We start from the raw sequence: 243,793 nt of genomic DNA, 5'->3' as shown, positions 1-243,793 counted from the left end.
CTCTTATGTACCAAGCACAGAGGTGTTAAATAAGGTTCACACAACTAAAAGTAGGAACGCTGGAATTCAGAGTCAGGTAGTCTGGATCCAGAGGTCTACTGCTGCTGCTTGTAGATCTTTCACTAGATTTTATTTACACACACATAATTTTTAAAGAATAGAATTCCACCAAATAACCCCATACCATCTCCTCCATTGACATGTTTTTGAGAAACTATCTTGTTACTGTAGGATAATACTCTAGGAGTAGAACTGCTGGGTCCCAGGGTAGGGAGCAATTGAACAAGGTTTTTTGGAATGATACATACTGCTTGACAGATTAGTTCATCTTTTCAGTAGGGCAGCTAGTATCTCTATCAGTTTTGGAACTGTGTGTGCCTGTGCCCATGTCCTTTCCAACACAGAATGTTGATAATTTGAAAGTTAATTTTTAAAAAAGCAAAGGTTTTTTTTTTACTGAAATTGAAGCTTCTAAGTTAGGACAGCTGGTATTGGAGGCACCTACTGGTAAAGGGTAACACTGCAGTTACTCTGGAAGGAAGTGTTCCTAAAAATTGAACTGAAAGAGGATTTCCTGGGTTGGTTAAAAGCTAAGAGTCTTCTATTTTCCTCTGTGGACCTGCCAGATTTTCAGTCAGCATTTTTCTTTCAATTTTATAACAGTCATTCAATAGAAAGTAGTTTGCCTTACAGAAATCGCTTCAGAGATGTTACAACTTTGACAAGACTACATACTGTCTGGGTTTTCTCTTCCTGGTTTCCTTACTTATATACAGGAGTGCTACATGAAATGAGCACCTGCTAGAATACTTGTATATAAACCCACTGACACCAAAGAAAGTACACACTGGTATCCTTCCCTCGCTCTAAGATGAGGTTTGAATTTTAGGTATTTATTGAAAATTTGTACATGCCATATAAATGGACTAGACTCAAGTGAATACAATATTTCCACAAACTGTCTGCTATATAGAGAGGTCTGGCAGCCTGACCACATTTTCTGCCATTGCCCACAAGGGATTAAGAATTGACACCTGGAAAGTGGTGGGCAGACTCACAAACACGTGTTTGGAGTGGTGCCTTCCTCTTCGTCTTTTATTCCCATCAGTCCTAGGCCAGAGAGCGATCCATGAGTGCTGTAATGGAGGATGAGTAAAGACAGTTAACTATTCATTCAACCCTGTTGACAAAAAGTAAGGTAAAGGAGAAAGGGGTTTTTTGGTATGTGTATGTGCCATGGGAGTGAGGGCCAGGTAGGTAGACAGCCTTTGGAAAGCTGCCTGCTGAAAATAGTTCAATGGAAAGAATACTGACTAGTCCCTGATGCCCAGAATCAAATCACCGCTCTGCCACTTAACAGATGTGAGGCATATCTCAACTAAGGGTGAATGATCTCAAACTCAGTTTCTTCAACGATAAAGAAATATTAAATATTTAAATTACTTATCTTGCAGGGCTTTGGGAAGGACTGTAGACTGTAACAGCTAACATATTAATGTAGATGGAGCACTTACTGCAAGTCAAGCAGTGAACTTTATGTGTCCTCATTTACTCCTCCCAAACAGCTTATGTACCTTGAGTAGGTACTGCTGTAGATAACAACAGTCTGTCATCAGAATCCTTTTAAACTGCTGTTAGAATGTTGTTTTGCTAAAAATACTTCTGTAGCACCTATCACATGCCAGGCACTGTTTAAAAACTTTATGTTAACTTTTAATTATATTGTGAAACACCTAGCACATTGCTTAGAATTTAGGAGTCACCTGATATATTTTAGTTTCCTACAACCTCACAGTGAATACTCATGGAATTGGGTGAGAGGGCTGAAGTGCTCTCCAAGGCAGAGGAGGCAGAAATGAGCAAAGACAAACACACAATCTGCCTCCACCTGATGTCTGAACTTAAGCTAACAAGCCACAGGCCTGTTGGGTATGGAGAACTGGAGTTCTGAGTGCTGGAGAGTGGCTCTGGAATTAGACACAATCATAATTCAAATACAGTAGAGAATCCGCCTACAATGCAGGAGACCTGAGTTCAATCCCTGGGTCGGGAAGATTCCCTGGAGAACGGAATGGAAACCCACTCCAGTAATCTTACTTGGAGAATTCCATAGACAGAGGAGCCTGGTGGGCTACAGTTCATGGGGTCACAAAGAGTCAGACGTGAGTGAGTGAGTAACAGTTCACACTTCATAATTCAAGTATTAATTGTGCACTTACTAGCTGTGTGACCTTAGGCAGGTTGCGTAACTTGATGAGCCTTTTCCTCATCTTATTAAAGTGAAGATTCAATAACCTTAACCAAAACTGCATATAAAACACTTAGCATTACTTGACATTTATTAAGGGTTTGATGAATTACAGCAATTATTAGGAGCTGAGTCAAGCTCCCAGCATGAGGGAAAACTTTCTATTCTCCTTGCTACTCCTTCCTGAGCCACTTTTACTGTTTCCCAAATGTTATCTGTTGGCATCATGGAGACACTGCACAGAAGAGGCCAAAAGAAGTTAGTCACACAGCAGGCTTATAGCTTGGGGAAATAACATGCTCCTGCTGCTGGCTACAGATCATTATGACTACAGAAATGAGAGTGTAACTTTTGAAACAAAGGACTAACATCAGGTTTTGTTACTACAGGATTTGCTGTTTCCAGTTTTCTTCTAACTTGTCAAACATGCCTTTGGGACCTTTGCCTCAGTCAGAACTTAAGCCTTTTTGCTTCTTGACCCAAGGTTGCCACCTCTAAGCCCTCATCCCCAGAGATCATCCCAACCACTTCTAGAAGAAGAAAGCTTTGACCCTCTCTTGGCTTAGTTTACCTACACGATGGGGAACTACAAGCTAAGTATTCTACTTGGTACATGAAGACTTGCCTATTTTACCTCAGCCTCCATAGCACTGGCTCTGAGAAGTTTTGTCCAGGCAAGTTCAAGTTTGCCCCCTTTAGAGACCACACTGTTAACCAAAAAGCTTTTTTTATCTTCTTTGGCAATTTTGGGTCGCTTTTTAACGTCTTACTGTTAAGTCTATTTATAAGCCTGTTTAAAGTGTATCAGTCCAGGTTTGTTTTGTTTTGTTTTATTTTTAGCTGTGAAAAAGTGAAAGTAAAAGTGAAGTCACTCAGTCCTGTCTGACTCTTTGCGACCCCATGGACTGTAGCCTACCAGGCTCCTCCATCCATGGGATTCTCCAGGCAAGAGTACTGGAGTGGGGTGCCATTTCCTTCTACAGGGGATTTTCCTGACCCAGGAATTGAACCTGGGTCTCTCACATTGGAGGCAGATGCTTTAACCTCTGAGCCACCAGGGAAGAACTTTTTTTTGCTGTAAACACCTAGTAATTATTTCTGTTTCTCAGAGATTTAATTCTCATAAGCTCCCCAGCAGGTACCCTGTTTCACTAGTAGCCCTAATACATGTTATAAGAATTTTATGACAGGAAATTAACTTCTGATCCAGGATTCAAGGCCTGAGGCATTCATGTTTCACCACCTGGAACCCTGGGCCTATGAAATAATCCTAGAATGTCAGAATTTTAAGGGACTCATTAGAAATAATACAATCCAGTGAGTTTTAAACTGCTTATGTCAAAAGAGCCACTGCCTTCTTTCCCTCCTCCCCCAATACACATATTCATTCATATACCTACTCACCCATTTCAGAACTGCTCACAGCTTTATGCCTCAGTAAAGATTTAACATCAAAATTTTTCTCTTTAATAAAGGGTTTTATAGTTTAAAGAACTGATCCCTGGTGGCTCAGTGGTAAAGAATCTGCTTGGAATGCAGGAGACACGGGTTTGCTCCCCGGGTCAGGAAGATCCCCTTGAGAAGGGAATGGCAACCCACTCCAGTATTCTTGCCTGGGAAATTCCATGGAGCCTGGTAGGCTACAGTCCATGGGGTTGCAAAGAGTCAGACATGACTGAGCTATTAACACTTTCACTTTCATAGTTTAAAGTATTTGAAAATTACTGATTTATTCTAAATCCCTCATCTTACCAAAGGGAAACAGATCCATAATAGGAAGGTGGCTTGGCCACTACTTGTCAGAAAAGTTAAGTGGTACAGCTGGGACTAGACCCAGAGTCCTGCTCCACTATTCCTCAGGCTTAGAATCAACAAAACAGGCCCTATCTCTTAAAAGTTAACAGAACTGGTAAAGGGGAAAAGGGTAGGGAAGACAGGAACACATTCCTTACATGTGGGAAAGGTAGGCTCTGGTTGCATCTGAGCCTATGCCTTGCCTAGAACTTCTTGACCATTTTTACTCAAGTGCTTCTTGTTCTAGAGAGGCTGCAGGATCTAAGAACTCTGCCTTTAAACCGGGATAAGCCATCTCCTTGAGGCTATAACAAAGTGTAGTTATAGAAGAGCAAATACATGTAAAATTGGAATACGATAACCTATCTCTTAGAACTGTGAGAGTTAAAGAAATGATTCATTTCAGTCTTCATTTATGCGCCTGGATATCAACAAAAGGCCTTTCTCCAAGAAAAGCTTAAGTCCAGAGGTCAGAATCATGAAGGAACAACCCTTCAATTCTTACCTCTTGGTTCCTGGCAGCAAGATCAGGCAGAGGGTGCCTGAGCACAGGTTGTGGTAGAGCTTTCCTATCTTCCGGCCCCAGTGCCAGGCAGCTATCTTTGGGTGGTCCACCTTCAGCATCTAGGATCAAAGCCAGATATAGACACTCAGCCAGGGTACCCACTGCTCACTTTTGGACAGATGGCAACATTCCTCCTCAGGATCCCAGGAAAGGCTCTGTTCAAATCCTCAGTGTGAAGCCAGAATCTATACTGTAGAGTTCCCGGTCCATCCCAGCATCCCCAGGCTTTCAAGTCAGTTTAGGACAGCTGCTGTCCATTCCTCCAGATGGATATTCCAGGGCCCTGGGTTAGGGGAACCAAATCACTAAGGAGAGCTCTAGCCTGGCCTCTTCTATTAAGTATATTTGTAACCTGGGCAAGTCATTCACTAGCTCTCATCTCTATTTCTCAACTGCTAAATGTGGGACATGAGACTAGGGCAGGGTTCCCAAACTTAAGCCACTCACCTCCTATCTTCACCCTTCTGTTGGATATTCCCTAATGGTTTTCTTTAAAATGAATCAATTTCTTCCTTAGCTTCATCTAAGTAATACTAGGGATCCCTGGTGGCTCAGATGGTAGAGTCTGCCTGCAATGCAGGAGACACAGGTTCAATCCCTGGGTCAGGAAGATCCCCTAGAGATGGCAACCCACTCCAGTATTCTTGCCTGGAAAATCCCATGGATACAGGAGCCTGGCAAGCTACATACCATTGGTCGCAAGAGCTGGACATGACTGAGGGACTTCACTTTCACTTTTAAAATAATACTATCCATGAAATCATAGGTTCATTGTGGTGGTTGTTACCTTAAATAAATGTTAGGGGGAAAAGTTCATAACTTAAAAAAAAAGTGAAAAAAGAGGTCCACCTATGACCACCAAAAATCATCTTGGTGTATACACTACAGGAAACCTTAGATCACTTAAGACTTGTCCAGCTCTCCAACTTCCTGTATCAACCCCTCAAAATGCCTTGGAGAGCCACCTAGAAAACTTGATTTTAGCAAGCTTGGAGGAGACAAAGTATGAGATATCTTGGAGAAAGAAAGGTGTGTCCAGGGCTGGAAGAAGCTGGAGAGTGAAGACTAGTGCCAGGACTCTCATGACTAATTTCCATAAACGTCAGAAGGCCAACACTAAGACGAAGCAAACTGAAGTATCTAGCTACCTTTTCCCCTCAAACCCCAGGATACATTAACTCACTCACCTGCAAGGCCTCCTGCTCCAAAGGGGGAGGTATGACACGAACCCCTGGTAGCCTTGATTCACGAGGTAAGCCCCTGAGCCAGGCATGGAGGTGCCTGGGGGTTAGGGCATGCCTGCCTTTCAGCTTCCAGTCCTTGCCCGTGAGAATGCTGAGGGCTCGCTGGGCACTGCTAAATGTTTTGAATCCTGAAAACAAGAATACTCTGTTCTGTTATTAAGGACCAAAAAAAAAAACAAAAACCAAAAACAAAACTGATCACCATCCAAGTTGAAGCTCACCCAAAGCCAAGGAAGAAGGACAAAATCAGGAGATGCTGACCTGATCCAGCCCAGGAGAGCCTATTTGGTGACCACTTCCTCTCTCTGACCTCATGTTATTACCATCTGTAATCTCCTTCCCCAAGGCTATATTTGGTGGCATAGACTTACTCAAGAAACAATATCTTTTCTGCTTTCCACTTTTAAGATCTTTAGGCAAGATCACAGCTTCCAGGCCCAGGAAGAGGCTAGACTGTTGGAACAGGTGTTCTTTGAAGGTTTCACTCACTCCAGACAGGTATATAGTACCTCGGTTCTCAGAATCTTGTTCCAGCTCCTTCACAAGCGTGTCACAATCAAGGGTGAGTTCTGTCACAGGCCTCTGCACCTAACCAAGGAAACATGGCATTAGTGCTAAGTCACTACTTCAATCCCCAGGCCTGTTACATACTAGCAAGTAACTTAATTTTTCAGTTTCCTTATCTATATACAGAGGCTAATGATAACTGCTCCAAAGGACTATGGTAGAAACTTACATAATAGATAAATAAATACAAAATGTAAATATTTTTGTGTAAATAATACTCTTCCCTTTCCTTCTCACTCCACCACCTGCAATGGAAATCAGTTCTCTGCCTTCTACACCAATGAAATTCTGTTTAATTACATAAGAAACATCAAGATACCCTTGATTCCCCTGAAAGCTAAAGGGCAACCATAAAACAAACTATTTGGATCTAAGTAGTGATAAAGAGTACAAGGAAGATGCCAATGCAGCCCAGGTTGATTTTGACAAAAATGAAAGTTATCATGTGCCCGGTCACCACTATAAGAATACCAGGCTTGGATGAAGACTTTCCATAACAAAGTCTCATGTTTAAGCTTCTGAAGGGTGCTTGTCTAAGCTGTTATGTCTTACAGCACTGTAAATATAAGGTTGAGTAAATACGGATATGGAAAATACAGGGTTGAGTGAAAGGTACTACTTTATGCTTTCTCTTTCTTGACCTTACCTTGATGCAGGAACCCTCTACCAGGATGTCATCCAAAGACTCTATGGCCAGCTGGGCAGCTTCCAGGACTTCATATTGTATACAGAGATGTGGCTGCAGGAACACCAAGATTTTCTTACTTTGGCTTTGCAAGCTCAAACTGCCAGAGAAGGGGCTGGGAATAGAGTCCCCCTAAACTACAGTGGCCAAAGTCACCAGAATGGATGTCCCCGCTGTGCTGGGCTAGACAGTGATCACAAACTGTCATTTTAAGTAGAATCACCACATGCAGGACCTGGTTTCTCAGAAAGTAACCTAAATTTGTCACTTAAAATTGAAGCCCTTCTCTCTCTGGGTGCTATGGGGTAAGTAACAAAATTATTTACTGCCCAAATTGCTTTTCATATTATTTATTATTAATCACTAAAGTTATCACTGTAAGTCACAGGCAGAAATTCCCATCTGTCTTATTAGCTTAGTTTTTTAAATAAGCAGCTTTCCCACAAACTTCTGGAGGTTAAGTTCTTCCACTGGATTTGTATCTTCAAATTTACTTCTTTTCCATTTGATTAACCAGAATAGCTAAATCAATGTGATAGTCTGAGCCAAAACATCATCATAGAGATTAAAGTGCTCCCATAGAAAAGCTTCATTTTATTGAATTTGACAATGATTTCTTGAATATGACACCAAAGACACAGGCAACAAAATAAAAAAAGGAGAGAGAGAACTTAATCAAAATTAAAATGTGCCTCAAGGAAGAACTATCAACAATGTCAAAAGCCAACAGAAAGAATGGGAGAAAATATTTGCAAATCACGTATCTACTGAAGGAGTCAAAATATATAGGGGACTTCCCTGGTGGTCCAGTGGCTAAGACTCCATGCTCCCAATGCAGGAGAGCTGGGTTTGATCCCTGGTCAGGGAACTAGATCCCATATGCTGCAACTAAAAAGTCTGCATGTCCCAAAAAAGATCAAACTGCAAGTAAGACCTGGCACAGCCAAATAAATAAGCATTTAAAAAATAAAATATATAGGGAACTACTAAGACTCAACAACAAAAACATCAAACAACCCAATTAAAAAGTAGGCAAAGGACTTGGAGAGGCATTTCTCCAAAGATATACAAATGGCCAATAAACATGGAGATACTCAACATCACTAATCATTAGGGAGATGGAAGTCAAGAAAAACCATAAGATATTACTTCACACCCATTAGGATGGATCAAAACAAAAAATGCCCCCCAATCCAAAAACAACAAAAATAACCAAGTGTTGGGGAATTCCCTTGTGGTCTAGTGGTTAGGATTCTGTGCTGCCAGTGCTGGGCGGACAAGTTCAATCCCTGGTCAGGGAACTAAGATCCCACAAGGGGTTCCCACCCCCCCACCCCCAAAAAAAACAAACACCAAGTGTCAGCTGGAATATGGAGAAGCTGAAACCCTTGGCACTGCAGTGCAAATGTAAAATGGTGCATCTGCTATAGAAAACAGTATGGCAGTTCCTCAAAAAATGAAATAGAATTATCATTTAACCCAGAATTTCTATTTTCGTGTATATACCCAAAAGAACTGAAAACAGGGACTTAGATACTTTTATATCCATGCTCATTTCATAGTAGCACTATTCAGAATGGCTAAAAGGTGGAAACAATTCAAATATTCATCAATGGATGAATGGATAAACAAACTGGTATAATCATAATGGAATATAATTCAGCCTTGAAAAGAACTCTGATATATACTACATCATGGGTGAACCCTAAAAATATTATGCTAAGTGAAACAAGCCAGACACAAAAGGGCAAATATTGTAGGATTCCACTTACATGATAACACAGAGTAGTCAAATTTATAAGATAGGATATATGATAGTATTTAACAGGACTAGGGGAAAGGGGACTGGGGAGTTACTATTTAATGGGTACCGAGTTTCAGTATGAGATGATGAAGAAGTTCTGGAGACAATGTACTTAAATAACACTGGACTATATTTAAAAATGGTTAAAAAGGCAAATTGTATGTGTATTATGCATAAAGAAAGAATAAAAAGACAAGACTTATAGGAATGAGTTACAGTCCCTTTCCATCCCTCAGTCTATCTTCTCAGGGATGATCTTTTTATTTCTATTTTTAGGTGCAGGAAAGAACATTTTAAACATAAAATAAAATATAAACATAAACATAAAATATTTGTGGAAAGAACATTTTAAACACCTAGGATTCTGTACTTAGATCACTATGGATACTTTAATTTTTGCTTCATTTTAATAGTTACTAAACTTAATAGTTATTATAATGTTATATTGAGTAGCTATTACATGTAATAGTTTATTGCACCAGATAACAGTTGCCTGTGTCAAAATTATAAGGTACTAAAAATTTATAGTGAACATTCTTCCCCTAACCTGTTTCCAATCACCTAGTTCCTCTCTCCCTGGAGGCCCTCATTGTTACCAGTTATTGTATATCATTCTACAGATATTCTAAGTTTTTATTTTCAATTCTTTTCATGACTTTCTGTCTCTAGGTACTGTGCTTATAATGTTATTATTGCTTCATATAACAACTTTAGTCTTTATTCAACTTCTTCTATGACCATGAAGATGGAGGCTTGCTCATTACGTCCTTCTAAAAAAGTAGGAGTTTTAAAAACCATGTATAATATTATTTCTTAAAAAAAGTAAAAGTAATTAAACTATCAGGTTTTTTCCCCAATGGTTCAGTAGTAAAGAATCTGCCTGCAATGCAGGAGATACAAGAGATGTGGATTTGATCCCTGAGTCGGGAATATCCCCTGAAGGAGGGCAGGGCAACTCATTCCAGTATTCCTGAGTGGAGAATCCCATGGACTGAGGAGCCTGGTGGGCTACAGTCCATATGGGCACAGAGAGTCAGACACAACTGGAGTGACTGAACATGCACTCACACATGCAACAAACTAATAAACAAACCTTAACTCCAAGAGATTAGAGAGCTAATAGCAACAAAAAGGTTGTGTTCCTCCAGTATCTTAACCCAGTTATGAGCATACTTTCGATTTTAAGCCCTACAGACTTCCAACACATGGAAGCTGCTGCTCTTTTTGAAAGGGCATTTTATCATTTAAAGCTGAGGTACATTAAGGTACATAAGGTACCTTAAACCAGTAGATACAATTTTTGTCTGGCCTACATGATAGTTAAGAAAACTGGAGGCAATATGAGTATTGGCAGATTTCTTGATTCTCAAAAAAATCAGATCTTGTCAGTACTGGGCACACATTCTTGTGGGTCAACACTGTTCCCATGAAACAGAGCATGTCTCACATTCCAGTTGGTGACAATCAAGCTCAAATCACTAATATCTGAATGACCCTAAAAGGCATCTGAATTTACCATAATAGATTAGAAGGTCAAAAATCTAAGTTTTCTTGTCTCATTACCTGATGTGTTTCAAGAACAAAAGTCATTGACCGGACTGGACCAAAACTCTTAAAGAGCCTCTTCAGAGCCCTGAGGTTACAATTTTTGTTAAATGGCCCAGCGTAGACAGTTGACATCTCTGTCCACTTGATCTTTATCTACAAGAAAAACAACAGAATACAGTGAGGAGATGGATGTGGAAAGAGAATCAAGTCAAATCTAAAGAAATCATAAGTTGAAACATGGGACAAATCCTTTCAAGGAATTTCTCAACACAAATACCTGTCAAATGTACAAGGATTTGTATACAGGGATTTCATGGGATCATTATTTGGAATAGCAAAAATTTATCAAATCCAAATGCTGAAAATAATAGGTATGTCCTACAACAGAAAACTATGCAGCACAAAGATTATACAGTGTTATGAACAGATGTATAAGATACAGTGTTAAGTGAATTGCAAAATAGAATATATAGTCTGATTTCCATCATAAAAATGTAAATGGCAATTTACCTATAGAAAAAATTTAGATAAATATATAGTAAACAATATAAGTATGTATTACTTTCCTTAATTGGAGGAGATTACAATGTCATTAAATAAATCATCTAGTAGAACCCATTCACTTACCCTTTTTTTCATCTCTTCAGTGAGGTTGGGTGAAAAGGGTTCAAAAGAGAACTGCACGATGCTGAAGGGAAACAGGGGGATTTCCACTCTAGCCTGCTCAAGAACCTGTAGAAAACAGCACACACAGCCTGGATGAGGCAGGAGTCTAGTAGTCTATTGTGGCTTGTGGAGGTGAGCCACAGTAATATAAACAATGGTTGTCTTTTTACCCATATTAAAAAGCAATATGAGACTGACTTCAAGATCTGGGGGGAAAATGGTGATAACCACACAGCCTTGTAAAAAACCATCTAATCAGTAAAAAGAACAGAATCACATATGACCCAGATCTTTAGCATTACTAAGAAGCAGACTATTACAACCTTCAAATTACCTCTAAGTAAAGAAACAAGTTAAATTCCAAGAGAGCTACCATCACCCCACACTGTTGCAAGCCTTTGAATAAAGAGGGAGAAGAGGTACAAGAGACTTTGGGGGGCAGGGAACCAAGGGGCACATAAGGCTTGGGTGAAACAAACAAAATCAGTCCCAGAAAAAAGTACAACTAAATGCCAAAACAATGAACACAGGTCACAACTTTGAAGGTTCAACCCCTTGACTACAAGGAAGAGACTTGACAGCATCAGAGAAGCAGTGTTTCTGGGGAATAATCAGATATATAGAGAAGAGGCAATACCCTACTGGAGCCACTGCAGTGAAGGAAAAAAAAGAAAGAAAGAAATCAGGACAGAAAAAAGATAAATTAAGGAAAAAAGAGAAATAAAAGATAGGAAAAGATAAATACCAATCCCTCCCAAGAGCATTATAAACTTACTCTTCCTAGCACATCTTTCTCATCAACACTTTAAAAAAAGAAAAAAGAGAACATGACATCAGCAAGATAAGAGTACAAGGAAGCTTTAGGCCCTCAGTTTCCCACACATACCACTTTAATACTATGTAGGCCAAAATACCTTTGCAAGAATGTAAGAGACCAGTGGAGAACTACAGCACCCAGACACAACAACAAGGGATCCTAGCAAAAGGAAAAGGAAAATATGCAGTTTTGTATACCAATCTATGCCTGCACTATCTGACCTAGAAGAGCTCAACACGGAGGAAACTTCCCATACTGGGGATCTTCCCTCTGGTCAGAAACAAGAGTGGACCATGCATTCAATGTCATGGTTAGACTGGGCATTGCCTGAGAGACTAGTTTCTGTCTCATTTGACTCAAAGCACTGATAGGACTGGCAGCCTTGTTTGGAAGCCACTGAAAACAGATGCAATCACAGCTTAATAATGAACTTGTAATCACTGCACATTAGAGCTGCAGTTCCAAAGGCAGATGTCAGGAGGAGCAACAGATTACAAATTCTGAAAGGAAACAGGGACAAGCTGCTCAGCGAGTATGAGACAACTAAAAGCACCTGTACAAGCTCAGTGACAACACATCCTCAAAATAGGTTTGAGAGGCCCTGCAACCTCACGCTGAGCTGACCAGTGAAAGCTTTCCTTTCCACAATGCCAGACTCTAACAATGGGAGAGGTACCTTACTTAGAGAAATACAGAATGAACTAAAAAGAGAACAAAGACAGACAACTAGTGAAATCAGGAACAAAATGAGAATTTCATTAAAGAGACAGCAACTATATAAAAAAGAACTAAATAAACTCTGGAGCTGACAAATACATTAAGTGAACTGTAAAATTCACTAGAGGGTTTCAACATCAGACTTGATTAGGCAAACTTGAAAATATATCTTTGAAATCATTAAGTTAGAGCAAAAAGAATAAAGAAAAGCAAATAGAGTCTAAGAGGCTATGAAACATCATCTAGAGGACTAATATACAAAAATACAGGCATCCCAGAAGAAGAGAAAAAGGGATACAGAGCTTATCTGAAGAAATAATGGCTGAAAAACCCCCATATCTGAGCAAAGGAAAGAACATACAAGTTCAATAAACTTTCAAAGGACTCCAAGCAGGATAAATCCAAAGAGACCAACACAAAGGTACATTACAATCAAATTTGTTAAAAGACAAAATTAAAGAGAGAATCTTGAGAGCAGCAAGAGAAAAGCAATTCATCACATACAAGGAAGCTTTCATAAGATTATCAGTGGATTTCTTTATAGAAACCTTGCAAATCAGAAGAGAGTGAAAAGTTCAAAGAGCTAAAAAACAAACAAACCCCATCAACCAAGAAAACTATATCCAGCAAAACTATGCTTTAAAAATGAAGGTTAAAAAAAACAAAAACAAAAAACACTTGAGGAAGTTTATCATCTCTAGGCTTGCTCTTATGAGAAATGCTAAAGGGGGGGAGGTCCCTAAGATGAAATGATACTAGACAACAACATGAAAGTATTCCAATTAAGGTAAGTACATGAACACACACACACATAATACACTGTACTGATGTTATTTTGGTGCGTAAATTCACTTTTAACTATCCAGAACTTAAATTGACAAAAACATGGAAAAAATAACTACATGCCTATGTTAATTGTTGTTCGGATATGGAACAACAGACTGGTTCCAAATTGGGAAAGGAGTACATCAAGGCTATATACTGTCCCCCTGTTTATTTACTTACATACAGAGTACATCATGCAAAATGCCAGGGTAGATGAAGCTCAAGCTAGAATCAAGATTGCCAGGAGAAATATCAATAACCTAAGATAGCAGATGGCATGACCCTTATGGCAGGAAGCAAAGAGGAACCAAAGAGCTTCTTGATGAAAGTGAAAGAGGAGAGTGAAAAATTTTATGGCAAATAAATGGGGAACAATGGAAACAGTGACAGACTTTATTTTCTTCAACTCCAAAATCACTGCAGATGGTGACTGCAGCCACGAAATTAAAAGACGCTTGCTCCTTGGAAGAAAAGCTATGACAAACCTAGACAGCACATTAAAAAGCAGAGACATTATTTTGCCAAAAAGGTTCATCTAGTCAAAGCTATGATTTTTCCCATAGTCATGTACGGATGTGAGAGTTGGACCATAAAGAAAGCTGAGCACTGAAGAATTGATGCTTTTGAACTGTGGTGTTGGAGAAGACTCTTGAGAGTCCCTTGGACTGCAAGAGATTCAACCAGTCCATCCTAAAGGAAATCAGTCCTGAATATTCATTGGGAGGACTGGAGCTGAAGCTTCAATACTCTGGCCACCTTATGAGAAGAGCTGACTCATTGGAAAAGACCTGGATGCTGGGAAAGGATGAAGGCAGGAAAAGGGGACGACAGAGGATGAGATGGTTGGATGGCATCACCAACTCAATGGACATGAGTTTGAGCAAGCTTCCAGAGATGGTGATGGATAGGGATGCCTGGCATGGTACAGTGCATGCGGTTGCAAGGAGTCGCACATGACTGAGCCACTGAACAACAACTAGGTTTGATACAGCTTTCCTGACAAGAAGCAACTGCTGTCTAATTTCATGGCTGCAGTCACCATCCTCAGTGATTTTAGAGCCTAAGAAGAGGAAATCTGTCACTGCTTCCACCTTTTCCTCTTCTATTTGCCATGAAATGATGGGACCACATGCCATGGTCTTAAGTTTTTTAATACTGAATTTTAAGCCGGCTTCTTCACTCTCCTCTTCACCCTCATCAAGAGGCTCTTTAGTTCCTCTTCACTTTCTCCCATTCGAGTTGTATCATCCACATATCTGAGATTGTTAATATGTATATAATATATAAAAATGCAATTTATGATATCAGTAACATAAAGTTGAGTGGTGTGGAGCTTATAGGAGTAGAATTTTTGTATCAGTTTAATTTTTGTTATCAGTTTAAAATACAATGTTTTAACTTTAAGGTAACTGCAATGATGACTACAAAGAAAATATCTACAGAACATACTCAAAAGGAAATGAGAAGGGTATCAAAGTCTGTTTCTACACACCCACACATACATACAATCAATGAAACTCAAAGGAAGACAGCAGAAAAGACAAGAGGGACAAAAGCTGTAAAAGACACAGAAAACAACAAAATGTAAATAATCCTTCCAATCCAATGATTACTTTAGACAGCAAAATGTTATTAGCAAACTGAATTCAACAACACATTGAAAGCATTAGACACCATGACCCAGTGAAATTTATTCCTGGAATGCAAGGATGTTTCAGTGTATGAAAACAATTCCATGTAATATATCACATTAACAGAATGAAAGACAAAACCATATGCTCATTCAACTGCAGAATAAGCATTTGACAAGATTCAACATTAGTTCATAAACACAATAAAAAACTAAAAATAGGAGGAAACTTCCCCAACACAATAAAGGCCTTATATGAAAAGCCCACAGATAACATCATACTCAAAGGTGAAAGACTAAAAACTTTTTCTCTAAGATCAGGAACAAGGATGCCTGCTCCTGCCACCTCCATTCAACATAGTATTGAGAGTCCTAACCAGAGTAATAAAATATCCTCTGAGGAGGATACCTACTAATATTTAAGTTTCATATATAAAAAAAAGTTCAAATTGTCCAGAAATGAAATGCCCATTTCGGCTTCATAGTAGTTATTCTGCATAAATGTATAGACATCAATAGGGTTTCCCAGAAGCTGCAGTGGTAATGAATCTGACTGCCAGTGCAGGAGGCGCAAGAGATGTGAATTCAATCCCTGGGTCCGGAAGATCCCCTGGAGTAGGAAATTGGAACCCACTCCAGTATTCTTGCCTGGAAAATTCCACAGACAGAGGAGCCTGGTGGGCTAGAGTCCAACGGGTCACTAAGAGTCAGACACAACTGAGCATACTGAAATAAAACAGGTCCACATGAAATTAATGAATGAATGAACAAATAAATAAGGTAATGGGAGGACTCTTGCTCATAGAATGCTGAGTAACAACTAGTAAATATGGAGGAAGTATATAGAGTTGGAAACTCATCCTTGTACAACAATCACAGTAAAATTGGTTCAGCTAAGAATCATCAGTTTTTGCTAAATATAGGAGCAGGAGGGGATTTTGATGAAAAGCAGGGTATCTGCTTTACTTAAAGTATATTCTCACATAGTACTTATTTGATGTAAGGGAAAAAAGCAGTAACTCTCTAACAGAGAAAGCAGACAACATCTTGTTAAGATCATCAAAATAAAAACAAGAGAGGGACAGATGGACAAATATGCCTCTTGATGTGGTACCCAGAGAAGGACATACTACTTATGTATGATCTGGCTAAAAAATATAGTCTGCATAACCTGAATCTAATTATAAGGAAATGCAAAATGAAATTACCAATGTCATGAGAGACAGAAATTCAAAGGCCAAAGCCACAGGCCTGCTGGAATCTGGAAAAAGACACTGGCAGCTGACAGTTCTGCTCCTATTGGGTAATTAAGACTAAAAGTGCTCCATACAAAATTTGAGACAGAAGCAAGACTGGCTAATGGTACACAAGGTTGCTGATGAAAAACAGGCTGATACTGGCGTAGGTTACAAAGGGTTACATTACCCTCTACTCTGAATACAACCTTCAGAGACACAGTGGGTCACTCACCTCTTTATTTGAAAGGCACTTAATAGTTTGACAGTTTTGGGAAGAAGAAAGTGCACTGGCATCTGCCTCCCGGGTCAAGAAAAGGAGCTTCTGGCCCACTGAGTCCAGGCATTCTAAAACACTGTAAAGAAGGAGGTTAAGGTAGGAATAACAGTTTTCCCTAACCCAAGAGTTACTTCTTTATACTTCTACTGTCTAACATGGTAGCAATTAGCAACATGTGGTTATTTTAATTAAAATTAAATAAAATGAAAATTCAGTCCCTTAATCGCAGTAGTCACATGTACTATAAGGTTCACATATGTGGAAAGCACAGATACAGAACATGTCCACCATTATAGACATTTTATTTGTCATTGCTGCTCTCAATTTAGGGAGAGGAAGAATAAACAAAAATATATTCAAAGCTCTTTATCAAAGTTTAGGCTAGATTCTAAGGATCTGATATATTTACTATGCTGCAGAGACAAACCCCTTCTGAATCTGTTTTTTGTTTGTATTTTCCCCAATCTGGGCAAGACATTAGGCTATAGCCGACTCCTTTAATCAAAATACTCACTAGTCTATATCTCCTCTCATGCTACTTAGTTCAATGTATTTCAATCTCACTTTTTGTATAAAATGAGTTATTTTAAGACAAGTCAATATATTCAGAAAATTAGAAAAACATGCTATTCAGGGAAGTATATGGTAGTTTTCCCTCCATAGTTTTTGTAATGGAAGAATGTTACTCATATTATTGGTAAACATTTCTCAATAGACTCAAAAGGAGAAAAGAAATTGCCAGGTTTTGTTGTTAAATAAGCAATCAGATACTCCATTTATCTTTGTAAATATTTAGAACTGAAAAATATTACCTTGTGTTTAGCTGCTGAACTAATTCTGCTGTATTTCTTGGCTCTTGGCTTTCCTGGTGACTAGACAGTGCCTCCAGATTTAGTTCTGCAATCTTAAAGGAAAATAAAGTGGTAAAAATCATTTAATATCTTATAAAGTATTTGATGGCAAATAGATGGGGAAACGGTGGAAACAGTGGCAGACTTTTTTTTTTTGGGGGCTCCAAAATCACTGCAGATAGTGATTGAGAAAAGCTGTGACCAACCTAGACAGCATATTAAAAAGCAGAGACATTACTTTGCCAACAAAGGTCCATCTAGTCAAGCTAAGCGCTGAAGAATTGATGCTTTTGAACTGTGGTGTTGGAGAAGACTCTTGGAGAGTCCCTTAGAATACAAGGAGATCCAACCAGTCCATTCTAAAGGAAATCAGTCCTGAATATTCATTGGAAGGACTGATGTTGAAGCTGAAACTTCAATACTTTGACCACCTGATGTGAAAAACTGACACATTTCAAAAGATTGAAGGCAGGGAAAGATTGAAGGCAGGAGGAGAAGGGGATGACAGAGGATGAAATGGTTGGATGGCATCACCGACTCAATGGACATAAGTTTGAGTAAACTCCAGGAGTTGGTGATGGACAGGGAGGCCTGGTGTGTTGCAGTCCATGGGGTCGCAAAGAGTCGGACATGACTGAGTGACTGAACTGAACTCAAAGTATCTGAGGCTAAAAAACAAAACAAACAAAATGCTCAAACCTGAAAAACCTACTCAAGTGGTGTTCTTTGCTTCTGTAGACAGTGAACTTTGCTGATGCCACAGTCCTAGACTGGGTTCAGTACTTAGCAGATCGCTTCTGGCTGCTTAGCCAAGAATGGCAATCTGTTACCAGCTGCCGATGTGACATGAATATGGGAAAGGATCAAGCAGGGCTAAGTGAAAAGCAGTGACCATTCATTCATTCCAAAGTCACTTAAAACTTACTTCTCTGTAAACATACAACCTTTTGAAATTATAAAAGAATGGTTTTCATGGCAATATAAAGAAAAAAGACTTTATTATATTAATACAAAATTATTAAAAATATTCTAGTTTATTCTCTTTGTATAAAGTGAGAGCCCTTTGGGAGTTTTCGTGTATAGAAATACAAGTTTTCTTACTCAGAATCATTTTAGATTTGGAGAAAAATTATAAAGAGAGTATAGAGTTCCCAAGCATATTCAACTGCCATTTTCAACTATTATTAATATCTTAGATTAGTATTATATATTTGAAACAATTATTGATGTTATTTTTTTTTAATTTTCATTTGAGTATAGTTGATTTACAATGTTGTGTTAGTTTCTACTTATACCAAAGTGAATCAGTTACACATATACACTCTTTTATAAATTCTTTTCCAGTGTGTTATTAACTAAAGCCCATGCTTAATTCAGATTTCCTTAGATTTTACTCAAGCAATATGCAGTTCTTCCTAGAAATCAAGTGGCAACTGCTGTTGAAACAGTGCTACCCCAAGAGAGCAAAAATCTATGTAGATATTTATAATTATCACAATTATTAACATCAGTTACAGTGACTTAAAAGTAGCATGCAGGATCTTTAGTTCCCTAACCAGGGATAAAACCCATGCCCCCTGCAATGGAAGCACAGAGTCTTAACCACTGGAATTCTATCAGCTATAATGATTAATACCACTTTATGGTGCTTAATAAATTCATGGCACTGTGCTAAGAGCATTTATACTATACAATATCTCATTTACCCTCACCAATATCCCAGAGAAGTGTGTTCCCATTTTACAGATCTAGAAACTAAAAATTAGAAACTAAAGTTCTTCAGAGAAATTGCCTTAGATATCACATATCATTTCACCTATAACATATATCACTTCATCTATAACACATACCATTTCATCTATTGAAAAACAGGTTAAGTCTAACTTCAGAGACATTTAACCACTATATTTATGCTAGTGATACACATCTTAATATCAAATATATGTTCACCTTGAATTACACTCCCATTTTTGTAAAGAAATAGGATATGGTGGTTTGTGACACTGTTCTAGTCTCATAATTTTAAAGAAAGCAAAGATACTAACCTTCTTTGGGCCATACTTGAGGAAATACCGAGCCAATTCAAGGGTTGTTCTAGCATCTTCTGTGGCATCATGACCAAGCCTATCTGGACACTGTATATCCTTCCTGGAAAGTCAAGGTAAAATTGAGGTACCTGGGAGCATCCTTTTTTTTTTTAAATTCTGTGGCTGTGAGGTGCGGCATGTGGGATTCCTCAACCAGGGATTGAACCCACACCCCCTACATTGCAAGCATGGAGTTTTAACCACTGGAAGGCCAGGAAAGTCCTGAGAGCATCTTTAATAACAGATTCTTTCAACTGCCCCAAAGTTCTAGCTACATGTAAAATTTTAGCATCCCAGTAATTAGATTTGAATCACAACAATCAAGATTTGTTTATTCCTTAGTGCCAAGATCTGAGAGGTACTGAGAATATAGAATGATCAGGAATGGCTTTGTCTACAGTAAGCACATCATCAATGGCTATTTAATAAAAAGTCTCTGGTTCACTCCCTAGTCAATCCCTTGTCTCATTTCTTAGATGTAGCTGTGGTTTTAAAGTTATCTTCCAGAAATTTTCTATTTGTATACAAGTGTCTAATATACAGGCTTCCCAGGTGGGGTTAGTGGTAAAGAACCCTCCTGACAATGCAGGTAGAGTTAACTGACATAGGTTCAAACCCTGGGTTGGGAAGATCCCCTGGAAAAGGGCATGGCAACTCACTTCAGTATTCTTGTCAGGAGAATGCCATGGATAGAGGACCCAGGTAGGCTGTGGTCCACAGGGTCACAAAGAGTTGGACACAGCTGAAGCAACTTTGCATGCATGCATGCATATCCATTATATACTTAAAAGTTTTCTATTTTTTTTTTTTAAATTTTTTGACTGCACTGTGTGGCATATGGGTCTTAGTTCGCTGACCAAGGATAGTGCCTGTGCCCCCTCCACTGGAAGCACTGAAACGCCAGAGAAGTCTCATTATTTTTTAAAATTTTTTAAATACATATACTTCTGTCTACAGATATATCTAAATCTAATCTATATCATATCAATATCTCAAAATCTTTGAATCTTCTTCTGAATCTCCATTTTATGGAGATTAACCTATAAATTGGAGAATAATCCCCAGGTTTTTTCTCAGTAACATCTTAGACGTTCCCTTATTGCACATTTCATGGGTGGAGCCACCATCTGCAGTGATTTTAGAGCGCAAAAAAATAAAGTCTGTCACTGTTTCCACCATTTCCCCATCTATTTGCCATGAAGTGATGGGACCAGATGCCAAGATCTTAGTTTTCTGAATGTTGAGCTTTAAGCCTACTTTTTCACTCTCCTCTTTCATCAAGAGGCTCTCTAGTTCTTCTTCACTTTCCGTCATAAGTGTGGTGTCATCTGCACGTCTGAGGTTATTGATATTTCTCCCAGCAATCTTGTTTCCAGCTTGTGCTTCATCCAGTCCCGCATTTCACATGGTGTACTCTGCATATAAGTTAAATAAGCAGGGTGACAATATACAGCCTTGATGTACTCCTTTCCCGATTTGGAATCAGTCTGTTGTTCCATGTCCAGTTCTAACTGTTGCTTCTTGACCTGCATATATATTTCTCAAGAGGCAGGTCAGATGGTCTGGTATTCCCATCTCTTTTAGAATTTTCCACAGTTTATTGTGATCCACACAGTCAAATGCTTTGGAATAGTCAATAAAGCAGAAGTAGATGTTTTTCTGGAACTCATTTGCTTTTTTGACAATCTGGTGGATGTTGGCAATTTGATCTTTGGTTCCTCTGACTTTTCTAAAACCAGCTTGAACGTATGGAAGTTCATGGTTCGTGTACTGTTGAAGCCTGGCTTGGAGAATTTTGAGCATTACTTTGCTAGTGTGTGAGATGAGTATAATTGTGTGGTAGCGTTCTTTTGCATTGCCTTTCTTTGGGATTGGAATGAAAACTGACCTTTTCCAGTCCTGTGGCCACTGCTGAGTTTTCCAAATTTGCTGACATATTGAGTGCAGCACTTTCACAGCATCATCTTTTAGGATTTGAAATAGCTCAACTGGGATTCCATCACCTCCACTAGCTTTGTTCCTAGTGATGCTTCCTAAGGCCCACTTGACTTCGCATTCCAGGATGTCTGGCTCTAGGTGAGTGATCACACCATCGTGATTATCTGGGTCATGAAGATCTTCTTTGTATAGTTCTTCAGTGCATTCTTGCTACCTCTTCTTAATATCTTCTGCTTCTGAGAGATCCATACCATTTCTGTCCTTTATTGTGCCCATCTTTGCATGAAATTTTCCCCTGGTATCTCTAATTTTCTTGAAGAGATCTCTAGTCTTTCTCATTCTATTGTTTTCCTCTATTTCTTTGCATTAATCCCTGAGGAAGGCTTTCTTATCTCTCCTTGCTATTCTTTGGAACTCTGCATTCAGATGGGTATACCTTTCCTTTTCTCCTTTGCCTTTCACTTCTCTTCTTTTCATAGCTATTTATAAGGCCTCCTCAGACAACCATTCTGCCTTTTTTCATTTATTTTTCTTGGGGATGCTTTTGATCACTGCCTCCTATACAATGTCAAGAACCTCTGGCCACAGTTCTTCAGGCACTCTGTCAGATCTAATCCCTTGAATCTATTTGTCACTTCCACTGTATAATCATAAGGGATTTGATTTAGGTCATACCTGAATGGTCTAGTGGTTTTCCCTACTTTCTTCAATTGAAGTCTGAATTTTACAGTAAGGAATTCATGATCTGAGCCACAGTCAGCTGCCAGTCTTGTTTTTGCTGACTGTATAGAGCTTCTCCTTCTTTGGCTGCAAAGAATATAATCAATCTGATTTCAGTATTGACCATCTGGTGATGTCCATGCGCAGAGTCTTCTCTTGAGTTGTTGGAAGAGGGTGTTTGCTATGACCAGTGCATTCTCTTGGCAAAACTCTATCAGCCTTTGCCCTGCTTCATTCTGTATTCCAAGGCCAAATTTGCCTTTACTCCAGGTATTTCTTGACTTCCTACTTTTGCATTACAGTCCCCTATAATGAAAAGGACATCTTTTTTGGGTGTTAGTTCTAGAAGGTCTTATAGGTCTTCACAGAACCATTCAACTTCAGCTTCTTCAGCATTACTGGTCAGGGCTAGACTTGGGATTAATTACTGTGATACTGAATGGTTTGCCTTGGAAATGAACTGAGATCATTCTGTCATTTTTGAAATTGCATCCAAGTACTGCATTTCAGACTCTTTTCTTGACTATGATGGCTACTCCATTTTTTCTAATGGATTCTTGCCCACAGTAGTAGATATAATGGTCATCTGAGTTAAATTCACCCATTCCAGTCCATTTTAGTTCACTGATTCCTAAAATGTCAATGTTCACTCTTGCCATCTCCTGTTTGACCACTTCCAATTTACCTTGATTCATGGACCTAACATTCCAGCTTCCTATGCAATATTGCTCTTCATAGCATTGGACTTTACTTCCATCACCAGTCACAGTCAAAATGACTGCAGATGGTGACTGCAGCCACGAAATTAAAAGATGCTTGCTCCTTGGAAGAAAAGCTATGACCAACGCAGACAGTGTATTAACAAGCAGAGACATTACTTTGCCAACAAAGGTCCGTCTAGTCAAAGCTATGGTTTTTCTAATAGTCATGTATGGATGTGAGAGTTGGACTATAAAGAAAGCTGAGCACCAAAGAATTGATGCTTTTGAACTGTGGTGTTGAAGATTCTTGAGAGTCCCTTGGACAGCAAGGCATTCCAACCAATTCATCCTAAAGGAAATCAGTCCTGAATATTTATTGGAAGGAGTAATGCTGAAGGTGAAATTCCAATACTTTGGCCACCTGCTACAAAGAACTAACTCATTTGAAAAGACCCTGATGCTGGGAAAGATTGAAGGCAGGAAGAGAAGGGGACAACAGAGGATGAGATGGTTGGGTGCCATCACCGACTCAATGGACATGAGTTTGAGTAAACTCTAGGAACTCGTGATGGACAGGGAGGCCTGGTGTGCTGCAGTCCACAGGGTCACAAAGAGTCGGACACGACTGAGCAACTCAACTATTAGCACATAATTGTCACATTCAATAACAAAGCATTAGTTATACAGATAACCATAATTTACTTAACTAGTCTTGTAGAATATCTGAAGGTTTGGGCGCTATTTTAAACCACACTATAATGAACATCATTATACATGTGTTTATACGTATTAGGATACATTCAATATAGGAATGTTGTTTCAAAGTTTTGGGTAACTTTTCTGCCCCTTCTGTCCAGTTCTATCCATCAACCTTCAGCTACGAATGCAACTCTTTTTTTATTCCCATAGTTTTTTCATTTATGAGTCATACTTCTCTCTGAAGTTAGGATCTCAGAATTCCTAATAATGTTTATAAACTAAGAAAGAGGAAGAGCAGAGAGGCTGAACTTTTGCAATATGCTTTAAATAAGACACAATATGCTAATTTATATGCAGTCTATCAGGATAATATTATAATATTCAAACAAACTTACCCCAAAATAGCTTTAGCTAAGAACTTGAGCTTAAATCTTCTGCCGTGCTCTCTGACATAAAGCAATGATGTATCAATAACATATGGATGTACCATCTGAGGAGGAAAGAGAAGAGAATGAGTAGCATCCTATACTAAAGGAAAAAATAAGTGGACTGGGGAACAGAAGGCTTTAGCTCCAAGATAGATAAAACAGGCACATATGCTAGAAAAACTAAGTCCTAAATCAGATACTCACTTTCAGTGCTCTGAGATCTAAATCTAAGGAGTGGCCCACTAACACAGCATCAGGAGGAAGAAGCATCTTCAGCTGTCTCTGTACATCTTTGAGTTTGGTTGTCACCGGGTTAAGAATCTTCTTTGTGATTCCCGAAAAACTTTCAACAACAAAAAAAAAAACAGAGAAATGGACAAGCCAGGGTATTACTAAGTTTTCCTCCCTGGAAAGTCACTTTGAAAAGAATATTTTAAAAAATTGATAAAAACATTAATAAATGCTCAGTGTAATAAGGTTGAAAATAAAACAAAGAAGAAATTAAAAACTGCCTATGATCCCACTACCCAGAGATCACTTTTTACACTTTAATACCCTTTCATATTTTTTGATACATATATATTCATGTATGTTTCATTTTTATAAAAATGCAATGGCTAATAAGCACATGAATAAATGCTCAATATGGCTCATTATTTGAGAAATGTACCTGTCAGAATGGCCATCATCCAAAAATCTACAAACAATAAATGCTGGAGAGAGTATGGAGAAAAGGAACACTTTTGTACTGTTGGTAGTAATATAAATTGATACAGCCACTATGGAAGACAGTATGGAGATTCCTTAAAAAAACTAGGAATAAAACTACCATAGGACTCAACAATCCCATTACTAGGCATATACCCTAAGAAAACCATAATTGAAAAAGATACACGTACCCCAAATGTTCACTGCAGCACTATTTATGATAGGACATGGAAGCAACTTAAGATGTCCATGGACAGAAGTTATGGTACATATATAGAATGGAATATTATTCAACCATAAAAATGAATGCATTTGAGTCAGTTCTAATGAGGTGGATGAACATAGAGTCTATTATACAGAGTAAAGTAAGTCAGAAAGAGATAAACAAATATCATATATTAATTTATATATATAGAATATATATGGTATTGATGAACCTATTTGCAGGGCAGCAATGGAGACACAGACATAAAGAACAGACTTGTGGACATGGTGAAAAGGAGAGGGTGGGTTGAATAGAGAGTAGCATGGAAATATATATATTACCATATGTAAAATAGACAGCTGATGGGAATTTGCTATATGATACAGGGAGTGCAAATCCAGTTCTCTGTGACTACCTAGTAGGATGGGATGGGTAGAAGGTGGGAGAAAGATTCATGAGGAAATGGACATATGTGTGCCTATGGCTGACTCATGTTGATGTATGGCAGAAACCAACACAATATTGTAAAGCAATTGTCCTCCAATTAAAAATAAATAAATTTAAGTTAAAAAAATGAAAAAAATAAATAAAATTTTTAAAATATTATCATGGGACTACCCTGGTGGTTCAGAGGTTAAGATTCCCTGCTTTCACTGCGGTGGGCCCAGATTTGATCCCTGATTGGGGAACTAAGATCCCACAAGCCACGTGGCAATCATAATGCATATTACTATGTAATATAAACATAACATTTTCTATATGTCATGAACAAGTTTTCATATCAATAAATTTATTTCAGCACACCCTTTTAAATGGTTAGAGTATTCCATTAAGTAGATAGAACATTTTAACCAACCCCCTATTTTCTTTTTAACCAACCCCCTACATTCATATTCCCATATTGTTTCAATACTATGACAAACACGCTTATACATACAGCTTTGTCACATATGACTGTTCCCTAACAATATCATGTAATTGTCTTGTCTACTAATAGGACAGTCTTCATCATTATCATGGCCTCTCTGTGCCTAAGTAAGCATGAACTGATAGATGTAACTACAATGGGCAACAACAGTAATATTTCCTGGCTTTTCTTTGCCTAATCACAGTACTGTGTACATTCTGAAATTGCATGCTAATCTTTGGAATGATAAAAAAAATTCTTGAACTTCAAATTTTTGCTGTGGAAAACTTAGTTTTGTTTTGGTTTCTGGGGCCAAAGGAGATTAAGGTCTAAGATCATTTGACAACCAAAAGATGATTTATAGATTTTTCTGATGGGGTCTTATCAGAGAGCAAAGGTATTTGGCAGCTGCTACAACTGTCAGATTCTATGAAAAGGAAGATAATATTCTGGTGACTTAAAGTCACAGGAAAATTAGAGAGCAAGAAGGATAAGAGCATTATATACCAACATTGTACAATTTCAGTATTAAAATTTACAGTTGTGGTACCCAAGCCTTTTCTTTGATAGTAAGTAGATAATACTTAACTAAACAGAAGCTACAGGCTATTCCTGGTAAGTCTCAATTCACTCCAGTCTGACATCTATCAAGAGCTGGAGGCAGGGTTAAAAATACCTGGTGAGGTAGTCCACAATCTTGTTGTCAGGTTTAACAAGTTCATCCATAACACAGCTGCCTCCTTCAGCAACCAGTGAGATACGTGTTAGTTCTCTTCCCTTGGATGTAAGGCACTGAAAGATTAGGATGTAGTTAGGCTGCTAAACTGTGGAAGCTCTTGCTTTCTCTCATTATTAAAGACTATATCAGTTGTCATCTATTCTAATCTACTGGGGTCCCTGAGACAACAGTACAGCTGTTTGCTGACTAGAAGATCCAATATGTATGAAATTAAAGCTAGGCAGGTTGCTGAACATTATTATAGTTAAAGGTAACCAACACAGTACAATTTCTCTGGGAAGGATGTGCTTAAGAGCGACAGACACAATAACATCAATTATAATTGTACCACTTACTGTGTACTACAACCCAGTATTATGCTAAGTATCACTACAAAGTAATTTTTATTAGCATGCACTATTATCTAATGCAATACTAGGTATTTTATATACCATCTCATAATAACCCCATGAAATAGCCTCTAACATTATCCTCACTTCACAGAGGGAGAATTAGGGAATTAGTTTGTCCAAGGAGACAGGCAAGGCCAGGATACAGACCCTGATATGACTCCAAATCCTTAGGTCTTATCCACTGTTAAGAGTTGAGAAACTATTAACTTGAGCACTAAGTGAGGGAATACACAGCATTTGAAAGGAGGTTTAGACAAGGTAAAACACAAAGGAAACTTAAGCAGGGAAATCCTTCTAATCTTAAATGTGTAAAACCAAGTCAAACCAATGGTAATTGAGGCAAGTCTTCAAGGCAACAATGACAAAAAACCTGTGCAAAAGACAGAAGCAGACTTCAACTGGTAGTCCAGTGATTAAGAATTCGCCTGCCAATGCAGGGGACATCGGTTTGGTCCCTGAATGGGAAGATTCCACACGCTGCTACGGAGTAACTAAGCCCAAGAACTCCAACTGCTGAAGCTCATGTGCCCTAAATTCTATGTTCTGCAACAAGGTAAGCCACTGCAAGAAGCCCTTGCACTGCAACTACAGAGTAGTCCCTGCTCGCTGCAACCAGAGAAAGCCTGCACAGCAACAGAGTCCCAGTGAAGCAAAATTAAAAAAAAAAAACCAGAAGCAAACAACTTTGAGTAATAATCAAAATTTAGATTGAACAAGTTAGAAAACTTATGTGATATTTATTCCTCATCCTGAAGCAAAGATTCAATTTTCCTAAAATGTGATGAAATAGGTCAACTTTCAGTTATTTAAACTGAATGCTAGAACTGAAACAATCAAGACAACTAGACCCTAGTGTGCAACACTCCAGTGGAAAATCAAAAGTAGCACTTACCATTTCACAGTCAAGGCCAAAGAGAGGACTGTTGTCTGTTACAGAACCATTACATTTGGTAGGTACAAAGTTTTCACAGTTAGGAAAACCTAGGAGGAAAAGGAATAAAACATTTACCTTTAGAACTAGAAATGATAAGTATCACTCCTATATTTATTCAGGGAAAACAGATTCCACATTTGTGGGGCATCTTCTCTATGTTAGACACCTGAAATATGAAGATTAAATGAAATAATTTCTGTCCTTAATTTTTTAATCCATCTACTCATTTTTATATTTGGGGAGAATAATGTAGGCTGCTGTTATTGGGGATACTAGGGCCCAGACTTCCTTGCAGTTACCAAGTAACAATTTTTTCCTCCTTATTAGCAATAACAAATTGTACCTAAATCCCAAGTCACAGGACCTTTTCCATGTAGGCACTAACAGAGGATGAATAAAGTATGCAAATGACTGTATGTGGTATTTTTCTTTCCTAAACAAAACAAGAAAAAATAGGAATGAAATTCCACCATAGCAGAGATCTAAAAGTTTAACTAACATTCACCATATATACTCTAGTACTCAACCTTACCCTTAAAATTTCTCTGAGATCTCTTTTTAGAAATGTGCCACATTTTCTAAACTCCCAGCCTGAAAATTCCCTACAGAGGCTCAGATATAGGCTTAAGATACCCCTTCCTAAGTCAATAAATCAGGCACATTCATCTCAGAAGCCCAAAAGTGTCTGAATCACTGAAGACTCCTACCTTCAGATAGAGGCTGAAACAGTAAAGGTAACACTTAGATTTTATCTGACAAGAAACTAAGGGGAGTATGAAAAGCTTTGACCAGTTTCTATGTCACAGTACCTTGAAATTTCCAACTGATTACAATTAAAAGAATTAAAATAGTCTAGCCAAAAAGGAATATTCTCAAATCTTGGAGACACTGTACTTGCTGACCTCCTTATCTGTAGTATTAGTATCAATAATACCACAAAATAATTTTTTAAAGCACTATGTGCCCCATGCTAAGCTTTTTCTGTACATTAACTCAATCTTCATGGCAATTCTATGATATATGAACTGTGAACTCGATCTTACAAATAGCTTTTTTACTTAAGTAAATCTATTTTAAAAGGAAAGTTATGTATGCAGAATACAAAAAGATCTCCAGTAATTTAATTAAAAAAGACAGCTCAATTAAAAAATGGACAAAGGATCTGAAAAGATATACAAATGGCTAATAAGCATATAATGAGATGCTCAATATCATCAGCCATCAGAGAAATACAAACCAAAATCACAATGAGATACTAATTCACACTAGGATGGATATAATCAAAAAGAGTATAACAAGTGTTGGTAAAGATGTGCAGAAATTGGAAACCTTATACATTGCTGAGGGAATGTAAAATTATGCAGCTGCCTTGTAAAACAGTTTGGGGGGAGGCGGTCCAAAGATAGAGGAGAAATAGGATGGGGCGACCACTTTCTCCCCCACAAATTCATCAAAAGATCATTTGAATGTTGAGCAAACAACTTTTGAACACTGGCAAAGGACACCAGGCACCCACAAAGGCAGTCCAATCTCTTTTGAAAGGAGGTAGGATAAAATATAAGACAGAAACAGAGACAGATTTAGGGATGGAGACCCAGCCTGGGGACGGAGTCATGAAGGAGGAGAAGTTTCCAAACAGTAGGAAGCCCTCTCACAGGCATGTCTGTGGGGAGTTTTGGAATCTCAGAGAGCAACACAACCAGGAGAAAAAAAAAAAACAAAACCCACAGAATATGTGCCTAACTGCAACTACAAGTGGAGATGGAGAAATGGCATAGAGGCTCATGACAAGGACCAGGCCTGAATGCCCTGAGGACAATCTGAGGGAGCTAATGTGAGACAGCAACCCAAACCATGGGCTCCCCAGAGACAAAAAAAAAAAGACCTTTCCCTCAAAAGGCTCTAACACCACCTGGTGATCCCTGGTGTGCTCACATAATGAAGGATTGAGAGAATACCAAGGACAGCAAGCCAGCTGCTGTATAGGGCCGTCCCTCCCCGAAGGCGGAGAGACAGGCATGTGACAGCCAGAGCTGGAAGGCAAGGGGCTGCTGCAATCTTGGCCCCAGAGACAACATCTTCCAACAAACTGAGCAGGTTCCCAGTTGCTAACCATGTCTTCCTGGGATCCTGGACGGTTGACATCTGCCAGGAGCATCACAGCCTGAGATCAGCTCCCCAGAGGAGACACATGGCATATCTGGGACTGTGCTTTCACTGCACACCTGAGAAACCAAGCAGCCAGGACCTGGGAGGTGAATAAGACACACAGCCCCCCCTGGGACAGTGCACTCACCAAGCACCAGGTCTCACATAAGCTGCTTGGACCTTGGAAGGGCACAAAACGCACAGCCCATCAGGGTCTGTGCTTCCGTGGAGAAACCAAGAACCTGAGCAGCTCAGACCTGGGAAGTGCACGAAATGCAGGGCCCACTTGGGACAGCGCCCTTGCAGAGCACCCTGGAGCCTGAAAAGGGTGGACCCGGGAAGTACATGCCACCTTGGGCTGTGGCAAACCCAGTGTGGTCCATCCACCATAAGCACTCCCCACACATGCCAGCAGTATTTGTTTGCAGTGTCCCTCCCTCCCCACAACACACTGAAGGAGTGAGCCTAAGTAAGTAACCACCTTTGACCCCTGTGTCAGGGCGGAAATTATACACTGAAGAGACCTGCAAACAGAAGAAGCCAAAATAAACAAAGGAGGAACCACTCTGGAAGTGATAGGTGCATCAGACTAAAACCCGGCAGTTAATACTGAGACTGAACATTTGAGGGGCACCTATAGACCTTGAGAACAAGTACAAGCTGGAACAAGGGACTATCTGACCCTGAACTGACCCCACCCACACTGCCCACAACAGTTCCAGAGAAATTCCTAGGTATATTTTTACTATTATCACTTCTTAATTTTTAAAAAAATTTTAGTTATTACTCCTTTAACTTCCATTTTTATAGCCTACTATTACCTTTCAAAAAAAAACCTAGTTTATAAAAACAAATTCCATATATATAATTTTTTTTAATTTTTGTGATTGATTTTGTTTTGTATTTTTTATATTGTACTTATGAGAGTCTAACCTCTTTTCTAGGTTTTTAATCTTTGATTCTTGATATTTTTTAGCAATTTTGTACTTTTAAGAATCTAGTCTTCAGTATCCATTTTTACTTAGGGATTTGATTACTGGCTTGATTGCTCTCTCACCTTTTGACTCTCCCTTTTCTCCTCGAGGTCAACTCTAGCTCCTTCCTCCATCTTCTCTTCTCTATATAACTCTGTGAATCTCCCTGGTGTCCTTGGCTATGGAGAATTGTTTCACCATTAACCTAAGGGTTTTATCTTCTGTGCAGTATGGAAGGAGAAGTCTTGAGGCTACAGTAAGAGAAGGACTGAAAGCCAGAGGCAGGAGGCTTACCTCCAAAACTTTAGAACATCAGAGAACTCCTGACTCCAGGGAATATTAATAGACAAGAGCTCACCCAAAAGTCTCCACAACTAACTGAAACCAAGTTCCAACCAAGAGCCAATAAGTTCCAGTCCAAGACATACCATGCTAATTCTCCAGCAAAACAGGAACACAACCCTGAACGTTAAAAGACGAGCTGCCCAAAGCCATGCCAAACCCATAGACACCACAAAATTCACTACTGGACACTTCACTGCACTCCAGAGAGAAGAGATCCAGCTCCACCCACCAGAACACAGACGCAAGTTCCCCAAACCAAGAAAACTTGACAAGCCACTATTCCAACCCCATCCACAGGGAGCAGACTTCACAATTAAGAGGAACCACAAACTTCTAGCCTGCAGAAAGGGCACCCCAAACACAGTAATCTAAACAAAATGAAAAGGCAGTGAAATATTCAGCAGGTGAAGGAACATGACAAACCAAAGAGGAGGAGATAGGGAGTCTACCTGAAAAAGAATTCAGAATGATAGTAAAAATGATCCAAAATCTTGAAAACAAAATGGAGTTACAGATAAGTAGACTAGAGACAAGGATTGAGAAGATATGAGAAATGTTTAACAAAGACCTAGAAGAAATAAGGAAGAGTCCATTAATAATGAACAATGCAGTAACTGAGATTAAAAGCACTCTGGAGGGAACAAACAGTAGAATAACAGGCAGAAGAGAGGATAAGTGAGGTGAAAGATAGAACGGTGGAATTAAATGAAGCAGAGAGGAAAAAAAAATTAAATGAGGACAACCTCAGAGACCTCTGGGGCAATATTAAACATCCCAACATTTGAATCATAGGTGTCCCAGAAGAAGAAGACAAAAAGAAAGGGCGTAAGATAACACTTAAGGCAATAATAGTCAAAACTTCCCAAAATGGGGAAGGAAAGAGCGACCCAAGTCCAAAAACCCCAGCGAGTCCCAAACAGGATAAACCCAAGGCACATATTAATAATACCCCAAGACACATATTAATCAAACTAACAAAGATCAAACACAAAGAGCAAATATTAAAAGTAGCAAGGGAAAAAGCAACAAATAACACACAAGAGGACTCCCATAAGGATAACAGGTGATCTTTCAATAGAAACTCTTCAGGCCAGAAGCGAACAGCAGGACATACTTAAAGTTATAAAAGAGAATAACCTACAACCAAGATCACTCTACCCAGCAAGGATCTCATTCAGATATAAAGGAGAAATCAAAAGCTTTACAGACAAGCAAAAGCTGAGAGAATTCAGCACCACCAAACCAGCTCTTCAACAAAAGTTAAAGTATCTTCTCTAGACAGGAAACTCAGAAAAGGTTTATAAAAATGAACCCAAAACAACAAAGTAAATGGTAATGGGATCATACTTATCAATAATTATGTTAAATGTAAATGGGTTAAATGCTCCAACCAAAAGACAAAGACTGGCTAAATGGATACAAAAACAAGACCCCTTATATATGCTGTCTACAAGAAACCCACCTCAAACCAAGGGACACATACAGACTGAAAGTGAAGGGCTGGAAGAAGTTATTTCATACAAGTGGAGACTAAAAGAAAGCAGGAGTAGCAATACTCATATCAGATAAAATAGACCTTGAAATAAAGACCATGATAAGAGACAAAGAAGGACACTACATAATGATCAAAGGATCAATCCAAGAAGAAGATATAACAATCATAAATATATATGCAACCAATATAGGAGTACCTCAATACATAAGACAAATGATGATGAGTATGAAATGGGAAATTAACAGTGACACAATAATAGTGGGGGACTTTACTACCCCACTCACACCTATGGATAGATCAACCAACAGAAAATTAGCCAGGAAACACGAGCTTTAAATAATACAATAGACCAGTTAGACCTAATTGATATCTATAAGGCATTACACCCCAAAATAATGAATTTCACCTTTTTCTCAAGTGCACACAGAACATTCGCCAGGATAGATCACATCCTGGGCCATAAATCTAGCCTTGGTAAATTTTAAAAACTTGAAATCATTTCAAGCATCTTTTCTGATCACAATGCAGTAGGATTAGATCTCAACTACAAGAAAAAACTATTAAAAATATAAAGATATGGAGGCTAAACAACACACTTTTGCATACCAACAGATCATGGAAGAAATCAAAAAGGAAATCAAAATATGCATAGAAACAAATGAAAATGAAAACACAACAACCCAAAACCTATGGGATTCAGAAAAAGCAGTGCTAAGAGGAAGGTTCATAGCAATAGAAGCCTACCACAAAAAAGAAGAGAAACATCAAATAAACAACCTAACTTTACACCTAAAGCAACTAGAAAAAGAAGAAAAGAAGAACCCCAAAGTTAGTAGAAGGAAAGAAATCATAAAAATCAGAGCAGAAATAAATGGAAAAGAAACAAAGGAGACTATAGCAAAGATCAACAAAACTAAAAGCCGGTTCTTTGAGAAGATAAATAGACCGTTAGCCAGACTCATCAAGAAAAAGAGAAGAATCAAATCAATAAACTTAGAAATGAAAATGAAGAATCACAACAGACAACACAGAAATACAAAAGATCATAAGAGACTACCATGAGTAATTATATGCCAATAAAACGGACAACTTGGAAGAGATGGACAAATTCTTAGAAAAGTATAACCTTCCAAAACTGAACCAGGAAGAAAGAGAGATCTTAACAGACCCAACACAAGCATGGAAATCAAAACTGTAATAAAAAAATCTTCCAACAAACAAAAGCCCAGGACCAGATGGCTTCACAGGTGAATTCCACCAAAAAATTACAGAAGTGCTAAAACCTATCCTACTCAAACTCTTCCAGACAATTGCAGAGGAAGGTAAATTCCCAAACTCATTCTATGAGGCCACCATCACCCTAATACCAAAAACAGACAAAGATGACACAGAAAAAGAAATCTACAGCTCAATATCACTGATGAACATAGATACAAAAATCCTCAACAAAATTCTAGCAAACAGAATCCAACAACATATTAAAAAGATCACTCATCATGACCAAGTGGGTTTTATCCCAGAGATGCAAGGATTCTTCAATATTCACAAATCAATCAATGTGATAAACCATATTAATGAAATGAAAGATAAAAACCATATGATTATCTCAATAGACACAGAGAAAGCTGTTGACAAAATTCAACACCCATTTATGATAAAAATTCTCCAGAAAGCAGGCATAGAAGGAACATACCTCAACATAATAAAAGCCATATATGACAAACCCACAGTAAATGTTATCCTCAATGGCAAAAATTGAAAGCATTTCCTCTAAAATTAGGAGCAAGACAAGTCTTGCTCACCACTCTCACCACTACTATTCAACATAGTTTCAGAAGCCCTAGCCACAGCAATCAGAGAAGAAAAAGAAATAAAAGGAATCCAAAATGGAAAAGAAGTAAAACTCACTGTTTGCAGATGACATGATCCTCTACATAGAAAACCCTGAAGATACCACCAAAAAAATTACTAGAGCTAATCAATGATATAGTAAAGTTGCAGGATATAACATTAACACACAAAAATCTCTTGCATTCCTATACACTAACAATGAATAAACAAAAAGAGAAATTAAGAAAACAATCCCATTCACCACTGCAATGAAAAGAATAAAATACTTAGGAATAAATCTACCTAAAGAAACAAAAGACCTATATACAAAAAACTATAAAACAATGATGAAAGAAATCAAAGATGACACAAATAGATGGAGAAATATACCATGTTCGTGGATTGGAAGAATCAATATAGTGAAAATGAGTTTACTACCCAAATTAATCTACAGATTAAATGCAATCCCTATCAAGCTACCAATGGTATTTTTCACAGAACCAAAACAAATAATCTCACAATTTGTATGGAAACACAAAAAAACTTCAAATAGCCAAAGCAATCTTGAGAAAGAAGAATGGAACTGGAGGAATCAACTTGCCTGACTTCAGACTATACTACAAAGCTATAGTCATCAAGACAGTATGGTACTGGCACAAAGACAGAAATATAGACCAATGGAACAAAACAGAAAGCCCAGAGATAAATCCACACACCTATGGACACCTTATCTTTGATAAAGGAGGCAAAATATACAATGGAGAAAAGACAATCTCTTTAACAAGTAGTACTGGGAAAACTGGTCAACTACATGTAAAAGAATGAAACTAGAACACTTTCTAACACCATACACAAAGATAAATTCAAAATGGATCAAAGATCTACATGTAAGACCAGAAACTATAAAGCTCTGGGAGGAAAACATAGGCAGAACACTGACATAAATCACAGCATGATTCTCTATGATCCACCTCCCAAAATAATGGGAATAAAAACAAAAAACAACCAATGGGACCTAATTAAACTTTAATGCTTTTGCACAATGAAGGAAGCTATAGGCAAGGTGAAAAGGCAGTCTTCAGAATGGCAGAAAATAACAGCAAATGAAACAACAAAGAATTAATCTTTAAAACATATAAGCAGTTCATCCAGCTCAATACCAGAAAAACAAATGACCCAATCAAAAAGTGGGCCAAAGAACTGAATAGACATTTCTCCAAAGAAGACATACAGATAGCTAACAAAAATAAAAATATGAAAATATGTTCAACATCACTCGTTACTAGAGAAATGCAAATCAAAACCACAATGAGGTACCATCTTATATGGGTCAGAATGGCTGCCATCAAAAAGTCTACTGCCGGGAGCCATTATGGGAGGTCCCGCCTGTGACGAGGTCATGAAGAAAATACCGGGCAGGCAAGGCCATCCGGGACCCCATCCATGATGAGGTCACGAGGAAAAAACCTGACAGGCAAGGCTGTCTAGGATAAGGGACACTCCAGGTTGGCCTCGGCCTCTACCCCACCCTGTATCCTCCCCCCTTTTCTGCTGTTGTTCTTATTTGCCCTGTTGCACATTCTTGTGTTGCCTGCCGAGAGCTCTCCTGCTCCTCTTTCACTGAATGAGGACCAACTTAAAACCCTAACTAATAAATCTCCTGGACGCTGCTATGCTATGAAGGGGCCAGGGATGAAGGAAATGCTTCAATTCAAACCCTTTTGCTGGCATTCTGGCTTGTTTGATAAATGTGTGCTCCCAATGCAAAAAATGCTCATGATTGTTCTAAACGTCCTAAGCATAGTACGCTAACAAAAGACACCATTAAGCATAGGTCCCTCCGCAGGGTGAGAAAAGCTCCACAAATAAAATAGCCACAAATGTGCCTAATAAAAAATACTTTAGATAGAGATTAGCTGGTGACTTCTTGCAGGTAATTAACTTTTAGACTAAGAGCCTGTTTTGTGCCATATCTGTTTTTGCAATCCTTTGCATTTCTGTTCTGTAAAAATGTAATCCTATCTAGTTCCCAGGGAGATGACACCTAATAGAAAGAAAATAGATTAACCACAAAAAAGACAGGGTCGGCTACTGAAGTTGCTTAAAGTTATACCAGGTGCAAGCCATAAATTGTCAACAAGCCTGAAAGCCAAAAGATATTATACATAGAGATTAATCACAAAAAGGGCCCTAATAGGCACAGAGCCCTTTGTGGGGTGAGGAAGCCCTATTAGAGAATACAAAAAAATATTGTTTTAAAAGTGGTTATTAGATCAACGTTTGATTGATGTTAATGTGCTGAGGTTGTGCAGTGGAAACTATTGTTAATATAGTTGGAGATATAGAAAAATAAGAGTTTAGCCCTAGTGTAAAAACAATAAGATAATTGTTAATTTTAACCACGAGTGCTAAACAGGGGCTCCCTCACCAGAGCCGCAGAGTCTTTGTGTGCTAAACTTTTTAGATAAATTTAGCTGAGAACTTCTGCAAAAAGACTGACTTTTATGTTAACATAAAATGTTGCTGCTGCAACCTGCTGTATCATGAGACTGCCACTTTTCTGTTTTCTGCTAAGCTCAAGGCCAGAAGATAATGCACAAAAAAATCTATGGGAAAAGACTCTCATAAACAAAAATATACAGAGAACACCTGGTTTCATGAAGGACAAGCTGATGTAATGTTAAACTAAGTCTGTATGCTTATCTGCCCCTTAGAAATGTACCAACTTAGGGTATAAAGGCAATGGTGAAAAATAAAGCAACTGCCAGACTCTGCTGCATATCCTGGTCTGGTCTCTCTCTCTCTCTCATTCACCAACGCCGTTCATTCTGAGGGTTCCCCTGGATCCTGCTGGGGCTGGACCCTGGCAGTCTACAAACAATAATGCTGGAGAGGGTGTGGAGAAAGGGAACCTTTTTACACTGTTGGTGGGAATACAAACTAGTACAGCCACTATGGAGAACAGTGTGGAGATTTCCTTAAAAAACTGGAAACAGAACTCCCATATGACCCAGCAATTCCACTGCTGGGCATACACACCTAAGAAACCAGAACTGAAAGAAACACATGTACCCCAATGTTCACTGCAGCACTGTTTACAATAGCTAGGACATGGAAGCAACCTAGATGTCCATCGGCAGAGAATGGATAAGGAAGTTGTGGTACATATACACAATGGAATATTACTCAGCTATTAAAAAAAAAGAACACAGTTGAGTCAGTTCTAATGAGGTGGATGAAACTGGAGCCTATTATAGTGAAGTAAGTCAGAAACAGAAACACGAATACAATATATTAACACTGTATATATGGAATTTATATGGCATATATATGGAATTTACAAAGATGGTAATGACGACCCTATCTGCAAGACAGCAAAAGAGACACAGATGTAAAGAACAGACATTTGGACTATGTGGGAGAAGGTGAAGGTGGGATAATTTGAGAGAATAACATTGAAAAATGTATATTACCATATATAAAACAGATCACCGGTGCAAGTTCCATGCAAGAAGCAGGGCACTCAAAGCTGGGTCAACACAGAGTGATGGGGTGGGGAGGGAGGTGTGAGGGGGGTTCAGGATGGGGGGAACACATGTTCACCCATGGCTGATTCACGTTGATGTTTGGCAAAAACCACCACAATATTGTAAAGTAATTAGCCTCCAATTTAAATAAATAAATAAGTAAATTATTTAAAATTTTCAAAAAAGGAAAAAAAAGACAGTATAGTAGTTCATTAAAAGGATAAACATAGAGTTACTATAGGATTTGGTAGGTATATACCCTTTGGTACATACTTAAGAAAAATGAAAACATATACCCATGCAAAAACTTTCATCTGGATGTAGCATTATTCACAACAGCCCCAAAGTATAAACAACTCAAATATCATTAACTGATGACTGGATAAATAAAATGTATAAAAATACATGGAATATCATTAGAACAAAAATAAATAACATAATAATACATGCTACAACATGGATAAACCATGAAAATTTTATGCTAAGCTAAAAAAGCCAGTTACAAAAGACCACATACTGTGTGATTCCATTTATATTTACAATAGGTAAATCTATTAACAGAGTAATTAGTAGTTGCCTTGGGCTAAAGGCATTGTAGGAAATGATAGTACAAGGTTTCTTCTGGGGTGATTAAAGTGTTCTAAACTGACTGTGGCAATAGTTGACAAAATCTGTAAACATACTAAAAACTATTGAAATTATATACTTTAAATGGGTGCACTGTATGGTAGGTTAATTATATCTCAATAGGGCTTTTTTTTTTTTTAAGGAATTTTAACATCACTTCTGTGATTAAGAGGTAATAAATAAAATAATTTTTATTAAAGTCTTACTACATAACTGACCAAGGCTCTGAGCCTAGACCTATTTATTAAAGAAAATGGAGGTGTGGGTGGGTGGGAGGAAGATTAGAAGTACTCAGTTCAGTTCAGTTCCGTCGCTCAGTCGTGTCCAACTCTTTGGGACCCCGTGAATCACAGCACACCAGGCCTCCCTGTCCATCACCAATTCCCGGAGTCTACCCCAAACCCATGTCCATCGAGTTGGTGATGCCATCCAGCCATCTCATCCTCTGTCGTTCCCTTCTCCTGCCCCCAATCCTTCCCAGCATTAGGGTCTTTTCCAATGAGTCAGGTCTTCGCATGAGGTGGCCAAAGTATTAGAGTTTCAGCTTCAGCATCAGTCCTTCCAATGAACTGATCTCCTTTAGGATGGACTGGTTGGATCTCCTTGCAGTCCAAGGGACTCTCAAGAGTCTTCTCCAACACCACAGTTCAAAAGCATCAATTCTTCTGCGTTCAGCTTTCTTCACCATCCAACTCTCACATCCATACATGACTACTAGAAAAACCATAGTCTTGACTAGATGGACCTTTGTTGGCAAAGTAATGTCTCTGCTTTTAAATATGCTTTCTAGGTTGGTCATAACTTTCCTTCCAAGGAATAAACGTCTTTTAATTTCATGGCTGCAATCACCATCTGCAGTGATTTTGGAGCCCCCAAAAATAAAGTTGGACACTGTTTCCACATCTATTTGCCATGAAGTGATGGAATCAGATGCCATGATCTTAGTTTTCTGAATGTTGAGCTTTAAGCCAACTTTTTCACTCTCCTCCTTCACTTTCATCAAGAGGCTTTTCAGTTCCTCTTCACTTTCTGCCATTAAGGGTGGTGTCATCTGCATATCTGAGGTTATTGATATTTCTCCCGCAATCTTGATTCCAGCTTGTACTTCATCCAACCCAGCGTTTCTCATGATGTACTCTGCATATAAGTTAAATAAGCAGGGTGACAATATACAGCCTTGACATACTCCTTTTCCTATTTGGAATCAGTCTATTATTCCATGTCCAGTTCTAACTGTTGCTTCCTGACCTGCATACAGGTTTCTCAAGAGACAGGTCAGATATCTGGTATTCCCATCTCTTTTAGAATTTTCCACAGTTTATTGTGATTCACACAGTCAAAGCCTTTGGCATAGTCAATAAAGCAGAAATAGATGTTTTTCTGGAACTCTCTTGCTTTTTCAATGATCCAGCAGATGTTGGCAATTTGATCTCTGGTTCCTCTGCCTTTTCTAAAACCAGCTTGAACATCTGGAAGTTCACATTTCACGTATTGCTGAAGTCTGGCTTGGAGAATTTTGAGCATTACTTTACTAGCGTGTGAGATGAGTGCAATTGTGCGGTAGTTCAAGCATTTTTTGGCATTGCCTTTCTCAGAAGTACTACAGAAGTGTTAAAATGTTAAAGACATATTGACTTCAATATACTAAGAAGGAATGAAAGAAAAATAAAAAAGGAATTTTTTTTATTCCCACAAAATATTTCAATGTTATTTAAGGTCATGTTCATGTACTACCTAAGATCAGCCACAGTATACATCCTACACTTTAGGAAACATTGCACTTAAAATGAGTGAGTGAGTGAGTCAAGTCGCTCAGTCATGTCCGACTCTTTGCAACCCCGTGGACTGTAGCCCACCAGGCTCTTCCATCCATGGGATTCTCCAGGCAAGAATACTGGAGTGGGTTGCCATTTCCTTCTCCTGCACTTAAAGTATTTCCTCTTTAATAGAGGATGGAATAAGTCACTTGGAAAGCAGTCCATAAAAACGAACTTTCCACAGTAATATTTTTAAGCAAACTGACATTCTTCCATTGTTGCTAACATAGGATAAAATCTATACCAACCTTGTAATGGAAAGTGATATGTTTTCATTTCCTCCTTTGTGAGAAGGCATCTAGTCAAGCCCACTTTCTTAGAGCCATACTTTTGAATGATGGGGTCTTTCTGCAAGTTGATGCTAACTTTTGAGCTGGCAGAAGGTAAAGACCCTGAAACAAAGACAAACACATATATGTTATGAAGTGTTTATAAGACCTCAGAGGACATGTCTTTTAATGCTGTACAGGGTAAACATGGTGAAGATCAAAAGGTTTATAAGGCCAGTCCCAACTTTAAAGGAATCTGCACTCTAATATATTTATAGGAGCACAAAGCAAAAGTTAAGTCTCAAATGGGTTGTAACAATAAAAGCTATAAAATGGAAAGGGAGAACACACTGGCTGAGATAGTCAGAAACGGTTCAAGAGAGGAAAAGACTAGCTGAGTCTAGTCTTAAAGAGCAAAATTCAGATATTTGCTGTATTAAAGTAGCCTGTTAATGACAAACAGGGAAGCCTAGCATACTGCAGTCCATGGGGATGCAAAGAGTCAGACATGACTGAGCAACTAAACTGAACTGAAACTAGTCTGTTACAGTGTCTGCTACTCCTAATAAATCTACTGCGCCCCTAACCACTTGCTCAAACACGAGCCTGTTCTTTAAGAAGCAGCAGTTACTGATTGGATTAAGAGTGGGGACCTGGCTAACGAGGGAGCCAACTATAAACTGACCAGTAACTTGATATTCCTTGCCATGCTCAAAAGGGACAAGGGTATTAGCTAAGCTGATCAGCTTTTTTGCTTCCAAACCTGAAGTAGAAATACAGAGAACAGATCAGTTAGAACAGAAAACAAAGAAGCTAAGATGCCATGAAAAGGATAAAGAAAAAAAAAGGGGGATAAAGAAAAGGTATTCACCAGAGGCACTTAGATTCTTGATGTCTTTCTAGTCCATAGGCATCCTTCAAATAATACCCTCTCCCTTAAGGTGGCCTAAATGAGTAACTGGTCCTGGCAACCCACAGAGCCAAAGTATCAGAAATAAGAAAAGAGGGCATTCCAAGTAAGAGAAATGTACAAATCAAACTTGGTAGGGTAATGACTAGACAAGTCAGGAAGGAAAAAAGGTCTTTGTAGAAGAGCAGTATAAGAAACAAGTTGAAAGAAGAGGAAAAAAGTGAACTGTAGACCAGTATGAATTTCAGGCTCAAGAGTTTGGACTTACGGAGCAACAGAAAGCTCCTGAGAAGGGAAGTGGCATAACCAAACACTACTTTAAGAAAGATCAATCTCAAAGATATATAGAAAATGTAGTAGAGAGAAAAATGACTCCGCAATAATTTTGGCAAAAAAAAAAAAGTCTGGATTATGATGGTGAAGGGATGGAAGAAAAAGGATAGAAGAAACATTACAGAAGAAAAACTGATAAAGCATAGTGACAGAATAATTCAGTTCAGTCAACCAAATATTTACTGAGGACTTATTATATGCCTGGCATTGCTCTACCCAGTAGATTCCCCAATGAACAAAATCAATAAATTCTCCTAAATTCTAGTTGGGAAGATGGACAATAAACAAACACATAATATATCAAGTGAGGATAAGGACTATGGAGAAAAGTAAAGGAGGAAAGGGAGTGCTAGGGCAGGAAAAGGGTTAATGTCATATATTTTATAATCAGGGAAGGTCTCTCTTATAAAGTAACATTTGAATAGAGATTCTTAATAGCAAAGGGAATGAGTCATGCAGATTGGGTATGGGGAGCCAAAAGAAAAGAAATTCTAAAATTCAAAACTGGTGTCTTAGAGAAAAACAATACTAACAGAAAAGAGGATTTGAAGGTGGAAGTCTATTATTTAAGGATGAAAAAAAATGCTTTTAATTATGCTATGATTGAAGGTACAATGTAGTATCGAGGTACCAACAACCAGCAGGCAGCTGAGAAAATGTAGGCCTGGAATTTGGGACATCAAAGCTAAAGATGCAGGAGTTAGCCACAGAAGAGGTGGGTAAACTGGAAAAGAATAGATGAATATTTCAAAGAAAGACTGAAGTAAAGAAAGATCAAAGTGCTATGGTCTAATGGACTATAACTTAGGGACTGTGATATTGAAGTTGGGAAACTGAAGCAAAATCTTTAGGACAGAGAATTAGCTATTACCCTCTAGTTCCTCAATGCTTACAGAATAAACCCAAAATTCTTAGCATGGCATTTACAGCCTGCAAAACAAAGTTTAAACCTACCTCTAAGCCTCATCTCTCACTACTATATCCCCTCTTATTCCATCTCCACCCCTAATCACCCTCAACAATTCGTATTCTTCAGTCACATCAATTTCTTTTTTCAGATTACATCCTTTCTTTTACAACTCAATGCTTTTACATGAGTTTTGACTCTCATAATGACTACTCTGTGATTCACTCAAATATGTCAAAACACAGTGGATGTCAAATTAAATGAAGTTGCAGGTCTGATATGGACATCTATTGGAAAGAAGGAAAGGGGAACAATGCAAAGATAGGAAGTTAGATGCTTTGAGATAGAAGATAATAAGAAACACAGTCACGGAGAATATGGAAAGGAATCATTGGTTTTTCCTCACCACTTTTTCATGTTCCCTCAGTGCAACTATTCAATAATTTAATTATTTCTGAATACACATACAAAAAGCATTATTGAACAATACTTACCTTACTATCTGCAATGAACTGTTAAGGTCTATTCCATCACTCACCTCCTTGTCCCTCAAAAGACAAGGTCAGCTATAACTTGCTAATGAGACACAACCCAGTCTGAAAAACACTGCTATTTTCGATGTTTATACTTTAGCTGGCCAGCATCTAAACTTGCCTATTCCCGACTGTGAGTAGTATTAGTGAGCATCCCCTACCTTAGTAAGAGGTAAGCTTTTCCTTCCCATTTGTACACTTGTGTGTACAAAGACCTAGTGACAGTTTAAAAATGATTCACAGTAATTCATAAGAAGTCCACTGTCAGTGATAACCAGGGAATATACTTTTCTTTTTCCTTAAAAACACACACACACAAAATTGCTTTTCTGCTTAATTTAATTGGAATTGAGTTTTGTTGTTTGCAAAAATAAACTTGACTGATAAACCTAATTGTAAGCATATCCAAGGGCTTCTCCGGTGGCTTAGCAGCAATGAATCTGCCTGCAATGCATGAGATGTGGCAGGAGTCGGGGGGTTCAATCCCTGGGTCGGGAAGATCCCCCTAGAGAAGGAAATGGCAACCCACTCCAGTGTTCCTGAGAAATCCCATGGACAGAGGAGCCTGGTGGGCTACAGTCTATGGAGTGGCAAAGAATTGGACATGACTTAGTGACTAAACAACAACAAAGCATATCCATATAAGCAGATCATCAAACCAGAGTCATAATCATACCTTCCATTGCTTTGGGCAGATTCTCAATTATTTGTTTCTTTTGCAGCCCGATGATATCAGCTAGGAAATCAGATGAAGGGGGAGGCAAGCGGAATTTCTGAAAATACATAACAGGCTTTTACAAAAATGTTTGAAAGCAGTTAAAATACTGTCAAAGATCTAGACTTTATCAGCTCAGTGCTATGAAAAATCTGGACCTTAACTGTTTGCATTGTAAGATGAGAACTGTTTCCTTAATGTGTAAAAGTGACTGAATAAGTGAAGCACCATTTATCCTACCCTAGCAATTTTCTTTGCTTTCCTGACTACACATTATACTAAAGAAACAAACATTTAAAAAATGTGTAACTCAGAAAAGAAAAGTACCCTTTATTTTTCAAAGCACTTTCATATCCATTACTTTAGTGGATAACATGCCAGGTAAAAATGACAAGAAAAAAAAGAAAAAGCAGTGATCGAGAGTTCAAGCCTCAGGCTCACCTGGGCTTAAATTCCAGATAGACCACTTGGCTAGCTGTAACTTGGATGCATTACTCAATTTCCTTATGAATAAAATGGGAATTTTAAAAAGTATCTCTTATAAGACTATTGTGAGAATTAAAGATGATGCATGCTAAGTATGAGTGATAAAGGGCTGAGCACATAGGTAGTATTCAATAAATTAAAGCAGAAAAGAAAATGAAGACCCAAGGAGAATTAGGTTAGGGCTAACAAATTCAAATGCTCTCAAGGGTAAATGGATGAAACAGTCTGATAAAGAATGGAGCAAGCTATGGGAAAATGAAGAGTACATGCCCTTTCTAAAGGGGAGAGCTGCTATTCAGCTCCAGATACTGTTTTAAGGGAACTCAATCTTGTGATATTGTCAAGAGAGGCCAAAAAACATGGACTTTATGTAAATTTTACAATTTTTAAAAACACCAATGCCCAAATAAAATGTGACAATGTCAACTACAATCTGGGAACTATAGATTACAGCCTGGTAACTATAGATTGCAATCTGAGATTTTGCCTAGATTACCAAAAGAAAACTATCAGAGACAAATCTAATCCCAACACAAGGTATCAATCGAAACCTTTTTAGCTTTCTACAACTTCTACTTCTTGTTCAATCAGGCTGCCAAGCAGCACAATTTGAAATATATGCACTAGTCTTGATGTGTGAGAACCTGAATCAAGTCCAAATAAAAAGTTTTCTTGACTTACATGTTTGAATGCCTTTCGGAGAAATCCAAATTCCAAATAGAACTTGTAAAAGTGTAGCTGACTCAATCCCTGCAGTATAAAAACCACCACATTGTTCAGGTGGTTTTGGTGAAAAAGCTGGCACCAGCTGTTGAAAAATCAAACCAATAAATACAGCTAAGACTGAAACTTTTAAGTCAGTTACAGGCATTCAGAAGGGAAGTGTGGAAAAAAGCACTGAGCAACAGCTATCAGAGTTTATCACTGCTCACTGACTGCCTGGAAATGGAGAACAGCTATTACAGCACAGAATTTAAACAAAGATCTCTTGAGGTAATTATTTATTTCATTCAAATCAAGTAGAATACAAAGTGAAACACAATGAATTCAAATCCAAAATCCTATTAAGATTTGTTTTAAACTGGAACTAATTAAGCTCAATTTACAAAGGCTTATCTTCAACATCCCAATCTGCTCTACAATCCTTTCTGAACAAGTAAGCACATGACTGGCTTCAAGAAAGCCAATTTTAGATAAAGTGACAGAGCAATGGCAGGATCTGTTAACGCAGAGAGGGTTTTTGACATATTTAGCTACCCCACCCCCAGACAGAAGTATACATCTGAAAACCTCTCTATTGGTACATACACGAACACAATTTTCATTAGACATTTAATAATGGCACTAAGGATACCAGAACAGTCATATTCTCTTTGCCCTTGATTTATAAAAAAGAAAAAAGATTGGAATTCTTAATATATGATGTTATTTCAATCAGGTCTCCATCAGAGGTTACAAACTAAAATACCTATAGCAGCCAGACAGATACTATAAATAAGGGAAGCAGGCCAGGTGGGACATTGAAGTATACATCTAAAATAAGGGGCCACTATTCATAGGGACAGTTGCCAGAATTTTTTGAAGAAATATGGATTTTTATAAAGGAATTTCCAATTTAAATTGTTAGTAATTTTGTTTAAAAAATTAGGACATTCTGGATGACAAATAAAAAATGTCAGGCAGATATGGTTCCCTAGATACAAATTTGAAACCTCAGGTCTATATCCATCTTTAAAGTTCATCTCATACCTGGGTTTAGGAAAACTGGATTTGCCCAGAACTGCATACTTCAGCAATTCACATAGCTGGCCATGGGTTATTTCACAGTTTTCAGCAAATAAAATGGTAGATAATCGAGCTTTCTGCAAAAGTAAATCAGGGCATAACAGATTATGATCATAAATAACAGCAATAAAAACAAGGCAAATTTTTAAATATTCTAGTTTCTGATTATTTTACCATAATATAAACATAAGGAGGGTTCTAATTAATTAGAAATGAAGGTCTAAAACAACCTGTGATATGACATTAATAAGATATTTAATAAACACTGATACAGAACCTTAATTATAGATATCCCTAACTTGTTATGTGCTAGGGATAGCAGGATGAATAAAATATGCTCTTAAGAAGCCCATTCTACCAGGGTGAAAAAATGCAGAAACAGGTAATTCCTGTTTAACATGTAGGTGCTGTTCTAAAGATAAAGGAGCAAAGAGACTAAAACTAACTGTCGGGGGGTTGGAGAATTTTAGAGATAGCATAACTGAGAAGAAAATAATGGAACTGGACCTTGAAAATAATGAGTCAGCCAGGTAGGAGGAAACATTGTGCCTAAATACGTAGTTTGGTTTGGCTGGAGTCAAGACTGCATGTTTCGCAGAGCAATGGAGATATGAGAGGAAAGTGAAGTTGAAGTCAGATCATAGATCAGTGTGGCCTAAGCAAGTGAGTCAGACTTTAGGCCTCTCCTTAAAGCAGCTTTGTACTTACATAAAGTTATCAAAGTAATTCATGCTTGTTAAAAAAGAGTCAGGTAACAGAGAAGGGTAAAACTGACAAGAGGTAGGTGAAAATAAGTCACCTGTACTTGTACAATTCATGTACTTATACAATTCAAATACAACTCATATCATTTTCCTTTTGGTCTGAGTGGCCTCAGAGTTCAAGCCCTAGAGTTCCACTGCTGCTGGTGCTGCTGCTGCTGCTAAGTTGCTTCAGTCATGTTCAACTCTGTGCGACCCCATAGACAGCAGCCCACCGGGCTCCACTGTCCCTGGGATTCTCCAGGCAAGAACACTGGAGTGGGCTGCCATTTCCTTCTCCAATGCATGAAAGTGAAAAGTGAAAGTGAAGTCACTCAGTCATATCAGACTCTTCGCGACCCCATGAACTGCAGCCTACCAGGCTCCTCTGCCCATGGGATTTTCCAGGCAAGAGTACTGGAGTGGGGTGCCATTGCCTTCTCCGGAGTTATCACTACCTAAGGTCAAATACCAAGCTCTACCATCCTAAGTGCCGTAAGATGTTAAGAGGTTAGGGACAAATACTTTGACCTAAGACTAAGGCTTTTTCATTTACAGAATAATTATAATTCTACCTTATGAGATTATTGGGAAAACCAACAAGGTAATGTACTGAGGCAAGAGTAATGTACTGAAGCCAGTGCCCAACATACCCTAAGATAAGTAAACATCAGATATTATTATTATTGCTATTTTCCCATGTGACTAAAGCTAATGCTGAGCACTTACCCACTTCTTACCCACATCTATTAAATCATTTAATTCTTTGTAAGTGGGCACTACTATTATCCCCATTTTACAAATAAAGAAATGGAGGAATGACAGATAAGTGCAGAACCAAAATCAGAAAACAGGCTCCAAAGCTCAAGCTCTTTTTATCTCTATATTATACTGTCCCCAAGGGATTATAGTTTACATTGTTTTGTAACCAACTCCCTCCACCAAAAAAAAAAGAAAAACCCAGGGAAGGAGTTCCCTGGCAGTCTAGTGGTTAGGATTTGGCACATTGTAATTGCTGTAGCTCAGGGTTCAATCGCTGGTAAGGGAAAAAGAGATCCTGCAAGTCGCTTGGTATGGGGGGAAAAAAGAATCTGTAAATATCTTTCCATATCTGTTAAATATAACAAATGTCAATTTTAATAATAGTCCACTCTCTCAATTTACCTAAAAACTTACAGCTTATCTGAAAAAAATTCCCTACTGATGACACTTGTTTAAATTATAAACAATATTATGATGAAGATCCTTGTATAGACATCCTTGCACACCTATTTTCTCAGGATAAATTCCTGGTCAAATAATCATGTATACCTTACATTCTGACAATATTGCTAACTCCTGAAAGAATATACAAATTTATACTTATCAAATAAAAATATACAATATTGACAATGTATGAAGGACTCTATATATAGCATTAAGTAATCATGGTTGCCAAATATGGGATGTCAGAGCCTGAGTAGGATAGGGAGAGCATACTACACAGGACAAAGTCCAGGTGAAGGCAGAGTTCCAGAAGGAGCGGTAAGAGAGCCTTCTTAAGTGAACAGTGAAAAGAAATTGAGGAAAATAATAGAATGGGAAAGAACTACAGAACTCTTCAAGAAAACAGGAGATGTTGTAGAGAGGAAACCAATTCTGACTCCATGTTGGAACTGTTTCTTTGACTTGCTTTTCATTGCTTTTGTTATTATATGTAATCATACAGAATGGTTTGCCTCAGAGAATCCTGCCCCTCTGCCTGACTGTAAACTAAAATGTCTTTGTTCAGAACCCTGTCCACCTGTGGATGGCAGGAAGAAAAAAATTAACACACCCCCTGCCTGAGGCTTGCCATTCTAGAAGATGTTTGTAAAATTAATGGCCTTTTTACTTTGCTTCTTTCTCTCTAACCTTTAAAAGAACCTGGCATCCAGACCCCAATAAAATGGTTACTTTGAGGTGCTAATCTGCCATCTTCTCAGTCTGCCGGCTCTTCCTTGCCTCAACACCTCATCTCTCAGATTCACTGGCCTGTTGTGTGGTAAGCAGAGCAAGCTTGGATTCGGTAACAGAGATACCAAGGAAACATTTCATACAAAGATGGGCACAATGAAGAACAGAAACAGTAAGATCCTAACAGAAGCAGAAGATATTACGAAGAGGTGGCAAGAATACACAGAAAAAACTGTACAAAAGACGTTATGATGACCCAGATAACCATAATGGTGTGGTCACTTACCTAGAGCCAGACATCCTAGGAATGTGAAGTCAAGTGGGCCTCAGGAAGCATTATTATGAACAAAGCTAGTGGAGGTGACAGAATTCCAGGTGAGCTATTTCAAACTCTAAATGATGATGCTGTTAAAGTGCTGCACTCAATACGCCAGCAAATCTGTAAAACTCAGCAGTGGCCACAGGACTGGAAAAGGTCAGTTTTCATTCAAATTCCAAACAAAGGCAATGCCAAAGAATGTTCAAATTACCATAGTTTCATTCATTTCACATGCTAGCAAGATTATACTCAAAATCCTTCAAGCTAGGCCTCAGCAGTACATGAACTGACAACTTCCAGATGTACAAGCTGGATTTAGAAAAGGCAGAGGAACCAGAGATCAAATTGCCAACATCCTTTGGATCACAGAAAAAGCAAGAGAGTTCCAGAAAAACATCTACTTCTGCTTCTTTGACTATGCCAAAGCCTTTGACTGTGTGGATCACAACAAACTATGGAAAATTCTTCAAGAGATGGGAATACCAGATCACCTTACCTGACTCCTAAGAAACCTGTATGCAGGACAAGAAGCAACAGTTAGAATCGGACATGGAACAACAGACTGGTTCAAACTTGGGAAAGGAGTACATCAAAGGCTGTAAGTTGTTATGCTGCTTATTTAACTCATATGCAGAGTACATCATGAGAAATGCCAGCCTGGATGACTCACAAGCTGGAATCAAGACTGCTGGGAGAAATACCAACAACCTCAGATATGCAGATGATACCACTTTAATGGCAGAAAGCGAAAAGGAACTAATGAGCCTCTTGATGAAGGTGAAAGAGGAGAGTGAAAAAGCTTGCTGAAAACTCTACATTCAAAATACAAAGATCTTGGCATCCAGTCCCATCACTTCATGGCACATAGATGGGGAAAAATGGAAACAGTGACAAATGTTATTTTCTTGGGCTCCAAAATCACTGTGAACAGTGACTGCAGCCATGAAATTAAGACACTTGCTCCTTGAAAGAAAAGCTGTAACAAACCTAGACAGTGTATTAAAAAGCAGAGACATCACTTTGCTAACAAAGGTCTGTATAGTCTAAGCTATGGTTTTTCTAGTAGTCGTGTATGCATGTGAAAGCTAGACCAGAAAGAAGGCTGCATGCGGGCTGAGTGCCCAAGAGTTGATGCTTTCGAACTGTGGTGCTGAAGAAGACTCTTGAGAGACCCTTGGACAGTAAGATCAATCCAGTCAATCCTAAAGGAAATCAACCCTGAATATTCACTGGAAGGACTGATGCTGAAACTCCAATATTTTAACCACCTGACTCGAAGAACCAACTCATTGGAAAAGACCCTGATGCTGGGCAAGAGTGAGGGCAAGAGAAGGGGGCAACAGAGGAAGAGATGGTTGGATGGCATCTCTGACTCAATGGACATGAGTTTGAGCAAACTCAAGGAATTAGCAAAGGACAGAGACGGCTGGCATGCTGCAGTTCATGGGGTCACAAAGAGCTGGACATGACTTAGCGACTGAACAAGGGTTAGGAAACCAGAATATACATTGCAGGACAGTGGCCCAGTGTGAAGTGTCAAAGCCTGAGCAGTATGAGGAGGGTATCCATGCAGTGGGAATTGGAGAGTAGTGAAGCTGGCATCAGATGTAAGAAATTGTTTAGGGTAAGGAGGGCACCAGTCCTGAGGGACAAATAGTAGTGTCACTGAATTCAGAGCCTGAAAAGGATATGTACAGGCATCCATGTGAGTAGCTTATCACAGTAGCAATGAAAGCATTCACAATGGAGAGTGACCTGGTACATTATGCAGAATGACCAGAGCCTAAGCTGGGTGAGGAGGGTGTGAGGGTGTGAGGCAATGGCAGGAAGAGGGGACCAAATCAAATACATCTGAAGATAAAGAAAGTCAAATTTTTCAGCTATATAAGGAAGTTATACATATGAAAAGGGAGACAACTAGAATGAACTCAGTGGAATTCGATTGGAAGCAAAGATAGGGATATGAATTGACAGTTTTTCAATATGTATAGATATATCTATATATATAAAGGTATTTTAATGTATACATATGTATACGTGTGTAAACCTATACACACATATCTCTTAGCTCTCATTTGGAATATTGACTTCCCAACAGCTATCAGCACATCTAGCACCCAGATCTTTAATTTCTAAATGTCATTCTCCACTAAAAAGAACCAAGTTTCCTCAGAGAGATGGCTGATTTCAGGCTAAGACAGGGGAAGCACAGAAGAGTCTGAAATATCTTTTTGTGCCAGAAAAACAAGGAAATGCTCAAGAATGAACAGGTCCATGTCAAAGGGACACAGAAGTTAGCTTAATGACCAAATCTGGGATATTTTGAGCACCAAAATAAATATAGTAATGGATGATAATTCATTGAATAAAATGAGTATCCACAAATTCATACTAATAAAAAAATGAATAAACTGAAAGTTTAATGAGGAAGCATCTCCCCACAAAATAACAGAGAAAAAGAGCAACTTTAGAGAAATTTAGCACATACTTTCTTAATCAAATTATCAAGGTTAATATCATCAGTACTGGGACAAATCAAATTAGGGTACAACCTCATAAAATACAAGAGAACATAGTATCACTTCTGTGACATTCCTGTCAAAGATGTATAACCTGAATCTAATAATGAGAAAACAAACCTAACTTGAGAGACATTCTGACATTCTACAAAATAACTGGTACAGGTTCTTCAAAGGTAGTAAAGCCACAAATGTCAAAGACTGAACAATTGTTTACACTGAAGGAAACATAACAACTAAAGTAACACATTTATTCTAAACTAGATCTTATTGCTGAACAGGATGTTATTAGAACTGGAGAAACTTGAATGAGATCTGAAAATTAGATGGTAGCATATATCCATGTTATTTCCTGATTTTGCTGGTTGCATTTTAGTTATGTAGATATTAGAAAATAATGTAAACACTAAAATATATGGGTGGAAGGTAGTTTCTGATACTGTCCTCACAAATTTTATGTTTGAGACGGTTTCAAAATAAAGGGGTTTCAAAATAAAGTGATGAGATTGTCAACTTTCTTCAACTTCCTACCACGTTAACCTTAAAAAAAATAAAATTGTTTTGCCAATCTGATAGGCTCCCCCAAAAGGAATCGCATTTTAAAAGACTTCATAGCACTAATTCCCTTACTATTGTTTATCTTCTCTCTCCACTAGAAAGGTAGCAGCGATCTTTCTTTACTCACTAATGTTCCCCAAGTGCCTAGAAAGACAATAGAAATCTGATGACTATGGGGATGGATGCCACAGAATGCTCAAGAAATGATAGATTATCAGCCTTATTATTCCATTACTGGAATGTAAACTGCACGGGGGCAGGAAATTTTGTGCTTTTATGCACTGGTATATTTGCAGAGCCTAGAACAATTCCTGCACACGGAAGACTTCAAAATATTTGTTGAACAAATATTCTTCTCGTGTGCCAGGCACAATACCGGTTTTAAACTGCCAATATCAGCCCCAAGGTAAGTGGTATTGTATTATCATTTGGGAGTTCCAAACTGCCTAGGGCTGCCCAGTCGGGATCCCCCATTGCTCACCTTGGCTACAGGTTGCTGCTTTTCCTCAAGATCCCAACGGGATCTCATCGCCTCAGCGGCCCCGACCAGCTTGCTCGGAATCCGGCTCCTCTTTCTGCCCTTCTTGAGGGTCCTCCCGCTCCTTTGCCTCTCTGGCTCCATGAGCCTGTTGAGAAAGATCGCTTTTCAGCTCTCTGAGAAAACCCCGACGCCCTGATGGCCCGGGCTGTCTCCAGAGTCGGGAGGAGCAAGGGCTTTGACAGCCTACCTACCACCTTCCTCAGATCCTCTCAAATCAGTTTACTGAGCGCTCCCCGCCCACCGCGGAAAGCGAGGGCGCCAACCGTCTTCCCCGTTACTCCACGCAGAAAACCACGCAGCACCAAGGCAAACGGCTTTATTGTCGACGCTGGAGGCCGAATTCGAAACGGTCCCCTAACGGCGCAAACGCGCCTCCGTCAGTTAGGAAGAGGGAAGAGGGCACTTTCGAACTGCTTCTCTGCCAAAAACCACTCCCCAGACTCCGTATCCCCGAAGACGCCGAAAAGAAGCCGGGAGGGACGGTAAAGATGACCTCCGCCTCTGCCTCAGCCGCGGGCAGAGAAGCCGCCGCAGCAGCCTCCCCAACCGCGCGGGGCGTTTGAATGGGCCGGAAGTGGGGGTACAGCGACTTCCGGCAGTTGGGCTGAGGCAAGGGAACATCAGGGATGGCGACCAAGAGACTCGCAAGGTATGCAAGGCGGTTCTGGGCGGTGGCGGGGAGTCGCTCCTGATCCGGCGCTGGCGTCCGCGTCAGTATCTGCCGTGTTCAGCCTCCATTCTCTGCAGTTTGGGCGTGCACTGGCCAGCCTGAACTGGAAGGCCACTCTTCTGGCACTTCAGTCACGAGCCTCAGTTAGCTCTTTGTAGGAGCGTGGAAGGACCAGGGAGGGCTCTCGACTCTGTGCCCCTGAGCCAGTGTCTGCCTATTCTAGGTCTCCGGGAACATTAAGAACGGCCCTACGGGACCATTCGGAGGTCACCGGCAGCTATCAAGATCCCTCCACCTATCAAGCTGTTCACCCCACCACTTACTAGTGATCTGTTTAATTCGTAGTGTGAATCGTGGCCTTTTTCCTGATTCTTGGACACGCTTTTCACATTTCTGATTAATAGAAACAGTGGAATGCATTCGTGAAAGCATTGGTTTCACAGTTGAATCATCCTGGTTTCACATACTAAATACGTGTTTTCTGGCAAATTGCCGAATTCGATTTCTCACCGATTAAATGTAGGTAGCAGAAGGGATGAAAGGAGATCACCATCTTAATTTTGTACAGTTGTTGAGGATGAAAGGAGATCACCATCTTAATTCAGTGAGTAATATGTCCGTAAAGAATCCGCCTGCAGTTCAGGAGACCAGGGTTTGATCCCTGGATTGGGAAGATTCCCCTGAAGAAGGAAATGGCAACCCACTCCAATATTCTGGCCTGGAGAATTCCATGGACAGAGGATCGCAAGAGTCAGAAGACTGACTCAACTACCACCACCATCATATAGTAAACAATCAAAAGATGTTAGCCATTATTCTCAACTTCCCATCACAGGTCAAACAGGGAAACTAGAATGAGTGGTGTGTGCCTGGTTAAACTACTTAGCAAAGTATTGAATAGTTTTGTCTCAGGACACTTAAGATGTCAGTAAGCCTAAGACCTCAATAAGCATGGAAGCAGATATTCACTGGAGAAAGACAACCAGACATGACTTTCTCAATATTAGAGAAGCCATGTTTGGCATAAGCCATTTTGTGGTCTGAGGCTGGCCACAGTGATCTTTTTTTTTTTTTAATTTATTTTGTTGTTGGCTGCACTGGGTCTTTGTTGCTATGTGCAGGCTTTTCTCTAGTTGCAGCAAGCACAGGCTACTCTCTAGTTGTGGTCTGCAGGTTTCTCATTGAGGTGGCTACTCTTGTTACAGAGTACAGGCTCTAGGGTGCACTGGCTTTGGTAGTTGGGGAGGGCCAGCTCAGTAGTTGTGCTGCGTGGGGTTAGTTGCCCCTCAACGTGTGAAGTCATCCTGGAGCAGGGATTGAACCCATGTCCCTTGCATTGGCAAGTGGATTCCTAATCACTGGACTGCCAGAGAAGTTTGGAAATTAATGCTATTAAAGAAACAAAAGAGGGAACATAGTAGGTGCCCTGTAAGTGTAAAGAAAGAGATATTCTTTAGGACTTGAGTTCAGTCGATAATAAATGTAGAAATATTTATAAATAGTGCCAAGTTGATAATTTTGATGAAAATAAATTCTAGTGTCTTCTTAAGACTTTATATTTTACAGTGTGCTTTGTTGTCGACAACTGACAGATCTTTCAGAAAGAGACAACAAAGACTTGAGAGAAAATATATTACAATTTTTCAATAAGAAGTTAATTGCCTAAACACCGTCAAGTGATCATATAGCAATTTGACGTTCCATTGCATTGAAGTATTGGCTTAAGTATTACATAAAGAAGAATGCATTTTTTTTTTAGAAGAATGCATTTCTTATTAAAATTTAATCTTTAAAATTAAAAAAAAATAAAATAAAATAAAAAAATAAAAATAAAATTAAATTAAAAAATTTAAAAAAAAAAGAAACAAAAGAATGCAGAAACAAATAACTGTTACCAGGCAAGAGAAGTAGCAATGGCAAAGATAATATCTCAGAAGTAAAGACTCTTAGTCCTGGGAGTTCCCTGGTTGTCCTGTGGTTAGGGTTCCCAGCTTCCATTGCAGAGGGTACAAGTTTGATCCCTGCTCTGGAAACCAATATCCTGCAAGCTGCCAAAAAGAAAAAAAAAAAAAAATCCCTAGTTCTGTTTCAATGGTAAAGATTAGCCTGAAGCACTCAACCATCTGATCACCTGGAACCCAAGGGATGATGATGTTGACCTTTTTGACTCTCTTGACTTCAATCAGCTAATGTTTGGAACCTCAACCACCTAAGCCCTTACATGAAATATGCATGTACCCTTAGCTTAAACTTACCCAGTTTTGCAGTTTGGGGGCGACACTGGTGTGGGAAACACCAGGAAAGATCCCTGCTGTTATACTTACTTGCTGCAAGTAATAAATCCTTCCTTCTGCTCTTTGCCTTGGTGGTCTTTTGGCTTGACACCTACCAAGAGGCTTCAGCTAACAAGCTCTTCCCTTTCTGTGGACTTAGAATATTGCCCATAATGATCCTTTATTATATATTACCTTACACTAGTTTTCCATGAATATCTAGTTTATTTACCCAGATAATTTAAACTCCTAGAAGACTAGACCTGCCCTCTCTCCTCTCCACTGTGCTATTTACATAGCAAAGGCTTGAAAAATACAAAAGCAAAATTAACTTAGGTTTTCAATGCATCTTTACAACCACTTGAGTTCCTCATTATTACTATAAAATAATAGGAGCACAGAGAAACAGTCTGTTTGCAAATATGCACTATGAGGCCCATGCAGGTAGAATGACTTGTTGTTCAGTCGCTTAGTCATGTCTGACTCTTTGTGACCACATGGACTGCAGTACACCAGGCTTCTCTTTTACTGTCTCCTAGAGTTTGCTCAAACTCTTGTCCATTGAGTTGATGATGTCATCCAACCATCTCATCTTCTGTTGCCCCCTTCTCCTCCTGCCCTCAATCTTTCCCAGCATCAGGATCTTTTCCAGTGAGTCAGCTCTTCGCATCAGGTGGCCAAAGTATTGGAGCTTCAGCTCCAACATCAGTCCTTCCAATGACTATTCAGGGTTGATTTCCTTTAGGATTGACTGGTTTGATCTTGCTGTCCAAGGACCTCTCAAGAGTCTTCTCCAGCACCACAATTTGAAAGCATCAGTTCATCAGCATTCAGCCTTTTCTGTGGTCCAACTCTCATATCCATACTTGACTATTGGAAAAACCATAGTTTTGACTAGACAGACCTTTGTCGGCAAAGTAATGTCTCTGCTTTTTAATATGCTATCTAGGTTGGCCATAGCTTTTCTTCCAAGGAGCAAGCATCTTTTGATTTCATGGCTGCAGTGATCATCCACAGTGATTTTGGAGCTCAATAAAATAAAGTCTGTCACTGTTTCCATTGTTTCTCCATCTATCTCCCATGAAGTGAACCAGATGCCATGATCTTTGTTTTTTGAATGTTGTTTTGAGCCAGTTTTTTCACTGTCTTCTTTCACATTCATCAAGAGGCTCTTTAGTTCCTCTTCACTTTCTGCCATAAGGGTGGTGTCATCTGCATATCTGAGGTTATTGATATTTCTCCCATCAGTCTTGATTCCCCCTTGAGCTTCATCCATGTCGGCATTTCTCATGATGTACTCTTGCATATAAGTTAAATAAGCAGGGTGACAATATACAGCATTGATGTACTCCTTTCCCAATTGGTAACCAGTCTGTTGTTCCATGTCCGGTTCTAACTGTTGATTCTTGATCTGCATACAGGTTTCTCAGGAGGCAGGTAAGGTGGTCTGATATTCCCATCTCTTGAAGAATTTTTGACAGTTTGTTGTGATCTACACAGTCAAAGGCTTTAGTGTAGTCATTGAAGCAGAAGTAGATATTTTTCTGGAATTCTCTTGCTTTTTCTATGATTCAATAGATGTTGGCAATTTGATCTCTGGTTCCTCTGCCTTTTTTGAATCGAACTTGTACATCTGGAAATTTTGAGATCATGTACTGTTTGAAGCCTCACTTGAAGAATTTTGAGCATTACCTTGCTAGCATGTGAAATGAGTGCAATAGTTTGTGTAGTAGTTTGAACATTCTTTGGTAGAATGACTACTAAAGTCAGAAGAATGCAAAGAACCAAAGTCTTTTGCCCTCAAAGTCTAGTTCAGTTTCCTCTCAATCACAATACATTAGTACATTAATAATGAGAGTTATACCATCAGTTTGTTAACTTATGTAAACAGGAATATGAATGAGTTTGTTGAACATACCTGGATTGTTTTACATTTTTAGGCAGCTTGGATTAATTAGGAGAAAGTCAATTCCACCAGCAAATGGAAACCTAGGAAGAAGCAAATCTAGTAAGTAATGTGCCTCATTTCTTTACATTCTGTAGTCTTGCACTTTTAACACTGGTAATACATAAGGACACTCTGATCTTTTGCAGAACAGTTGTTTGACTACTTAATTGTCCTTGATTTTGAGTCCACATGTTGGAATGATGGGAAACACCACCGGAGTCAGGAAATAAGTAAGTCTGAACTTTACTGCCAATGGCCAAAGATCCCCTGGAGAAGGGCACAGCAACCCACTCCAGTATTCTTGCCTGGAAAATCCCATGGACAGAGGACCCTGGTGGACTACAGTCGTTGGACATGGCTGAAGCAACTTAGCACACAGCATGCTGCTGCTGCTGCTAAGTCGTTTCAGCCATGTCCAACTCTGTGCGACCCCATAGACGGCAGCCCACCAGGCTCCGCCATCCCTGGGATTCTCCAGGCAAGAGCACTGGAGTGGGTTGCCATTTCCTTTTCCATAGCACACAGCATATGCAATGCTAAATAAGAAAACAAAATGATCTGTGGATTGGTAATTTACTATGAAATCTGACTTGACAAAAAAGCCCCACAAACCTAACACCTAAGTGTGTCACCATATAAAAGAATTGTTTTGGTATTATATTCAAAATCTCAACTACATAGAAACTGATAAAAAAATACCTTTGCAAAAAGAACTATGTTTCAACTTTCATATGGTCTTCTAATTATGGAAATACATTCAAGAGTTTTAAATAGATATACCTGTAACTTTAATAGTTTGATTTATTCTTTGGCATAATTTTATATAACCATTACGTTGCACTGCTTTGGTCATTTTAATGTGCTTTCACTAAAACAATGATTGTTTAATAATACTATGTGAAGGTAATGTCAGTATATACTTAATTTAAAGTGATTACAGCATTAGTTTAACAATTATGTATTCAACTGTCAATTGATGATCCTTTCATATAGTTGAATTTCCAGCGGTATTACTGAACACATCAACTGGAGAGATTGAATCTGAGTTCCATGCTTACGTTCAGCCTCAGGAACATCCAATTCTTTCTGAATTTTGCATGGAACTGACAGGCATAAGGCAGGTATGCCCTCTCTTTTCCACTTCTCATCCTCCCATTACAACAAAACACAAGCAGGAAAGATGTAAATATTGAAATTCAGAAATCACTTTCAGAAAGAAAAGCTATATGCCATGTGGAATTAGATTCATTCACTGTTAGAAATACTGTCCCCTCCAGAAGCCCATTGGAATCTTTAAAAATCAGAAAAAATTGGACTTCTACGGTGGTCCAATGATTATGACTCTGCACGCCCACTGCAGAGGTTGTGGGGTTGATCCCTGGTTGAGAAATTAAGATTTCCCCATGGTACAGCCAAAAAAAAATTGGAAAGAATAGTGTTATGAAAATGTATATCAAATATATTTTATGGAAATTAAGTGATATCAAATTTCTGCCTATCAGATATCTTTATTGTATTTCTGTGTGATTTTAGATTAGTCAATGTAATTTTTCTAATCTTGCAGAATTCTAATTGTTGTATTATCTCTCTCCTGTGTGTTTAAACATCTTTTCACTAGATAAACTGCCAGTTAAAACCTCTTCTTCCTTGTTGTATATCCTCCTCATAGTGTCTAATTATTTGCACAATAATTATGGAATTCAGTTATTGAATTCAGATTATATGACTCTATTTAGGCTCAAGTTGATGAAGGAGTCCCTCTGAAGATTTGTTTATCTCAGTTCTGTAAATGGATTCAGAAGATTCAGCAACAGAAGAAAATTATTTTTGCTACTACAGTTTCAGATATTTCCACTGCTGAAGTAAAATTATGTGCGTTTGTTACTTGGTCAGGTAAAAAAAATAACTTATATTTAGCAATCATTAATGAGTAGCATTGGCACTAGGTAATTCTTTATCTGTAGTACAAATTATATTTGTTACCTTCCTGGGCCACAGAAAGAAATCTTAAATGTCTAGCATGATGTTAACCAACAAAAGTAATGTTATTCATATTTTTAAAATTTTAAACACCTTTAAAAGTTAAGCTCTAACTTTTAAGAATCTTTCTAGATTTCTCTATTCTCCTGAATCTGGGCAAAGACCAGTGAAAATTTTTTTATCATGGTATTTCTACAACTTTGATAAAAAGAATCCGTATCGCAATCTTTGCTTTTATACATTCACACTTCTAATGTAGACATCAAGGGAAAAAATGGGCCATTTAAAGTAGATCTTTTATATGCCCTGACAGAGCATTGCCATTAATAGTCATTGTTAACAGTGCTCTGTCATTGACAGCATAGCGTTGATAATTGTGTTTGGGTCTGTATGGTCAGGCCACTCAAGATGGCTGTTCTCTTGTTCTCTGTATACCCCTGCTTGACCTACACCCTACTCATATGACTGACCTCCCCTCTTAATACATACTTGCCCCTAGCCCCAGCTAGTGATTGTTCTAATCTTTAGATCTTTAGACCAGAATCTTTATCTCCACTGTGATAGCTTATCAAAGGGACATGAAGGGCTTTCTCCTCAGCTGCTTTCCCTGGTACCTGATGAACCAACTGATGTCAATTCCCGCTATAACTGGTAACACCTTGCCGAAGGCTGCTGCCATGTCCTGCCCACCATCTGCTTCACATGATGCAGTATGCTCCAAGACCTTGCTTCAGACATGTACAATCCCCCTGTTCATTAAACCCTTGATGTCTCTGTCACTGACTCTGGGCTCTTTTCTTTGGTCTTGAGGTTGGGCAAGTACAGTGCTTGCATGGCTTTGGGTTACAGCCCAACAGGGTCCCTGTAAGATGTTTGGTTTCTCAGTTACATTAATATTTTATAAAATGTTGAATGCAGATGATCTTTTCCATCTAAGCCTTGTAATGTGACACCTTACTCTTCTTTCTGAAATGTCAGTTTGTTTTACTGGGCTTTTAAGAAATCGTTTTGCAACTTAGTTACTGATCTAATTTCTTAATAGTAAGTTATGAATAATTGTTAAATATTAGGGCAACAAAATCTTACTCTGCTATTATATGTTGCATAGTATATAATATATACCATATGTTATATATACTCTATATAAAATATAGTATAGTGTATGTTGTTATGTATTATTCTAAGTCCTATTATTCTGTTTTATGTCGACTTTCAGCATTTTGTTTATAAATGGCACAAGTAAAAACCGTTAGCATCATTGACTTTGTTCTAATATTCTTGATGCAGACTGGGACTTGGGGGTTTGCCTGGAGTATGAATGTAAAAGAAAACAACTGTTAAAACCTGTGTTCCTTAATTCTTGGATTGATCTCAGAGTAACTTACAAGGTAAGGGGGCATGTTCATTTTCCTTCTATTGAAAAGTTATTAAACTTTATCCTACACATAGGCTTCCCTGATAGCTCAATTGGTGAAGAATCCACCTGCAATGCAGGGGACCCCGGTTTGATTCCTGGATCAGAAAGATCTGCTGAAAAAGGGATAGGCTAGCCACTCCAGTATTCTTGGGCTTCTCTTGTGGTTCAGCTGGTAAAGATCCACCTGCAATGCAGGAGACCTGGGTTAGATCCCTGGGTTGGGAGGATCCCCTGGAGAAGGGAAAGGCTACCCACTCCAGTATTCTGGCTTGGAGAATTCCAAGGACTGTATAGTCCATGGGGTCACAAAGAGTCAGACACGACTGAGCGACTTTCACTTCACACATGGGTATGGGTTTCTACAAACAAAATATTTTGTTTTGAAGCATCCATATAAATACTTTTCTTAAAGTATATAAAAACAACACAAAAATAAGCACATTTCAAATATAATAGAATAAAAATCATGAAAAGTAAATGGCTAAATGTATAGCCTTTCACATAGTAATTATATTTTAAGATATATTGTCTTTTATTTGACTAGATTTTCTATAGAAGAAAACCAAAAGGACTCAGTGGTGCCCTGCAGGAAGTGGGAATGCAATTCTTGGGACGAGAACATTTTGGTTAGTATGTCTTGAGATTAATTTTATTATGTAAGTCATTTTATTTTTATACAGTCTTTCATTTGCATCTCATTTTTCAATGATGTCACTAACAAAGAATATCCTCGGCCTGAAAAAAGCCCTAGTCTGTACATTCAGATTGTTTTCAAGATTTTCAAATTACCACTTCCTTAAACTATTGTAAGGTTTTATATAAGACTGTTACCTAGTGGATTTCTAATTTCTTAAAAAAAAAAAAATGAAAAGAATTAGCCATATCAAGTAGAGATTATAAACAAACGCCCAAATAATAGACTAGTGAAAAACCTGAACAAGACTATTAGATTATGCATAAAACATGGTCCCTACAGAATGTTGGTCATATTTTTTATATATATTTTAGTTTTATTCAAGTGTAGTTGATTGACAATGTTGTGTTCATTTCAGGTGTACAGTACATACATATACATGTATTCTTTTTTAGATTCTTTTCTCATTTGAGTTATCATAGAATATTAATTAGAATTTCTTGAGCTATACAGTAGGTCCTTGTTGGTTATCTGTCTTATATAAGGTAGTGTGTGTATGTTCACACTACTTCTGATTTATACCTCACCCCTTTTTCCACTCATATCTGAAAGTCTGTTTTTGTTTTATAAATAAATTCATTTATATCTTTTTTAAAAATCAGATTCCACACATAAGTGATATCACATTTATCTTTTTCTATCTGATATACTTCACGTAGTATGATAATCTTTAGGTTAGTCCATGTGACTGCAATTGGCATTATTTCATTCCTTTTTATGGATGAGTAATGTTCAATTGTATATATGTGCCACATCTTCTATATCCATTCTTCTGCTGATGAACATTTAAATTGCTTCCATGTCTTGGCTATTATAAACAGTGCTGCAGTGAACATTGGGGTGCATAGATCTTTAGATTATGGTCTTCCCTGAATATATGCCCAGGAGTGGGAATGCTGGATCATAATAGTAGTTCTATTTTTAGTTTTTTAAAGAATCTGCATACTGTTCTGTAGTGGTTGTACCAATTTACATTCCTACTGACAATGTAGGAGGGCTCCCTTTTCTCCACAGCCTCTCCAGCATTTATTGATTGTAGACTTTTTGATGATGGCAATTCTGACTGAGGTGATACCTCACTGTAGCTTTGATTTGCAATTCTCTGATAATTAGTGATGTTGAACATCTTTTCATGTGCTTTTGGCCATCTGTATGTCTTTGGAGAAATGTTTGTTTGGGTCTTCTGTCCATTTTTCAATTGGGTGATTTGCTTTTTTTTTAGCATAGAGCTGCATGAGCTGATTATTTTGTTTGTTTATTTTGAAGATTAATCCCTTGCTTGTTGCTTCATTTGCACATATTTTCTCTGATTCTGTGAGTTGTCTTTTCATTTTCTTTATTGTTTTCTTTGCTATGCAAAAGCATTTAAATTTAATTGGGTCCCAATTGTTTATTTTTATTTTCATTTTCATTACTCTAACAGGTAGATCAAAATAAATACTGCTGTGATTTATGTCAGAAAATGTTCTGCCTGCATTTCCCTCTAAGAGTTTTATGGTGTCTGGGCTTACGTTTAGGTCTTTGATCCATTTTGAGTTTATTTTTGTGTATGTTGTTAGAGAGTGTTCTAATTTGGCTCTTTTACATGTAGCTGTCCAGTTTTCCCAGCATCACTTATTGAAGAGACTGTTTTTTCTCCATTGTATATTCTTGCGTCCTCCATCATAGATTAATTGACCATAGGTATATGAATTTATCTCTGGGTTTTCTATCTTGTTTCCTTGATTTATATATCTGTTTTTGTGCCAGTATAATACTATTTTGATTACTATAGCTTTGTAGTATAGTCTGAAGTCAGGGAGCCTGCTTCCCCTAGCTATGTTTTTTTGTTTTTTTTAATCAAGATTGCTTTGGCGATTCTGGGTCTTTCATGTTTCCCTACAAATTGTAAGTTTTTTTGTTCTAATTCTGTGAAAAATGCCACTTATAATTTGGTAGGAATTGCATTGAATTTGTATATTGCTTTGGATAGTATAGTTACTTCACAATATTGGTTCTTCCAGTCCAAGAATACAGTATATCTTTCCATCTCTTTGTGTTATCTTTGATTTCTTTCATCAGTATCATAAGATATGCTGTATTTCATATAACATTGTGGAGTGTTCTGAGTATAGGCCTTTTGTCTCCTGAAGTAGGTTTATTCCTAGGTATTTTATTCTTTTTGATGCAATGGTGAATGAAGTTGTTTCTTTAATTTCTCTTTATGCTCTTTCATTGTTGGTATATAAGAATGCAAGATTTCTGTGTGTTGATTTTATATCTTGAAATTTTACCAGATTCGTTGATAACTCTAGTAGTCTTCTGGTAGCATCTTTAGTATTTTCTATGACTAGTATCATGTCATTAGCATCCAGTATCAATTTTACTTCTTTTCCAATTTGGATTCCTTTTATTTGGTTTTTTTCTTTTCTGATTGCCATGGCTAGGACTTCTAAAACTATGTTGAATAAAAATGGTGAGAGTGGACATCCCTGCCTTGTTCCTGATCTTAGAGGGAATGCTTTCAGCTTTTCCCCATAGAGAATGATGTTAGCTGTGGGTTTGTGTTATATGGCCTTTATTATTTTAAGGTAAATTCTCTCTATTCCCACTTTCTTTAGAGCTTTTATCATAAATGGGTGTTGAATTTTTGTCAAAATCTTTTTCTGCATCTATTGAGATAATCATGTGGTTTTATTTTTTGGTCTTTTTCTTTTAGAGTATAGTTGATTAACAGTGTTATTAGTTTCAGGTATACAGCAAAGTGATTCAGCTATATACATATACATGTATCTATTCTTTTTCAAATCCTTTTCCCATTTAGGTTGTTACATAATATTGAGCTGAGTTCCCTGTGCTGTACAGTGGTTCCTTGCTGATTATCCTTTTTTAAAAAAATAATTTTTTAAATTTATTTGGCTATACTGGGTCTTAGCTGTGGCACATGAGGTCTTTGGTCTTTGTCGCAGCATGCAGAATCTTTAGTTACCAGCATGCAGAATGTAGTTCCCTAACCAGGGATTGAACCCCAGCCTCCTACAGAGTGTTAGCCACTGAACTACCAGGGAAGTCCACATCCATTTTATTTTTGTTTTAATTTTTATTGTTCTTTTTTTTTTAACTTTTATTTTGTATTGGAGTATAGCCAACTAACAGACTATGTTCTGATAGTTTCAGGTGAATAGTGAAGAGACTCAGCCATACGTGTAAATGTATCCATTCTCCCCAAACTCCCCTTCCACCCAGGCTGCCACATAACACTGAGCAGTGTTCCATGTGCTATACAGTAGGTCTGTGTTGGTTATCCATTTTAAATGTAGCAGAATGTATCTGTCAATCCCAAACTCCTAACTGTGGCTCCCCCCACCACTCCCCATTACCATAAATTCTTTCTCTAAGTCTCTGAGTCTGTTACTCTTGTAAATAAGTTCATTTGTATATATAGATAGATAAATTCTACATGTAGGTGATACAGGATATTTCTCTGTCTGACTTACTTCAGTCACTGTGACCATCTGAAAGTCCATCCATGTTGTGGCAAAGGCATTATTTCATTCTTTTTAATGACTGGGTAATATTCCATTGGGCTTCCCTCATGCCTCAATGGTAAAGAATCTGCCTGCAATGCAGATATGAGTTTGATCCCTATGTTAGGAAGATTCCCTGGAGAAGGAAATGACAACCCACAGCAATACTCTTGCCTGGGAATCCCTGGTGAGCTACAGCCCATTGGGCCACAAAAGAGTCAGACATGACTTAGTGACTATAACTACTACAAACAATATTCTGTTGTATATATGTACCACTTCTTTATTCATTGTTCTGTCAATGGGCACTTAGATTGTTTCGATGTCTTGGCTATTGTAAACAGCACTGCAGTGAGCATTGAGGTGCATGTATCCTTTCGGGCTATGTTTTTCTCCAGATACATGCCCAGGAGTGGGATTTCAGGATCATATGGTAGCTCTGTTTTTAGTTTCTTCAGGAACTTACATATGTTTTCCATAGTGGCTCTATCAATTTACATTCCCACCAACAATGTAGGAGGGTTTCCTCTTCACACCCTCTCCAGCATTTACTGTTTGTGAATTTTTTTGTGATAGCCATTCTGACTGGTGTGAGGTGAGGGATCTCTAGTTTTAATGTGCATTTCTCTGATAATTAGTGATGTTGAATATCTTTTATGTGCTTCTCAGCCATCTGTATGTTTTTGGAGAAATGTCTATTTAGGTCTTCTGCCCATTTTTTGATTGGGTTGTTTATTTTGATGATATTTAGCTGCATGAACTGTTTGTAAATTTTGGAGACTGATACCTTGTCTGTCACATCATCTGCAAATATTTTCTACCATTCTGTGCATTGTCTTTTCATTTTGTTTATGGTTTCCTTTGCTGTGCAAAAGCTTTTGAATTTAATTAGATCCTATTTATTTCTTTTGTTTTTATTTCCATTACTCTGAAACAGATAAAAAAAGATATTGCTGTGATTTATGTCAAAGAGTGCTGTGTGTTTTTCTCTAAGAATTTTATAGTGCCCAGTCTCACATCTATGTCTTTAACTCATTTTGAGCTTATCTTTATGTATGATGTTGAAGAATGATACCTAGAGACAAAAAGAAAGCACAGTGATCTTGAACGTATGGGCTAGAGCCAAAGAAGTTCTAAGGGAAGTTTGTAGCAATACAGTCTTACTTCAAGAAACAAGAAAGCCTCAAACAACCTATCCCTACACCTAAAGCTACTAGAGAAAGAAGAACAAACAAAATCTAAAGTTAATAGAAGGAAATAAATCATGAAGATCAGAAATAAATGAAATAGAAACAAAGAAAACGATAGCAAAGATCAGTGAACCTAAAAGCTGGTTCTTTGAAAAGATAAAATTGAGAAACCTTTAGCCTGACTCATCCAGAAAAAAAAAGGGAGAGGACTCAAATCAACAAAATTAGAAATCAAAAAAGAAAAGCTGACATCACACAAGTACAAAGGATCACAAAAGACTACTACCAGTCACTCTGTGGCAATAAAATGGACATCCTGGAAGAAATGAACAAATTCCTAGAAAGGTACCAGTAAGAAATAGAAAATAATTATGAACAGACCAATCCCAAGTACTGAAATCAAGACTGATTAAAAAACTCCCAACAAACAAAAGTTCAGGACCAGATGACTAAATGTGAGAAATCTTTCATTGGTGAGGCTGCCACAGCTTTCCACAAGACCATTTTTTATGATGAAAATTAGTGGATGATCATAAAACCAACTGTATGTTCCAATTTCTGCTTAGGTGGTATGTATTTCTTTACATAGGTACCACTAAATTCAGTCTTTGATATCTGTTTCCTCAGGGTTGGATGATTCTCGGAATACTGCCCTTCTTGCTTGGAAGATGATCAGGGATGGTTGCTTAATGAAGATTACAAGGTCTTTGAACAAGGTTAGTGGTGTCTTGCCTCTTTATTCTGTTATTTCAAACTCCAGAAGTAATCATAGGCTAACTGAAATGTTGATGTTATGTATGCTGTCATTTATAGATCAATCAGTGCTGACGTTTTTCTTTTTTGTCATCTCATATAATGTATACTAAAGAAATTATGAATGCAGAGTTTCTAAAGTTGTTGGTTTTGTCTGTGGAATCATAGGTTTCCACTAAGAGGAATCCTAACATTTTCACCAGAAATTTGAATACGGATCAAGTTAAAGAAACATCAGCCTGTACCAATAACACTCAGGATCCCAGCATATATGGTAGGGAGCCTAAAAATTCAATAAAATCTTACAAGAAAATTCAAATGAAGTCTGTTGGTGTGAATTCTCCTATAAAGGATCAGTTACAACAAAAGGACAGCATAAAAGCAGGTCTTTGCAATGTCAGAAGCTGTTTCTCTCTCTTTAATGCTACTAAGTCCTGGACTTCTCTGGGGCAGCTGCAGTCTTCCAGCTGGAATACACCTATGCAGAAGCAAATAAACCAACATCTTGCATTTAATATCAATTCTAAGACTTCAACAGTTGATTCAGAACTGGTACCTGTTTCAACTACCATTTCATCTTTTAATGATGTTTCTGATATGGAAGTCAGTTCTGCCCTTGACTGTTTACCTATGTTGGCTGATTGGGAGGATGTAGCTTTACTGCCAGCATCTCAGCCCGAGCAAAATATATATTGTATACCTCCCATTAGTGACTCAAATGTAGACACTTCACTTAATTCTGGAGAAAGAGTAATGGTTTTAGAAGAATCTGAAATGTTAAGTCATAAAAACTTTGGAGGCACAGAAGAAACTCCTCAAAAATCTGTTACCTCTAAGTCTATTGTATATAAGAGTCCCCATACCACTATTTATAATATAAAGGAAGCCAAAGATCCAGGTTCAGATACTTTTGGCTTTAAATTACCTGAATGTAAATCAAGTAATCTCAACAGTGTTAATTCCAATGTGTCTCATCCTTTAGTTTTGGGGAAACATCCTCTTTGTTTAGATGATAGTAAAAGGAATCCATCCAGTCCTCCACTTTTCCCACCAGCAAAAAAACAGACTTTCACTATTCATGAAGAAAAGCCTGCATCATCTAATGACTCCCCAGGAGCAATTTCTTCCTGGAAGATTCTCCCTTCTGTCTTAACTTCTACAGTTAATCTGCAAGAGCCTTGGAAGAGTGGAAAAATAACACCTCCTTTATGCAAGTGTGGGCGAAGATCTAAGAGACTTACTGTTTCTAATAATGGACCAAACCATGGAAAAGTCTTCTATTGTTGTCCTGTTGGGAAGTACCAAGAAAAGAGAAAATGCTGTGGTTACTTCAAGTGGGAACAAACACTTCAAAAGGAAAGAGCGAACAGTATAGTTCTATCTCATTCCCCAGGAGGACTCACTTTTAGTTCTCTAGAAACAAACCTTATTTGTGACAGAAATGTAAATTTTTCTACTAAAAATTCACTGAGACTCAGACCTTCAATGAGAAATTGACCTTTTTTATGTCTAAACTATGTTTTTACTTCAGTATGACTTTTAGTGCAGTAAAAAATATGTATAGGGCTACATGTTGTGAGGACTTTGCATATCTGAGCTCTGTAAGCTACTCTGGGGCTATTCAGCACATTCACACACACACACACTGAAAATAGAAAACAATAATATCACAGCCTTCTAATTTCATACACCAGTTATCTAATTTGTCTTCTCTCCATGTATGAATCCTGATTGTCCCCTGAATTTCCACACATGAGTATGCTGATAATGTCTTATACTATTTTATTTATATTTCATATATTAACTGTTACCAAACTTATCATACTTTTTTGAAGAACCACAAATTAAATACTTGGTAAACTGTATTTATTAGATTAAATATAATAGCAATATTAATACATGATATCCTATTTCTTTATATTGAATTATAATTGTCATACAATATTATATCAGTTTCAGGTGTACAATATATGATATCCTTTTACACTTAGACCTTGAAATGAATTTTAAATTGTTTTTAAATTGTTTGAATAACAGTGTGACCAATAAAAAATCCCTAGACTATTTTCAGGTAGATACTTGTACTTTGAGAATTACGATAATCTATTATTTAAGACTTTTCTAAAAACTTTATAACTTGTTTCATTTTATTTCAACCCTTAAAAATTTGTTCTGATTTATAGTCAGTGTATTGGTAGAATTACTCAACTAAGATCTGAAATGCAACATGTCAGAGATTTAGTTCAGAAATTGCTTCTACACTATGTGTTTAAAAATTCCTCAACAACTGGTGGTATTCTTTTTATATTACCAATTATAAAAACATTGACACTGATGCAGAGGAATTTATTGAATGTTTTATTTCAGAATCCAGCCTATGAGATTATAACCACAGGATATTTTAAATCAATTAGTTTATAAGCATACTATCACATTTTTTTACCACCTTTTCATAATCTTTGATTTTACAGAGTCTTATTTTATAGAGACCATCATAATTAATGGAATAGACTTAAGTTGTTTCCCATTCTTTCTTCCTCAGTTCATTTCTTTTTATCTTCCCACTAATAGTCTTTGGCAGCTCTTGAATAAATTCTACCTGTAGATATCCAAGGGAAGAAAATTAGGCCAAAAGTTTTCATCTTTAGACAAAGTCAATTATATAACAGTTCCATTATGAACTCTAGGTGAAAGAATCAGGACACCAATTGGGGGGTTTTTTGGTAACAGCCAAAAAAGGGAGAAGGGATATTGTTGAGGATATTTTTTTGATATTTAGTATTTACTATAAGTCCAGTAAGCCAAATGACCCTACAAATTAGGTTAAGAGTTTCATTTTAATCTCAAAGATTCTGTTTCTTATCCATGTCATTAGTTCAGTTTCAAGTGTTTGGTATAGCACATTTCAAGAGAATGTTCATTAAAATGGAAAAAGTAAACAGCTGAAAATTTCCGGAATACTAAGCAATCACTGTTCTTAATTAGAGTACCTACCTTTCTGGGATATTTGTAAGGTGCTGTATTTCTTTTTACATGCTCCTGAATCTCCTTTTTTAGTTGTTCTTGATCATGTGACTTGTAATCAGGATTCAGAACAATAAAAGCCTTTACTACCTAAAATAAATATTTGAATGATGAGTTGTATATTTTTATGTTTCAATGTATCTTTCTCTTAACTTGGGAATCTAAATAAATACCTCATGTGGTGAGCCAAAATGTTTATTAGGGTCTGATCTCAGCTTTATGCTCTTAAGCCAGCCAGTTGACTCCCACACCTAGATTTTATATCTAATGTGTGCGTGTGTGCTCAGTTGCTCAGTCATCTCCAACTCTGACTCCATGGACTGTAGCCTGCCAGGCTCCTCTGTCCATGGAATTTTCCAGACAAGAATACTGGAGCAGGTTGCCATTTCCTACTCCAGGGGATCTTAATACAACAGAGCTTTTGGAACCCCTACTTTGATTTTGATCTATACTTGAACTGTCTCATCTCACTGCATCTTAAACTACTTTCTGACCTGTTTCTGATCATTTCTGGTCTTGACTTCTTGCCTCATCTGTTATCCCCTTCAAAAAATTTTCTTTTGGAAACTTGGTAGTGAACTAAGCACAGTCTTTTATAAAACAACACATCCTGATCTAGTCTAGGTCACCACCCTCAGTATGGTCCTAATAAACAGTCTTCTCACTGGGTTTGCCATATCCTTGTTAAAAGAAACAGTTCACTGAGACTGTCCACTCTTTATTCCATACTGTTGATGCAAGGCAGTTGTGTATGTGTGTCTATGCATGTATATCATTTTATTCTATTCATTATTTGACATTTCATAAAATTTATTTGTATTTATGCTTGTTCTATTGCTTATCAACATGTTTATGAATTAAAAAATTTCATCCTTGCTATAAGTGAATTGTGCAGAGGCAAGTTATTTTAAGAACTAGTGTTTGTAATTACTGGTTTGCATATTGATTACTCATGCACCTTGGATAAAATCTAACTTATCTTTATAGAATTCTTTATAGACCATGACAGAAAATGATAAATTAAGAAAGAACAATCTAACATGGTTAAGGGCATGAACTCTGAAGTACACAACCTGGATTTGAGTCACATTTTGCCTGTAATCTCAGGCAAGTTAGGACACATCTCTGCCTCAATTTCCTTCTCTGTGAAAGGAGTTTATGAGGATTAAGTAAATCAACACGGGTATAGGGCTTATAACAATACCTGGAACATACATACTAAGTCATTAAAAATATTAGGTATTAGTTGTAGTAATTTCTTTTGCACAGAATTTCAGAGAAACTTTGAAGCCCACTTACAGATTTTAGGTTAAAGAAATCTTATACTTCTACAACTAATACCAAATATTTTTAATGACTTAATATGTTCTGAGTATTGTTATAAGTCCTATACCTATGTTAACTTATTTAATCCTCACAAACTTTTTTTAAAGAAATTAAAAATCATTTTTAATTTTATTCTCCAGAGAAAACCAGCAAAGTGGTGTGAATTATTTCTATTTTTCCTAAGACATTTATACTTAAAAATGGAACCCTGCTGTACATTACAACTTTGTATCCTTCTCTTTTTGTAATTTTTTTGTTGAAGTATAGTTGATTAACTGTTTTATTAGTTTCAGATGTACAGCAAAGTGATTCAGATATAGATAAGATATTGCTTTTTTCAGATTTCTTTTCCCTTATAGATTTATTACAAAATATGGAGTGTAATTCCCCTCACAGAATCCTTTTACAGAGGAGGAAATGACTGATGTTAGGGGAGAGACTCATTCCACCTACTGATGGAATTCAGAGCAAAGGGACAAACTTCAATAATGACTGAATCTTTTCCCTACTTGCATTACTGGAATGTGGAATATTATTGACCATGCCTGGCAAAAAGGACCTGAAGAGTGGCATGGAATCTTTAAACCCAGACTACCATGTGATCAGCCCCAACAGAAGTAAGCTTTCAGGACTTCTGTCTTGTTTATTATTTCCTGAAGCCTCTACTTACTGACCGACCCAACTTGCTTCTGGTTACTTAGTTCCTATCTCTGACCTTGTTCCTAGTCCTGATATCTGATGCCAGCCTATCCTCAGCTACACTAGGGGCCATGTTAATTTCCAGATCTGAGTAACAACTTGAACCTACCTAATTAGCTTCTGACTTCCCTGGTGGCTCAGATGATAAAGCGTCTGTTTACAATGCCGGAGACCTGGGTTCGATCCCTGGGTAGGGAAGATCTCCTGGAGAAGGAAATAACAACCCACTCCAGTATTCTTGCCTGGAAAATTCCATGGATGGAGGAGCCTGGTAGGCTACAGCCCATGGGGTCGCTTCTGGTGTGAACCTGGGTTGTTGGCATTCACACTGTCTTTGCCCCAATACTCCATGGAAAGGATTAAAATTCTTTATATTGTGTATATTTTCAATCTCATTCTGTAGCAGTTCATTCTGATTAGCATATTTCTATCTGACTAGCATATTTAATAATGAGTCTCTAAGTTACATAATTAGTGAATGAATCATTTAGGCAATTCTGTTTCAATGAACTACTGTTTAAAAGTATGTGTTAGACTGCCAACAAACTAAGGTAGAGATGAATCAGTTACCTCTCCTCTGATGGGATCTGGACTGCTGACAACAGCTGACTCTGCAACTGCAGGATGTTCAATCAGGGCACTTTCTACCTCAAACGGACCAATTCGGTAACTGGGAAATAAAACATAAGGCAGGAATTTATAAAGGTGAGCAAAAAGTTCACTCCAAACTACTAACAAGCAGAACACAGACATATCCACAGATGAAAATTACCCAGAAGATAATATGATATCATCTGCTCTTGAAACAAACCAGAAATATCCATCCTCATCCATATAGCCCCTGTCCCCAGTGATGTAGAAATTGCCTCGTAGAGTTGAAGCTGTTTTTGTAGGATTATCCTGTAAAACAAGTAATAATTTTATTTTGAATGTTATTCTTTGATCCAGTTGGATTTTTAAATATTTAAGGAGAAAAAAAATTTTGGTGTTTTTAAGAATTCTTAGAATGAAGAGGAGCTAACATGAGAAATAGAGATGGAAGTCTAACATTGAGCCAGCCCAATATCAGAAAGGTAAACTATAACTACAAAGACTAGTCATGCTGGGAAGTTTTTTAGATTGGTCACAAAATAAATATTGCAGGAACTTAGAGGAGTAGGCTAAATAAGTCTTTTGCTAATTGGTTAATATCTCAACACTCATAGGAAAAAAGAGAAGTCAATACACAGAGTTAAAGTACCAATACCTAATAAGTCAAAGAACAGGGTTTTATTGTGTGTTTGTTATGTATTTGGTTTGGCTTACACAAAAATAGAAAATTGATTCTGTAAATCTGGCAGGAAGCAAAAGAGTATTGTTACGTTATGTAAAATTTACTGACAGAACCTGGGCCTTTGATTATATTGGTGTAAACTTTTCTCTAATTTGTATATTGTAATTAGAGATGAAAGTATGTTTGCAAACAGTGAGGAGTTTGGTTTTACTTAAGTCCAGTGCCCCATTCTTTGTTTCTCTCACTCTTTCCATGAAGGGAGACCACTAATCAGATTTCAGGAAAATTATTGGGGGTTGATTTACAGTGGAGTGGATTAATGATGTTAAGAGGGCAGTCTTCTTTCTAGGGCCCCCTTCCTTTTACTTTCATGGGCTTGGAGCAGTGATCTTGCCTGGGGGGACCAGCATGCCCTTCTTTCATAAGCATTTGGGTGTTTCTTCAGTTCCCAGTCTGAGGGATTACTGTTCAGGACAACGAATCTCTCAAGAAAAGGCCAAATAGCTATCCTAGTTGTATTTTGTGGCAAATAGGGATAGTTACCAGGCACTTCTGAGAAATAAATAGGAAATGAGATGCTATTTAGTAATAAGTCTCTTACTATATAATGGGTAAAAAGGCCAACTGGTCTGTTAGGTTGAACTCGAATGCCAATATCTCCTTCTTTTCCAGGTGGTAGAACATTGCCATTTACATCTAAAATCTAGGATGAAACAGAGTAATTTATTTAAGGAAATTTTTATTTAATGCCACATCTGAAATCTTTGCATTGCATTTTTTGTTTCTGTTTTGCCATTTAAGAATGCAGACTTCAGAAAAATTTTAAGTTTAAAAAATTAAGCAAAATTAAAATTAAAAACTTTAAGTTCCTAAGAGAAATATAGTTATTTAAATTCTTATTGTAAATTACATTGTAAAATACAGGTTAGCAAAATGTGACAGAATAAAATTTTTCTTTAATTCTATCATCCAGCAATAATCACATTCTAGTAATATCCTTTGAGATGATATAGACAGAAAAAAATAGGATCACTTTATAATATAGTGTTTTGCAACCCGCTTTTATCATTTGTCATATATCTTAGTGTCTTTTTCTTTCATAAGTATTTCATTACTGGTTTTCCAACTTTGTGAAACAAACAAAATCTTACCTCAGAAGCCAAATGTGAGTTATCAGGAAAAGGGGACTGTTTTGTGGCTGAGACAGTGGTGGGTAAGCTGAAGCCTTGCTCTCTTATCCCCTCATGTTCTCTGAAGTACCTAATAGTAGCTGGCATTTATTTAAGCACTTACCACATCCTACATAATAAATTTTAATGCTCTGTTTCGTTAGAACGGATAGACATGTGCTATCTTCTTTCGTCCTTAGACAACCCTATCTGGTTAGGAGTATCATTATGCTCATTTTACATGTAAGGAAACAGAGGCAGAGAGTTGTGCCACGCAGTGCATGACTGAGGTGAAATTCAAATCTCAGCAATCACACTGTAGAGCCTGTGCTTTTCATCATTATACTTCTCTGTGTAATCTTTCCAGGGAGTCCAATTCATTTTCTAAAAATACAACTAAGCATTTCTCAGATTGCTTGCTTACCTATTCTGCTCTTTTAGCTGTTTCTACATATGAAAACTTTACGCTGCTTTTATATACACCCTTCAAATCTGAGATGTCGCTTGTTAGCAAAGGATATCTTTATCTGGCCCCCCAGAACAAAAAGGTCTTATGTCCCCAATAAGAAACTGAAAAGGCAAAGGAATTCTAAGTGTAAGGACTTATTTTTAAATTGTTGCAAATTGAAAAGTAAATTCCCACCCAGTCATCTAATATTTGGCCGCAGGTATCAAGGTATTATTGATAGAAAAGAGATATGTTAAGAGTTCTGATTACTTTACACAGACTTCTATTTAATAGATGGGAACATAGATAAAATATTCTGTCTCTGGGAAGAATCACATACCTCCCTGTTCAATGGGTCTTAGAATGTTTAAATATGAAAATTATGACTTGATCTTTTAAGTTGCAAAAGTCTGACATCCAGCTAGTTAGAGTACATGCTCAGATTTTAGAATATCACTAAAGATGCTCCTAAGTAGGTAAGGAGGGGCACAATAACAAAAGACCATGGGAAAGAGTTAAAAATGAAGGTGGCCACATGAGGCAAATGCATATCAAAACTACAATCTCACACCTATTAGGATGGCTACTATCAAAAAAACAAAATAACAAGTGTTGGTAAAGATGTTTGTGCACTATTGGTGGGAATGCAAAATGGTACAGCCACTGTGGAAAACAGTATGGCAATTTCTCAAAAAATTAAAATTACCACGTGTACAAATGATTCACTTTGTTGTATACCTGTTGTATACCTTTGTTGTGTGTTAATGCAACATTGTAAGTCAGCTATACTCCAATAAAAAATTTTAAAAATAAAATTACCATATAATCCAGCAACTTTACTTCTGGGTATATACTCAAAAGAATAAAAAAAGGTTTCAAAGAGTTACTTGTTTACCGTGTTTATCATAACATTATTCACAATGGTTAAAGTGTGGAAGCAACCCAAGCACTCATCAATAAACGAATAAACAAGCATGATGTGGTACATATATGCAATGGAACATTATTCAGCCTTCAAAGGAAGAAAATCCCGGCACATGCTACAACATGGATGAACTTTGAGGACATTATGTTAAATGTAATAAGCTGTTTACGAAAAATGACTACTGTATGATTCCACTTATATATAGTACTTTAAGTAGTTAAAATCATAGAGGCAGAAAGTAGAATGGTGATTGTGAGGGTCAGGTGGGAAGAGAAGTTATTGTTCAGTAGATACAGAGTTTTAGTTTTCCAAGATGAAAAGAGTTATGGAGATGGATCTGGTGACAGCTGCACAACATTATTTAATATGGTATTATTTAACACCACTGAATGATGCACTTAAAAATGGTCAAATAATCAATTTTAAGTTACATGTTTTTTACCAAAATAAAAAAGATTTGGATAAACAAATGAAGGTAGAGATGCTAGTGCACTGTTCCTCTTGTCCACACAAGTTTTCATTCAAAAATAGTTGCTCTAATAAATCACTGGGCTTGAGTGAGTGGGGAACTGGTGGTACACTGCAGTTGGAATGGCTATGACTACAGCTATGCCTGTGAGACCCTGATAGCCATGTATGTTGGGGATTGTCATTAAGAGAAAAATCTGTGTGAAATGCCAACTTGATTACTTGTACTGCAGATAATGCTTAATCATCAATATTTCTCTAACTTAAGGCAGCCTATTAATATTAGCCAATGAACTATTAAGTCTTTCTACTGAATGTAACGTGCTGCTCTACCATCTCTTCTTAGAAAAGCTTTTCAAAGGAAACAAATTGGAGGGGGGGGGCGTGAATAATAATAATAATAATAGCACCTATCTTTTGCTTTTTATTATCATTATTATTTTATTTTTAACTGGAAGATAAATGCTCTACAATGTTGCATTGGTTTCTGCCATACAACAACCCAAATAAGTCAGAACTACAACTATCCCTCCCTCTAGAGCCTCCCTCCCACCTCTCTATGTCATCATGGAGTGCCAGACTGGGCTTTCTGTGTTGTATATTAATAGCAGCTTCCCACTACCTATCTGTTTTATACCTGGCAGTGTATATATGTCAATGCTACTCTCTCAATTTGTCCTCCCTTTCCTTCCCCATTGTGTCTACAAGTCTGTTCTTTACTTCTGCATCCCTATTCCTGCCCTGCAAATAGGTTCATCAGTACCATTTTTCAAGATTCCATATATATGTGTTAATAAACAATAGTTGTTTTTCTCTTTCTGACTTCACTTCACTCTGTGTAACAGGCTCTAGTTTCATCTACCTGACTACCACTGACTCAGATTCATTCCTTTTTATGGCTTAGTAATATTCCATTGTATATATGTACCACAACTTCTTTATCCATTCATCTGTTGATGAGCATCTACATTGCTTCCATGTTCTAGCTATTGTAAATGGTGCTGCCATGAACTTTGGGGTACATGTGTCTTTTTCAGTTATGATTTTCTCAGGGTATATGCCCAGTAGTGGGATTACTGGGTCGTGTGGTGGTTTTATTCCTAGTTTTTAAAGGAATCTCCATGCTGTTCTCCATAGTGGTTGTACCGATTTATATTCCCACCAACAGTGCAAGAGGGTTCCCTTTTCTCCACATCCTCTCCAGCATTTATTGTTTGTAGATTTTTCAATGCTGGCCATTCTGATCATTATGAAGTGATACCTCATTGTTTTTTTGATTTCCTTTTCTCAAATAATGAGCAGTTTTGAGCATCTTTTCATGTGTTTGTTGGCCATATGTCTTTGGAGAAAGGTCTTTTTAGATCTTCTGCCCATTTTTGATTAGTTTATTTTTTTTTTCTGATATTGAAATGCTTGAGCTACTTATATATTTTGGAGATCAATCCTTTGTCAGTTGTTTCATTTGCAATTATTTTCTCTCATTCTGAGGGTTGTCTTTCCATCTTGTTTATAGTTTCCTTTGCTGTGCACAAGTTTTTAAGTTTAGTTAGATACCATTTGTTTATTTTTGTTATTTCCATTACTCTAAGAGATGCATCAAATAGATGCTGCAATTTATGGCAAAGAGTGTTATGCCTATGTTTTCCCCTATGACTTTTATAGTTTCTGGCCTTACATGTAGGTCTTTAGTCCATTTTGAGTTTATTTTTGTGTATGGTGTTAAGGAAGTGTTCTAATTTCATTATTTTACACGTAGTTATCCAGTTTCCCCAGCACCACTTATTGAAGGGGCTGTCTTTTCTCCATTGCATATTCTTGCATCCTTAGTGGATAAGGTATCCATAGGTGTGTGCGTTTATCTCTGGGCTTTATATCTTGTTCCATTGGTCTATATTTCTAATAACACCTATCTTATGGATCTTTATTATGTGCCAAGCACTTTTCTATGCTCTTTAGAAATATTATTGCATTAATCCTCACTAGAAACCTATAAAATCTGTCCTTTTATTATTATAGTTACTAACCATCTTGATTTGCCCATGACTAAGGCAGGGGTGTATCCTCAGGACATACTATCAATACTTTCAGGCCTAAAGCTAAATAGTGAAAGTTGCTCGGTCGTGTCTGACTCTTGCGGCCCATGGACTATATAGTCCATGGAATTCTCCAAGCCAAGATACTGGAGTTGGCAGCCTTTCCTTTCTCCAGTGGACCTTCCCAAACCAGGGATCAAAGCCAGGTCTCCCACATTACAGGCAGGTTCATTACAAGCTGAGCCACCAGGGAAGCCCAAGAACACTGGATCTTCCCGACCCAGGAATCGAACCAGGATCTCCTGCATTGCAGGTGGATTCTTTACCAACTAAGCTATGAGGGAAGCACGGGTCATGGCAAACACCCTCTTTCAACAGCACAAGAGAAGACTCTGCAAATGGATATCACCAGATGGTCAATACTGAAATCAGATTGATCATATTCACAGCCAAAGATGGAGAAGCTCTATACTGCCAACAAAAACAAGACTGGGAGCTGACTGTGGCTCAGATCATGAACTCCTTACTGCAAAATTCAGACTTAAATTGAATAAAGTAGGGAAAACCACTAGACCATTCACATATGACCTAAATCAAATCCCTTACAATTATACAGTGGAATTGGCAAATAGATTCAAGGGATTACATTTGATAGACGGAGTGGCTGAAGAACTATGGACAGAGGTTCATGACATTGTACAGGAGGTAGTGATCAAGACCATCCCCAAGAAAAAGAAATGCAAAAAGGTAAAATGGCTGTCTGAGGCCATAAAATAGATGAGCAAATAAAAGGAGAAAACGGAAAGATATACTCATTTGAATGCAGCGTTCCAAAGAATAGCAAAGAGAGACAAGAAAGCCTTCCTCAGTGATCAATGCAAAGAAATAGAGGAAAACAATAGAATGGGAAAGACTAGAGATCTCTTCAAGAAAATTAGAGATACCAAGGGAATATTTCATGCAAAGATAGGCACAATAAAGGACATAAATTGTAGGGACCCAACAGAAAGGAGTATATCAAGTCTGTATATTGTCACCCTGCTTATTTAACTTATATGCAGAGTACATCATGTGAAATGCTGGGCTGGATGAAGCACAAGCTGGGATCAAGATTGCTGGAAGAAATATCATTAAGCTCAGATACACAGAGGATACCACCCTTATGGCAGAAAATGAAGAGGAACTAAAGAGCCTCTTGATGAAAGTGAAAGAGGAGAGTGAAAAAGCTGGCTTAAAACTCAGCATTCAAAAAATTAATATCATGGCATCTGGTCCCATCACTTCATGGCAAATCGATGGGGAAACAATGGAAACAGTGACAGACTTTATTTTCTTAGGCTCCAAAATCACTGCAGATGGTGACTGCAGCCATGAAATCAAAAGATGCTTGCTCCTTGGAAGAAAAGCTATGACCAACCTAGACAGCATATTAAAAAGCAGAGATATTACTTTGCTGACAAATGTCCATCTAGTCCAAGCTATGGTTTGTCCAGTAATCATGAATGGACGTGAGAGTTGGACTGTAAAGAAAGCTGAGCATCAAAAATTGATGGTTTTGAACTGTGGTGTTGGAGAAGACTCTTGAGAGTCCCTTGGACTGCAAGGAGATCAAACCAGTCAATCCTAAAGGAAAACAGTCCTGAATATTCATTGGAAGGACTGGTGCTAAGGCTGAAACCCCAATACTTTGGACACCTGATTCGAAGAACTGACTCATTTGAAAAGACCCTGATGTTGGAAAATATTGAAGGCAGGAGGAGACATGGATGGCGTCACTGACTTCAATGGACATGAGTTTGAGCAAGCTCCGGGAGTTGGTGATGGACAGGGAAGCCTGGTGTGCTGCTGTCCATAGGGTCACAAAGAGGCAGACACGACAGTGACTGAATTGAACTGAAAGCTAAATAAGTTCCAGTCAAACTGGAACAGGTTGTTCACCTTGGTCCCTGTTTTATATATCAGGAAACAGACTATAACAGCTTACCCAGAGATACTCAGTAATGAATAGCAGAGCCAGAATAAAAGCCATCAGGCAATCCTACCTTTAGACAAGTTTTCATAGCAGAGTTAGAATTACCTGAGGTGCTTGTTTAAAACACCTTAGGATTTCAGGATCCTACAGTAAATTTATTGAATCAGACTCTCTAAAGAAGAAGCCTGAGAATTTGTATTTTTAACATGGACCTATATGATTCTTTATGATCAGATAAGCTGGGGAAACATTGGTCTAATCTACAACTAAGGTTAGTTGTAGTTAAGTTTGATTCTGAGTTCTCTGTAAACTCATCCATTTTGTTTTTTTGTTGGTATTGTTTTATGTATTAATATAACTTCCTTTGTCTACACTTACCTTTGGCTGGATTGATCTGAGAACAATTCTAACCCTGAGCAAAGTGCGCTAATGGGGTAATAGGATGCCCCCTCAGGATCAAGTGGTGAAAATAGTTTCTTGACTGCAAGGAACTGGCCAAGCATGCTGCTGGAAGAGGGATAACCTATAGCCACTGTTGAATTGTAGCCTCTTTTGTCCTAGTCAACCCTTTTAGAAGATCTGGAGCTCCCTAACCAGAAGGGGTAATGTAGTGTTGCAGTTAAGAGTATGGATGTTCGTACCAGATTGCTTAGGTACGAACCTAAGCTGCTTATTCTAGAACTAGCAGCTACTATGTAACCTTGGGTGAGTCCTTTAACCTCTCTCAGCCTCATCTGTAAAATGGTTCTGATATTGCCATGTCTATCATAGATTCCTTCTGGAAATAAATATTTATAAAATGCATACAACTATTTGGCACAAATAACTGCTTTGGAGAAAAAAAGAGACAAGCTAATGTTTCTAAACCTTTTCCATCTTTATGTGGAAGTTAAGATATCATGGAAGTAGCATAATCATCACCAAAACTAATAGTGTAAGGGAGTAGAAGTGGAGTAGGGGTAAACAGATTGGGTTGTTAAATATTTTCCTGGAAAGGGATGTACAAACCTTAACATCAAAAGCAGGAGAAGGTTTTCCCATTGAGCCAGGCTTAATTTTCATTCCCTTAAAATTTCCACAGACTAGTACCTAGTTAAGAATAAAAAAGAGTAAAGTAACATTACAAGTAACTCATATTTATTCATTTATCCACCGTGCATTCATTCAATAGATATTTATTCAGAGCTTACTATGAATCAGGCTCACATTGAAACATATTTTCTGCTCTCAAGAATTATAGATAGACACTAATACAGTTAAAATATTAAGTAAATTTGTAACTACTGAAACATCCATATTTATGAAAACATTTATACTCATATTCACATGATACTTGTTATGCTATTTCTATTTAATAAATTCATTGATTTTTGTTTTTATTTTATTTTTTGTATTTTAATTTTTGACCAGGTAGTACTTTCTCATGGTTCATAAATTGAAGCAGTATATAAAGACAATGAAAAATTTATTTCAGTCTTTCCCTTATCTGCTCTATCTTATCCCTCTCTTTCCTATATAACAATTTTTGTTATTTCATTTCCTCTAGAATTTCTTCTTATTTCTATGAGCTCTTTAGATAAACCTTTTTAGAGTGTTCCTCTCAAGGAATTGTCCAGCAGACTTAATATTTCAAGTAACAAAGAGCTCAGCATTTTCTATTTTTGCAGCAAAGCCCTAAGATATTTCCTTATTATACAAAGAGAAATCTTTTTATAGATCTAGTATTGTTGAATTAAAAATTTTTAATGCCCTGGTCCTAGTCAATTATATAGTGGCTTTCCTCAGTGAATGACTATCTAAACAATTGCATCTCTTACAGAGCTCTTTTGTAACCATCTTCCCTCATTTTTTTTAAGAAACTCTTTCTTCTAATCACTCCATTTCCTCCCTATCCCTCAATCACAAAGCTACAATAAACAATTTTTTTTAATTGGAGGATAATTTCCTTACAGTGTTGTGTTGGTTTCTCCCATACAACAATGCAAATCAGTCATAATTATATATTTATATACATATATATCTCCCCTCCCTCTTGAACCTCCCTCAACACACACCCCCATTCCACCCCTCTAGGTGATCACAGAGCACCAGGCTGAACTCCCTGTGTTATATAGCAGCAGCTTCCCACTAGCTATTTTACACATCGTAGCACTTTGGTTTTTATTTATCTGACTGAATTGAGTTCAGCCATGTCTTTTCAGTGAAGTCTGTATACCGTTTCAGTCTGTCCATATCCTTCGTAGATATCCAGACCTGTCCTGTTTCTCCATTGTTCAGTCACTTCAGGGTTGATTGGTTCCCCAGCAGTTACACAGTGCTTTAAGCTTTTGAACTTATAGTTTCTCAGAAGACAGATAAGGAGTTAAATTTAGGAGGAAAATGGATAAAAATGGAAATTAGGATTATTTCTAGTGAAATTTCAGTACAAAATGTTTTAGTTTTTCCCCTAACTTTCTCTGATACAAAATAAACAAAGCATTTTATCATGAAATGACTCCCAAACATCAAGTTTTGTTTCTTCTTTTTCTCCATTTTATTGGCAGAGGGTGGGGGAAGCGGGGGGAGGATTGGGAGTGGTGTGACTTGTTGCAAAGAAAAACCATGCCATCCCTAGGGAAGGTACCACGTAATATTATGTTAAATCAGTGATAAAAAGCTTCCTAATTGGTTAAATTGACTGTGGAGCATTTATACAATAGAACAGTATACAGTTGTTTAAAAAAAAAAAATGGAATGAAGATGCTCCTGGGTTGTACTATCCAATAGAATTTTTTGTTATGACAGAAATTTCTATACTGAGCTGTCCACTACTGTATCCTCTAGTCCTGTGTGGCTATTGAGCACTTGAAACATGACTAGTGTAACCAAGGCTATAATGTTATATTACTTTTTGGTTTATAATGTCATGATTTGATATTTGTACATATGGTGAAATGATTGCGCAATAAGTCTAGTTAACATCTGCTGCTACCCTACATAGTTACAAGACTATTTTTTCCTGTGATGAGAAGTTTTAAGATCTACTGTCTTAGCGACTTCGAATATGTAATACAGTATTATTAATTATAGTTTGGAACTGAATTTTAATTTAATTATTTCCATTTAAAAATTAAATAAAATCAATTTAAAAGTAGTGACCAAGTAATACTTTCAAATGGAATCAGTAATAAAGTAAAAGACATTCATTTTCTTTCCTGTTTTCTGGGATAGGGTTTTGAATAGGGGTGACATATATTTTCTCAGCTCATATAACAGACAAAGGATAAACACTGGGCTCAGAGCTATACCTGTGGCTTGAACCATCTTTCCGCTCTCTGCTTGAGGGAACCCACACTGGATATAGTAGTTATCATGTACAGAATATAAGCAAGAAGGACAAGGAAGAGAAAAGATTGCTAAATACCATACCTACTGATCTGGAGATATGTTTTTAGGCAGAGAGATCTTTTATTTTGTATCTTCCTCTTCCTTTCCTCTCTGCCCATAAGTGCCCACTTAGCAACTTTGCTTACCTGGCCTTATCATTCTGTACAAGCATTCTATATGCAGTTGGTGCTGAACAGAAGACTGTGATGGGAAACTTGGAAAGTGTCTGCAATTTAGAAGAAGTGGTCTTACACAATTTTTAATAAGTGCTTAAATACCTATGGTAGACATAGTAAAACTTAGACCATTATTTATTCTAATGTAAACACTCTCATGGGCTTCCCTTATGGCTCAGCTAGTAAAAAATCCACCTGCAATGGGGAAGACCTGGGTTCGATCACTGGTTTGGGAAGGTCCCCTGGAGAAGGGAAAGGCTACCCACTCCAGTATTCTGGCCTGGAGAATTCCATGGACTGTATAATACAGTTCATGGACTCGCAAAGAGTTGGAAACAACTGAACGACTTTCACACACACAAACACTCTCACACCTTTCCTCTGTATATCTTTTCAGGCTTACTGATTTTCTATTGTGGAATACCTTAAATAACGTTATCTACTCTAATGTCTACAAGTTACTTTATTCACTAGTCCTGTCAATAATAGTGCTAATTCACTTCTAAATATTGACCTCTTGTGCTCTGCCTTACTTGCAAGATGGAAGTTGGCTCAAACCGCGGCAAATAATGTGCAAATACACATGCTCCCTGGATCCATGGAGAATAAACACTACTCCATGCAGATTTTGCCCAGCCTGTGTCAGAGGTATTCCACATGACATCCAAAGGGGTCAAATCCAGCCAGAACCTAGGAAACAAAGAATCAGTTCAGTTTAGTCGCCCAGTCGTGTCCGACACTTTCTGACCCCATAGCCTGTAGCATGCCAGGCTTCTCTGTCCATCACCAACTCCTGGAGCTTGCTCAAATTCATGTCCATCAAGTCAGTGATTTCATCCAATCATCGATTCCTCTGTTGTCCCCTTCTCCTCCTGCCTTCAATCTTTCCCAGCATCAGGGTCTTTTCCAATGAGTCCCTTCTTCGAATCGGGTAGCCAAAGTATTGGAGTTTCAGCTTCAACATCAGTCCTTCCAATAATATTCAGGACTGTTTTCCTCCAGGATTGACTGGTTTGATCTCTTTGCAGCCCAACGGACTCTCAAGAGTCTTCTCCAACTCTACATTTCAAAAGCATCAATTCTTTGACATTCAGCTTTCTTTATAGTCCAACTCTCACATCCATCCATGACTACTGGAAAAACCATAACCTTGACTAGACAGACCTTTGTTGGCAAGGTAATGTCTCTGCTTTTTAATATGCTGTCTGGGATGGTCATAACTTATTTCCCAAGGAGTAAGCCTCTTTTGATTTCATGGCTGCAGTCACCATCTGCAGTGATTTTGGAACCCAAGAAATTAAAGTCTGTCACTGTTTCCGTTGTTTCCCCATCAATTTGCCATGAAGTGATGGGACCAGATGTCATAATCTTAGTTTTTTGAATGTTGAGTTTTAAGCCAGCTTTTTCACTCTCCTCTTTCACTTTCATCAAGAGGCTCTTTAGTTCTTCACTTTCTGCCATAAGGTGGTGTCATCTGTGTATCTGATTTTATTGATATTTCTCCCGACAACCTTAATCCCTGCTTGTGCTTCATCCAGCCCAGCATTTCAGATGATGTACTCTGCATATAAGTTAAATAAGCAGGGTGACAATATACAGCCTTGATGTACTCCTTTCCCAGTTGGGAACCAGTCTGTTGTTCCATGTCTGGTTCTAACTGTTGCTTCTTGACCTGCATACAGATTTCTCAGGAGGCAGGTAAGGTGGTCTGGTATTATGATCTCTTTAAGAATTTTCCACAGTTTGTGGTGATCCACACAGCCAAAGGCTTTGACAGAGTCAATAAAGCAGAAGTAGATGTTTTTCTGGAACTCTCTTGCTTTTTCGATGTTCCAGTGGATGTTGGCAATTTGATCTCTGGTTCCTCTGCCGTTTCTAAATCCAGCTTGAACATCTGGAAGTTCTTGATCCACATATTGTTGAAGCCAGGCTTGGAGAATTTTGAGCATTACTCTGCTGGTGTGTGAGATGAGTGAAATTGTGCAGTAGTTTGAATATTCTTTGGCATTGCCTTTCTTTGGGATTGGGATGAAAACTGACCTTTTCCAGTCCTGTGGCCACTGCTGAGTTTTCCAAATTTGCTGGCATAATGAGTGTAGCACTTTCACAGGATCATCTTTTAGGATTTGAAATAGTTCAACTGGAATTCCATCGCCTCCACTAGCTTTGTTCGTAGTGATGCTTCCTAAGTCCCACTTGACTTCACATTCCAGAATGTCTGGCTCTAGGTGAGTGATCACTCCATTGTGGTTATGTGGGTCATGAAGATCTTTTTTCTATAGTTCTTCTGTGTATTCTTACCACCTTTTCTTAATATCTTCTGCTTCTGTTAGGTACATACCATTTCTGTACTTTTGTGCCCATCTTTGCATGAAATGTTCCTTTGGTATCTCTAATTTTCTTGAAGAGATCTCTAGTCTTTCCCATTCTGTTGTTTTCCTCTATTTCTTTGCATTGATCACTGAGGAAGGCTTTCTTATCTTTCCTTGCTATTCCTTGGAACTCTGCATCCCGATGGGTATATCTTACCTTTTCTTTTTGCCTTTAATTTCTCTTCTTTTCTCAACTATTTGTAAGGCCTCCTCAGACAACCATTTTGTCGTTTTGCATTTCTTTTTTGGGGGGATGATCTTGATTACTGCCTCCTGTACAATGTCATGAACCTCTGTCCGTAGTTCTTCAGGCACTCTGTATTTCAGATCTAATCCTTTGAATCTATTTGCCAATTCCACTGTATAATCGTAAGGGATTTGATTTAGGTCATATGTGAATGGTCTAGTGGTTTTCCATACTTCCTTCAATTTAAGTCTGAATTTTGCAGTAAGGAGTTCATGATCTGAGCCACAGTCAGCTCCCAGTCTTGTTTTTGCTGACTGTATTTTCTGTGCTATGCTTAGTCACGTCTGACTCTTTGTGACTCCATGGACTGTAGCCCACCAGGCTCTTCTGTCCATGGGATTCTCCTGACACGAATACTCTAGTGGGTTGTCATTTCATTCTCCAGGGAATCTTCCTGACCCAGGGATTGAACCCAGGCAGATTCTTTGCTGTCTGAGCCACTGACTGTACAAAGAATCGACTTGATATATACAACAAACTGTGGAAAATTCTTAAAGAGATGGGAATACCAGACCACCTTACCTGTCTCTTGAGAAACCTGTATGTGGGTCAAGAAGCAACATTTAGAACTTTATTTGGAACAACTGACTGGTTCAAAATTGGGAAAGGAGCGTGACAAGGCTGTATATTGTCACCCGGCTTATTTGCCTTATATGCAGAGTACATCATTGGAAATGCCAGGCTGGATGAATCACAAACTGGAATCAAGAATGTCTGGAGAAATATCATCAACCTCAGCGTGGTAAATGAAACCATGCTAATGGCAGAATGTGAAGAGGAACTAAAGAGCCTCTTGATGAGGATAAAAGAGGAGAGTGAAAAAGCTGGCTTAAAACTCAACATTTAAAAAATTAGAATCATGGCATCCGGTCCCATCACTTAGAGTGGAGAAAAGTGGAAGCAGTGACAGATTTTCTTTTCTTGGGCTCCAAAATCACTGTGGACAGTGACTACAGCCATGAAATTAAAAGACACTTGCTCCTTGGAAGGAAAGCTATTTCAAAGCTAGACAGCACAGTAAAAGAGAAGACATCACTTTGCTGACAAAAGTCCATATACTCAAGGCTATTGTTTTTCCAGTAACATGTATGGATGTGAGAGCTGGACCATAAGGAAGGCAGAGTGCCATAGAATTGATGGTTTCAAACTGTGGTGCTGGAGAAGACTCTTGAGAGACCCTTGGACATCAGGGAGATCAAACCAGTCAATTCTAAAGGAAATCAACCCTGAATATTCATTGGAAGGATTTATGCTAAACCTGAAGCTCCAATACTCTGGCCACCTGATACGAAGAGCAGACTCACTGGAAAACACCCTGATGCTGGGAAAGATTGAAGGCAAAAGGAGAAGAAGGCAGCAGAGGATGAGATGGCTACATAGCATCACCACCTCAATGGACATGAATCTGAGCAAACTCCGGGAGATAGTGAAGGACAGGGAAGCATGGCGTGCTGCAGTTCGTGGGGTCGCAAAGCATTGGACACGACTTAGCAACTGAACAACAACAACATATATACATTTGAGATATAAATATATATATATATTTATATATATATACACACACACACTTGAGATATATACATAGACTTAACTATATATACATATATATATATATATATGGAAACAAATTTAAAATACAAATAAAGAAATCATCATTTTTGTAGCATTGACACTTCAAACTACAGTTCTGTGAAAATACCTTCCATTTATAGATAATCCTAAACCAAAACTGCTGTGGGTGTGTCCAGTCATTTTAGGATATCCGCTTGTTCCACTGGTAAAGAAAATGGCCATCATCTCATTGTGTTTTGTCTTCACACAGGTGTGGTTGTCACTGGCATGTCTATGAAGGAAGAATTACAATGATTGTATACATTAAACACAGTATCATAGACTGTTACCACAGAAACGGATTTACTCAGACCTCTTCATCTCATTGATTAAGCCCCAGAGACTTAGGTTGAATTCCAAGGTAAAAGCCATCTCTCTCCATCTTTTAAGGTGCTTTCTGGAAACAAGCTAAACTTTGCCATCAATAGCCCATTTATAACAGGTTGATTTCATAGCTTTTTACTGTGTGATAAAGAAGAGTGCAAGCATTACAAAAAACCTCAAGAATTTTATCATACCTTCTAAAGAATGAGTATTCTATGATCTTCTAATCATGTATATGTGAGGTAAAATGTGATTTTTAAAAAAAAATGAGAATGTTAATAGAAGTCCTGGGTAATGGTATAAGGCAGGGATCATTAAACTATAGGCCTATGGGCCAAATATGGCCTGCCTTTTGTTTTCATAGATAAAGTTTTATTGCAACACAACTATGTCCATTCTTTTACATATTGCCTATGACTGCTTTCTACACTATGACAGTGAGTAGGTATGATAGAGACTACATGACCTGCAAATACTGTATATTTATCATCTATCCCTTTTGTAAAAAACCATTTGCTTACCCCTCAAAAGGATGGTTTTTCTGTTTCCCACAAGAGAGTCTACATAGTTCTGAATATAGTAAGCAAAAAGACTGAAGAAGATCTAAGTATCCACTTAGGGAAGGAAAGATTTCAGTTAAAGAAAGAAAACATTTTGGTTCCAAAGGATAATTGGGCCTTTATATATGACATACATCAGGGCAGCTGAGAGGAAGTAAACTCTGTACATTTGAGTGCCTGAGAATCATACAGAATTTTATTAGGAAATATTGAGCTGAAAATGAATAAATCAGAAATATTCAGCTGTGAGAACTATTTTTATTTTTAAATCCTAACATAGCTAAACCAAATGTTTAGGCTATGATTCCATAATTTTTTTCGTTATGAAGCTAGTACCTATAACTGTGTACCTATCACTTCTATCACAGATATTATTGCTCGTGAAACCTAAGGCAGGTTTGTTGTACCAGTCTCTCAGAAGCAGTAAACCTAGCAGGTAATAGTATGGGCTTAGAAGCTAGACTGCCTGAGTGTGAAACCCAGTTCTGCCAGATCCTAACGTTTGACCTTATTTATCTGTCTAACCAGAGAATCCACCTGCAATGCAGAAGATGTGGGTTTGATCCCTGGGTCAGGAAAAACCCCTGGAGGAGGGAATGGCAACCCTACTCCAGTATTCTTGCCCAGAAAATCCCATCCATAGTGTTGCAAAGAGTTGGATACGACTGAAGCGACTGAGCATGAGCATCTGTATATTTAACAGTTCCTACCCAATAGTTTGTTGTGTTTTTAAATGAGTTAATATTGAATTGGCCAAAAAGTTTGTTTGAGGTTTTCCATAATATCTTATTGAAAAACTCTAATGAACTTTTTGGCCAACCCAATATATCTGAAGTGCAGTTTTTGGCACATAATCAGTGCCAAGTAAGTGTTAGACATTATACAATTATAACAGTAGTTTTATTATAACAGAATTTGGCCTTTGGTAACAACTCAATAGAGAATCCACCTGCCAGTGCAGGAGACACAGGAGACATGGGTTCAATCCCTGGGTTGGGAAGAAGCCCCGGGATAGGAAATGGCAATTTCAGTATTCCTCCTTGGAAAATTCCATGAACAGAGGAGCATGGTGGGCTACAGTCCATGGGGTCTCAAAGAGTGGGACACAACAACTGAGCATGTATGCACACAATAAATGTTAGCTTAAGAGTCATAACAAGTCCCGGTGGGCTACAGTCGATGATATCACAAAGAGTCGGACACAACTTAGCAACTAAACAATGACAAAGAACAAGTCCATAGTTGCAAACTTGCTCCAAAATCGTTGAGTAAAGGTAGGAAGCTCATTCCAGGGACGGAATTTGCTGCCACCCTAAAGCTAAGATAACCAATACTTGACAAAGAGTTCCAAGTGACCCCTAGAAGACCCCATAGCAGGACTTGAATATCTGTGTAATAGTCTTATTAATTGCATCTATTAAGTATTCTTCTTACTATAACCTGATAGAAATGTCGCTGTCAGCAAGGGAATAATACAGCCTCCACAGAAGGATTGATTCTGATTAGTTCCTATGGGAGATGATAATAGCTCTGTGGTTGATGCACCTCCTAGATCCTGCTGCAGAATTTTAGAACATGCTTCCCTTCAGGTGCTGAAATCCCTCTTTAGATATTACCTTGGCTGAAGATAGCTGCCTTGCTTAAGGTCATGCCTCCTTGTAAAGATAGTTTGTACCCAGTTACTTATTAGCATTGGACCTCTTGCTTTAGTTGGACATAGTTTTGAAGGGCTATCCAAACTCCAGTGATCCCCATAGGTTGACTGATGGCTTTTTTGAAGTACGTGGATGATAAATTTCAACCGCTGCCCAATCCCACATTGTTCCCTTTCCTTAGGTATTGGTCCTAAGATAACTTCTTAATAAACTTACACAACTAATGTCTGTCTTATGGTGTGCTTCCTTGAGATCCCAACCTATGAAAAACACCACCAGTTCCTTGCCTCAGAGCTTTGCACTATAATCACCAGTTGTTCCCTTTGTCTATTATTTTAATTTTCATTTTTCTGGTTAATCCAGGGTTGACTATCTTATCAATGTTGTGTTTCTTTTTGGAAAGCTGTTCTACAACAATTATGGTTACTCACTTCATCATCTCCTTTAGGTTCTCCCAACCCTCTCTGGGGCTCTGAGACACAATTAGTTTGGAGTGCAGATTTTCACATTTAGATGCAACAGCATCAACTGCTGGAGCTAAAACTTCATTGGTAATAATGCACTTTGCTTTTGAAGATTGTAGTCGGTAGAGGATGTCTTTTTGGGTCATCTGAGTGGTTCCTGGAATTAGAACTGTCCCTAAAAGAGAAGAAAATAAAGTATTTAGAAATGATTTCCTTCATCATCTTAATTAAGGTAGTATAGGTAACTCATGTATATTCAGTGTTTCTCAGGGTGAGTTAGTCGGTTTTCCAGGCAGGGTATCTATTTGTTTTCCTTTCATTACTATACTTTTTCATTTAAAGGAATCTCAAAGTCCAGGACCCTTTTGATCTAACATGAAAGGATGTTAAATCCTGGATAATTAATTATTTTCTACCTAGAGACCACTCATAACATTTAACTTGAAGAGGGTTTTGAATTGAAAAGAATATTACCCAACATTTATTGAGTACTTTGAGTTTCAGGTGCTGTGTAAGTGTTTGCATATTTTAACATTTAATCTCTACCAAAAACACAAATGTTATTGTTAACTAGAAAATACACAACATAAAAGTTGAGAATTATGTTTTATTGGGAGGATTTTCGGAGGGCTTTCTCAGATAGCTCTGAGGGACTGCTCTGAAGGGTGAAGGGAGAAGCCAGGATATACAGGGGTTTTTGCAACAAAAACCAGGTAGTTGGAACATCAAAAGATTACTGTTAATTAAAGAAAGCCAGACATGGCAAGTTAATCAATTTAGTGCTTTTCTGTGTATGGGAAGATGCAAGAGTCTAGGCTCACTGATCTCATTCCTTTGATATGCACCTTAACTATCTAGGGCTAATGTTCTGTTCTTTCTCAACCAGAGTTCCCTCAGGGCTCATCACTGGAGGCAGCTGTAGTAGCTGATGTCTTGATGGCCATAAACATCCTTTGTTTGCTGGCAACAATAATTTGCCTGGATCACTGAAGTAGCAGGGGCAGTGCAGGGACTGATCACCGCAGCCTGACTTAAGCTGTAATTTAACCGCCTTTGTTCAGTGCCTCTTTTGTTGTTGTTCTGTTGCTAAGTCATGTACAACTCTTTGTGACCCCATGAACTGCAGCACACCAGGGTTTTCTGTCCATCACTATCTCCCTGAGATTGCTCAAACTTTATGTCCACTGAGTCATTGATGCCATCCAACCTTCTCATCCTCTGTCTCCCCCCTTCTCCTCTTGCCCGCAGTTTTATCTAGCATCAGGGTCTTTTCCAGAGAGTCAGCTCTTTGCATCAGGTGGCCAAAGTGCCTCTTAAAACATATATTAATTTTATACCTTCTTTCCAAAGAGAAGGATTGAGGCATTCATCTTTTCTGTGCTTCTATTCCCATCTGCTATAAACTGTACTGTAAGGTACAGTCAGGTACAGTGTAGTGGTCAACAGCGTGTCCTAGAGACAGATACTCTTAGAGCTTGGTCTTGAACAAGACTACTTCACCTCTGAGAGTCTCAGATTCTGCATCTGTAGAATGGGGATTATAATAACACTACCTTCTTTATAGGATTATTAAGGATTAAATTAGTTAAATTTTTTAATGAGGTAAATTGGAAGTGGTCAAACAGGAGATGGCAAGAGTGAACATCCACATTTTAGGAATCACTGAACTAAAATGGACTGGAATGGGTGAATTTAATTCAGATGACCATTATATCTACTACTGTGGGCAAGAATCCCTTAGCAAAAATGGAGTAGCCCTCAGAGTCATCAAAAGACTCTGAAATGCAGAGCTTGGGTGCAATCTCAAAAACGACAGAATGATCTCTGTTTCCCAGGCAAACCATTCAATATCACAGTCATCCAAGTCTGTTCCCCAAACACTAATGCCAAAAAAGCTGAAGCTGAATGGTTCTGTGGAGACCTACAATAACTTCTAGAACTAACAGCAAAAAAAAAGATGCCATTTCATCATTGGGGACTAGAATGCAAAGGTAGGAAGTCAAGAGATACCTGGAGTAACAGACAAGTTTGGCCTTGGAGAACAGAATGAAGCAGGGCAAAGGCTAACAGAGTTTTGCCAAGACAATGCACTGGTCATAGCGAACACCCTCTTCCAACAACACAAGAGATGACTCTACACATGGACATCTCCAGATGGTCGATACTGAAATTAGATTGATTATATTCTTTGCAGCCAAAGATGGAGAATTTCTATACAGTCAAGACCAGACTGTATAGAAGACCAGAACCTGACTGTAGCTCAGAGCATGAACTCCTTATTGCAAAATTCAGACTGAAATTCAGAAAGAAGGGAAAAACACTAGACCATTCACATATAACCTAAATCAAATCCCTTAACAATTATACAGTGGAAGTGACAAATCAATTCAGTGGATTAGATCTGATAGAGTGCCTGAAGAACTATGGACGGAGGTATGTGACATTGTACAGGAGGCAGTGATCAAGACCATTCCCAAGAAAAAGAAATACAAAAAGGCAAAATGGTTGCCTGAGAGGCCTTAGGAGTAGCTGAGAAAAGAAGAGAAGCTAAAGGCAAAAAGAAAAGGAAAGTTAAACCCATTTGAATGCAGAGTTCCAAAGAATAGCAAGGAGAGAGAAGAAAGCCTTCCTCAGTGATCAGTGCAAAGAAACAGAGGAAAACAACAGAATGGGAAAGACTAGAGATCTCTTCAAGAAAATTAGAGATACCAAAGGAACATTTCATGTAAAGATGGGCATAAAAGTACAGAAACAGAATGGACTTAACAGAAGCTGAAGATATTAAGAAGAGGTGGCAAGAATACACAGAACTATACAAAAAAGATCTTCATGACCCAGATAACCACAATGGAGTGATCACTCACCTAGAGCCAGACGTCCTGGAATGTGAAGTCAAGTGGGCCTTAAGAAACCTCACTATGAACAAAGCTAGTGGAGGTGATGGAATTCCAGTTAGCTATTTTAAATCCTAAAAGATGATGTTGTGAAAGTGCTGCACTCAATATGCCAGCAAATTTGGAAGACTCAGCAGTGGCCACAGGACTGGAAAAGGTCAGTTTTCATTCCATTTCCAAAGAAAGGCAATGGCAAAGAATGTTCAAACTGCTGCACACTTGCACCCATCTCACACACTAGCAAAGTAATGCTCAAAATTCTCCAAGCCAGGCTTCAATAGTATGTGAACTATGAACTTCCAGATGTTCAAGCTGGTTTTAGAAAATGCAGAGGAACCAGAGATCAAATTGCCAAAACCTGTTGGATCATTGAAAAAGCAAGAGAGTTCCAGAAAAACATCTACTTCTGCTTTATTGACTATGCCAAAACCTTTGACTGTATGGATCACCACAAACAGTGGAAAATCCTTTTTTTTTTTAATATAAATTTATTTATTTTAATTGAAGGCTAATTACTTTACAATATTGTATTGGTTTTGCCATACATTGACCTGAATCCACCACAAGTGTACATGTGTTCCCCATCCTGACCCTCCCTCCCACCTCCCTCCCCATCCCATCCCTCTGGGTCATCCCAGTGCACCAGCCCCTAGCACCCTGTATCATGCCTCGAACCTGGACTGACTATTTTTTTCACATATAATAATATACATTGTTTCAATGCCATTCTCCCAAATCATCCCACCCTTGCCCTCTCCCACAGAGTCCAAAAGACTGTTCTATACATCTATGTCTCTATTGCTGTCTCGCATACCAGATCACCTGACCTGCCTCCTGAGAAATCTGTATGCAGGTCAAGAAATAACAGTTAGAACCAGACATGGAACAACAGACTGGTTCCAAATTGAGTAAGGAGTACTTCAAGGCTATATATTGTCACCCTGCTTATTTAACTTATATACAGAGTACATCATGCGAAATGCAGGGATGGATCAAGCACAAGCTGGAATGAAGATTTCCAGGAGAAATATCAATAACTTCAGATATGCAGATGACACCACTCTTATGGCAGAAAGTGAAGAGGAACTAAAGAGCCTTTTGATGAAAGTGAAAGAGAAGCATGAAAAAGCTGGCTTAAAACTCAGCTTTCAAAAAACTAAGATCATGGATCTGGTCCCATCACTTCATGGCAAATAGATGGGGAAACAATGGAAACAGTGACAGACTTTATCGGCCTCCAGAATCACTGCACACGATGACTGCAGCCATGAAATCAAAAGATGCTTGCTCCTTGGAAGAAAAACCATGACCAATCTAGACAGCATATTAAAAAACAGAGCCATTACTTTGCCGACAAAGGTCTACCTAGTCAAGGCTATGGTTTTTTCCAGTAGTCATGTTTGGATGTGAGAGTTGGACTATAAAGAAAGCTGAGGGCCAAAGAATTAATGCTTTTGAACTGTGTGTTGGAGAAGACTCTTGAGAGTCCCTTGGACTGCAAGGACTTCTAACTAGTCAATCCTAAAGGAAATCAGTCCTGAATATTCACTGTAAGGACTGGTGCTGAAGCTGAAACGCCAATACTGGCGACGTGATGCAAAGAATTGGCTCATCTCAAAAGACCCTGATGCTGGAAATGATTGAAGGCAGGAGGAGAAGGGGATGACAGAGGATGAGATGGTTGGATGGCATCACCAACTCGATGGACATGAGTTGAGCAAGTTCTGGGAGTTGGTGATGGACAGGGAATCCTGGCATGCTGCAGTCCATGGGGTTGCAAAGAGTTGGACACGACTGAGGGAATATAATGAACTGAAGGGTGTTCCCTGGAATAGCAGCATCCACATCACTTGGGAGCTTGTTAGAAATGCAGGATCTCAGGATTCTCCCAGGCTTCTTGGATCAGAATCTGCATTTTAACAAGAACCCAGTGATTCATATGCATATCAAGGTTTGCAAAAGTGAATTAGATGATTTTTTTAAATTCCAGTAACATTGGTTTATAACATGTTTTGTGTGCACATTTTAATTTGACTTAGAAATTATAATTTGACTAATAATTGTAAATTTACTTATAATTTGACTTATAAATTGACATTATAATTTAACTTATAACCAAAGACTATTTTCCATGCTTATCTTACCTCCTTTACCCATTTCTCCCACCCCAAGCCCCTTGCCCTTTGTAACCACTATTTTGTTCTCTGAGTTTGTTTTTGTTATTTTATTTTTGTTTATTTTGTTTTATTATTTGTTTTATATTCTACATATGAGTGAAATCATATTGTATTTGTCTGTCTGCCTTATTTCACAACTTTGTCTGCCTTATGGACCCTCAAGGTCCATCCATGTTGTTGCAGGGCAAGATTTCATTCCTCGTTATGGCCAAGTAGTACTCCATTGTGTGTGTGTTTGTGTGTATGTGTGTATAAAACATTCCCTATATCCTATATTCATTCATCTGTTGATGGGTTCATGTGTTATTTCCATATGTTGCAATGAACATAGGGGTACGTGTGTCTTTCAAATTAGTGTTTTTATGTTCTTTTGGTTAATAACCAGAAGTGGAATATTTGGATCATATGGTAGTTCTAAATTTTTTGAAGAATTTGCATACTGTTTTCCACAGTGACTGCACCAATTTACAGTCTAACCAACAGTATATGAGGGTTCCTTTTTCTTCACATCCTCTCCAACATTTGTTATTCCTTGTTTTTTTTTTTACAATAGTCATTCTAATAGATGTGAAGCGATATTGTGGTTTTGATTTGCATTTACCTGATAATTCATGCTGATGAACATCTTTTCATACAGGTGTTGAACAGCATATATATTCTTTGGGAAAATGTCTATTCAGATCCTCTGCTCATTTTTTTTTTTTTGGACTGTTTGTTGTTGAGTTTCATGAGTTAACTTTTTTGTGTGTGTGTGGTTTTGGCCGTGTTGTGTGGCGTGGGGGATCTTAGTTGCCCAACCAGGGATCAAACCCATGCCCCCTGCAATGGAAACATGGAGTCCTACAATAGACCACCAGGGAAGTTCCATGAGTTAATATATTTTGGATATTAACCTTTTATCAGATATGATTTGCAAACATCTCCCATTTGGTAGGTTTTCTTTTTTGTTTTGTTGATGGTTTTCTTTGCAGGGCAGAGCTTTTTATTTTGATGTCGCCTCATTTGTTTAATTTAGCTTTTGCTTCCCTTGCCTGAGGAGACATACCCAGAAAGATATTGCTAAGAAAAATGTCAAGCATACTGTCTATGTTTTCTTCTAGGAGCTTTATGGTTTTACTTTTTACATTCATGTCTTTAATCCATTTTGAGTTAATTTTTATGAATGGTGTAAGATAATGGTCTAGTTTCATTCGTTTGAATCTTTACGGTTTTCAATATATAAAATCATGTCATCTACAAATAATGACAGTTTTATTTCTTTCTTTCCAGTTTAGATGTGTTTTATTTCTTTTTTTGCCTAATTGTTGTCACTAGGAGTTTTAGCACTATGTTGAATAAGGGTGGTAAGATTGGGTACTCTTGTCTTGTTCATGATCTTAGAGGGATAGCTTTCAGGTTTTCACCAGTATTGTGTTAGCTGTGGGTTTGTCATAAATGGCCTTTTGAGGTACATTTGTTCTATCCCCTTTTTGAGAGTTTTTCTTTTTTTATCATAAATGAGTGTTGAATTTTATCAAATGCTTTTCCCGCATCTACATCTATTGACATGATCATATGATATATATATATATATATATAATTTTTTTGGCTGTGCCCTGTGGCTTATGGGATCTTAGTTCCCTGACCAAGGATTGAACCTAGGCTCTTGGCAGTGAGCAAGCAGAGTCCAAACTCCTCGATCACCTGTGAATTCTTGATTATATGATTTTTATTCTTCACTTTGTTAATGTGGTGTATTACATTGATTGATTTGCAGATGTTGAATCATCCTTGCATACCTGGAATAAATCCCACTTGATCCTGATGTATGATCCTTTTAATGCATTTTTGTATTTGGTTTGCTAATGTTTTGTTGAGGATTTTTGCATGTATATTCATCAGAGACATTGGCCTGTAATTTTCTTTTTGTGTGTTTTCATTGTTTGATTTTGTAATCAGGGTAATGATGGCTTTGTAAAATGAGTTAGGGAAGCATTCCCTCCTTTTCAATTTTTTTGAAATAGTTTGAGAAGTGCATGTGTGTGTGCTAAGTTGCTTCAGTCATGTCCGACTCTTTGCAACCCTATGGACTGTAGCCTGCCAGGCTCCTCTGTCCATGGGGTTCTCTAGGCAAGAATACTGGAGTGGGTTTCCATGCCCTCCTCCAGGGGATCTTCCCAACCCATAAATCAATCCTGCATCTCATAAGTCTCCTGCTTTGGCAGGCAGTTTCTTTACCACTAGTGCCTCCTGGGGAGCCCCATAGTTTGAGAAGGATAGCTACTAAATCGCTGAATGTTTGATAGAATTCACCTGTGAAGCTGTCTGCTGGAGGACTTTTATTTTGGGGAAGATTTTTGATTAATGTTTCAATCTCCTTACTAGTAATCAGTCAATTCAGATTTTCTATATCTTCATGCTTCAGTCTTGGAAGATTGTAGGGTTCTAGGGATTTATTCATTTATTTTAGGTTGTCTGATTTGTTGGTGTATAGTAGTAGACTTCATAGTAGACTTATAATCCTTTGTATTTCTATTGTATCCATTGTAATTTATCCTCTTTTGTTTCTGATTTTATTTATCTGAGCCTTCTCTCTATTTTTTTGGTGAGTCTAGCTAAAGGTTTGTCATGTTTATCCTTTCAAAGAACCAGCTCTTAGTTGCATTGGTATTTTCCATTGTCTTTTAAGTCTCTATTTCATTTATCTCTGCTCTAACTTTTATTATTATTTTATTATCATTTCCTTTCTTATACAGATTTTGTGCTTGCTTTGTTCTTTCTTTTTTCTTTTTATTCTTTTTTTTTCTAGCTCCTTTAGATATAAGGTTTAGATTATTTGAAGTTTTTCTTATTTCATGAGGTAGGCCTATATGCTTCACTCTTAGGACCACTTTTGCTACATCCCATAGATTTTGGCATATCATCTTTTTCTTTTCATTTGTCTTTAGGTATTTTAAATTTTCTCCTTTGATTTCTTCATTGAGCCAATAGTTTTTAAGTTGCATGTTGTTTAGTCTTTACATATATGTGATTTTTCCAGATTTCCTATAGTTGATTTCTAGTTTCATTTTATTGTGGTCAGAAAAGATGCTTGATATGGTTTTAATCTCCTTGATTGTATTGAGACTTTCTTTGTGACCTAACATGTGATCTATCCTGGAGAATCTTCCATGTGCACTTTAGAAAAATGTGTATTCTGTTGCACTGGATGGGCTATGCTATATTCGTATAAATCTATTAAGTTTATCTGGTCTGATGTTTCATTTAAAGTCAATGTTTTCTTATTGACACTCTGTCTGAATGATCTGTCCATTGATGTAAGTGAGGCAGTAAAATCCCCTTCCATTATCATGCTCCTGTCAGTTTCTCCATGTAGGTCTTTATATGTTTTACTACTCTTGTGTTAAATGTGTATGTATATACATACATGTATGTATATGTATAGATACATGTATGTATGGGTACATGCATGTATATATAGACAGACAGACAAATAGAGATATATAGATACATAGATAGATATCAGTTATTTGTGTCTGCTTGAGGGATCGTCCCCTTTGTCATTATATGCTGTCCACTTTTAGCTCTCTGGCTTTGTATCTTCTGGCTTGAAAGTCTGTTTTCTCTGATATGAGTATGACTATGCCCACTTTCTTTTGGCTGCCATTTGCTTGGAGTATCATCTAACATCCCTTCACTTTGAGGCTATTTTTGACCTTAGAGCTGAGAGAAGTTTCCTGGAGGAGGTATAGAGTTGGGTCTTATTTTTAATCCAAACAGCTACTCTTTTTTCTTTTTTTTTTTACTAATTTTTTTTTTACTTAATTTTTTTAATTAAAAATTTTTTTTAAGTTTTTACCAATGAATCTACGTTTAGGGTAATTATTGATAAATGAGGATTTAGTACTGCCATTTTATCTTTGTTTTCTGGTTGCACTATATCTCAATAGTCCTTTTACTACCGATAATATCTTGTCTTCACTTGGGGGTTTCCCTGATAGCTCAGTTGGTGAAGAATCCTCCTGCAATGCAGGAGACCCTGGTTTGATCCCTGGGTCAGGAAGATCTGCTGGAGAAAGGGATAGGCTACCCACTCCAGTATTCTGGCCTGAAGAATTCCATGGACTATATAGTCCATAGGGTTGCAAAGAATCGGACATGACTGAGAGATTTTCACTTTCACTTTCTCTTCATTTAGTTATACAGTTTCTCTCCTTTCTGTCTTCCCCTTTTATGTTTCTGTTGTCTCAAATTATTTTGTTGTTTCGAAATTATCTTTTTGTGTTGTGAGTTCATTACCAAATTGAAGTAACTATAGTTATTTTTTATTGCTTTCCCCCATTAACCTTTATGCTATAATTGTTTAACAACCTATTCTGATGTACAGTTGCAATTTTCTGATTCTGTTACCTTCCTCAAGGCTTTGTGTACTTCTGCCTTTTTGTTTTTGGTAGAAGAGCCTTTCAACGTTCCTTTTTTAAATTAAAGTTTAGTTAATTTACAATATTACATTAGTTTCATGTGTACAGCCTAATGATTCAGTATTTTTGCAGATTATACTCCTTTATGTTATTACAGATAATGGCTATAATTCCCTGTGCTATACAGTATATCCTTATAGCTTGTGTATTTTATACATTGTAGTTTGTATCTGTTAATCTCATGCCCCTCATCTGTCCTTCCCTCTCTCCCTTACACTCTGTTTTCTATGTCTGTGAATGTTTCTGTTTTGCATACACATTCATGTGTTATTTTTAGATTCCACATATAAGTGATAACATATAGTATTTGTTTTTCTCTGACTTATTTCACTAAGAATAATATTCTCTAGGTCCATCTATGTTGCTGCAAATAGCAAAATTTTATTCTTTTTAATGACTGAATAATATTCCATTATATATCTCACATCTTCTTTATCCAGTTATCTATTGGTGGGCACTTGGGTTGCTTCCATATCTTCCATGACTTTGTAAATTGTGTTGCTATTAACATTAGGGTCCATGTATCTTTTTTCTGAATTAGTGTTTTCATTTTTTCCAGATATATACCCGGGAGTGGAATAGCTGGGTCATCTGATAGTTCTATTTTTAGTTTTTGAGGAACCTCCCTACTGTGGCTGCACCAATCTGAGCTCCCACTAACAGTGTGCAAGGTTCCCTTTTCTCCACATCCTCTCCATTTGTTATCTGTAGGGTTTTTGATGATAGACATTCTGGTAGGTATGAGGTTATATCTAGTAGTTTTATTTTATAGTTTTCTAATAATCAGTAATGTGTATCTTTTCACGTGTCTGTTGGCTGTTTGGAGCTGGCACTGTTCCATTTGAATGTGCGTTTTTCCTTCCTCCTGCACCAGGACCTTTGCCCAAAGGTGGGAAGTGATAAAGGAAGTAGGGCTTGTGTCTAGAGGTCCAGTGCTCTGTCTGTGTAGGTGTCTGGGGCTCCACTTAGATGTAGCCTATTGTCTTTTCCTGGGTTGTGGTTGCCCTATATCTAGTGCCATGCTGTGGTGTGGAATGAGGGAGAACTGGTCACCTTGGACTAGGGTGCACAATGGGGTGGTCTCAGAAAACCTGGTAACCCCTAGGGCAGACCTCTCTCTGCCCTGCCCAGGGACAAACCAGCATCTGTGTGCTCCTCATGAGAGGAATCTAAGCTTCTCCAACCTTTCTATCTGTACCAATAGTTCTCCAAGCAGCTAGTGGGTGTTGCCTCCTCCACATGGGTCCCCAGGGCTGAGATGCGCAGTCTGTGACTTGACCTACTCACTCCCTAGGGCAGGTGTCCACCCAAGAAATCTCCTTTTTCCTCTAAGTTCCCTCCCAGGGGCACAGGCCCCAACTCAATCACTTTTATTCCCATCCTACCCTTTTATATGTGTGTCTTTCTTATAGCCTTGGTTGTACAGAAGTCCTTCTGCCAGTTTCCAATTAGTTTTCAGTGAGAATTTTCCACAAGTAGATGTATTTTTGATATGTTCGTGGAGGATATTACTGCCATGTACTCTTACTCTGCCATCTTCAAGAAGCCCTCAACATTTCCTCTAAGGCAGGTGTAGAGGTGATGGACTCCCTCGGCTTTAGTTTTTCTGCAGAAGCCTCCTTATGTTGCCTTTCCTAATGGAATCAAATAGATCTCTTAGAAATTCTGCATTAAAAAAAATAAAACTTAGTTATCCTTTCTGGTCTGGATCATTTCTAGATTTCTGAAGTCATGCTTGCTAATTCTTTCTTCTTTAGGGTCTGCTCTATTTCCAGTGCTTTCTATTGCATTCTTTATATCATTTATTGAGTTCTTTGGCTCTAGAAATTCTGTTTGTATCTCTTTTAGAGATCCAACCTTTTGGTAAAATATTCCTTCTGTTCATTATTTTATTCCTGAGCTCACTGAAATGACTGAAGAAAAAAAAGAAAAAAAAAAGGAAATGACTTTCTGAGTTTTCTTGTGCTTATTGACAGCTATTTTGAATTCTCTATCTGATTGCAACCTTCCATGAGTTTAAGTTTGGTTTCTGGAAAACTGTCACTTTCTTTTTGTGATAGCTTATTACTGTGGTTTTTCACAGTGCTTGATATCTTGTTCCTCTGCCCACACATTTGAAGGAGTGAATATCTTTCTTATTAGGTAAGGTTGTTGTGTGTGTGTGTGTGTGTGTGTGTGTGTGCTCAAACATATCAAACTCTTTGCCTACTAGGCTCCTCTGTCCATAGAATTTTCTAGGCAAGAATACTGGAGTTGGTTGCCATTTCCTACTCCAGGGGATCTTCCTGACCCAGGAACTGAACCAGCATGTCTTGTGTCTCCTGAATTGGCAGGCAGATTCTTTACTACTAGGGGCCACCTGGGAAGATTTGTTTACTTTGATCCTAAAAATTCAATACATTGGTAATTAGAGGACCGTCTTTTGTTCTCCAGCAGGTGGCACTACAACACGAGTCTCTGTCTTCCCTAACCTGACCAGCCTCTGACAGTGCTGTGGAATCAGTCTTTTCCACCCTCATTACCCCTGTCAGGGGTGTGCCTGCAGCCCTCATCGTCACTTTGTGCCTTTGGAGTCTTTGGTGCCTTCTGCTGTAAGTGTGGCTGTCGTTGCTCGTGTCACCCCTGGATGCACCGTGATGGCAGGCACCTCTGCTCCACCTGGGGTTGTTGAGGTTGTCAGGTTTGCAGGCACTGCTGCCCTGTGCAGGGCTGCTGGAGCCCTAGGCACCCCTGTAGCTGGTCGGGCTGGGGTTGCAGGCCCTGCCGCTGCTGCCTGGCTCCCTTTAGCTGCAAGTACTGCTGCCGCTGGGAAGCTGGAGTTGTGTACACCACCTCCCCAGCTACCACTGAGTTCTTTCTCAGATGTGTGTTCATCCACTGTGGTCGGAGCGCCAGGATTATGGGCACTCCCCCACCTTGTTCCCTTGCTTCCACCTCCTATGGACTTTTCCATCCACCTTCAGATGTACAGATGTGTGGATCTCTCTGGTATCCTGGTGTGTTGGGCAGAGGAACCTTTGTAGAGTTACATATGTTTTACTTGTTGCAAATTGAAGGGGAGAGGAAAAGGAAACATCTTACACTACCATGATGTTGAATTACCACATCTAGATGATTTTTTTTAATTTATTGAGATATAGTTGATTTTTAAAGAACTGTTTTTACTTTCAAATTTTATAAAAAGGTCTAGAAAATTCTAGAGGGTGTACTGGGCTCTACACTGAGTTTCTGAATGCCTTTGGGCAAATGACTTAATGTTCCTTTTTCCCCAACTATGAAAGCTTTGCCTTCTCTGTTTATAAAACGAGATTTTCTCTTCCTAATCATAAGGCTCTTGTGATGATAAAATGAGCAAATTGAGAGAGTAACAGGCAGGAAGCCCAGGGGTCTCCAAACAGAGGAAATAGGCTGCAAGTCAGACATTTTTTATCTCTCTCTTAAGTGGCAGGAGGAAACAAACAAATGTCAGATTTTTTTCCCCATCTCTATACAAAATTAAAAGGAGGTTTCTCTTAAAATTCTGTGTTGCCATGATGACACCTGGCTCCACCTGAACTTAACTTTTCTCAAATCTTGAGCTAACTGATGCATTTTTTCTTATGGAAATATTTGTCTTAAGCTATGTTAATGAACTATGTATTTACCCTAGACTCTGTCTTTCTTCAAGTCACTTCGCTTAAGATTCAGAATGATAAGGGCTCAAAAACCTGTATGTTTTACTCATACATTGTTCTCCTAATCTATGTTAATAAAACTATATGTTTACTTGGGAACCTGTCTTTCTTCAAGATTCATGTCAATCATTTTATGGCCTGGGATGACTCAGCAGGTGCCAATGTTACCTTAAAATACATGTTGTGGGTGAGGGACCTGGTGCCTCTCTGAGTTTTACGATATCTCCTTTCTCTAATTAACAGCTTGCTGATAGGTATATAGCATACTGCTAAAGGCTTGCAGGGGGGCATTCTTTCTGTACCCTTCTGATGTCTATGTCAGAAGCTTTCTCTATCTCTTTTATACTTTAATAAAACTTTATTCCACAAAAACTCTGAGCGATCAAGCCTCGTCACTGGCCTCGAAATGAATTCCTCTCCTCTGGAGGCCAAGAATCCCAGCGTCTTTTCATGGCTCAGCAACAATCTTTCAAAATGAGTGAATGTTTATTATAATTCCAGAGGGACCACAAGTATTATATAAACTTCCTCAAGACCTGTAGGCCGAGATTGGGTGGGATAGTAGCTTTTTGTGGTAAATGGCACTTAAAGGAACATATTCTTGGCAATTACTATTTTTTTAATGATTATATACTGAGATTTCTGTTGTAAAGGAATTTGACCTACAATACATATGCAAGAGTTTGAAAACGAAAATATGATGAGTTTGTTGTTGGCCCTGGAGACTATAGGCATATCTCTCTAAGAACTTGGAAATAAGGGAAATAGATTGCCTTCCAAGAGCTAAACTGTAAACTCAATATAAAATAGAATAGAAATATTCATAGTCAATATAAACAGACTTAATGATTCACAGAGCAGCAAGATTAAGCCATACCCTTATATATAATATATTAATATAGAACTGGTTTCAGAAAGGGATATTGCAGCCACAGAACATAGAAAAAGGAGATTTACTAGAGGAAATCCTGATAGTACTCATCTAAGCCTGTCTGGAGGAGAAGTCTCTGTTAAGGGATTTTACATATTATAGTCCCTGGGATGAGGTGGCTCCTAGCCAGTACCTATATTCACACTGCACTGTTTTCATTTTCTCAAATCTACAAATTATTTCTTGCCTCAGGATCTTTGTAGAAACTTTTCCATTTGTTTAGAATGAATGTTCCCATCACCCATACCTTCTCCCTCTGGCTGCCTCATCCCTCAGTTTCAGCTTAAATTATGTGCCTGACCTTCTCTCAGTCTATAGTAGTACCCCTCATACATTACAGTGGCTCTTGTGCTATTTCCTTTATAGCACTTGTCACACTTATCAACTCTGTGTTTATTTGACTCCTGACTCTGTCTGACAGCTCCTAAAACATAGCAAGTGACCAGTAAACACAAGGATCCCACATGCCTTGGGGCAACTAGGCCCATGTGCCACAACTACTGAGCCTGCACTCTGTAGCTCATGAGCTGCAACTACTGAAGACCTCTTGCCCTAGGACCCATGCTCCACAACAAGAGAAGCCATCACAATGAGAAAGTTCACATATCACTACTAGAGAGTAGCCCCCAATCTCTGCAAAGTCCGTGCAGCAAAGAGACCTGCTGCAGCCATAAATAAATAAATATTAAAAAAAAACAAACACATTAGTCTGTTACTAAGCTGTTTTTTAGTTGCTAAGTTGTGTCCAACACTTCTGTGACCCCATGGATTGTAGCCCGCCAGACTCCTCTGTCCATGGGATTTCCCAGGCAAGAATAATGGAGTGGATTGCCATTTCTTATCCAGGGTATCATCTTCCCAACCCAGACTGAGCCTGCATCTCCTGCATTGACAGGTAGATTCGTTACCACTGAGCCACCAGGGAAGCCCTATTAAGAGAGTGAGCTTAACAGTATTCATGAAAGCAGTCATTTTTTAAAGAAAAACTATGTAAAAGTGGACTGTGCAACTCCCGTGAATAATTTACATGTACACATGAGATTAGAGCATATAGCTTTCCTCAAATGCAAGTAATGATTATAGTAAATTAAGAAAGTTAATATAATGATTTATTATGATAATAAGGATATTAATTCAACAAATATTTCGCTGAAATTTACTGTAAGCCAATCTTTGGAGTCACAGAGATGAATATATCTTAATCATTGCCTTTTAGAAGCTTTTTCACAGTCCTATGAGAATGACTAATGACTATGTTGATTATATTCTTTGCAGCCAGAGATGGAGAAGCTCTATACAGTCAGCAAAAACAAGACCGGAAGCTGACTGTGACTCAGATCATGAACTCCTTATTGCAAAATTCAGACTTAAATTGAAGAAAGTAGGGAAAACCACTAGACCATTCAGGCATGACCCAAATCAAATCCCTCAGGACTATACAGTGGAAGTGGCAAATAGATTCAAGGGATTAGATCTGATAGACAGAGTGCCTGAAGAACTATGGACAGAGGTTCATGACATCACACAGGAGGCAGTAATCAAGACCATCCCTCCCAAAAAAAGAAATGCAAAAAGGCAAAATAGTTGTCTGAGGAGGCCTTGCAAGTACCTGAGAAAAGAAGAGAAGCTAAAGGCAAAAAGAAAAGGAAATATAAACCCATTTGAATGCAGAGTTCCAAAGAATAGCAAGGAGAGATAAGAAAGCCTTCCTCAGTGATCAATGCAAAGAAATAGAGGAAAACAACAGAATGGGAAAGACTAGAGATTTCTTCAAGAAAATGAGAGATATCAAGGGAAGATTTCATGCAAAGATGGGCACAATAAAGGACAGAAATGGTATGGACCTAACAGAGCAGAAGATTTTAAGAAGAGGTGGCAGGAATACACAGAAGAATTATACAAAAAAGATCTTCATGACCCAGATAATCATGATGGTGTGATCACTCACCTAGAGCCAGAAGTCAAGTGGGCCTTAGGAAGCATCACTATGAACAAAGCCAGTAGAGGTGATGGAATTCCAGTTGAGCTATTTTAAATCCTAAAAGATGATGCTGTCAAAGTGCTACACTCACTATGCCAGCAATGGAAAACTCAGCAGTGGCCACAGGACAGGAAAAGATCAGTTTTCATTCCAATCCCAAAGAAAGGCAATGCCAAAGAACGTTCAAACTGCTGCACAATTGCACTCATCTCACACGCTAGCAAAGTAATGCCCCAAATTGTTTAAGCCAGGCTTCAACAGTATGTGAACCATGAACTTTCAGATAGTCAAGCTGGTTTTAGAAAATGCAGAGGAACCAGAGATCAAATTGCCAATATCCATTCAGTTCAGTTCAGTCGCTCAGTCGTGTCCGACTCTTTGTGACCCCATGAACCACAGCACACCAGGCCTCCCTGTCCGTCACCAACTCCCAGAGTCCACCCAAACCCATGTGCATTGAGTCGGTGATGCCATCCAACCATCTCATCCTCTGTCGTCCCCTTCTCCTCTTGCCCTCAATCTTTCCCAGCATCGGGGTCTTTTCAAATGAGTCAGCTCTTCGCATCAGGTGGCCAAAGTATTGGAGTTTCAGCTTCAGCATCTGTCCTTCCAATGAATATTCAAGACTGATTTCCTTTAGGATGTAATGGTTGGATCTCCTTGCAGTCCAAGAGACTCTCAAGAGTCTTCTCCAATACCACAGTTTAAAAGCATCAATTCTTCAGCGCTCAGATTTCTTTATAGTCCAACTCCACATCCATACATGACCACTGGAAAAATCATAGCCTTGACTAGACGGATCTTTGTTAACAAAGTAATGTCTCTGCTTTTTAATATGCTATCTAGGTTGGTCATAACTTTCCTTCCAAGGAGTATCTTTTAATTTCATGGCTGCAGTCACCATCTGCAGTGATTTTGGAGCCCAGAAAAATAAAGTCAGCCCCTGTTTCCACTGTTTCCCCATCTATCTGCCATGAAGTGATGGGACTGGATGCCATGGTCTTAGTTTTCTGAATGTTGAGCTTTAAGCCAACTTTTTCACTCTCCTCTTTCATTTTCATCAAGAGGCTGTTTAGTTCTTCTTCACTTTCTGCCATAAGGATGGTGTCATCTGCATATCTGAGGTTATTGATATTTCTCCAGACAATCTTGATTCCAGCTTGTGCTTCTTCCAGCCCAGCGTTTCTCATGATGTACTCTGCTTATAAGTTAAATAAGCAGGGTGACAATATACAGCCTTGATGTACTCCTTTTCCTATTTGGAACCAGTCTGTTGTTCCATGTCCAGTTCTAACTGTTGCTTCCTGACCTGTATACAGGCTTTTCAAGAGGCAGGTCAGGTGGTCTGTTATTCCCATCTCTTTCAGAATTTTCCACAGTTTATTGTGATTCACACAAAGGCTTTGGCATAGTCAATAAAGCAGACTATTGACTATGCCAAAGCCTTTGACTTTGTGGATCACCACAAACCGTGGAAAATTCTTAAAGAGATCCAAATACCAGACCACCTTACCTGCCTCTTGAGAAATTCATATGCTGATGGTGACTGCAGCCATGAAATTAAAAGACATTTGCTCCTTGGAAGAAAAGCTTTGATCAATCTAGACAGCATATTAAAAAGCAGAGACATTACTCTGCTAACAAAGGTCCATCTAGTCAAAGCTATGATTTTTCCAGTAGTCATGTATGGATATGAAAGTTGGACCATAAAGAAAGCTGAGTGACGAAGAATTGATACTTTGAATTATGGCATTGGAGAAGACTCTTGAGAGTCTCTTGGATGGCAAGGAGATCAAATCAGTCAATACTAAGGGAAATCAGTCCTGAATATTCATTGGACAGACTGATGCTGAAACTGAAACTCTAATACTTTGGCCACCTGATGGGAACAACTGATTCATTAGAAAAGACCCTGATGCTTGGAATGATTGAAGGCAGGAGGAGAAGGGTACAACAGAGGATGAGATGGTTGGATGGCATCACTGACTCAATGGACATGAGTCTGAGCACGCTCCAGGAGTGATGGACAGGGAAGCCTGGCGTGCTGCAGTCCATGGGGTCGCAAAGAGTAGGACTCGACTGAGCGACTGAACTGAAATGAAATGATGAGAATGACAGATTTATAAACAAAGAGTATGCCCAGATAATACAGTACAGGTTAAATTAGAAACACATACTATGTCTTTAGGGGAGCCCAAGAAAGAAAGCACACAGACTGGGAGATCAGGGTGATGTTGCTGAGAAGGTGACATTAGAACTGAGACTTTTAAGTTTAATAGGAGTTGTCCAGGGGATTAGGTGTGAATGAAAGACTTTCTAAGCATAGGAAATAGTGTGCACAAAATCAAGGAGACAAGAAAAATCACAGTTCTTGCATCAAAACTTTATTTTTTATAGGAAACTATTTGAGATGGCTGAAGAGTAGGAGTGTGGGAAAATGAGAAAAACAAATGGAAGATAGCTAGAACCTTCCACAATTCACCTCAGATTTTATCTGGTAGGCAACAAACAGTTATTAAATACTATCAAGCAACAAAATAAAAAGATAACATGTGTGTTCTAGATCCACTCAGGAGATGGTAAAAATGAAGTGAGAAAAGGGAAGTTGGAGAAGAAGAGGAGGTACTTTGGAGCCACATAGGAAGTCAAATTTATAAGATGTAAGAACTGATTAGGTAGGAGGAGTCACAGATGCCTGGCTTAGGGCACTAGATGAATGGTAATTAACCATGAGAGGAATAAAGTTTTGATGCAAGAACTAGGATGGGTTCCTTGAGTTTGTGACTGATTGAGTTGCAGATGATTGTGGATCCTATAGGAGGAGAGAAGAAGTTGGTATATAGGTGTTTGATTGTTGATTGGTATTAACTTAAACGAATTTCATTATTAAAAAAAAAACCCAACTCATAGTTAGGTCAAAAGATATGGCATGTTTCCAACACATTTCTAAGGTTCTTGAGAATATTACCATGTTGTGTATAGTTCTTCAAATAATTGGCCAAAATAAATGTCTCATGATTACTTAGATGTTTTGGAAAATCTCTCACCCACCATACTTTAAATATTGCAACGCCAAAACTACTAACCTGTGCGCAGACAAGCTATATTTGCAAGCCACCATTCAGGGATCCTGGGCAAAAGCAAAATTACTCGATCTCCCCTTTGCAGGCCACAGGCTTCTGTAAGTATATTTGCAAATTTCCTTGATAAAGATCCTAGTTCCTCAAAACTCCATCTCACTTCTTCTCCATTTCCGTTTATCCACCAGAAGGCTGGATTGGAAGGTCTCTTCCCAGCCTGAGGAAAGACAAACCAGTCACAGATTTAAAGGTGGTTATGCAGCTAAATTCTATTTCAACTGACTTAATGTAATATTTTCTCTGAAGAAAATTCACAGGTCTTTAGTTAGGACGTACTTGGAGTATTTGGGAGTAACTCTGGGGTCATTATTTCTAGATTTTGGGAGCCATGTCACTTCTTTCAGTACATGTGATTTCTCATTTAGCCTGATTATTTTCTTTCCACAAAGGTAGAATTCTTGCATCCCTTTATATTTCTCTCAATGCTCTTTGCCTCACTTCCTACCATTTTTTATTCTTGGGTTCACATTTCATTCTAATCCTTTATATTTATTTATTTTTAATATTTATTTATTTATTGGGCCACTTCAGGTCTTTGTTGTGGTGCACAGGATATTCACTGCAGCACATGGGATCTTTTGTTGTGGCCTGTGGCCAGCAGGCTTAGTTGCCCCACGACATGTGAGATCCATGTTCCCTGCTTTGGAAGGTGGATTCCCAACCACTGGACCAACAGGGAAGTCCCTACTCCTTTTTATTTTTAAAAAAATTAACCTATAATCATACATTTTTATAACCCAGACTTTTTCAACCATGGAACTCTTGATGGTGAACCAGATGTCCTATGCATTACAGGGTATTTAGCAGCACCCCTTAGCCTCCATCCATTAGCATACACCCTCCCCCAACTCATAACAACAAAAGTGTCTCCAGACATTGCCAAATGTCCCCTGGGGGAAAAAAAAATCACTCTCAGTTAAGAAACTGCAGTCTGACTGGTCCTTGCTCCATACCTTTTCCATATTGGTCCATTGGTCCAGGACATCTTTGGCAAAGTTGAAGTACTCTGGAATCTCTAGTTTAAAGTCCTGTTTCATGGATTCATAGTTGGAGAAATTCTGAGGGGTCACTGTTCTGTAATCTTTATGCAATGCTCTCATAGAGCCAGGAATTGCTAGGCACTGAAAATATTTGGCACAAAGTAATATCTTCATGGTGACAAGGGCTAACGTCAGTCTGGCTAAGTATTTTAGCACCCAGGATTTCTACAGACACCAATCCATCTAAAAGACAAGCAAAAAGACATACATTTGTTTCAGCCATATCCCCAAGCAGCTAAGTTTTATTATTATTAATTATCATAATGGTATATTTTCTGAGAACTCACTATGTCCCAAATACTGTGCTCAATGCTTCACTTACATACAATTTATCATTAAATCTTCAGAGTAACCCTGTGAAGTGGATGCTATTATCATCTCTGCAGATGGAGAATATGATGAGTAAGAGGTTGTCTCAGTCCTCTCTGGTTTAAACAACAGATAATTATTTTTCACAGTTCTGGAGGCTAGGGAGTCCTAGATCAAGGTGCTGGCTGGTTCAATTATCCCATGAGGTCTCTGTGCCTAGCTTGCAGATGGTTGCTGTCCCCCTGTGATCTCACATGATGGAGAGAGAGAGAACCCTGTTCTCTCTTCCTCTTCTTGGAAGATACTAATCCCATCAGGGGCCTCACTGTCATGACCTCATCTAAACCTAATTACCTACCAAAGGCCCTATCCCCAAATACCATCACATTGGAGGTCAAAGCTTTAACATAAGAACTGTTTTGAACTGGGATACAAACATTCAGTCTGTAACAGAGGCATTGATTGGATTTGAACCTAGAACTGTCTCATTCTAGCCCATTCTTCTGATGAGTAAGGGCTAGTGCCTCCCATATACGTTTCTAAAAAAGAAAAGATCTGGGTCACCCAGTTACTCTCAATAAAGGCAAATAATTAAGCTTTTAATCTCTTTCATCTAAGGATTTCACAAGGAGTGTGGAAATGTTGAGAATTTTTAGCAATGGATAATCCATAGATGAAGAAACTGAGATAGCAAAGTACCAGTTACTCATGAAAGCACTGTCAAAGGTCCTCTAGTTTATAGACTATAATTCCCATGCTCCAGATAGGAGCGCACACTACCTCCAGGCTTGGAGCTGCGTTTACCAGAGATATGAAAATAGAGTTTAGCCTTCTGTAGGAGGGGCCTCTCTGGGCCACCCAGCCCTCCCTCCTTCTGTGGGAAATCATTTGATCACAATGTCATTTATTTGGCTGAGGTCTCATAATTGAGACTATTTAAAAACAGTTTTAGGGATTAAGAGTTTTCTTCTGTATACTTTATGTAATCTTCTAAATTTCCTGCAATGAAACACTACTCTCACAATCATTAAATCATCATTTTTAGCTTCAATTCTAACTTTATGGTATGTAAGGCAGAGTAGCTGTGTGGAAGCATTTATGTATTGATATATTTCCAAACAATGATTAATAATGGATGCCAGCCATACATTTAACCCTAAATGGACCTGGCAATTGGGCATCATATTGTTGCACTCAATGCATCCTCATGGTTACTTAGTATAATGACTTATTATGATAATAAAGATATTAATTCAACAAATATTTCACTGAGATTTACTGTAAGCCAAGGAGCCAAGGAGACCTGGGTACTTCATCTGACCCTTTGATCTATTTGTGGGCAGACCTGACAAGGCAATGAGATTAAGCCCTTTGAGATCATCTGATTTAAACCTCCTCATTTTTCACCTGCAAAGAAAACAGGATCCCACAGAAGGGAAGCAACTTGCATTAATGTGATATGAGAATTAGAACTAGACTGTTGGTCTACAGATCAATGGAATTTCATTCGAGTAGTGTTTCTCAAACCTGGTTATATATATATATGTATTTTTTTTTTTAGTTGGAGGCTAATTACTTCACAACATTTCAGTGGGTTTTGTCATACATTGATATGAATCAGCCATAGAGTTACACATATCCCCCATCCCGATCCCCCCTCCCACCTCCTTCTCCACCCGATTCCTCTGGGTCTTCCCAGTGCACCAGGCCCGAGCACTTGTCTCATGCATCCCACCTGGGCTGGTGATCTGTTTCACCATAGATAATATACATGCTGTTCTTTCGAAACATCCCACCCTCACCTTCTCCCACAGAGTTCAAAAGTCTGTTCTGTACTTCTGTGTCTCTTTTTCTGTTTTGCATATAGGGTTATCGTTATCTTTCTAAATTCCATATATATGTGTTAGTATGTTGTAATGTTCTTTATCTTTCTGGCTTACTTCACTCTGTATAATGGGCTCCAGTTTCATCCATCTCATTAGAACTGATTCAAATGAATTCTTTTTAATGGCTGAGTAATATTCCATGGTGTATATGTACCACAGCTTCCTTATCCATTCATCTGCTGATGGGCATCTAGGTTGCTTCCATGTCCTGGCTATTATAAACAGTGCTGCGATGAACATTGGGGTGCACGTGTCTCTTTCAGATCTGGTTTCCTCAGTGTGTATGCCCAGAAGTGGGATTGCTGGGTCATATGGCAGTTCTATTTCCAGTTTTTTAAGAAATCTCCACACTGTTTTCCATAGCGGCTGTACTAGTTTGCATTCCCACCAACAGTGTAAGAGGGTTCCCTTTTCTCCACACCCTCTCCAGCATTTATTGCTTGTAGACTTTTGGATAGCAGCCATCCTGACTGGCGTGTAATGGTACCTCATTGTGGTTTTGATTTGCATTTCTCTGATAATGAGTGATGTTGAGCATCTTTTCATGTGTTTGTTAGCCATCTGTATGTCTTCTTTGGAGAAATGTCTGTTTAGTTCTTTGGCCCATTTTTTGATTGGGTCATTTATTTTTCTGGAATTGAGCTGCAGGAGTTGCTTGTATATTTTTGAGATTAATCCTTTGTCTGTTTCTTCATTTGCTATTATTTTCTCCCAATCTGAGGGCTGTCTTTTCACCTTACTTATAGTTTCCTTTGTAGTGCAAAAGCTTTTAAGTTTCATTAGGTCCCATTTGTTTAGTTTTGCTTTTATTTCCAATATTCTGGGAGGTGGGTCATAGAGGATCTTGCTGTGATTTATGTCGGAGAGTGTTTTGCCTATGTTCTCCTCTAGGAGTTTTATAGTTTCTGGTCTTACATTTAGATCTTTAATCCATTTTGAGTTTATTTTTGTGTATGGTGTTAGAAAGTGTTCTAGTTTCATTCTTTTACAAGTGGTTGACCAGTTTTCCCAGCACCACTTGTTAAAGAGGTTGTCTTTTTTCCATTGTATATCCTTGCCTCCTTTGTCAAAGATAAGGTGTCCATAGGTTCGTGGATTTATCTCTGGGCTTTCTATTCTGTTCCATTGATCTATATTTCTGTCTTTGTGCCAGTACCATACTGTCTTGATGACTGTGGCTTTGTAGTAGAGTCTGAAGTCAGGCAGGTTGATTCCTCCAGTTCCATTCTTCTTTCTCAAGATTACTTTGGCTATTCGAGGTTTTTTGTATTTCCATACAAATTGTGAAATTCTTTGGTCTAGTTCTGTGAAAAATACCGTTGGTAGCTTGATAGGGATTGCATTGAATCTATAGATTGCTTTGGGTAGAATAGCCATTTTGACAATATTGATTCTTCTAATCCATGAACACGGTATGTTTCTCCATCTGTTTGTGTCCTCTTTGAGTTCTTTCATCAGTGTTTTATAGTTTTCTATGTATAGGTCTTTTGTTTCTTTAGGTAGATATACTCCTAAGTATTTTATTCTTTTTGTTGCAATGGTGAATGGTATTGTTTCCTTAAGTTCTCTTTCTGTTTTTTCATTGTTAGTATATAGGAATGCAAGGGATTTCTCTGTGTTAATTTTATATCCTGCAACTTTACTATATTCATTGATTAGCTCTAGTAATTTTCTGGAAGAGTCTTTAGGGTTTTCTATGTAGAGGATCATGTCATCTGCAAACAGAGAGAGTTTCACTTCTTCTTTTCCTATATGGATTCCTTTTACTTCTTTTTCTGCTCTGATTGCTGTGGCCAAAACTTCCAACACTATGTTGAATAGTAGTGGTGAGAGTGGGCACCCTTTTCTTGTCAAACCTGGTTATATATTTGAATCGTGAGGAAAGTTTTATAAATGTACGGATGACTGAGTCTTAATTAAATCAGAATCTCTGGGGTTAGAGCCTGGGAATCATATTTTTAAAAATTTCCTCAGAGGATTCTGCTGTGCAACCAAGGCAGAGAGTCACTGATTTGGAGGTTATGATCCATGAACAATCAATATCAGCATCACCTGGAAACTTATTAGAAATACCCATTTTCAGACCCCAGTTTCACATTTTACCAATGAAGAGACTAGTAGGATCACCCTCAGAGAGTAGTCCCAAAGATTAAATGAGACAAAGTGCTTATCATGGTGTCTAGCATATTACTATCCTTTAGCTCAGGAGTCAGCAAACTTTTTCTGTACAGGGTCAAATAATAAATATTTTAGGCTTTGTGGACCATTTGGTCTCTCTTTCAACTGCTCCACTCAATTCTAGTTGAGATAGCAGCCACTGAAATACATAAATGAAGTCATAACTGTGTTACTAAAAGTACTAATTATGTCTCATCATGAATTGTTATTCCATTTTTTCTTTTTCCAAATAGTTAAAAATGCAAAAATTATTCTTGGTTCACAAGTTGTACAAAAGCAAGTGGAGGGCTGGATTTAGCCCATGGGCCATAGTTTGCAAATCTTTGCACTAGAATGTAAAGTTTATGAGGGTATGGGCATTGTCTATTATGTTCATGGGAATTATAATAGCATTTGGCCAGAGTAAGTGTTAAATAAATATCTGTTGAATGAATAAATGACTTCTTCAGAAGGCAGAGACTTTGCACACCATGGGTTTGTTTTTTTTTTTTTTTCCCAATAACTCAAAACTGTCCAATGGGTTGCAAAGAGTCAGGCAGGACTGAGCACATACACACACACACACACACACACACACACACATACAACACAGCAGAATTATAGTAGGCCTGAGAAGTGCCTCTCCTACTTTAACCAGAATTGTGTGACGACTTGCACTGTTCATGTGGCTAATTTAGATTAATTTAAATATTATTTGAAAATTAGTTCTTTAGCCACAGTAACTACATTTCATGGAGAAGGCACTGGCAACCCACTCCAGTACTCTTGCCTGGAAAATCCCATGGCTGGAGGAGCCTGGTAGGCTGCAGTCCATGGGGTCACGAAGAGTCAGACACAACTGTGCGACTTCACTTTCACTTTTCACTTTCACACATTGGAGAAGGAAATGGCAACCCACTCCGGTGTTCTTGCCTGGAGAATTCCAGGGATGGGGGAGCCTGGTGGCTGCCGTCTATGGGGTCACACAGGGTCGGACACGACTAAAGCAACTTAGCAGCAGCAGCAGCTACATTTCAAGTGCCTAATAGCCACATGTGACCAGTGGCTATCATGCATATGTCAGTGCAGTCACAAAACATTTCTATCATTGCAGAAAATTCTTGTTGATAGTGCTAACCTATATTGATAATAGCTCAGAACTGGAGTGATATGAAACATTAATATACAGGAAACTTGAGAGGAAGTGTTCCCAGGATAAGATTTTTCTAAAAGTTCAGGTTTAGTAAATTATTAGTCATCATTTTCCCCTTGTCTGAAGCTGTGTGAGGAAAAGTGTTAACTATTAACCAGAGATCCCTTGGCAGTTCTCTTAGGCTCTAGAAGAGGCTGCATTTTGGAACAGAAATGAACCCCTGAATCTTCAAACATCATTCTGTTTGGCAGTGACGGTTGAGTGGAAGGAACAAACCTTCTCTCCGATTTGCTGGCAGGTTACATCCTGCACATTTTGCAGCTCTCTTCCTTCTTACAGAATTAATGTTTCCTTCAATGGGAAGGAAACAGTTAAGTAGTCAACACTAAGTTTTTGGGAACCTGGTTCCAGTATTCTTGCCTGAGAAATCCTATGGATAGAGAGACCTGGCAGCTACAGTCCGTTATGCCACAGACAGAGACTGAGCACAACAAACATTGCTTCTACTGTTATGACTTTGTTTTTAATTTTGGAGAATAATCCTTCAAATGATTTAAAAATTTATAAAAGGTACACAGTGAAAAATCTGCCTTCCACCCCATCACATAGCTGCCCAGTTTCAGTTCAGTTCAGTCGCTCCGTCGTGTCCAACTCTTTGCGAACTCATGGACTGCAGCACACCAGGCCTCCCTGTCCATCACCAATTCCCGGAGCTTACCCAAAATCATGTCCATAGAGTTGGTGATGCCATCCAACTATCTCATCCTCTGTTGTCCCCTTCTCCTCCCGCCATCAATCTTTTCCAGCATCAGGGTCCTTTCTACTGAGTAAGTCCGTGTTCCCATCAAGTGGCCAAAGTATTGGAGTTTCAGTTTCAGCATCAGTCCTTCCAGTGAACACTCAGGATTGATTTCCTTTAGGATAGACTGGTTGAATCTCCTTGCAGTCCAAGGGACTCTTAAAAGTCTTCTCCAACACCACAGTTCAAAAGCATCAATTCTTCGGCGCTCAGCTTTCTTCACAGCCCAACTCACATCCATATATGACCACTGGAAAAATCATAACTTTGACTAGATGGGCCTTTGTTGACCAAGTAATGTCTCTCCTTTTTAATATGCTCTCTAGGTTGATCATAACTTTCCTTCCAAGGAGGAAGCATCTTTTAATTTCATGGCTGCAGTTACCATCTGCAGTGATTTTGGAGGCCCCCCCCAAAAAAAAGTCTCTCACTGCTTCCATTGTTTCCCCATCAATTTGCCATGAAGTGACAGGACTGGATGCCATGATCTTAGTTTTCCGAATGTTGACTTTCAAGCCTACTTTTTCACTCTACTCTTTCACTTTCATCAAGAGGCTCTTTAGTTCTTCTTCGCTTACTGCCATAAGGGTGGTGTCATCTGCATACCTGAGGTTATTGATATTTCTCCCAGTAATTCCAGCTTATGCTTCATCCAACCCAGCATTTCACATGATATATTCTGCATATAAGTTAAATAAACAGGGTGACAACCTTGACGTACTCCTTTCCCTATTTGGATCCAGTCTGTTGTTTCATGTCCAGTTCTAACTGTTGCTTCTTGACCTGCATACAGATTTCTCAGGAGGCAGGTCAGATGGTCTGGTATTCCCATCTCTTGAAGAATTTTCCAGTTTGTTGTTATCCACACTGTCAAAGGCTTTGGCATAGTCAATAAAGCAGAAGTAGATGTTTTTCTGGAATTCTCTTGCTTTTTCAGTGATCCATCGGATGTTGGCAATTTGATCTCTGGTTCCTCTGCCTTTTCTAAAACCAGCTTGAACATCTGGAAGTTCTTGATCCACATATTGTTGAAGCCAGGCTTGGAGAATTTTGAGCATTACTCTGCTAGCGTGTGAGATGAGTGCAATTGTGCAGTAGTTTGAACATTCTTTGGCATTGCCTTTCTTTGGGATTGGAATGAAAACTAGCTTTTCCAGTCCTGTGGCCACTGCTGAGTTTTCCAAATTTGCTGGCATATTGAGTGCAGCACTTTCACAGCATCATCTTTCAGGATTTGAAATAGTTCAACTGGAATTCCATCACCTCCACTAGCTTTGTTCATAGTGATGTTTCCTAAGGCCCACTTGACTTTGCATTCCAGGATGTCTGGCTCTAGGTGAGGGATCACACCATTGTGATTATCTGGGTCATGAAGATCTTTTTTGTATAGTTCTGTGTATTCTTGCCACCTCTTGTTAATATCTTCTGCTTCTGTTAGGCCTATATTATTCCTGTCCTTTATTGTGCCCATCTTTGCATGAAATCTTCCTTTGATATCTGTAATTTTCTTGAAGAGATCTCTAGTCTTTCCCATTCTGTTGTTTTCCTCTATTTCCTTGCACTGATCACTGAGGAAGGCTTTCTTATCTCTCCTCGCTATTCTTTGGTACTCTGCATTCAAATGGGTATATCTTTCCTTTTCTCCTTTGCCTTTAGCTTCTTTTCTCTTCTCAGCTATTTGTAAGGCCTCCTCAAGACAACCATTTTGCATTTTTGCATTTCTTTTTCTTAGGGATGGTCTTGATCATCCCATCCTTATTCCCTCAGAAAACCTTATTATTAATTCTATGTATTTTTTCAAAGTTTCTTTATATATATCCAAGCAAATGACTATAGTTTCTTTTTTCTCCACCACTTTTACACCACATGTAGTCCAGAATACACACAATTTTGTCCATTATTATTATTATTTTTTTGGTAATACAACTTTGGAGTGTTTTCCATATCTGTGCACAGATCTTCCTTATTTTGCTTTTTTCTTTTAAATAGTTGTATGGCATTCCAGAACAGCTGTGATATAATATCTTAAGCCAGTCCCCTATCAATCTTCATTTGGACTGTTTTCATTATTTTGCAATTAAGGTGAAAATTTCAAACAATTTTCTGCACTGCATTCAGAATCCTTCAAACATATGTTGAAAAGAAAATTGGCCAGGCATTTGGAGCTTAAAATGGCCTAATCATTTTGTTCTACCAAAAAGAAAATCCCAACATCTTTATCATCAAAACTAAGACCACCTTTTCCCCAACAAAGTTCTTTTCCTGTCTTTTCAGTGATTTTAACTTTTCATAATGTCCATTTTCTAGGCTTTTAGTATTCTTTGTAGGTGATAGAGCTGAGATAAGTTTCCCAGTGTTGGCCTGGATTTTTATAATGAGCCATAGAAAACTCTGGTAATAAAGACAATACTACTTCTGGCCAGATGAACTTTTCAGGGTCTCATCTGCAATGTAGCCTCTACATCCATATAAGCTGCAGTGCCAAGAGAGTTTTCACCACCCCACATCTCCATAACTATCTTTCCTATCAAGTAATCCAAGCAATAATGGTGGCTTGGCATATATAGCCTGAAAGCAAGGTAAAATCCCACTATTTTCCCCAACCTAACAAGATGCTGCCTTAAAACTTCTATACAGAGTTTTTAGATCTACGCTTGACCATGTAGCGGAGAAAAGTGGCCGCCCCCAGGTTATTTCCTTGAGTTCGCATGCATGTTTCCTAAAATTTCCGAGAAGAAGCTTGCATACTTCCTGGATGATGCAGAAGATGGAGTCTTATTTGCCACTGAGCAGGGCGGGGAGCTAAGTAGTACAGTGAAAAACTCAGCTGCTACTTGGACTCAATTGAATTTTTTTAAAAAACATTTTAAGAAATTAACAAATGAACATGGTTTTTTAAAAAATTAAATAGCATGTAAAGCTTAAAATGAAAAACTTAGCTGCTATGTTTATAGCCTTTTTTGTGTACATACTCCTGGTCACTTACTTGATAGTATTACACGACAACTGACAAATTCTGATAGAAACACCCCAGCTACCCAAGATTTCAGTGAGACCATTTTTTATTTGTTGGTCTTGTTTGCTATCTTTGTTTAAAAGTACATGTGCCAGCCCAGCAAACCTTACTTAGAAGACAGATAAGGTGGTACTCACTAAAGTGACAGATTCCGACACAGCTGGAGATGACGGCAGAGGCAGACTTAACTCCTAGAGGAGGATCTGAAACTTGAACTCTTGCATCTGCTTTGGTGGTGGTAATAACCAAAAGAGAATAGCCTGACAGTTGGAAGAGGTTAAATTATGCTCAGAAGCGTCTTGCTTGGATTGGTGAAGACAGTTCTGGAGGGAGGAGCAAACTTTCTGGGCTAAGTTTACACTGTAAGTTTACACAATCCCCTGAGGTTACTTATCCCTTTTATAGTTAATAATTTACACACACTACAGGCTTTTGCAGGAATAGGAAAATAATGTATTTGTTAGAGGGAAAATGTCCATGGAGTTGCTGGAGGGGTTAGTTTCATGAAGGGATTGAGGGAATTTTCTCTCAGCAGAAGGAAAGAAAAAAGGGTGAAAGAAAACAAAGGGGTTTTGAATAGAAAGGAAAGAAATTACAGTGTAGGTTGCTCTAGGTCTCAGTGAACCACTTGCTATGTTTATCTTTGGACCTGTTGAACCAGTCAGGACTAAGAATAAATAGTGTCAGCTTGCTCTTCTGTTTATATCCTTCAACACTTTCTAGTTCACGCCAGGTAAAAATTCAAGTCTTTACATGGACTACAAGAAACTGCATGATCTGGCACAGTGTCCTTTCTGACCCACTGCCCTCTCCTTTTCTCCCTCACTGCTGCAGCCACATCAGCCCCCTTACTTTTCTTGTAACATACGTGTTCCAGCTTTTGGATCTCTGAACTTAAACAGTTCCCACTGCCTAGAACACTCTTCCCTGGACTATTGCCTTCACCAAATCCCTCTTTTATGAGATGTCCTCTCAAAGAGGTCTTCCCTTACCACATTTTCTAAAATAGCATCCCTCATTTTTGTCTCTTTACCCTGTTTTAACTTTTTACATCTCTTACTACCACCCTTACAAGTAAGCAATTCTTTTTTCCATGGATGTATCACTATCGTCTAGAACAGTTGGCAAATTTTAGGCATTCAATAAATATTTGATGGGAAAATGAAAAGATAAATGACTTGGTTACACACGACAAAAACCAAACCAAATTCACTTAAACAAAATGAGGAATTTATTTGTCCCTTTTTAGTTCTAGGAGTGTGTTGTTGTTATTGTTGATTTCTTGGGATTTTCCATATAGATAATTATATCATCTGCAAGTAGGGACAGGTTTACTTCTTCCTTTCAGATCTATATGCCTTTTACTTCCCTTCTTGTCTTATTAGACTGCCTAGAATTTCCAGCCCTATGTTGACTATGAGTGTTGAGAGCAGACATCCCTGCCTTGTTCCTGATACTAATGGGAAAACATTCAGTTCTTTATGTTTAACTTGATAAAGAGCATCTACAAAAAATTTTTATCAAGTGTAGGAAATTCTGTGTATTCCTATTTTCCTGAGAGTTTTTATCATCAGTAAGGCTTGAATTTTGGCAAATGTCTTTTATGCATTAATTAACACCATCATGTGATTTTTCTTCTTTACCCTGTCAATAAGGTAGATTATGTTGATTGATTTTCAAATATTAAACAGCCTTGCTTCCTTGGAATAAAACTCACTTGGTCCTTTTGTATAATTATTTTCATATATTGCCAAATTCTATAGTTTATTTTTCTTGCCAAAGTTTAGAACTTTTTAACCATTCTTTGAATAAAGACCTGCCCTAGTTTTCTCAACTTCTGAAATTCTGATGACACAAATGTTACTTTTTTTTCTTAATGATAATACCACAGATCTCTGGGGCCCTGCTATTTTTTTAATTATATGCATTTCAGGTATACAGCATTATAGTTCAGCATCTATATACACTACAGAATGATCACTACTACAAGCCTAGTTACCATCCATACAGCATACAGTTGAATTTTGCATTTCACCTACCCTAAACCCCCTTACCCTAAACCCCCTTACCCTCTGGTAACCACTGTTTTATTCTCTGTGAGTTTTTCACTTATTTTATTTGTTGTATATTCCTGACCCAGGGATTGAACCCATGTCTTCTGCATTGCAGGCAGATTCTTTACCATCTGAGCCACCACGGAAGCGACGCATGCATGAATAAAAATCATATGGTATTTTTCATTCTGTCTGCCTTACGTTACTTAGCATAATGCCTCAAAGTCAATCCATGTTGTCACAAATAGCAGGATTACATTCCTTTCTATGATTGCGTGGTATTCTATTTAAACACACACACATATATGAACATATATATGTTTATCCATTATCTGTTACCTTCTTTTTCCATTTATCTGTCAATAAGCACTTAAGTTGTTTCCACATCTTTTCTGTTATAAATAATTCTGCAATGAACATAGGGATGCATATATCTTTTCAAATTAGTGGGGTTTTTTGTTCTTCAGATAAACACCCAGAAGTAAAATAGCTGAATCATATGGTAGTTCTATTCATATTTTTTTGAAAAATCTCCATACTGTTTTCCATAAGACTGTACCCATAAAGTGTGTAAGAGGGTTGGTTCCCTTTCCTCCACATCCTCTCTAACATTTGTTACTCCTTATCTTTTTGATGATAGTCATAGGTGTGAAGATCTTATTATGGTTTTGATTTGAATTTTCCTGATAATCAGCAATATTGAACATCTTTCCCTCTTCTCTGTGTCTTCTTTGGGAAAATGTCTATTCAGACTCTGTACCCATTTTTCACCTAGTTGTTTTTGTTGTTGTTTTCACTGGGTTATAAGAATTCTTTATATATTTTGTATATTAGCACTTGTCAGATATATGATTTACAAATATCCTCTCCCATTTTAGTCTGTTGCCTTTTCATCTTGATAATGGGTTCTTTCACTGTGCAGACGCTTTTTAGTTTGATGTAGTCCATTTGTTTATTTTTGCTTTTGTTTCCCTTAATTTGGAGTTAGAGCCACAAAAATATCATTAAGACCCATGTGGGTGAGGATATTGTTTTTTTTTTTTTTGTCTAGAAATTTTATTATTTTGGTTATCACAGGTATTACAAGCTTTTCATCACCTTTTAACTTTTGTGTATGATGTACCAGCTCAGTTCAGTGCTCAATCATGTCCAACTCTTTGCAACCCCATGGACTGCAGTATGCCAGGCTTTCCTGTCCTTCACCAACTCTGGGAGCTTGCTCAGACTCATGTCCATCAAGTCGATGATGCCATCCAACCATCTCATCCTCTGTTGTCCCCTTCTCCTCCTGCCTTCAATCTTTCCCAGCATCAGGATCTTTTCCAGTGAGTCAGTTCTTTGCATCAGGTGGCCAAAGTATTGGAGCTTCAGCTTCATCATCAGTCCTTCCAATGGATATTCATGGTTGATTTCCTTTAGGATTGACTGCTTTGATCTCCTTGCAGTCCAAGGGACACTCAAGAATCTTCTCCAACACCACAGCTCAAAAGCATCACTTCTTCAGTGCTGAGCTTTCTTTATAGTCAACTCTCATGTCCATACATGACTACTGGAAAAACCATAGCTTTGACTAGACAGACCTTTGTTGGCAAGGTAATGTCTCTGCTTTTTAATATGCTAAGTTGGTCATAGCTTTTCTTCCAAGAAGCAAGCGTCTTTTAATTTCATGGCTGCAGTCACCATCTGCAGTGACTTTGGGGCCCAAATGTAATAGTCTAATTTCATTCTTTTGCATGTGGCTGTCCAGTTTTCCCAGCACTACTTATTGAAGAGACTGTCCTTTCTCCATAATATGTTCTTCTCTCCTTTGTTGCAAATTAATTGTCTATATATGTGTAGGTATATTTCTGGGCTGTCACTTCTGTTCCATTGATCTATATGTCTGTTACTGTGTCAGTACCATACTGTTTTTATTACTATAATTTTGTGGTATAGTTTGATCAGAAAATGTGATACCTTGAACTTTTTTCTTCTTTCTCAAGATTTTTTGGTTATTAATCTTTCCTGGCTCCATGTAAAATTTAGAATTATATATTCTAGTTATGTGAAAAATATATACCATTGGCATATCGGTAGAGATTACATTGAATCTGTAGGTTGTTTTAAATAATATGAACATTTTAGCAATATTATTCTTACATCTCATGAGCTTTGTATATCTTTGCATTTCTTTCTATCTTCTATTTCTTTCAACAATGTATTATAGTTTTCAGTGTACAGGTTTTTTACCTCCTTGATTATATTTATTACTAGGTATTTTATTCTATTTCATGCAAATGTAAGTGGGATTATTTTTTTAATTATCTTTCTGATAGTTTGTTACTAGTGTATAGATGCCACTGATTTTTATATATTGGTTTTGTATTCTTTGGTTTTACTGCTTTTTAATAGAATGTTGTGTGTGAATCTTATGGTACCTACAAAGAATAAACTTATAGTAAAAACACAAAAGAATCTAAATATAACACTAAAGAAAACCACCAAAACATAAGGGAAGAGAGAAAGAGAAAAAAGAAGAGAGGAAACACAAAAAGAACCAGAAAGCAATCAACACAATGGCAATAAGCCATTGTTTGTTAGTCCTCATTGTTTTCTTTTGGTGGAGTCTTTAAGGTCTATAGGATCATGTCATCTGCAAATAATGATAGTTTTACCTTTTCCTCTCTGATTTGGATACCTTTCATTCCTTTTACTTGCCTTATTGTCAGGGCTATGACTTCAAATACTATGTTGAATAAAAATTATGAAAAAAGGGCATCCTTGTCTTTTTCCTGATGTATGATGTTAATATTTGTTTTATGTATCTTGATGTTTCTATGCTGGATGCATATGAAAATTATATCTTCTTGCTGAATTGGTCACTTCATCATATGTAATGCTCTTCTTTGTCTTTTTTTGAAAATTTTTGTTTGAAAGTCTATTTTGTGTGATATGAGTATAGGTACTCCAGCTTTTCATTTCCAATTACATGGAATATCTTTTTCTCTCTTCACTTTCAGTCTCTGTGTGTCCTTACTTCTGAAATAAGTCCCTTTTAGGCAACACATCAATGTATTTTGTTTTTTTTATTCATTCAGCTACTTTGTGTCTTTTGATTTGTGAATTTAGTCCATTTACATTTAAAGTAATTATGAATAGATGTCTGCTTATTGCCATTGTGTTGATTGCTTTCTGGTTCTTTTTGTGTTTCCTCTCTTTTCCCTTTTCTCTTTCTCTCTACCCTTATGTTTTGGTGGTTTTCTTCAGTGTTATATTTAGATTCTTTTGTGTATTTACTGTAAGTTAACTCTTTGTAGTTACCATAAGATTCACACACAACATTCTATTGAAAAGCAGTCTGTTTTATAGCAACTTAAATTATAGCACATTCCAAAGCTTTATGTTTTCACTCCCCACCCCAACATTTTATTCTTTTGATGATACATTTCATATCTTTTTATTTGATGTATTACTTAACTAATTGTTTTAATTTTGGTTCATTTTATGCAGAGTACATCATGAGAAATGCTGGACTGGAGGAAGAACAAGCTGAAATCAAGATTGTCTGGAGAAATATCAGTAACCTCAGATATGCAGATGATACCACCCTTATGGCAGAAAGTGAAGAACTAAAGAGCCTCTTGATGAAAGTGAAAGAGGATAGTGAAAAAGTAGGCTTAAAACTCAATATTCAGAAAACTAAGATCATGGCATCTGGTCCCATCATCTCATGGGAAATAGATGGGGAGACAGTAGCTGACTTTATTTTTGGGGGCTCCAAAATCACTGCAGATGGTGATTGCAGCCATGAAATTAAAAGACACTTACTCTTGGAAGGAAAGTTATGACCAACCTAGACAGCATATTACAAAGCAGAGACATTACTTTGCCAACAAAGGTCCATCTAGTCAAAGCTATGGTTTTTCCAGTGGTCATGTATGGATGTGAGAATTGGACTATAAAGAAAGCTAGGAGTACTGAAGAATTGATGCTTTTGAACGGTGGTGTTGGAGAAGACTCTTGAGAGTCCCTTGGACTGCAAGGAGATCCAACCAGTCCATCCTGAAGGAGATCAGTCCTGGGTGTTCATTGGAAGGACTGATGTTGAAGCTGAAGCTCCAATACTTTGGCCACCTGATGCAAAGAGCTGACTCATTTGAAAAGACTCTGATGCTGGGAAAGATTGAAGGCAGGAGGAAAAGGGGACGACAGAGGATGAGATGGTTGGATGGCATCACCGACTAGATGGATATGGGTTTGGGTGGACTCCAGGAGTTGGTGATGGATAGGGAGGCCTGGCATGCTGCGGTTCATGGGGTCGCAAAGAGTCGGACACGACTGAGTGACTGAACTGAACTGGTTTATTTTACTACTTTTATCTCTGTCTTTTTGCTTGCTTTATAGGTAACTGATTCACTACCTTTATTATACATTTACATTTTATAGTGAGATCTTTATTTTCATGTGTTTTCTATTTATTGTAGTGTCAGTTTAATGGTGATTAAATCCTTTAGTTTTGGTTTACCTAGGAAATTCTTAATCTATCCTTCTATTCTTTTTAATGATAAACTTCTTGGGTAGAGAATTCTTGGTTGGAAGTTTTTTCCTTTTAGCACTTTGAATAAGTCGTGCCACTCCCTTCTGGCCTATAAACTTTCTGCTGAAAAATCTGCTGATACCCTTATAGGGTTTCCCTTGCACATAACTAGTTGTTTTTCTCTTGCTGATTTTAGGATTTCTTCTTTATTCTTAACTTTTAACATTTTAATTATAGTGTGTCTTGATGTGTTTATCTTTACATTCAACTTTTTTCCCCTTGAGATTCATCTTATTTGTAACTCCAGAGCTTCCTGGGTCCAGATATCTGTTTCTTTCCCCAGATTATAGATGTTTAGCCACTATTTCTTCAAATAATTTTTTCTAGACCTCTTTTTCTCTCTCCCATCCTGTCACTCCTGTATTGTGAATATTAATATCTTTGATGTTGTCACAAAGGTTCCTTAATTTATTTTTACTTTTTAAAATTCTCTTATTTTTCTCTCTTGTCTGAGTTCATCACTTTGTCTTCCAGCTCACTAATTCATTCTTCTATCTTATCCAGTCTGTTGTTCAACACCTCTAGAATATTTTTCAGTTCATAGTAGCTTCTGTTTGATATTTTTAGATATTTTCTGTCTGTTTTTTAAGCTCTCACTGTGTTTGTCCACTCATCTTCCAAGTTCAATGTACATGTTTAGAACCATTACCTTAAACTCTTTATTGGGTAGATTACTTGTTCCTGTTTCACTTGGTTCTTTTTCTGAGGTTTCATCTTGTTCTTTCAATTGGAATATCTTCCCTCATCCCCTCATTTTCCCTAATTCTCCATGTTTGTTTCTATGTAGTAGATAAATCCATCTACCTCTCTGAATCTTGAAGGAGTGACTTATATAGGAGATGTCCTATGGGGTTCAGAAGTGTTGTCCCACCTGGCCACAGAGAGAGGTGCTCAAGAAGTATCTTTTATGTAGGCTATGTTCACCTTCCTTTGTGTAGAGTTGCCACTGCTGCTGTGGCATGCTGGTGGGTGAGGATGGCCCCTAGCTGCAGGGCCAGGACATGGCTGCTGCCAGGTGCTGGTGGGCAGAGTTATCACTCGGCAGTATGAGGCCCAGCTGAGGCACAGATGTGTGCAGAGCTCTTGGCTGAATGCAGTTACAGGTGCTAGCAGGGTTAGAGAATTTCAAAATGGCACCTGCCAGCTTCAATATTAGCAACATAGCTGATACTGAATATGATCAATCTGATTTCACTATTGACTATCTGGTGATGTCCATGAGTAGAGTCATCTCTTGTGTTGTTGGAAGAGGGTGTTTGCTATGACCAGTGCATTCTCTTAGCAAAATTCTGTTACCCTTTACCCTGCTTCATTTTGTACTCCAAGGCTGAACCTGCCTGTTAGGCTAGGTATCTCTTGACTTCCTACTTTTGCATTCCAGTCCCCAATGATGAAAAAGACATCTATGTTTTGGTGTTAGTTCTAGAAGTTCTTGTACATCTTCATAGAACCATTCAGCTTCAATTTCTTTGGCATTAGTGGTGGGGCATAGACTTGAATTACTGTGATATTGAATGGTTTGCCTGAGAAATGAACAGAGATCATTCTGTTGTTTTTGAGATTGCACCCATGTACAGCATTTCAGACTCTTGTTGACCCTGAGGGCTACTCCATTTCTTCTAAAGGATTCTTGCCACAGTAGTAAATATATGGTCATCTGAATTAAATTAACCCATTCTGATCCATTTTAGTTCATTAATTCCTAAATGTTGATGTTCATTCTTGACATCTCCTGTTTGACCACTTCCAATTTACCTTCATTCATGGACCTAACATTCCAGGTTAGGAATGCAATATTGTTCTTTAAGCATTCAACTTTACTTCCATCACCAGTCACATCCACAACTGGGCATTGTTTTTGCTTTTGTGTTGCAAGGAAGAATCAATTCTGATTCCATATTGGAAGTTTTCTTTGACTTGCTTTCATTGCTATTGTTAATATAATCTTGCATAATGGCCTCCCTCAGAGAATCCTGATTCTCTGCCTGACTGTTAAACTCAAAGTGCCTTTGTTCAGAACCTTGTCCACTTCTAGATGGTGGAAAGGAAGAAATTAATACATCCCTCTGCCTGAAGCTTGTCATTCTAGAAGATACTTGCAAAATTAAATGGGCTTTTTACTTTGTTTCCTCACCTGTGTCCATCTCTGATCTATAGAAGAACCTGACATCCAGACCCCCAAAAGATGGTATTTTGAGACATTAGTTTGCCATCTTCTCAGTTAGCTGGCTTTCCAAATAAAGTAATATTCCTTGCCTCAACACTTCTCTCATATTCTTGGCATGTCTTGTGGAGAGAAGAGCAAGCTTGGATGCAGTAACAAAATCACATTAGTGATTTCTCTGGTGAGCAAACCCTTCATCCTGAGTCTTTTTTTTTTTTTTCATCCTGAGTCTTGGTATCATAAACTCAGGTGTAACTTAAGGGATTAATCAATAATAAAGGCATTTCTGTTATTCAGGAAATTCCACAAGTTTCCAAGGACTTAGGAATCAGAGACAAGCCAATACATTGTTTTAAATTATTATATAACAGGCACATACCAGAACAAATGAACTTGGTTGACCTTGAGCTTCTCCATAGTAATATTTAGCGCCACATGACAGTGGAACTAGGTCTATGGTTTTCCAAGGGATATAAAATTTAACACAAGAAATTTACACCCAGCCAAGTTGTCTCCATGTAAAGTCAGTGGAAAGGTACTGTCAACTAAGCAAGGGAATGCAGTCATTACAAGTCCTCATGATGGAAAAAAAAAAAAAAATACCCTTAAATTTTGAATTCAGTTAAGAAGAAAAACTTTGAAGAATACATTATGGAGAAGCTGTTTGAAAAGGACTATTGGTGAGTACTGAGTCCACTTATACATTTGATCAAGGTTTCTCAGACTCAGCACCTGTGTTTGGCATCAGAGAATTAATTCTTTGCTGTAGAGTCTGTCTTGTGCATTGTGTGAAATAGAATATCCATAAACAAGGATGTCACAGCTATCAGTGACTCTGAGGCAGGCCATTATGTATTATTATAATAACAAAAGAGGCAAAAAACAAGGGTTAAAGTTAGAGAAACAGATCTAGCACAGAAGAGTCAAAATAGACTCTTTCCTGTTACAATTCCCCCCTGTCAATTTCCACTCCACAATATTGTGGGAAGAGGGGCAGTGACCCTTCTAACTGTTGCATCAGAAGGATCTTTCTGGGAGTGTCTGCCATCGGTGTCAGTGTTCCAAATTTGAGATTTCTTCGTTCCTCTTTGGAAAATGTCTACTTTACCTGTAGACTTAGAAATACTGAATTTCGAATCCAGGAGGCAGCATTTCAACTTAAGAAATTTAGTGCTTTTCTATGTGTAAGGAGATGCAAGAGTCAGGGCTTTCCCATTAAATTTATTTCATTGGCATGTACCTCAGCTATCTGGGACCTGTAATCCTGTATTCTGAGTTTCTTCAGAGTTTGCCATAGGAAGCAACTGCAGTCTGATTCCCCTTCCTTGGGGCTCACAAGCTCACATTGGAGGACTGTAACCACTGATGCCAGAAAATATTCCATTTTTCTTAGATCCTCCCATCTTGGTCAGGAATTTGGCCAGTGTTTGGGAGACATTTCATGATCAAATTTTGTCCCACTGCACTGGGAGGCTCAGCCTAGATCATGCAAAAATTCTTGATATGCCACTCTAGGTGTTAACTTTTGGACCAGGCCCTATCAGTAATGAAAGATTCTCTGGATTCTAGTTATAATCCAGAAGATGTTTTCCCTTGTTTGCTTCTTCCCATATCTAGAGTCACACTGTTGCAATTATTTTATGTTATAAATGTGATTTTCTCAAAACAGAAGTTTTGTTGGAGCCTGATTATACATTGGTTACTGTAAGAGATAATGATCTTATAAATTAAGCAGGATTTAAGTATTGCATTAACATTGCAATGTCAAGGGTAACATTGATGATGACAAAGTGTGGCAGGGAGACAACAAAGCATGATTTGAAAACAAAGAACAAATTTAAACAATGATTAGTATCATTAGTTGTAATCCAGTTGCAATAATTGAGAGACCAAGGGGCCATAACTGGATTTAATAAGCTATTCACAGTTTCACTGTACCAACCATGTGTACTTAGATATGCATGGCTTAATCTTTGGGACAAGGGTATGTTACTGGCACAATCAACCAGGTAGAGAGAAAAAAGACGAATGTCTCAGTTTTGCTCACAAAAGGTATAATTTACCAATTTACTGTAAGTCATAATTAATTTAAGGATGTTTTCATCACACTTTGAAAACACAGATTTAAACCAGTAATGCTTTTAGATAGAAACAATTAACATTACAACCATATTTACCAGGTTACTCAATCCTGTCTAACCAATCCGTTTGGTTAACAGCTTTTTGAAGTCACCAGGTTTCCCATTAGAATTCTTCAATTTCTTACTCAGTTCAGCATCATGGTCTAATAGTCAGAAACTTGGGCTTCCCCGATACCTCAGTTGGTAAAGAATCTGCCTGCAATGCAGGAGACCCCAGTTCAATTCTTGGGTCAGGAAGATCCACTGGAGAAGGGATAGGCTACCAACTTCAGTATTCTTGGGCTTCCCTTGTGGCTCAGCTGGTAAAGAATCCACCTGCAGTCTGGGAGACCTGTGTTAGATCCCTGGGTTGGGAAGATCCCCTGGAGAAGGGAAAGGCTACCCACTCCAGCATTCTGGCCTAGAGAATTCCATGGACTGTATAATACAGTTCATGGGCTCGCAAACAGTCGGAAATGACTGAGAAAATTTCACTCACTTCATTTCAGTCAGAAACTTGTATTTATCCAAAATTCATTTTTATAAATTTTGAAGAGGAGGCCTTTTTGCAAATGCATCAGAGTGAAACTATAGAATTATGATTGATAATATTCTACAAGGAAATATCAGATTCTTCAGTTCAGTTCAGTTCAGTTCAGTCGCTCAGTCGTGTCCGACTCTTTGCAACCCCATGAATTGCAGCACACCAGGCCTCCCTGTCCATCACCAACTCCTGGAGTCCACCCAAACCCATGTCCATCGAGTCGGTGATGCCATCCAACCATCTCATTCTCTGTCGTCCCCTTCTCCTTCTGTCCTCAATCTTTCCCAGCATCGGGGTCTTTTCAAATGAGTCAGCTCTTTGCATCAGGTGACCAAAGTATCGGAGCTTCAGCTTCAACATCAGTCCCTCCAATGAACACCCATGACTGATCTCATTGCAACATTGGATCTCCTTGCAGTCCAAGGACTCTCAAGAGTCTTCTCCAACACCACCGTTCAAAAGCATCAATTCTTCGGTGCTCAGATTTCTTTATAGTCTAACTCTCACATCCATACATGACCACTGAAAAAACCATAGCTTTGACTAGACAGACCTTTGTTGGCAAAGTAATGTCTCTGCTTTTTAATATGGTATCTAGGTTGGTCATAACTTTCCTTCCAAGGAGTAAGCGTCTTTTAATTTCATGGCTGCAGTCACCATCTGCAGTGATTTTGGAGCCCAGAAAAATAAAGTCAGCCCCTGTTTCCACTGTTTCCCCATCTATTTGCCATGAAGTGATAGGACTGAATGCCATGATCTTAGTTTTCTGAATGTTGAGTTTTAAGCCAACTTTTTCACTCTCTTGTTTCACTTTCATCAAGAGGCTCTTTAGTTCTTCACTTTCTGACATAAGGGTGGTGTCATCTGAGTATCTGAGGTTATTGATATTTCTCCCGGCAATCTTGATTCCAGCTTGTACTTCCTCCAGCCCAGCGTTTCTCATGATATACTCTGCATATAAGTTAAATAAGCAGGATAACAATATACAGCCTTGATGTACTCCTTTTCCTAGTTGGAACCAGTCTGTTGTTCCACGTCCAGTTCTAACTGTTGCTTTTTGACCTGCATACAGGTTTCTCAAGAGGCAAGTCAGGTGGTCTGGTATGCCAATCTCTTTCAGAGTTTCCCACAGTTTATTGTGATCCACACAGTCAAAGGCTTTGGCATAGTCAATAAAACAGAAATAGATGTTTTTCTGGAACTCTCTTGCTTTTTTGATGATCCAGCAGATGTTGGCAATTTGATCTCTGGTTCCTCTGCCTTTTCTAAAACCAGCTTGAACATCTGGAAGTTCACGGTTCACGTATTGCTGAAGCCTGGCTTGGAGAATTTTAAGCATTACTTTACTAGCGTGTGAGATGAGTGCAATTGTGTGGTAGTTTGAGCATTCTTTGGCATTGCCTTTCTTTGGGATTGTAATGAAAACTGACTTTTCCAGTCCTGTGGCCACTGCTGAGTTTTCCAAATTTGCTGGCATATTGAGTGCAGCACTTTTATAGCATCATCTATCAGGATTTGAAACAGTTCAACTGGCATTCCCTCACCTCCACTAGCTTTGTTTGTAGTGATGCTTCCTAAGGCCCACTTGACTTCACATTCCAGAATGTCTGGCTCTAGGTGAGTGATCATACCATTGTGATTATCTGGGTCATGAAGATCTTTTTTGTACAGTTCTTCTGTGCATTCTTGCCACCTCTTCTTAATATCTTCTGCTTTGTTAGGTCCTTACCATTTCTGTCCTTTATTGTGCCCATCTTTGCATAAAATATTCCCTTGGTATCTCTAATTTTCTTGAAGAGATCTCTAGTCTTTCCCATTCTGTTGTTTTCCTCTATTTCTTTGCATTGATCGCTGAGGAAGGCTTTCTTATCTCTCCTTGCTATTCTTTGGAACTCTGCATTCAAATGGGTATATCTTTCCTTTTCTCATTTGCTTTTCACTTCCCTTCTTTTCATAGCTATTTGTAAGGCCTCCTAAGACAGCCATTTTGTTTTTTTGCATTTCTTTTCCTTGGGGATGGTCTTGATTCCTGTCTCCTGTATAATGTCACAAACCTCCATCCATAGTTCATCAGGCACTCTGTCTATCAGATTCTTAGAACCCTATATAATCTCTAGAATACCTGTACCATTTATCATATAATATAAATTAAAATTTATTACTCATTTGACAACTCCCTTATAGTTTAACATACCAAGTGAAACTAATTAATATAATATCTCCCTTTAGGATAGTTCAGGGGCCCTTTGAAACACCCTGAAGTTAGGTGGAGGTCAAAGGAACATACTATAATTCAATTTGGGAGACTTTGTCAAAGGAATACCAAAAAAAAATTTTTTTTAAATACAATGGGATCATAGGTCACTGTGAAACTTAGCCAAAATGACAATAAAAGATTTCAAAGGCAAATACAGGTTACTTAGAAGGTAAACAAACTTAAAATCTGTTATCAAAGGCAGTTTGGCATCTTCAGAAAATACGTCTGTTTTAACAGAAAAGCCACATCTACATTTTACACCAGCTTACTTTAAATGTTCATTTATTTAATTAAACTTCTTTTAAACTTAGTCATTCCTGACTGATCATGTACAAAACCCTTTTGGGGTCCATTTTGCATAAACTTTTCATCACTTAACTTATTTTAAAATTTTAGCTTTCAAGTTGTAGAATATCTAGAGAGATCTAAAACATGTTTCTAAATGTTCACTCAAAACTCTTTTCTCATTTGCACTTTCTTTCCTCAATAGTTCCTTCACATTGGGTTACTTTCCTTGCTGACAGGCTTGGAAAAGATATAGTAAGAACTTACTTAGCTTACAATAAACCTAGGCACAATAAAAGCATTATGTGCTGTGCTTAGCTGCTTAGTGATGTCCAACTCTTTGTGACCCCATGAGCCCTCCAGGCTCCTCTGTCCATGGGATTCTCCAGGCAAGAATACTGAATGGGTTGCCACCATGCCCTCCTCCAGTATAAATATTAAGCATTATACTTAATATTATACTTAATGTTGATGATGCAAGACCTGTCTATTACGTCAATTAACTTAAACATAAATACCAGGTACTAATTTAGTATGAAATATTTCCCAGTTCATGTGAACCTGAAATTTATTTAGCTTTATTTCTCTTATATTTAGAATTGTTGCTTTGTAAGCTCTTACTTTTATTTAAGCCAATTAAATAGAGCCTTTTTACAAATCAACCATGACAATGTTATCTAAAGACAGAGATACATACAAGGACACAGAGAGGCCTCAGTTTTTACTTCCAAATTTGAATCCTGAGTTAGGTACAGCAATGTAAAACCCATCAGTCTACAAAAGAGGGATTAAAAATTGGGTTTTTGACAGATAGAACAAATCACATTCTTCCTAAGATGACTTTGCAACCAGAGCTGTAAGGACCACAGAAGGATATCGCAACTTCCAGGGACAGCGGAAAGGCAGTCAAGGCTTCAGGGGACAGCATGAGGGCAACTGAGATGTCAGGTGTCAGGGGACAGTGGGAAAGAAGTAGAAGCTTCAGAAGACAGCGGTCAGGAAGTGGCAATAAAAGCAACAGGTTTCAAAACAAAGACCAGAAGTAGAGTTTTAATAAAGCATTTGGATAGTAATTTGAAGTAGAGGATTTATGTGGCGACAACAGAACTATGTTCAGCAGCTTGAAACTGAACATTATTTTTCATACAAAGTTAAAAGTACATTGTATTTCCTTCCTGACCACTTGCCCAGTCCCCATCTCTTTGAGAGAAGCAAACTTCATCTAAATTATTTTATCTGATTGGTGACTGTCATTTATAACTTTATTGCTACTTCTTTCTCAAGTATTTCTTTGGAAAAGGTGCATGGGTTCATTACATATTCTAATGTATTGTCTTCATAGAACCGTTCAATTTCAGTTTCTTTAGCATTACTGGTCAGGGCATAGATTTGGATTACTGTGATATTGAATGGTTTGCCTTGGAAACGAACAGAGATCATTCTGATGTTTTTGAGATTGCATCCAAGTACTGCATTTTGGACTCTTTTGTTGACTATGATGGCTACTCCATTTCTTCTAAGAGATTCTTGCCCACAGTAGTAGATATAATGGTCATCTGAGTTAAATTCACCCATTCCAGTCCATTTTAGTTTGCTGATTCCTAAAATGTCAATGTTCACTCTTACCATTTCCTGTTTGACCACTTCCAATTTGCCTTGATTCATGGACCTAACATTCGAGGTTCCTATGCAGTATTGCTCTTTATAGCATTGGACTTTACTTCCATCACCTGTCACATTCACAACTAAGTGCTGATTTTGCTTTAGCTCTGTCTCTTCATTCTTTCTGGAGCTATTGCTCCACTCTTCTCCAGTAGCATATTGGGCATCTGCCAACCTGGGGAGTTCATCTTTCAGTGTCATACCTTTTTGCCTTTTCATACTGTTCATGGGGTTCTTAAGGCAAGAATACTGAAGTGGTTTGCCATTCTGTCACATTCATGGTGGCTCACAGGGTAGAGAATCCGCCTGCAATGTGGGAGACCTGGGTTTCATCCCTCAGTCGGGAAGATCCCCTGGAGAAGAAAATGGCAACCCACTCCAGTACTCTTGCCTAGGAAATTCCATGGATGGAGGAGCTTGGTGGGCTACAGTCCATGGGGTTGCAAAGAGTGGGACACGACTGAGCAACTTCACTTTCACTTTTCTGCAGTGGACCTTGTTTTGTTAGAACTCTTGCCATGACCTGTCTGTCTTGAGTGGCCCTACATGGCATGGCTCATAGTTTCACTGAGCTAGACAAGGCTGTGGTCCATGTGATCAGTTTGGTTACTTTTCTGTGATTGTGGTTTTCATTCTGTCTGCCCTCTGATGGATAGGGATGAGAGGCTTATGGAAGCTTCCTGATGGGAGGGACTGACTGAGGGGGAAATTGGGTCTTGTTCTGATGGGTGGGGCCATGTTCAGTAAATCTTTAATCCAGTTTTCTGTTGATGGGTGGGGCTGTGTTCCCTTCCTGTTGCTTGACCTGAGACCAAACTATGGTGGAGGTAATGAAGATAATGACAACCTCCTTCAAAAGGTCCCATGCACACACTGCTGAACTCAGTGCCTCTGACCCTGAAGCAGGCCACCACTTAGCCACGCCTCCACTGAAGACTCCTGGACACTCATGGTTATATCTGGGTCAGTTTCTTGTGGGGTCACTGCTCCTTTCTCCTGGGTCCTGCTGCACACAAGGTTTTGTTTGTGCCCCCCAAGAGTCTGTTCCCCAGTTCTGTGTAAGTTCTGGTGGTTCTATGGTGGGGTTAATGGTGACCTCCTACAAGAGGACTTATGTCGTACCCAGGTCTGCTGCACCCAGAGCCCTTTCGGCGGGCCACTGCTGACCCATACCTTCACAGGAGATACCAACACAGTTCTGGCTCAGTCTCTGTGGGTTGGGCATGCATTTTGTGCCCTTCCCAGGTCTGAGCAGCTCAGGTGACCATGTGTTTGGTGAGCACACTGTCCAGGTGGACCGTGCATCTTAATCACCTCCCCAGTCCCGGCCACTTGGTTTCCTGGGTGTGCCATGAGAGCACCATCTCAGGTGTGCCATATGTCTCCTTTGGAGAGCTGATCTCAGGCTGCAACCCACCTGGCAGATGTCAACCATCCAGGATCTCAGGAAGATGTGGTTAGCAGCTGGGAGCCTGCTCACAGTTTGGTGGAAGATGCCATCTCTGGGGCTGAGATTGTAGCAGCCCTTTGCCTTCCAAATGTGGATCACAACAAACTGTGGAAAATTCTTCAAGAAATGGGAATACCAGACCACCTGACCTGCCTCCTGAGAAATCTGTATGCAGGTCAAAAAGCAACAGTTAGAACCAGACATGGAACAACAGACTGGTTCCAAAATGGGAAAGGAGTACATCAAGGCTGTATATTGTCACCCTGCTTATTTAACTTATATGCAGAGTACATCATGCAAAATGCCGGACTGGATGAAGCACAAGCTGAAATCAAGATTGCCGAAAGACTGACATACCCAACCACCCATGTTGGAAAGCTCCACCTCTCCTCCTCTAGTCTAGGGGTGAAGGCCTCCAAGGAAGGCCCAGAGACAACATCCAGGCTCCCACAAATCAATCTGAATGGAGGGGGAAAGAGGCTAAGGCAACAGGAAAGACAGGGCAGGGAGGCTCAGGAATCTGTCTTGTAATCCTACCAGGAAGGTGGCAGGGAGGGGCGGTGGACTCAGTGTTCTACTTGAACAAATATGTGCCTGACATGATGTGTGAAAGTTGTCTTGTTGGGGGCAGGTGCTCTAAGAGCCTGATTTGTTCCATATTCCCCTTATCCTATCATGGGAGTCTTCAAGCTGCAGGCACCCTAATAGCTTTTAAGTGCCTGACCTGTGCCTGCATGATATTAAAACTGACCTGACCCTCAGCTTATGGGAGGATGAAGAAAAGAGAGCCCTCACCCACTTGGGTGGCAGCTACTGGGGCACAGTGAGCTGTGGGCCTTCAGAACACACCGGAGAGTAACCCTGACCAGAGTTCCTAAATTGCTTCCACAGCCACTTGCCTGTTCACAGAGGGTTCAAGGAGAAAGAAACAAGAAAACTAGAGGAAGCCTTAAAGAAAACAGTACCAGATGTCTGTGTGTTACCAAAGTAACCAGAATAAGCCAAAACCTAGCCAGCCAGAAAGTCACATTAATGTAACTTCCCAGGCCCACTAGACCTGTGACCTTTCACCAAAAGGTCAGACTTTTCCTTCCCAGGGGGAGGTCCCCAAACTGGAGCTGAAGTTCCCCACTGTCAAAGTTACCCGGGGCTCCTATAGGGGAAATTGGAATCAGATGCCTCAAGTTCAAGAGAAACTCCAGGCCTTTTCCTTATCAGAGTGTCCTTCTCATTTATAAAGCACTTCTAACTGTAAGATTGTATATTGTGAGCCATTCAGGGTCTGTTGCTCTTCTAATCCTAATATACACCTAGTATATGCCTCAAAGAGCTTTCCTTTGGGACAGATGGAATATTTCCCAGTTTTATAAGTTTGATAACACCAAAACACAAAAGACATAGGCAAATTTCGATACAAACAGCACAAACAAATTCCAGCATCAATGCACAGATGAAGCAGTTCCAACTCAGGTAAATAAACTTACCCTACAAAACAAATGAACTAATTACATCTAGGTAGACTTAGCCCAACAAGAGCTAGTTCTCCAATGAACCAGTTCCCACACAGGTAGTCCAACAACACTTCCCCCTCCAACAGGGTACACCAACCAAATTGGTTTGTCCTGTGAAAGAAAAGCCCAAATTGAGGGGGGAATTTGCATAATGCAGTGTGCACACCAGAGTGATTTACCCTGCAAAATCAAGTCCCTCAACTTGTAACACAAAAGGGCACACAAAATCACAAACAAATGAACCAACTATTGAATTGGGTAGTACCCTAGAAAATTGAGTCCATTGACTTGAATAAGTTTGTTGATTCCTTGCTTCAACTGCCAAATGCCAGGGTGACCAATGCCATTTCAGGGAATTTTGAAGGAAAGGCCCTTAGGGAAAATGGTCCCAGTTGCTAGCTGCTAGTCAATACTCCCTGACTGGGGCCAGCTAGCTGTGAGCAGCAAGGCTCCTGGCTGGCTAAGACAAGCTTGTTACCAAGTCCAAACTCCCTCTGCTCACCACAAGAGAGGCCAATGAATATGAGAGACAAAGTGTTGAAGCAAGGAATATGACTTTATTTGGAAAGCCAGCTGACAGAGAAGATGGCAGACTAATGTCTCAAAATAACTATCTTGTCAGAATCTGCATGCCAGGTTCTTTTGTGGGTCAGTGATGGAGGAGAGGTGAGGAAACAAAGTAAGAAAAGGCCATTTAATCTTGCAAACATCTTCATGAATGGCAAGCCTCAGGCAAGGAGATCTGTTAATTTCTTGCTTCCTACCATCTTCAGGTGGACAGGGTTCTGAACAAAGGCACTTTAACAGTCAGGCAGAGGGGCAGTATTCTCTGTGACAGGCCATTATGTATGATTATAATAACAAAAGTAGAAAAAAAAGAGGGTTAAAGACAAACAAATAGATCTAGCACAGAAGAGTCAAAATTGACTCTTTCTGTTACAATTTCAGGGCTGGAGTTTTGAAGCTAGCCTATCTCTAGGGAGAGAAGGGGGAACAGGAGATTGAGTCCAGTCATGAAAATTCTTGAAGAGATGGGAATACTAGGCCACCTAACCTACTTCCTGAGAAACCTGAATGCAGATCAAAAAGCAACAATTAGAATGGGACATGGAACAACAGATTGGTTCCAAATTGGGAAAGGAGTACATCAAGGCTGTATATTGTCATCCTGCTTATTTAACTTATATGCAGAGTACATCATGTGAAATGCTGGGCTAGATGAAGCACAAGCTGGAATCAAGATTGCCAGGAGAGATATCTATAACCTCAGATATGCAGATGACACTACCCTTAAGGCAGAAAGCGAAGAACTAAAAAACCTCTTGTTGAAAGAAAAAGAGGAGAGTGAAAAAGTTGGCTTAAAACTAAACATTCAAAAAATGAAGATCATGGCATCTGATCCCATCACTTCATGGCAAATCGATGGGGAAACAATGGAAACAGTGACAGACTTTATTTTCTTGGGCTCCAAAATCACCGCAGATGGTGAGTGCAGCCATGAAATTAAAAGACACTTGCTCCTTTGAAGAAAAACTATGACAAACCTAGACAGCATATTAAAAAGCAGAGACGTTACTTTGCTGACAAAGGTCCGTCTAGTCAAACCTACGGTTTTTCCCAGTAGTCATGTATGGATGTGAGAGTTGAACCATAAAGAAAGCTGAGCAGCAAAGAATTGATTTTGGACTGTGGTATTGGAGAAGACTCTTGAGAGTGGCAAGGAGATCAAACCAGTCAATCCTCAAGGAAATCAACCCTGAATATTCTTTGGGAAGAACTGATGCTGAAGCTGAAGCTCCAATACTTTGGCCACCTAATGCAAAGAACTGACTCACTGGAAAAGACTCTGATGCTGGGAAAGATTGAAGGTGGGAGGAGAAGGGGATGACAGAGGATGAGATGGTTGGATGGCATCACCGACTTGATGGAAATGAGTTTTGAGCAAGTTCCAGGAGTTGGTGAAGGAAAGGGAAGCCTGGTGTACTGCAGTCCACAGGGTCACAAAGAGTTGGACACAACTGAGTGACTGAACTGAACTGAATTGAATGCCTACATATGAAACCCCAATAAAAACTTAGTGAACCTTCCTGGATGATGAACAGATCCATGTGCTGGCTGGGTGACATGCTCTGAATCCACAGAGAAGGGGCACAGATGTTCTGCAGTTGGGATCCTCCCAGACCTTACCCTATGTTTCTCTTCATTTTGCTGGTCCTGATCTATATTCTTTATAATAAAATTATAATCATAAATTAATACTTTTATGAATTATATTAATTATTCTAGTGAATGAACAAGCATGAGGTATTTGTGAAACCTTCTAAGTTTGTAGTCAGTTAGTCAGAGGTTTGGGGGTGTGGGGACCCCCCCAACTTGCAACTAGTATGGGAGTAATTTCTGGAATCCACTAAAATATTCAGTTCATTAACTTGAGCATCAGCTTCTTCATGCCCTCACTTAAATTTCACCCATCTTAGATTCTATGTACTACTCAACTCCTTTGCACTACTCTTCCTCACAATATTACTCTGGCAAAACCCAGCTTTCTGCCATGCTCCAGATTGCTCTCTGCCTATCTTGTGCCTGTGCAAGAGCAGCTTAACACAGTACTGGAGAAATACATTTTGGAAGTTGATGATACTTGATGATGGACTTTAAAAATGCAAGTGAACCCTTCTTCACTGCCTGGAAGGCCCACTACATTTCTGTAACTGGAGATAACCATTTCATACATTCCTCTATTTTTTTAAACCTCTACTTCTCCTTCCTTCCTCTTATTTCACTGAGATTTGAAAGTAGCCAGAAAAGAATGTCCTCAACCCCCTAATGTTTAATCAACCGATACTCTTTCAACTCTGCCCACACTTTCTATATTCCTTCCAGTGAATGAGCTGTCCAAGTTCCTTGCTTAGACCAATCTCTCCAGTGTGCACTTGACATCATCCTCTCTCAGCTACTCAAGAACTGTACTTCAATCACTCCTCTCTCTCCCACATGATCAATTTCTTCCTCTCTTTGAAGTAGGATTGTAGTAGAGAAAGGTAGCCAGCCACAAGCACATGAGAATATCTCCCATATTAAAACAAAAATATCTTAGGCCATTTGTCTTCCTCCACCTCTTCATTTCTTTTCTTTTGGTAGCATGACTTCTCAAAATATTATCTATACTTGTTTCTTTTACTTCTTTGTTCTCTGTCTGGCTGTCTGGCTCTCTCTTGCTGTCTGGATCTCAATCTCTGTCTTTTTCTCCCTCATTATGGGAAAAATTTCAAACATATATAAAAATAGCTGCAAGAGTATAATGAACCCCATGAATCTGTCACTCAACTTGAATAATTGTCAACTGGCCAATCTTGTTTCATTTATAGCCTTACCCCCCTCCTTCCTCTCTTTGCATTACTTTTAAACAAACCTAAATATAATATTATTTAATCCATAAATACTTCTTTATATATCTCTATATGATAAGGACTCTTTTTTTGTGTGTGATAAGGACTCTTTTTAAAAGTACCACTATAACACTTGAACAAGTCATAATAATCACTTATTATCATTATCAAATATTGGTAAATCATTTAAAAAGTTTCACATTTTATTAGATGACTCATAAAGTCTTGTTTTATAGTCTTTTTTTCACTCAGAGTCCAAACAAGGCCCACACATTGCATTTTATTGATATATACTTTAAGTTTTTATCCATAAATTCCATATCCCTCATCTTTTTAACTTATAATTTGTTGTAGAAGATATGGAATTATCCTGAAGGGTTTTCAAAATTCTGGATTTTGCTAATTCATCCCTGTGGTTAAGTTTAACATGTTTTTCTATCTTTATTTTTTGTAAGCTGATTGTTAGAACTAGAAGCTAGGTCAATTTTTAGCAAAAAGATTACATAAATAATATTTTATAGTTCCTATTGCATGACATCTGGAGAAATATAATGTTTAGTAGGCTCACCTTATATGATATTAAGATACCAGCCTGGTCCATCCAATGCAGCTATTGATTATCAACATCTATGTTAAAAAAGAAAAAAAAAAAAAGGCCCCAAATGGAGTCACTTGTGCTAAAACCAATACTTACTACCTAACCTAATTGTAGGTAAAGCTTTCCCTAGGAATGCTATCCTAAGCTGTCAATGTGTAATTTTATGGTCAGCGTTGATGGGTAATCCTTTCCATCCTTCAAAGAAATATGAGATAATCTGCCACAAACCCCGTCTGTCCTCCATAACTATGTTACCTAAGCCTGAAATGATCTTTTTTGCTTATGACTTTCTTGTTGGCCACTCCGGTGGTTCAGACAGTAAAGAATCTACCTATGATGCAGGAGACCCAAATTCAGTCTCTGGGTTGGGAAGATCTCCTGGAGGAGGAAATGGCAACCCATTCCAGTATTCTTTCCTGGAGAATTCCATGGACAGAGGAGCCTGGTGGACTACAGTCCATGGGGTCACAAAGAGTCAGATAGACTGAGTGACTAACATTCACTTTTTCTTGTCTTGCATTTAAAATACCTTTCCCTGTCTTTGTTGTTGTTTAATTGCTAAGTCACATCCAAATCTTTGGACTATAGTCCATGGACTATAGCCCACCAGGCTCTTTGGTCCATGGGATTTCCCAGGAAAGAATACTGGAGTGGGTTGCCATTTCCTTCTCTAGAGAATCGTCTTGACCCTTGGATCAAACCTGTGTCTTGTGCTTGGCAGGCAGATTCTTTATCACTGAGCCATTTAGCTGTTTGGAATTCCTTTGTACTTGCCAGATGCGATGCCGCTTGATCCAAGAATTGTTCAGTAAAGCCAATTAGATCTTTAGAATTTACTTGGGGACTTCCCTGGTAGTCCAGCAGTGAATTGAAGAATTCACCTTCAATGCAAGGGACGTGGGTTTGATCCTTGGTCAGGGAACTAAGATCCCGCATGCCATAGGGAAACTAAGCCTGCAAGTCACAACTACTGAGCACACGTGCTCTAGAGCACATGCTCTGCAACAAGAGAAGTCCATGCACTGCAACTAGAGAAAGCCCATGCACTGCAATGAAGACCCAGCACAGCCAAAAAAAAAAAAAAAAAAATTTAATTAATTAAAAAATAAAAATAATACAATTTACTTGGTTGAAATTTTGTTGTTTAACAGACTTGGTGGCAGTGGTGGAATCCAAAATGAACTTCTGATGGTGTACAGGGACGACAAGAAACAGAAGTGTGGTACTCCGTGAACTCAGAGTGAAAGTGAAAGTTGCTCAGTTGAGTCTGACTCTTTGCCACTGGGTGGACTGTAGCCGGTCAGGCTCCTTTGTCCATGGAATTCCCCAGGCCAGAATACTGCAGTGGGTTGCCATTTACTTCTCTAGGGGATCTTCCCAACCCAGGGGTCAAACCCACGTCTCCCACATTACAGGCAGATTCTTTACTGTCTGAGCCACTAGAAAAACCTGGTATTCACTGGTGTTTGCTCTGAGTTCACTCTTTTCTGCCATTTCTGAGGCTGCGGGTAAGTTCTGAGCTTTGCTCTCTTTATGTCAAACCCCCAGTCTGTTTCTCTTTTCAGTCTACAATTCCCAGGTGTTTTAGTGGAAACCCCGGCCCTTAATTTTGTCACAAGATCCACACGGCAACTGTCAGTAGAAGTACAGTCTCACGTCCATGTGGAGCCCCTCATCTGCAATACCCATTTACTTCTGAAGTCTGTTGGTTCAACCCTGTCCTCAGTTCGGGATTCCACGGGAATTGTTGGCAGTGCTCACAGGGACTTCTATTGGAAAGTATTCAGTAACTTCCAAACCCCAGGCCTTGGTCTGTCTCAGACTCCATGCTGAGAACTGCTGGTGGTTTAGTCTGCAGTCCTTATTTGTTTGTTTGGAATCAATCCACAGTCACCATTAATTGATGTCTCTGTGTATGTGCTTAGTTGCTCAGTCATTTGCGACTCTTTGTGACCACCTGGACTGTTGCCCTCCAGACTCCTCTGTCCATGGGATTTCCCAAGCAAGAATATTGGAGTGGGTAACCCTTCCCTTCTCCAGGGGATCTTCTGGACCCAGGAATGGAACCCACATCTCCAGCACTGCAGGCACAGTCTTAACCATCTGAGCCAACAGGGAAGCCCAGTTGACATCTTCTGGTTCAATTTTCCCCCTAGTTCTTTGGTTACTTATTGTGTCCCCAATTCCATTTCCTTCATTACTGTTGGTTTCTGTTAAAGTGAACATGAGGTAAAGACTAATTGCTAATTGGAATCTTAGAGGCCAAAATAAGCTTCAAAACTTGGTGGGCACAGTTGAGCATTTAATGGCTGTGAAGAGTGTTTCCACCTAATTCCAAGACTCCTGTTTCAGGATAAGTGGGTCATGGAATGAGTTAGATTGATACCAGGCCACCTGCCAACCTCAAGAAAATTTCCTTGCAGTGAGGTACACTGTAAAACACCATGCAACCCCAACCCCATGACACACTCCTCTTAAGTATTAATCTGGCTCTGAAAAACCCAAAGACTTAGCTAAAGTAATAATAATAATAAAGATAGGATCCATAATTTCGAAAAAGTCAAGTGTGCTATCTTTCAGCACACTTGTTTATTTTATGTCTAAGAACTAGTCCTGGAAGATTGTAAATATCTACAAAAATGGCAAAAATGTCATTAAAGATAGCCTAGAATTTCAATGCCCACTATGGAAAATATCGCAATTAGACAAAGATCAGTTACTTAAGAAGTAGAATTGAAAGCAAGGGCTCCCATATTAAACAAAGAGAAATGGACACCTATCTTAATTGATATTGACATTGTGCAAAGTCCTGTGGGGTTCCTGGGTACAAGGCCTTTCTGTCTCCCCTATTTCTTTGGTAATAGGAAAGAGCCTTCATTCATCCTCCATGACCTTCCATGAGATCCAATGAGATTCAAGCAGTTGTTAATTAGGGAAAGGAGGTGATGTGAGACCTGGGTAAAACAGTCAAAAGCAGCCTTGGAGCAAGGCTCTGCTTCCCCATCAAACAATACACCCAACAAAATCTTTGAGCTATGAGACCCCCATGAAGAGTATGAAAAGGCAAACAGGTATGACACTGAAAGATGAACTCCCCAGGTCAGTAGGTGCCCAATATGCTACTGTAGAAGAGTGGAGAAATAGCTCCAGAAGAAATAAAGAGGCTGAGCCAAAGCAAAAAAAAACCACCCAGTTGTGGATGCAACTGGAGATGAAAGTAAACTCCGATGCTTAAAGAACAATAGTGCATAGGAACCTGGAATGTTAGGTCCATGAATCAAGGTAAATTGGAAGTGGTCAAGCAGGAGATGTCAAGGGTGAACATCAACATTTAGGAATCAGTGAACTAAAACAGACTGGAATGGGTGAATTTAATTCAGATGACCATTATATTACTACTGTGGCAATAATCTTTTAGAAGAAATGGAGTAGCCCTCAGGGTCAACAAAAGAGTCTAAAATGCAGTACTTGGATGCAATCTCAAAATGACAGAATGATATCTGTTGATTTCCAAGGCAAACCATTCAATATCAGTAACCGTGTCTATGCTGCAATCACTAATGCAGAAGAAGCTGAAGGTGAATGGTTCTATGAAGACCTACAAGAATATCTAGAACTAACACTAAAAAAAAAAAAAAGTCCTTTTCACTTTTTCATCACAGAGGACTAGAATGCAAAAGTAGGCAATTAAGAGATACCTGGAGTAACAGGCAAGTTCGGCCTTGGAGTACAAAATGAAGCAGGGCAAAGTGTAACAGAGTTTTGCCAAGAGAACACACCAGTCATAGCAAAGACCCTCTTGCAACAACACAAGAGAAGACTCTACACATGGACATCACCAGACGGTCAACACTGAAATCAGATTAATTATGTTCTTTGTAGTTGAAGATGGAGAAGCTCTCTACAGTCAGCAAAAACAAGACTGGCAGCTGACTGTGGCTCAGATCATGAACTCCTTACTGTAGAATTCAGACTTAAATAGAAGAAAGTAGGGAAAACCACCAGACCATTCAGGTATGACCTAAGTCAAATCCCTTATGATTATACAGTGGAAGTGACAAATAGATTCAAGGGATTAAATCTGATAGAGTGCCTGAAGAACAATGGATGGAGGTTCATAACATTGTATAGGAGGCAGTGATCAAAAGCATCCTCAAGAAAAAGGATGCTTTTGCAAAAAGCAAATGCAAAAAGACAAAATGGTTGTTGGAGGAGGCCTTACAAATGGCTGAGAAAAGAAGAGAAGTGAAAGGCAAAGGAGAAAAGGAAAGATATATCCATCTGAATGCAGAGTTCCAAAAAATATCAAGGAGAGATAAGAAAGCTTTCCTCAGTGATCAGTGCAAAGAAATAAAGGAAAACAACAGAATGGGAAAGTCTAGAGATCTCTTCAAGAAAATTAGAGATACCAAGGGAACATTTCATGCAAAGATGGCCACAATAAAGGACAGAAATAGTAGGGACCTATCAGAAGCAGAAGATATTAAGAAGAGGTGGCAAGAATACACGGAAGAACTATACAAAAAAGATCTTCATGACCCAGAAAACCATGAAGGTGTGATCACTCACATAGAGCCAGACATCCTGGAATGCAAAATTAAATGGGCCTTAGAAAGCATCATTATGAACAAAGCTAGTGGAGGTGATGGGATTTCAGCTGAGTTATTTCAAATTCTAAAAGATGATGCTGTGAAAGTGCTGCATTCAGTATGACAGCAAATTTAGAAAACTCAGCAGTGGCCACAGGACTGGAAAAGGTCAGTTTTCATTCCATTCCCCAAAAAAGGCAATGCCAAAGGATGTTCAAACTACTGTACCATTGCACTCATCTCACATGCTAGCGAAGTAATGCTCAAAATTCTCCAAGCCATGCTTCAACAGTATATGAACTGAGAGCTTCCAGATGTTCAAGCTGGATTTAGAAAAGGCAGAAGAACCAGAGATCAAATTGCCAACATCCACTGGAACATCAGAAAAGCAAGAGAGTTCCAGGAAAACATCTACTTCTGCTTTATTGACTATGCCAAAGCCTTTGACTGTGTGGATCACACAAACTGGAAAATTCTTCAAGAGATGGGAATACCAGACCACCTTACCTGTCTCCTGAGAAACCTGTATGCAGGTCAAGAAGCAACAGTGATAACCGGACATGGAAAAACAGACGGGTTCCAAATTGGGAAAGGAGTATGTTAAGGCTGTATAATGTCACCCTGCTTATTTAACTTATATTCAGAGTACATCATGTGAAATGTGTGTCTGGATGAAGCACAAACTGTAATCCAGGTTGCCAGGAGAAATATCAATAACCTCAGATATGCAAAAGACACCACCCTATGGCAGAAAGCGAAGAGGAATTGAAGAGCCTTTTGATGAAAGTGAAAGAGGAGAGTGAAAAAGCTGGCTTAAAATTCAACATTCAAAAAACTAAGATCATGGCATCTGCTTCTATTGTTTCATGGCAAATCCATGGGGAAACAATGGAAAGAGTAACATACTTTATTTTGGGGGGCTCAAAAATCACTGCAGATGGTGACTGCAGCCATGAAATTAAAAGACACTTGTCCTTGGAAGAAAAGCTATGACCAACCTAGACAGCACATTAAAAAGCAGAGACATTACTTTGCCAACAAAGGTCCATCTAGTCAAAGTTATGGTTTTTAGTAGTCACATATGGATGTGAGAGTCAGACTATGAAGAAAGCTGAGCACCGAAGAATTGATGCTTTTGAACTGTGGTGTTGGAGAAGACTCTTGAGAGCCCCTTGGACAGCAAAGAGATCCAACCAGTCCATCCTAAAGGAAATCAGTCCTGAATATTCATTGGAAGGACTGATGCTGAAGCTGAAGCTCTAATACTTTGACTACCCGATGCAAAGAACTGACTCATTGGAAAAGACCCTGACGCTGGGAAAGATTGAAGGTGGGCAGAGAAGGGGATGACAGAGGATGAGATGGTTGGATGGCATCACCGACTCGATGAAGATGAGTTTGAGCAAGCTCTGGGAGTTGGTGAAGAACAGGGAATCCTGGTGTGCTACAGTCCATTGGGTCACAAAGAGTTGAACATGACTGAGCGTCGGAACGAACTGATGGTATCAATAAAATTGATTTGCAAAAAGCTCTACTTAACTTGATTAAAAACAAGTGCTTATATGAATTATAATAGAAACTATCCCAGATGCTTTTCATGTTCACATGATCCGGGATTAATCTTTAGTAAATATTAAGATTGTTAGTTTAATTAAAATAGGCATGTCTTTAGAGTTATCAACACTGAAAATAATACAGACATACAACTTTCCTTAATCTTTGGTTTATTGGTCAAATAAATTGATGTTCTCTCTCTTATAAATTTTTTCAACAAGAAGAGAAGCTGATATAATGAAATTTTTATAAGTAAGCTAAACAAAACTGCTGAAAACAAATTACATGGGCCTAAGTAAGATAAAGGTTTCTTCAAATCTTTTTGGTGATCTGAAACTTTAAAGTTTTGCTTCATTAAATTAAGTGGTGCATAGTCATTGTGTTACTAAACTGAGGTTCAGCTGTTTGCAGCTCAAAAGCCAATACTCAGGAGACAAATGCTGATAGGATTGGAAATGTTTAAGAGGCCAACCACCTGGGGAGAAGTTGGAGTCATGTCCCAGAACCAACTCTGAAGATTCTGCTCAATCATGAAAATTTTTAAAAGGAAAAAGGGAAAATAATCTCAGTTAATCATTGAGGTAAGTGGTCAGATTCGTTGCTATCTCCCATTGTGTGCAGACTTCTCAACTCCTTGTTGATCTTTCTTTAGAGTCTATCTTGTTCACACAGTTTGCTCATGAGATTACTGGAGGAGAAGACCTGGGGGAAAAGGTCTAGTTATCCAATTCTTCATTTCTATTTTTTGATATAAGAAAAGAATCAATGGATTAGGCAAGATATTGTGTGACCAAAAGCTTGGCACCTTGTTTAAAAGTTATGTTGCAATATAGCTTTGTTAAAATGACAAGACCAAAGGGCCTCCTGCAGAGGTCTGCTTCTTGCAAAGAGCTGTTTTCAATTTAATATCTAGATCATCTCCACCCCTCAGATAAAATAATGAAATACTACTTGCTAAACATAGGTTTATATTATTTTTGGCACCCTCTTGTATAGAGAGTAAAGATATTTGAGTTTATTAGTAAGCATGTTTAATTAATTTCATGCAGTCATGAAATTAAGACACTTGCTCCTTGGAAGAAAAGCTATGACCAACCTAGACAGCATATTGAAAAGCAGAGACATTACTTTGCCAACAAAGGTCCATCTAGTCAAAGCTATGGTTTTTCCAGTAGTTATATATGGATGTAAGAGTTGGACTATGAAGAAAGTCAAGCGCCAAAGAATTGATGCTTTTGAACTGTGGAGTTGGAGAAGGCTCTTGAGAGTCCCTTGGACTGGAAGGAGATCAAACCAGTCAATCCTAAAGGAAATCAGTCCTGAATAATTCATTGGAAGGACTGATGCTGAAGCTGAAGCTCTAGTACTTTGGCCACCCGATGCAAAGAACTGACTCATTGGAAAAGACCCTGATGCTGGGAAAGATTGAAGGTGGGCAGAGAAGGGGATTACAGAGGATGAGATGGTTGGATGGCATCACCCCTTGATGGACATGAGTTTTGAGCAAGCTCCGGGAGTTGGTGACAGACAGGCAAGGTGTGAGTCAGTCCATGGGGTCACAAGGAGTTGGTCATGACTGAGTGGCTGAACTGAACTGATGCTTAATTCTAGGCTGAGAAATTTTATTTCAGAAAGTACATTTTTCTAGAAATTATTTTAAAAATTATGTTTGGCAAATTACAGAATGCTAATGTAAAAAAATAGTTGTGAACATGTACTTTTTAGTTTTCATTCAAAATTAAAGATCTCTAAGAGTTAAAAATTCTAATATATGTGATTAAAGCTATTGGAAATAATAAGGATTTAAACATTTCCATGTGCATGGGAAGTAGGATATGTGTTTTCAGTAAAAGAAGATTCGTGACAGAGAAATCTTTGGAAAGGAATATTTTTGTGTAGTCAAAACTGGCTAAGATTGGAATTTAATTAAGTATAAGGGTTTTAATACCAAAAATAAACTGCTGTAAAATTATCATTTGGTTTTCTCTCTGCTGTAAGAACAAAGTCTTCTGGGCTATTGGTTTGCTCTTGATAACAGATTGCAAAAGGTTTTTACTTACCTTTTAAAATCATCTTCCTAAAAACAGGAATTCTGCGTTTTGTCAAATAAGCTTCTGTGTTCAGAAATTCTAATCTTCTCCATTAAAAGAGCTAAAGTTAAAAAGAAAGCTATTTAACTTTCTGTATTTACCTTAACATTTTCTGTTGTCACTTTAGTTGAATGGGTAACTAAGTGCTGTTTCACAGTGACCTATGATCCTATTTAACCAAGTATTTTAAAACCTTTGTTATATCTTGTGACAAACTTCCCTGAATCAAATTCTACATGTAGTCCTTTTTAACCACAAAGTAACTTTGAAAATTTCCAAAGGGTCTCTAAAACATTTCAAAAGATTTGTTCTCTCTCCTTATAAAAAGGTAGACAGCTTATTTAGGCTTATTTGGTAGGTTAAGGGGCCCTCTCCTGATTCTTGAACAGCAATACCATAGAAATGAATATTGCTTCCATAAGACTTTAAGAAAAGCAAAGGTTTCATTAAAAGAGATAGTGTGTGCTCAAAGGAAAAGGTGGGAACAAAAGTGCCAACTCGAGGGATAGAATGGGCAGGTTACTTTTATAAAAAAGGGAAAGTGTGTCTCATGATCACTAATAATTTCCGGAAATTATCAGACTTCTAGATCAGTAGTAGATGGCTTCAGGAATAGGGAGTGGTTCTATTAGGGGAAAGGAGTGCATGAGAATTTTCTGCAACAAAACACCAAAAGACATAAAGTTAAAGTTTATAGTTGAATTTCTAGGTACACTCCTTAGTGTAACAGAGATAAAGTTAATAATTTATTTCTGATTCTTGTCTCTGGGACTCAGACCTCAGGGCCTCTGTTCATTAGCTTCTAAGGCCTGTTTTGCCCAAGTCCGTTTCCCAGTTCTTTTCCAAAATGGCTATACTCTTGCCTTTCTGTCTCAAAATTACATGGGAAATAGTGTCAAATAAGTAACACAAAGCTTTCTTTCTCTTTTGTTTATACGGGTTAGATTTGCTTCAGAAATTGTATGAAACTCCTAGAAATTTGATGTGTCCTGGTAGTATCAATCATAATTCTATTTATTATCTTAAAATTATTATTATAATTCTAGCTATTATCCTGGAAATATGATGTGCCCTGGTAGTATCAGTCATAATTCTAGTTATTATCTTAAAATTATTATTATAATTCTAGCTATTATCCTGGAAATATGATGTGTCCTGGTACTATCAGTCATAATTCTAGTTATTATCTTAAAATGTTGTTTGTCACAGATATAACCAAATTTCCCTATTAATTTCATTATAATGAACTCTCGTCATAATGGGCATTTTAAACTCTGTCATTTGCAGAGAATTATTGTTTTACTCTGATGCTTTTCCAAAAGCCCTCCTGCAAAAGTGCTTCATTCTCAAAGAAAATTCATGGAAAAGAACTTTGACAAGTGCAGTTTTCTGCTAACTTTAAGATCATAAAACTGAACTGGTAATTTTCTTTTCTTCCTAGTTTCTTCTAGAACTAGGAGGAAAAGAGGATTCAAGAATAAGAATTAATAACATCAGAGTGAATAAGCTGAGGAAGATAATTACAGTTCTTATGACTTTTTTTTGGCGACATTGCCAGTTCTCAAATATTTTCCTATTCCAGATTTAAGTAAATGTTTTCTCCTAAGCTATTTGGACTTACATCAATTTGATAAAATATGCCTTTGTAAACAAAGATGAAACATTTACTTTTTCTCCCTATGTGTCTCCAATATATGGAAACTGTTTAGTGTTCTTTTCTGGCAACATAGGTATTTACATAAGTTCAATAAAAAGCTGCTATCCTGTAACAGGACAATTAGAAACATTGTAATTAGAAACAATGCTTTGACTGTAATAACATTTGAAATAAATATGAATAGACTCAGATATGATCAGACAGCTTTAAGGACTTGCTTGAACTTTAGTTTGGTTTCCTGGCCTTGAAAGTTTAAATTTATAAAAAGTTCTAGCAAAGCAGTCTTAAAAGGAATTTATATGGCCAATCACTATTCTTATTGTATTTATGTAAATATTTAGTCTAAGTCTTATGTAAACAGATTAGTTTTACTTTAATTATCCTAGAAAAATAAGAAAAAAAACCTAGTAATTGAAAGAGAAAAATTATATTTGCACTTTTTTTGTTGATGTTAGATTATAATTCTGTTAATCAACTTTGGGGTTTTCTTTTATACTTGCAAACTGGACTGGATTCTTTCTTCCTTCCTTTCTTTGGCTGTGTCATTTGTGGGATCTTAGTTCCTTGGCCAGAGATTGAACCCAGGCCTCCAGAATGAAAGTGCTAAGTCCTAACTGGACTGCCAGGGAATTCCCTGGACTGGATTTTAAATTCTTCCAGCTTCCTGAAACCTGGCTACAACTTTCCAAACTAACATTTACATATTTTTCCCCTATCCTTCTGATTTGGAGATAGTAAGAACCAAGACTGCTCTTAGATCTCCTTGGAAGAGACTGTTTCAGGTCCTCTTCACTATCCAGATGGCAGCCAAACTTCAGGGACTTGAACTTTGTATGTACACCTCACAGCTAAAGGCTCTACCTGACATCTGATCCAATAGAAACACTGCTGCTGCTGCTGCTGCTAAGTCGCTTCAGTCGTGTCCGACTCTGTGCAACCCCATAGAGGGCAGCCCACCAGGCTCCGCCGCCCCTGGGATTCTCCAGGCAAGAAGGCTGGAGTGGGTCGCCATTTCCTTCTCCAATGCATGAAAGTGAAAAGTAAAAGTGAAGTCACTCAGTTGTATCCAACTCTTAGCGACCCCATGGACTGCAGCCTACCAGGCTCCTCTGTCCATTGGATTTTCCAGGCAAGAGTAGTGGAATGGGGTTCCATCGCCTTCTCCATAGAAACACCAGAGAATGCCAAATCAAATTGACTGGGAAGATAAGTAGCTGACATCAAAGTAGACTGCTTCCTCCCAAGATGCCAGATTAGGACTTGATATGTTAACTAGATATAAAACCCTCTCTTTCTCTCTTTCTTCCTTTAGCCTGGAAAGATGACACCATTGACTGTATCTCCTAGGCCTTTGTTAAGGAGAGGGAGGGTGTAGGTAATTTCTCAGACTGATGGATTTGTCATTAGGGAAAAAAAAAAAAGATCATATCTGCCCCGGCTGCCAAAGAACCCCTATCTCTGCTTAACTACCATAAACTTGGGGAATTTTGCATTCAGGATCTATACAAAGAAAGGAATATAAAGTAACAGTACCAGAATAAAACTACCTGTGTGGCCTACAAACTATACTGATTCAAATGGAAATTACCAGGAGGCATTCAAGATTCAAAATTAGCTCCCTTTGATAGATTCTTACTTCCCTACAAACAAGGAGCCTCTCCTTAACTCTTAAAAATGTTGCGGAATCTGCTGCTTTAGCAATAACTGTCTACCAAAATCTTTAGATTCTTTGGCCAAAGTCATTCTTGATAACAGGTTAGCCCTTGATTGCCTTTTAGCTGAACAAGGAAGTGTCTGTGTTGTAGCCAACACCACCCACTGCATGTAGATGAACACTTCTGGGGAGGTTAAAATTCAGTTACGAAAGACCACTGAAGTGATCCAACTTGGCTTAAAAAGATGACTACTTCAGCGTCTTTTTTCAACTTATTTGATTTTGATTGTTTTGGTCCTTAGGGACCATGTCTCCAAAGTACACTCCAAATGTTGGGAATTATCCTGCTTATAATGATCACAATAATCTCCCTGGTTCGTTGTAGTCTTTCAAAAGCTCACAACATTCTCCAAGAATGTAATTCTAATAGGTCAATAAGAAATTTATTGATCAGAACCAATGAGGTAAACCTTTCCATCCTCAAAAGAAGGATAAAGTCATCTGCCACTTAGACCCCTTTGTCCCCCACAGATAAATCTGAATAGTTTTTGTCTATGACTTCCTTGTCTTGCTTTTAAACACCTTTCCCTCTCTGTAGTTCTTTGGCGTTGCTCTCTGTTTGCTAGATGGGACACTTTTCAATTCATAAATTGTTCAGTGAAACCAATTAGAGCTTTTAGATTTACCCAGTGTATTTTGTTAACACCTACATCCCTTATTTTACAGGGAGATCTGTTATCCCTGGAAGTAGTAGATCAGGTTTTCTCAAGCACGCAACTCAAGTATAATAACCACCCTCACTCCAAGTTTAATCCCAGAGACTAACCCATTGCACTTGAGTCTTCTTCTAAGATTATTAAACTAATTCTCCTGGAGAATTCTGACCTAAGTGATTGGAATCATTCTTATACCCACCTGTCTTAAGAAAAAATGTGAATAAATAAATGCACTTCCCAGTCAACACCAGGTTTTTGAGAGATTCTTTTAACATACCTTCTTTTCCATCATAAGGTAACAAGAAGAAAATGAGTTTAGTGTTGGAACTGATATCTTACAGTGAACGGTGCTGCCAGATTCGTGGTCTCCAAAGAATATTTAACTCTGGGATCAAAAGACAGTCTCAGTCACTCAGAGCTTTGTGTAGATTTTTACTTAAAGTGAAAGTGACAGAAAAAGCTACTGACACAGACATTAGAAGGGGGTAGTAGAATAGCCGCCTCACTAAGCAGGGCATTGCAGACTTCTCAACTGGCTGCTGAGAATAGATAAAAAGAACACTTCAAGGTTGTTCAAGCTCCATTAGACCCTTTCCCAAGGCACACATGCTGAGATACCTTCAGTACAAGATTAGTCAGAAGGAACCGGTTCTGGGCAATGTGTTTCTGGGTGAGATATATTGTTGCTGAGAAACAGGTTCCCAGGTAAGATTTGTTACAATTATCATAACCACCCTTATAATATATAATTATTATATATATATATATTATTATATATATATATAAATATATATATATATATATATTTGTTACAGTTATAATTAACACAGAGTCTAAGAAAAGTATTTCCATGAGTAATGTGCTGTGTGATCATTAGCTGGGGACCTAAAGAAAGGCCAGTTCTTGGGCAAGATACATTGTTGCACAAGGGTCAAGGAAAGCATGAGCAAGAATGCTCACCTCCTTCTTCAGTTCAGTTCACTTCAGTCGCTCAGTCATGTCCAACTCTTTGCGACCCAATGAATCGCAGCACGCCAGGCCTCCCTGTCCATCACCAACTCCCGGAGTTTACTCAAACTCATGTCCATCGAGTTGGTGGTGCCATCCAGCCATCTCATCCTCTGTTGTCCCCTTCTCCTCCTGCCCCCAATCCCTCCCAGCATCAGGTCTTTTCCAATGAGTCAACTCTTCTCATGAGGTGGCCAAAGTATTGGAGTTTCAGCTTCAGCATCAGTCCTTCCAATGAACACCCAGGACTGATCTTCTTTAGGATGGAGTGGTTGGATATCCTTGCAGTCCAAGGGACTCTCAAGAGTCTTCTCCAACACCTCCTTCTTAAAAGGCACTAAGCTTTAATTTCCTCAGAACATCTTACATGGAGTGGAAGAGGATTACCATTTCTTGAATGTTTTTCATATGTCATATAGCATCTCTGTAAGGTAAGTAGAACTATGCCCATTTTTTTTTAAAATGAGGAAATTATGTTGAGCAGAGAACAAGTAACCTTAAAATAAGTCATACAGCTTGAAAGTGACTCTGTTAGAAGGGTAATATCCTTCCACTTTAATGTCAAGTCATTTGATTACACTTAGAATCAACTTGACTGGAGCAAAGACTTTGATAATGAACATGTCAAAACAGCCCTTATGTTGCCTACCCATAAAGTTTCCAAGGGAAGGGAAAAAGGTAGGAAAAGGCAAGGTGATATAACCAATATGTGATTAGATCCCATCTTTCCATTCTTATTCTTCCCAATAGACCCTGACTCCTATGTAGACCAACTCTGGTATACAAAAGCAGAGGGAAAATGGCAGGTCTTTTCTAAGCCCCACTGAGGTTTTCCATCACTTGCAAAGAGCTGGGTGTGTGTGCTCTGTGGAATTGACACAATTAAGTCAAACAGGGGAAAATGTTACCTGGAATAGTCTCCATCTGTCCTGAATTCCTGTCGTACCAGCCAAGGCTGGCTAAATCTTTTCTCAAAATGTATTAGTAAATTAGTCTGAAGTTATGAATATATCCCCCAAACAATTTAAATAATAACCAAAAAATTCTTCAAAAATAAAACATTTTCATCAATGGTTCTACAGGAAAAAGGAAAAATTTTTATAGAATTGTCTCAACTATTTTGTAATCTACTTTCAGACAGAAGTCTACTTCATATGCATTTTGTAAGGAAGAAGTAAGAAGCACAGTGGGTGTTTTGGCAAGAAAAGAGAGGCCTGGCTAACAGGCTAAAATTTCCCTCTGAGACTACCAAAGAAACAACAGAGCTGGGCTTTCTACTCAGGTCAGATTTCAAAACCCACACTCTCTTCATTTTCTTATGAGGCCTATTCTTTTAATTTATCAGAAAGACGGTGTTCATAATCACTATAGACAATAAGACTTTAACAAGAATAGTACAGACATTTTGAACAAACTTTAGATTCCCAGTATATTAGTTAAGGTGTGCTAGGCTGTGTTGCACACAGCCTTAGACTTCCCTGGTGGCTCAGAAGGTAAAGCGTCTGTCTACAATACGGGAGACCTGGGTTCGATCCCTGGGTCAGGAAGATCCCCTGGAGAAGGAAATAGCAACCCACTCCAGTACTCTTGCCTGGAAAATCCCATGGACACAGTCCACAGGTTCGCATAGAGTCGGACATGACTGAGCGACTTCACTTTCTTTCTTTCAGGCTGTGCTGCAGAAACAAACCCGAAACTCAGAGGCTTAAGTCTAATGCAGAAGTTCCTGGCTGATGGACTTTCCTAGATGGCTCCCCTCTATACAGTAGTCAGAGTCCTTATATTCATAGATTTCACTCTCTCCTAGGCTTCCTAAGATTCCTGTATTGGATCCTCTAAAATAAGCAAGTTGACAAGCAGGAGAGTAAGAGCCAGAGCAAAGGAAAATCACAAGAGTGCATTTGTGGAGGATCTCAAGAATTTAGGCCTAGAAGCATGCATCACATCTACCCATGCTTCTCCAGTCTTACCTATAAGGGGCTGAAAATTAGTCTAGCTGTATACCCAAGGAGGAAAGAGAAATACTTTGGTGAATGTCTACATCAAGAAAATGGCACTTTATTTTAACTTGTAAAAAGAACATATGCATTATACACGCGGTATAAAAGATACAGAATGACATAAAGAATAAAGTCGTCACCAAATGTGTTGTGAAACAGTGTGTGTGTACATGTGTGTTTGTAGGGAGTGCAAGGGAGATATATATAGATATAGATATGTAAATCTATATATATTATATATCTATAAAATTAGTTACATATGTATGTAACTATTTATATGTAGCTTTTCAAATGACTCTTAACTCAAAACTATTTCCTCCTCAATTTCTGTTTTCCTCCTCAATATTCAATATCCCTTTTCCATCACTTAATGACTTCTTGGAGGGGGGTTTGAGCTCAAGATAGTGGAATAGAAGGACATGGGCTCACCTTTTCTTACAGAAACACAAAAATCACAACTAACTGCTGAACATTTATTGACAGAAAGACACTGAAATCTAGCAAAAAAGATACCCTACACCCAAAGATAAAGAAGAAGCCACAACAAGATTGTAGAAGGGGTGCAGTCACAATAAGATCAAATCCCATACCTGCTGGATGGAGACCTGCAGACTGGAGAGTAATTATACCACAGAGGCCCTCCCACAGGAGTGGAAGTCCTGAGCCCCACATCAGACTTCCCAGGCTGGGCGTCCAACAAATAGGAGAAGGAGACCCCAAAGAATCTGGCTTTGAAAGCCAGCATGGTTTAATTACAGGTAGTCCACAGGACTAGGGGAAACAGAGATTCTACTCTTGGAGGATACATGCAAGGTCCCATGCACACAGGAGAAAAAAATTAGTGACCTCCTAAGACACCAGGTCAGACCTAGCTGTTAGCACTGGAGGGTCTCCTGAAGAGCCAGGGGATGGTTGTGGCTCATGGTGGGGACAAAGACACTGGTGGTGGTAATTCTAGGGAGTACACATTGCCATAAGCCCTCCCAGAGGCTGCCATTATCTGTACCCAACAGCCTGTAGACTTCGTGGTGGGATGCCTTAGGCCAAACAACCAAGAGGACAGGAATACAGCCCCACCCATCAGCAGACAGGCTGCTTAAAGTTTTCCTAAGCATGGCCCTGCCCTTCAGAGGGACAAGACTCAGCTTCACCCACCCGTGGAGTCCCTCCCATTAGGAAGCCTGCACAAGCCTCTTAGACAGCTTCATCCAACAGAGGGTAGACAGCAGAAGAAAAAGAACTACAATCATGCAGTCTTCAGAACAGAAACCACAATCACAGAAAGTTAGACAAAATGAGATGGCATAAGAATATGTCCTACATGAAAGAACAAGATAAGACACTAGAAGAAATGAACATAGGAAACCTGCTGGGAAAAGAATTCAGAATAATGATAATGAAGATGATCCAAGGCCTTGGAAAAAGAATGGCGGCAAATCCTAAAGAACAAACAAACAGAGATGAACAATACGATATCTGAAATGAAAAATACACTAGAAGGAATCAATAGCAGAGTAACTGAGGCAGAAGAACAGATAATTGACCCAGAAAACAGGATGGTAGAAATCAAGGCCCCAGAACAGAATAAAGAAAAAAGAATGAAAAGAAATGAAGACAGTTTAAGAGACCTCTGGGACAACATTAAATGCACCAACATTCACATTATAGGGGTCCTAGAAGGAGAAGAAAGTGAGAGAGAAAGGACCTGAGGAAATATTTGAAGCAATGATAGCTGAAAACTTCCCTGACATGGGAAAGGAAACAGTTACTCATGTCTAGGAAGTGTAGAGTCCCAGGTAGGTAAACCCAAGGAGGAACACACCAAAACACACAGTAATTAAACTGAGAAAAATGAAAGACTTCTAGGGATAGTCCTACAACTTTCCAATCACTTGCAGTTATTAAAAGTTTGTCCACTCAAAATTTAAATCTCAAACACAATGTACATTGTATCTGTTCCTCGCCCTTCAGCACAGACTTGCTCTGTGCTTCTGAGGCCCAGCAGTGGACAGGAGGGCTGACCACTCTTTTTGATGCTCCTCCAAGTCTAGTGCCTGGAATAGAAACAAGCAGTCTTGTCGATCTCCCACTTTTTCTCCCTTCCCAATTCTAACCTGTAAATACTCTCTTTTTGGGGATAAGGAAAAAATACTAGGGTCACAGGAGTTACCATGACAGTGTGACTTTAATCCTCTATCTGTTGGGTCTACCTGTTTAAGCCCGAGTACTTTCCGGGAGTCTACTTGACACATATAACTCACACATCTTTAGAACACCTTGTCTTGGGCGACAGTCCTCTCCTCTGTGGTTGTGTCCCTCCCCATTCCCCCTCTCTGTATCCTGCCACCTATCTCTCCTTGCCATCCTGGCTCATTTTCTCACTTAACCAGGTGGAAGGGGACATCAACTCAGGAATAGGATGCCAGTTTCTTTTCCTCCCAAACACCTTTAACCTTTATAAGGGATTCCCTTTATGCCCCTCTCTGCGAAGGGGGTGAAAACATTCTTAGCAGCATTGACTAAAGTGGAAATAAGAAGTAGGAAAGGGAGGTGCAAGAACTCTCTTCTCTCCTCTCACCAGGCCTTGATGTAAATTGAGAAGCAGAGTGGTGTGGATGTAGCAGGGCTAATTAAACCATCTTTTTCCAACCTTAGAGAGACGTGCCTAACTTAGTCTTTGTTTACAGTTCTTTTTACACTGGAAAGGGCTGAGACAGTGCCCCTTAATTCTTAGCTTTGAGCTTTAGTTGAGAAATGTGGAGAACAGCAAAAGTCTTACCAAGCATCATTTTGAGATATATATAGATAGATAGATATAGATATATAAATGACGTCTATATGCTTCTGCTGCTGCTGCTGCTAAGTCGCTTCAGTTGTGTCCGACTCTGTGCGACCCTACAGACAGCAGCCCACCAGGCTCCGCCGTCCCTGGGATTCTCCAGGCAAGAACAGTGGAGTGGGCTGCCATTTCCTTCTCCAATGCATGAAAGTGAAAAGTGAAAGTGAAGTTGCTCAGTCGTGTCCGACTCTTAGCAACCTCACGGACTACAGCCTACCAGGCTCCTCTGTCCACGGGATAGGCAAGAGTACTGGAGTGGGGTGCCATTGCCTTCTCCAGACGTCTATATATCTATATATATGTATATAGGATTGCATAAAGGGCAAATAAGATATGACACCAAAAGATGCATCCCCCAGGTCTGAAGTTGTCCAATATGCTACTGGGAAAGAGCAGAGGAGAATTACCAATAGCCTCAGAATGAATGAAGCATCTGGGCCAAAGCGGACGTGATTTTCAGCTGTGGATGTCTCTGGTGACAAAAGTAAAATCCAGTGCTGCAAAGAACGGTATTGTGTCAGGAAGCATTTAACAAGAGGCTTCCTGTGTGCTGTTTTGGATCTGTCAGGAATCCTCTGGTCCTTATTAATCGCCTTTCCCAGGGCTGAGGAATCTAGGCATTTCTCATTACGATGATAAGTACCCTCTTCCTTTTTATGAACCATACGGTAAAAAGTGATTGTTTGCAACTCTCTCTTTGATAGGGATTGTGTTATGTTTTGTATATCTGGAATTTTAATCTTTATCTTTGCTGAGAATAACTACCTTGTAAGACAGTATATATGCCCACACCATGTTGATTAAAACACCTTTGCTCCATAAGAGCTTGGGTCCCCATGTCTTTCTTTCCTTCTCTCTCTCTTTCAGGCTAATTCCTTGGAGCGCAGAGGCCCGCAGAGCTCACATTCTTGCCTGGGATTCTAAGACCCTCTCGAGAAGGCGCACTGTGCCTTCACCCACTCGAGAGGGCGCCTGGTGCCTACATGCAGCAGCGGGAGCTCTAAGAACAGGGCTTTATCGGCTCTCCGCATAAACCAGGAGATATCAGCCTCTTTGTCTCTCTTACTTTCTTATCGTCGACTCCGGACCACCAGGTTCTGGTCCATTAAAGGACCAACAGTATTGGAACCTGGAATGTTAGGTCCATAAATAAAGGAAAATTGGATGTGGTCAAACAGGAGACGGTAAGAATAAACAGTGACCTCCTAGGAAGCCATGAATTAAAATTGACAGGAATGGGTGAATTTAGTTCAGATGACCATTATATCTACTACTGTGGGCAAAAATCCCACAGAAGAAACAGAGTAGCCCTCATAAACAACAAGAGTCCAAAATACAGTACTGTGTGCAACCTCAAAGAAAAAAAAACAGAATGATCTAGGTTTGTTTCCAACACAAGCCATTCAACATCATAGTAATCCAAGTCTATGCCCCTACCACTGATGCTGAAGAAGTTGAAGTTGATCAGTTTTATGAAGACCTAGAAGACCTCCTGGAACTAACACCTAAAGACGATGTTCTATTCATCATCAGAGATTGGAATGCAAAATTAAGAAGTTAAGATATACCTCAAGTAACAAGCAAGTTTGGCCTTGGAGAACAAAATGAAGCAGGGCAAAAGGTAACTGAATTCTGCCAAGAGAATGCACTAGTCATAGCAAATACCCTTTTCCAACAACACAAGAGACTACTTTACACATGGACATCATCTCAAATTGTTCTTTGTAGCTGAAGACAGAGAAGCTGTATACAGTCAGCAAAAACAAGACCTGGAGCTGACTGTGGCTCAGATCATCAGCTCATGGCAAAATTCAGGCTTAAACCAAAGAAAACCAGAAAAAAAAACTAGGCCAGCCAGGTATCACTTAAATCAAATCCTGTATGAATTCACAGCAGAGGTAATGAACAGATTCAAGGGACTAGATCTAGTTAACAGTGTGCCTGAAGAACTATGGGCAGAGGAGGCAGTGAACAAAACTATCCTAAAGAAAAGGAAAAGCAAGGAGGCAAACTGGTTATCTGAGGAGGCTTTATGAATAGAAGAGTGAAAAGCGAAAAGCAAGGGAGAAATGCAGAGTTTCAAAGAAGAGCTAAAAGAGACAAGAAGGCCTTCTTCAATGAACAGTGTTTAATAATAGAAGAAAACAACAAAAGGTGAAAGATTAGAGATCTCTTCAGGAAAATCAGTAACATCAAGGCAGCATTCCGCCTGAAGATGGGCACAATAAAGGATAGAAATGGTAGATCTAGTAGGTGCTGAAGAGATCAAGAAGAGATGGAAAGAATACTTGGAAGAACTGTATAAAAAATATCTTAATGAACTGGACTATTACAATGCTGTGGTTAGTCACCCAGAGCCAGACATTCTGGAGTGCAAAGTCAAGTGAATAAAGCTAGTGGATGCTGTTAATAAGAAACACTGCTGTTAATAAAGCTAGTGAATGCGATGAAATTCCAGCCGAACTATTCAGATACCTAAATGAGAATGCCATCAAGGTTTTGCATTCATTATGTCAGCAAATCTGGAAGACCCCGCAGTGGCCACAGGACTGGAAAAGGTCAATCGTTATCCCAATTCCCAAGAAGGGTAGTGCCAAAGAATGTGCTAACCATCAGACAATTGCCCTCATCTCCCATGTTAGTAAGGTCATGCTGAAAATCTTGCACGCTAGGCTTCAGCATCATGTGAACAAAGAACTTCCAGATGTCCAAGCTGGGTTTAGAAAAGAAAGAGGAATAGAGATCAAATTGCCAGCATTCACTGGATTATAGAGAAAGCAAGGTAATTTCAGAAAAATATCTATCTCAGTTTCATTGACTGTGCTAAAATCTTTGAATGTGTGGATCATGAAAAACTGAAAAGCTCTTAGAGAGATGGGAATACCAGACCATCTTTTCTGCCTCCTTCAAAACCTGTATGTGGGTCAAGAAGCAACAGTTAGAACCCTGTATGGAACAACTGATTGGTTCAAAATTGAGAAAGGAGTATGACAGGGCGGTCTGGAGTCACCTAGTTAATTTAATCTATATGCTGAGCACATTGTGAGAAATGTTGGGCTGGATGAATTACAAGTTGAAATCAAGATAGGTGGGAGAAACATCAACAACCATAGATATGCAGATGATATCACTCTAATGGCAGAAAGCAAAGAGGAACTAAAGAGCCTCTTGATGAAGATGAAGGAGGAGAGTGAAAGAGCCAGTTAAAACTAAATATTAAAAAAAAAAAACAAGATAAAAAGAAATACAGAAAACAAAGATCATGGCATCCGGCCACATTCAATTCAGTTCAGTTGCTCAGTCATGTCCAACTATTTGCAACCCTGTGGACTGCAGCACACCACGCCTCCCTGTCCATCACCGACTCCCGGAGCTTGCTCAAACTCATGTCCATCAAGTTGGTGATGCTATCCAACCATCTCATCCTCTGTTGTCCCCTTTTCTGCCTGCCTTCAATCTTTCCCAGCATCAGGGTCTTTTCCAATGAGTCAGTTCTTTGCATCAGGTGGCCAAAGTATTGGAACTTCAGCTTCAACATCAGTCCTTCCAATGAATATTCAGGACTGATTTCCTTTAGGATTGACTGGTTGGCTCTCCTTGTTGTCCAAGCGACTCACAACAGTTGGGTCTTCTCCAACACCACAGTTCAAAAGCATCATTTCTTCGGTGTTCATCTTTCTTTATGGTCCAAGTCTCACATCCATACATGACTACTGGAAAAACCATAGCTTTGACTATATGGACCTTAGTCAGCAAAGTAATGTCTCTGCTTTTTAATATGCTGTCTAGATTGGTCATAGCCTTTCTTCCAGGGAGCAAGCATGTTTTAGTTTCATGGCTGCAATCACCATCAGCGGTGATTTTGCCGTGTCTCTCATGGACATACAATTTGAAAGGTTTCTTTAAGTCTGGTAGTCCTAAGGCCAGAGCTAGGAGTAACTTTGTCTTTATGGTAAAAGAGTTAATGATTAGGTAGGCCTCCAGAGTCCCCAAACAAGGAGAAGAGACGAACCGGCAAAAGGTGGACGTTTTTTTCCTCTACATTCCTTCACTGGGCCTTAGTCATGTAGGAGGCGCCTTTAATCCTGTGTTGCTATGGCGACTACCTGAAACTAACTTTTTCAAACCATGAGCTGCTAATTGCTGGACAAACCCATATATCTTGCTAATGAGAATGTCCCAATGTCCTTCTAAAGCTATGTTAATGAAACAATGTATCTTGTTCTGGAGGACATGTTTTTCCTCCTTAACAGAAACCTGTTCCTTCTGGCTAATCTTGCTATCTTAAAACGTATGTTGTGGGAGTGGGTTTGGTAAGACCTTTACAACCTTGATCTATTATTAGTAACCAATTGAAAAAGTATATAATACTTTGCTAAAAACTAGCAAGGGGGGTGGGGGTGGGGGTTCTCTCCTTTCCCCTTCCAGTGCCTCTTGCTGGATGCTTTTTTTATGAGTTTGGGTAGGCTCCAGGAGTTGGTGAGGGACAGGGAGGCCTGGCGTGCTGCAATTCATGGGATCGCAAAGAGTCGGACACGAGTGAGCGACTGAACTGAACTGAACTGAACCGATGGCATACTGGTGCAAGGGAAATTGCCCTGCTCTAGAAGCGGCTCCCAGTCCAAATTGGGTTCCCTACAGGGTCTTGGATGATGATGGCAAGCCAGGCTCCTGTGCCCTGAGAGTTAACATAGAAACCCCTAATTGATCTCCACAAGGTGGAGGTGGCTCCACCAGTGGAGGAGTTGGGTTTAAGTTCTGAAACAAAATATCCTCACTCTTTCTCCCTCTCCCTCTTGTAGAATAGATGTTTCCTTCCAGATTGCTGCACCATAAGGCAGTAGCCATTTGACTTTTCTTCCTGATGTAATAGCATAAATGCCTCTACCTATGGAATCTCATCATTTTTACCTGCCCTTTCACAAAACAATTTTAATTGTGAGATCATATAATTAAGTGAGCCATTTAAGGGCCATTGATTTCCTGATTCTAATGTATACTAGGACCACACACCATTACAACAGGCTATCATCTCTTTCTTAGTCATGGGCCCACAGCTATATCTTGCCTATTTATTTAGGATACAGCCCAAAGGGCTTTTCTTAGGGACAGATGGAATATTTCCCCTATTGATAAGTTCAAGAATCATAAAACAGAAATTTAATACCAAAGGCACAAACAGATTCCATTATGAATGGACACAAAAACAAAAGCAAATGAACCAGTTCACAAAATCAGGTAAATTCAACAATTCCCCCTTTCAAAAGGGTACCCTGAAAGCTGGCTTTTCCTTTAAAGGAAAAGCCCAAATTGAGAGGGGAATATGTTCCCAGCTCTACACCCCAGAGCAACTTACCTTACTATATTGAGCCAGTCAGCTCCCAAATGTCAATTCTTTGCTCCAATTGCCAAGCACTGGGGCATCCCGTGCCACTTCAGGAAATTTTGAAGGGAAGATCCTCAGGACAAATGTACTGGCAGCTGCTAGGGCCTTACCTGAAAATTCCCCAAGTGGGGTCAGCTCACCACGAGCAGCACGGCTCCTGGCTGGCTCACCAAAATTTGTTACTGAGCCCAAGCTCATTCTGCTCAACACATGACAGGTCAATAAATCAACAGACAAGTTGTTGGAGCAATGAATGATGACTTTAATTAGAAGGCTACCAGACTGAGGAGATGGTAGACTAGAGTCTCCAAAAACCATCTCATCTCACTCAGGGTTCAGGGTCCTTTTATATACAATAGGGAGGGGGAAGGGGCTTTCAGTGGTACCAACCAATGGCAAAACAGGGCTATAAGCTGGTTGCTGGCTGACAGTTGCTCACTTGGTTGGGTGGGAGGGGCGGTCCCACTGGGGTGCCCTGACCACTGCTCAATGGGACTGTTAGAGCTGGTGTCTGTCTCAATGAGCATGCAGGCCAGAGCCAGGGAGGGAAAGGCCCCTTATGCCTTAGGTCCCATGTGGGACCACTGGTACACCACCACAGCATGGCCAGTGTAATGCGACTGCTTTTCACAAGCATCTCAGGATCTCCAGAAATATATGCTATGCAAACTCCACAGATGACATTCTGAAAAGTAAAGGTGGCAGCAAAAGTGAAAGCAAAAAGTAAGATGGTGATAAGGTTTCTTGAAATAATGGTAAACCTGGGGTTAAAAAAGATTGCTTACCAATAATAAAAGATTATTGACTCTAAGTTCAGTCCACCTTTTGCAGATTACCTCCTTTAGGGTTTGTGGCAACTCAAATCTTGCAACAACTTTGTACCTGAGTAGTAACTGTGGGTGAGTGTGGGGAACACTTACTCCTCCTGAACACATACCTCAAAACGGGTATCTTTTCAATGATTTTTAAAGATAAACATATTAACATGATAGTTGCTGAGCCTATGGATAAAATCACAGAGAAAGCAGTGTGAAACATTTATGCAACCCACCATTCCTGGTTGTAAGTCATACAGAAACATATTCTGGCAAATTCAAGCTAAAAAGGAATTTATTGGAAACTTTTGTAAAGCTGATAGAATTATAGGGAAGGCTGGAGGAACAGGTGCCAAAGATGCTTGGTGATAGGGTCTGCATGGGGCCTCATTGTGCTAACCTCGCCAACAAAAGATGAAGTCTCAGTGACCCATGAAACTTATCACATTGCTCAAGCAACATCCTATTTTCACCGCTGGCACTTACTTTCCCAAGACTATAAGATCACCCTACCGTGGGACACCTCTGACTCTCTCAAGACTATGTGACTGCCAAACTCCACTTGCAGGCTGAAGATAAACTAACCACCCCACTTCAGGGGACCCAGTTTCCCTCTACTGGGTGTAAGAAGGATTCACCAGAAGGGTGGGTTCTTTTCGAGAGCCAGTCACTCTTTCATTTCGCTTTAATAAATCTCCTTTTCTTTGCCTAACTGCCAGGCTTGTTGTCTTCTTCTCCGCACTGGCTTTCCAGTGGAGGCTTGAACTGGCATTAACATTCTGGAAACTGCCACTATCGCCACTTCTGAAAGGGCTGCCGATTTGCTGATACTGAATGCAGTAAGCTGCTGCCACCTGTGGCCGGCCCCTACAGCAGGGAAAACAGCTTCTTCCCGAGGTGAGGCTAAGGCGAGTGACTGTCAATCCTGGCGAGGGGCGGGCCTCACGCCACTGCGCCTCGGCGTTCCGCCCTTTAGTACCGGCATTAGGACCCGGCGTAGCACGGAATGAGGCTCGGGGGGAGGGACTAGGGGAGGTCTTCGCGCACAGCTGACGTAATCAGCCCGCGCCAGCAGCGGCCAGGGCTGTGGAGAAACATATTTCTCGCTGGCCTCAACTCTAACCTAACATGGCGGCCCGCATACAGCAGTCTCCTCAGCCTGGCGGCGGGAAGCGTAAAGGCAAGGCTCAGTATGTGCAGGCCAAGCGGGCTCGGCGCTGGGATGGCGGTGGGCCCCGCCAGCTGGAGCCCGGGCTACAGGGCATTCTTATCACTTGTAACATGAACGAGCGCAAGTGCGTGGAGGAGGCCTATAGCCTGCTCAACGAATACGGCGACGACATGTATGGACCAGAAAAGGTACCAGTCCCAGGGAGGGCAGGCCTTTGAGGGAGAAGGGAAGGGTGGCAAGCTAGTTGCGTGAATTTGGCCGCCAGAGTGGCGGTGAGGAGGCGTGGCCACGCCTAGGTATATTTCCCCCCCCGCCAGCCCCACCCCCCATCCCTACCTGGTCTTGTGCTTGAAATGCTTGCACCTCTTTGTTTTCCACCCCCATCGTTAATCACGGTGGCTTCCAGGTATAGATTGCTTCCTTTGCTTCAGGCGTTGTTTCTGCAGTTCTTTCAGAAACATCTGTTTCTCATCGTAGCTTTGGGAAGTATTGCTCACCAGGACACTGGTTCGTACTTAAGGTTTTTGCCACCATTTGATAAGTATGGCTGTAATGTGCAGTGTTTGTCCCAAGCAGTAACATCTCTAAAATAGTGGTTTGGGTACTAGTGCTAGTTTCTTCTCAAATGCATATAAAAATGTATTTCAAGCAGTAAAAATATTTTATAACAATACCGTATGAAATCTAGTTGTTCAATTTTGGAAATAATTATATTATTAGTTTAGGATTCGGATCAATACACACACATGCACACCCCAGGGAGTTAAATGGAGGAGCATAGTACAAAGGTTATTTAATTTAAATTCAGGTAAGGTATTGTCATTTACTAGCTCAGAGAATGAACATGTTATTTAATTCTGCTGAGCTACATAAAAAGGATGTTATGGGACTTTGGAAAGTTGGCTAAAAAAATTGCATATGTATGTAATATAACATCCCTGTAAACAAAAAAAGCTCCATAAATGTGTAAGATTATTGCCTGATTGGCAACCACATTCATCACTAGTGGAGCAGAGAACTGGGCAACAAGTGCATGTCCTGTCTATGTGGATACCTTGAGCAAGTTCTTCAACTATTTCAGTAGTACAGGTGTAAAGGATTTTTAACTTCATAACTATTTGGTTTAATCTTAGGAAAGTGTTATATCAGGCACAGAGATATCTGTTGATAGGGTTAAAGTCCACCCTGAAATGATTCATCTGGTGAGCACATTTCCCTCTGTCCCAAACTGTCAAGATGCTTTAGAAAACATTTTCAAATGATATGTATGGTAGTCTGAGAAAACTCCCTTCTTTCTCCACATTTTGGAGTAGGTGGTGTCTAAATAAAAAGCTTTATTGTTAATATTGCATCTTCTGCCCCTGGGGGCGGAGTTTACATAAATAGTTAATTAAGAGCTTTTAACTTGAGCTGTTGTGGCATTTCTGCTCATTAATTTTTTGCAAGCAGTTTGCAGATAAGGATCAACAACCCTCTGGAAGTGAGGGAGAAGATGATGATGTGGAAGCTGCCTTGAAGAAAGAAGTTGGTGACATTAAGGCATCCACAGAGATGAGGCTAAGAAGATTCCAGTCAGTGGAGAGTGGAGCGAATAATGTAGTCTTCATCAGGACACTTGGGATAGGTGTGTCTGACTAATATACTTTAAGATTATTGATCCTATAATATCAGGACATCACCCTGTCTCAGAACACTGCCTACAAAATGGCTTCATGGGCATGGCTCAGTTAATCATTTGATTGCATCCTGTCTGTGTGAGTACTGTGTTGGCGCTAGGCATGTGGAAGGGTGAAATGGGGTGGTGGACTAGCATGGGCTTAGGAGTAGAAATCTAGGTTTGCCACTTCCTTTGTATTTAACTTTAAGCAAAACAAGAGTACATGGTTCTGTCTAAAAGGAGCAGGTGCTACTCAGCTCTCCCAATTTGGAATGGCTCCAGACATTTGGGAATGTAGTCTCAGGAGAGCCAGATCTTCTGATTTTTCAAAAGAAGTTGGAAATCTGGAAGTTTATATGTTTCTAAATGTAGCTAACTAATTTAAAAATATTGAAGACACTGAACAGCCCCAAATAGAATGGTATGTAGTCAGGATGCTTCCTAAGGACTACATTATGATCTTGTGGCTCAGAGACGACTCTGAAATCTAGACTTCTGTACAAACTTAGCTAATGGATTGATTAAATCTTAAGTGACTTGAAGATTTTTGTTTTGTTTTTATAAAACATGTTCTATTTAATGTTTATTAGTTTGATTGTTGCTGCTGTTAGAGGAAAACAACAGTATGACATTGTCATCAGATAAATCAGACATCACGAATAGGTTAACTCCAGAGTCTTCATGAACAGTTGTTTTTGATAAAAGCGGAGTTAAAATATTAGATACAGTATTAATACAGAGTGCACCAAAGAAATATTAGTTGGAAGAAATGATTGGTTAAACTTGCTTAAAATTCTTTATCATAAGTTTTTCTAATCTACCTTCAGTTTATGTCACTGCCAATGAAAGTTCTTTTTAGATGGTTTGAAGAGTTTAAAATGTGTGAGGACTTTGAAACTTACCTGTTTGTTTTGTGCTCATTTTTTTCTTTTAGAACCTGAGAAGTTGGTGCATCATATTCTCCAAGATATATACAAAACCAAGAAGAAGAAGACTCGGGTTATTTTACGAATGTTGCCCATCTCAGGCACATGCAAGGCTTTCTTAGAAGATATGAAAAAATATGCAGAAACATTTTTGGAACCATGGTTTAAAGCTCCAAACAAAGGAACATTTCAGATTGTATACAAATCTCGGAATAACAGCCATATGAATAGAGAAGAAGTTATCAAAGAATTGGCAGGTATGTTTCTCTTAGTGATTTTGCAAAGGTGTGCCATGGTAAATATTTGCTTTTAAGATTTTTTTTTTTAATATTTAGGGCTTATATTTTTGAGTGAGAGCAAGTGTTTTAAAATGTCATTAAATAATATCAAGCCTAACTTTTCAGTATGTTGGGTATGAGATTATTTTTGGTAGTTAGATATAGTATAGTATAACACACTAGTATATGTAGTGTTTCAACAACTACATTTCTAATAAGGTTAGCTATAAATTTAACAAATTCTAAATAGGGGGAGGTGAAAGATTGTTTTTCTATCCACCAAGCTTAATGGTATCTTTTTTTATCTTATTTTCCTTTTTGTTACAGGGATAGTAGGCAGCCTCAATTCGGAAAATAAAGTGGATCTTACCAATCCACAGTACACAGTGGTAGTAGAAATCATTAAAGCTGTCTGTTGCCTGAGTGTTGTGAAAGATTACATGTTGTTCAGAAAATACAATCTCCAGGAGGTGGTGAAAAGTGCTAAGGACTTGTCACAGCTTAACCCAAAGCAGGCAGCACAAACAGGAAATGGGAAAGAAGCTAAATTGGAATCTGGTGACAAATCAAGTCAAAATGACCCAGCAGAAGGAAAAAATAACCAGCAAGTGGTACCAGAGAACAGTGAGGAGCTGGGTCCAACAGGATCAATATCTGAGACACATGTGGTGAATGAGGGGGTGGCTAAACCTGAACTTGCAAGTCAAGTCACAGAAGGATCTGCATCAAATGAAAATGATCTCTGATAGGAAAAGAAGTTGTTCGGTGTTGGAGGTGGATTTTTCAACTGCAGTTTTGTGAGAGATTGCTGGGATTCCGTATAAAATTGTGACTAAAAATACTGTTTTTGATACTGAGTTCTGCATAATTGTTTACTCACAGTAGTGGAGCAGCTGTGTAAATAGTTTTGTTAGAGGTCTTTCAGTCCTATATGGCAGTGTGCAGTAGGCCCACATGGATTTGGTTGGGTTAGAAGAGACTTTGGATAAATTGGTGAACACTACTGCACAGAGCAGAGGGTGGTAGGGGAATGATGTTGGCCTGTCCCTCATGATTACCTTCCCCACCCTCCCCTTCTGCATTACCAGCTGACTTACAGGAGTGAACAGGCTCTGTGAAATCAACACTCAAGAGGGAAATTTCCATTCTAAGAAAGGAGTTTTTGTGTATTGCAACTCAGTTGTCCGCTGCCACTTTTTGTTGTAAACATTGGACAAACATGGGTTGTATAGGTTAGAAGTGAATTGTTTTGTGAATTTTTTTTACTTTTTGGGATTTTTCTTGTTTTGCTTTTATCCCACTCCCCACCCCCCTTTTTTTGACAGCACCATAGAGCATGTGGGATCTTAGTTCCCAGACCAGGGATCCTACCCATAACCCCTACAGTGGAAGTTATGCTCGTTTTTATGTTTTAATAACATTTTTTACAAACAAATCTGATGGTGCAGTGGTGCAATTTTTGAAGGCAAGGTTTGAAAGAAAAATGTTCCTTTCTAGGCATAGAATTACAGACATTTCTGATAAGGTTGGTTATAAAGAATGTGTCTTCTGAGTTACTGCAGTCCACTAGTGCAACAGGGACTCAAATTCTTTATACTGTAAGCTACTTTACAATGTAAAGGGATTTATAATCCAAGCTGTCCCATTCCATTAGAATGGAATATCCTTTGTGAAATGCAACTTACAAACTGAATATTTGTTTTAGCAGTTGTAACTATAAATCATAGCCCCTTGACAAATAAAGATGATTATTTTAATGGCTTTGGAATACCAGGACAGTAAAACTTTCAGAAAAATCACATTCAGTGAAAAGGTTTAGAAAGCAAATTATTTAGTGGTAGAATTTTTTCCAGAAAAGAAAAATTCACATAATTGATAAGAATCTAATAATACCAACATTTAGCTAGATCAAGAAGGAGTACAAGAAATTGAAAAGACTTTACTGTCAGTATAATAAATTGACTTATGTGATGCTAAAGAGGTTTTGTATAAAAGCAGCAGCTTCTCTGTGTGAGCTGATGAATCAACAGATTTCATGAATATTTGTCATGCTGTAGCATTTGTAAGATTTCTAAATGATCAGAAAATTCAATACAAAATGATTTGTAAATTCAAGAAAACTAAGTTGCTAGGAGCCTCTCCAAACAGTGGTCAGTAAGATTTAGTAGGTCTTCATATCTGAAAACTCAGTGGTCTGTCATCTGTACTCCTAGTGCCCCATCAGTGGCTGGCTCCATGACAAGTTTTGCATCACTTTAATAAAAGAATATCCTGACTTTGGTAATTACAGCACATTGCTTTCTTCACAGTGTGAAGAAAAAACTTGGAGATATAAAAAGTGTAGAGATGAAAGTTTTAAATAATGCTACAAAAGTGGTTAACTTAATTAAATATACATTTATGCAAGAATGTTCTTAAAAGAACCAACTAAAACCTAAACAAAGAGCATGTAAATCTCTTACATACAGAAATCCAATGCTTATCTGAGGAAGAGTTAGCCACAGGATATTTGAGCTGAAAAGTGAATTACCAGTAAGTTCTCTAAGTACAAGAAAACACTAGGCCAGATTTTGCTAAGTGCTTTGAAGATGAAGAATGGTCTAATTAGACATTTTTTCATTGCAAGAACAAATGAGCTGTTTTTATGAGGGCCTGGAGAAAAATATTTTTCTCTTAAAAGTGACAGGAGTCTTGGATTAAAAGAAACTGACTCTTTGGGATAATTATGTTGCATAAGGCACTCTTGATTTCCATAGACACTTGGGTTTGAGAATGAAGAAAGCAACGTCTCAAGCCTTGTTTAAACTCTCCTTGAAGAATTGCAAAACCAAATTAAATAGCAGTTCCTCTCCTTTTCCCAACACTATGTGACTGGGTGAGGAACCCTTTCTCAAAATCTCAGCCTGAGATTTTGTCATTGAGAGAGGAAGAACTGAGTCCTAATCTCATGGTTGTGGATTTTTCTGAAACATGAGTATCCTTCAGCTTGGTGCTCACACACACATACTTTGCAAGTTTTTTCAGGGGTTCCTCCTGGGTAAAACTGAAATAAAAAAAGATAACAAAGAGGATTGCAAAATAAAATATCTGAATTGAGAATACTGAGGGGTTGTGAAATTAGTTTTTGGAGTTGGATTTATTTTTTAACAAGTTTGGCAGTATAAATGTTAAGTCTTCCTGCACCAGTGGCTGTATTTGTTTATTGGCTAGTGAACGTGGAAATAATTTTTATCCTTCTGAGCTAGTGATTCTGCTGGTTAACCAGACCAGAAGAATTTGGGATGGGGCAAAGAGAATAGCTTCCCGGGTGGCTCAGTGGCAAAGAATCCACCTGCCAATGCAGGAGGCACAGTAGACGCAGGTTCAGTCCCTGGGTCGGGAATGTCCATCCCTTGGAGAAGGAAATGGCAAACCACTCTAGTAGTCTTGCCTGGAGAGTTCCGTGGACTGGGGAGCCAGGTGGGCTATGGTCCATGGGGTTGCAAAGAGTCAGAGGTGAATGAACAGGCCAACCCATGCTATATTAACAGAAAGGACCTTGCTAATGCAGATGAGGCTGGCACTTCCTTACATATCTTTAGAATGTTAGCTCTTAATAAGTTGAAGTTATCTTGAAAGGATGATAAAAGCATTCTAAGTACCATTGGGGGAACGTGAATAATAGGATTTTGGTGCCTTCATCAGACTTTTTCCAAGACAAAAATACTTTTATTTTGATCATACGAGACTCTGGGACTCTGGGAATAAAATTGGCTATATGCATACAATTGTATGGAACTAAGCTTGTTTTATTTTGTGAAAGCTGCTACTCTACATAAAGATTTTGATTTAGTAGTTTGTTTTTAATCCCCTTTTATATTTGTATTTGGTAAGGCCTAAGGGTGACAAAAGCTCTTCTGCAAATACAAGGTAGTACTGTGTTCTGTTGGAATCTGAATTCTGTTCTGTTAGAATCTGAGTTCATGCACTGAAAGATTTATTTTCAAGTTTACCAGTTGTTTATTCCCACTAATGTTTGAGCATATTATTTTATATATGATGGGAATCCAGGGTGGGAATGGAGTGCTTTTTCTCAATTTTTATTTTAAAAAATTAAACTCCACTTAAGTGTTGTGGTTTAGTAAACTTGTTTTGCTTTATGGAGGAAAGTGTTAAATTTGATATTTTAAAACATATTTCTCTATGATTAAACATGATTTCTGAATATTGTTTTTACTTGTATTTTGTTTTTGATATGGCCAGATATTCAGCTTTTTTTTTTTTTTGATAGTTCCTAATGTTTTCAGAAAAATAAAAATAAATTAGTTCCCTGAAGACTAGTGTTTTCTATCTCTACTTTTTCTTTCTGCCTCTTAGTAAAGCTCTTGCTTTATAATTATAAAGTAATTATAAAGTAGTTTAATCATAAAAGATGTTTTTATGTCAAATTATGTGTCAAGTCATGTGCATTGTCCAAAAAGTAAAGATACAAATATTAGTTTCTCTTCAATAACTAAAAATTTTTAAGCATTTTATGTCTAATTCAAGTGTTAGATATTTTACAGTGAGTTTGCTTCAAAATGAAGTATATAGTACAGTACTTAATTAAGTTCATTTATTGACTTTTGAATTCTTTAGAGTCCTTACTTTAACAGAAGTGTTTTGATTCACCTTAAAGAATTAGTAGCATATAAATATTTTAAGTAGAACAAATTGTGTCTTGAGCATTTCTCTTAGAATACTTCTAATCTTTATTTTGAATTAATCAGGCACAAGATAAATTCATTGTCCATTATGTTTTTCTAATTAATCATTTGACTCCTGCTATTTTAAACACTACAAGCCATTTATCATTGCCTTTGTTGTTTGGTCATCATCATTTTCTTCCCAAATATTTTTAGATTTTTACTTACTTATTTTTTGGCGAAGTGCAAAACAAAAACTCAGTGGAGTTTTTCATCCAGGAAAGATCGTAAGCATTTTAAGAGGGTAGTCACTGAATTATTGGGAAGCAAGGACTAAAAGAAAGCAGCCCTGTTAACTGCTTAATGCCACTGTGTTCTCGTCAGGCTAGGTTCGACCCCATTCATGGTCTCTTAAAACGTTGCGTTTGATTTTCCCAGTGATTGTCTTTGGGAGTTCTTTAACGAATTCCACCTAGTTAACAGAAAAACATATTATGAGACACTTGATCAAGTTTGCTGTGCCCACTAGTAAAGCATGTGACTTTAAGTGTCTGATTAAGTGTCTATTGACTGTCAGTGTCTGTCATGTTAAGCTAATTGAATGTCTTGGTCACCAGAAACTGTTCTGTTTATATATGAGGACGACAGTGGAGTGCCATCATGCTGGTCTGTAACGCCCATTTGCTTTACAGAAGAACAGTCCCTTTGTTCTATTGCTTTCTCTAGTTCAAACCAGACCTAGGTCTCTACTTCCCCAGGCAGATGGAGGCCACAGCTAAGTGCAAAGAGAAACATCAAGTTAATTCTTGGGTTTTTGACCTTTTAAGAACTGGGTCCTGGAAGTTCTGGGGAGACTTTTTGAAGATGATTTTGAGTATATACAATTTTCCACTGAGGCCCTGACTTGACAGTAAAATACCCTTTTTGCTCTCCCTCAAGATATGACTACTATATTTTAAAATGTCCTCAAACATTTATGAAAAGAAACTAGGCACTGATTAAGTGAACTGAATGGAAATTAGGTTGCTTAGGTTGAAATTAACTACCTTTTAGCTGAAATGATGCCAACTGAAACAATTCTCATGTAGAGGATCAGTCAATATCAACGAATAGGATTCTAGGACTAGAAGGAAATTGTAGTGCCATCTGTGTGTCTTTATACAGATTTGTCCTTAAATCCCTCCTTTGGAGAAGGTTTCAGGAAAAATTCCAGAGTTTCTTTGGATAATATTTTCTTCCTGTCCCTTGAATTTGATCCCTTAATACTTAAAGTCACATGCTTTGAATTTAGAAAGGTGTAATAGCCCCAAAGTACTATGATAGATAAGTCATGTGCTGTCTTTGAAAACAATTGGACACTATTTTTCCTCATATGAAATGGGACTGATTAGTCTGATAAGGATCTTTAGTAGTTACTTAGTATTGTAGAGATGACCAAAGATTCTCCTTCTTCAAACATCTGTAATATCCTAATATAAAGTATTTTAAAGCAAAATTCTTAGAGCTAAACTTGAAACAGATGTCTTCTACTTATATAGTGAGTTACTATAAAATCAAAAGCTAATATATGTGCTTACTAGTTTAGATAGTTATTTGGTAACACATTTAACTTTTGGGCACAATACTTGCCTTTCTTGGATACTTGTAAGGGGCAGTTGATTTTTTTACATGATCCTGAAGTTCAAGAGTTAATTTCTCTGGATTGGATGATTTAAAGGGTGCAGATAAAACAACAAAAGCTTTCACTACCTGTAGGGGAAAAAAAGATCAGTTTATATCAATATATTTCTTTTTCAGGCACATCAAAGAGTTTGGAACCAATGCTGAACATCAATACTTAATTGTTTGTTAATAGTAGGTTAAGTAATGCATCTGCATGCTGGAGATCACCTATGAACAAAGCTTGAATACAACTATACAGTGAGGTTTTGAGGTCTAATTCCATATAAATGGTTTGAGAGTATGAGGAATGCAGTGGTTCAGTAAAGCTAAAGGCTTCATTTTATTTTCATGTCACACTAGTCCAATCAGACTAATCCTGTTTATTAAATAGGCAGTCCTTGATTGACAGGTAGCCACTTATTCCATCATACTTAAGAAGTAGTAGAGGATTATTGGAGGTTTAGAGAATATGTGTTTTGAGAGGGTTTTGAGGAGGCCTGATGGAGAAGGTGTGTATGTTGAGAGATGGACTCAGAAACGACTGATCGACCTATAAAAAGTCTTTCTTGACTATATTTTTTGCTTCTCTTTGTAATACTATTTAAAACCCACTAACTAATAATTACTGAGGTGAATATAAATTATTAACAATTCATACATTGATTCTAATTCATGTTTACTTCTGATGTTCAGCTGAAATAAGTTAGTTATATTGAGAGAAGGAGAATTTGGTGACAGGAGAAAAGCATTTTGGACAACAGGATCCCTTGATCATGGAGGTGATACTAGAGGTATGAGTATGGGATCCACAGAAGGTCAAGTATAATTTGAGCCAGGAATACAGAAAGACATGTGGGAGGATGCTGATAAGCAAAATGTTTCTGAAATTTCAACATAGAGTATATAGGAAACTTGCACGAGGAAAGGAAAATTCTCTCTTCCATACTATTTGACTTCCTCCTAGATCTAAGGCCAGAGTTTCCCTGGTGGCTCAGATGGTAAAGAATCTGCCTGCAATGCAGGAGACCTGGGTTTGATCTCTGGGTCAGGAAGATCCCCTGGAGGAGAAAATGGCAACCTACTCCAGAATTCTTGCCTGGAGAATTCCATGGACAGAGGAGCCTGGTGGGCTACAGTCTATGGGGTCACAAAGAGCTGAACACAACTGAGCTGTGGAAAATTCTTAAAGAGATGGGTATACTAGACTACCTTACCTACCTCTTGAGAACCTGTATGTAGGCCAATAAGCAATGGTTAGAACCAGACATGGAGCAATGGACTGGTTCCAAATTGGGAAAGGAGTCTGTCAAGGCTGTATATTGTCACCCTGCTTATTTAACTTATATGCAGAGTACATCATGGGAAATACCAGGCTGGATGAAGCTCAAGCTGGAATCAAGATTGCCAGGAAAAATATCAATAACCCCAGATATGCAGATGACACTAATGACAAAAAGTGAAGAGGAACTAAAGAGTTTCTTGATGAAGATGAAAGAGAAGAATGAAAAAGCTGGCTTGAAACTCAACATTCAAAAAACCAAGATCATGGCCTCTGGTTCCATCACTTATGGCAAATAGATGGGGAAACAATGGAAACAATGAAAGACTTCATTTTCTTGGGCTCCAAAATCACTGTGGATGGTGACTGCAGACATGAAATTAAAAGAACACTTGCTTCTTAGAAGGAACGCTATGACAAACCTAGAGAACATATTAAAAAACAAAGACATCACTTTGCCAACAAAGGTCCATGTAGTCAAAAATATGGTTTTTCCAGTAGTCATGTATGGATGTGAGAGTTGGACCATATAAAAGGCTGAGCGCTGAAAAACTGATGCTTTCAAGTTGTGGAGCTGGAGAGGACTCTTGAGAGTCCCTTGGACGGCAAGGAGATCAAACCAGTCAATGCTAAAAGATATCAACACTGAATATTCATTGGAAGGACTGATGCTGAAGCTGAAACTCCAATACTTTGGCCACTTGATGGGAAGAGCCAGCTCACTGGAAAAGACCCTGATGCTGGGAAAGATTGAAGGCAGGAGAAGAAGGGGGTGACAGAGGGTGAGATGATTGGATGGCATCATTGACTCAATGGATCTGATTTTGAGCAAACTCTGGGAGATAGTGAAGGACAGGGAAACCTGGTGTGCTGCAGTCCATGGGGTCCCAAAGAGTCAGACACAACTGAGTGACAGAACATAAAAAACTAAGGCTACTTTTTGTCATTCCCTGAAGTCCCTTTCATTGGGTCCTAATTAGGATTGTGGGATTTGTTTGGGAACTTGGTCACAATCTCTTATTTGCACTGTTTCTATGAGAAAGTATAGTCTGAATTTCACAACAATCATACATATAGTAAATTCTGCTTTCGCTTGTGCAGTATCTGGTCTTCCCTTTTCAGTAACAGAACCCTGATTTGCCTATGGAGGATTACTTTACCTCTCTGATGGGGTTGACACTAACTCCTACGTCAATGACTGGCATATGATCCAGGTCAAGCCAGATAGCAAAGAGTCTTTGCAAAGACAGCAAAAAGCTGTCTCCTTTCCTGGGGTTGTTAAGCTGTAATTTGTTAAGTGTGTCTGGAGTTTGTTACCATCAGGTGGGAAGAATCTGCCCAAATAACGCCAACATAAGGAACAGTGGAGCAAGAAATAGAGACAAAGTTTTGCTGACATCTCATGGACCCTTGGATGTGTGAGCCAATAGATTCCTTTTTTTAAAAGAAATATAAGTCAGTTTGAGTTGAGTTTCTGTCATTTGCTACTAAAAGAATCTTAAAACATTCCCTTTGGTACACAACTCACTTGTAAAGTTGATTGCCTAGTATATATTGCCATGTGTGTGTCTCATAATGAGTATTACATGACTACTTTTGATTCATTCTTTTTTTTTTTTTTTTTTTTTTAAGGGAAGGATTTTTATTTGTTTTCTTCACTTCTGTGCTCGATACATATAGGTCTCAGTAAATTAGTGTTAAGTAAATGTATTCATTTTACATGTAACAAAGGCTGTGTGCCTCCTCAGTTGGTTCAGTCATGTCCCACTCTTCGTGACCCCATGGAACTGTAGCCTGCCAGGCTCCTCTGTCCATGGGATTCTCCAGGCAAGTATACTGGAGTGGGTTGCCATTTCCTTCTCCATGATTCATTCTTTAAAGTGGTTAGATGGACAACTTGAAAATACAAGATTGCCACTTTAATTAGTGACATTCATACTACCTCTCCTCTGACTGGATCGGGACTGCTGACGACAGCTGATTCAACAACCGCTGGGTGCTCAATTAGTGCACTCTCCACTTCAAATGGCCCAATACGGTACCTAGAAGAGGAAAAGAAGCCTTTGATATCTACACCAGGAGATTTCCCCTGGTAAATCGTGACTTCCTAAAAGTAGCAAATGTACATACCCAGAGGATATGATGACATCATCAGCTCTGCCAACAAACCAGAAATAACCATCATTGTCCATCACTCCTCTGTCTCCAGTGACGTAAAAATTTCCTCTTATGGTGGCAGCAGTTTTCTCTGGATTGTCCTATGAATCAAATATAATATTGGGGATTAGTTTGATCAGAATAGAAGAAGGGGTGTGGCACCCATGAAGTGACTAGTACATTTCATTTTCTATTTCTAAAAAAAAAGATTTAAAAAGGTAGTTCCTGGTAAAGAATACAAAAGAATACAAGAGTATAATAAAAAATATTATCTATGCCACCCATTTCACCACATATCTACCTCCCCCCACCCCCTAAAGCCTATCCAGGTGTCCTTTCTGAGGACAACCAAAGTAACTGGTTTCTTTCGCATAGAGTTTAATCTTTACAAAATCCTTAGGAGAGAGATAATTTTTTTTTTCATTTTACAGCTGATGAAATAGACTTGGATTTTGTGACTTGTCCAAGGTTAGGTAGCAAAACGTGGGATATGAAATTTGGACCCACGTCTGTATGACTCCCTATTATACTACCTTTTCTATTAAAGTCTATTAAAGTTCTACGTTCTTGTACCACATATTCAGAGAAGAAACAGAAGGGTCGTGTAGATGTTAGCCTGAGGGCGATTTCCCCTTCTTTTCCAGGTGGTAGGATGTTGCCATTTTCATCTATAATCTAGAATGAAAGAAACAATTTAGGTACCTAAAACTTTCTTCTCACAAAATGAAAATGGGTTGTTAATAGTTGTGTAACAAATAGCAGAAATCTGAAATAGTCTCTCTCCTTTATTGAACCAGTTGGGTATTACCCACCTGGACATCGTAGGGTAGTACTCCTTTCCCCATTGAGCCTGGTTTAATTTCTTGTCCTTTCTGATTGGCACAAATTATTCCCTATTAAGAAGATATATTTTATGTCACAATGTAAAAATTCATTTTCTGTAGCTATTAATATATCATGACAATGAAATCCAAGACCTAGTTTTGACTGATTTTCCAAGTATTCAAGCTCATCTTCCAAAATATATTATTTGAGACTAGTAGTTCTCAAACTTGAGTATGTATCAGTTAAAACACATTGCTGGGGCCCCAACCCAGTTTCTCATTCATAGGTCAGGGAGGGGCCATGGTTTAAGAATTTGTATTTCTACCAAATTCCTGGGTGCTACTGATACTGCTGGTTTGAGGACTACACTTTGAAAATCACTCCTTTTGGCTGAGTACCATTAAATGCACCTTAAGTTCTAGTAAGCCCCACTGGGACTCTCTGGGGTCCTTCCCAGTGCATTGGAAAGAGGAGCTATTCAATTTTGAACCTCTTCAATTTCTAACACCTCTGAGACTTATCCTGTGTGAGGAGGCAGGAAAGCCAAGAATAATCATAATTCCCCTTCAGTCAAACCTAGTTGGGCAATTTAGAAGTTTTAGGAAATACCATCACAATTTAGAGCATGATGGGAACACTTCAGGGGCTCGGTTGTCAGTCCTAGGGTTGAAAGGCTAAACTTTGTCCATTAAACATACCACTTCTGTCTGTCCATAGCCCTCATACAGCTCCAATCCAGTTTGCATTTTCCACTGTTCCAGCACCTCTGGATTGAGTGGCTCCCCTCCTGTCAAGCAATGCTGCAGCTTCTTGAATTTATATCTGGAGAGAGAGTTTCACTGAGGTCTTTGGGGAGCAAAATATGAGTGGCTTTCATTGCCAGATAACTAGGACATTGGAAACAAGCAAAGAATGAGGAAGGGCAAGTTTTAGGAAAGTTCATTCAGAGAATATTCGTTGAGCAACTACTCTTGTCAGACATTGTTCTAGGCACATGGGGTATGTTATGATTAAAACATTTTTTTGGTGGAGTTTACATTTTAGCAGGTTATTCAAGAGAGGAAAATGTTGGAGAAAATGCTAATAATGATATTAAGCACTTATTAAGAGCCAAGAAATATGGCAGCTAATATTAATCAAACATTTATGACATTACAAGGGCTTGCGGAGCACTCTCATAATCTTCACAAACTCTGTTTTACAGATGAAGACATTGAGGTGGAAAAAATGTAAAGAACTTGCCCAAGCCCTCCCAGATGATAAAGAGCAGAGTTGAATAATCTGTACTCTACATTTATCACTTGTCAAGTATCTCATTCACCAAACATGCTGCTGTTGTTGAATTCTTACCACAATCCGTGAGGCAGCTCTTAAATATCTCTTATGGATGGAGTTAAGGGAGCCTTAGCAAGGTCCTCTTGAGTGATTGAGATCCACTATTAGGAGCAGAGACTTGCGTGTTTGACTTTGTAGCTTGAGCTTTTAACCAGTGGCTTCCTACTCAATTGCCCAACCAGGTTCATGTGAGAAAGCTTGGAACAGCCCAATTCTAACATAGTGAGGTCCATAATGGGAGGGAGGATTTGGTAGAAAATGAATTGTGCCTATTCAGAATAGAAGTCCTTGAATTAATCTTAAAATTTGAGCAAGATGTCACATTCTGAGGGTCACAAGGAGTTGATTAGGAAAAGGGAAAGTTCATGTCTCCTTTATTGTCTCATAGCTATCTCCCTCCTAGACATCCACACCTTGGGGGAACAAAGGATGCCCTTTTACTGTTTGTTTTGTTTTGTCTTTGAAGGATCCAGGTTTAGGGGAGAAGCAGGTGACTATAATGACTTAAATTGTTTCTTCCTTTCTCTCTCCTTATGTATTAAATTCGTGTTAGTTAAATAAATACACTTTGCAACTTCAACTAACGTTCAGGTGATTTGGCTAAGTTGAATATAAGCTTTAAGTCATAAGACTTTATTAACTTCAAGGCAGTATAAATATAGATGTGTGTGTGTGTGTGTGTGTGTGTGTGTGTGTGTTTAGGGCAGGGGTGATGAAAGCGCTGGGATTACAGAACTCTTGTCTCTGGAAAAGTGTTCTGTTGCTCCTAGAGGGTTTCCCAATGATTCTTAAACTGGGGATGTTGGGGGCCAGAGGTGGGAGGTTGCCCTCTAGGAGACTCTTGGTAATGTCTGGAGACATTTTTGATCATCACCACTGATGGAGAGGGAAGTCCTACTGATACAGATTAGTAGAAGGTAGAGGCCAGGTAGAATGCTACAAAGCAAAGGACAGCACTCCATGACACAGAATTATTTGGTTCAAAATGTCAGTAATGGTGAGACTGAGAAACTATCTTGTACTGAAAAGGGGAGATCTGTGTTGCTGGATTATAACTTTTGTTAGTGGTTCAAATGGAGATTTCTGCCCAAATACCTCTTAAGGTCTTTTTGCACAAGCATCCGGTACACGGTGGGAGCACTGCAGAGGGTCGTGATGGGATAAGTGGTAAGCGTCTGGATGATGGAGAAAGACAAAATATCAGCAGTGGTTAATTAAAGGCAATTCTACAACCTCTTCTTTTCTTTCATTGACATGCGATCATCTCATGGAAAAATACCAATAACCTCAGATATACAGATGATACCACTCTAACAGCAGAAAGCAAAAGGAACTAAAGAGCCTCTTGATGAGAGTGAAAGAGGAGAGTGAAAAAGCTGGCTTAAAACTCAACATTAAAAAAACTAAGATCATGGCATCTGGTCCCATCACTTGATGGCAAATAGATGGGGAAACAATGGAAACAGTGAAAGATTTTATTTTCTTGGGCTCCAAAATCACTGTGGATGGTGACTGCAGCCATGAAATTAAAAGACACTTGCTTTGCTGACAAAGGTCCATGTAGTCAAATCTATGGTTTTTCCAGTAGTCATCTATGAATATGAGAGTTGGACCATATAAAAGGCTGAGCACTGAAAAACTGATGCCTTCAAATTGTGGTGCAGCCATGAAATTAAAAGACACTTGCTTCTTGGAAGGAAAGATATGACAAACCTAGACAACATTAAAAAAGCTAAGACATCACTTTGCTGACAAAGGTCCATTTAGTCAAATCTATGGTTTTTCCAGTAGTCATGTACAGATCTGAGAGTTGGACCATATAAAAGGCTGAGTGCTGAAAAACTGATACTTTCAAATTGTGAACTCTTGAGAGTCCCTTGGACAGCAAACAGATCAAACCAGTCAAACCTAAAGGAAATCAACCTTGAATTTTCACTGGAAGGACTGATGCTAAAGCTGAAGTGCCAATACTTTGGCCATTTGATGTGAAGAGAAAACTCATTGGAAAAGACCTCAATGCTGGGAAAGATGGAAGGCAAAAGGGGAAAAGGGTGTCACAGGAAGAGATGGTTAGAGAGCATCACTGACTCAATGGACATGAGTTTGAGCAAACTCTGGGAGATAGCGGAGGACAGAGAAGCCTGACATGCTGCAGTCAGTGTGATAGCAAAGATTAGGACACAATTTAGCAACTGAATGAGAACAATTTTAATATTTGTATTTAATATTACATGAAACAGATATATCAATATTATATTAATATATAATTTGTCAATGACATAAGATATTTAGATCTTACACATTTAATATTTTATAAAAAGAATATTTTATTTTAATATTCTCATTTTGTCTCATTGAATATACTAAATAAGAATACTAGTAATGTTATATATAGTTATATGTGATGTTATATTAATATATTATTAAATATTTATATTTACATAACATTTAATACTTTATGAAAGAATATTTCATAAAGAATAAAATATTCTTATTTTATAAATGTTAGTTTTAAAACTGTAAAATTAACTTATCTACTTCAAGTCACTTTACAAATCTGATGTAGAGACCCAAGTTCTTATGTTACTCTAAATTTCTGTGAAAACTCACAAACCATCTCGTCAAACCAGTTGGCAAAATAACAGGGTGAGCATAGCTTTAAGTCACACACAGGTGTGGTGTTTTTAATAACAAGTATTTTGTTAAACTTGATTGATCATTCATGGGGTTGAAAAATAATTGGCCTTCAATCACATTTTTCTAAAGGCTAAAGAAACCGGAGCCATCTGATATCTCATTCTAGCTATTGCTGGCTGAGAAGGATGGATGTGCTTGGTTTCAAGAAGAATATTGGGTTCTGAGAATTAGCAAAGTGAGAAGCATAGGGTGAGGGGAGAATGAAAGGTGCTACTCTGGGAGAAAGGTGACACCATCTTCAATCTTCTCTACACAGGAGTTCGGATTTATCAACTATTGTCTTTGTTTTGCTGAAACAGAAACCAAAGATTTATTTAGACTTGAGACTTAATCTGTTATTTAGAACCAGACTCTCAGGTGGCCACTGATTTAGTGATACTAGCAAATCCTGAACAATTTGAAGCACAAGAGGGGTTCTTATGCTTAAGAGTGTTGTGGGTGTTCCTTCTTCACTCTGTTAAATACATTCTAAACCCAAGTCTCTGGAGACTTTACTTCTTAAAAAAGAAATGATTTTCATAAGCCCAAGAAGTCCTGCATTCTGAGGAATTAAGTCTCTATGGTTTGGGGAAAGACGAGAGAAACCTAACTATATGTAATTTGAAGTAGTGACTTACATCCAGGAAAGTGTCGGTGTCAAACTGGGCCATCCGATGCACAAAGACACAGGCTCCATGAAGCCAGGAGGAAAACATACTACCAATGGCAGCCTTGATCCAGCCAGTGTCAGACATGTTCCATATGATATCTGTGGACTTCAGGTCTAGCCAATACCTAAGTGATATGGGGAAGCAACAAAACAGACCAAGCTGAAATAAAACAAAGAAACAGGAAAGCAAACAAAGTTGTGTCCTTAAGGAACGGCCTTACCTTGGAACCTCAATGGCTATGGAGAAGGATCACAAGAAGCCCCACGGCCGGATGAGCAGCACTACCTCTCATTCTTGTTAGAGGACTTTTCAGAATCTTAGGTAGTCTGAGAGTAGAGTGGGAGTCTGGGTTTGGCATGGTTTTCTGAGTTTGTCCATTGAGGTGACAACTATTTACTGAGCAAATATTCTATAATAGACATTGTTCTATAGCAGAGGGCAAGAAAGACCAGATTTTTGCCCTTGTTTTAGGGATATAGATAGTCAATAAGTATATAAATAAATATCATAATTTCAAATAGTGATAAGTGCTATGAGGAAAATAAAATTGGGTAATGTGATAGTTTTAGGACATCTTGGAAGGCCTTTCTGGGTGGGCAGGTTTACTTGGCCAAAAGGAGAAGGAGCCAGACATGCTATTGTGGGGACTGAATCAAGGTCATTCTTAAGTTCTGGCTTGACCAGTTGGTTAGATGGTACAATTTCCTGAGTTAAGACATTGAGAGTTCTATTTTGTAGATGTTTCATTGGAAATAGCTAATAGCCATCCAAGTAGAGATGCCAACTAGGCAAATGGATATACATGTTGGCAGCTCAGGGGATAATTTAAAAAAAAAACAGTTTTCCTCCTTACCTTCCACAGAGGGTATACCCAATTCCCAGGCTGCTCTGAGAGTGCTGGGCCATCTTGGGAGAGCCTGTGGTCCCACTGGTGAAATAAATGGCCATTGGTTCTTGACTTCCTATCTCCACACAATTGTGGTCTGCAGAGGCAGTTCTGTAAAGTATGGGCCCCAAGATGATGACTGAACATGGCAGACCAGTTTAGCTCTGATATTTCTTTTGCTTTGCTACTTATGTCTTCTTGACACCAGAACATAATCCAAAGCCTCCCTGAGAGAAATTTCTCAAGAAAACTTATAGGGACTTCGCAGCTGTGCTGCAGGGCTTGTGGGATCTTAGTTCTACATCCAAAGATTGAACCTGTGCCCTCAGAAGTGAGGGCATAAAAGCTTAACCATTTAACCACTAGTTCAGTTCAGTTGCTCAGTCGTGTCCGAGTCTTTGCGAGCCCATGAACTGCAGCACGCCAGGCTCCCCCATCCCTAGGATTCTCCAGGCAAGAACACTGGAGTGGGTTGCCATTTCCTTCTCCAGTGCATGAAAGTGAAAAGTGAAAAGTAAGCAGCAGTAGCAGCATCTCCCTATAAATAGCCAAGATACCTTTCAATATCAATAACAACAGGATATTATTTCATTTACTTAAACATTTTCCCCTAAGCACTTTTTTTTATTCATAAAATTAAAAATATGTATTGAATCTTTGTAAATTGTTATTAAGATTTATAGGAAGATCTTTTGGTATTTGAATTAAACTGTTTAATTGTTTTATTCAATATCTTCAATATTGCAGGCAGACATATATAGCATCCTATTTTTCTTCCCTGAAATTGATAAAACTCTGATTTTGTTCTAGTATTAGGCAATCATGTGCTTCAGGGGAGGCTGTTTTCTATATACCTACGGGGGGTGGGCGGTGAATCTTGATTAGCTTAAGTCAGTAATGGTAATTTCTTCCCTTAGTAATTACTGAGTTGCTGCTGCTGCTGCTAAGTTGCTTCAGTCGTGTCTGACTCTGTGCGACCCCATAGACGGCAGCCCACCAGGCTCCCCCGTCCCTGGGATTCTCCAGGCAAGAACACTGGAGTGGGTTGCCATTTCCTTCTCCAATGCATGAAAGTGAAAAGTGAAAGTGAAGTCACTCAGTCGTGTCCAACTCTTAGTGACCCCATGGACTGCAGCCCACCAGGCTCCTCCATCCATGGGATTTTCCAGGCAAGAGTACTGGAGTGGGGTGCCATTGCCTTCTCTGAGTTACTGAGTTAGGAATGGGCACAAGATGCAATTATGTCAAAGGGATTTAAAAGCTTTATGAGACATGTTTCCTTGTTCTAAAGAGTCACAAGGGAGGAATACTGCCTCCCCCTACCCCATTCATCTTGCTTTTTGACCTTTGGATATTGTTGCAAGAGTACTTGATGTCTGGAACTAGCCTAGCCATGTTGGGATCACAAGAGGGATTATCATCCACACTGAGGATGGCATGATGGAAAGATGAATGAATCTAGGTCCATGCTATCTTCAAAAAACATTGAATTAACCAATTCTCATTCCATTCTACCTCTGTACTTCTTATTTGTAATATAATAAACTTGTATTGTTTAAGCCATGCTTACTTGGGTCTTCTATTGCTAAAGCTAAGAGCATTTTAACTGATAATAATATCTGTGTAATATTGTCTGCATAGACAGCCCCCCAGATTCCTTCCATCCAAACATGCCTCACTGAGGGATGGAGCCTGTGTCCTCTCTCCTTGAATCTGGGCTGGTCTTAAGATTTGCTTTGACCAACAGAACATGACAGAAGTTGTGCATCTTCTCAGTCTAAGCCACAAAGGTTTTGTAGTTTCACTTTTCACTAGAACACAGCCACCACATAAAAATGTTCAGACTGTCCTGCTGGAGAGACAGGGCATGTGTGGGAGAAGGGAAATGTTTAGCTAACACCAAAGTCTCAGACTTCTGAGTGAACCCACTTGGATCCTCCAGCTCTAGTCGAGCTGATGTGGAGCAGAGATAAATTGCTTCTGCTGAGACCTACATGAATTTCTAACCCACAGAATCTAAGCAATAAAATGTTGTTTTACATCACTAACTTTTGAGTTGGTTTGCTACTCAGTATTTGATACCCAATAGAACACCTATGGATTTTTGAAACTCACATACCGTATTTTTAAAATCTCAGGTTGAAGGATACCATTTTAACCCATGCTAATTAGATTAAGATTGCCACTGAAAATTTAAAACAGTAAGGATTAATGATATAAACACATACTATATTGTCAAATATAGTTTCATGAAATATTAATGTGGTTTTCTGGGTAACTTGCCTATCCCACCCCTCGTCCCCAACTCCCCAAATAAAAATAGGCCACTCAATTGTATTGGCTTTTTCAGTAAAATATATGGTGAAATTGGTATGTGTTGGACTGGAGAAAGGGGAATTTCATCACAGTATCTGATACAAACAAGCAAACAAAAACAAACCAAAAAAGCCCAACTCATCTTTGAATGCTTCTTAATCTAGTATGTAAAACTTTTGATATAAAGCTTTTGATTTTTAAAACAAAGAAACATTATAATCTGTGAGGGACAAGTAGATTTTCAAGCAGGGTTTCCACTGTATGACTTGTATCTTTCTTTGCATACCTGAGTTATATATATAATCAGTTTTTTGGAACTGATTATATGCTGATGATTCCAGATTTATATCTTTACCTCCTTGAGCCCAAGACTCAAATATCTACTACTTGCTACACATTTGTTTGTTCTTAGTCCCCTCAATCCATGGCTCAGACAGTAAAGAATCTGCCTGCAATGTGGGGGACCTGGGTTTGATCCCTGGGTTGGGAAGATCCCCTGGAGGAGGGCATGGCAACCCACTCCAGTATGCTTGCCTGGAGAATTCCCATGGACAGAGAAGCCTGGCAGGCTACAGTCTGTGGGGTCTCAAAGAGTAAGACACTACTGAGTGACTGAGCACACAACTTTAAACTCTTTCTCCAGCTGATAGTATCCCACCCACTAAGTCATCTGAGTTAAAAAGCAGAAGATTCCTGCCTTCGTTCTTCATGTCCAATCAGTCTCCAAATCCTTCTAGTTCTTTCTTTAGCGTGCCTCCTTCTCTCAGTACACTCATCAGATCTTGGCCTTAGAATCTCATCATTGCTCCCCTAGATAAGCCTTTCAGATGGTCTCTCTGATTCCAGTTTGGTTCTATTCAAATTTATTTTTTTATGCAGTTGCCAGAGAAATCTATTTAAAATTACAAACCGACCTTGACACTTCACTTCTTAAAACTCTTCATTGGCTTCCCTTGTTCATGTGTGTATTAGTTGCTTAGTCGTGTCCGACTCTTTGTGACCCTGTGGACCGCAGCCCACCAGGCTCCTCTGTCCATGGAATTCTCCAGGCAAGAATACTGGAGTGAGTTGCCATTTCCCCCTCCAGATCCTTTGTTCATAGGGTAAAGTTAAAAATTTAGCATACATATTCAATCTTTGGGCTTCCCTTGTAGTTCAGCTGGTAAAGAATCCTCCTGCAATGCAGGAGACACTGGTTCTCTTCCTGGGTTGGGAAGATCCACTGAAGAATGGATAGTCTACCAACTCCAGTATTCTTGGGCTTTCCTGATGGCTCAGCTGGTAAAGAATATGCCTGCAATGTGGGAGTCCTGGGTTTGCTCCCTGTGTTGGTAAGATTCCCTGGAGAAGGGAACAGCTACCCACTCCAGTATTCTGTCCTGGAGAATTCCAGGACTGTATAGTCCATGGAATCGCCAAGAGTCAGATCTTTATATGAGAGGCCATTATCTGGCCTCTGCTTGCTCTTCTGGCCTCCACTCTGACTTCATATTTTATTTTCCAGCCACCCCAAACTGCTTGCAGTCCTTTCTTTGCACATTTTGGGATTTTCTTTGCCTCCATACTTTTGTTCATACAGTTCTTCTTCCTGGAACACTGTTTTAAGCCCCTTGTGATCAGAATCCAGGGTCTTGAGCTGAAGGGAAGGGTCCTTTTTATTAGGACAGGAAAAGAGAAATATCATTCAGACCCATAATTTTAACTGTTTCCCCATTCTAGTATAATATTCTGGAAAATGTTCATGAACGTCTATCCATGGGAGACAGAAGTAGAGTGAGAAACCTTAAAGTGAACTCCCAGAAGACTGACTCTAACCAAGTGAAATAGTCCTAATTAGGGCTGTGTGTGGTTTTCTGAGAGAACAGCCAGTTGTTGGCAATTTATGGCTCTTTTTTCCTTAGCTTTTAGAGAAACAATCCATGGCAGTTGTCAAGTTATGACACTCCAAAGTTGCTGGTTTGGAGTGAGGATTTCCTTTACCTTGAAAAATACTCCCCAAATGTATAAATTTCAATTTGAAATTCATGTGAGTTCAAAGCTCTCTGTCTCCTGTGGATTTTGTGACACTTTAAAGGTTTTCTGGGGACTCAACAGAATGTGGCAGAGTTGTTTAAGACAGGAGTCTTGAAAGTGGGGGACCTTGCTGCCCAGGAGTGTATGCAAGATGACTGGGATGAGAAGAAAATAGAATTTCAAATTATATATATTTTAGAATTCATTCTTTAAAATAATTATTTTTTTATATTTGTGTGGTGCACAAAAGTATGTGTATATAATTTATAAATAAATAAATACATATGTATTAGGGGAGTGTGTTAAAAATATTTTACTGAGGAATATGAATATTCAGTTGAATAACACTACCTTAGGGAATTATTGCACAGGTGAATGGCTTTATTAACTTGAGACTAATAATAATTATAATTACTATAAATCTTACAGAGTGATTACTCTGTGCCAAGCATTATGCTAAAAACTTCACATGCTTCATCACATGTGATTTTTCTACAACTCAGTGGGGTAGATACTATCATATCCTTATTTTATGGATAAGACTCAGAGCTTTAGAGATGTTATTTGACTTAACCAGAGGTACTCAGTTTATGAAAGACACAAACAGCATTCTCTGGCATAGCTGTGGGAAAACATTTTGGGTTTGATCAACAGGGTTTGGTTTTGATTACTAGTAAAATTTTATTCCAGCAATGGAAACTACCTTTATTCAACAGAATTTATATGTCTTCTTTTTATAAGCTAATCAAAAATATTTTTTAAAAAAACATAAGCTACTTAACAGCTCTTTGAAGGATAATACATTTAATAAACATTTTACTCCCTTTTTTACAGTTTAGGAAGCACTTTCTTGCTTATTAGCTTATTTTATCCTCAAAACAACACTTGAGACATGTGCATCCCCATTCTACATATAAGGAAAACTGAGGTTAAGTGTGCTGTTTTGTTCAATCCTCAGTAAGCATTTCTTAGGGCCCAACCAAATGGTAGGAACTAGAAATAGAGTGATCAAATAGACAAATAGTGCCTTTCCCTTCTTGGAGCTTACTGTTTAGAACAGGGATGGAAATTTTTTTCTGTAAAGACCCAGATAATAAATATCTCAGGCTTTGGGGGTCATAGAGTCTCTGCTGTAGCCACCCAACTCTGTTCTTATAAGATGAGAGCCACTCTAGACAATATGTACACAAATGGGTGTGGTCATGTTCCCACACAACTTTCTAAAAGTGAGTGCCATGCCAGAATTGGGTCCTCATTTGTCAACTGTAGAGGCGAAAAATAGACAGTAAATACAGGGACAAATGAGGGGATATGATATTTAGAGGGTGATGAGTACTATGAAGAAAACAACAGGATGATGTGGTAGACTGGCTTGGAACTCAACTCTAGACATGGTGGTCAGAGATAGTCTCACTGAGGATAAAACATTTGAGTTCAAATTTGACAGGAAGTCATCAACTGTGAAAAGGACTGAGGAAGAGAATTCCAGGTAGAAAAATAAAACAAAAAATAGCAAGTGCAAAGGCCCTGAGGTGGACCACATTTAAGGAAAAAAAATGGTGGCCAGAGTCTAGGCAGTGGGAGTTGTGGGAGATGTGCTCCAGGACTGAGGCAAATGCTAAGTCAGGTAGGACACTCATCTCAGGCCCTGGTAAAAAGGAGGGAAATGGAAGCAGAGCTACATCCTTTCTCTGTCCTTAAAACGTTTTTATTAGGTGATGTTTTCCTGAGAAGGAGCCTGGATCAACCCACAGTATGCAAGAGTCCTGGGAGGCTAGGAGACTCTGAGATGTAGTTGTGACTGGTGTTATTGCTGGCACTGGAAGTGATGTGGGGAAAATACTCACTGAAATAACTCTGGGAAGCTGAGCCACCCATTCTGGCTGTGTGGAGATACCAGGAGTTTGGTCTTCAAGTCTGGACACTCTGACACAATGGATTCCACTGCTGGGATCACCTCGTCACTGGCCACAATGCACTTGGCTTTAGATGCTCGCAGCCGATAGAGGATGTCTTTTGCTGTCAGCTGGGTTGTTCCTGGCATGAAGACAAGCCCTGGGAAAGAGACAGGGCTCTGAATAGACTGTGGACTGTGGAGACTTGGGCTTTGTGCCTGCGTGGCAAATAGCTGCAAAATCTAAACTTCAGCTACCCTTGTCTTGGTCTCCAGGGACATCCCACAGGACCATGAAGTCTCTGAGAGATCCTTAGAGCACTGGCTTCAGAGTCCAACAGTCCCTGGATCTAATCCCATCCTTGTAACATACTTGCTTTGTGACCTTGAACTTATTCCTTCATCTCTCTGTGTCTTCCTTTCCTTCTTTGTAAAATGGGGAAACTAATAGTAATTCTGGCATATGGTAAGCAGTACGCTGTTGTTTAGTTGCTAAGACATGTCTGACTCTTTTTGCCACCCCATGGACTGTAGCCTGCCAGGCTCCTCTGTCCACAGGATTTCCCAGGTAAGAATACTGGAGTGGGTTGCTATTTCCTTCTCCAGGGGATCTTCCAGACTCAGGGATGGAACCCGCATCTCCTGCATTGGCAGATGATTCTTTACCATGAGCTATCATAATGGTGGGCTATTATTATGTACCATTTTTAATGGAACATTTGAGTCTTGTTATATAACACTTAAACAGTACTTTACATTTTACAGCACTTTACAGGTTTGCATTTTCATGAACATCAACTCATCCAGTCATTTGAACCTATGGTTTCCAAATTGAGTTTGGCAAGATTATCCATTCTGGATAAGAGAAGAAATTAGAATTTAAAAAGTTTATTGGAGATATGGAATTCTGTTTATGACTTTATCTCATTTTTGTATATATTTTATAATATATATACTGTATTAGCAAAGTAGAACAACTTAAATAACTACATCCAGGTGGGAGTATATGTGTCCCAAGAATTTTTATTGATAGATTGTATAACCAAAAAAACTTGGAGACCACTATTCTAAGCAACCGTGTAAATCAATGCAGTTATTTCCATTTGATGGATTATGAGCCAAGCAAGTGGCAGAGCCAGCCCTCAAACCTGGATTTTCTCAGTGGTCTGTGTTCATTGACGTATGCCTACATTGCTTTGGCAATGTTTAATTTATTCCACTTTTTCACATAATTCTAAACCCTGGCCTGTGATGGGCCTGATTTTAAAGTACTAGTTCATGGTGATAAGAACATATATGGCAGAATTAGATGAAAAACAGAGGGGAAGTGGTTTGCACTTTCTAAAGCAGATCAATGGCAAGAAAGTGGAATGTATGTAAAACATGACAAAGAGCCACTACCATTTATTGAGTATGTAATATATGCCTGGTATCTCACTTAAAATTAATCCCAGCATATAGATGACAACTAGCCCAGGGGCTGTAAAGTAAGTGGCAGAACCAAGATTCAAAGATACACTTCCCAGACTCCCAAGACCTGTGTCATGAACCAGACTCCTTATTTCTTGGTGAGTTCCCTGAAGTAGGCTAAATAGGAAGATAGGGAGTTGAATTCCTAGTAAGGAAACTTTAATTACTGAATATATTTTAAAAGCTCTTACATGTCATCCCCTCTTGAGAAGATGAATAAATATTTGATGTGATAGGAAGTTAATCAAGAAAATATCTCATCATTCACTCAATATAAAAATAAAAGATTATTTTGCAAACCACTTGTTCTTAGGGGCTCAGAAATTATTAGTACTCTTGGTGGATTTGTGATGTGGATGTATTCAATGGATCGCTTGGGGGTCAGGAGTAAGTTCTTTTCTAATGGATTTCAGATTTTTACGCTTTACAACAAAAGCAAAGTATTTAGCTATGTGGTGCATAGTACTAGTATCTCAGTGTTTACTGAGATTTAATTATTCTGAACTTGAAAACATAATCCTCAGCTGCTTCTTTAACATTTAATTAATTGTATATTTTTGGCCATTCTGCTTGTGGGTTTGTTTTTAATCTCAGCATTTCACAAATGGCATACATTAGGTTAAGTAATATTAGTATATTTTTAAGACAAATAAAACCTTTAATCTCTTTCCAATCCACAGTTGGTTTCACATTTGCAAATTCCTTTTTATAGTGAATGTAAAAATAATTTTATATATTGCTATTTTTATGTAATATAGGCAATGATAGCATTTTTCAACACTATTATGAAATCCTTAAAATTATTCTTTTAATGACATTCCAGCAAATTGAGGCATCATAATTTCAATTAGCAATAACCACGCCTCCACTAAACTTCATTCTCAGCTAGTTTTTAAGTTATTTAATAGTTCCTGTATAGTTTTTTCCATTTTTTCCTATTATTAATGATATTGTAACAAATGTTTTCGTGTTCTGTATAGTAGTATATCTTTTGGCATTCTTGTTTATTTTGGATTGACTTATAAACATGTATGTTATGTGTGCAAACTTTTTCAGTAAAAGGCCAGATAGTAAACATTTTAGGCTTTGTGAGTCTTACCATTTCTGTTTCAATGAGCAGTTCTGCTGATGTAGTGCAAAAAGAGCTATAGACAATATGTAAATGAGTGAGCATGGCTGTATTCCATTAAAACTTTAAAGTTTTATTTACAAAAATAAATGGCCAACTCATAGGCCATGGTTTCTGCTGAACTCTGTCCTAGAAAGGAAAAGATTTCTGTAGAAATTTTACTGGGGTACATTATACATTACTACTGTGGGAGAAAATGTGTCATTTAATACATTAATTTTCTGGAAAGAGACAAAGGTTTTCCAGCTGGAATCTACAACCTTAGTCTTAAAAGTCATTTTGTTATGAAGTCCTTTTTTCTTCCTTTTGTACTTCTATGTCAGGGAGAGTACAAATATATTCAGAGAAGTAAATTCTGGAGCATCTGAATGAACACATCATAACCAGCACTGCAAAGAGGCATTGGTACCCACATTTGCTTTTATAGAGTTTTGTGTTTAAGTCCCAATTGCATAGCTTTCTAGCTGTGTGACTCTGGGCAAACTTAACCTTTCTGAACATCAATTTCCTTTCTCGCAAAATGGGCATCAATAATACTTACCTCTTGAGGTCATGTTTTATTATTGCATCATGATTGCTTCTAATTTCAACCCAACTTTTCTATTCTTTGTAAGCATAATTTCAGTCAGGACTAACAATTCAGAAAAACCTCTACTTTCAGTCTTTTTCTTTTTCTGCATGATTTAGAAATGTTAAATATTGGCACTGACCTGTTCTCATACACGCCACGCTTATGAGCCACCACTCTGGGATTCGGGGAAGAATCACAGCCACTCGGTCTCCTCTCTCTAAACCACAGGGCTTGGTGAGCACATTGGCAGCCTTTCGGGACAAGGAGCCCAGTTCTCCAAAGCTCCATTTCACCTCATCCCCTTTGCCATTCACCCACCACAGGGCTGGGTTGGCTGGTCTCTCTCCTGTCTAGGTATGCATAGGTACATGGGAAAGAGGGGAGAAGGCTTGAATAAGTGGTCATCAAATAGATGGGACATCCTCGGCATCTTTCCCTCAGCACTCGTGCTGGTGGGGTCCAGTAACAGCACCCAGTTTGTCTGTGGGGGAGCCACTGTTCTCTCAAATACCGCCTTGTTGAGAGAACCCATCAGGGTGCCCGTCCTCCCCTGATCAATGTGTGGGCCTGTGACCCAAGTTGGGCCAATCACACCTTCTGTCCCTAATTTAGAGTTTTCTGAGAAGAACAAAGAGATAGAAAATGGTTGGAGCAAAATCTGTCTATTGGCGCTTGGTGCTTATGCATCTGTCCCGCTTCCCATCCTTGTGAGAACTCCAGCTTCCAACCCAATTTTGTGAGTTCTCCCACATCCCTTTGATAAATTTCTTTCTTGTTTAGGACTTCCCTAGTGGCTCAGATGGTGGAGCATTTTCCTATAATGCGGGAGACCTGAGTTCAATCCCTGGGTCAGGAAGATTGCCTGGAGAAGGAAATGGCAACCCACTCCAGTACTCTTGCCTGGAAAATCCCATGAACGGAGGAGCCTGATAGGCTACAGTCCATGGGGTCGCAAAGAGTCGAACACAACTGAGCGACTTCACTTTCCTTTTTTTCTGGCTTAAGTTAGATTCTCTTCCAATCAAAAGCCAAAATGAATGGACTAAGGCTGATTAGGAACTTAGCATTTTTTACCCAAAAGGCCAAGCTATGGGTTTCATAGGTAACCGAGAACAAGATGGAGGGCCTTTGTGGAAGGAGCTTGATTGCTTTCTGGAGCAAATTTCTTATACATGATTCTAGAAGTCTATACTGTAAAATCTCTTTGCTTTATGTATTACTTGGGGGAAATATTACTCCCCTTTTCTTCCCCTATCTGGAAAGCTCCCCTTATCTTCCCTAGTTGGAAAATACTTCGAAGCCCAGTTCTCATTTCACTTCTTTGGTCAAGTCTCTCTTAGCTCCCACTTTTGCTCCTCTCTGACTTCTCTATGTTCCTGCAGCTTTGTATGCACATTCCCGTTTATTCCATTAAACTTTGTGATATCATAGATGCATCCCTATCCAATGGATTAAAGCTCTGTAAGATCGGAAGCTGGTTCATTTACCTTTGAACTGGTGAACTTGGATAAGTAGCTTAACTTCTGCAGGTTAAGTTCCTTATCTGCAGCCCCCTTATCTCAGGGTGGTGATGGGGATTTGATGAAATAATATAGATCAGTATTTCTCATCGTTAGTTATTTGAGTATCACTATTTTGCCAGATCTGTCTACACTTGTGCTATTGTTCTTTGTATTCTTCTTTACATTGTTGATTCATTTTTACTTGTATACTTTACTTAAGAAGGAAAATATGTTTAATTATTAATACCACCATAATGGGAAAATCAGTACAACTTGCTAAAAATGGGTTACTGAAAAATAAATATGTGTACTGAAAACAAAATATGTCCCTAAATTTTATCTAGAGATTTTCATCTTCTACCTGTGCTCTCTGTTCAAAAGTGAGTGCATCAAATATAAGAGAGCTGCTAAAGACAATAGATTTGAAGGAAGACTGTCCATTCTACTTAATAGGAAGAATTAATTCCACATATTCAGTACCTTGTACATCTAGTATATATTCTGAAGCACAGGCCCTTGCAGTGCACTTTGGTAAGCATTGGTGAGTAAAATGTTCAGCTTAGTGCCTGACTGGGAGTTGAGGGGTCAGTATGCAGGGACCTTGACCCGGGGATACACTAAATAGTTCATAAAACTCATTGCTTTTTCCTTCTCAACCTCTGCTTCTGCACCAATGACTATTCATAAAACCAAAGCTCAAATTACAGCTTTTTGTGCCCAACCCAAACAGAAGAATTGGAGAACAAAGAGCTGCTATGTGCACCTTGGGGAAAATGAGGGGAAAGAGGCATAATTCTTTGAGTAACCATAATGATGGGGGCTGAGGATAAAGACATACAAAGCTGAGGTGCAAAGTTCTCTCCCTGGAGAGAGAGAAGGGCAATTGGAAAACAAAGGAAACCAAAAGGTATGAAAGAATGGAATTAAAAATGGCCACAGAACAAGGAAATGGAAGGCTGAGAGATAGGTACACACCAAGCATTTAAAGGAAGCCCATCATCATATACCTTCTCTTTTTGGGACCACTGGTCCAGCACATCCCCAGCAAAGTTAAAGTTCTTAGGCAATGATCTCTCGCAGCGATTTATGGCTTCAAAGTCGGCAAGAGTCAGTGGTGCCCCCGGCTGGTGACTTTTGTGAAAGCGCTGGCCAGAGGGCTTTGTGAGCCAGACGAATCTGAATGTCTGGTAGCGGAAAAAAATCTTCATGGTTCCAAAGGGCTTTGTTAGCTTGTGTGGATGTGGAAATACTGCAGTCTGTGGGGAAAGATTGGTGAGGAGTGTTAGTCTCTTCCCGTGCTCTGTGGTGAGATTGGGAAATGGACCTGTAGCTGTGTACCCTCAGGAGTTTGGAGAACACCTGAAACACCCCATCTTTCTTCAGAGCTGAGGATTTAGCCCCTGACCAGTCCTCTGCTACTAGACTCTTCCTCTTCATTCTGTTTGTGACCAGGTTAATCTTAAAAATAACAGCAACAGCAGCCCACAACTATAGAGTTGTCAAGCTCCTATCTTCTGTTCCTACCTTCTTCCCAAACACATGATAGACAAATAGAATATTTGCTACCTGGATTGACATTCAAGAGCTCCTTCTGTCTGCCTCATACTCTGTTCTAACTCTATCTGCTAAGTCTTCTCTTGAATTTCCTCTTCCAGTAAAGCAGCCCACTCACTTTTCATAAATGTCTGTCCCCACCACTTAGATTTGACCCATCATTCCCCTAGTTTCTGGGCCACACTACCTGCCCTCATTATAGCTCTTTAGAAACCTTGGTTTAATTATTGGATCAGCTGTTTTCTGGCTGTAGGGCTTTAGGAAAATTATCCTTCTTACACCTCAATTTCCTCATGTGTGAAATGGGGAAAAATACAGCACCTCTGTCCTAGGGTTATTATGAGAATTTAATAAGATAATGTCTGTAAAATGCCCAGCATGTAAAAAGTGTCTTCAAAGTGTTAATTAATGCTATTGTTAAGATCATTTTCATTAGCACAGTTCCATGAAACAGTCTTACAAAATGAATCAGGAAACTTGTGATTTACTCTCAACTCTTTCAAAACTAGCTTTATGACATTGGTAAAGTAACCTTCCCTTTCTGCACTGCCATCTGTATTCTAACATTTTCTTTCCTAATTCTCTGATTTATTTCTTCCTTTGAATTTCCATAACATGCATCTATACTATTCATGCAACAGTTGTCTACCTTGTGTCATTAACTCTTGTTTTTAACATATGTACTTTGTCCCCTAACCTATCTTGATGATGTGAGTAGAGGCTATGCTTTGCACCCTTAGCACTTGACATATCTCATACAGCTATCTTCAGTAATAGAGATTGGAGTACCAGACCACCTTACCTGCCTCCCGAGAAACCTGTATGCAGGTCAAGAAGCAACAATCAGAACTGGACATGGAACAACAGACTGGTTCAAAATTTGGAAAGGAGTGCGTCAAGGCTGTATATTGTCACCCTGTATATTGTTTAACTTATATGCAGAATGCATCATGCAAAATGCTGAGCTGGATGAAGTTCAAGCTGGAATCAAGATTGCTGGAAGAAATATCAATAACCTCACATATGCAGATGACACAACCCTATGGTAGAAAGCAAATAGGAACTAAAGAGCCTCTTGATGAAGGTGAAAGAGGACAGTGAAAAGCTGGCTTAAAATTCAACATTTAAAAAACTAAGATCATGGCATCCAGTACCATCACTTCATGGCATATAGATGGGGAAACAATGGAAACAGTGAAAGACTTTATTTTCTTGGGCTGCAAAATCACTGTGGATGGTGACTGCAGCCATGAAATTAAATGGTGCTTGCTCCTTGGAAGGGAAGCTATGACAAACCTAGACAGTGTGCTAAAAAGCAGAGACATTACTTTGCCAGCAAAGGTCTGTATAGTCAAAGCTATGGCTTTTCCAGTAGTCATGTATGAATGTGAAAGTTGGACCATAAAGATGGCTGGGCACCGAAGAATTGATGCTTTCCAATTGTGGTGTTGGAAAAGACTCTTGAGAGTCCCTTGGACTGCAAGGAGATCAAACCCAGTCAATCCTAAAAGAAATCAACCCTGAATATTCATCAGAAGGACTGATGCTGAAACTCCAATACTTTGGCCACCTGATGGGAAGAGCTGACTCATTGGAAAAGACCCTGATGCTTGGAAGGATAGAAGGCAGGAGGAGAAGGGGATGACAGAAGACAAGATGATTGGATGGCATCACCAACTCAATGGACAGGACTTTGAGCAAGCTCTGGGAGATGGTGAAGGACAGGGAAGTCTGGTGTGCTGCAGTCCATGGGGTTGCAAAGAGTCGGACAAGAATGGGGGACTGAACTACAACAAAATGATCATGTTTTCTTCTTTTTTGGCTAATATTTATAGTTTTATGTATGAAAATATGAAAACTTATAAGAAATGATCAGCATAATTTAGCAATGCATCCGTGCAAGCAGTCGCTCCAGTCATGTCCAACTCTTTGCAGCTCTATGGACTGTAGCCTGCCAGGCTTCTCTGTCCGTGGGATTCTCCAGGCAAAAATACTGGAGTGGGTTGCAATGCCTTCCTCCAAGGGATCTTCCCGATCCAGGAAAACCCGGGTTTCTGGCTTGGCAGGCAGATTCTTTAGCATCTGAGCCACCATGGAAGCCCAATTTAGCCATAGTTACATAAATTAAGTCTGGCAATATCACTGATATTAAAAAATCTTTATTATGTCCAGGTAGAAAGGAGAAGATCATTCTGCTGAAAGCAAGAACCCATCCCCCTTCTAAAAACACACATGCACACATGCATGTACACATGCACATAAACTACACCTATGCACACACACATATCACACACTATCATGCATCCACACTTGCCTCTCTGGATGACCTTGTCAAGGTGTTTAATATTTCTAAGTCTCATTTTAACTGTGCAATGAGAGTAATAATTGTATCTTCTTCATCGGCTAGTTGTAGGGTTCAAATGAGCGCCTTAGGATAGTGCAAGGTATATGACTAGGACTCAATAGATGCTGCACATTAAAAAAAAATCAAACCTCAGAACTATTTTTGGCAGAAGGCTTTAATTGCTTGATGTACAAAAACCCTAGAAAAGTATTGGTTTGGAGCCACCAGCATCTTGGTGCCTTATCCTATTTCCGCCTCTTTTAATGCCCTGACAGGCTCTTGGGGCTAAAATGAGCTCCAATTCATCTGAAGCAGTCTGACCTTCACTTATTAATACATCATTTTGACCTTTCTTGGTTCCATTTTAATGATGTATTGGAAAGACGCTTAAGATATGGGACACCAGGAGTATTCTTGCTTCCCGGAGAAAGTAGTCCAGAAAATATAGTGAATATTTTTAATGCAAATTTCCTCTCCATCTTCTCCAAATTGAAAAGTAATTTTTCATGAGTTGTTTTATTTTCCATATCTCTATTGGCGAATATTCCATGTCTTAATAAATCATCAAATTAACATACCAACAAATCTAAAACCATGTCATAAAATGATTGGATCTGAATATATATTTCAGCATTCCATATGTTATGTGATAAACAGAGTGAAATGGCTTTACATATGCAAACATGATCATTACTGATAAAAACAAGTCAAGATATATAGAGTAGGATTTCTTAATTGAACTTAAAATATTTTTGCCAATAATATTCTTCCTATCTCCTCTGTCTGCTTTTGATTCTCTTAAAGGTTTAGTATGGACAAATTTTTAAGGAGACCACAAAACTCTGAAGAGCTGCCATTTTGCATTGAAGAGACCCATTTTCTGATTTTGTATTCTGTGGAAAGTTAATATGATTCCAGGATCAAATCTGAGGAATTACTGACTGTTTTGGGTCAAGACATTATCTCTGTAGAAATCTGTATGTAAATGTGTTTAACAAAATTTCTCCAGAAGGTATCTGTAAAAGTGAAAGAGTTGAACTAGGCAATTTTTGAAGTCTCAGTTATTTCCAATGTGTTAGGGAAAACGAACAGTGAAAAACATGTATTGAGCACTGTGTTAGGCATTTCTATCCAATAACTTGTTAATTTTCTCGACAGACCTAGAAGGCAGGATGTCTGAGGCACTAAGAGGTGAGCAGTTTACCAAAGGCCATTCATCTAGTAAGCAGCTTGCACTTGTTGTCTCCAAAACCAGTGAAAGGAAATACTATCACAGATTTTTGTAATATTTCTACTAAACTTCATTAAATAGAAGAACAGCCCATTTTTCTGTCAAAGAGACATTCTTATCCAGGGCCTGCAGTTATTCAGTTAAGACAAGACAATGTGACTTTTAGAGCTTTCTATGGATTTAAACACACTTTCACAACTTCTCATTTACTAAAGTCACTTTCATGATACCACATGCATTTTTTACCTTACCAGAAAATGGTTTTATTGATCCAGAAAGGCCTTCAGCTCCTTCACAAAGACTCCACACTGTATCTGCCAGAAATTTGCTTTCTTCCTTCTTTTCTCTTGGTGGTATCTATGCCATTGTAGCCCCAATTCTCTGGTGTGTAGCTGGGAGGATCACAATCCCCTGGGAGGAGAGTTCTTATTTCTCTGAACAACCTGTGGTTAAAGGGATAGCAACTTATAAGACACAGTTTGAGGGGGAAGGAGGAAATGCAGGAGCAACCTCCTCTCATGGTTCAGTGCCAAACAATGGCTTAACTCTACCACTTAGATGGAAAGTGAAAAGTGAAAGTTGCTCAGTCGTGTTGACTCTTTATGACCCCATGGACTATACTGTCCATGGAATTCTCCAGGCCAAAGTACTGGAGTGGATAGCCATTCCTTTTTCCAGGGGATCTTCCTGACCCAGGAATCGAACCAGGGTCTCGTGCATTGAAGGCGGATTCTTTACCAGTTGAGTTACCAGGGGGAAGCCCACTTAATAGATTATCATCATCCATTGAACTGACAATATCAAGATTCATACTACTCAAGTGGACTATATTATCAGGACTTCTTGACATGACTATTGAATAACCCAGGAGTATTGGGGCATAATGGATCTGGCCTGGCAAACCTGCCCAAGGAGAGCCAGAGAAATCACACTGGAACTCTCAACTCACTAATTAGAGGAGGTTATGAGAAATCCTCCAGACTCTTGACTTTCATTGAGCACTGTCTGTGTGCTACCACAGGACTAGATGTGCGTCCTAATGTTACCTCACTAGAAGCCATTTTGAGACAATGTCATCGATAGTTTGAATGTAAACTATGCCTGCCTATGCCTTTTTGAATGTCCATTATAAGCAACAAGGACTGGATCGCATGAAGTCTGTGCCTTTTGTTGCTTTTTGGTGGCAATGGTGGTGACGGAGATCTGACAGTGGCAACTTTCACCTTGTGTTCTTTGGTACCTCACGTGATACCCAGAAGGCAGTATATCTTTTGGGCTCAGACATGAGCCTTAGTCCTTTAATAAGTGAACTCCTTTAATAAATGAACTCCATTGTGGTAGACTGAATAAAGCCTCTCCCTGAGAATAGGTGAATATGTTACTTAAGTGGCAAAAGGGACTTTGCAAATGTGATTAAGTTAAGGATTTTGAGATGGGGAAGTTATCCAGATGACCTAGGTGAGCACAAGCGTCCTTATAAGGGGAAGGCAGCGCCTGGCAAGTAGCGGGGGGTGAACAACGACAATGCTCTTTAGGAAGAGGCATCCTTCTCCTTTGTTCTTTCCATCTCCCCTTGGGAGCTCTGATATAATACAGCTGCCTGAGCAGCTTCTTAGAAGAGGTGAGTCTTGAACTGGGCTTTGGAGGATGGCAAGACTATAGGTAGAAGAGAGAGCTTTTAGTGGTCAGAAGGAGACTACGACATGGAGAAAGACATGGAGGTGATAATAAGCAGGCCTAGTCAGGGATGGTAAATAGACAAGTTTCTAAAGCAAAGCTTTCTCTTAGGGAATGGTGGATGACAATATTGAAAAGATGAGTTATGTACAATACCCTGTAATGGCCTGTATGGGCAAAGAATCTAAAAAAGAATGGGTATATGTATATGTGTAATAGATTTATTTTGCTATACAGCAGAAACTAACACAATATTTTAAATCAGCTATCCTCCAATAAAAAAAATATTTTTTTGTCCAGTTTAAAGCTAAAATTCAGTCAACATACTGACCTTCCCTTCCATCTCCCAGGGTGCAGTATAGAATTCAGAGGGCTAATGTGTCATCCTGGAATCAAAGAACAGAATCTGGCCCATGGTTATTGACATCATCTATGGTACTCCTGCTGAAAGGTGCAACCCTCACTGATCTTTAATCTTTGCACCCTTCTGCTTCATCCACTGTGAACTGTCCCCAGCATGCTTTGCTCTATAGCTACCAGAGTTGAAAGGTCCTCTTTACAGTCCTGCCTTCAAATCTTCCACCTATTCGCAGCACCCCTCTTGGAACACTTTTAGATGCTCTTCTATGTCATGTTGGGGTGCTAGGGACATCTAGGTCTTCTCTTCCACACCATCATTTCCTTTTTACTCATCTGTACATGTGGGGCACATTTATATATGGAGATATAGAGTTTGTGGGCTTCTCTCTAGAAATGGGTCATAAGACCTCTCAGGCTATGCTCCCTCAGACTTAACATGCACTATTGGAATATGTGTGTGTGTGTGTGTGTGGTGTTCTGTCCCTGGGTAGAGAGCCTTTTCGTGGGCAGGCACACAGCCCACCCTGTAGTTAACCTTTATCTTCTTCAGGGCAAGAATAAAGGTATTTACACATTCTTGCCATCTTTTCCCACCGTATGTTCTGAGTTATCCAGAGTCTTTAGTTCTTCATACGCATAATTAAGCTCCTGGACACACACACCACAATGAATTATTAACAAATGCACAATGATTTATAAAAGCCTGGCTCTTCAGTTGAAAACCTGTCTTCAATATTACTGATGCTGATAAGGGTTTTGAACACATTTTGGAACTGAAAACAACCTAATTTAATATCTCCAAATGCCATCCAATTCAATCTTTAAAAAGATGCTGAGGAAAAAGAAAATAGCTGTGAGTATATTTATTTAAAAAAAGATTCAATAAATAAATGGGGCAAAAGTATTCCAAACAATTTATGTAGGTGCCACATGAAGGAGGTGGAGCTCAACTTCCCTCCCCTTGGGTTTGGGCTGTGCTTAGCAGTGTAATTTAGAGAGTGGAGTACAGAATGTATCTTTATAGTGGAGAAAGTTTGGAAATGGTACCTTGGCCAGGTGATCAAGATTAATATCATCAGTGACAAGCCAAGTTAATAGCATGCACCCTTGACATGGTACGATGAGAATGGCACTTTACCTCTGCAGTCTTCCTCCCCAAAACCAATAACCCCAGTTTGACCATGGAATAAACATCAGACAAATCCTGATTTGACAGACATTCTACAAAGGACTCAACTAGCACACCTCACACCTTAAAACTGTCAAGGTCATCAGAAGTAAGGAAACTCTGAAAAACTGTTACAGACCAAAAGAAACGAAGAGACATGATGACTAATGTAATATGGTTTCACATTACTACATTAAAGTGATCTTTGAACAGAAAAAGGACAATACAGAAAAACTAGTGAGATCATAATAAACTGTGGAGTTTAGTTAATGCTAATGTACTAAAATTGGTTCATAATGAGACAAATGTGCTAGGGTAATGATAGATGTTAACAATGGGGACATTGGGTGACAGGTATGTGGGAACTCTGTACTGTTTTTGCAACTTTTCTGTAAGTAAATAACTATTCTAAAATAAAAATTATATTCAAGGAAATGGGATAAAGAATGTATTAGATCTCTTACTTAAAAAGTACAGTATGAAAATCAATGTGGAAGAGAAAATGATGTTGATTGTTTCCAATCTGATTCCAAGGATTGAGAAGTGGTGCAGTGTCCAACAGGTGGCTACATCAGTAATTGTGGTTATTGGAGAATTGCACAAAATATTTTTCTGTTAAAAAAGAGAGATGAGGAAATACAGGTAAATAAAAAATAGAGTAGGAAAGGAAGATACAAACCAGAGTGAGAGAAACACACAGAACACGTGCCACAAAGACCTATTTCATTTTCTGGAAGTGTGCCAGCAGCTTGGCAAGAGCTCTCCCTAGAGGGGAATATGGTCAGGCACACGGAGTGTCCATAAAGGTAATACCGACCAGTTGTGCAGAAAAATCTCACGTTTTCCTGATACTGAGACCAGAGGGAGAATTTTCTTCTGTATCTTACTGTGACCGTCATTTTTACTGTCATTCCTATAGTAAATTCAACAAAGAGGTTTCTCTTTAGTTCATTTCTGTACCCAATCCATAACATTTCAGCAACATACAGTAAAAGCAAATACTATGAATGTCTGGGAGCAGAGTATTAATGAACACAGAAGTTAAGAGCAGGTAATCAGCTGGGATGAGGGTTAGATTAGTATCTTCCAGAAAGTCAAGCAGCCTGGTAAGGACCATATCAACTCCACATAGAGACAGGCCAGGGAAGCAAATAATCACTGGACACTAGAGTATTTTATGCCCTGAGCTAGGCACTAGGGTGTCACAGGTAAATAAGATGTGGGTGGTACCTGTTTTGGAGGGTATTACCTTCTGGCTGAGAAGAGCTATTGCACATGTGACATGTGGACAGGTTTATAGACAGGGTAACCCTAGTGGTGGTGCGGAAGGAGATGTGGGAATCAGAATATACTTGTGAAGAAGAGGTATTTAGGATGGTTACTCTGGTGGTGTTTAGAAAATGTGGAAGAAGTGAAGATTCCAGAGGCACACAGGAGTTGGAGGCATTCCAGAGGTGAAATAGAAAGATTGCCTGGATATTGAACTCTGTTTCTGGCCCATATGAACTTCATCTATCGGTTAAGACCATTTTGGTTGGAAGTGACAGAACCCAAATCTACATAGCTTGCTGGAAAGGAAGTGCTGGTTAGCTTCTTGAATCAAGAGTGCATTGATCAAATGATAGAAAGACCAGAGTACGCCTGGGCCTTGGGAAACCAGAGACTCTTGAATGTCATAGGAATCTGTACTTTCCTTTTCTTGTCTCTATTTTTTTGTGTGGTTTTTGTTGTTGTTGTTCCATTTCATTGTTGTTTTGTGTGTGTGTGTGTGTGTTTTGTTTGTTTTTGGTGTAATTTTTTTGGCCTCACTTCTGGCTTGCGGGATCTTAGTTCCCCAACCAGGGATCAAACATAGGGCCAGGGCAGTAGATCTCTGAATCCTAAACCACTGGACCACCAGAGAATTCCCTCTCTGTGTGGAGAGATTGTTTCATTCCCCCGAAAACTGGCTTTCTCCACACTGGACACTGGCCTTTGTTAACTCTAAGGTTTTTCATCTTAAGATCTCTGCCACTCAAGAGATTGCCTATTTATTTATAGTTTGAAAAACTCTGGAGAAAAGATTTGGGTTTGGTTAAGAACAAATTAATAGCAGCCAAGGTGGGGATGGGGTCAAGGAAAAACATGAAAGCTATCCTGACAGACTTATAGTTGAGGAGACAGGAAGCTACTGTCTTCCAGCTACTCCAGGAAGATGATTGCTGGACAGACAGTTTTAGATATCTGTCTTGCTTATTAAATTCTTATTATAACAGCCTCAAGGCCAGAGTTGGGGATATGAGATGGTATTCAATATTCTCTCTCAGGAATACCCCTGCCCCTGCAAAAATCAGCAGTTCCTGGGTAACCTGTTCCCAAACTCCACTTCTCACATGTTCCCTCCTGTTAGTGCTTTCATCCAAAATTTGGGGCAAAGTTATGCAATGGTGACTTGGGATCCATTTGGCTCCTTGAGCCTCTCTGAGGCCTTTTAATGTTTCTTTTGGATTATAAGAACTGAATTCTCCCTCCAGCAAGGAGCAGCATGTATTCTATGCTTTCTTACTTGGTTATTCAGGTGTCCTGTGGGAGCCTCTTGCAGTAACTAGGAAGGCGAGGTAATAAGTCACCATCATTAGATTTAGATTGCCACCAGCCCTCTAATGATTCTTTTGGAAGGACCGATATTTCTTCCAGTGATGATAAACATCGGGGACCTTGTTATGCAGTAGACCCCAGGGAGTATATGGACATGCAGCTTGGACCATTGGCTGAGACCTTAGGGAACATACTCCATCCCTGGTGAGTGAGGGAATACAGCAATTGTAACCCATAGGTTACTAGGGGACATTGCAAATCATATCAGAATAGAAAATATGCACTTAACCCCTTAGGTAAGTTGTTTGAATTGAAGGCTAAGAATGTTGAATCGCTCCTCAGGGATAAGCACACCAATCCAGATGCTAGGAGTCTGTTTCATCTTCAGAGATTTCTTTCATTTGGAAATGGTTCACATAGTAGTACCAGCTATTTTAACATGAATACAATACTTCATAATTTCCTGGGATCCTATGTGCTATTATTTCATTGTAATCCTTACAAAACTCTTATAAAGTAGGCACTAGTAGTACCATTATTTTACAAATGAGAACTGGAACTTTGAGAGGTTTGAAAGTTATTGCTGAGGGCTGAGGATTATTTTAATGCTTAATTAAAATTTGACAAGACTCCATTGTGGGGGACTTTCAAGATGGCAGAGGAATAAGACAGGAGGATCACCTACCTCCCCACAAATACATCAAAAATTAATTTGCATGTGGAACAACTCCTACAGAACACCTTCTGAATGCTGGCAGAAAACCCCAGGTTTCCAAAAAGGCAAGCCAATCTCCTTAGAATGAGGTAGGGCAAAAGATAAAGATTAAAAAAAGATACAAAGAATTTCGGGACAGGGACCTGCACCCCAGGGAGGGTGTTGTGGAGGAAAAGTTTCCGCACACTCAGACGCGGGGGTAGGGGGCTGGGGGCAGCTTCAAAACTTCAGAGGGGAATGCAGCAACAGTTGCTCAGAAGGCAAAACAGAGAGACTTCACCATAGAGATGGTTGCTGAATAGCACTTTCCAGCTAAGAAACGGCTTGAACTCACACCCTTCACAGAGAGTGGGGGCTGGGTGCTGAGGCTCAGGCTCATGAGGGATGGGGGGTGGGGGGTGGGACCACAGGGAGAGGATTGGGGTTGACTGCCATGAGGATACTTTGAGGGGGCAAATACGACAGCTGAGGGAGTCCAGGGGAAATACTGGGCCTCCCAGAGACAAGAGATCATTGGCATCAGGGCCCTTTAACTCTGCCCACTCCCAGACAGCAGGTGTATACCCAGTGGAGGCCGCTAAAACAGGCAGAAGTACCAGCGGTGGAGATAGACCTGACTACAGTTTACAATCCCGGAGGGGGAAGTGTAAGTCACTAGCCACTGCCAAAGCCAGGGAGAGTGCCTGAGGCAGCAAACAAAATGCCACTGCTGTGGTCTCGAACCCAGAGGTGGCAGCTGCCACCAAACTGTGAGCAGCACCATGCTGGGAGCCTAAGCAGCTTAGCTCTTCCAGTTCAGTTCAGTTCAATTAGCTGCTCAGTCATGTCCGACTCTTTGCAACCCCATGGACTGCAGCACGCCAGGCCTCCCTGTCCATCACCAACTCCCGGAGTTTACTCAGACTCAAGTCCATTGAGTTGAGGATGCCATCCAACCATCTCATCCTCTGTCGTCCCCTTCTCCTCCTGCCTTCAATCTTTCCAAGCATCAGGGTCTTTCCAAATGAGTCAGCTCTTCACATCAGGTGGCCAAAGTATTGGAGTTTCAGCTTCAGCATCAGTCCTTCCAATGATTATTCAGGACTAACTTCTTTAGTATGGATTGGTTGGATCTCCTTGCAGTCCAAGGGGCTTTCAAGAGTCTTCTCCAACACCACAGTTCAAAAGCATCAATTTTTCGGCACTCAGCCTCCTTTATAGGCCAGCTCTCACACCCATATATGACTGCTGGAGAAACCATAGCTTTGACTAGATGGACCTTTGTTGGCAAAGTAATGTCTCTGCTTTTTAATATGCTGTCTAGGCTGGTCATAACTTTTTCCCCAAGGAGCAAACGTCTTTTAATTTCATGGCTGCAGTCACCATCTGCAGTGATTTTGGAGCCCAAGAAAATAAAGTCTGTCACTGTTTCCACTGTTTCCCCATCTATTTGCCATGAAGTGATGTGACCCAGATGCCATGATCTTAATTTTCTGAATGTTGAGTTTTAAGCCAACTTTTTCACTCTCCTCTTTCACTTTCATCAAGAGGCTTTTTAGTTCTTCTTTACTTTCTGCCATAAGGGTGATGTCATCTGCATATCTGAGGTTATTGATATTTCTCCTGGTAATCTTGATTCCAGCTTGTGCTTCATCCAGTCCAGCATTTCTCATGATGTACTCTGCATATAAGTTAAATAAGCAGGGTGACAATATACAGCCTTGATGTACTCCTTTCCCGATTTGGAACCAGTCTGTTATTCCACATCCAGGTCTAACTGTTGCTTCCTGACCTGCATACAGATTTCTCTGGAGGCAGGTCAGGTGGTCTGGTATTCCCATATTTTAAGAATTTTCCACAGTTTCCTGTCAAAGGCTTTGGTGTAGATGGAGATGTTTTTCTGGAACTCTCTCGCTTTTTCAATGAGTCAACGGATGTTGGCAATTTGATCTCTGGTTCTTCTGCCTTTTCTAAATCCAGCTTGAACATCTGGATGTTCACGTACTGTTGAAGCATGGCTTGGAGAATTTTGAGCATTACTTTACTAGCATGTGAGATGAGTGCAATCGTGTGGTAGTTTGAGCATTCTTTGGCATTAGCTTTCTTTGGGATTAGAATGAAAACTGATGTTTTCCAGTCCTGTGGCCACTGCTGAGTTTTCCAAATTTGCTGGCATATTGAGTGCAACACTTTCACAGCATCATCTTTTAGGATTTGAAATAGCTCAACTGGAATTCCATCAACTCCACTAGCTTTGTTTGTAGTGATGCTTCCTAAGGCCCACTTGACTTCACATTCCAGGATGTCTAGCTGTAGGTGAGGGATCATACCATCATGATTATCTGGGTCGTGAAGATCTTTTTTGTATAGTTCTTCTGTGTATTCTTGCCACCTCTTCTTAATATCTTCTGCTTTGTTAGGTCCACACCATTTCTGTCCTTTATTGTGCCCATTTTTGCACGAAAATTTCCCTTGGTATCTCTAATTTTCTTGAAGAGATCTCTAGTCTTTCCCATTCTATTGTTTTCCTCTATTTCTTTGCACTGATCACCAAGGAAGGCTTTCTTCTCTCTCCTTGCTGTTCTTTGGAACTCTACATTCAGATGGGTATATCTTTCCTTTTCTCCTTTGCCTTTCATTTCTCTTCTCTTCTTAGCTATTTGTAAGGCTTCCTCAGACAACCATTTTGCCTTTTTGCATTTCTTTCTCTTGGGGATGGTCTTGATCACTGTCTCCTCTTCAATGTCATGAATCTCCACCCATAGTTCTTCAGGCACTCTGCCTATCAGATCTAATCCCTTGAATCTATTTGTCACTTCCACTGTATAGTCATAAGGGATTTTATTTAGGTCCTACCTGAATGGTCTAGTGGTTTTCCCAACTTTCTTCAATTTAAGTCTGAATTTGGCAATAAGGAGTTCATGATCTGAGCCACAGTCATCTCCCTGTCTTGTTTTTGCTGACTGTATAGAGCTTCTTCCTCTTTGGCTGCAAAGAATATAATCAATCTGATTTTGGTATTGACCATTTGGTGATGTCCATGTGTAGAGTTGTCTCTTGTGTTGTTGGAAGAGGGTGTTTGCTATGACCAGTGCATTCTCTTGGCAAAACTCTGTTAGCCTTTGCCCTGCTTCATTCTGTACTCCAAGGCCAAATTTGCCTGTTACTCCAGGTGTTTCTTGACTTCCTACTTTTGTATTCCAGACCCCTATAATGAAAAGGATATCTTTTTTGGGTGTTAGTTCTAGATGGTCTTGTAGTTCTTCATAGAACCTTTCAACTTCAGCGTCTTTAGCATTATTGGTTGGGGCATAAACTTGGATTACTGTGATATTGAATGGCTTGCCTTGGAAATGAACAGAGATCATTGTATCGTTTTTGAGATTGCATCCCAATACTGCATTTCACACTCTTTTTTTTGACTATGACGGCTACTCCATTTTTTCTAGGGGATTCTTGCCCACAGTAGTAGATATAATGGTCATCTAAATTACATTCACCCATTCCAGTCCATTTCAGTTTGCTGATTCCTAAAATGTGGATGTTCACTCTTGCCATCTCCTGTTTGACCACTTCCAATTTACCTTGATTCATAGACCTAACATTCAAGGTTCCTATGCAATATTGCTCTTTACAGCATTGGACTTTACTTCCATCACCAGTCACATCCACAACTGGGTGTTGTTTTTGCTTTGGCTCCATCTCTTCATTCTTTCTGGAGTTATTTCTCCACTGATCTCCAGTAGCATATTGGGCACCTACCGACTTGGGTTCATCTTTCAGCGTCCTATCTTTTTGCCTTTTCATACTGTTCATGGGGTTCTCAAGGCAAGAATACTGAAGTGATTTGCCATTCCCTTCTCCAATGGGCCATGGTTTGTCAGAACTCTCCACCATGACCCATCCATCTTGGGTGGCCCTACACGGCATTGCTCATTGCTCATAGTTTCATTGAGTTAGACAAGGCTGTGGTCCATGTGATCAGATTGGTTAGTTTTCTGTGATTGTGGTTTTCAGTCTATCTCCCCTCTGATGGATAAGAGGCTTATGGAAGCTTCCTGATGGGAGAGACTGACTGAGGGGGAAACTGGGTCTTGTTCTGATGGGTGGGGCCGTGCTCAGTAAATCTTTTATCCAATTTTCTGTTGTAGGGTGGGACTGTGTTCCCACCCTGTTATTTGACCTGAGGCCAAACTATGGTGGAGGTAATGAAGATAATGGCGACCTCCTTCAAAAGGTCCGATGCACACACTGTTACACTCAGTGCCCCCAACCCTGCAGCAGGCCACCGCCGACCTTCTTCCAGGCTCTTCCAAGGGACTCATGATCCAGGGCCAATTCCTCTAGGAGACTGCACAGCCCACCTCAGACTGTAACAACATCCAGCCGGTCTCTACCATGACAGGCACTCCCTGATATATCCCAACTGTGGCTGCCATACCTTGCCCTTTCTCTGGCCTGGCTGAGCAAGTGAGCCCTAATAAGCCTCAGCCTTTGCCTGCCTTTGAATGGGTGGGGAACAGACACCAGAGTGTGGTCTATAAGCAGAGTCTGGCCCAAAACCAAAGTAGAAATCCAGGGGCTGTGTGACTAAAGAAGAGGAAGGGAATTAGCACCTGCAGCTACAGGTGCAGCAGCTTAAATCCCTGCAATTAGCCTGAGACTTTAGGGGCAATTGTGGATTTCGGGAGCAAGTTCAAGATGGAGTAAGGCAAGATCTGAGTGTGAGCTGACCCCACACAGCCAACAACAGGTCCAGAGATCTTCCTAAAAATATTGGAGGACTTTCTGAGTAGGCAGTTTGTCTGGAGCACACTGTATGAAGTGGAAAATGGAGGAATTATGAGGACATTCTTCTACTACCTCTCTGTATATTTTCTATTTTTTTCTTTTGCATATTGTTCTAATATTGTCCTTTCTTTATTATTCCTTTAATTTTTATTTTTTGTAAACTACTTATTGCTTTTAAAAACATCTTACTTTTAGATATTCATTTTATTTTATTTCCTTAGTTTTACAGTACTCTTTAGTTATATTGCATTTTCCCCTGTGTTTTTGATTTTGTACTTTTTCTAGTTTAGTTTTTAGTTTTCTTTTTGACTTATGGCTTTGTTTATTGGCTTGAGTGCTCTCTTCTTTTCTGACTCCATTTTTATCCTTTTTTCCTTTTTCACTCTTCTCTTTGTAGGCATTGAGTTTCTTTGGGTGTTCTTGGCTGTTGAATGTTGCTTTCACCATTAGTCTTGGGTTTTGTCTTCTGTGCTATATGGCCTGTGAAGTCTTAGTGCTACAGTAAGGCGTTGGGCCTCAACAGCAGAGGTGAGGGAACCCAAGTTCAGGACTTTGGACTACCAGAGAACTCCCAGTCCCATAGAGCATTAATTGGCAAGAGCTGTCCCAAAGGCCTCCAGCTCAACAATAAGACCAGATGCCACCCAACGTCCAGCAAGCTTCAGGGCCAGATGCCTGATGCTGATCCTTTAGCAAAACAGGAACACAACCCTGCCCATTAGCGGATAGACTGCCCAAACAATACCAAGCACACAGACAACCCAAAACACATTACTGGACACAGCCTTGACTTTCAGAGAGGCAAGATTCAACTCTATCCACCAGAATACAGACACAAGTTCCCCCAATGAGTATTGTTTGAAATGCACTAGTCCAATCCTACCTATGGGGGGCAAACCCCACAAATAAGAGAAACTATGAGCTTTCCAGACTGCAGAAAGGAGACCACAAACACAGTAAGTTAAACAAAGTGAAAAGACAGAAGTAGTGTTTAACAAGGGCCTAGAAGAAATAAGTTATTTAAAAGATGGAATCAAGACGTCTAGGAGAAATATCAACAACCTCAGATATGTGGGTGATACCACTCTAATGGCAGAAAGCTCAGAGGAACTAAAGAGACTCTTGATGAGAGTGAAGGAGGAGAGTGAAAAAGCTGGCTGAAAACTAAATATTAAGAAAAGTAAGATCAGGGCATTTGGTCCTATCACATCATGGTAATCAGAAGGGGAAAAGGCAGAAGCAAAAGGGGAAAAGCCCTTTGCTTGGGCTCTAAAATCATGCAGATGGTGACTGCAGCCATGAAATTAGAAGATGATTCTTCTTGGCAGGAACACTATCACAAACCTAGACAGTGTGTTAGAAAGCAAAGATCACTTTTCAAATGAAGGTCCATACATTCATGTCTATGGTCCTTCCAGTAGTCATGTATGGATGTCAGAGCAGGACAATAAAGATGACAGAGTGCTGAAGAATTGATGCTTTCAAACTGTGGTGCTGGAGAAGACTCTTGAGAGTCCCTTGGACTGCAAGGAGATCAAGCCAGTCAACCATAAAGAAAATCAACCCTGAATACTCATTGGAAGAACTGATGCTGAAGCTGAAGCTCCAATACTTTGGCCACCTGATGCAAACAGCCAACTCATTGGGAAAGAACCTGATCCTGGGAAAGATTGGATGCAAAAGAAGAGGGCAACAGAGGATGAAATGGTTCGATGGCATCACCTGGTCAATGGAAATGAACTTGGGAAACTCAGGAGATGGTGAGAGACAGGCAAGCCTGGTGACCTGCCGTCCATGTGGTCACAAAGAGTCAGACGTTGTTGGTAACTGAACAATAGCAACAGGAAGAAATAAAGAATAGACAATCAGCAATGAACAACATTATAACTTAGATTAAAAATACACTAGAGGGAGCCAATAGTAGACTCTCATGGAAGAATCTCCTCTTAAACCGTACTGTTATAGCTTCAGAGGTTCCCAAGAGGATGAAGGCAACCCTAGATGCCAGACGTAGGATCAAAACATCAATTCTACTTCTTTCTCCAGGAGAATGGCCAGGTCTCCAGGTGCAGCTAGAAGAAGAAAGAACTGTGGTTTCCTGTGAAGGGAAATAAAAAACCAGTATTTAAGAGTTTAAGACAAATTAATGACCTGCATCTCAGGGCCCCAAATGATGTAGGTTACATTACCACATGTATTGCTTCATACTTAACCTTAAATGTTGAGGCAAGAATGCAGGTGTTGGCTTTCCACATTTCTCATTTATTCAGATCATATGAGAAATAAGGAGAGTTTATACTGGCACAATTAAATGCTTTCAAACCCATGCCATTATCTTCCCTCACCATGAAAAGAAGAATCTTTGTCTGTTCTGGCCACTATCCTATCTCTGTAACTCTGAACAATACCTGGAATCTAGTAACATTGTCAATATTTGCTGAATAAATTGATGTATTTCTCCCACTGGAACATTAATATACATAGGTTCTTCTTTCGGGGACTTTCCTTTTACCCTTGTTTGGTTCATATGTGCGTTTTCTGTCCAAGGAAGGATTTGTGGTATGAATATGGCTTTTATTAATCTTCCACTCAACTGCCTTGACAACTGATTTTTTAATACTGAAAAAATGTCTCAAGGAATGCTTTCCACTAAAGGACTTGGAGTTTTAAATTTCATATAGATTTGGCAACAAAATAAAAAACACATACTTGCCTTGGGGTATGTGTCTTACATAAATAGAACTGGTAATTTGTTATCCCTATAAAACACAGACAGGGGACCAAATCTGTATCAGGATAAATGATGAAATGTGCTATGCTGTATAACAATCCCACAGATCTCAGTCATCAATAAAAAAACAAAAATTCCTTTATTTTTTTGCTCTTACTTCTTGTCCATCATGGTTCTCCTGTGAATTGGCTGATGGAACAACTGTTATTTGAAGGGTTGCTAGCAGATGTGGTATAGGGAGAAATTATGTGCTCTACCCTAGAAATGATGGAAATTGTTCTCACTCATTCCCATTCATTGGCCAGAACTTGTCACTTGGCTAGATTGCATTTTCTATCACTACATGGGGAGGTACGGATAGTTGGGTAATGACTATTACAATTATCACTTAACCAGAGTGTCTTAGATTCATTCTATATCTGGAGGTATTTCATAAGAAACTCAAGAGAATTTTCCTAGAGAAGCAGTGTTTTGGAAAAAAAAAAAAGATTGACTTTTGTAACCTTCAGTTCAGTTCAGTCTCTCAGTCGTGTCCGACTCTGTGACCCCATGGACTGCAGCACGCCAGGCCTCCCTGTCCATCACCAATTCCCAGAGTTTACTCAAACTCATGTCCATTGAATCAGTCATGCCATCCAACCATCTCATCCTCTGTCATTCCCTTCTCCTCCCGCCTTCAATCCTTCCCAGCATCAGGGACTTTTCAAATGAGTCAGTTTTTCACATCAGGTGGCCAGAGTATTAAAGTTTCAGCTTCAGCATTAGTCCTTCCAATGAATATTCAGGACAGATTTCCTTTAGGGTGACTGATTTCCTTTAGGATGGACTGGTTGGATCTCCTTGCAGTCCAAGGGACTCTCAAGAGTCTTCTCCAACACCACTTTCAAAAGCATCAATTCTTCGGTGCTCAGCTTTCTTTGTAGTCCAGCTCTCACATCCATACATGACTACTGAAAAAGCCATAGCTTTGACTAGATGGACCTTTGTTGGCAAAGTAATGTCTCTGCTTTTTAATACGCTATCTGGGTTGGTCATAACTTTTCTTCCAAGGAGCAAGTGTCTTTTAATTTCATGGCTGCAGTCACCATCTGCAGTGATTTTGGAGCCCAAGAAAATAAAGTCTGTCAATGTTTCCACTGTTTCCCCATCTATTTCCCATGAAGTGATGGGACCAGATGCCATGATCTTAGTTTTCTGAGTGTTGAGTTTTAAGCCAACTTTTTCACTCTCCTCTTTCACTTTCATCACGAGGCTCTTAGCTTTTGCTTCCAGCTAAGGCTTTGCAACCTTAGCAAACCAGGTCTTGCATACAGCACAGGGTGACAATCATAGAATTTTTGGAATCAGAGAGACATGAGTTCACATTTCAGCTCTGCCACTTAACGTGTGGTATTATGTGAGACACTTAATCTCTCCAAGATGAGTATTATCATCTTTAAAATGGATCTACTTCATAGGTAAAATGAAATTGTTGTGAAGATAAAATGAGATCTTATAAAGAAGTGCCAAGCACACACTGTCTGACACATGATAGAAATTCAAGACACATCAGCTTACTTGAAAGATGGATTGTCTTGACAGTTTATTAGTTGGTGTCTCTTGGGCTAAGTTTTCTTGGCAGAGGATGCTTTTATGTTCTCAGGAGGTCTAGCAATTAAGACTGCTCAGAGTTCTCTGTGGGGGAATGTTCTTGAAAGAGCAATTCTTTGGAAATGATTCTTTAGCTTACCGGGGTAGCCTTCATTAATTCTCTGTTTCTACACATAATCTTTCACATGTGTCTTCCTACTCCAGTTTCTCTGAAAGTCTCAGTATTAGAAAGTCCAAACCTTGGCTATCCATTGGTATCCCCAAAGATGTTTTCACAACACCTTTGTCTCAGTCCTACCTAAGTCTAATTAAATCGGTTTCTTGAAGAGAGGGGACCTAGTGATGTGTATTTTTTAAAGCACTTTTACTGATTCTAATGAGCAATGAGTACTGAGAACCATTTTCCACATATTCTGGCTCTTACTCACCTCTCCAGCTTCATCTACTACCACCCTTCTTTCTCTTGGTCATCATGCTCCAGCCATCTTTTTGTTCACCAAACATGCCAAGGGTGTTCCTACTTCAGGACCTTTGCATTCATTGTTCTCTCTTTCTAAAATGTATCTTCTCGAATTTTAATATACATTTGACTCTTGCACAGTTGAAAGTCTGTATATAAGTTTTGAATCCCCTAAAACTTAACTACTATTAGCCTACCGCTGACCAGAAACCTTAAAGATAACATAAATGTCTATTAAAACATATTGTGTGTTATATTTACTATATACTATATTCTTACAATAAAGTAAGCTAGAGAAAGAAGCTATTAAAAGCATAAGGAAAAGGAAATACATTTATAGTACTATACTGTATTTATCAGTACGCTAAGTTTACATCATCTGTTCATAAGATGGTCCGTCAGTTGTTGTTGTAAATAGATTTATGTATATTTTGTGGATGTGTGCTATCTCAGGCGTGTTAGTCCGATGTTATCTCAGTTGTGTCTGACTCTTTGCTGCCCCATGGACCACAGTCTGCCGGCTCTTCTGTTCATGGAATTTTCCAGGGAAGAAAACTGGAGTGAGTTGCCATGCTGTATTAATCAATACTTTAAGTTTATATCATCTGTTTACAAGATGGTCTGTCAGTACAGACATCAATATTATCTTACATGATACAAAATACTGTAGGTGTTATATGTATTACTAATGCTAGACATCAAAAATGAAAAAATGATATGAAAAAGAAAATTTTATTTATATCATTACCAGGTACAATGATTCATGCATTGATAATGAAGAAGCAGAAATATGATTGCTTTCTGGTAGCCTAGAGTAAACCACATGATTGCTTCACATTATGCATTAATGAATGAATCATAAAAGTTCTCGGCATATAGAATTACAGTCATATTCATAATACAATAGTAGTAACATTATATTAAAAAAAAACCTGCTTATTTGTGATGATAGACTGAAACGCGGTTTCTCCAGTTAAAAGAGAGTAAGAAGGGCATAATGTGTAGTAATGTAATTCTTTGAAAGCAAAGTTATCAAACAGGAAGAATAATCATGATCATCATGAAGTGAACATTGCTCAGTCGTGTCCAACTCTTGCGAAGAATAATAGCACATTATTAATTTTACATTAGTTATCACTCACTTTATGCTTATGTAAGGACTTCAGTTTATGATTCCAGAGGGGAAAACGTAAGCCACTAGCCACTGCCAAAGCCAGGGAAAACACATGAGGCGGCGGACAAAACACTGCCCCTGTGGTCTTGACTCTAGAGGTGGCCGTTGCCTCCAAGCTGTGAGCAGGCAGAGGTTACTGTGCGCCGCTTGCTGGGAGCCTAAGCAGCTTGGCTCTTCCTAGGAACTCACGATGCAGGGCCAGTTCCTCTGGGAGAGTGCATGACACACCTCAGACTATAGCAACATCCAGGAGGTCTCTACAGCTGCAGGCACTCCCCAGTAAGTCCCAGCTGTGGCTACCATATGCCAGCCTGACTGAACAAGTGAGCCCTGATAAGTCTTGGCCTTCACCCCCTCTTGTCTGGGCAGAGAACAGACACCAGAGCAGCATACAGGCAGACCTGTGTCCGAAACCAAAGCAGAACACCAGGGGCTATGCGATGGATGAAGGGGAAAGAAATTAGGTCTTGCACCCCCAGGTGCAGCAGATTAAACCCCTGAAATTAGCCTGAGACCATGGTCTTTGGGAACTTCGTTCCTTGCACAGATACACAGAAATCTGTAACTCTAAGAGATAATCCACAATAATTATCTCCTAAGTTGTTCCTATGTATACACGGAGATAGATAATTCAGAAGGAGCTGATGTTCAGCACTCTTTTCATCCTTCTATGGCCAAAAAAAAATAGTGCTACCCCATCCCATAAATACGTATACCTGAGTCAGGAAGCTGTTTGCTGACAAGAACCACAAGATTGCAAATCGAGTGCACTGCACCGCAGCATTGACAGGATGCTAAGAAAAGCAGAGAAGAGCAGGGCCTCCTCTCTTATCTCCGGCCTCCCTGACTGGGGAGGCTATCATGTCCCTGGAGCCTGGACAGGCTTGGGTCCCACTACTGAACTGGGGTGGTAGACACAGCCTGGCGGGGTGCCCTTGGTTGACCCTTTTAAAGGTTTACTGTCTCCTACGTTCTGGCTGGGACCAGAGTCCTGAATGGCATCAAGGGCCTCCGGGGATTTGAGGGCAAGGCTCAGCTAGCCTCGACCTCTCCAGGTGCTGCGGATCCCAGCTCAAGCCTTGTTCCTGGGAGTGCAGCCTCCCAGCATAGCACCTCAGCACCCTCAGCGGTGTGCTGTGGTCCTGGAAAGATTAGCCAGGGCGGGCTGTTTGTATGGGGAAAGATTATTGAGACTCAAGCCCTCTCGGGTTAGCTCAGGCACACTCCTCCCTATTTCCCAGCCCAAGAAGCAGACTTTCCCTGAGGTTTTTGTTACCCCAAGAACCAAAGGTAGACCTGAGTAATGCTGCCGCCTTGTGGAAATTTTCTGTAACTACAACATTTTCTCCGGCGTTCAATGGCAACTCAAATCAGGAGGGCTGGATTTCTGTTAATGACAGAAATTAACTTTACCCGCCTCAGGAAATGTCCTGGGGCGGATAATGGAGAAATAAATTCCAAACACAGCCGACTTTCAATAACCCAATTGTCAAAGGCAAATTCTCCTGACAACCTTTTAGGGGGAAAAAAAAAAGCCAAAACAAAATCAAACCTCCACAACAGGACAAAATACTAAGGATCCGTAATTGCTGGAGGAGTGCCATTCAAAACGACAATGGAAAATCAAATCCCACCAGTCACAGCGGTCATCATCACCAATCTGCAGCCGAAAAATGTGGGTGAGAGCCTGGAGGAAAAAGAATCCCCCTAAGCTGTCTCTGGAAATATACATTGGCAATAGTCAATATAATGGACAGTTTCTGAAAGCCTGGAAAAAAAACTCTCAGAGAGATTAAAACTAGGATCTGACATTCCCACACCTTGGTCTATATCCTGAGAAAACCATTGATCAAAAGGCACAGACAGCCCAACAAAGCTTCAGCACTGCTTCTAATAGCCGAGACACACTACCAGCAAAATCTCCAATGAGGGATTAAAGCTGAAATAAGCTGTGGTACATATATACAGTAGACTGTTTCTCACTCATAAAAAACCATCACTGCAATCAGGTAATTAGGACAGTAGTAGCCACAGGGGTGGTCCTTGAAGGGTCATACACTAAGGGAAGTCTGTCAGGCAGAGGAAGACCACGCTTTATGAGGTACCTTCCAGGCAAAATAAAAGTAGACATACAAGACAACAAACTTACAACCCAAAAAGAGACTCTGAGAATTCAAAGGAAGCATTCCAGAGAAATGTAAGTGATGGCCCAGGAATGAATTAGGACGTCTGGACACACATACACCAGAAATCTGTACTGTAATAGATAATCTACAGTGATTATCCCATTTCTTCCTTTCTACCTTCCATATATAGCGAGCAATCCATATCTCTAAAGACAGAAATCTGTATCTCTAAGAGATAATCCACAAAAATTATCTCCTGACTTCCTTCTTTATGTACACAGAAAAGTGTATCTGAGACATATAATTCACAAGGACCTGATGCCTGGCACTCTTCTTGACATTTTATGGTAAATAGTGCAAAACTGCAATAGAGATAAACCACGGATATGTTATACTCGAATCACGTGACTGTACACTGAGGACAAGCAAACACTGCAATCGACTATCCTCCAACACGGCATCAGCACGATGTTAAAGAAAAAGAAAGAAAAGCAGGGCTTGCTTTATTCCCTCCGATCTCCCTGACTTGGGGTGTGATCCATTCTGGCCCCTGTGCAGGCCTGGGTCTCCAGCCTAGACTGCTGTGTTTTCGAGACAGCCCGTCAGGGTGTTCGTTGAGCCCTTTTTAAGCCTATACAGTCCGCTGTGGTCTGGTTGGGACCAGAGACCCGAGTGGGATCAAGTCCTCAAAGACCTTGGGGGCAAGGGTCACCTAACCTCCAGTCTCCTGGTGCTGGAGACTCCTTCCTGAGAGTGCAGACTCCTTAGGCACTGAAGCACAGTCAGCAAGGCGCTGTGGCTCCCGTTGGGAGTAGTCTGGAAGCCGTGTGCGTGTGTGTGTGTGATGCTTTAGGGGGAATAAGTAGTGAGACACAACCCCTTAAATGTTCGCTCAGGTACATTCCACTCTATTCCATTACCCTGGCTAACTTTCCCTAATGCTCCGTTTGCCCCAGGAACCGCAGTGGTCATCAAAAGTGCTGCCACCTTGCGGACATTTTTTGAAACTACAACTTGACCAAAGGTGTTTACTGGCACCTCCAATTCACAAAGGGGAGCGGGGGGCGGGGAGGGGGGGGTGCTGTCAATGACAGCTTGCCTCAAGAAAGGTCCTGGGGTAAGTATTAGAGAAAAAAGTTGCAAACACACCCAACTTGCAAGATGCCAATCGAAACATAAATTTCCTACACATGCCTAAAAGAAAAAAATGAAAGGAAAAATACCCTAACCACCACAAGACAAGATGCTCAGCATCCCTAATTATTGCAGGAGGGATGCTAATCAAAACGGCAACAAGAAATCAAATCCCACCAGTCAGAAAGGCCATTCTCTTAAGTCAATATACGTGGGAGAGAGCAGGGAGGGATGGGGAGCCACCCACATGTTCGGCAGAAGGAACACTGGCAGCAGCTGCTAGAACTGACAGCCTCTGCATGGCAGAAAAAAATTTTTTTTCAAGAGAGCTAACCCTAGAATCTGACATTCCCACATCTCAGCCTATATCCTGAGAAAGCCATTATTCAAAAAGTCACATGCACCTCAACATTCACTTCAGCACTACTTACAAGAGCTAAGACACAGACCCAGCAAAATGTCCACTGATAGGTTAAAGCTCAAAAAGGACCTGGGACTTACCAACAATGGACTATTATTCAGCAGTGAAAAGCTGGCATTGAAATTATGAAATTATTCCACTTGTAGCCATAGAAATGGATGCTGGAGGATCACATTCTAAGCAAAATCAACCAGGGGGAGACAAGAATATATGATGTCCCTTCTAGGCAAAATTTAAAAAGAGATACAAAGGAAGCAAATTACAACGCAAAAATTGATTCTGAGATTTCAAATACAAGAATTTTTTGAAAAATAAAGGAAAGGCCAAGGAATTAATTAGGAGGTTGGGAATAACACATACACAGAAATTTGTGTCTGTACTAGATGCTCCACAAGGACCTGATGGTCAGCCCAGGGAACTATGCTGACCATCTGCAAAAACTTTATGGCAAAAGAATACAAATAGAACAGATGTGCTGTTTGTATATTTCATAAATGAATCAGGCAGCTGTATGCTGATGACAAACAGAAAGGCACAAAATTAATATACTCCAACATAGCATAGGCATGAAATTAAGGAAAATAAAAGCATTGCCTTGTTTATCCCATCCAACCTTCCTGACTTGCACTGCCATTCCATCCCTGAAGCCTGAGCAGACTTGGGTCCCATTGCTGGATTGAGGTGGAGCTGAGACAGCCGAGCAACGCGCCCTTAATTGAGACCCCTCTTAAACCGCTTCTGTCTGGTTTCCCTGACTGAGACCAGAGTCCCTAATGCTCCCCAAGGATGGGAATCCGACACTCTATCTTCCAGGACCTTGGAAATGTTACCTAGCCCCCTAGGACCTCTGGTGCTGGGGTTCCCAACTCAAGCTTCCTTTTTGAGTTCAGCCTCCTAGGCCCCTCAGCAGGGTGCTGTGGCCCGGGCTGGAATGAGTCTGGAGGGGAGGGGTGAAGCTTTAGCGGGAAGAAGTGAGACACAATCTCTTAAAGTGTTGCTCAGGCACTTTCCACTTCAATTCACAGCCCAGGAAGCCAAGTTGCCCTAAGGCTCTGGTTGCCCAAGGAACCAGGGGTGGCCCCAGGGAAAGTGCTGCCACCTTGTGGACACGTTCTGTAACTACAACTGCACCTCCGGCGCTTACTGGCGCCTCTATTTCTCAAGCGTTGGGGTCTGTTAATGACAGCTGACCTCAGGACAAGTCCTGGGGCAAGGATTGCAGAAATAAATTCGAAGCACAACTGGCTTTCAGGAAGCCAACTGCCACAGGTAAATTCTCCTCACACCGTTCATGGAAAAAACAAAAACCCAAATGTCCACACAGGACAGGATGCTCAGGATTCCTAACTACTGCAGGAATGCCAATCAAAATGAAAACAAGAAATCAAGTCCCATCAGAGCATCCTCAGGAGGCTACACTAAAGGCAAGAGAGCCTGGGGAAAGGGAACGCCCCTACACAGTAGGCGGGAAGGAACGCTGACAACATCCAGTATAATGGACAGTCTCTGAATGCCTGAAAAGACACCGTCGAGAGAGGCTAGGTCTAGGATCTGACATCCCCACGTCTGGGCCTAGATCCCGAGAAATCCATAATTCAAAAAGACACCTGCACCCCAACTAGCCCTGAAGCACTACTCACAATAGCTGACACAGAGACAGCAAAATCTTCACTCACAGATTAAGCTTAAACAAGATGTGCTACATATATACGATGGACTATTAGCCATAAAACCAGAACTGAAGTGAGGAAGTTGTGCCACTGGTAGCCACAGGGATAGATCTAGAAGGATCATACCCTAAAGGAACTCAGCCAAACAAAGGAAGGCAATAACATAAGATGTCCCTTCTAGGCAAAATAAAAAAAGTGAAACAAAAGAAAGAATTTACAACCTGAAGACAGACTGAGAATTCAAATTCAAACCAAGAGTTCAAGAAAAAAGTGAAGTGCCTGGGATAAATTAGGCGGTTGGGACTAATATAGACACAAATCTGTGTCTGTAATAGTAATCCACAAGGATTACCAGCTTCCTTCCTTCCTCTCTTCCACATACAGAAATCTCTATCTCTCACCTATATACATGGAAACATGCATCTCTAAGAGATACTCCACATAGACTGTTTTCTTCCTTCCTTCCTCATATACACAGAACAGTGTATGTGAGATAGATAAGCCACAAGGACCAGATGCTCAGCACTTTGCTCGGCCTTCTGCAATAAACTCTGTGGCAAAAGAACCCAAAAAAGACTGGATATGCTCCATGGATACGTCGTGCCTGAATCAGGCGACTGTACCCTGCTTACAAGCGCAGGGTGGCAGATTGACTCTACTCCTACATAGCATCGACATGAAGTCAAAGGAAAGGAGAGAAAATCAGTGCCAACTTTATTCTTTCCAACCTCCCTCATTTGGGCTTCTATGGCATCCCAGGAGCCTGAGTAGGCTTGAGTCCCAAGGTTGGACTGGGGTGGAGTCCAGACAGCCTGGCAAGGTGACCTTCATTGAGCCCCTTTTTAGTTAATTTTATTATTTCTGAGCCCCTTGAAAATCACAACTGTTGGCTTGTCTCAGGTGGGACCAGAGTCCTGAGTGGGATCAAAGCCTGGAGGCTCGTGGAGGCAATAGTCACCTAGCCTGCACATCTCTTGGTGCTGGGGTTCCCAGCTCAAGCCTTCCTCCTGAGAATGCAGCCTCCTAGCACCTAAGTACCCTCAGCTGGGTGCCGTGGTCCCGGTTGGGATTAGTCTGGGGGTCGGGTGTGTGAAGCTTTAGGGGGAAGAAGCCGTGAGACACAAGGCTGCAGGTGTTTCGCTCTGGCACATTCCACTCCAATTCACAGCCCAGGAAGCCCACGTTCCCTAAGGCTCTGGTTGTCTGCGGAACCAGAGGCCGGCAGGGAAACGTACTGCCGCCACCTTGTGGAGACTTCCTGTAATGACAACAGCCCCACCTGTGCTTAATGGCACTTCTACTTCAGATGTCCTTGTTCAGTCGCTAAGTTGTGTCCGACACTTTGCGACCCCATGCACTGCAGCACGCCAGGCCTCCTTGTCCTTCGGTATCTCCCGGAGCTTACTCAAACACATCTCCATTGAGTCGGTGATGCCATCCAACCATTTCATCCTCTGTCGTCTCCATCTCCTGCCTTCAATCTTTCCCAGCATTGGGGTCTTTTCCAATGAGTCAGCTCTTAGCATCAGGTGGCCAAAGTATTGGAGTTTCAGCTTCAGCATCAGTCCAGTGCATCAGTCCATCAGTCCAGTATCAATATTCCAATGAATACTCATGACTGATTTCCTTTAGGATTGACTGGTTGGATCTCTTTGCAGTCCAAGGGACTCTTAAGAGTCTTCTCCAACACCGTAGTTCAAAAACATCAATTCTTCGGCATTCAGCCTTCTCTATGGTCCAACTCTCACGTCCATACATGACTACTGGAAAAACCATAGCTTTGACGAGACGGGCCTTTGTCAGGAAAGTAATGTCTCTGCTTTTTAATAAGCTGTCTAGATTTGTTACAGCTTTTATTGCAAGGAGCAAGTGTCTTTTAATTTCATGGCTGCAGCCACCATCTACAGTGATTTTGGAGCTCAAGAAAATAAAGTCTGTCACTGTTTCCATTATTTCCCCATCGATTTGCCATAAAGATTATGAAGATATCATAATCTTCGTTTTTTGAATGTTGAGTTTTAAGCCAACATTCAAATGTCCTGGGGGGTTGTTAATCACAGCTACCCTGAGGCCATTTCCTGGGGTGGGCTCTGCAGAGAGGAATTCCAAACACAATGGACTTTTAGGAAGCCAAAAGCAAAGGGAAATTTTCCGCATGCCCTTTAAGGAATTTTAAAAAAAATACAAAACCCAAATCTCCACCACAGGCCAAGATGCTCTGCATCCCTAATTACTGCAGGGATGCCAATCAAAAATGACAACCAGAAATCAAAACCCACCCTTCAGATTGGGCTTCCTCATGAATCTACAAACAATAAATGTAGGAGAGAGCCTTGAGTAAAAAGAACCCCCTACACAATAGGTGGGAAGGTAGTCTGGCAACACAAAGGATAGTTAACAGTCTCCAAATGCCTGAAAATAAACTAGACTAGGTCTAGGATCTAACATTACCCCATCTAGTCCTAGATCCCAAGAAATCCATCATTTAAAAGACACATGCACCCCAATGAGCACTGCAGCACCGCCTACAAGAGGCAACACCGAGAAACAGCAAAATCCTCACCGACAGATTAAAGCTTCAACTAGATGTGCTCCATGTGTATGATGGACTATCACTCGGTCATATCAAAACACCACTAAATGAGGAAATCGGGCTCCTGGGAGCTGATTGGGCCTACGTGATCTCTTCATGAAGAAATAGAGATCTCTTCAAGAAATTTTCTTGAAGAAATAGAGATCTTTTCAAGAAAATTTGAGGTACCAAGGGAATATTTCATGCAAAGATGGGCACAATAAAGGACAGAAATGGTATGGACCTAACAGAAGCAGAGGATATTAAGAAGAGGTGGCAAGAATACACAGAAGAACTATACAAAAAAGATCTTCATGACCCAGATGACCACGATGGTGTGATCACTTACCTTTAGCCAGACATCCTGGAATGCGAAGTCAAATGGGCCTTAGGAAGCATCACTATGAACAAAGCTAGGGGAGGTGATAGAATTCCAGCTGGGCTATTTCAAATCCTGAAAGATGATGCTGTGAAAGTGCTACACTCAATATGCCAGCAAATTTGGAAAACTCAGCAGTGGCCACAGGACTGGAAAAGGTCAGTTTACATTCCAATCCTAAAGAAGGGCAATGCCGAAGAATGTTCAAACTAGCACACAGTTGTACTCATCTCACATGCTAGCAAAGTAATGCTCAAAATTTTCCAAGCCAGGCTTCAATAGTAGGTGAATGTGAACTTCCAGATGTTCAAGCTGGATTTAGAAAAGGCAGAGGAACCAGAGATCAAGTTGCCAAGATTGGATGGATCAGAGAAAAAGCAAGAAAGTTCCAGAAAAACATCTACTTCTGCTTTATTGACTATGCCAAAGCCTTTGACTGTGTGGATCACAATAGTTCAGTTCAGTTCAGTCACTCAGTCATGTCGGACTCTTTGCGACCCTATGAATCGCAGCATGCCAGGCCTCCCTGTCCATCACCAACACCCAGAGCTTACTCAAACTCATGTCCATTGAGTCAGTGATGTCATCCAACCATCTCATCCTCTGTCGTCCCCTTCTCTTCCCGCCTTCACTCTTTCCCAGCACCAGGGTCTCTTCTAATGAGTCAGTTCTTCACATCAGGTGGCCAAAGTATTGGAGTTTCAACTTGAGCATCAGTCCTTCCAATGAAACAGTCCTTCAGGACTGATTTCCTTTAGGATGGGCTGGTTGGATCTCCTAGCTGTACAAGGGACTCTCAAGAGTCTTCTCCAACACCACAGTTCCAAAGCATCAGTTCCTCAGCGCTGTTTTCTTTATAGTCCAACTCTCCCATCCATACACGACTACTGGAAAAACCATACATAGCTTTGACTAGATGGACCTTTGTTGACAAAGTAATGTCTCTGCTTTTTTTTTTTTGACGGCAGTCCACCAGGCTCCGCCATCCCTGGGATTCTCCAGGCAAGGACACTGGAGTGGGTTGCCATTTCCTTCTCCATGTCTCTGCTTTTTAATATGCTGTCTAAGTTGGTCATAGCTTTTTTTCCAAGGAGCAAGTGCCTTTTAATTTCATGGCTGCAGTCACCATCTGCAGTGATTTTGGAGCCCCCCAAAATAAAGTCTGTCACTGTTTCCATTGTTTCCCCATCTGTATGCCATGAAGTGATGGGACCAGATGCCTTGATCTTAGTTTTCTGAATGTTGAGTTTTAAGCTAACTTTTTTACTCTCCTCTTTCACTTTCATCAAGAGGCTCTTTAGTTCTTCTTCGCTTTCTGCCATAATGGTGGTGTCATCTGCATATCTGAGGTTATTGATATTTATCCCGGCAATCTTGATTCCAGCTTGTGCTTCATCCAGTCCAGCATTTCACATAATGTACTCTGCATAGAAGTTACATAAGCAGGGTGACAATATACAGCCTTGATGTACTCCTTTCCCAATTTGAAACCACTCTGTTGTTCCATGTCCAGTTCTAATAAACTGGACACAATAAACTGTGGAAAATTCTTAAAGAGATGGGAATACCAGACTACTTGACCTGCCTCCTTAGAAATCTGTATGCAGGTCAAGAAGCAACAGTTAGAACTGGACAAGGCTGTGTATTGTCACCAAAATTGAGAAAGACACATGTATCCCATTGTTCACTGCTCTCTCTCTTAATGGGACGCTTGGGGCAGGTTACCTGGGAGATCGGTGTCTGCAGGATGCAGGCAGAGTGTCATGGGGGCTGCGGGAAGGCTTGGCCGGAACTGGGGCGTCTGCCTCTGTGTGGTCCAGCTGCACAGGTGAGAGTGGGAGGGAGGCCCCACTTCCAGGTCACCTGTGCTTTACCAGAGCTGCTATGTCCCCCATCACGTGGCAGCCACTTCCACCCAACAAGGGTCCCAAGGGGAGGCAGAGGAAGCGGCCAGTTCCATATCAGGAAAAGAGTACATCAAGGCTGTACATCTCCATCTGCTTTATTGACTACACCAAAGCCTTTAACAGGAAACTGTGGAAAATTCTTAAAATATGGGAATACCAGACCACCTGACCTGCCTCCAGAGAAATCTGTATGCAGGTCAGGAAGCAAGTTAGACCTGGATGTGGAATAACAGATTGGTTCCAAATCGGGAAAGGAGTACATCAAGGCTGTATATTGTCACCCTGCTTATTTAACTTCTATGCCGAGTACATCACTGAAATGCTGGGTTGGATGAATCACAAGCTGGAATCAAGGTTGCCAGGAGAAATATCAATAACCTCAGATATGGAGATGACACCACCCTTATGGCAGAAAGTTTCACCCTTGATAAGGGTGAAACAGGTGAGTGAAAAAGCTGGCTTAAAATTCAACGTTCAAAAAATGAAGATTATGGCATCCCATCCCATGACTTCATGGCAAATAGATGGGGAAACAATGGAAACAGTGACAGACTTTATTTTGTGGGGCTCCAAAATCACTGCAGGTGGTGATTGCAGTCATGAAATTAAAAGATGCTTGCTCCTTGGAAGAAAAGCTATGACCAACCTAGACAGCATACTGAAAAGCAGAGACATTACTTTGCTGACAAATGTCTGTCTAGTTAAAGCTACAATTTTTCCAGTAGTCATGTGTGGATGTGAGAGTTGGGCCATAAAGAAGGCTGAGCACTGAAGAATTGATGTTTTCAAACTGTGGTGTTGGAGAAGACTCTTGAGAGTCCCTTGGACTGCAAGCAGATCAAACCAGTAAATTCTAAAGGAAATGAAACTTGAATATTCATTGGAAAGACTGATACTGAAGCTGAAACTGCAATACTTTGGCCACCTGATGCAAAGAGCTGACTCACTGGAAAAGACCCTGATGCTGGGAAAGATTGAGGGCAGGAGGAGAAGGGAGTGACAGAGGGTGAGATGGTTGGATTGAATCACTGACTTAATGGACATGAACTTCAGTAAACTCCGGGAGATAATGAAGGACAGGGAAGCGTGGTGTGCTGCAGTCTATAAGGTCCCAAAGAGTCAGACACAACCGAGTGACTGAACAATAACAAATCTACGGAAAACCGTACATGTCCATATTCATTGTGAGCTGCTCTTATGTCTAAGTTAAAATGTTCCTATTGGGATAGCAATGCATTTTCACTTGTTCTGTTTTGGATGAAGAATAATGCCTGCCCACTGCCTCCCAACGATAATGGCAAAGGTGAGCAATGAGCAGAGGAAAGAGAAAGAGGTGAAAAGGCAGGACTGGAAAAGGAAGAGAAGAGCCCGTCGTCAGCTATTGGACCAGACCTTCTGCTCTGTGGGCTGTTGTCGCCATCAGTCCTCAGGAGGAAAGCAAGGGGATGGAATTCATTAAAGAAAGGAGCTCAGGATCTACCTGCAATACAGGAGATCCTGGTTCAATTCCTGGGCTGGGAAGATCCCCTGGAGAAGGGATAGGCTACCCACTCCAGTATTCTGGCCTGGAGAATCCCATGGACTGTATAGTCCATGGATTATGCAGTCCATGGGGTCACAAAGAGTCGGACACGACTGAGTGACTTTGACTTTCAAGAAGCTCAGAAAGTCAGATTCAGAGTCAGTGGGAGGTGAGCGCTTACTGTCACTTTTCCTGAAACCCTTGGTCTCTGGTTGACAGAAGATTATGCTCAGTGACCTGTCCATGCTTACGAGGTGTATTATGTGTCAGCAGCAGTGAACTCAAGCCTCGCAGTTTCTTGTGAGACAAATCACTTACCAGACTGTCTCAGGACATTTGAGATGTCTTGCGTTATTCATTCTTTTTTATCAAACTGCCTGAGCCTAATGGGCAAAAGAACTGTGTGGTCTAGTTTGTCAGAGAAGGGTTCAAATAAATGGAAAGAATGTTTCAAATACCTCTGCTATTTTGACACAGAAATTCAAGATTGCCCAAAGTTTAGGTTATTTCAAAGTCATTCCTTTCAAAAAGAAAGACCTAACTACTTCCAAATAATTGGGAACATGTTATTTCATAATCAGATTTCTAACTTTGGTGGTATACATTTTGTTCTGCTAATGCGATGAGGGGCTTCCCCAGTGGCTTAGACGGCAAATTAAAAAGAAACAGAAGTTATGTCTCTAGAATTTAATCAGGGCACAATGGTGAGAAAGCAGAAATAACAACAGCAAAATAGAAAATATATTCTGTTCACCTGCCGCTGACAACATGTTGCCTATCAGTGTTACTATAAGAACTAAAGGTTAATTTAAAAAAGAATACTCAGGAAAAACACAAAAGCTTTTGGGTTTTCATTCAAGTAATTCCACACTAAATTACAACCCTGAATTAAAATTCTCAAAAGCTTTCATTTCCCAGGTACTCACAATTGGGCTTGAGAAAGGCCTGTAGTCTTGTGGCCATTCCCTGCAATAGCAACTGTCAAAGATTTGCTTGTGAGTCCTTGTTCAGTCACTCAGTGATGTCCGATGTTATGATACAAATTATTCACGGCACATACAGCTCACTGTGGGGCTTCAGCGTATCGGGTCGCCAGGCTGAGCCAAGCCCCAGCACAAGGAAAGCAGGTCCAGGGTCCAGAAGAAAACCTTTCAGGGGAGGTGCTCAATCCTGAATAGGATTCAGTTTAGAGACGTTAACACTTAGGTTACCTCTTAGAGGTTGCTGGGAGTTTTCCAGGCAGTGAGGAGAGAAGATGAACAGAAATAATCACAGATGACTCTGTATGCCTAAGACAAAGAAGTGTGTGGGTATAAGAGAAGGTGAGGGTGATTTACAAGGTTGAGATTAGGAGCACTTCTGTACACCATTTCAGAGGCTTTGAATTTCGCACATAGGAACTGAAGAAACACTGAAACTTCAGAAGGGGAGGTTGGTGTTTGAAGGACGACCCCCTTGAAGACAGAAGGCTTCTCAGGGGGCTTATCTAAATGGCCCCAATAAGACCTAATTTTTTTGTTTTTTAATTTTCAAGTTTATTTTATTACTTTTCCAGATTTATTGAGAAATAATTGACATACATCACTGTTTAAGTTTAAGGCATACAGCATGACAGTTTTGATTGATACGTGTTGTGAAATGATTACCACAGTAGGCTTAGCTAACATTCATCTTATTTCTGGATTTCCTTCCCGTTTAAGTCACCACAGAGCACTGAGTAGAGAGTTTCCTGTGCCATATAGCAGGTTCTCATTAGTTATCTATTTTATACATTAAAGCCTTGTCCTGGCAAAGTGGCAGGACAATGTCTCCCACATTGCAGGTGGATTCTTTACAGCTTGCAATAACTCAATGAAGCTATGAGCCATGCCATGCAGGGCTGCCCAAGACAGACAGGTCATAGGGAAGAGTTCTGATAGAATGTGGTCTGTTGGAGAAGAAAATGGCAACCCACTCCAATATTCTTGCCTGGCAAATCCCATGAATGGTATGAAAAGGCAGCAGTTCCTGGGATCACAACGAGTTGGATACAACTTAGCAACTGAACAGAAACAAAGCGAATATAAGACCCAATTTTTTAAAAAAGTATTTCCTGTTACTTTTATAGAAGTACAATGGAAATATCTATATTACTGGTAGTTACTGTTTCATTGAGGTACTGAAGGGTAATTGTCATATGCGTGGGTGCGTGCTTTAGTCATGTCCTACTCTTTGTGATCCCATGGACTGTGATTCTCTAGGTGAGAATACGGGAATGGGTTGCTGTTATGGTCTTTGCAGACTGGGAACCCAGGACGACAGTCAACGAAGAGAAAGCGATGAAAAGAAGGACGTGGGGGACCAAAGTCTCGAGTGAAACAAGGGTGCTTTATTTCAGGCAGCGTGTGCTTATATATTGTTATACAAGGAAGCTTTAGGCAGAAAATAAGGTTGAGCAAAAATACCAAAACCAGACTCATAAGAACAGTAACTAAGGAAATAAAAATCATCATAGGGCCATAACAAGAGTAACTAGGGGAATAACAATGTCACTGGGCCAAAAGACAATCCCTATCTTGAGAAATAGGAACATGACTACGTAGTTTTACAGGAAAGTAAAAGGCTACTGAAAGGAATCCACGTATGCGCTCTGTCTCATGACCTCAGTCCTGAGAACTGCGTGCAGCTCTTCTCGTTCCTGTTTTCCAGGAACTGATAGAGAACAGAGGGCCTTTGAGAAACAGAAAACAACATATAGGATTCCTTAAAATGAAACGTTCCCTGACTGGTTGCCATTGTCTCCTCCAGGCGATCTTCCTGATCAGGGATCAAACCCCCATCTCCTGTGGTTCCTGCATTGCAGGTGGATTTTTTACCCCCCAGAGGCACTAGGGGAGGCCTGTAATTGCTACATCAACAGTGATGTGCTGCGCTGTGCTTAGTCGCTCGGTCGTGTCTGACTCTTTGGGACCCCAGGGACGGTAGCCCACCAGGTTCCCCTGTCCATGGGGATTCTCCAGGTAAGAATACCGGAGTGGGTGGCCATGCCCTCCTCCAGGGGATCTTCCCAACCCAGGGTTCTAACCCAGGCCTCTTGCACTGCAGACAGATTCTTTACCATCTGAGCCACCAGGTAAGCCCGTTAACAATGACAGATCGAAGGAAAACAGTAAAGCTCTATTTGATCAGCAGTGCTTGGTGTGTTCCACAGAAGAGAGTGACTCAGAGACGGAGGAGTGAAGGGTGTTTCTAAATTCGTGTTTGGGGAAAACTGGGACTGATGGTACTGTTAGCTCCACACACACTTCATCCCTCACTCTCATCTCCATGACCCAAACCAGATGGAATCTAAGATACCATGTTGCAGTGGGGAAAAGTACATAAAAAATGGAACCATAGTGAATTTATTTGAAATAGTAAATGCTCAAGCACAAGACCAAATGTATCATAAAAGGAAGGACAGTGGCAATTGGATGAATCAAAAATACTGAGTCCAGGGACTTCCCTGGTGGTTCAGTGGCTAAGACTCCATGCTCCCAGTGAAGGGGGTGTGGGTTCAATCCCACATGCCACAACTAAAGAGTGTGCATGCTGTAATGAAGATGAAAGATTCCACATGCTGCAACTAAGAGCTAGGGCAGCCAAATAAATTTCAAAATAAGTTTTTAGAAAAAAAATACTGAGTCCATTTTTACTAAGTAAGAATATTGAGTAATGTTATATGATTGCAAAGAAATGTTACAAGATGGTGAAATGTGCTGAAGGAAAATATTATTGTAACACATTTAAAAACTTCAGATAAACAAGGACTATAACCATCATTTTATTGCAAGAAAACTATGCATGCTATGGCTGACAAAAGTGGCCCTTATTTTTCTCACGTAATTGGCTCTCTTTTTGTCATGTTATTCTGCCAACTAAACAGCCCACTGAGATGCTTCCTGAAGGTTTGCAGCAGGCTGAGCCTGGTTATTTTTCCAAGTGGAAACAACTTGCTTGATCTATATATCTTGACTTATAAAAATTTGTTACAACACATTCCTAAAGTGTAGAGTGGGGAACTGTGACAATTTCCACAATTATAATACAATGTGAAAGTGAAAGTGAAGTCCCTCAGTCGTGTCTGACTCTTTGAAACCCCGTGGACTGCAGCCTCCCAGGCTCCTCCGTCCTTGGGATTTTCCAGGCAAGAGTACTGGAGTGGGTTGCCATTTCCTTCTCCAGGGGATCTTCCTGACTCAGGGATTGAACCCAGGTCTCCTGCATTGCAGGCGGACGCTTTACCCTCTAAGCCACCAAGAAATACAATGTAATGGGATCTAAAATGGAAATATTTTGGTTCATGTTACATAAATGGCAAGAGAACAGTAGAGGTTCAGCTCTGTACTTACTATTAAAAATTCATCATCAGCAGAAATAATGGCTGTGTTTCACTATTATCATTTTTAGTCTCACTGTTAGTGATCTTAAGCACAAAGTCAGTTAAGCACATATTAGACAATTTGTGATTTCTTATGACTTGAAAGAAAGGATTACATTTGAATTATTTACCCAGGTGTGTCAAGAAAAAAAAAATTAGACTTGCTTACTCGTGACTAGAAATTCAATACAAAAAAAAAGAAAAACTTTTTCTCCTCAAGCATCGAGGACAACACAAACATTCCAGCGCCAACTATGGTTCACTGTGAAAAACAGTGTGTTTACATCAATAAAAACTAGACTAATGTTTCTGATGACTGTTTCTCAGGAGTAAGTAGACTGATCATCACAGCTTTATTTCCAGTGAGACACACTTGTAGCGTTTGTGAGCCTAAAACCAACACGCCAAGATCCAGGGGCACCACGTCATGTATCAAGACTAACAACTGGGACTTCGCTGGTGGTCCACTGGGTAAGCATCCACCTGTCAATCCAGGGGACGGGGTTCAATCCCTGGTCTGGGAAGATCCCACATGCTGCGATCAACTAAGCCCGAGAGCTATAACCATTGAAACCGTGCACCCAGAGTCCACAACATGCTCCACAACAGCAAAGAAGAAGCCACCGCAAGGAGAAGCCCTCACACGCACAGCAACTAGAGAGCAGCCCCCTGTCGCAGCAGCTAGACCAAGCCTGTGTGCATCAAGAAGACCCAGCACAGCCAAAAATAAAACAAAAATCAAAACCAAAGAAATAAGACTAACAAGAGGTCCACGCTGTAAGTCTTAAATAGCAAGACTATGACTGTGCTGAAAAGGATGAAAAACACATTTATGGACTGCAGTGACCTACTCTAAGAAGAGAGTTTAAAAAGAAATCATTTTAATGATCTTTGCTGAGTGTTTATCAGCTTTTTGAAAACAACTTTCTGTTAAACACATATTTTCTAATGATCAATAAAGTGTGCTGTTACTATCTTACATTCTTTACAACAGAAAGAATACATACACATGAAATATTTGAAAGTCGGAAAGTGCCTTTTTTAGAGTACTATGGTTATAGAAGGGTTTATATGCTAGAGAAAGTGTGTATCATCTCCTAAGATGGTTTCATATTCAGGAGACAGTCAACATCTCATTCTCCAGCTGCCACTGGACCCCTGGGCATTTCTAATGCTTTTTTTCATTTGACAATATGCTCAGTCGTGTCTGACTCTTTGCGACCCCATGGACCGTAGCCCCCCAGGCTCCCCTGTCCATGGGATTCTCCAGACAAGAATACTGGAGTGGGTTGCCATTTCCTTCTCCAGGGGATCTTCCTGACCCAGGAATCGAACCTGTGTCTCTTGCATCTCTTCACTGGCAAGTGGATTATTTACCATTGCACCACCTAAGAAGCCTTAATATTATATTGGAAACTTAAAAACAAACCGTCAGTGTGATAGAATTGGAGGTTAAATGTAAATCTAATGGCTGTTCACACTAAGTCGACAAAAACCTCTCTTTACCACCCCTTCAAAAGCCTTCCTGTCACTTGGAGCAGGAATCACAGTTGTCACAATAAATAACCTGCGCGCCCTGCGCCTCCTCAGTCCTGCTCCCACTCACTGGCCCCAGACAGGCCTCCTCGCTGCGCCCCCGCCTCAGGGTCTTTGCAGGTTCTGTTCCCTCTCCTGAGAACACGCTTCCACAAGTGTGCCCTCGTCTCTGGCACACACGGAGCTCCCGCACTCTCAGGCTGTTGTTCAAATGCTACCTTCTTAGAGAGATACCCTTAGCCATCTTTACAAACATCGTATCATCGCCAGAAATTCCCTAAATCGCTTCGCTCTTGTTTGTTCACAACACTTAACGACATATATCTCTGCAGTTTCCCTTGTTTATGGATTTATTAATCCCCCATCTTCTCTTTCTCCCCACTAGACCTTGAGCTCCACGAGGACAGGTTCCGACTGCTTATCCAGTGCTTGCAAACCCTAGAGCCTACACAAGTGCCTTGTATCCAATCAGGTTTTTTTTTTTTAAATGGAGTATAGATGCTTTACAATTTTGTGTTCATTTCTACCACACAGCGAAGTAAATCAGCTATACATGTGCATAAACCCCCTCTTTTCTGGATTTTCTTCCCTTTTAAATCGCCACAGAGCACTGAGTTCCCTGTGCTATACAGTAGGTTCTCATTTGTTATCTGTTTCATACATAGTAATGAGCATGAGGGTTAATTTCATATCAAGGGAAATATCTTTTTTTTTTTTTTTTTACCATTCAATAATATCTGCCTCTGAAGTCGCATCTTCGAATGCGAGTTATCACCAGCACATCAGCTTGCAGCGACTGTGCTCATCCTAACCCTATTCTGCCTGAGGCCCTGCAATGACTCCCACATTCTCCTCTGGTCCACACTGAAATGGGACAGCACAAAGCCTTACTGGTAAAATCCCACCACCCGGTTCTGGTGACTCAGCCCTGGCATTACGTTGGAAGTTAGCATCAGGGCTGTGCATGGAACTGTTTCAAAGGCTGAATGCAGTAATCCAAGCCAACATTCAATCAACACACTATTTAAACAAAACGTGGGTACTCTCATCTCCTCACAAATATGTTTTTATTGATTCTTCTCTTTTTTCAAACTTCATCCTTTTATTTCAGTACTACAAAATGGACTTTAAGCTGTTAATTTGGAAGGCTGTTCTTTTTTCATGTCATTTTTAAATTGTCTTATGAAACAATATCATATTTACTCAGGCAAACCAAATGCCATAGTCAGAACAGTTTAAACTGGTGTTTATTTTAAAATAGTTTCTGCTCTGTTCTCCAGATTATTCACCTGACTTTGCTTCTTACCCGTCAATACCACTGACATTTTGAACAAATTTAGTTGTGGTTCTGGATTTCCAGTGAAACTTTTTTTGCAAATATACAAACTCAGAATTATTCAAACTATGGACATGATATAATTATAGTGCACACATAATGTGACTTTTAGATATCTTCCACTTGGATTCGGCATCAAGATATCTGTCTAGATAAAAAGAAACATCTTTAAACAGAGCAATCTGCATTTCACCCTGAAAGTGCACTAACTAATTTGTTTGAGCACATACAAATTATCCACAACTTACGTTTGCTTTCCCAAGCTAAAATGTGTCTTCAAACTTTATTGCTTGATTCTTTTGTTACTCCCAATCTTATTTTTATTATATTACTATTATCTTGTTCTAAAACACTTGTTTATTTCTTTGTGGAGAATAGCATTCAGGTATTACAGTTTCAGATTTGTTCTAGGCAGCTTTCGTTCTTTTGTTCACACAAGGCTGAACATTTCTGACAGCTTTCAAAGGAGAGATTGGAATTCATTGAAAAGCAGTATTTTCTGTGATAAAACACAGCACATATTAAAGATGTGAAGAAAAAGTCACAAAGGGAAAACTAACCTCAGGTCATGGAAAAATGAGAAATCTCTGACAATTCTCAAGTACACATGGAGAAAACAACGTAATTATTTATTTTCTGGGCTTTCTTCTTCCTTAGGCTTTTCTGGTCTCAAAAAATATCAGAAATGTATGTGGATCCAAAGGTAGATGACGATGAGGTGAAAAGCTGATGTGTGAATGTTCTAAAGACAAGATGATATTAGTGGTTAAGATGAGTGCATCTAAGAAAGGTTTTGCTTCCCATGATTCCATAATGATTAATAATTGAAACTGTGCACACTTGAAAATCAGTTCTAGGACAGGGGTAAAGACATGCATTTCTGAAAGGCACTGCAACTCCAGGAAGGGAAGATATACCTAGATGCATGGTTACAACTTTTTCTCTCTTCTGAAACAGTTTGTGAAAACACTGTGGTTTTAATACAACTTTAATCAATGTCAGATCACCACTGCAGAGCCTTCTTGGGTTAAAAGTTAATTTAATTACCTATTTCTCTGATAACACAGTTTCAAAGATGACTTTGCCCTTAGTTCGTCACATGAAATATTGTTTCATGAATAGAAAAATAACATAATTTGATTCTGTGTTACCTTACTCAGCTCAAAAATGCACAGTAGGTGTAGTAATTTATTATTGAAAATGGACTTCTGGTGGCTCAGTGGTAAAGAATCTGCCTGCCAATGCAGGAGATGCAGGTTCAATCTCTGGGTTGGGAAGATCCCCTGGAGGAGGACATGGCAACCCACTCCAGTATCCTTGCCTGGAGAGTCCCATAGACAGAGGAGCCTGACAGGCTATATAGTCCATGAGGTCACAAAAGTTGGACACAACTTAGTGACTAAGCATCCACCACCAATATTGAAAGTAGAAATATACTCCCTAGAGCAAAAGAGTTAATGTATTCATTTGCTATTGATTCTGAAATTTTAAACGAAAATTTGAATGAATACACAAACACTTGCATATGTATTTACTTGTCTTTCTGAATTCTGAACCAATAATTAAAAATAGCCAGGCTCCATGTGAGTTACCAATGACAGCTTCTTGAGTCATTTAGAAAGTGTTCATGAGAGAAAAAGGAAAAATTCATAAAGTGATTTAGCTATTGAATCTGCACAAGTCAATAAATATTTGCAAATTTGCTGCAATTCTTCTCAAATACTTGTCTTTCTCAAATATATTCTGTTTTAGTTCATGAGATTTCCACTCCCTACCCCTGGGAAGGGAAAGGGTTAATACATAAGCCAGGAAGATAAAGCAAAGTTCATGACTTAAAAATTTTTTTTCATTTAAATTTATAAATTTTTAACTTCTTTTCAAATAATTGAATTTTGACTCATGTACCTTCATTACATATTCCACTGATTTTTTGAGGGGAGGCCTGATATTATTATTATTTTTTAAAATTTTTGTTTGGAGGATAATTGGTTTACAATGTCTTGTTGGTTTCTGCCTACAACAATGTGAATCAGCCATGAGTATACATATGTATCAGCCTAGAGGCGTGGGATGAGGTGGGACACAGGAGCGAGGGAACATTTTTATTTTTACTGTGCTGGGTCTTCCTTGCAGCACACGGCTCTTCTCTAGTTGTGGCTCATGGGCTTAGTGGCCCAGTGGCTTGTGGGATCTTAGTTCCCTGACCAGGGGTCAAACCTGAGCCCCTGCAGTGGAAGCATGGAGCCCTAACCACTGGACTACCAGGGAATTATTTTCTCCCTTTTCTTACCTAAAAATAACAGGAAGTATTTTACAGGCCACCTGGATGATGTGATTTTTTTAACAAATCAATTTAAGTTGTAAGAAACAGATAAAAATCATAGACAGCTAAGAAAGGAGAAAGTGATGATCAGGAGAAGGTTTTGCATAAAAAACAAATAAACATAACTCATGCCAAAGTATCATCCATGATTTAAACTACAATTATGGAATTCACAAATAATATGCTGACATTATGAGATGTACTTAGGTAGAAATGGACTAATTTCAGTAAGAAACAACACCAGTAGGCATAACACAAAAACATTAAATGTGAATGATAAAAGAATACATTAGAAGAAAATCCTTCAACTATAACCTGCTGAGACATGTGTCTTGCAAGCCTTCCATAACAGGATTAATCTAGAGAAGCTGAGCTCATGGAAACAGTATTAATAGATGGTGGTGAATGCACTTTACTTGAAAATGGGGCGTTAAACATCAATCCAACCTATCTTTGGTACAATTACATAACAAATTGGATAATGCATTTAAAGAGCATTTTGATTGTGTGGTACATAGAGAGCACTCAATAAACACCAGGGATTATTATTAGGGAGATGAATGCAAGTAAGAGGACCATGGTCGTCCATAAGGCTCAGCTATTTCTTGTTGAGGCTCACTTATTAAAAGACTAACTCCAAGGCTTCCCTGGTGGCTCAGGGGTACAGGATCGGCCTGCCAGAGCAGGAGACCTGGCTTCCATCCCTGGTC

At 39.3% G+C, this 243,793-nt stretch overlaps 5 protein-coding genes across 15 annotated transcripts; 2 read left to right on the top strand and 3 right to left on the bottom strand.

Annotated features, from left to right (window-relative positions):
* Positions 1-851: 851 nt before the first annotated feature.
* On the bottom strand, positions 852-53,574 carry REXO5 (RNA exonuclease 5). 3 transcript variants are annotated; one of them, XM_043455997.1, is made up of 20 exons: positions 53,435-53,574; positions 53,188-53,332; positions 46,600-46,712; positions 45,532-45,658; positions 44,326-44,422; positions 40,946-41,089; positions 27,893-27,981; positions 26,546-26,661; positions 24,254-24,392; positions 24,017-24,111; positions 19,522-19,624; positions 17,438-17,529; positions 16,581-16,701; positions 11,083-11,187; positions 10,471-10,608; positions 7,065-7,157; positions 6,223-6,439; positions 5,795-5,979; positions 4,548-4,666; positions 852-1,136 (listed from the first exon to the last, which is right to left on the bottom strand). In XM_043455997.1, exons 2-20 carry the CDS (start codon positions 53,326-53,328, stop codon positions 1,055-1,057), a joined length of 2,316 nt encoding a protein of 771 aa, XP_043311932.1. In that variant the 5' UTR covers positions 53,329-53,332; positions 53,435-53,574; the 3' UTR covers positions 852-1,054. The 3 variants fall into 3 exon arrangements, with proteins under 3 accessions (XP_043311932.1, XP_043311935.1, XP_043311933.1); XM_043456000.1 differs by having other exon boundaries at positions 6,361-6,439; XM_043455998.1 differs by having other exon boundaries at positions 53,439-53,574.
* Positions 53,575-53,761: 187 nt separating this feature from the next.
* Positions 53,762-104,791, top strand: ERI2 (ERI1 exoribonuclease family member 2). Of its 6 annotated transcripts, none has more exons than XM_043456006.1 (9): positions 53,762-53,896; positions 58,131-58,198; positions 58,285-58,368; positions 59,132-59,259; positions 59,875-60,031; positions 61,406-61,506; positions 62,080-62,161; positions 67,553-67,641; positions 103,758-104,791. In XM_043456006.1, exons 1-9 carry the CDS (start codon positions 53,874-53,876, stop codon positions 103,794-103,796), a joined length of 771 nt encoding a protein of 256 aa, XP_043311941.1. In that variant the 5' UTR covers positions 53,762-53,873; the 3' UTR covers positions 103,797-104,791. The 6 variants fall into 6 exon arrangements, with proteins under 6 accessions (XP_043311941.1, XP_043311940.1, XP_043311937.1 ...); XM_043456005.1 differs by having other exon boundaries at positions 103,755-104,791; XM_043456002.1 differs by lacking the exon at positions 103,758-104,791 and adding an exon at positions 67,847-69,791 and having other exon boundaries at positions 59,875-60,010.
* Positions 70,016-152,302, bottom strand: ACSM3 (acyl-CoA synthetase medium chain family member 3). Of its 3 annotated transcripts, none has more exons than XM_043456008.1 (14): positions 152,221-152,302; positions 112,001-112,270; positions 110,994-111,204; positions 91,758-91,965; positions 88,876-89,019; positions 85,091-85,247; positions 84,528-84,607; positions 83,231-83,357; positions 82,024-82,104; positions 74,602-74,703; positions 73,500-73,627; positions 73,298-73,397; positions 70,673-70,792; positions 70,016-70,277 (listed from the first exon to the last, which is right to left on the bottom strand). In XM_043456008.1, the coding sequence occupies exons 2-14, from the start codon at positions 112,199-112,201 to the stop codon at positions 70,191-70,193; spliced, it is 1,746 nt and encodes a 581-aa protein (XP_043311943.1). In that variant the 5' UTR covers positions 112,202-112,270; positions 152,221-152,302; the 3' UTR covers positions 70,016-70,190. The 3 variants fall into 3 exon arrangements, with proteins under 3 accessions (XP_043311943.1, XP_043311942.1, XP_043311945.1); XM_043456007.1 differs by lacking the exon at positions 152,221-152,302 and adding an exon at positions 121,545-121,702; XM_043456010.1 differs by lacking the exons at positions 74,602-74,703; positions 152,221-152,302 and adding an exon at positions 121,545-121,702.
* A 17,088-nt stretch (positions 152,303-169,390) lies between these two features.
* Positions 169,391-176,561, top strand: THUMPD1 (THUMP domain containing 1). Of its 2 annotated transcripts, none has more exons than XM_043456042.1 (4): positions 169,391-169,684; positions 170,946-171,120; positions 172,088-172,336; positions 172,685-176,561. In XM_043456042.1, exons 1-4 carry the CDS (start codon positions 169,454-169,456, stop codon positions 173,101-173,103), a joined length of 1,074 nt encoding a protein of 357 aa, XP_043311977.1. In that variant the 5' UTR covers positions 169,391-169,453; the 3' UTR covers positions 173,104-176,561. The 2 variants fall into 2 exon arrangements, with proteins under 2 accessions (XP_043311977.1, XP_043311975.1); XM_043456040.1 differs by having other exon boundaries at positions 170,943-171,120.
* A 522-nt stretch (positions 176,562-177,083) lies between these two features.
* ACSM4 (acyl-CoA synthetase medium chain family member 4) lies at positions 177,084-200,873 on the bottom strand. The gene is made up of 13 exons (XM_043456039.1): positions 200,415-200,873; positions 198,045-198,255; positions 194,689-194,896; positions 188,480-188,623; positions 187,594-187,750; positions 185,375-185,454; positions 183,643-183,766; positions 182,932-183,012; positions 182,693-182,794; positions 182,093-182,220; positions 181,905-182,004; positions 178,651-178,770; positions 177,084-177,493 (listed from the first exon to the last, which is right to left on the bottom strand). Exons 1-13 carry the CDS (start codon positions 200,613-200,615, stop codon positions 177,407-177,409), a joined length of 1,743 nt encoding a protein of 580 aa, XP_043311974.1. The 5' UTR covers positions 200,616-200,873; the 3' UTR covers positions 177,084-177,406.
* Between the last annotated feature and the right edge of the window lie 42,920 nt (positions 200,874-243,793).

The sequence above is a fragment of the Cervus canadensis genome, chromosome 32 (genome assembly GCF_019320065.1).
Source record: "Cervus canadensis isolate Bull #8, Minnesota chromosome 32, ASM1932006v1, whole genome shotgun sequence".
In the NCBI taxonomy this organism is placed as follows: Eukaryota; Metazoa; Chordata; class Mammalia; order Artiodactyla; family Cervidae; genus Cervus; species Cervus canadensis.
The sequence above is the reverse complement of the archived record's forward strand: the minus strand, read 5'-3'. Positions and strand labels throughout refer to the sequence as shown.

Excerpts from the sequence above, each read along its gene's own strand:
- ERI2 (XM_043456001.1), top strand. The coding sequence starts at position 53,874 with ATGGCGACCAAGAGACTCGCAAG. Across the intron at positions 60,032-61,405 it reads TGCGTTTGTTACTTGGTCAG|ACTGGGACTTGGGGGTTTGC; the intron begins GTAAAAAAAATA and ends TTCTTGATGCAG. Across the intron at positions 62,162-67,552 it reads CTTGGGACGAGAACATTTTG|GGTTGGATGATTCTCGGAAT; the intron begins GTTAGTATGTCT and ends CTGTTTCCTCAG.
- ACSM4 (XM_043456039.1), bottom strand. The coding sequence starts at position 200,615 with ATGAAGATTTTTTTCCGCTACCAGACATTCAGATTCGTCTGGCTCACA. Across the intron at positions 194,897-198,044 it reads CGTGGCGTGTATGAGAACAG|GGCTTGTCTTCATGCCAGGA; the intron begins GTCAGTGCCAAT and ends TCTCTTTCCCAG. Across the intron at positions 182,221-182,692 it reads GTTTCTTCTCTGAATATGTG|GACAATCCAGAGAAAACTGC; the intron begins GTACAAGAACGT and ends TTTGATTCATAG.
- REXO5 (XM_043455997.1), bottom strand. The coding sequence starts at position 53,328 with ATGGAGCCAGAGAGGCAAAGGAGCGGGAGGACCCTCAAGAAGGGCAGA. Across the intron at positions 46,713-53,187 it reads AGCAGCAACCTGTAGCCAAG|AAAGCTCGATTATCTACCAT; the intron begins GTGAGCAATGGG and ends TTACTTTTGCAG. Across the intron at positions 5,980-6,222 it reads GAAAAGATATTGTTTCTTGA|GATTCAAAACATTTAGCAGT; the intron begins GTAAGTCTATGC and ends TCTTGTTTTCAG.
- ACSM3 (XM_043456008.1), bottom strand. The coding sequence starts at position 112,201 with ATGAAGATATTACTTTGTGCCAAATATTTTCAGTGCCTAGCAATTCCT. Across the intron at positions 83,358-84,527 it reads GTACAGAATGATAAGGCCAG|AAACTATAAGTTCAAAAGCT; the intron begins GTAAGCAAAGTT and ends CTGTCTTCTGAG. Across the intron at positions 74,704-82,023 it reads CTCCTGCTTTTGATGTTAAG|ATTTTAGATGTAAATGGCAA; the intron begins GTTTGTACATCC and ends GTTTCATCCTAG.
- THUMPD1 (XM_043456040.1), top strand. The coding sequence starts at position 169,454 with ATGGCGGCCCGCATACAGCAGTCTCCTCAGCCTGGCGGCGGGAAGCGT. Across the intron at positions 171,121-172,087 it reads CATCAGGACACTTGGGATAG|AACCTGAGAAGTTGGTGCAT; the intron begins GTGTGTCTGACT and ends TTTTTCTTTTAG. Across the intron at positions 172,337-172,684 it reads AGTTATCAAAGAATTGGCAG|GGATAGTAGGCAGCCTCAAT; the intron begins GTATGTTTCTCT and ends TTTTTGTTACAG.